General features: G+C 36.3%; 2 long non-coding RNA genes across 2 annotated transcripts; both read right to left on the bottom strand.

Moving 5' to 3' along the window:
- Positions 1-86,076: 86,076 nt before the first annotated feature.
- Positions 86,077-262,928, bottom strand: LOC145530998 (uncharacterized). The gene is made up of 2 exons (XR_014072112.1): positions 262,821-262,928; positions 86,077-88,455 (listed from the first exon to the last, which is right to left on the bottom strand). It is a non-coding gene; the product is annotated as an uncharacterized LOC145530998 (long non-coding RNA).
- LOC145533133 (uncharacterized) lies at positions 170,988-178,266 on the bottom strand. The gene is made up of 2 exons (XR_014073884.1): positions 178,178-178,266; positions 170,988-171,186 (listed from the first exon to the last, which is right to left on the bottom strand). It is a non-coding gene; the product is annotated as an uncharacterized LOC145533133 (long non-coding RNA).
- Positions 262,929-288,358: the final 25,430 nt, after the last annotated feature.

The raw sequence follows: 288,358 nt of genomic DNA, 5'->3' as shown, positions 1-288,358 counted from the left end.
ATCCAGACCCCAAAACAATGAGGTACAAATGATGAAGAAAGGAGCAAGAGATGATTTTGAAAAAGGAGCTAGGAATTCTAATGATGAACAATAACAATATCAGAAAGAGTGAAGCTGAGATATTCCTCAGAACTGTTATACAAAATAAATAAGTATCTTTGATAATAATTTTATCAGGTCACATGGAAAACATATTCACTATAGAAAACCAGAAAACGAAAATAGACTATATAGACACACAGACAACCCCTATGAATGTTTTAGCATATTTTCTTTCATTCTCATTTCTGTATGTTTGCATGAATGAAATAATAAAAGATTGCTTCTCCCCCATCTTTCTTTATCACTTTATCCCACAGCACTTTTCAGATGGTAGGATTAGCTTTAAATGCCCCTGCCCTGAATGTGAGCTTTTATATACAGCCTAAAACATTTTCTTAACTCAACTGCAACATGAGATTTGAAGTGTATTACAATATTGAGAATGAAGCTTTTATTTGTAAGTACCAGGCTTTGATAATGCAGAATAGGGTTCCTAGGTTCCAACAAGGCAGTGTCTGGAAGACATAAAGAGAGATTTTATGAAATAAACTATAGAGTAATTTCTTTAAAAGTTCTTTCCCTTCCAATATGATGTAACTACATCTAATTGGCAATGGACAGGATATCTGAGAGCATGACAGTGGAGCAAACAATAATCTTGCTGCTGCCCTCTTCTAGCGTTAAATCTCTGCATGTGAGTGTGATAGGACCCTGAGCAGAAGGCTTGCCAAGGTAGAATTATGAGGGCTGCAGGGCTGTGAGTTTTCATATGTATCCCAGTACCTAACACTGTTTGAGCCATAGTAAGAGAGGGATCTATATATAAAGTCTTGAGAATTCCAGGGAAAACTGTTGAGGCCCCTTGAATCTCATATTAGAAAGGGAGGAGAAAATGCTAAGGGATCAGCCAACTAGTAAAGGATTGGAATTGTGATTAGGCAGACTCAGAGAAAAGGAACTATGAGTTCTGAAGCTGGGATGGGACCACGGATAGTTTCAGTCAAATGAAAATTATATGGGTGGCATTTCAATACTGTCATATATTTACTGATGTGCTAATGTTAGACACTTTATACAATAAATAAATACTGTATTTATATTTTAGTGTGTCTTGTACATATATTTTAGTGTGTCTTGCTGATGAGTCTATAATGATAAATTCCTAAAAGTACAGTTGCTGGATCAAGAAATATGATTATTTTATAGATTATAAATTTTAGAATATGCCAATTTTTTCCCCAAATGATATTGACTAAGAGTTTCTTTTGTCCCAACACAGGACAATAACACTTAAAATCATTTAGCAATTTGAAAGGCCAGGATATGGCAGTTTCTTTGATTGCTAAAAGATGCTAAAATCTGTGAAGTCATAGTTAATATAGTGTTGGGAGAAATCTTTGAGAACACATAGCTGCTAACTGACCTTCTACCTGGACCTGGAGAATAGGAGATACCTCTTGGAATCTTTGTTCCTCTTGCCTTTTCATCCCCGGAAGTTACCCCAAGGATACAGCCTTGAGATAATAATGTGGTGTTAAGACACACAACATTGTGTATACACATTGGACATCTGGATGGTATGCACAACCAAATCAGTTAAGGCCTCTACATAAATTTCTGAGATTTGGTGGGCAGGTGTGGAGATCTACTCATCTTGCAACTACCCAAAACAAGTGTCACATGTAAATTCCCTTGCTTGTTTAACCTGCCACCTGCCAGTATGGAGTAACTTGCTCTTTCTTCCGTCTCTCTCTGCCTTCCACATTTAGGGGCCTATTTCAGATTAAACTTTGGATGTTCCCAGGAAGGTTGGGATTTACCAAAGATTTTATAAAGTTTTCTTCTGCTTCAGGTAAAACAGGGTTATCTCATAGGGAAATGTTTGTTTTGCTTCTCAGATTGGCTCCATTCATGTATCTGAGTTGGTCTCTGTTTGCTCATATATAATAGAGCATAGGAGGCCTGTGTTCAGAAATGGAGTCAAAATAAATTGGCTCCACGACTTCAAGTGTGTCCATGATGAAAGGAGAAGAGAAAGTTGAAATTTGCTGGAGTCTGAATTTGCCACACTAAAAGTCTTGTTGCCTAAGGGAAGCAACAAAGGAGCTTCAGCTGTTGGTGTCTATCTGGAAGGGATCTTCATTGCTGTTCTGAAGGTTTTCTTTTTCCTTTTTTTTTTTTCCTTTCACAGTAGGCTGAAATTAGTTTGAGCACTGTGACCCATTTGCTGATTGGCATTTTGATTATAAAGGGAGAAATTTAACACGTGTACTAAGTTGAATCAGAAGTTGAACCAGAAGTCAGTATACATGTGTTAAGACTTTTTGTTCAGAGGATTCTATGATTTATATCACCATCAGCAATGCATGAAAATGTCTGTTTATGTACACCCCTACATATTTCAATGCATAATATGATAGCTAAAACTTCTATGTTATTGTTGTATAAATTTAGATTTCATTGAATGAAGGTGATTAAGTTCTCGTATGATTTTTATCTTATTATTTTTTTTTTAATATTTGCTAACCTATTTGAAAGATGTATAATGAATTACCCCCAAACTTAGTAGCTTAAAACAATCAACATTTACGAGCTTAGAGTTTCTCTGGGTAAGGAATTCAAAGGTACCTTCACTTGGTGTTTCTGGATCAAATACTCTCAAAATGTTGTAGTCAAGATGCTGCCTTGGGATAGAAGGCTTGACTGGACCTGGAGTATCCACTTCCATGATGACTCACTCATGGGACTATTACCAGACAGCATTCTTTGCTGGTGGCTGTTGGCAAGAGGCTTTAGTTCCTCTCCAGGTAGACTTCTCCACAGGCTAGCTTAAGTGTCTTCATAGTATTGAAGTTGGTTTGCCCCAGAGCAAGTAATTCAAGATAACAAAACAGAAGCCTCAATGTCTTTTATGATTTTGCTTCAAATATTACAATCCATAAAAAAAAAATAAAGTTTACAATGGTAACAAAATTATGTTAACGTGACTTAAAACTAAAGCATATGCCTGAAACTGAATAAAAATTATAAAATTACATCAAAAGACATTAAAGAAGATTTAAATTAAGTGATATTATATGTTCATGAAAAGACTCCATAACAAAATTTTTATGTCTTCCTGTTTGACCTATATATTTGACATAACTGAAATGTTAAAAGATGGTAGACAGTAACAAGGTATTAATTCTAAGATTAAGAGTTGTAAGAGTTGGACTTTAAAGAAGGCTGAGAATCAAAGAATTAATGCCTTCTAGTTGTGATGTTGCAGAAGACTCTTGAGAGTCCCTTGGGCAGCAAGGAGTTCAAATCAGTCAATAAAGGAAATCAACCCTTTTACTCACTGGAAGAACTGATGCTGAAGCTCCAGTCTTTTGGCCACCTGATGTGAAGAACTGACTCATTGGAAAAGACCCTGATGCTGGGAAAGATTGAAAGCAGGAGGAGAAGGGGAAGACAGAGGATGAGATGGTTGGGTGGGATCTCCGACTTGATGGACATGAGTTGGCGCAGACTCCAGGAGATAGTAAAGGACAGGGAAGCCTGGTGTGCCACAGTTCATGGGGTTGCAGAGTTAGACACAATTTAGAGACTGAAAAACAACAAGTGCTAAAATGTATATTACAGAAGAAACTGCTAACAATAGCCTAGTCACTCTTGAAAAAGAGTAAGAAAAGATTTTCCTTATCTGTTATCAAAGCTTCTTATAAAGCTAATATAGTAGAGCATTAAGCCAATGGCTGTATATACTGACCCACAGAATAGATGATAGAATTTAGAAACATCAATTCAAACTAAAATTCAAAACTTAATTTTTTAAGAAATATTTTGGTTATCTTTCCTTTTTAAGGAGCAATAATTATAGAAAAAGAATTGATGAATTTGATTACATTAAGATTAAGACTGTTTCTTCATCAAAAAGTAGAAAGATAAGTGACATGCTAGCAGTGAATACGTGCAACATAAATAACTGACAAAATAACAATAACTACAAAAATAAACTGCCAAGAATAAAAATATCATACAAAATAATAGGGTAAAAACATGAACAGTTATGGCAGACCTGTGCTAGAGTGGCCCCTGCCAACATTCCTGTCTCCTTGTATTCAAGCATTGTGTAATCCCCTCCTTTTGAGTATGGGCAGGGCCTATGAATTACTTCTAACCAACAGCATATGGCAAAGGTGATGAAATGTCAGTCTCAGGATTATTTTACCTAAGATTGCTAGCAGACGTGCTAGAGACTTCTGGAGACTTCTTGCATACTTAATGAAGTAAACTACCATTCTGAGAAAGTCCCTAAGGCAGAGAAATGTTGGCATACTCTAGTAACTAGGATAACTTCTAGGGACTATGGGTGTCTTCTCCTGACAGTCGTAAAGGAACCTAGGCCCTTGGTACTATAGTCATACAAGACAAAGAACGCCAATAGCGTGGATGAACTTGGAAATGAATTCTTCCCCAGTTTTAAATATCCAGGTGAAAATGCAGGTTGGCCATCACTTTGCCTTGTGAAACTCTAAGTAGAGGAACTAACTAGCTAAGCCTTTCCTAGACTTGTGACCCATGGGAATACTGAGATAATATTTGTATTTTTTTTTTAAATAAGTTTGTGGTGAGTTGTTACACAGCTATAGGTAACTAATACAACATATATTTTGCTGAACTTGAAAAGCATATGGCCAAACAAATATACTTAACTACTTAGTTATCAGAAAAATTCAAATCAGTATACTGAAAAAATGTAAACATCTGAAAATAACAAATGCTGATATAGAGTAAAGTAGAATTCAGTTCATTTTCTTCGGATATTTAAATTTGTTCAATCACTTAGAAAATCAGTTTGAAATTTTCTTGGAAAGTTGAGCAATGGATTTTTTCCTAAAATGAAAGGATAAGGGGGATGGACTAGGAAAAGAGTACATACATGAAACTAGGGAAAGAATACATGGGTAATGAAAGTTCTCATGCTTGTGCTGAGTGGCAATTGACAAGTGTTCATTTTGTTATTATGCTTTCACAATTCCTTATATATTATAAGTATTATTTTGAATATTTTATGAATGTTTTAAATGTTATATGATATAAAATTATGAAGTACAGTAGTAATAAAGAAATCTTTTAACGTATTTTAAAATTTAAAGAGATTTTTAAAAAGAGACAAAGTTTGCTGTTGGAAAGTATCAAAACAAAATACTGACTCCTGCTGTCAATGTGTATGCACATGTGCGTGTATGTGTTTGTGAGAGGATGAGAAAGAGAAAGTATTAGAAATCAGCAAAATTATGATGAAGTATGAATGGTACCATTAAAATATTCTAATACCACCTTTCTCAGAAAATATATTTATGCAATAAAATTAAGACTGTTTTTCTAATTTCAGATAATGTTTAATCTCCTATGTTTGAAGCTTGATATTCATTGGGCTCTTTGCACCTCAGAATTGTATGCTAATACTCCCTTAGAGATAGATACCATGACCATCATCTAAGATCTGAAAAAATGTTATTTACTATTTTTTAAAAATTGTGTCAGATGACCTGCAGAAAATATATTAATTTACTTTTCTTTTTCATAAGAACATTCATTGCTACTCAGAAGTAGATGACATGAATCTTAATATTATCACTATTAAAAAAAAATATTATCACTATTAAGTAGAGTGAAATATTGCATGACCAGAAATGATGTATCAAATTTTTGTCAAGTTAACCTTTTAATTTTACTTTCTTTGTATAGTATATGATAATGAAATCTTTCAAATTCCAAAAATCAGGTCATACACAGAACCTTAGAAATGACCACATTGAATATAAAAATTGAGTCTTTGATACATTAAGAATGTCAAAATAATAGTTTTGTTATTTGAAGTCAACTCCACTGACTCAGCAATTCTATTTTCTCACTGATTTTTCCCAACAATTAAAATAGGATATTTCAATGAAATATTTCATAAATGAATAGCAAATTTTTGTGTATATTTTCTGTAGGTCTCCAAATTTATACACACACCCATATCTATATGTAAATGTATACAAATGTGTGTAGGTAATTTTTATTTTTTTCCTATAAGGTTATTTTAAGTAAGACTTGGCTACTAAAATAGGCAACTGTAATATTTTTGTAACCTTAAAAACAAAAGAAAAAACTAGAAGTGTCCTTGTATAACTTCAAGATCTGTTTGACTTTCAGGTAAAATCAAAGACTTTTCTATAGTTTATTCCCATTTTTATATTGAACTTATTTTAGTCTCAGTAGAACTATGATAAACTGTTCTCAGTGGAATAAGAAACAAGTAACATGGATGGCTTAATAGGGAATTTGACTTTGAATTTATTTCCTATTTAAGCTTCAAGAAATTTTCACAAAGACTGAAATGTTTTGGACTATTTTTAAAAGAACAAACAGAATTCTCCCTGCTCATACACTATCTACAGGCAAAAAAGCACTCTGACAGCTAAAAAAAAACCTTTTTGAGATGGCAGAATGGAACCCCGAGTACAGTACTTCCTCTAGCATAATGTCATTGAACAGTTCTAAGTCCTTTGTTCTTTCTAAGCCTACTTTGAAAATGGAAAAGTTAAAGATGTGCATACGATATAATGGAATTCTTTCTGCCGTCTTTTATGAGAACAGGATATTTCATGATTGAAGAAATCCATGAAATTTTGCTATTGTAGGTCCATCCTTTTCTTTGAGTTTGAACATGGAGCTAGGTTACTTTTTTGTTCTTCCATGTATTGACAAATCCATTATCAATTCTCTTTTTGATGCTTATTTTTCTCTAATGTCTCTGTCAAAACAGATGCAACTTCTGAGTATAAGATATACAGAAGGTGACTTTTATTTGTAACAAAAGAAGTAGATTAAACAGGGAAGTGATTTGTCCTAAAAAATATTTTTCACGTTTTAGCAAGTAACAAAAAATTTTGTCAATAGTCTTAATTCTAGAAAGATGTGATAATATCATTAAATATTTGTCAAATAAATTTTTGCTTATTACCTGGTTATTTATTGCAAAGGAAGAGATTCTTCACATATCAATTCATAAAACAATACATTTTAGAATATTCTCAAATAAAACATTTAACAGATGCCATGCAGAAATCAACACAACCCACTTTTTAAAGTTATTTTAAGTGACAGTTTAACCATGGTTGCTCTCACTTTGTAAAATCTGATTTACAAACATAATTTTAAAAAAAAGTTTTCTTGAATATGCTCTTAACATTTCTCCCAATTCCAAGTATGAAAGAATTTTGTTTTGAAAATTACTTGAAATAGTACAACTAATTACATTAATTTTCTTATTCTAAGACTTTACTTTATTATTTTCATAATCTTGATTTTAAACATCATAAAGCCAAAGAACACCTTGCAGCCATTTCTAAGCTTGATTTTTCATTAAATCCCTGGAAAATGTGTGGCTCTGCAAAGGAATAGTTCAACTGAGACTTGGCATCTGTAACTAAGATTACTAAAAGTAATTTTCATTTGAGATTTTCATATTATGTTGCAATTTTTATACAAGGCAATTACATAAAAAGTACATTCTATTCCTACAGGCTTAACAAACAGCTTTTTGTTGTCCAGTTGTTCAATACATTTGAAAAGAAAGTGAAAAACAAATGTCTTATGGTGTAATAGATACATGTTCTTGGCTGGCATAGATTAGAGGATTTATTGTACTAATTTGACTGAAGGTTAGATAGGAAACAGCATAATTTGTTAGTAATGATTCACTAATACAGCTCATTTACCAAACTATTAGCAAATATTCCAAGATAGGGATGCAGATATAGTTTCCTCACAGACTGAAGTTATATTTTTTCTAAAGTATTACCCACAGCTTGACATGATGTAAACTTATTCCATAAAGACAATATGTTGCTATTTGAATTTTTCATGGAATATTAACTAGACCAAGGAACAGCATTTGTTGTTCAATTATCCAGTTGTGTCCGACTCTTTGTGACCCCATGGACTGCAGCATACCAGACCTCCTTGTCCCTCATCATCTCCCAAAGTTTGCCCAAGTTCATGTCCATTGCACTGGTGATGGTATCTAGCCATTTCATCCTTTGACACCCTCTTCTCTGTCTGCCCTCAATCTTTCCCAGTATCAGGGCCTTTACCAAGGAGTCAGCTGTTTGCATCAGATGACCAAAATACTGTAGTAAGGAACAGCATGATATAGCTTAAATTCTACCTTGGTAGGCAAAATACATGACTAAACTGGGATGAAAGATTAAAAGTCCCTGCATCAAGAGCAATTTAAAATGATACAAAAAATATTGAGACTCAGATATAGTTTTAGATTAGACGGCTACTCATCAGTTTGTTTTCTTTTTTTTTTTTGTCCTGTTTCTCCAGTTCCTTATACACTATCTTACCTTTCAACTGCTGTATTTATAAGTCTGAAATTCCAGTATTTATTAGTCTTGTTGTCTAGAGTACCCTTAAATGCCCCCTAATTGTGTGGCTCTTTTAAAGCTTTTCTGGACCTGATCAATCTTCTTTCCCCAAGAGTTGTTAGATTTTTATTCATAGTTGATGCTAAAAAAATTACCTGGAGTTTAAATGATAGCTGAATTCTTTTAATGCCCTATTGCATATTAACATATATTCCTAATAATTAATCTGAAAAAGGATATTTAAGAAAATTATGTTTCACCTGTATGTTGTTGGCATTTGTTGGACACAGTATAAATCACAAATAGAAAGATTTCTGGGATTATATGGATACCTTGATTAAAACATTGAAAATACTAGCAACTATAACTCCTGGATGATAACATTAAATTATTCTAATGAGTGATTTAAAAGTTAATTGACTACTTTTATAACAGTAACAAGTGGAAAAAGATATTAGATTGCCTGAACATTTTTCAAAAAATTAATGAGGCAATAAGAGCTATGTAAAGCAGGTAATCACTTGTTAATTGATCTGTTATTAGGATTATATTAAACCTGGAGTAATATATTTACTTCCAGATATCTTTAAAATGGACAAGGTGGTCACACCCTTCCTGAAAAATCTTTAGTCTGTTGCTTTGGTAACCACTTAGCCATTTATTACAATAGGGAGAGGAGTTGACAGATCATTAGTGAAATAAATAAATGATCTCTGTGAACTCATATCTATCTACATGTACTGACTGTCTTGTGATGTGAGAATACATTATAGCCCTCAATAGGCATGCCTCCAAAGTGTTTGATGGGAAGAGTGTTATGCTGGGGAAAATAAATGCAAAGAAAAATTACCACCCTGTGAGAATTAATTTGCTTTGATTTCACTTGAAAACTTCTAGATATATTCAGCAGGATTCCTTAGTGAAGCCCACATGTGAGTTAGCTAGTAGGATGAATGGAATAATTCACCTTTCAACATTACTTTGTTGGCATCCTTCAAACATTCAAAACTATTAGGACCCATTATAGTGCCTTTACCCCTCTCCCACCCCAACTCCATATTTTAGATCTAATTATTTCTATGAACAAGGCTATGTTTTCAGATATGGCAGTTATAAAAGATTCACTCATCTACATACCAATGTCACTTTTCTTTCCTTTCATCATAATTTGTGGGGAATATCTTTCTTCTCAATTCTTCACTTGAAATCTGAAGTACCTTTTCTGGTGACTTCTTTTCATACACTTTTCAGGAATACTTCCCCCATGATTTTCACATACAGCAAAAATAACCCTTTTTATTGGTCTGTTTTAAAGCTTGACAAAAGAGCCATAAGATCTGACCTGTCCAAATCACATATGCTGTCTTCTTTCACCCTAACAAACAAGAACATATTAATCATGTAGTGAACCAATAAAGATGAATGCCTGATTAACTCCCTGGCCAGAATTAATTACAATGGAAGTAATTGTTCTTACAACCTAAATTAGAGCTTGTAAATGATATGGGTAGTCAATGAATTACTGCTTCTGATATGGTGTTAAAAAATGTGTACTATATATATTTTATTCATACCAATAACAGGTTATCCAGTGGTGATGAGATTCACATTTCTAACATAAACTAATGTATAATTATACTAGCCATTTTTATTAACATTGAAATGAGTCAAAGTTATGGGTTTTTATTTTACCTCCTGTAGTCAAGCTAGCTATACTGTTAATTCTTACTAGTTTTTGTCCCTAATTATTTAAAGTCTAGGATGTTGATTTGTCAGATTGAACCTGCAGTATTAGAATATTGCATGATATATCATAAAATAAGAGGTACCAGTCATTTGGAATAATTTTTTTCTGTGTTTCAATAACTACTTATTTTAATTTTCTCTTCCAGTAGATTCTTTCCTACATCTTTTTTCATGAGGATGTTCCTTAGTTCAAAGAAAGAAGCATGTTTATTGATTTTCTGGACATTTAACATTGCAGTCCTTTGTGGAAATAGTAAAGAAAATTTCTCACTAGGTACCTTTTCTATTATATGATTTTTTTCCTTAACTTTCTAAAGTAAAATAAAAATATATATGGTCTTCCCTGGTGGCTCAGACAGTAAAGGATCTACCTGCAGTACATATTTCTCAACATTTTAACAATGACTTTGAAACTCAAAGTGAAAGTGAAAGTCTTTCAGTGGAGTCCGACTCTGCGACCCCGTGGACGTCCAAGGAATGCTCTAGGCCAGAATACTAGAGTGGGTAGCCTTTCCCTTCTCCAGGGGATCTTCCCAACCCGGGGATCGAACCCAGGTCTCCTGCATTGCAGGTAGATTCTTTACCAGCTGAGCCACAAGGGGAGCCCAAGAATACCGGAGTGGGTAAAGGGGAATAACAATTAGTACATTGCATATGTATTTATGTAGAATGTATATTTGAAGTTTTTTATTTAGTGACTTAGAGGATTTGAGATCAATAGTCACCACGGTTCAAGAATTTGTGGACACGAGCACAGTTTGTTGTGAATATACATGTTTTGTACCTAGTTATTCTAACTTTAGTTTAACCTTACAAAAACTTTCCACTCAAAGTTGTTTTAGACTTGCAAGCTTAAACATTTTAAATATTAGCGTTTTCCAGTGATTTCCTCTTTTGATGATAGGGCTCTAGGTAACTAGTTCCTATGCCTAAAATTGGATAAAATATATAACAAAACAATTTCATTGTAGACATATTAGTTATATCTTGTGGTATAGCAAGCTAACCCAAAACTTATTGGCTTAAAACAGTAACAATTTATTTAATTTATGATTTTATGGGTTAGAAATTTTGAGTGTCATTTTGCAATGAACCAGGTTTATCTGAACTCACATATCTTTAAGACAATGTTTCTTGTAGTTGCTTGGTTTACTTGCCTTGTTTGGAATGGCTGGAATGACTGGAGTCTCTCTCCTCAGCCTTTCATTACCCAGCAAAACAGCCTGAGCTTGCTTGTATGTTGGTTGTAAGGCTCCCTTTAAAAGCACTTCAACCTAAATCCTCAACCCCAGGCATTCTGTGGGTAGAGAGACTGGCTCACTATGCTGTCTGGGTTGGGGTGGAGTGGTCTGTTTCACTAATGTTTACATGATACTTCTTTGGTGGAATTGGGTCACATGCTTCTTTATTACTGCTAAGCATGGGGCCCTGAAACTTATTACTACTGAGCATGGGGACTTCCCTCATGGCTCAGATGGTAAAGAATCTACCTGAAATGCAGGAGACCTGGGTTTGATCCCTGGGTTGGGAAGATCCCCTGAAGAAGAGAACGGCTATCCATTCCAGTATTCCTGTGTGCAGAATTCCATGGACAGAGAAGCCTGGCGGGCTACAGTCCATGGGATGGCAAAGCGTAGGACACGATTGAGCGACTAACACTTTCACTTTTCATGAGGTCTCAGAATTTTGACAGCATTGGCTATCTCCCTGGGGTGTACTGAGTTTAGGTTAGTTTAGTTTAGGTTTGCCTTGTCACCACTCTTAGGGGTTTCCCTGGTGGCCCCTAATTAAGGGCAGGGAACATCTTCATCTATCTTCTCTTTTATCTGAGAAATTCTATCTCTATGCATCTATATACAGTCAGAATTTTTTGCACAGAAATTTATTGGGGAGAGCAAAACAGAGTAGGCTCTGTCTTCTTTAGGTTTCCCATTGTTTCTTGGATGTTCTTTTTCCTCCATTATCATTTTGCATTTATTGATATCTACATCTATGGGAGCTTCTTTAAAAATAAAAAAAGAGGGATGGAATGGTGTCTATTCCTATTTGACTTATGGCACTGGATTTGAACTTCTCCAGTTAACATAAGAAAACTGGAAATGGTTAGAACTTTTTTTTTTTTTAAATGGAAGGCTTAGACTGAATCTTGCAAGTACAATCACTAACAAAGACAAAACATGCTACAGCCTTAAGAGACTCCAAACTCTGGAGAAGGCAGAAAACCATGAAGATATACTACAGACAATTTTCTGACTTCATGATAAAAGGGTCATGTGAGAGTAGTTTTACAGTGGTGCGAGACATATATCATCTGTCATGGGAAATGGATCCTAAACTTACATATACTCACATTTTTAAATTAGAATTCAGAAACTAAAGTTTCTACTGAGAAATCTTTATTTTCCTTTTTCCCACCTTCCTGTTTAACTTTTCTCAGCCCTCAGAGTGCTCTCAAAAGGCCTAATAACTATAGTGGTTAATCTTAGAAAATGTTTTTCATTGAAAAAGGAGGTGTTTAGAAAAAACAAATCAATCTATTTTTCCATTTGAAACTTTATTATGCTCTTTACAGATATATTTTAAATCCCAATAACAAGTGGGATTTCTCTATTTTGAATGATTGTATGTTTGAAAATATCAGTGAAAATATACCAATTAAAAACAAAGAAGCTGAGTTTCACACTATTTCTTGAAGAATTCATAGTGTTTTCATAGATAAGAGCTCCATTCTTTGGTTCTTTACTCCTAATAAAACATAAAGATGTCTTTAAAAATTATTATTATGAGTCATAAACAATTTTAATATATCTTAGAGGGATTATATTGTAAACTAAAAGTGATTTTCATTTGGTCGGAGTTTATATAACTTTACAAAGAAGTTTAAAATAGATATCCTTTAAACAAATTCAGCACTTGGAGATGTAATAAATTTGGATATTATCACTTACATTTACAAAAAGTTTTCACCAAGGTATTTATATTGAATGCTGTAGTGTGTCACCTAGATCTCAGTTCAGGGATCAGTTCCCCTAATGACACAAGAGTTACTATTCATAGCTAATTCTACCCTCAGGAATTGCTCTCAAACAAAGGAATTTGCCTCATACATGCTTATCTCCCCTGAGGCATATATCTTGATTGAATCATGTTGGGAATAAACTATGTGATCCCCTTGTGTTTTTTTGGATACAACTGTGAACCATTGCAACTTCAGAAGTCTCATAGAATTGATTGTCTCTTGTTAAAACAGCATTGTAGCTTAGCTTTTTCCTTGGTCCATTCCTACTTGCCTTACTCCTCCATGGGTGTTACTCTCAATCACATCAAATTTCTTGAAATCAAATCTCTATCCCAGGTTCTGCTCCACAGTAAATGAAGCCTAAGAGTTGGTACCCAAATTTGGGTGGTCTAAGGAAACAGATTCTAAAAGATTTTGGAGCTTGATCACCTGCCAGTCAGATGGCTATGCATACTTCGTTATGTGTGATGATATATGTCAAGACATATTCCTTGATATGATGTAACTGTGCAATTTGTCAAATTTTTACCAACGATGAACTAAGACACACACCAGTAGAAGGGAAGTCATTGATGGGTGCAATAACTCTGATTGAGAAGCTTAGTCAGTCAGTCAGTTCAGTCACTTAGTTGTGTCTGACTCTTTGCGACCCCATGGACTGCACTATGTCAGGCTTCCCTGTCCATCACCAACTTCCAGAGTTTGCTCAAACTCATGTCCATCGAGTCGGTGATGCCATCCAACCATTTCATTCTCTGTCATTCCCTTCTCCTCCCACCTTCATCGTTCCCATCATCAGGGTCTTTTCTAATGAGCCAGTTCTTCGCATTAGGTGCCCAAGGTATTGGAGCTTCAACTTCAGCATTAGTCTTTCCAATGAATATTCAGGACTGGAGATAAAACCAGCTAATCCTAAAGGAAATCAGAGAAGCTCAGAGCAGGCAGTAAATATAGGACAATAGAATTGAATGGCTCCTGCTGAATGTCATCAATTTACTGGGAAAGACAGAAAAAGGAGTAGGCTGCTGATGCTGCTGCTACTGCTAAGCTGTTTCAGTCATGTCCAACTCTGTGTGACCCCATAGATGGCAGCCCACCAGGCTCCCCCATCCCTGGGATTCTCCAGGCAAGAATACTGCAGTGAGTTGCCATTTCCTTCTCCAATGCATGAAAGTGAAAAGTGAAAGTGAAGTTGCTCAGTCGTGTCCGACTCTTCGCGACCCCATGGACTGCAGCCCACCAGGCTCCTCTGTCCATGGGATTTTCCAGGCAAAAGTACTGGAGTGGGGTGCCATTGCCTTCTCCAAGAAGTAGGCTATCAATCACCAATTTAAAGTGAAATGTGAAAACCAGAGTGTTTCCTCTGAAGAACCTGAAGAGACTTTCATCCCCTATAGCCAATGTAAAAAGCAGAAGATTAGACCCAGAACTTAATTGTAAGAAGATCGTAGCTTTAGAGAAGACTGAATTATCAGCTTCAGAAAATATGCTATGCCAAGGTTAGGGTCTTGATTGGAAAAGAGTGAGACCCTTCTTTTCTCCCCCAGCTTTATTGCGATGGAATTGCATACAGCATTTATGTGAGCTTAAGGTTTACAGCGTGATGATTTTGATATGCATATATATTACAAAATGATTTCCACAATAAGTTAATACAGCCATCACATAACATAATTATTTGTTTTTATGGTAAGAATTTTTAAGACCTACTTCTTAGCAACTTTCAGGTATACAATACAGTATTGCTAATTATAGTTACCCAGTTATGTATTAGATCCCCATTACTTATTCCTCTTATAACTGGAAGCTCATACCATTTGACCAACATCTCCCCATTTCCCCACCCCCAAGCAATCACCAATATACTCTGTTTCTTTGAATTCATTTTTTCCCCCCCAGGACTCCACATATATAAATATATCAAATCATACAGTATTCATATTTTTCTATATAATTTATTTTACCTAACATTATGCATTCAAGATACAACACATGACAGAATTTCCATCATCTTTTTTATATTTGATTTCTTCATTGACCTATTGGTTTTTCAGTAGCATGGTGTTTAGACTCCATCTGCTTGTCTTATTCCTGTAATTGATTTCTAGTTTCATATAATTGTGGTTGCAAAAAATGCTTGATATAATTTCAGTCAGTTCAGTCGCTCAGTTGTGTCTGACTCTTTGTGACCCCATGAATCCTGGCAGCCAGGCCTCCCTATACATTACCAATTCCCAGAGTTTATCCAAACTCATGTCCATCGAGTCAGTGATGCCATCCAACCATCTCATCCTCTGTCATCCCCTTCTCATCCTGCCCCCAATCCTTCCCAGCATCAGGGTCTTTTCCAATGAGTCAACTCTTCACATGAGGTGGCCAAAGTATTGGAGTTTCAGCTTCAACATCAGTCCTTCCAATGAACACCCAGGGCTGATATCCTTTAGGATGGACTGGTTGGATCTCCTTGTAGTCCAAGGGACTCTCAAGAGTCTTCTCCAACACCACAGTTCAAAAGCATCAATTCTTCGGCGCTCAGCTTTCTTAACAGTCTAAATCTCACAACCATACATGACTACTGGAAAAACCATAGCCTTGACTAGACGGACCTTTGTTGGCAAAGTAATGTCTCTGCTTTTTAATATGCTATCTAGGTTGGTCATAACTTTCCTTCCAAGAAGTAAGCGTCTTTTAATTTCATGGCTGCAATTACCATCTGCAGTGATTTTAGAGCCCCCCAAAATAAAGTCTGACACTGTTTCCACTGTTTCCCCATCTATCTGCCATGAAGTGATAGGACCAGATCCCATGATCTTAGTTTTCTGAATGTTGAGCTTTAAGCCAACTTTTTCACTCTCCTCTTTCACTTTCATCAAGAGGCTCTTTAGTTCCTCTTCACTTTTTGCCATAAGGGTGGTATCATCTGTATATCTGAGGTTATTGATGTTTTTCCCGGCAATCTTGATTCCAGCTTGTGTGTCTTCCAGCCCAGCGTTTCTCATGATGTACTCTGCATATAAGTTAAATAAATAGGGTGACAATATATAGCCTTGGCGTACTCCTTTTCCTATTTGAAACCAGTCTGTTGTTCCATGTCCATTTCTAACTGTTGCTTCCTGACCTGCATACAGGTTTCTCAAGAGGCAGGTCAGGTGGTCTGGTATTCCAGTCTCTTTCAGAATTTACCACAGTTTATTGTGATCCACACAGTCAAAGTCTTTGGCATAGTCAATAAAGCAGAAATCGATGTTTTTCTGGAACTCTCTTGCTCTTTCAATGATCCAGAGGATGATGGCAATTTGATCTCTGGTTCCTCTGCCTTTTCTAAAACCAGCTTGAACATCTGGAAGTTCACGGTTCACATATTGCTGAAGCCTGGCTTGGAGAATTTTGAGCATTACTTTATTAGCATGTGAGATGAGTGCAATTGTGCGGTAGTTTGAGCATTCTTTGGCATTGCCTTTCTTTGGGATTGGAATGAAAACTGACCTTTTCCAGTCCTGTGATTTAATTTATAGCCTCTTAAATTTGTTGAAATTTGTTGGGACTTGTTTTATGGCTCAGCATGTGATCTATTCTGGAAAATGTTCCATGTACACTTGAAAAGAATGTGTTCTATTGTTTTTGGATGGGATGTCCTATAACTTTTAAGTCTAGCTGGTATATTTTGTCCATTAGGATCTCTGTTACCTTATTGATGTTCTTCTGTCTGGATGACCTGTCCATTGATGTAAGTGGGGTATTAAAGTCCCTTACTGTTATCGTGTTACTATCAATTTCTCCCTTTATGTCTATTAATATTTGCTTTATACATTTATTAATATATGTTCCTCTTTTGCTTTGACCTCTTTATCATAATGTAAAGACCTTCTTTGTCTTTGATTATAGGCTTTGTTTTTAAAATCTGCTTTGTCTCATACAAGTATTGCTACCCAGCTTTCTTGTCATTTCTGTTTGCATGGAATATCTTTATCCATCCCCTCACTTTACCTCTGAAGTGAGTCTCTTGTAAGCAGCATAGAGACAGGTGAGTCTTGTTTTGTTTTGTTTTTATTCATGAACTCTTTGTCTTTTGGTTGAAACATTTACTCCATCAATTGACATTTGAAATGATTATTGATAGGAATTTATTTATTTCCATTTTTTACTTATTTCCTCGTTGTTTTCGTAGTTGTTTTCTGCTCTAGTCTTCTTATAGTTTCTCCACTTGTGCTTGATTTTCTTTACTGGTATGGTTGCTTTCCTTTCTCTAATTTTTTGTATCTATTGTAGATGTTCGATTTGTCATTACCATGAGAGTCATATATATTGATCTATAACTATATCTACTTATTTTAAACTGATAGTCATTTAATTTCAAACATTTTCTAAAATATCTATGATTTTTTACTCCCTCACATTTTGTGCTTTTGATGTCATACTTTACATCTTCATGTTTATTCTTTAACTATTTATTATAGTTGATTTTGCAATTTTTTGTGTTTTAATCTTTGTTTAAGCTTATTTAAGTGGTTGATCCACAGCCTTTACTATATATATTTGCTTTCACTAGTGAGTTTTTTTCCCTTTCTATAAATTCTTCTTTGTTGTGGCCTTTTCTTTTCCATTAAAAAAAAAAACCCTTATAGTTTATTTATGAATTCTCTTAGTTTATCTTTGTCTGAGAAGTTCTTTATCTCTTCTTCAATTCTGGATAGTAGTCTTGCTAAGGAGAGAATCCTAGGTTGTAGGTTTTTCTCTTTCAGTACTTTAAATATATAATGACATTCTTTTCTTGCCTGCTGAGTTTCTGCAGAAAAAACAGCTGATAGCCATATGTAGTTCTCTTGTATGTGACTCTGCCTTTCCCTTGCTGTATTTAGAATTCTCTCTTTATCTTTAATTTTTGCTATTTTAACTATGATAGCCCTCTGTGGTGTGGGTCTCTTTGGGTTCATCTTCTTTGGAACTCTTGGTGATTCCTGCACCTTAATGTCATTTTCATTCTTCAGGTTTAGAAAATTTTCAGCCATAATTTCATCATATACATTTTCACCCTCTTCTGTCTCTCCCTTCTCCTTCTGGGATCCTTATAAAGAAGTTGTTTCAATGATTCCTTAGACTGTTCTCACTTTTTTTTTTAATTTGTTTTTCTTTTTGCAGTTATGATTCGTTGATTTCCATTATTTTATCTTCCAGATCATGAGAAGACCTTATGCTTTCTTTTTTATCACCTAGTCTTCTATTCATTCCTTCTAGTGGGTTTTTTACTCCAATTCTTGTATTCCTCAGCTATGGCTGGCTCTTTTTTATATTTTCTAGTTCCTTGTTAAAATTCTCACTATGCTCATTTATTATTTCTCCTAATTTAATTAGCAGTTTTATTACTAATGCTTTGAACTCTTTCTTTGGTAAATCATCACCTTTGTTTCATTACTTGTTTCTTTAGGTTTTTTCCTGTTCTTTCACTTGAACAAATTCTTCTGTGTTCCCATTTTTGCTTAACTTTCTCTGACTGTATGGAATTAGCTGAAACAGTTACATATCCTGGCCTTGAAGGGGTAGCTTTGTGGGAAGCTTCTCTGAGTCTATATGTGTCCAGTGGCCTTGGTGGAAGAGCTGAATCTGGAATAATCATTGGTTACATCTTCCCCCTGTGTGCTGGCAGCTGTCACCTTGGTAAGAGCTGGGACTGGAAATGTAGGAGCTAGAACCAAAGCCAAGTGTGAGCTGGGGTTTTTCCTATGCTCCGTGGCAGTCACCACCCTATCAAGAGTAAGTTTGGGTTCCAAGGTGCTATAGCAAAAACTCTGAGGGTCAGGTCTGAACTGGCTCTGTTCCCTCTAAGTATGAAGCAATGACATAGTGTGAATCGTGTGCAAGCATGGAAAAGGAATGCTATGTCAGAGTGCAACTGCTCCTCTTACCCTTTTTATTGGTCTGTCTTGGTCTCTGTGGTCCAGGGGTATGCTTCAGCCTTATCACTGGGTTCTGGGATTTTCACAATGGTGTCTTGTGTATAAATAGTTTCTAGTTTGTCTTCTCATGAAGGGGACTGGAATTGGGAATGACCTATTTTGTCATCTGTATGACATCACTGTCCTCCTCCCCAAAATCTTGAGATGAAAAAATCTGTGTCAGTGCACTCGGAAAACTTTCAACCAGAGATGTTTCTGTATTGATTAAGTCTTTAGAAGTAGTCTACCCTCTCATATTAAAAGTCAGTCCTTTTCTATTTCTTTAAGACAAAGCTATTTTCTGTCTTGAAAGACAATATACATTTCACCTTCTTAGATTTACTCTAATCCCAGTCCTGGCCAGAAACTAAAAACTAGGATTAAGTGACAGTAGAGTCTGGACAGATATGTGCTAAGTTTGCTAAAAAAAGAAAGAGGATGACATACCAAAAGAAAGACAGGATTTACTGATTTAATAGTAGTGGTAGGAACTGTGTATGTATGGGATTGGAGCTTGAAGGAGCTAGACCAATTGCAAGCACTCTCCCATAATAACAAAAGTTATATATTTTGATGAGGATGAGTATTAACACACTGCTAGATGGGCTTTTGGAAGTTGGAGAAAGTGATAGCTCTTACTAAGTGAGATATAGATGCCAAAACTAAAATGGCATATAGTGGAAGAAAAGATAAAAATAAAAAGTCAAAGAATTGCCTACTGGAGTAGATAAACTGCATAAGGCTTGCAAACTCACTAGCTGACTATGTTCTGCAGGAGCCTGGAGGACATTCTTCTTTCCTCAGTAAGTTGAAAGTCTCCCACATTGTTATGAAGATCAATGTTGACTGTCCTCTAAAGTGCAGGATTGATGGCCAGTACATGACACTAGAAAGAGAAAAAGTGTTGACATTTACATCTAAGGACCTTGAATATATCTGACAAAATGGAAAATACAGAATTCTGAAATAATATAAGGGAGGTGTCAGTGCAGCAAGATCAGAGTGGCAACCAGGGGCTGACTCATGTAAAAATATAGAGATACTTGTTAGAATGTGGTAAGCTTGGTAAACATAAATGAGTAGCTGACAAAGATATTGATTTTTTTTTTTTTTAATCAAACGAATTCAAGGATGGATGATCAGGAGGCTGAAGGCTTTTGCTTCTGTAAAATGTCAAAATTTCTTGCCAACTTTAAGTTCCAGATTACATTGACCAAAGGAATGGCCAGTTTTCCAGGAGAAGGAACTTGGAAAGCAAATGTACCATGCTATAAAGATATGAAGTCCTTACAAGCATGCATGCTCAGTCATGTCCAACCCTTTGCAACTTCATGGACTGTAGCCCACCAGGCTCCTCTGTCCATGGGATTTCCCAGGCAAGAATACTGAAGGGGGTTGCCATTTTCTCCTCCAAGGAATCGTCCCTACCCAGGGATAGAAGCCATGTCTATCTGTGTCTCCTGCATTGCAGGCAGATTCTATACCACTGAGCCACCAGGGAAGCTCAAAGTCCTTACACAAAGGGCCATTTACTTGGGTAACCATACACTGAGTAAAGGTAAATAGTGTTATCACTAACCAACTGTGTGAAAGTGGATGACTTAAGTTTCCCGGGGATAAGAGTTGATTCATTTGTTACTTGAGGGGGTTATACTAGGTGATTGATTTTTAAAGCATCTTGAAACTTGGGAAGTTAAATATTTTCCTTGTCACTATGTTTTTATACATTAAATGACATTGCAACTTGGGCTACAAGGTTACTGGATAGGAAGAAAAAGTACTAAAGGAATATTTGAATCTTACAAGGTAGGATCTTGGTCACTTGGAAAATAGGTGCAGGTTGTATGAACATTGTTTAATAATGCTAATAAAACAAAAGAAAGACTTCCTCATGACAGATGATTTGCAACAGACCATGTAACAATGATGTGAATAATTCATTACTTTCCTCAAGCCTTTGCAATATTTGTGATATGAGAATTTGTAGACATGATTTAATTCATGATTTCTTCATTCCGCAATTACTCATTGAGTGCCTATTTTGTGTCCAGACTATACTGGGCCCTGGGGACATAGAAATTAATAAGATAAAATCTCAATTCTTAATCAGCTCAGAGTCTACTGGGAAAGACAGACATATACATAAATATTACGGTGCAAAAGATTTGGTATAATAGAGTATAAACAGAATGCTGCAGATGAATTTGGTAATGACCTTATGTGGACAGGATACATTTCTACTACAAAGACTCACTGTCACTCAGTTTGAGTATATCCACATTATAACAAAGGTGATTCCCATCATTCTATCATAAGTCAGCAAGGCATTTCCTTAAAATCAATAATAGCTGTAGCTATTTACATCAGCTCTGTAGTTCTGCTGGGTTATCATAAACCTCTTTTCTTTCAGCAGATCTTATTTAGCATCTATTTTAACCTAAATATCACAGAAAGAATTCTTACTGGGAAAAAAGGTGAGACTGTAAATTGAAAATAGAATTTCTTAAATTAGAGTTATGATTCCAATATGGGCCACTCCCAAAATCCTCAAGGTGGCAGAGGGGAAAGGTTGAAGAAATGAAGGAAAAGAGTAAGCTATTTGGTAAAAAAAGACTGCAAAACAAGTAAGGAATTGTTTTATGGCTACAAATAGGTAGCATAATATATGACATTAATTTCTACAACTATCCTACTGATACTTTGGAGTGAATAATGTCAAATTCATGATCTCTGAAGAAGATTTAGCTTTGGGATCAGGGGCTAGGCTTGATCACTCAGAGCTTTTGTGTGGCAAAAGTTTTATTACAGTGAAATAGGACAGAGAAAGTTGACAGATATCAGAAGAGGCCTTATATACTTTAAATAGACTCACTCCAAAAAGGAGTACGTCAAGGCTGTATATTGTCACCCTGCTTATTTAACTCATACGCAGAGTACATCATGAGAAACGCTGGGCTGGAGGAAGCACAAGCTGGAATCAAGATTGCTGGGAGAAATATCAATAACCTCAGATATGAAGATGACACCACCCTTATGGCAGAAAGTGAAGAAGAACTAAAGAGCCTCTTGATGAAAGTGAAAGAGGAGAGTGAAAAAGTTGGCTTAAAGCTCAACATTCAGAAAACTAAGATCATGGCATCCGGTCCCATCACTTCATGGCAGATAGATGGGGAAGCCGTGGCTGACTTTATTTTTCTGGGCTTCAAAATCACTGCAGATGGTGATTGCAGCCATGAAATTAAAAGACGCTTACTCCTTGGAAGGAAAGTTATGACCAACCTAGACAGCATATTAAGAAGCAGACACATTACTTTGCCAACAAAGGTCTGTCTAGTCAAGGCTATGGTTTTTCTAGTGGTCATGTATGGATGTGAGAGTTGGTCTATAAAGAAAGCAGAGCGCCGAAGAATTGATGCTTTTGAACTGTGGTGTTGGATAAGGTTTTTGAGAGTCCCTGGGACTGCAAGGAGATCCAACCAGTCCATCCTAAAGGAGATCAGCCCTGGGTGTTCATTGGAAGGACTGATGTTGAAGCTGAAACTCCAGTGCTTTGGCGACCTGATGCAAAGAGCTGACTCATTGGAAAAGACCCTGATGCTGGGAAAAATTGAGGGCAGGAGGAGAAGCGGACGACAGAGGATGAGATGGTTGGATGGCATCATCTACTCGATGGACGTGGGTTTGGGTGGACTCTGGGAGTTGGTGATGGACAGGGAGGCCTGGTGTGCTGCGGTTCATGGGGTCACAAAGAGTCGGACATGACTGAGTGTCTGAACCAAGTAAACTGAGACCCACTCCCACAACGTAGATCTTAAATTAACAAGATTAGCACTAACAATAGAAAGATCTTACCAAACCCACTCAAACAAGTCTTAAGATCACAAGATTAGTCAGAACTTCTTGTTAAGAAAGAGAAATATGTCCTCAAGCAATATACATTGTTGTTATATAATCATTCAGTCAGTCCCTCAGTTGGGTCCAACTCTTTGTGACCCCATGGACTGCAGCATGCCAGACTTCCCTGTTCATCATCAACTCCCGGAGATTACTCAAACTCATGTCCATCAAGTTGGAGATGCCATCCAACCATCTCATCCCCTGTCATCCCCTTCTCCTCCTGCCTTCAATCAGTAGCACAGAGCTTAAGGAAAAATATACCCTTGAGCAAGATGAGTTGTTTTGTTGTGTAATCATTAGCTCTGGGCTTAAAGAAAGTTAGTCTTAAAGATTGTTGTCATAACAACTCAGACTTTAAGAAAAAACTATGTGACTAAGACAAAACAATGTAGAAAAAAAGTTTGTCCCTTTCTCCTCCTTGAGGGCCCTGGACCCCTTTCTCCTTGAGGGCCCTGGACTCCTTATCAACCTATCTAAGAATTAACTCTCTCACTACATTTCATTCTTCCTCTTCCCTAAGGTCAACAATTCTCTCTACAATTTTCTAAATTCAGACTCCACTGGGGAACTAATGCTCAGGGACATAATCGGGGTGATAGTGGAGAGGCTGTGTCTGTGAGGAGAGGAGGATACAGTCTAGCAAATTCCTGACTGCTTTTAGGATTACCGAAGGAGGAAAGGGAGACTATCTTAGGTGAAAGGTGTTATAGGTCAGCATACCTAAAAGTCACAGAAAACACTATACATTATGTAAACTGACAATTGTGAAAGTAAAACTTGGTATGAAAAAATTAATTCATGTTTTGAAATATGTACCTATGGATTAACCAATTTACAACATTGATTGACTCTTCAAATAATTTTATTTAAAAAAAATCAAATTGAATTTTTTTCTAAAAAATAAAAGTTACATGTACCAGATACATTAAAGTCAAGTTTAAAAAAATCTCCTTTATATTAATTATCTGTACATCAAAAATAACATGATTATTTTTGGTATATATTCATATATTCATTTCTATCTCTAATCCTTAGTTATTAACATTTTTCTGAAAATCATTTTAATTTTCCTATTACTTGCTTAATTATAATTCACCATATTCACATCTTTAAGTGATTTCTCTATAAATCAGATTATGTTGAATTGAGGAAATATTCTTTCTACTGATACAGAGGTGCATGCAAGATTGATGAACATTTTGCTTAGTGGAAGCTATTCTCAAACTCTAAGCCTTTTCACATTGAAATTTGTGCTTATTTCAGACCAAGTATTTTCATAGGTAATGTCTTATAAATCTAATGAAAACCCTTTCTTTGAAATACATTTTTGAAGATAAAACTTGTCAGATTAAGTTTTCACTTATTTATGGTTCATATAAATGACTTGTCAAATTCACATACACAGTTTTTTAGGAAACTAATTTTTATTCTGTTTTAGTCCTGCATATAAATTTTCAAATGAAGCTCCATCAAAAAATCATTTTCATAAATTATAAGATATATTCTGAATCACAAATGCAGAATTTTCAAAATTATATATACTATTTTTATTTTCATATTTTAATGTGTTCAGTTCTTCCCATGCTTTCACAGGGGTAAATTTTACTGTCTACTTGTAAGCTTTTGTTCAGTAATTTCAGTTTACTAAAAACTTTACAATGGGAGATTTTTGGTGATCCATTGTATAAGATCATTTTGGCTGTTGTAATAAAATATCACAGACTAGATGGCTTAAATGAAAAATGGTTATTTCTCATAGTTCTGAAGTCTGGGAAGTCTAAGATCAAGGGGGCAGATTTGATCTCTGAAGACCCATTCCTAGTACATAGATGGCTGTCTTATTGCTCTGTCCTCACATAATGAAGAAAGAGATCTTGGTCTCTTTTATAGGACCAGTATATCAATAACCTCAGATATACAGGTGACACCACCCTTATGGCAGAAAGTAAACAAGAACTAAAGAGCCTCTTGATGAAAGTGAAAGAGGAGAGTGAAAAAGTTGGCTTAAAACTCAACATCCAGAAATCTAATATCATGGCATCTAGTTCTATCACTTCATGACAAATAGATGGGAAAACAGTGAGAGACTTTAAAGTCAGTGAGAGACTTTAATTTTGGGGGCACCAAAATCACTGCAGATGATGACTGCAGCCATGAAATGAAAAGATGCTTGCTCCTTGGAAGAAAAGCTATGACCAACCTAGACAGCATATTGAAAAGCAGACACATTACTTTGCCAACAAAGGTCCATTTAGTAAAAGCTGTGGTTTTTCCAGTAGTCATGTATGGATGTGAGAGTTGGACTATGAAGAAAGCTGAGCGCTGAAGAATTGATGCTTTTGAACTGTGGTGTTGGAGAAGACTCTTGAGAGTCCCTTGGACTGCAAGGAGATCCAACCAGTCCATCCTAAAGGAGATCAGTCCTGGGTGTACATTGGAAGGACTGATGCTGAAGCTGAAACTCCAATACTTTGTCCACCTGATGGAAGAACTGACTCATTGGAAAACACCCTGATCCTGGGAAAGATTGAAAATAGGAGGAGAAGGGTATTACAGAGAATGAGATGTTTGGATGGGATCACTGACTCAGTGGACATGAGATTGAGTAAGCTCCAGAAGTTGGTGATGGACAGGGAAACCTGGCGTGCTATAGTCCATGGGGTTGCAAAGAGTTGGACATGACTGAGTGACTGAACTGAATCCAATTCATAAGGACTCCACCCTTATAGTCTAATCACCTCCCAAAGTACCAATGTCTCAATGGGCTAAAGTCAAGGTATCAGCAGGGCTTCCTACAGATTTCTGGGAGAAATTGGTAGCTTGCCTTTTTCAGGTTCTAGAGGCTACCTGCATTCCTTAGCCTGTGGGCCCCTTCCTCCAACTTCAAATGCAGTGATGTTGCATCTCTCTGGTCATCCTTCTGCAGTTACCTCTCCTTCTCTGTGACCATGCCCTTGAAAGATTTACTGATTTTAAGGACTCATTTTAAGGATACATCTGGAAAATTCAGGATAATCACCCTATCTCAAGTCTCTAACCTAATTATATCTGCAAAGTCCTTTTGCCATGTAAGGAAACATATGCTTAGATTCCTGGTGATCTTTTTGTATGTAGGGTCTGGGCATGGGGTGCATTATTCTGCCTACTACAGAAGGTGATATTTCTCAGCAAAGAATATACTGTGTTTATAAGAAAAGATCTAGAGCTCATTCTGCCATTGCTTTGAAGGGATAGAAAAAAATGACCTGAAAACTTGGAATAATTTTTAGAACAATCACAAATGAATGTGTTGGTATGCTTTTTTTTTTTTTTTTGCATACATTGAGTACTACTTTCCCACATATCATCAAAAAGTCTATAGCCAGATACAAGATCCAATATTGATAATTTCTTCATTTTGTAACATCTTGAAACTTCCACTCACAGTGGCCAGATGCCTATTGTTTGGCTAGAAATTAAATTTGTAATTGTTTTAAAAAATTTTTCCTGCTCAAGCCCACACATGTGGCTCAGTTGTGTTTCAATAACTGTTATTAGTTTCTTTAATTAGAACTGGAATTCTGAATGCACATGCAAACTCCCCCACCCCCAAAGGCTGCATGCTGACACAATTGAATGAAAGAAATAAGCATTGAATGGAGCTTCTTTAGATCTTGGGAAAATGTGTAAATTTTAATCCAAAGATTACTTCAAAGATAAATTCAAAGGGAGATACATGTGACACAATTTTAAGTTTTTAATAATAGAACTTTGGTCAATCTAAATGATTATATGATTGATAATATATGGACTTCCCTGGTGGCTCAGATGGTAAAGCGTCTGCCTGCAACTCGGGAGACCCAGGTTCGATCCCTGGGTCGGGAAGATCCCCTGGAGAAGGAAATGGCAACCCACTCCAGTACTCTTGCCTGGAAAATCCTATAAACGGAGGAGCCTGGTAGGCTACAGTCCATGGGGTCGCAAGGAGTCGGACAGGACTGAGTGACTTCACTTTCACGTGAATATATATTTAATATTTGTGCATACAGAAACACAAACCTCCACAAAATGAGGCATGTAAATTTAGAAGTTTTCTTAAGAGCAAAATTTCGTTAAGTTAAGTTTTGTCTTTTCTTTTATGTAACTATTAGAAAGCAAAGACTATTTTAAAAGAGAAGTTATGCAACCCAAGTGAATACAGGTGATAATTCCTAATACAGATGGGACATCTATGGTTGCCTGAAATTATTGAAAATGGATAAATTCATGAAGAAAAAACAGTCTAAGAAAGCACAAGATCAATTCAGTTAAATATATTAAATAATGTCCCTCCCCTGGGGGCCGTGCTCCCTTGGAAGCCTCTAGGGAAAGGCTCTACCTTGCCTCTTCCGGCTCCTGGTAGTCCAGGCATTCCTTGGACTTCGATAATTCTAATCTGTGCATCTGTCTTTACGTGGTCATTCTCTTTCTACGTGTCTGTCTCTTCTTCTTACAAGGATACCAGTCATATTGAATTAAGAACCCATTCTACTGCTATGTGACTTCATCCTAACTAGTTACATTTGTGATGATTCTATTGCCAAATAAGGTCACCTTCTAAGGTACTGGAAGTTAGGCTTTGAGCATCTCTTATTGAGGGGGACACTGTTCAACCCATAATAATTGTATTATGTAAAAAGACTGATTCACTTATGAGACTTAAAGACATGATCAATCAAAAGTCAATATGGGTTCTATCTTACTTTTTGACAGGTCAAAAATTAGTCTAAATTACTAAATCTAAGTTTACCCTGTCTCACCAATTCAGTTTTCTGATTATTACATTAAACAAGTTTGATATGATTTTAGAGAACTGATTAAAATTGAATATATTTGATACATTTATCAATATAGTAAAAACATGAAGGTGCTGTTAAATGGGCCAGATTCCATAATTTGTCTTTCCAATCTCAATTCCAATTCTGAATGAGTAACTATTATCTCTGTTATTCTACATGCAAAAGAAACAAAAGAAATAGGCATGATTTTAGTTCTATCCAATCTGCTCCACTAACCTGATAATATACTAATACTAAAAAAAACTATGTACGTGCATGTGGTTGCCTCAGATGTTTTATAGAACTAGGCAAGATGTTAGTGAATAGATAAATAAAAGGCATGTACAAGTTGAAAAGTCATCTTTCTTAATTTAGGCAATGTGTGAGGTATGATAGATTTGTATTAAACAAAACTAGGCCAAGATGTGACACTTAAAATTGACTACAGATTCTAAGTTTTGGAAACTTATACATGCAGCAATACAGCTGAATTCAGGGTTGCCTGTGCAGAAATATTCTATATAGTTACCAACCAAACTTTGTAAAGACTTTCAGAGGAAGACCATCTGGTTTTCATACCTTATCCAGAACACTTGGTATTTTGTTGGAAAAATAGATTATTTATATTGTATACTTTTCTAATTATACATAAAATGTGATTTTCTTTAAGCAGCCACAAATCATTTTTGGATTGAGATAGTGACCATGCCCAGCATGATCTCCAGGAATTTATGACAAGCTTGGAACCCCAGTACTGTGCCTACCCTAAGTATATCATGTCACTATTTCTCTCTGAGTCTTTCTCTTGCCAAAAGGATTATCATAAAGTGCTTGTATGGTCAGAGTAAACCACATATCCTGGTTTGCCTGGGACAATCCAGTGAACACTTGCTGTGCTCTTTTTTTCTAGAAATTGTCGATTTTTTAATTTTGCAATGATGTATGAATTACAAATTAATGCATTAAAATAAGCTAGAATATGCTTGATAAACTTTCACACTGTGCTTCCAACTTCTGCCAAGGTCTTGTCCCCTAGTGTGTGAAGCTCAAAAGCAGCAGTCAAGTTTTTCTTCAACATGAGATTAAATAGAAAACATGATTAGTAATAACACATTACTCTTTCCTGACTCCTCCCAAACCACACATTATATCTTTCAGGGGTGTAATGCTAGGTTCATGCTGATGCTAAAACAGAATGTGTTTTGACAGTTTAGGCTTAGGTCAACCAACTCCTTCTGAATATTAGTGATGGTAGGAAAAGAATTACATACCTCTGCAGTAGCAGTGAGGTATTTATTTTTATGAGTGATAGGCTTAGAATATGTTTTTTTCTCACCTAGGTATCAGGATGTCACATTGAAACTCATGTGCATACTAAATCAACTCTGCATTTCAGCAAGAATATATTTCAAAAACTATTTTTTTTTCTCCCAGGGAACAGGAAAGGGATACTTTAAGGTGAAAATTCGCAGCACGATCTTCTTGGTTATACCTAATTTTGTCAACTAGTTTCAATCATCTAACAAAAAATTTATGAAAGAAACAAAGGGACCATATAAAATGACATACAATAACATATCAGTAGAATTTGAAACAATCAGACAGAATAAGGGATACCCAAGGGAGAAGAAAGCTAGTTGGCTGCTTGACTAATTATGTTCATTAATAGATTTCCATTGGGCCCTCTGATTTTAAGAGTTCATTTGATTGTTTGATCAAATTAAAGAGGTATTTCCAGACTCTTTTCTTTCATGGCTGGGGCATATGTGCAAAAACACAACAAAATCAGGAATCAACAAGCTTAAATTCAAACTCTTACAATTTCTAGTTTCCTCTGAAGACTCTGAGCTTCACTATTGAAGCTCATTTCACCTTCATTTCACCTGTAAGATGAAGATGATAGTAATTTTTTTTTTTTTTTTTTTTTTTTTTTTTATAAATTTATTTATTTTACTTGGGGGCTAATTACTTTACAATATTGTAATAGTTTTTGCCATACATTGACAAGAATCAGCCATGGGTTTACATGTGTTCCCCTTCCCGAACCCCCCACCCACCTCCCTCCCCCTCCCATCCCTCTGGATCATCCCACTGCCCCGGCCCCGAGCCCTTGTCACATGCATCGAACATGGAATGGTGCTCTGTTTCACATATGACAATACACATGTCTCAATGCCATTCTCCCAGAACGTCCCACCCTCACCTTCTCCCTCAGAGTCCATAAAATTGTTCCATGCATCTGTGTCTCTCATTCTGTCCCGCATATAGGGTTATCGTTACCATCTTTCAGATTCCATATATATGCATTAGTATACTGTATTGTTGTTTTTCTTTCTGGCTTACTTCACTCTGTATAATGGGCTCCAGTTTCATCCATCTCAGTAGAACCGGTTCAAATGTATTTTTTTTAATGGCTGAGTAATATTCCATTGTGTATATGTACCACAGCTTCCTTATCCATTCATCTGCTGATGGACATCTAGGTTGCTTCCATGTCCTGGCTATTGTAAACAGTGCTGCGATGAACATTGGGGTACACGCGTCTCTTTCAATTCTGGTTTCCTCGGTGTATATGCCCAGCAGTGGGATTGCTGGGTCATATGGCAGTTCTATTCCCAGTTTTTTAAGGAATCTCCACACTGTTCTCCATAGTGGCTGTACTAGTTTGCATTCCCACCAACAGTGTAAGAGGGTTCCCTTTTCTCCACACCCTCTCCAGCATTTATTGCTTGTAGACTTTTGGATAGCAGCCATTCTGACTGGTGTGAAATGATACCTCATTGTGGTTTTGATAGTAATTTAAGTCAAAAAACTTCTAAGTATTATCGTCAGAATAATAATAAAATATAAAATTATATAAATGCAAATATTATTATTAATCTGAATTGACTTGATCTATATCATCAAAACAATAGTATTGCTTTCAATTTATTCCCCTAATATGTAAACAAGTTTCATTCTATTATAGATTATAGAAAGCTATTTCTTTTTCAAAGTATAAGTATCATATCTTACTGAAATTTTTTAGTAGACTTTATTTTTTAGAGCAATTTTGGGATCAGAGCAAAATTGAGCAGAAGGCACAGAGATTTTTCCATAAGCCTGTCCCTTACAAATGCATGTCTCTATTAGCATCCTTCACCAGAGTGGTGCATTTGGCATAATCAGTAAGTCTACATTGATTTGTCATTATTATTCAAATTCCATAGTTTACATTGGGATTCACTCTTGGTATGTTATGTTCTGTGGGTTTGCATGAATTTATAATAATTTATAATATCCACTATCGTAACATTACACAGATAAGTTTCACTGCCTAAAAAATCTTCATGTTCTACCTATTCATTCCTCCCCCATCCCAGTCTCTGGCTACCACTGATTTTTTTTACTGTCTTCATAGGTTTGCCTTTTATAGAATATCATATAATTGTAATTATACAGAAATAGATTTTTCAGATTGGCTTCTTTCACTTTGGTCAGTCAGTCGAGTCACTCAGTCATGTCTGACTCTTTGTGACCCCATGGACCGCAGCACGCCAGGCTTCCCTGTCCATCCCCAATTCCCAGAGTCTACTCAAACTCGTGTCATCACATCAGTGATGCCATCCAACTATCTCATCCTCTGTCGTCCCCTTCTCCTTCCACCTTCAATCTTTCCCAGCATCAGGGTCTTTTCCAATGAGTCAGTTCTTTGCATCAGGTGGCCAAAGCATTGGCGTTTCAGCTTCAGCATCAGTCCTTCCAATGAATATTCAGGACTGATTTCCTTTAGGATGGACTGGTTGGATCTCCTTGCAGTCCAAGGGACTCTGAAGAGTCTTCTCCAACACCACAGTTTAAAAGCATCAATTCTTTGGCACTCAGCTTTCTTTATAGTCCAACTCTCACATCCATACCTGACTACAGGAAAAAACATAGCTTTGACTAGATGGACTTTTGTTGTTCACTTAGTAATGTGCATTTATGTTTCCTCCATGTAAGGAGAAGAGAATACCTAATATTTGCTATATGCCAGTTGTCATTCTGTTTAATCCAATTAGGTTCATAATGAAATGGATAGAATTCCCATTTTATAACACAAAGTGAATAGGTGGAATTGTGTTTTGACACGTTACATAGAAGGGCTTCCCTGATGGTTCAAGTGGTAAAGAATCCGCCTGCAATGCAGGAGACACAGGAGATGCAGGTTTAATACCTGGATCCAGAAGATCCCCTGTAGGAGTAAATGGCAACCCACTTCAGTATTCTTTCCTGGAAAATCCCATGGACAGAGGAGCTTGGTGGGCTACAGTCCATGGAGTAGCAGTGTCAGACATGACTAAGCATGCACATGTAAGTCTTTTTGTGGCTTGATAGGTCATTTAAGACTCAATAGTATTCCATTGTTTAGAAGTACCACAATCTGCTTATTCACTCATTTACTGAAGGTTATATTGATTGCTTCTAGCTTTTGATGGATTATGAATAAAGCTGCTATAAATATTCATGTGCAGGTTCAACCTAAGAGTTCACCTGTCTTGGGTAAATATCAAATAATATGATTTCTGGGTCATATAGATTCTCACAGAGTTGGACACAACTGAAGTGACTTAGCACACGTGCACGTAGTAAGAATACATGTAGTTTCATTAAAAAAAAAAAACAGCCAAACTGCCTTTCAGACTGGCTGAAGCATTTGATATTACCACTGGAAATGAATGAGAGTTTCTGTTCCTTCACAGTCTCATCCGCGTTTGATGTTGTCAGTGTTGCTGATTTTGGCCATTCTAATTGGTGTGTAGTAAAGTTTTGTTGTTTCAATTTCCATTTCCCTGATGACATATGATATGGAATATCTTTTCATGTTATTTGCCAACTGTATATCTTTTATGTGTATTAAGGTCTTGGCCTATTTTTCAATCATATTGTTTGTTACTGTTGAATTTAAAGAGCTCTTTATATATTTTGGATAACAATGTTTTATCAGATGTATCTTGCAAATATTTTCTCCCACACTATGGCTTATCTTTTCATTCTCTTGATAATGTCTCTCACAGAGAAGAAATTTCTAATTTTAAAGAAATCCATCTTATCATTATTTCATTCATATCTTTTGGCTTTCATGTTGGTATCACCGTGCCCAAAGTCATCTAGATTTTCTTCTGTTATCTTGTAGGAGTTTTACAGTTTCTTTTCCTACATTTTAGGTCTGTGATTCATTTTGAACTAATTTTTGTGAAGGATATAGGGTCTGTACCTAGATTCTTTTTTTTTTTTTTTAATGTGGATGTTCGGCTGTTCTCATACTATTTGTTGAAAAGACTTTGTTTCATTGTATTGTTTTTTCTCCTTTAACAAATATCAATTGACTATATGCAGGTCTCTTTCTGGGCTCTTTGTTCTGTTCCATGGATCTATTTGCTTATTCTTCATTCAATACTACACTGTTTTCATTACTGTAGCTTTATAATAAGTCTGAAATTTGGGAAATGTCATTTCTTCAACTTTATTGTTCTCCTTCAGCATTGCATTGGCTGATATTATTTTGCCTGCCTCTATAGGCTTCCCTAGTGGCTTTGAAGTAAAGAATTCCTCTGCAATGCAGGAGACACAGGAGAGGGAGGTTTGATCCCAGGGTCAGGAAGATCTCCTGGAGGAAGGCGTGGCAACCCACTCCAGTATTCTTACCTGGAGAATTCCATGGACTGAGGAACCTGGCAGGATACAGTCCATGGGGTCTCAAAAAGTTGGAAGCGACTTAGCACGCATATGCTTTACAGTTGGTTTGTTGATATCAGCAAAATAACTTGCTGGGAGTTTAAATAGAATTGTATTGAATTTATACATCGAGTTAAGAACTTACACCTTAACAATTTTGAGTCTTCCTATCCATGAACATAAAATATCTCTGATTATTGTCCTTATTTTATTTCCTTCATCAGAGTTTTGTAGCTTTCCTTATATTAACCATGTACATGTCTTGTTAGATTTATACCTTTTTGAGGGTACCAATGGAAACAGTATTCTGTTTTTAATTTCAAATTAACGTGTTCATGGGCTTCCCTGGTAGCTCAGCTGGTAAAGAATCTGCCTGCATTGTAAGAGACCTGGGTTCAATCCCTGGGTTGGGAAGTTCTGCTGGAGGAGGGCATGGTGACCCACTCCAGTATTCTTACCTGGAGAATCCCCAAGGACAAAGGAAGCTGGTGGGATACAGTCCATGGGGTCACAAAGAATCGGACACAACTGAGTGACTAAGCACTGCACAGAGGGTACTAATGTAAACAATATTGTGTTTTTAACTTCAAATTAACTGGTTCATCACTGATATATAGGAAAGCAACTGATGTTTCCATATCAACCTTACATCCTGCAACATTTCTGTAATTGCTTACTAGTTCTAGGTTTTAAAAATAAATTGTTTTGGACTTTCTACATGGAGGATAATATCATCTGCAGACAAAGACAATTTCATTTCTTCCTTCCCAATCTGTTTACTTTCATTTTTTTTCTCTTACTGAATTCACTAGTACTTCCAGTATGACGTTGAAAAGTGGCAGTAGAAGAGAATATCCTTGTTATGCTCTTGATTTTAGTGAGAAAGCTATTAGTATCTCAGCATTTAACTTTGATGTCAGGTGTACGTTTTTCTAGATATTCTTTATCATGTGGAAAAAGTTTCCCTCTATTCCTAGGTTACTGAGATTTGTTATTGTGAATGAGTATTGGATTTTGACAAATACTTTTTCTGTGTCTATTGATACAATCATGTAATTGTTTTCTTTAATCTGTTGTGATACATTATATTAATTGATTTTTTTAAATGTTCAGTTGATCATGGTGTATAATTCTTTTCCTACATTGTTGAATTCAATTTTTCTAATATTTTGCTGAGGATTTCTGCATCGAAGTTCATGAGAGATACAGGTTTTTAGTTTTTTATTTTTTATGATGACTCTGTTGTTTTTGTATTAGGGTAACGCTGGCCTCCTAGAATAAATGAGGGAGTAATCTCTGATTCTGTTGTCTGAGATTGTAGAGAATTGATATAATTTTTTTCCTGAAATATTTGGTAGAATTTTTTGTTTGTTTTGAAAAGTTCTTAATTGTTGAATTAATTAAGTCAATAGATAGATATAGATCCACTGAGATTGTGTATTTCAGTCAGTTCAGTTCAATCACTCAGTCGTGTCCAACTCTTTGAGACCCCATGAATTGCAGCACGCCAGGCCTCTCTGTCCATCACCAACTCCCGGAGTCTACCCAAACCCATGTCCATCGAGTCAGTGACGCCATCCAACCATCTCATCCTCTGTCGTCCCCTTCTCCTCCTGCCCCCAATCCTACCCAGCATTAAGGTCTTTTCCAATGAGTCAACTCTTCGCATGAGGTGGCCAAAATATTGGAGTTTCAGCTTCAACATCAGTCCTTCCAATGAACACTCAGGATTGATCTCCTTTAGGATGGATGGATTGGATCTCCTTGCTGTCCAAGGGACTCTCAAGAGTCTTCTCCAACACCACAGTTCAAAAGCATCAATTCTGCAGTGCTCAGCTATCTTCACCATCCAACTCTCACATCTATACATGACTACTGGAAAAACCATAGCCTTGACTAGACGGACTTTTGTTGGCAAAGTAATGTCTCTGCTTTTAAATATGCTATCTAGGTTGGCCATAACCTTCCTTCCAAGGAGTAAGCATCTTTTAATTTCATGGCTGCAATCATCATCAACAGTGATTTTGGAGCCCAAAAACATAATGTCTGATACTGTTTCCACTGTTTCCCCATCTATTTGCCATGAAGTGATGGGACCAGATGCCATGATCTTAGTTTTCTGAACGTTGAGCTTTAAGACAACTTTTTTACTCTCCTCTTTCACTTTCATCAAGAGGCTCTTTAGTTCTTCTTTAATTTCTGCCATAAGGGTGGTGTCATCTGCATATCTGAGGTTATTGATATTTCTCCTGGCAATCTTGATTCCGGCTTGTGTTTCTTCCAGCCCAGCGTTTCTCATGATGTACTCTGCGTATGAGTTAAATAAGCAGGGTGACAATATACAGCCTTGACATACTCCTTTTCCTATTTGGAACCAGTCTGTTGTTCCATGTCCAGTTCTAACTGTTGCTTCCTGACCTGCATACAGGTTTCTCAAGAGACAGGTCAGATGGTCTGGTATTCCCATCTTTTTCAGAATTTTCCACAGTTTATTGTGATCCACACAGTCAAAAGCTTTGGCATAGTCAATAAAGCAGAAATAGATGTTTTTTTGGAACTCTCTTGCTGTTTCGATGATCCAGCGGATATTGGCAATTTGATCTCTGGTTCCTCTGCCTTTTCTAAAACCAGCTTGAACATCTGGAAGTTCACGATTCACGTATTGCTGAAGCCTGGCTTGGAGATTGTGTATTTATTCCTGTGTATATTTTGTGGATTATGTCTTTCAAGGAATTGGTCCATTTCCTCTAGGTTGTGAAATTTGTGAACATAGAGTTGTTCATAGTATACCTTTATTATTTTTTCTTGTTCATGGGATATGTAGTGATGTTTCTCTCTTTCATTTCTGATATTATTAATAGTAATTTATGTCTTCTTTCTTTTATTATTATTTAGCCTAGGGGCTTATCAATTTTATTGATCATTTCCTAGAACCACCTCTCACTTTCATTGATTTTCTCAACTGATTTTCTGAGTTTCATTAAAGCATAAATCAATTTTCATAATTATTTCTTTTTTCCTGCTCTTTTTGGATTTAATTTTCTCTTTTTCTAATTTTTAGAGTAGGTGCTTGGATCACTGATTTTAGATCTTTCTTCTTTTCTGATATATGCGTTCAATGCTGTGAACATCCTCTCTCTGCATTGCTTTCACTGCATCCCACAAATTTTAAGTTCTGTTTTCACTGTCCATCAGTATAAAATATTTTAGAGTTTCTTTTGATATTCTTCTTTGATCCATGTATTACTTTAAAGCCAGCTTTTTCACTCTCCTCTTTCACCTTCATCAAAAGGGTCTTTAGTTCCCCTTTACTTTTTGCCACAAAGGTGATATCATCTGCATATCTGAGGTTATTGATATTTCTCTTGGAAATCTTGATTCCAGATTGTGCTTCATCAGCCTGGCATTTTGCATGATGTACTCTGCTTGTAAGTTAAATAAGCAGGGTGACAATATAGAGCCTTGAGTACTCCTTTCCCAATTTAGAACCAGTCTGTTCTTCCATGTCTGATTCTAACTGTTGCTTCTTGACCTGCACACAGGTTTCACAGGAGGCAGGTCAGGCGGTCTGGTATTCCCATCTCTTTAAGAATTTTCCACAGTTTGCTATGATCCACACAGTCAAAGGCTTCAGTGTAATCAGTGAAACAAAAGTAGATGTTTTTCTAGAATTCTCTTGCTTTTTCTATGATCCAATAGATGTTGGCAATTTGATCTCTGGTTCTCTGCCTTTTCTGAATCCAGCTTGAATATCTGAAGGTTCTCGGTTCAAGTACTGTTGAATCCTAGGTTGGAGAATTTTGAGCATTACTTTGCTAGTGTGTGAAATGAGTGCAATTGTGTGGTAGTTTGAATATATATATATATATATATATATATATATATATACACATACACACATCCATATGTGTATGTTTGTATATATACATATGTGTTTGGTTATATGATAAATGAACATTTCCTATTGACCCCGAAGAAAGAAAGAAAGAAGAAAGTGAAGTCTCTCAGTCGTGTCCGACTCCTTGCGACCCCAAGGACTGTAGCCTACCAGGCTCCTCCATCCATGGGATTTTCCAGGCAAGAGTACTGGAGTTGGTTGCCATTTGCTTCTCCAGGGAATATTCCCGACCCAGGGATCAAATCCAGGTCTCCCACATTGTAGGCAGACGCTTTTACCATTTGAGCCACCAGGAAAGTCATTGATACAGAAGGCTGACTTAAAAAAAAAAATCCAACTGTATTGAGGTATAACTGACAAAATTGGAAGTTTTTTTTTTTTTTTTTAATGATATGTCGATATGTAGGTTTTCTCTTATCTGAACTTCCTGGATCTCTGGTGTGATGTCTGATGTTAATTTGGGGAAATTCTCAGTGATTATTGTTTCAAATTATTTTCTGTTCCTCTCTTTCTCCTCCTGTTATTCCTATTATGCATATATTATACCTCTAGTTGTTACCCCGTAATTCCTGGATATTTTGTTGTGTTCCTTTGGTCTTTTTTCATTTTTTTATTTAAATATATTTAAGCTTAGAGATTATTCTTTTTCTTCACCCATGTCCAGTTTACTAATGAACCCATGAAAAGCATTTTTAAATTTTTGTTACAATGGTTTTGATCCTAGCATTTCTTTACAGCTCTTTCTTAGAATTTTGATTTCTCACTTCCATTGTTCAACAGTTTTTATTTGTTGTTGTTGTTGTTGATGCTATTTCTTCTCTTATTTTCTTTTTTAAATTTTATTTATTTTTAATTGGAGGATAATTGCTTTACAATATTGTGTTGGTTTCTGCCATACATCACCATGAATCAGCCATAAGCATACATAGGTTCCCTCTCTTTTGAACCTCTCTCCCAGCTCCCACATAATCCTTCCCCTCTAGGTTATCCCAGGGCACAAAATTTGAGCTCCCTGCATCATACAGCAAATTCACCCTATCTATTTTACATATGTAAGGCATACATTTCAATGCTACTCTCTCTATTTATCTCACCCTAGTCTTCCTTTGGACTTCCCTGGTGGCTCAGAAGTTAAAGCTGTTTCCACAAGCCTGTTCTCTGTGTCTGCATTTCTATTGCTGCCCTGCAAATAGTTGCAGCTGCCCTGTAAAGTAAATCATAGTTGCTTTAAATTTCTACTCTTGTAATCCCAATATCCCTTTGATATTTCAGTCTTGTTCTGATGCTTTCTTTGTCTCGCCATGCTGTGTTTTTGCCTTTTAATATGTCTTGAATTCTGCCTTGATAGCCAGACCTATCTACCTGTCGATGGTTCCTGCAGAAATCTTTTCTAATAAGTGGCAATTTATTGTATTCGCTTACTGGTCTCTCCAGTTTTGGGGAAATATTTTCCCATGTGACCTCACTCCTCTTCTTAATCTAAGAAAAGTTGTTGCTTTTTCAGCTTGTCATTTTATTCATTATTAGGATTGAGTTATAACTTCCAAACTTCTTTCATAATGGACCAGAAACCGCAAATCCTTCTTACTGATTTTGACTAATCTAGTGTACAGAAAAAGATATGCTCCATAAATTATGCTTAGTAAATACAGCCATTAAAAAACAAGCAAAGTTTGTTGCCTGGGGATTTTGAAGCAGTGTGTTTCCTCTACATAGTGGAGGAAACATAGTGTGGGGGGAAAATAATGTGTTTTTCCTCTACAACCAAATTTAGTTAAGTATCACAATTGCATGAAACTTCCCTGCTTACTTCATCTGGGTCTGATTATCTGAATCACTAGAAATTTAATAATGATATAAATAAATAATATTTTATTGTGTCATATAAAGATACAGAAATGAATAAGTTTGTATTTATCTGTTTTCTCCACCAATATAAAAACTTATCCAAGGCAGGACCATGTCTTCTATTGTCATTACTTGTGAGATAACTAGTCTTTAAAATGCAATATTTTTTGAAAGTTTGATCAGAATGAATCTCCAGAGATACGTCTTTTTAAGTAATATGTTATTATTGGATAACTTGTCTCATATAGTATATAAGATCGCTGGACATCACTATATAAACATATTTGGAGCAGGTAACATGTTGCTAAGTAGGTATGACAGTATACAAATGAAGAGAAAACTATTTAGGGCTTATTAATAAGCTCATTTTTATTAATGTGCTGAATTTATGATAGTACTCTTCATCTGCTTTTGTTCACATATCATCCACATTGATGGAAATCATGATGAAGTGACACAGAATATAAAATTAACTTCTGATTATTTTCTTGAGTTACCGGTATGTATCAAATTTCCCTCACAAAGTGAAATGAAATTCAGGGACATCAATCTGAAAAACAAGCTAAATGTTATCTATTTACCTAGATAAAAGCCTCATACTGCCACTAAATTTTCCCCATTATACCTATGGCCTCTGTTTAAATACTAACGCTACAAACAGAAAAAAAAATGAATTCTATGTGCAAATTTGTAACCTAATATGGTTAGCGAGCTCATAATGAACTACATTACTTGAAGTAGCATTTTGTTATGGAACATGGTTTTCACTTGCTCTTTTATTTCTGTTCATTAAAACAATGAGCACATCATAATGAATAAAACATTTATATGTCATTTATTATATCCACTACTAAGATGCCAATACTGACCATAAAGTGAACTCATGCTCTTCCCTGTCCATGTCAAAAGCCATTTAATAAGTGTCTAAGAATTGTTGAGAAAACAAAAGCTTAGGTTTCCCAAAGGCTGTCAACATCTGATTATCTTTTGGAAATCTAAATACTTTTCATTTCAGAAAAGAGAGAACATAAACGGATGGAATTTAACCATTTGTGGCATATAGGTAAAATTAATCTAATTTACTTTGTGCTAAATATCATTCTGTAATTATAAAAAATGCACCTTTGTAGTAATAAAAATAACTAGAATGGATTTGTAGAAGTATGGAGAATTCTGTTGCCATCTAAGTTATTAGATTGTACAGTATTTACAAAGAATTAAAGTTACATATAGTAATGTATAAATTCTGTCTCACTGACCTGATGCCATCAGGACATTGGCAATTTTGTAAATTCTGAATCTTATCACTTTACACACCAATGTTTCAAAATGTTAGCCATATTGTTGAAATTCTTTCTGGCATGTATTATATGCTTTTCAGCTGAGAAAAAAAATCTTTCCTACATTTTTACACTAACCCAAAACAAAGAAATGAGTAATTTAAAATTTTGGATTAAGAAACTTTCAATTAGTCCAAAAATATAAATAATATACACAAATATAAATAATATATTGAAAAGTAAGGAATATTGCTAAAGCTATAATTCTTGACATGAGAACTAAGTAGAATTAGAATTAAGATTCTTAGAATCTATATATTAGATTTTATTATAAAATATTAGCTAATTATGAAGGTGAAATTAGCATGGATGAAAGGAATGCTCATCTATTTCTAAATTTATTTTGATGTTACTTATATCCACTGATTTTTCCAACTTATGTCATGATAATTAAAGAGAAGATTGGTATATGTAGAAATATTGAAAAAGGAAGAATGGCAAGTAGCAATAGCAGATGTTCTCAAGTCTCTCAAGGGTATTAAACAATTGCCCTTACATATAATCAGTAATTACTTCACAAAAGCTAATGCATAGTTAGTAGCATCATTATTAACACTTTAGAAAGAATATAAGATAGTCAATGTTAAGTGCCAATTAAGTAGACTAGATGGGGTCTAGAAAATTTGTGAATGAGGTAAGAATTTGACCCATAAGAAAGGAAAGAACTTAGAGAAATGGAAAGGAAAGCAGGCAGTGTTCTTTACCTGAACATTGGTATGAGTAATAACACTAAAAGAACATGTATTTCTGTATTTGGTTGGATGTGTACAACTTATGTTTCATAGATGTAGAAGATTATACTTACATAGGAGTAAAAGCACCATATTTACATAGACATTAATTCAATGTCCAATCTGCATATCATTTAGAGTTTGTTACCATACTGTCAATCAGTTCTGGACACCAGCCAGTAAAGTGACAAGCACTCAGCCTTAAATTAGAGAAAGAAATGGAAAAAAAGAAACACAGAAACATAAAATATGGTGACCATAGCATAAATGTATTATAGATTTTAGTGGCAGAGTGATTGGATGTGGTTATAATTATGATTAAATCCTTTTGACATTTTCTGAGTAGTACAGTTCTCAATCATATTATTTAAATAAAACAACATATGTCCATCAAATTTACATTGTAATATAATCAAATATATATATAAAAAATGGGTTTTAGTGAGGAAAGTATCCTTGGAGTCCAGAAAAAGTAGCCACTTTTTCTCTTTTAAAGGCATTTTGTTTTCCAGAATGATATTTAAGATTCAAATATCATAGAGCCAAAATATATAATGACTCTTTTATCATTAATAAGAGATAAATCATGATTAATAGGAAATTTTTCATAGCATAGCAATTAAGAATTTGAGCTTTTGAGTGAGGAAGACCTGGATTCAAATCTCAGTTTTCCAATGTATTTCTGTTTGAATTCAGTGAACTTGGTTCCCTCTTGAATGAAAAGAGGATGTGATCAATATACACCTATTAGAGTTTGCCTTGTTTTCTGTAGAATTAAGGTGTTAATATCGTCAATGTGCTTAGCTCTGGGCATGACACAGAGTAAGTTCAGTGAATGATTGTTCTTTGTATTCACCCTTTGCCTCATAATAGCACACTTTTATCTGCTATGTAAGTTTACTATGGTATAGTTGAAAGACTGGGTCATAGAAATGGGATAACAATCCAAAATATGCTGTGCCCTGCTTAGTTGCTCAGTCATGTCTGACTCTTTGTGACCACATGGACTGTAGACTGCCAGGCTCCTCTGTCCGTGGGGATTCTCCAGGCAAGGGTACTGGAGTGGGTTGCCATGCACTCCTCCATGAGAGCTTCCCAACCCAGGGATAAAACTCAGGTCTGCATTGCAGACAGATTCTTTACCATCTGAGCCACCAGGGAAGCCCATGAATACTGGAGTGGGTAGCCCATCCCTTCTCCAGGGGATCTTCCTGACCCAGGAATTGAACTGGCGTTTCCTGCATAGAGGGCAGATTCTGTACCAGCTAAGCTACCAGGAAAGCCCCCCAATCCCACATATGCTAATACGTATAGCTCAATTGGTTACTAGCTTCCATAGACTGTAAATTCTAGCTCCATAAAAAATTCCTTCCAATATTTATGAGGTTGCTCTTAGTTGCCTTTCAGATTTTTTCTTGCATTAGCTGTGTTACAAAATTATTTCTGTTTGTTTATTTATTCACCTTATTTAAACTAAAACAAACAGTTCATGCATTTCTTTCACCCTCTATCCCCTACTTCTGGCAACTGACAATCTATTCTCTGTATCAGCTTGGTTTGTTTACTGTTCATTTATTTTTTAGTCTATTTATTTATAAATTCTACATGTAAGAGAGATCATACAGTATTTTTCTTTCTCTCTATGACATGTTTCACTCAGTATAATACCTTTGAAGTTCATCCATGTTGTTACGAATGGCAGGATTTCATTTTTTTATGGCTGAATGATATTCCTGTGTGTGTATATATCACATTTTCGTTATCCTTTAATTCAATGATGGATACTTAAATTGTTTCCATATCTTGGCTATGTAAATACTGTTACAGTAAACATTGGGGTGCATACGTCTTTTCAAGGTAGTGTTTTTGTTTTCTTCAGATTAATGCTCAGAGGTAAAATTGGATCATATAATAGCTCCATTTTTAATTTTTTGAGAAAACTCCATGCTGTTTTCCACACTGGCTGTATGAATTTACATTTCCACCAATAATGTACTGGTGTCTTCTTTTCTCTACATCCTTGCCAGCATTTGTCTTTTTAATAACAACCATTCTAACAGGTTTGAGGTCATAATCTCATTGTGGCTTGGATTTACATCTCCCTAATTAATGATGTGGAGCATCCTATTCCATTGAAATATATCTGTTTTTATACAAATACCTTACTATTTTGATTACTATACTTTTGTAATATAGTTTGAAATCTATGCCTACAGCTTTGTCATTCTTTCTCAAGGTTGCATTTAAGGTCTTTATGGTCCATACAAATTTTAGGATTGTTCTATTTCTGTGAAAAATGCTTTTAAGAAATCTTGTTTAAGACTTTGAAAGCAGAGACTTTAATGGTTACTGAGGTCAGCTTCTTTTTCCTTAACTTACCTCTGTGAGATTTTGTCAAATACTTGACATATAATTTGACAGTTTGTCACAACTTCACCCAATTTTTTATATCTTTTGCTACATATTGCCAAATGACTCTCAAGAAACGTTATACATTTCTATCAGTGGAATGTAAAAGTGAATGATATCTGAAAGTTTAATAGTTTTAAAAGATTTTGCTTTTGTGAAAAAAGCTGGACTGTGGTATAATAGGCATTTCATAGGTATTAATACTAAGTGTTAGACACTGAATACATTAAAAATACTCTGAGCATCCATTTCCCATCTTTACAATAAATTAGCTAAGGTACAGTAATGAACATATTCACTTAATAGAAATTCAATAATATATCCGAAGAGTGTAATGTCTCTCATATATATGTATGTATGTATATATATATATGTATATACACACGCACCCACAATATATGTATACACACATATATATTTATACATCTATATACATATATTTAAGTATAGGTATTATATTAAATAATATATAAATGTATAATAAATATATATTTGGAAAACAATTAAAAGTTAAATATTAAGGTAAATCAAAATACAAGCCTTATATTTGTGAAAGAATTGCTTGTAAGGGATGAAAAATATTAGTAATTTAGTTATCATGCAAAGATGTAACATTTGTTCTCTAAGAGTCTGAGTTTTAGGCAAGTCATGGTCAACACAAGAATCTAAGAAAGGGAATTTTAAGAGAGAGAGAGGGGAAAGTAAAGATAATTATTCCAACCCTAAGTAGGTCATGTCCTCAGAAATCAGAAGTAGGGCTTCCCTGATGGTCCAATGTTTAAGAATCCACCTTGCAATGCAGGGGACACCAGTTTGATCCCTGATTTGGGAAGATCCCACATGCCCCGGGGCAGCTAAGCCCATGTGTGGTAACATCTGAGCCCACTCACCTCAACTACTGAAGTATGCACACCCAAGAGCCTGTGCTCTGCAACAAGAGAAGCCACTACCATGATAAGCCTGCATGCACTGCAACTAGAATAACCCCCCTCATGGCATCTAGAGAAAGCCCGCATGCAGCAGCAAAGACCCAGCATAGCCACAAATAAATAAATAAATTTACATATAAAAAAAGAAACTAGAAGTAATTGATTACCTGTGTTTAGTCCATGGAAAGAAGCTTCATTTTCCTATAAAGAGAACTACATTTCCTAAATGAATGAGAATAGCTTACTTCAGTATGAAATAGAACTACAAAAAATCTCTATAGGTTTCTGAGTAGATAGTTCAGTCATATAGGTCTGGCTCTGGGGGCTTGCACGTGTCTGATACTCTTCTGTTTTAGCCCTCTTGGTAAATTTTATTTGGCTGTTTTCCTCTTTGCTGTGTGTTCAGTCTTTTATCAGTCTGATCAGGCCACTTAACTGTCCCTGCTACTTGTCTTGCATCCAGATATCCAGTCTTGAGTGAAAATGATCTTGCTTAGCCTGAGTCCCAACAAGCCTGGGTCTAGTCCCAGCAATGCCCTGCCTTTATTCTGGGTATATTTTCTTGAATTCTTGGTATATATCATGTATTTTGATGGTATTATATAACATTTATAAAACTAGGACAGAAGTAGCTAACACTTCGGGGAAAACCTAGATTAAACAAATTGCATTTCATCACAAATAATTCTAGTAAATTGAAAAAATAATTGCCAGTTTGGTGAATGAACTGTGATGTGGTAGTTTGGATTCCAATCAGGCAGTTAAACATTTTTCAGTTAATAAATAAAACTATGAAATTAAAACCAAAAATACCATGAACTTGACAAGGATTGGGATATGTTAATAGACAGTAACATCCAAATTTGTAATCAGTAGGATGGTAAAAATCAAAGGACCATTCAATCATTATTAAAGAAATAGTTTGTGAGTTCATTATAGACTAATCTTATTTTCATTTCTGATTGGTAGTTTAAGGGAAGTTATACATAATAAATATGAATGTGAGCAATGCATTTAACATGGTAATTTGTGAGCATTTGAGAGATTGTCCTCTTCCACTAAGTGTATACACAACTTTGGAAAGAACACACGGAGAGCGGGGAGGGCAGGAAATATCTCTAGTGTCTATTAAAGCAACAGAACTGATTCTGACAATAGATAGGATGGTTACAGCTCAACATCTTCACAGCCCTGTCACCGTATCTTTGTGGATAAGATGCAGAAACACACAGAATGCTAGTAAAGGACTGTGGATTGAAAGACAGCTGATTGCTGATTAATGGATCATTGTCTACTGTGATAAGGTCTCAAGCAATATGTTTTGGAATTCTGTTCCTTTGAAAATGGCCCATTCAACAGTTTTATCAACAGCTTTCCTGAACACACAGAAGTCATGGTCATCGTATTTGTGGGTGACACAAATCTAGATTATCTAGTTAATGCATTGCCAGCAAGATTTGGATTGTAAAGATCTTGCCAAGTTTGAAGAATGGCCTGAACCAAACAAGAAGAAATTGAATGGATAAGGCAAAGATCCACACTTAGTCTAAAAATTCAAATAAAAAAAATAAACCTCAGTTACACTGAAATTAAAATCAATGAATTAGCGCCCGTTTTAGGTAAAATTTATTTTGAGGACCTGGATAACCCTAAGATCCAAACACACAAGTTAATATGACCTGTGATTACCACAAATGAATTTAGTATGCATTGAAGGAGATTAGTATAGAACAAGACAAGGCTATACTGTGATCATCATGAATAAATTTGGGATGCATTCCTAAAAATATAGTGCATCATGTGTAAAATAAACTTCCTCTCTTCTACTGTGTGTCCAGTTTTTATGACATTTTAAGGCAATGGAATCATGGTAAAAATTACTTAGCATGTTGAAAGAAAGGTGCTACATGAAACATTCCAATGAGATGTATACTGCAGCACAGTTAATTATTATATGGAAGAAGTGGCAAATATCAAGGCTTGAGAGATTGGTGAGTAGGACACAGTCAGCGACTCACTGGGGTATATGTATATAAATGATGCTGGAAGGAAACTCTGTGTATTTGAAATCCATGCCCATCAAATGACAACTTTGCTCAAGAAATGTCTTTTAGTCACAGATGTTATCAGTTGAGACTAGGCTGCCCAGAGGGAACAACATAATTAAAGTGACAATAGGTGAGTTGCTGCAGGGAAGCCAAGAATTATCAATAACATACCTTAAATGTCAGAAATGATTTTTCTGACAATTTCTAACTGTGGTAGATTACACATTGTTCCCAATTATCAGAAAAATCATCTCTGACATTTAAGATATATCTCTCACAGGTAGACACAGCAGTCACACAGCAACAAGTAAAGATGTATAGTTCCCTCCCCTGGAGAGCCACATGATTTGCAGTGCCTCCGTGTGAGCTGTATTCTTTTCTTTTTTAAAAAAGTAATTTTATTTATTTACTTTGGGTTGTGCTCGGTCTTCACTGCTGCATGAGCTTTCTCTAGTTGTGGTGAGTGGGGGCTACTCTTCATGAGGTGCATGGGTTTCTCAGTTTCTCATTGCAGTGCCTTCTCTTGTAGCTGAGCCCAGGCTCTCGGGCACATAGGCTTCAGTAGTTGTGGCATATGGGCTCAATAGTTGCAGTTCCTGGGCTCTAGAGCACATGTTCAGTAGTTGCGGTGCACAGGTTTTGTGGCTCTCTGGCATAAAGGATCTTCTCTGACTAGGAACGCACCCTGTCTCCCACATTGGCAGGCAGATATTTTACCACTGAGCCACCAGGGAAGCCCATGGTGTTCTTTTCTTAAACGTTGTCCATGAGGCTTACTTTATCCAATAGAATGCAGGGGAAATGACATGAGACACTGGAAAAAAGGGTCTTCCCCCACAAGGCTATTAGGAGGTTCAGCCACCTCATTTTTTCTTCCTCTACAAGAACAAGATAGGATCTGCATATCAGCCTAGATCCAGGAAGAAGACCGTAGGAAACATGGCTAAAGACCTGCTATAGATGCCTAGATGAAGTATAATGTGAGGAATAAATAAGCCTGTGCTATGTTGTGCTTAGTCACCTAGTTGTGTCCGACTCTCTGTGGACCCATAAATTGTAGCCTGCCAGGATGGAATTTTCCGGGCAAGAATACTGGAGTGGGTTTCCATTTCCTTCTCCAGAAGATCTTCCTGACCCAGGGATCAAAACACATTGACAGGTTGATTCTTTATCTCTGATGCCTAAAATTTGGAGATTTTTGCTACAGAAAAATTTCCTGGCAAAATCTGTATGACTAGAACACCACAGAACCCAAAGAGTTTCTGTGATAGAGACTCTAAGGTCTCATCAAGCTTCCATGATGCTCTTTGACTGGTTAAATTTAAATAAAAAGCTTGAAACTTTTAAATAAGCTTGTCAAGTGAAGGCCTGGAGACAGAATATGAGAGTTTGAAAGTATATATTTAGTTATCTCCAGAAAGTAGTTATAACAAAGATAGCAGACTTGCTCTCATTTTGAAACTCTGTGGGAGAAGGTGAGGGTGGGACGTTCTGGGAGAATAGCATTGAAACATGTATATTATCATATGTGAAACAGAATGCCAGTCCAGGTTCGATGCATGAGACAAGGGCTCAGGGCTGGTGCACTGGGATGACCCAGAGGGATGGGATGGGGAGGGAGGAGAGAGGGGGGTTCAGGATGGGGAACACATGTAAACCCATGGCTGATTCATGTCAATGTATGGCAAAAACCAATATTGTAAATTAATTAGCCTCCAACTAAAATAAATAAATTAACAACAACAACAAAAAAAGAAACTATCTAATAATTGCAAATACTTCAAAGTATGGGCTTCTTCTGAGGTGGGATGCTTCCCATTATTGAAGCCATGCAGCCAGCATATTCAGAAGCAGAGACATCACTTTGCCAACAAAGGTTCATATAGTCAAAGTAGTCATGTATGGATGTAAGAGTTGGACCATAAATATGGCTAAGTGCCAAAGAATTGATGCTTTCAAAATGTGTTACTAGAATTGAGCTGCATGAGCTGCTTGTATATTTTAGAGATCAATTCTTTGTCAGTTGTTTTGTTTGCTATTATTTTCTCCCATTCTGAGGGCCATCTTTTCACCATGCTTACAGTTTCCTTTATTCAAATCAAAAAATGGGCCAAAGAACTAAACAGACATTTCTCCAAAGAAGACATACAGATGGCTAACAAACACATGAAAAGATGCTCAGCATCAGTCATTATCAAAGAAATGCTAATCAAAACCACAATGAGGTACCATCTCATGCCAATCAGAATGACTGCCATTGAAAAGTCTTCAAACAATAAATGCTGGAGAGGGTGTGGAGAAAAGGGAATCTTCTTACGCTGTTGGTGGGAATGCAAACTAGTACAGCCACTATGGAGAACAGTGTGGAGATTCCCTAAAAAACTGGAAATAGAACTGCCATACGATGCAGCAGTCCCAATGCTGGGCATACACAGCAAGGAAACCAGAATTGAAAGAGACACACAAATCCCAATGTTCATTGCAGCACTGTTCACAGTAGCTAGGACATGAAAGCAACCTAGATGTCCATTAGCAGATGAATGGATAAGAAATTTGTGGTACATATACACAATGGAATATTACTCAGCTATAAAAAAAAAAAAAACACATTTGAGTTGGTTCTAATGAGGTGGAGGAAACTAGAGCCTATTATACAGAGTGAAGTGAGTCAGAAAGAAAAACACCAATACAGTATATTAACACATATATGTGGAATTTAGAAAGATGGTAATGATGACCCTATATGCAAGAAAACAAAAGAGACACAGGTGTAAAGAACAGAATTTTGGACTCTGTGGGAGAAGGCAAGGGTGGGATGATTTGAGAGAAGGTCATTGAAGCATGTATATTACCATATGTGAAATAGATGACCAGTCCAACTTTGATACATGAAACAGGGCACTCAAAGCTGGTGCACTGGGACAACCCAGAGGGATGGGGTAGGGATAGGAGGGTGGTTTGGGATGGGGAAACACATGTATACCCGTGGCTGATTCATGTCAGTTCAGTTCAGTTCAGTCACTGACTCGTGTCTGACTCTTTGTGACCCCATGAACTGAAGCACGCCAGGCCTCCATGTCCATCACCAACTACTGGAGCATACCAAAACTCATGTCTATCGAGTCGATGATGCCATCCAACCATTTCATCATCTGTTGTCCTCTTCTCGTCCTGCCCTCAATCTTTCCCAGCATCAGGGTCTTTTCACATGAGTCAGCTCTTCACATCAGGTGGCCAAAGTATTGGAGTTTCAACATCAGTCCTTCCAATGAACACTTAGGACTGACCTCCCTTAGGATGGACTGGTTGGATCTCCTTCCAGTCCAAGGGACTCTCAAGAATCTTAACACCACAGTTCAAAAGGATCAATTCTTTGGCACTCAGCTTTCTTTATAGTCCAACTCTCACATTCATACATGACTACTGGAAAAACCATAGCCTTGACTAGAAGGACCTTTGTTGGCAAAGTAATGTCTCTGCTTTTTAATATGCTGCCTAGGTAGGACATAACTTTCCAAAGAGTAAGTGTCTTTTAATTTCATGGCTTCAGTCACCATTTGCAGTGATTTTGGAGCCCCCCCCCAAAAGCCAGCCATCCTTTCCGCTGTTTCCCTATCTATTTGCCATGAAGTGATGGGACTGGATGCTATGATCTTAGTTTTCTGAATGCTGAGCTTTAAGCCAACTTTTTTACTCTCCTCTTTCACTTTCATCAAGAGGCTCTTTAGTTCTTCTTCACTTTCTGCCATAAGGGTGGTGTCATCTGCATATCTGAGGTTATTGATATTTGTCCCGGCAATCTTGATTCCAGCTTGTGCTTCCTCCAGCCCAGTGTTTCTCATGATGTACTCTGCATATAAGTTAAATAAGCAGGGTAACAATATAAAGCCTTGACATCCTCCTTTTTCTATTTAGAACCAGTCTATTGTTCCATGTCCAGTTCTAACTGTTGCTTCCTGACCTGCTTACAGGTTTCTCAAGAGTCAGGTCAAGTGGTCTGGTATTCCCATCCTTTCCAGAATTTTCCACAGTTTATCGTGATCCACACAGTTAAAGGCTTTGGCATAGTCAATAAAGCAGAAGTAGGTGTTTTTCTGGAACTCTCTTGCTTTTTTGATGATCCAGCAGATGTTGGCAATTTGATCTCTGGTTCCTCTGCCTTTTCTAAAACCAGCTTGAACTTCTGGAAGTTCATGGTTAACATATTGCTGAAGCCTGGTTTGGAGAATTTTGAGCATTACTTTACTAGCATGTGAAATGAGTGCAAATGTGCAGTAGACTGAGCATTCTTTGACATTGCTTTTCTTTGAGATTGGAATGAAAACTGACCTTTTCCAGTCCTGTGGCCACTGCTGAGTTTTCCAAATTTGCTGACATATTGAGTGAAGCACTTTCACAGCATCATCTTTTAGGATTTGAAATAGCTCAACTGGAACTCCATCATCTCCACTAGCTTTGTTCATAGTGATGCTTCCTAAGACCCTTGACTTCACATTCCAGGATGTCTTGCTCTAGGTGAGTGATCACACCATCGAGATTAACTGGGTTGTGAAGATCTTTTTTGTACAGTTCTTCTGTGTATTCTTGCCACCTGTTCTTAATGTCTTCTGCTTCTGTCAAGTCCCTACCATTTCTGTCCTTTATTGAGCCCAAAGATCTCTAGTCTTTCCCATTCTATTGTTTTTCCTCTATTGTTTGCATTGATCACTGAGGAAGGCTTTCTTATCTCTCCTTGCTATTCTTTGGAACTCTGCATTCACATGGGTATATCTTTCCTTTTCTCCTTTGCTTTTTGCTTCTCTTCTTTTCACAGCTACTTGTAAGGTCTCCTTAGACATCCATTTTGCTTTTTTGCATTTCTTTTTCTTGGGGATGTTCTTGATCCTTGTCTCTTTTACAGTGTCCCGAACCTCTGTCCATAGTTCTTCAGGCACTCTTTTTATCAGATCTAGTCCCTTAAATCATGTCAATGTATGGCAAAACCCACCACAATATTTATAGTAATTAGCCTCCAATTAAAATAAATTATAATTAATTAAAAAATGTGGTACTAGAGAAGACTCTTGAGAGTCCTTTGGACAGCAAGTTGATCAAACCAGTCAATCCTGAAAAGGAAATAAATCCTGAATATTCATTGTAAGGACAGATGCAGAAGCTCCAGTACTTTGGCCACCTGATGTGAATTGCTGAGTCACTGGCAAAGACTGATTCTGGGAAAGATTGAGGGCAGGAGGAAAAGTGGACAACAGAGGAAGAGAAGTGCATAACAGAGGATGAGATGGTTGGATGGCACCAGCGACTCAGTGGACAAGAGTCTGAGCAAACTCGAGGAGATAGTGAAGAGGGAAGCCTGATGTCCTGCAGTTCATGGGAGCACAAATTGTTGGACTTAGCAACTGAACAGGAAGAGATGGTATAATCACTTTTATGGAATTTTGAGGGGAAGAATCAGGAAAGCATCAGGCTGAATGAGTCAATAAAAAGATACACTGTAATACAATAAATAACGTGTCCTCTTATGCTTCTATTTTTTTGAAAATTTGTTAGTCTTTTTTTTAAATTGAAGTATAGTTGACTTTTGGGTTGACAAAAAGTTTGTTCATTTTTTTTTCTATAACATATTATGAAAAAACTTGAATGAGCATTTTGGCCAATGCAATCAATGAGGTGTTCATTTCTGATGTGGGAAAAAAGAAAATTTTACATATAAATATTTTTTTAAAATATTCTTTTCCATAATGGCTTCTCTCAGTGTATTGAAAATAGTTTCCTGTGCTATACAGTAGGACCTTATTTTTTTTAATCAAAACATACTATAAATTATACTGTACATCTGCTGATCTCAAATTCCCAATCTGTCCATCCTCCAGCCTCCACCCCCCTACTCCTTTGCAACCACAAGTCTGTTCTCTGTCTGTGAGTCTGTTTCTGTTTTATAATAGGTTCATTTGTGTTTTATTTTAGATTCCATATATAAGGAATGTCATATGGTATTTGCCTTTCTCTTTCTGACTTACTTTCAGTTAGTATGATAATCTCTAGTTCCATCCATGTTGTTGCAAATGGCATTATTGTGTTCTTTCATATGGTTTAGTATTCTACTATATATATATGTACCACATCTTCTTTATCTATTCATGTGTTGATGACATTTAAATTTTTTCCATGACTTGGCTATTGTGAATAGTGCTGCTATGAACATTGAAGTGTGTATATATATATATAATTTTTATGTTTTTGTAAGACTTGTCTTACAAAAGACTTGTCTTAGTAAATTAAAAAGATAATGAAATTCATTTTGATATATCTTCCCTCTCAGTGCCCTTTCCTTTTTTCCAAACGCTAGTAAGACTAAACACCAGGCACTCCCACTGATTCTTTCTTGACCTTAAATAAGATGTTTGGACACACCAGCAAGGTAAAGAGGACCTTGAAGTAGAGCATAAAATAATTGGCCTAATAATTGGCCATATAATTGCTTTATATGTATATTATTCCCTAGATCAGGCTTCCCAGGTGGCGTTAGAGGTAAAGAATCCACCTGCCAATGCGAGAAATCTGTATGCAGGTCAGGAAGCAACAGTTAGAACTGGACATGGAAAACAGACTGGTTCCAAATAGGGAAAGGAGTACGTGAAGGCTGTATATTATCACCCTGCTTATTTAACTTATATGCAGAGTACATCATGAGAAATGCTGGGCTGGAGGAAGCACAAGCTGGAATCAAGATTGCCAGGAGAAATATCAGTAACCTCAGATATGCAGATGACACCACCCTTATGACAGAAAGCGAAGAACTAAAGAGCTTCTTGATGGAAGTGAAAGAGGAAAGTGAAAAAGTTGGCTTAAAGCTCAACATTCAGAAAACTAAGATCATGGCATCCGCTCCCATCCCTTCATGGCAAATAGATGGGGAAACAGTGGCTGACTTTATTTTGGGGGGGCTCCAAAATCACTACAGATGGTGACTGCAGCCATGAAATTAAAAGACACTTACTCCTTGGGAGGAGAGTTATGACCAACCTAGACAGCATATTAAAAAGCAGAGACATTACTTTGCCAACAAAGGTCCGTCTAGTCAAGGCTATGGTTTTTCCAGTAGTCATGTATGAACGTGAGAGTTGGACTATAAAGAAAGCTGAGCACCGAAGAATTGATGCTTTTGAACTGTGGTGTTGGAGAAGACTCTTGAGAGTCCCTTGGACTGCAAGGAGATCCAACCAGTCCATCCTAAAGGAGATCAGTTTGGGTGCTCATTGGAAGGATTGATGTTGAAGCTGAAATTCCAATACTTTGGCCACCTGATGTGAAGAGCTGACTCATGTGAAAAGACCCTGATGCTGGGAAAGATTGAAGGAAAGAGGAGAAGAGGACAACAGAGGATAAGATCGTTGGATGGCATCACCAACTCAATGGACATGAGATTGGGTAAACTCCAGGTATTGGTGATGGACAGGGAGAACTTGCTTGATGCGGTCCATAGGGTTGCAAAGAGTCGGACTCTAATGAGCGACTGAGCTGAACTGATTCCCTAGATCAAATAATTTGAATCCCTCCAAGCTTTACTTACTTATTAACTAGATACAAGACTAATTTTCCTGCCTCTTTCATAGTGATCTTGTAATAATGAAACAAAATAATGTAGATAGAGAGACTCAAATGTGGACAGTTATTACTATCACCCTTTCTTTATCATTGCTGTCATCATCCCTCTGTTTATACTTTAAAAGAGATTGCAACCCGATAACAATGTTAAATAGAATGAAACGATGACTTAAAGTGGAAATTAAAGTGGAGATTTTTTGTTTGTTTTATTTTGTTTTCAGCAGAGAGGTGATCCTATTGGCATTGGTCAAACTATGATACTTAGCAGCATATTTTGCAAGATTTTCTTGGGAGAAATGACAATTTTTTAGTAATTAAAACTAAGCAATGAAGATCTATTTAAAATATCTTTTGTAATTCATTATATAGTATATTTTTGGAGAAGGCAATGGCAACCCACTCCAGTACTCTTGCCTGGAAAATCCCATGGACGGAGAAGCCTGGTAGACTACAGTCCATGGGGTCACGAAGAGTCGGACACGACTGAGCAGCTTCACTTTCACTTTTCACTTTTATGCTTTGGAGAAGGAAATGGCAACCCACTTCAGTGTTTTTCCCTGGAGAATCCCAGGGATGGCGGAGACTGGTGGGCTGCCGTTTATGGGATCGCACAGAGTCGGACACGACTGAAGCGAGTTAGCAGTAGCAGCACCTTAGCAGCATAGAGTATATTTATGACACAAAAGACAAGGCATTTGGTTATTCATGTTTTCTGTTCATTCATATATACTCAGGTTCATCATTCTCATTAATAATATGTGAATAAAAGTTGAACTACCACAGTAAGTTGACCAATAACACAAAATGTGATGGCAATCTAGCGGGCAAAAAAATAAAATTGCAGAATAATGTGGGGAATTAGGAACAAGGCCTTGTACAAATGAGATTTGGTATTAATCAATGGATACTGAAAGTAATTCAAAGACATGCTCATGGAAATTTGTTGCTAGACATAATGTAGTATTTTCCTGTTCACTCAATTTTGTGTGCTATTCAACTTTTTAGAATTGTCATCTCATAATCTTCAGGTGCCATGCCCCTAATTATTCTATCCCAGTACATGTTTACATATCATATTCAGCTTTTTCTCAACTTTCATACCTATTCCCACCCCATACCCTCCCAAGCTATTAAATTGCCTTTTCCTCCCTCATCAAATACCTCACTCCCTCAGTATTACTTATATCATGGGACTGTTCATGAGATTGGCTAATATGTAACTGATAACTGTGGGTTATGACTCCGTAAAATAGGCCATATATGGATAAGTTTATGGTAAAACTTCAGACAGTATGATGAAGTAAAATGAATTATTAAGAAGAGTGAGCATATAGTATCTAAGACCAGGTGAGTCTTGCAAATATCATTTTAGTCAAATTATAAAATTAGCTTAATTGGGAAACTTATCTGGATATTTGACTACAGTAATGCTAGAAAAAATTATGAGAAATCAGATCAATTCTTAAAAAAAGAAATAGATTAAGGAATAAGCATTATAATTAGAAAAGGCTCTGTCAGTTGGTTTCTTCTTTTTCTTTTCAATACTTACTATAGGGGAGATGCATTTTTTTGCTGTTATTGCTCTGTAATTTATGTAATTCTTTCTGACAGTTTCTAAGTGCCATCTATTTTCATGTTCAAAGTTAGCAGCAGTTGATGCATTTTTTATTTGGAATGGAATATATACTTTTCATGGGCAATATACCCTTTGCAGACAGAGTTTGGTAAGTACACTTCAAGGAAGATTTTTGATGCACATTGTATTCTCTTTATAGCATGTTTGAAATCCTGAAAATTTACTCATGTTATGATAGGAGGAAATATAAGTTTAAAAATAGTTAATGGTTTTATTTATGTTCTCTCTATTTACTCAATATTGTAAAAATGGATGTGTGGTAGTGTATTACATATAACCAATCTCTTGAAGCTAATAACTAATCCTGAGTGAATCTGAACTGATGTTATAGTCCATTAAGTTTCAAACTATGGTTGTAATTTTCTGTAACAGACCCAGATACGGACTATATTTTTTCATTATCATAAACCTGAAGAAGAGATTGAAAGTGGAAAGTTACAGAGGTTGGCATAGTTCTCACAAAGGCACTTGTTGAAAGTCCAGACATAGTGGATTAGAAAATCTAAGCTTGCTTTATGGCTCTGATATCCTCCTTGACTATTAAATATGTGGCACTGTCAAGCATGAGGCATTTATGGAAATAAGTCAGGAAGAAATAAGGGCTCAACAACTGTTCAAACGACAGAAAATAAGTGGCCTTTAAGACTTCATAAATGTACATGTTGCTGTCACTAACTAGATTATGTGAAACAGAACAGAAGGTACCCCTACTCAAGCAAAATATTTTGATTTAATACCAAAGCACAAGCATAAAAAAGCACATCTCTGGTTTTACCAGTACCTTAAGCTTTACAATTAAAAAAAAAAAAAAAATTTGGACTGTAGCCACATTTGAAAGAGAAAACCAATACAAGTCAAGTGCCCTTTCTTCTCTGGTGCACAGCTTATAGAACTATGTTTATTTTGCATCCCTATATTTGCATACATACCACTCTCCTTGTTTCTTCGATAAAAGTTTTATGGGCAATAAATTATAAATCATGCTTATGTATAATTTATCCTTTTAAATACATATTTTATTTTTTAGCTTTTAAAATGAAAACCATTTTTAGCTTTGTATTTTTAAGAGATTCAAATTCAATACTTTAAGAAATTCATGAATAAGGCATGTTTCAAACTTAATTTGCATTTTTATAGTGTCTGCTGTAGAACAGTATAGATTTCGCTTTCTGAGTGTACTCTTTCAGGCAGACACGATTCCCTTAAGAATAAGCCTTGAGAAAATTCACTTGCCCTTCATAAAACATACATTTCATTATCTTCCTATAAATTGGACACCTCCCTAACATGGTTGTGCATTTGTGTCTACTCCCTGAATATTGTAATATCCTCTAGTTCATATACACACACTAATACAAACAGAAAATGACCATTTTATTATGTTGAAATGAATGGCAAGTGACATGACATGAATCCAAAATGCTTTCCATCTTCAAGAAGATAATCTTGAAATGACATAATACTTTAAGTAAGAAAATCATGTAGGAGAAGTTCCTTTTCCTGAGTGATAATCATATTTTAGACTTGGTTTAATATGTTAATATTAGTTAAAATAGCTGTAAGCTTGGAATATATTTAGAATACTGAGCCAAACAACTTTTGTTGATAAACTACAAGGAAACAGAATTTTCATACTGTTCAAAAATTAATCTAAGGACTCTAGTGATACTAATAGTGTCGATAACATTCTCTCCTCTTTCCTTCCTCTCAATATAGGCTGATTTCTTAGCAATCACTGGTAATCATGAAGCTTTGGTTTGTAATTAGGGTAGGAGGTACATTTTTCTAGGCTTCACTGGTGGCTCAGATGGTAAAGAATCTGCCTGCAATGTGGGAGACCTGGGTTTGATCCCTGGGTTGGGAAGATTCCCTGGAGGAAGGCATGGCAACACACTCCAGTAATCTTTCCTGGAGAATTCCCAAGATCTGAAGAGCCTGGTGGGCTACAGTCCATGGGGTTGCAAAGAGTCAGACATCGCTGAGCGACAAAGCAAACAACACAGTGCATTTTTCTTGGGGATGGGGTCTTGAGTAAGAAGGAAAATTTAGGCATTACCTGGGGGACCCCATCGTATTGCATAGGAACTAAGTTTAGAAGCTTCTAGTAATCCCCTTGTACTCACTCTTTTCTAATATTAGAATTCCCTATAGTCACAGTCATCTTTTAGTAATCTGATCATTTATTTCTTTCTTAAATTTCAGTTATTATTATTCAAATTATACCCCCAAAGAAAAGATATGTTGAAATGCCAAACGTAAGCACCACAGAATATGTCCTTATTTGGAAATAGGGTCTTTACAGAGGTAGTGAAGTAAAAAGGAGGTCATAATAGTGGGCCCTGGGCTTCCCTGGCAGCTCAGACTGTACAGAATCTGCCTACAATGCAGGAGATCGGGTTCAGTTCCTGGGTTGGGAAGATCCCCTGGAGAAAGGAATGGCTACCCACTCCAGTATTCTTGCCTGAGAAACTCTGTGAACAGAGGAGCCTGGTAGGCTACAGTCCATGGGCCACAAACAGTCAGACACAACTGAACAACTAACACAGTGGAAAGCAGTCAGTCGTGTCTGACTCTTTGCAACTCCATGGACTGTAGCCCACCAGGATCCCCTGCCCATGGGGTTTTCTCGGCAATAATATTGGAGTGGGTTGCCATTTCCTCCTCCAGGGGATCTTCCTGATCCAGGGATCAAACCTCCAGTCTCCTGTTTCTCCTGTATTGCAGGCAGATTCTTTCCCTGCTGAGCCACTGGGGAAGCACACAGGGTGGGCTCTATAGTTCAATATGACTGGTATTCTTACAAAAAAGGGAAATCTGAATTCAGAGACAGACACAGACAGAGAAGGAAGATGTATGAGGACACACAAGGAGAAGGCCACGTGAAGACAGAGCATTGTGGTGATGTATTACAAAAGAGTTGGACAGGACTTAGCAACTAAAACAACAATCTCCAAGCCAAATGGCCACTAGACACTAGGACAGAAGCATGGAAGACAGTGCCTGCTCGGGATCTTCAGAGGAAGCATGGCCTTGCTGATAATCATCATCTTAGATTTCAGACTTCCAGAACTGAATGAAAGACAAGGTTTTGTTTTAAGCCACTTAGTTTGTGGTACTTGGTTACAAAAGATCTAGGAAACTAGAAATCAAATACAGATTTTCGTTATTCTAAGATTCATTTTGTACTTTTTAGGTGCATTGCAATGCCTTTTAGGTTCTGGGCCCTGTGTATCTTTCCAGTTTCTACATTTCTAATGTTTCCCTTCTTGCTCTATTATGAAGCAATAGTGGGTACATATCAGTTCCTCAAAATGTCACAATTTCTCTTTTCTTTCACCCCGAGGCTTCCCAGTTCTCCTCTCTGTAACACTAGCACCCCCACTTCTGGATATATCTCCACCTCAACTTCATTTGACTATTCCTAATCAGTTCTTAGGGCTTCCCTGGTGGCTCAGTGGTAAAGAATTTGCCTGTGAATGCAGGAGACCCCAGTTTGATCCCTGGGTTGGGAAGGTCCCCCAGAGAAGGGCATGGCAACCCACTCCAGTATTCTCGCCTGGGAAAGTCCACAGACAGAGGAGCATGGTGGGCTATACTCATGGGGTCGCAAGAGTCAGATATGACTAAACAAAAACAACAACAATCAGCTTTTAGGTCTGAATGCCAATATTACTTCTTTACGAAGTCTTTCTTGCTTTTTTAATGTCCCATAATACTCTATTCCTTTGTCACAAAGGGAGTAGTGTTCTAATTTAGTATTCACTATATTAGTATTTCCCTCCCTTGTGGATTGATTGTTTCTTTAAGGAAATAGCTATGTTTATCTTATTCATGTCTTAGTTTTATCAGGTGTTTTATTTACACTTATTAAGTGTCCAATAGAATTTTTATTTAATAAATAAACAACTGAGTGGAAGCATGTCATCTTCTCCCTGCCCTGCTCCTTTGCCTAGGTTTGTGCCCTGTTAAGAAGAGTGGGTATTAGGTTCCTAGGGCTGCCACAAAAGATGATTACAAACTTTGAGGCTTAAAACAATACAGATTTATTCTATCACAGTTTCAGAAGTTTAAAATCAAGTCTTGGCAAGGCAATGCTCCCTCTGAAGCTTCTAGGCGACAATCTCTTCTTACCTCTTCTAGTTTCTGGTGGTTACTGTCATTACTTGGTTTGCTCAGCATAACTCTAATCTCAGTTTCTATCTGCATAGAAGTTGTCTAATCTCAGCTTTTTTTTTCATCTGTTCTTGGGTCTCAGATTTCCCTTTCCTTTTTCTTACAAAAACATCTGTCAATGGATTTCGGGTCCATCCTAAATCTAGGATGAGCTCATCTCAGTATCTTTCAATAAATCACATCTGCAAAATTCAAGTTTTACATAAGATCACTTTCATAGGATCCAGGGGTTATGGCTTGAGCATATTTTTTGTTGACCACTATTCAATCCTCTACGTAATGAGGCTGATGATGGTAATTTTATGAGATTTGTGGTAATGTGAACATAAACTCAGCTGCTTTAGCATCTGGATGAAAAGTGTTACACAGAGTGAAGAGAAGAGACATATATTTTCTCTACTGTTGCATGAAGTTCAGTCATCTCCTGGCACCCAGGCACTGGTGGCTTTGTTGACGTGAGGAGATAGCACCTTTGGTGTGGACATTGGAATCCTTTCAGTGACATGCTGTTTCATGGACAGAGGACATGGTAGACAAAGTTTGAGCAAGAAGAGAAGTTGAACGGTGGACACTTAAGGAGACTGCAACTGAGAGGGATTTCTGTGTACTCCCTGAAATAGCAGGGGGACAACTTCAGGCAGAAAAATGATGAGCTAAGATCCAGTGGAATGGAAAATAAGTGTCAACGTGAACCCATTTTTTTCTTACAGCCTGTTAAGGTCAGATGTCACTTAGTTTCCAGCAGTAATTCAAAGAAAAAATGAGGTTTGTAAAAATGATTATATGAGATAAACTACAAGGAATTTCTAGTTAATCATATTCATGTGAGAAGGATTAGATAAATATTCAGTTCAGTTCAGTTCAGTCTCTCAGTCGTGTCCGACTCTTTGTGACCCCATGAACTGCAGCACGCCAGGCCTCCCTGTCCATCACCATCTCCCAGAGATTACCCAAACTCATGTCCATTGAGTCAATAAATATTGAAGTTACAATATTGTCTACTTCATTTTAGCTTTAAATTCACCATTTTTCCTCAGTAATGTTACTATAAAACAGAATTAATGAGTGATCTGAGTCTCTCTCTCATTGACTGAGATCTCCTCTTAGTAAGCCTAATTAGAAATAACAGTATTTAAAAAGCGTTATTAATTTTATACATCAATAAACTAATGTTTTTGACTTGACTAACTGCCCACTATCGTGTAATCAGTTACCTTGGGTTAAAATAAAAATATATCACTGGAAAGTATCACATTTTATATTATCAGTCATTTCTACTTGCCATAAATGATATTTTCTGATACTTTCCAATACGATAACACACTGGTGCAATGATCTTATGGACAAAAGATTTGTAAGTATGGTATGTTGAGGGTAAAAACTCACAGAGAACAAAGAACATAAAATCAGAATCCCTGATTTCTTAGTGGTCACACAATCTTGAGTAAATCACTTAATCTTTCTGATTAATCCAAAGGGCTCTCCGACCTTATGATTCTAAAGAAGAAATATATAACAAAATAAAGCGTTTTTTTGTTTTTATGTCTCTTTAAAGGGTCTGTGAATGAGGTGTTCTACACAGTGAAGGATCAGCTAAAAGTTTCTGGCAAGGTTCCTGGAATATACAAGAGATAATTTCACAAGGAGTCTCAAAGGGAACTGAAGTCAAATTAGCCAATTTTGCCTGGGGCTAACCACACCAGACAGGCAAAAAGGGAGAATAAATGGAGTAGAAGTTCTTAGATCTCATACATAGAAAAAATAAGTCTGTGGGCTATTTTTTTTTTAACATAAAATTTACTAGTTAGATGTTGGAAACTAGTTTTATGCTTGTAAAGAATGTGCCATTTCTAAATCCTGTCATTATTTCTTGAAAGTGACACCCATGTATAAATTATACGTTGGCACTTGGTTTTATTTCCTCTTGGCTTCACCTCTCCCTGCCTCTTCCTTGCCTCTTTTCTCCCCTCCCTTCTTTCACCTCCTCCATTCTCTTCCCCTATTTGTCCTTCTCTCTCCTCATCTTCCCTCTCCTCTCCTTTCCTTCCCTTCCTTCTTACAGCTATTGCACGAGAAATAAGAACTTTCCTCAGTATTAAAGGTAGATTTAACTGGGGCTCAACTTTAACACCAGAGGTGAGCATTTCTTATCATTCATTTATGACAATTACGTTTCACCAATAACTTAGAGTCTATCCTAGAATGAAAAAACAGGAAATATATTTCTAGCTATTTCTTCAAGAGAATATTTAAAAACAGAAAAGTTTACTGTTTTTTTTTTTTATAATTAGACTGTGCTAGCTAGTAAGATTAGAAAGGTTCTTGTCAATATTTCATATTAAAACTAGTTCTCTGCTTTAAAACATGATTTTGCATAAGTTGCATTTTCACATATTTTCTTACTAAACCAGCAAACGAAAATCTGGTCCATTTTGATAAGTCATCACATAATTACTAAATTATGAAATAAAACATTTTGGAATAGCAATTAAAATTAATACAAGAAGTTTCTGAGATAATTAACAGGAAATTGGGACACATCTACTTTGGAAACATACAGGACATGGTATCATTGGTACTTGCTTATGTTTAAGGCATTAATTGAATATAAAAAATTCAGATTTTTAGAATAAGTGCCTTCTAGGTGAGCACTAACATTTTAATCATAACAACCAAAATAAAGGCAGTGTTCTGCTTTTTAATTGCTACCTGTGCCAAATGTTGTAATTTTTCTATATTTCTGAATTATGGCTTTCTTGAACTCTACCCCATTAAATAATGTTAGTGGATTATGAACCTCATGGAATCATATTAAATGGGATGTTATCAACTCTTTTTCTTCCAGTTTTATTGAGATATAATTCAAATACAGCATTGTGTTAGTTTAAGGTGTACAGCATAATGATTTGATTTACATACATTATTAAATGATTATCACAATAAGCTGAGTGAATATCTATTGTCTATTTATTCAAATTTTTGTTTTCTGATAAAATCTTTGGATTTACTCTCTTAACAACTTTCACATATAACATAGAGTTAATTATATTTATCCTGTTATACATTATATCCCAAGTACTTACTTATAACTGGAAGTAGTTTTAGACTGCCTCTGGTAATCACAAATCTGATTTTCTTTTCTAAGAGTTTGTTTTTGAAATATAATTGACCTATAATGCTGTGTTAGCTACTGTTACACAAAATAATGATTTGATATTTCTGTATATTTCAAAATGATCATGATGATAAGTTTAGTTATGATTTGTCAACCTACAAAGATACTACATAGTTGTTGACTAGATTCCCTATACACTGCATATTTCATGCCTCTGACTCATTTACATTGCAATTAGAAATTTTACCCCCTAATCTTCTTCATCTATTTCTTCCCTCTCCCCATGCCCTCCACTTTGCCAACCCCCTGTTTTTTTCTGGGTCTAAATTGTTTTTCTTTTGTTCATCTTTTTTTCCTTTTATATTTTACATATAAGTGATGTCAAACAGTATTTCTCATTCTCTGTGTGCCTTATTTCATTTAGCATAAAACTGTGTAGGTGCATTCCTGTTGCAAAGGGAAAGATTTCATCCCTTTAATGGATGATTAATATTTGATTGAATATGTATATACCACATCTTTATCCATTCATTGACAAATGGCTCCCACATATTGACTATCATAAATTATGCTGCAATGAACAAAGGGATGCATATATCTTTTAGAATTAGTGTTTTTATTTTCTTCGAATAAATACCCAGTAGTGGAATTGCTGAATCATGTGGTATTTCCATTTTTAATTTTTTGAGGAATCTTCATACTGTTTTCTATAGTGGCTGCATCAGTTTATACTCCTATAAACAGTGCACAGGGTTCTCTTTTCTCTATATCCTTACCAACACTTGTTATTGTCTTTTTTATAATAACCATTCTGACAGGTGTGAGGAGATACCTCACTGTGGTTGATTTTCATTTCCCTGATTAGTGGATTAGTGGTCTTGAGCATCTTTTCATGTGTCCACTGACCATCTATATGTCTTCTTTGGTAATATGTCTGTTCCAATCTTCCTGCTTTTCAATTGGATTGTTAGTTTTTTTGTTGTTGAGTTGTATGAGTTCTTCATATATTTTGGATATTAACTCCTTATAAGATATATTATTTGAAAATATCTTCCCCTCATTTTGTTGGTAGTTTCCTTTGCTGTGCAAAAGCTTCTGAGTTTGATGTAGTCCCATTTGTTTATTTTTGCTTTTGTTTTCCTTGCCTGAAAGGACATATCCAAAAAATATTACAAAGACTGTGTCAAAGAATGCACTGTACATATTTTGTTTTAGAAGTTTTATGATTTCAGATCTTTTATAAGTCCATAATACATTTTAAATTATTTTTGTGCATGGTGTGAGAGAATAGTCTAGTTTGATTCTTTTTAATATAGCTCTCCAGTTTTCCCAACACCATTTATTGAAGAGGATATCTTTTCCCCATCATATATTCTTGCCTAATTTGTTATTGATTATTTGTCAGTATAAGCATGGGTTCATTTCTGGGCTGTCTATTCTGTTCTATTGATTTTTGATTTATGTATCTATTTTTCTTGTGCCAGTACTATACTGGTTTAACTATTGTAGCTTTGTAGTATATTTTGAAATAAGGGCGAGTGATACCTCCAGCTTTGTTCATCTTCCTCAAGATTGTTTTGCCTCTTCAGGGTGTTTTGGGATTCCATGCAAATTTTAGAAAATTTGTTCTAGTTCAATGAATAATATCATTGGTATTTTGATAGGAATTGCATTGAATCTGAATATTGCTTTGGGTAGTATGGTCATTTTAATGATATTAATTATTTCAATCCATAAATATGTTATATCTTTCCATCTTTTTTAATCATCTTTAATTTCTTTAATCAGTGTTTCATTGTTTTTTGACTACAGGTCTTTACCACCTTAGATTTATTTCTAGGTGTGTTATGATTTTTGATGTGATTATAAATGAGATTATTTTCTTAATTTTTCTTTCTGATAGTTATCAGTGTCCAGAAATGCAATAGATTTCTACATGTTAGTTTTGTATCCTGAAACTTTACCAAATTCGTTGATGAGCTCTAGTAGTTTTTGGTGAGGTGGATGGTTGTGAGTTCAAGGGTCTAGGATCTAGTGTTGCCCTGCTTTTAAAGATGTTTGCCTGTTGCAAGGATGTTTTCTAATATGGCTGGCTGCATGTCCAGGGTATTGCAAAGTTTGTGTTGGCTTGCTGGTGGGTGGGGCCAGAGCCCCAGGGGGTCCCAGGGCTGGTATCTTGCCCTTTTGGTTGACAAAGTCAGGTCTTAGAATCTCTGTATACAGCCCACTGGTGAGTCAGTTCCTAAAACAGATGGCTGCAGTGTCTGGGATGTCCCAAAGGTGGTGTCAGCCTGCAGGTGGGTGGAGCTGGATCACAGGCTGGATGGCTGAGGGGGCCAAAGTGTCTCAGAGCTGGTGTTGTATTGTTGGTGGGCCAGGCCAGGGGCCAGATAGTCACAAAGCTACTATAATACTGCCGAAGTTTGGGCTAGTTCCTCACATGGCTGGCTGTGGAACTATGGTGGTTCTGGGTCTGATGTCTGCCTGCTAGTTAGTGGCACTGGGGCCCAGGGGACCCCAGGGCTGATGCCCAACCGCTGGTACATGGATCAGTGCCCTGGGTTCTTTGGATGGTGGGCTTCTGAGTCTCAGAGCTGGTATTGACCCACTGGTGGGTAGGACTGAGGCACAGGGCTCCAGGAGGTTGAAATCAACTCTTTGTTACCATAGTTGAAATTTACTTTATTGATTGTATTAATGAAATGGAAGAAAGTCCTTACATATATTAAAATTAATAAAAGAATACAGATATCCTATAAACAGGCAAATCTGTTCAGCCTTTTTAAATGAGGCTCACTTATTAAAAATAAAGATCTACTCATTTATTAATAAATAGACAATCATAAAAATAATGCATTTGTGAATATTTTGACAATTTAAATATATGATTTGTGGTACTAACAATTAAAAACTATGTTGAAAATAACAATAATAGAAACAAAGAGGAACAGAATCTTAAAAATTAGAATATAAACAGCATATGAGTAAGCAAGCCCAGGAGAAAATGTCATAAGATCTGTATTAAAACTTATCCTTCTATTAGTGATCACTGATAACATGTTCCTATTTAGACTAGTTACATTACTTTTTAAAATTTCAGATTTTGATATGAATAATTAATCATAAGAAAATCTGTTTTCATTCACTACATTTATCTCCTTATTACCCACTATCATCATATAATGGGTATAATATGTGACCAATAATATGTGAGTTGAGTTTTGCTGATGCAGCAAAAGATGCTGTAACATGCTCCTTTTCTTCACAGTTTCTATGGTTCACATGTTTCAAAAGTTTATGCCATTCAGGTAGAAAATGTAATAGATATGGAGAGATTGAGGCTTTCATTTTTATTTTTTTCAAACTTGTCATCTTGGAAGAGAAAATGACTCTTTATTTTGTAACTCGGACAGGAAGCAAACAGCACATGGCATTGCTGACTGAGTTGCAAAATCAAAATTGACAAATCCTGGAGGAGAAGAAACTTACCATTGCAAAGTGAGGCATCTCTGTGCTTGCTACCTGGTCTTTCCTGGTCTCCTCCTGCTGCAGTTCAGCATCCCCCACAGTCCAGCTGACATTAGTGTGGCTTCTCAGACAACTCAAAATGGGAAAAATAATTTGATCATAAGGAAATAAAAGGAGCATTCTTGCTGTTCTTGCTATGATGAAGAATCACAGAACAAGACCAATGCACAAACTCAGCATGGGGTATGAAAAAAGAAGGAAGAATTCAATTCATGTTTACTACAAGTCTTCTTAAAGTTAAACATAATCCAAGAGTTAACAGCAAAGACTAACTGATGACATGAGTGCCATTAAAATATTTCACTCATACATCTTTTGTGGTAGTGAAATTCAGCACAGTTCTTTTGGAAAACATTGTGACAAAAGCTATCAAGAACCATCTATATGTTGATTCATTTTGGTATGTGTGCAGTGCCATCTACACAGATCCAAACACTTATGTTGAGGTTATATATTGGGAAAGTTGAAACTAGGTAAACATACACTGACCTAGAAATATTTGCTCCATGATTAATAAAACCAGGTATATCAACTTGATGAATTATTATGCAGTCATTAATAGGTCCAGTTAGGCAAAATAGACATCTAGAAACACAGAAAATATTTACAAAGTGATTCAACTTCAACAAAAGCAATATAGATTTGTATGCATACAATCATTGAAATTTTAGGAAAAACTATGTATATTCAAAGAAAAAGTGTGTTGCCAGTAGTTGAAATAAAAATGTGCTAAAGTAATAAATTAATGGAGATTTTGGTCCACTTTTCTATTTTTAAAATTTCTGTAATATTACAGTCTTCTTAGTAAGAAAAATCATTAAAAAATGATCACAATATTCAATTTTTCCATGCCAGAAAACTAGCATTCAGGTTAACTTCCAGAAAGTATTCGAAAAATGCACTCTTCTAGAATCTTATTTTTGTAACTTATGCAATAATCAATATTAAGGAAATATGCCTATAATTATTTCTAACTTGTATTAACTTTCCTATTTCTAACATAATATACAGAATTTAAAGTAAAAGAAAGAACTAAATACTTAAATAAGTTTACAAATGTTTACAAAGTTTTCTTAACATCAAAATGGAAAATGAAAGTATTCATGTTTCATTGTGGTACATGGAAGTTTCATTAGACAGGGTTGCTCCAGGTCCCACCTCATCCTAAGTGCTAAGGAGATCAATAGCTCAGCACACTCAAAACCTATTGATGAGCTCTCCTTTGCAACATGTCAGAAAATAAGTAGAATAAAATCATGAGAGCAAATTTGGTGGGAAAATGTGTGGGTGTTTGTGTTTGGGGTGTGTGACAGAGAAAGTGTGCCTTTGCAGTTGAGGGGGTGAATGGCCGGTGGGGGTCACAGAAATTCACCTTTCTGCTGTGACCTCCCATTACTATCAAAGTTTGGTTTCAGAGGGTAATTGTCTTAAGAATCTCCCCTTCCCCACCAGGCCTGCACACTGGGGAAGATCTCTAAAAGTCCACTGATCTACCTATGAAGTTGAAATCAAAGAAATGGGCAGCCCCTAGTTACTCAGGTAACACACATTTACAAGCTTATAATCTCTTAATTTTATTTTTCTATTCATTCCTTTCTATTCTATTTTATTTCTATTCTATTCATTCATTTCTATCAGTCCTGGGTGTTCATTGGGAGGACTGATGTTGAAGCTGAAACTCCAATGCTTTGGCCACCACATGCAAAGAGTCGACTCATTGGAAAAGACCCTAATGCTGGGAAGGATTGGGGGAAGGAGGAGAAGGGGACGACAGAGGATGAGATGGTTGGATGGCATCACCGACTCGATGGACATGAGTTTGAGTAAACTCCAAGAGTTGGTGATGGACAGGGAGGCCTGGCGTTCTGCGATTCATGGGGTCACAAAGAGTCGGACACGACTGAGCGACTGAACTGAACTGAACTGATTCATTCCTTAATAGAGTTGTCTGCAGTTAAGAAATCACTGTTGAGACTCATATCTTGTATAGTCATAGATGAGTTTATGACCCTTTATTTATTAGTGAACAGAGATTTATTTGGAGAAGATATATACTAGGGATTCTCCAAATGTAGAAAACGATACTTAAAAAGAAAAAACAAGCAGTCTTACTTGTAACAATATAAGGAGAAAAAAGGCAGCAGAGCAGTGTTCTTTAAATGTATGGAAATATCAGAGCAAACATGTATCTTATCTTTTTGCCATAATAAATATAGATGTCTGAGAATATCAGATTTAATTTTAGATGCTTTAAGAATATGTCTACAGCCCTCTCTCATTCTCTCTGTCTTTATTTGGTTGCTAAATTAAAAACAATAATTAAAAGATCTGGTGCAGCCTAGGAGAAGTTGAGAAATTTATTGACCACTTATTTTATCAATTTCTTTTGGAATGTAAATTACTAATTCAGGAGTATTCAAACCTTCTTAGTACTTGCAAATTAGAAAAGCTGTTGCTATGAAACTCTTATTATAACTGAGAGTAATAATTTTCAAACTTTTCTCTGAAGCTGTGTGCTTCAGAGATTCTGTATGTTAATCTGATTTTCATATATATATATTTCCTGGTCCAGGAATCGAGCCCAGGTCTCCTTCATTGAAGGTTAATTCTTTATTATCTGAGCTACCAGGGAAGCCCATATGGCTCAGACAGTAAAGAATCCATATATATACATATATGTATATGCTCAGATGGTAAATAATCCATAGATATATATACGTATATGTGTGTGTGTATATATATATATAAATACACATGCACATACTTCAGTTATTAAAATTTATAGCATAATTAATGTGAACCCTCAGTTCAGTTCAGTTCACTCACTCAGTCGTGTCTGACTCTTTGTGACCCCATGAACCGCAGCACGCCAGACCTCCCTATCCATCACCAACTCCCGGAGTTTACCCAAACTCTTGTCCATTGAGTCGGTGATGTCATCCAACCATCTCATCCTCTGTCGTCCCCTTCTCTTCCTGCGCTCAATCTTTCCTAGCATCAGGGTCTTTTCAAATGAGTCAACTCTTCGCATCAGGTGGCTAAAGTATTGGAGTTTCAGCTTCAACATCAGTCCTTCCAGTGAACACCTAGGACTGATCCCCTTTAGGATGGACTGGTTGGATCTCCTTGCAATGCAAGGGACTCTCAAGAAACTATTACAATATTGTAAAGTAATTAGCCCCCAACTAAAATAAATAAATTTATTAAAAAAAAAAAAATCTTTCCCATCACCAGGGTCTTTTCTAGTGAGTAATAAACTTCTGATTCATTTAGTTTTAAATCTAAAAAAAAAAAAAAAAAAGAGTCTTCTCCAACACCACAGTTTAAAAGCATCAATTCTTCGGCACTCAGCTTTCTTTATAGTCCAACTCTCACATCCATACCGTAGAGGGCAATGGCAACCCACTCCAGTACTCTTGCCTGGAAAATCCCATGGATGGAGGAGCCTGGTAGGATACAGTCCAGGGAGTCGTGAAGAGTCGGACACGACTGAGCGATTTCATTTTCACTTTTCACTTTCATGTGTTGGAGAAGGAAATGGCAACCCACTCCAGTATTCTTGCCTGGAAAATACCAGTGACAGAGTAGCCTGGTGGGCTGCCATCTATGGGGTCTCACAGAGTCAGACATGACTGACGCGACTTAGCAGCAGGAGCAGCACATCCATACATGACTACTGGAAAAACCATAGCCTTGACTAAACAGACCTTTGTTGGCAAAGTAATGTCTTTGCTTTTTAATATGCTGTCTAGTTTAGTCATAACTTTCCTTCCAAGGAATAAGCGTCTTTTAATTTCATGGTTGCAGTCACCATCTGCAGTGATTTTGGAGCCCCCCCCAAATAAAGTCAGCCACTCTTTCCACTGTTTCCCCATCTATTTGCCATGAAGTGATGGGACCGGATGCTATAATCTTAGTTTTCTGAATGTTGAGCTTGTGAACCCTCAAATATTTACAATTTAGAAACTACTGATATATTATTTTATCTGCACTGAAAATTCTCTTGCTAACCTTATCTTATTGAATGATGCTCTGCAATTGTTAAGAAAGAAGTAAAAACAATTATCAGTTCCAACTAATTATCAAATTTCCTAGATTTTGTGCAATAGAAGCAAAATCTGAGATTATACTAGACTTGAAGTGCTTATATTACTATAACTGTCATATATAACCTCCAATTCCAAATGTTTTTTGTTCACTGAGGTAGCCTTATGGTTCTCATTAATTAAATTTACAGTAAATATTTGTAAATTTGAATTTAGGAGTGAATTTATACTAATAAAGTCAATCTTTAAAAAGTCTTTTAAAAATAGTATGAGAGTTTCTTATAAGATTTTGTTTGTAGAAATGATTTCTATGACTACTTAATGAGTGATGTAGAAGTTTTGGGCAATGTCAATGTCCTAACTGTTAATGCAAAATTCCTATCTGGAGTTTTGTATGAGGTAGAGTTGATTAAGTCTCTAAGAAAACTTTACTAATACAAGAATGTTTTATTATTTGGTTTAACAAGAAAGCACTTGCCTTTTACCTGTGGAGAGCAATTAGCTCACGCTTCCCCAGCTATTGCATCTTTGGAATCCCATTCAGCATTTGTGCCAAGGCCAAGCTCTTCTCAGGAGGCTCCCTTCACCCAGCCAATGGCTGAGTCCCGGTTACCCAAGGCAAACTCAGAGGTTCACAGTGGCTTTGTTGAGTTTTTGTCAGGTCTGCCCAATCCTATTCCCCCTCTTTTGTCTTCCGCAGACATTCTTTTTCCCTCCAACATCAAAACTGTGGTACCCCAAGGATGAAAGAACAGGTGAACAAGAAGGGTCTAAGAATGCAGGAACAGAAAAAACCAGACCCTTATCGCTCCCTACCCCCCCCCCCCACTCCCAGTTCAGATTATAACCCTTGCAGAATTTTTGAGCCCTCTTGGGTAGTATGGCATGTCTTTCCTCCTACCACATATAAGGAAAAAAGCTATTTGCCTTACTCTTCTCCCACCCAGTATACATAACTCACCCAATCAGCAAATGACTCACAAGACCCCTAACCCACTCCTCACCCCCTGGTTATAAAAACAGACCAAGGACCCACATTCAAGGCCAGCTCTCCCTAACTATGAGGAAGTCAGGTCACTGTACTGGCAGCAATCCCACCCCCACCCCATCCCCGCTCTAATAAATTTTATTCTCCTTTCATTCTACCTCCTGTCTGGAAATTCTTTTCCAACCAGTGCGTTGACCATGACAAAAACTACTGTAATTGTCTCTGCATATGCCTCCCCCCAACCAACCTGAACTGTCTTGTTTAGATCAATGTTTATGTGTACCTTTTTATTATTTCAACATATAAAATATATTGGATGAATTAATATACAAGCAAGATAATTGGGAAACATGAGTGCTTCTTTCAAGTTACTGTGCTTGAGACAGCTATTTTAAGACCTTTCAACATCTTAGTTAAAGCTTTTCACATTTTGTCTACTGGAATAAGAGGAAACATATCAAGAATATGAATAGATCTTAATAAACTGTAAGTTGGTTGTAGTCAGAGTGCTGAGAAGTGTAAAAATGTTAAATCGTAACTTTAAATTTTTGATACATTTCAATAAAATATTATCATAATTCAGTATGCTGCTGCTAAGTCACTTCAGTCGTGTCCAACTCTGTGCGACCCCATAGACAGCAGCCCACCAGGCTCCGCCGTCCCTGGGATTCTCCAGGCAAGAATACTGGAGTGGGTTGCCATTTCCTTCTCCAGTGCATGAAAGGGAAAAGTGAAAGTGAAGTCACACAGTCATATCCGACTCTTAGCAACCCCGTGGGCTGCAGCCTACCAGGCTCCTCCGTCCATGGGAGTTTCCAGGCTATACATATTTTTCTTTACAAAGAAAAAACAGGTAAAATTAGGAAGAAATAAATAAAACATTCTTACAAACAGTTGTGTAGTGGGGAATTCAGCAATAATGGGATAAAATTAATGGCAATCTTTTAATTTTCTTGTTTAATTTTATTTATTTTACATATTCTGAACTTACAGCTTCATGTACTTCATAAATAATTACTATACTATATTGTTCTTCTGTCCAAATATTACATTGCTTTCCTTGTATAATTTATATCTCATAGTTTTAGACAACTAATTAGAAATTCATTTGAATTGATCTAACTAGACTAGATCTAATTGGTCTGATCTGGAATCTTATTTCTATCATCATTATGTGCCTTTGGTTATTTTGTTTGGAGAATACATCCAACATCTCAGTGCAACTGGGGCTGTATAAGTGGGTGAGGTTTGTGCTCTCCACTTCTTCAGGCTTCAACTTGGACACATTTTACATGTAGGTCACCTGCTTAGCTCCTGTCATTTCGTGACTCTTATTTTAACATAATAAGGATGTGGTCCTTACCTCTTTGTTTACTGTGAGGACAAAAAATGATTATTTACATATTGATTTACTTTCCACAGTGTCCAAATTTCTGATTTAAAAGCCATATCTGCAATGATAAACTTAAATATTTCTTAGGTGGCTTTTATTAATCTCTTTTCCTATTTGGTGAAATTCAGCAAACAAAGCAAGCCCCCAAAATTTATTACTGATATACTGTGAAGAAAATCCTAAAATATCAAGAGGATTAAATTTATGATCTTAGGCTATTATACCTGTCTTCGTGTAAATACAAACTTTATATTATCTTATGTACAATTAGAGCACCAAATATTTTAAAGGCATAAAAATATCACTATATGTAAGAAAAAATTGTGATATATAGATGACCAAAAATATTAATATATAAACCCTATGGGTTTCTGTTTTTAATTCTTTGTTCACTGAGGGGAAATTTCTATAAAAGTTGCAGTCTCACTTTTGCTAAATGAAGTACTGAAAACCACATATCCACCTTCTTTTTTATGGAATATCTTACTTTTTGTTGCTTGGATGATGTAATTCTTTAGGTAGCTGGCAAAACCCCACTGCCCATTCAGCAGTTATGCAATTCCCTCCTGGTGCAGCAAATGTATTCTTTGTGTCTTTATTCTTAGGCTTATTATACTGAGTTAAGAGGATTAATCTACTGGTGGAACTCTATTATTCTCTACATTAGGTCAGAAAAAAAGATTAGTTTTGTAGAGACAAATTGTAAGGCAGTAGTCATATTGGATACTTTTTCCTATTATTTTATTTAAGCTATATCCTGGATCCTAAGAAATAAATATATTAGCAATGAAATTATTTTGCATATTAAGCGTAAGCCCTGATGGCTGGCACTAACTAGAATGTTACTTTACCCAAGATTTAAGATTCATGTGCTTTATTTTCCTCATCCATGTCCCTTAAGCTGTACATTTTCCCATGACGTTGACTTCTTCTACTAAACATGTATGAATACTGATGCTGAAAACTTAGCCTCTGTATACTGGTACCAAATTGAATCTTGGAGACAGAGTTTTGGATGGAGTAGAAAAGAACAGCTTTATTGCTTTGCCAGGCAAAGGAGAACACAGCAGGCTCCAAGCCCTCAAAAACTGTGTGTCCCAATCTGGGAAGATTTGATGAGGAGTTTTTAGCAGTGGTTCAAAAGCAGGGTTGCCCAGGTCACCTGTATTGCAGCCAGATCTTTTACTGTCTGAGCTACCAGGGAAGCCCCAACGGTTTATAGCAATGATTCAAGGATGGGTTTGCTAGTAAGGACTAGAATCTGTGAAGGGCCTGCATTCCTCTAATTTGGCCTCAGGTGGTCTTCTGTGGAATGAAGAATGCTAACACCTTCTATTTGTTGAGGGTTTTAAAGAGCTCCAAGATATTGTTATTTGTATACCTTGAGATGGGGCTTCCCAGGTGGCACAGTGGTGAAGAAGCCACCTGCCAAAGTAGGAGATGCAGGAGATGTGGGTTTGATCCCTGAGTCTAGAAGATCCCCTGACATAGGAAATGACAACCCATTACAATATTCCTACTTTGAAATTTCCCATGAACAGAGGAACCTAGCGGGGTACAGTCCACAGTGTCCCAAAGAAGCCTGGTGTGCTGCAGTCCATGGGATCCTAAAGATTATGTCTCAGCTGAGCAACTGAACTGAGCAGGCATGCATATCTTGAGGTAGAACTAGGATCCTGCCCCAAGGCTGCACTATTATTTCTTGGCTGCTCCTTACTTGTCTCTGCATCCCTTCCCTTCCCTGATGAGCAACAGTTTGAAAAGCTTCTCTGCCCAGAAGCCTCACAAGGTCCTGCTAGTTTTCAATACTCACATTTTTCTCTTTCATCAGAAAAGTCATTATGTTTTTCAATAGGGAATTCTTTTCATGATTACTTAAACGAGATGAATAAAGTAAAATTAACAAACACATGGATCTTTATGGTTTGCAAGTTCTACTCATTTATTTTAAATCTTGATCACTTGCACATAATAGAGATGACTGAAAATTTAGTTTGTACTTGTGCCTTGAGTCATAAGTTAATCATTATATCTTTTTCTCAGATACATGACATTTGTCCACATCTCTTCCAGACCTTTTCACCTGTTGGTTTTACTCTTCTTCATGGTTTCCATTATCACATACATGTCAATAGCTATCAAATTTACATCTGTGACTCAGATCATCTCCTGAGTTCTAGACATGCTTTGCCACCTTTCTGAGTCATTTTGTACCTTGCTTTATTGCAAGTACTTTATCTATTTATACTTGTATATAAGTACTTTTTATATACTTATATATATATATATACTTTATGTATTTATACTTAATAAATATATTACTGAATTATTTTCCCCTAAACCATTGTCTTCACCTATATACTCAATTCTGACGTCATCACCAACAACCCAATTGTCCAACCCTATTCTTGCAATTACCATACATTCTTTTTACTCAAATATTTTCACATCCAATAATTTTCTGATTTCTACCAATCCTATCATCTTTACATACCTTTGTTGACTAAAAATGATACACAATGTGAGAGCTATGAGTTGAGTTTTATTTGGGGCAAAATGAGGACTGCCACCCAAGAGACAGCTCCTCCGATAACTGTGAGAAACTGCTAAAAAGAGGTAGTGGGGAAAAGTCAATATATAAGATTTTGGTGAAAGAAGAGTTCAATGCAATCAAATAAAGAGGTTTTTGGCTAGTCATGAGCAGTTGCTGTCACTATGAAGGGATTTATGCTTTTCTAGAGAGAGGCAAGTGTTGGGAGCATGAAATCAGTTCCTGAAAACTGTTCCACCAGTTTCCCTGGAGGACAAATGCCTCATTCTCCAACCTAAATTCCCTTAGGGCATGTCAAATGTCAACAGCTACAGTAGCACAAGATTTAATCTCTGCAGACTGGCTGGTTTCCATCACTCTGCTGCTGCTAAGTCGCTTCAGTCGTGTCCGACTCCGTGGGACCCCATAGAAGGCAGCCCACCAGGCTCCGCCGTCCCTGGGATTCTCCAGTCAAGAACACTGGAGTGGGTTGCCATTTCCTTCTCCAATGCATGAAAGTGAAAAGTAAAAGTGAAGCCGCTCAGTCGGGTCCGACTCTTCGCCACCCCATGGACTGTAGCCTGCCAGGTTCCTCTATCCATGGGATTCTCCAGGAAAGAAACTGGAGTGGGTTGCCATTTCCTTCTCCAGGGTATCTTCCCAACCCAGGGATCAAACCCTGGTCACCCACATTGCAGGCAGACTCTGTACCTAATGAGCCAATAGGCAAGAGATAATCTCTGCAGAGGCAGATGGCAAACACCCTTCAGTTCAGTTGAGTTGCTCAGTCTTGTCCGACTCTTTGCAACCCCATGAAGTGCAGTACGCCAGGCTTCCCAGCCCATCACAAACGCCTGGAGCCTAATCAAAATCATGTCCATCACGTTGGTGATGCCACCCAACCATCTCATCCTCTGTTGTCCACTTCTTCTTCCGCCTTCAACCTTTCCAAGAATCAGGGTCTTTTCCAGGGAGTCAGCTTCTTCCTATCAGGTGGCCAAAGTATTGGAGTTTCAGCTTCAGCATCAGTCCTTCCAATGAATATGCAGGATTGATTCCTTTTGGATGGACTTGTTGTAGCATTCCAAGGGATCTAAAGAGTCTTGTCCAAGACGACAGTTCAAAAGCATCAATTCTTCGGCTCTCAGCTTTCTTCATAGTCCAACTCTCACATCCATACGTGACTACTGGAAAAACAATAGCTTTGACTAGATGGAACTTTGTTGGTAAAGTAATATCTCTGCTTTTAAATATGCTGTCTAGATTTGTCCTAGCTTTTCTTCCAAGGAACAATTGTCTTTTAATTTCATGCAGTCACCATCTGCATTGATTTGGGAGCCCTAGAAAATAAAGTTTCTCACTGTTTCCATTGTTTTCCCATCTATTTGCCATGGAGTGAGGGGACTGGATACCATGATCTTAGTTTTCTGAATGTTGAGGTTTAAGCCAACTTTTGCACTCTCCTCTTTCACTTTCACCAAGAGGCTCTTTAGTTCTTCTTTGCTTTCTGCCACAAGGGTGGTGTCATCTGTATATTTGAGGTTATCAATATTTCTCCCGGTAATCTTGATTCCAGCTTGTGCTTCATCCAGCCCAGGGTTTCTCATGATATACTCTGCACATAAGTTAAATAAGGAGGGTTACAATATGCATCCTTGACGTACTCCTTTTCCTATTTGGAACCAGTCTATTGTTCCGTGTTCAGTTATAACTGTTGCTTCTTGACCGGCATACAGACTTCTTAGGAGGCAAGACAGGCGGTTTGGTATTCCCATCTCTTTAAGAATTTTCCAGCTTGTTGTGATGCACAGAGTCAAAGTCTTTGGCGTAGTCAATATATGAGTAGATATTTTTCTGGAACTCTCTTGCTTTTTTGATGATCCAACAGATGTTAGCAATTTCATCTCTGGTTTCTCTGCCTTTTCTAAATCCATCTTGAACATCTAGTTTTATTCTATGTGAATTTTATGTTCTGAGTTTTTTCCACTGGACTGATATTTATCCCAAAATATTAATAGTTAGCAGCAGAGAAGAAAAGCTTTTAAAATTTACAAGGACTCCTTCTATTAGCAGCATTATCCTTTGTTACCAATGGCTTAGGTATTCCCATTTCTGAGATGGCATAAAACATTTTTCTGGTGTGAAAGGATAAATACACCTTTCTAATGTTACATGATATAATTGTACCAATTTTTACTTTCTATAAATTCTAGAACTAAATGTAATTAATAAATTTTAAAACTCCTTTCCATTGATTATACTATTAAATCAAATACATAGATTAAATATATATTTCCTTCAGAATAACAACTGGTATATCATCTACACTTAATAATGACAAAATGACAAAAAAATGAAAGTTGCTTAGTCATGTCCAACTCTTTGTGACCCCAGAAATTCCCCAGGCTAGAATATTGGAATGGGTAGCCTTTCACTTCTCCAGGGGATCTTCCCAGCCCAGCGATTGAACCCAGGTCTCCCACATTGCAGGAGGATTCTTTACCAGCTGAACCAAAATGCCAAGGATAATGCTAATTATAACTTTAGTGTACTCAATACTTACTTCAGACTCTGACAAATTGCTGGTATTCCAATAAATGATCGAGAGATTAAGTGACTGAGTTAACTGAAGGAATTAAATTAGTGTCTGTAAAGTGTGGTTGTCTGTCAGTCACCTGTAGAACAATTTTTAAGAAGGGAGATGCATACTTGTAAATAATGACCTACTGTTAGAAACTCTGGATTCAAGGTCAAAATATCTTTATTTTTAATAGTTTATGATGCCTATACCCTGCAGTGAGAATGTGCTTAACATGACTGTACACTTGACTGTATACTTAAAAATGGTTAAAATGGTAAAGTCTGTATTATGAATATTTTACTACAAAAAATAGTTCATAATGGTTATTCATTATGGCAATGGTTCTTAGTAGTAGAATACTTTGTGGAGAAACACAAAAGATCTCAAGAGTTGAGAGATCATAGATTGAAAAAAATTATATGGTCTCCACAAATTCTGAATGTTTCCATATAGTGTATTTTTTCTTTCAGCCTTGAGGTAAAGAAATGCAGTAGATTTTTAACTGACACGATCAACTTCTATGTAAAAGTTTTTTATCTCTCTGAAGTTTATCCTTTCTTATCTTTATCTACATACCTTAGTTTTAAGAACTAACATCAAGTTAAAGGGTGTCCCATAGGGCCAGTGACAATTCCAATGTCAAAAGAACAATCCTAATAATGGACATGGGTTGTGGCCATACAAAATCAATTAACAAATACATCTGGATCAAATACACCTGTAGTTACTTTAGATATCTTAGTTTGGCTATTATATAAGTAAACCATAGTCCCCAGAGGATTGTATTCTCTGAAGTTTATTGTCACAAAATAATACACAAAATACTTGAAGCATGCTTTAATTGATTTTAGACATTTTTAAATTGGTAGTAGTAGTTTTGATAAGAAGTGACTTCAAAATATGTTTATTTTGAATTTCTTTCTGCTCCTCCCAAATTGGCCCACCAGTAAGATATTCATTTACTTTAGCAATGATATTCTGAATCTAGTTGTATTTTAATCTAGCTATGCAAAGCTTTCATTAAAAGAGAGAATAAAACATAGAGATGAATTCTCCAACTTTGGTATACATGAGTAACAGTACTGCTTTTTAAAAAGTCTGATTTCTAAGTTCAACTCCAAGGGGTCAGTTTATAACTCTGGAGTAGAGATGAGGGTATACATTTTAATAATACAAGTGATATAAGTGGTTCCAACAAACACTAAAACCTTAAGGTAACCCCCACCAACTCTTCTACCTCAGTATACTTATATTAAATTTTGACAGATCCATGGAAGAATAGACACTACTTATTTTTCACCTTACAATTAGATTTTTTTTTCTGAAATGTAAGCAGCAGGATGAGCAGATGATGCTTTAATGAGTAACATGCTACAACATTCTTTCTATTCCTTCTCATGCTTCCCTTATTTACACTAGTAACAACTATAGTTATATACATATATATATATATCTCAAATATTCTTTGTTTATTATTACTTTTGTTGCCAGTGAATTTGAGCTTCTTGCTTCATCATGAAAGAATTTGGAGACTACATGAGTGATGGGTAAGAAGTGAATTTATTGAGAGAGCAGCACACTCCACAAACAGGATGTGGGGCCATTTCAGAAGATAAGAGAGAGCTTGGGAGAGAGAGAGTGAAAGGGCCTTGACATTTGGTATTAGGGTTAGTTTATTCTTTTTTTTTTTTTTTTTGAGGAAGGGGCAGAGATCACCAGGAATAGGGCCACCACCTTTTGATCTTTTATGATAGCCTTGTGGGCTTCCCTTGTGGCTCAACTGGTAAAGAATCTACCTGCCAATACAGGAGACCTGGGTTCAATCCCTGGGTTGGGAAGATCCCCTGGAGAAAGGAATGGCTGCCCACTCCAGTATTCTGGCCTGGAGAATTCCATGGACTGTATAGTCCATGGGGTTGCAAAGAGACAGACACAACTTTCACTTTCACTTTAGGACTCTTACAGCCCTGGTGGGTGTATCATTTAGCATGCTAATGTATTACAATGAGCATATGATGAGGCTCAAAGTCTACTGGAAGTTGACTTTTCCACCATCTTGGACCCAGTTGGTTCTAAGCAGTCTTTATCATGTACTGTGATCATGTCATTCTTTTAAAGGTTGTGCCCTGCCCCCTTCCCTCCTGTTTTATTCCCACCTAAGAGATTTTACTCCCATATTCTTATGGGAAGCAAAAGGGTGACACTCTATTTCCTGTACTGCTTCAGGGCTGAGTAGGGGTGTTGATACTGTCTGTCATGGAGTAAAATCTCTGGATGCCTCATCTAGGATCATCAGAAGCAGGACAGCCCTTTGTTTTATGTCTGTATGGGCTGGTATCTTTGCATACTGTTATCCTGATATGGAACTGTATCAAGTGGAACTTGATATGTAACAACTTCCATAGCCTTTCTATGATTCTTCTTGATGTGAAACACTTCCTATAACAGCATCAGAATACAAAAATATCTGTAAATGACAAAAATATTTAAAAGATATGAATAAACATCTGATTACAGTGTGATGAATAAAGAAACTTGGTTATGATAACCAGATTTATGAAGGATTACATTTAACATACCAAAGGAAGTGAAGTTGTTAGTCACTCAGTTGTGTCTGACTTTTTGTGACCCCATGGACTGTAGCCTGCAAGGCTGCTCTGTCCATGGGATTTCCCATGCAAGAATACTGGAGTGGGTAGCCATTCTCTTCTCCAGGGGATCTTCTTTACCTAAGGATAGAATTTAGGTCTCCTGCATTACAGGCAGATTCTTTATCATCCAAGCCACCAGGGAAGCCCAGGCGCCTCCTAGAGCACTCAAAGTTAGCTGTAAATCAAAAGAACTTTAACTAAAATTTGATATTTAGAAAGTTTGTCAAAAAGTTTTAATATAGCATTTGGTTAAATAAGATCAAGGTCACTGAGACAGTATTTCTTCCTTTACCAAAGTGACAATAAAAAAATTCAAAGGCAAATACAGAATAGATCATTTAAAAAGTAATGAAACTTAAAATCTGTTATTTCAAAGGGTAGTTCAACATAAAAAAAAAAAAACTCCTTTTAATAGAATGGCCAATTTACTAAATTAAATTTATTCTAAACTTAGTCAATCCAGACTATTCAAACACCCTTTTCTCAGGGAAGTAGATTCTTTTACACAACCTACTTTCTTTAAATTTTCACATTGAGTTACTTTTCTTGTTGACAGATTTGTAACACACAGAATGAGGTCTTATTTGACCTTTAGTAAACCTAGGTACAGGGGCTTCCCAGGTGGCTCAATGGCAAAGAATCTGCCTGCCAGTGCAGGAGATGCAGGAGACACGGTTCAGTCCCGGGATCCAGAAGATCCCCTGGAGAAGGAAATCGCAACAGACTCCAGTATTTTGCCTGGAAAATTCCACGCACAGTGGAGCCTGGTAGGCTACGGTCTACCAACGCAAAGAGTTAGTAAGACTTAGCAAACAAGCATGCACATGCAAACCTAGGTACAAGTAAGTTGATGACTCTAAAGGCATGTCTATGTTAATCTGACCAATAAACTTAAATCACCTTAAATACAAGATAATAGTTTAGTATTGAATATTTCCCAGATGACATGAACTTGAAATTCATTTTGGCCAGTTCTGTATTTCTCAGTATTTATAAGCACTTAATTTCCTTTAAGTCAATTTGATAGAGCTCTTTTGTGAATTAATTTTGGCAATAGCATACATCTATACCACACATGATATATACAAACAAGTAAACAAAGACTTCATAGTTCTCATTTCAAAATTTCAGCCCTATGTCAGGTACAAAAATGTAAAACTCATCAGTTATAAGAAGTTGGATTCAAATTTGACTTCTGGCAGTTGGAATAAATCAAGGTCACCTGTCTAGATGGCTTAAGTATTTTTATCAATGTTTACAGAAAAGACACATAGAATTTCTACTTATCCTTGACAAGTCAAATTCTAAATAATTTTGCCCCCTTTTTCAAAATTTGCATTTTTAAAAAATGGCAGAGATAAGGGCCCCTGAAGAAAAGCAGGTAGGATTGAAGTATATCAGGGAAATTTGCATGGCACAAAAATCCTGTATTTAATGAATTTTGATATTAGGGGTTGAAGGCCTTGTTAAGCCTCTGGTTTTATGGGGTATTGGGACCTGGGAGGGAAGTTATTAGTTTCCTTTAAGGTGACTTTTATAGGAATATATTAGTTTTCTTTAAGGTGATTTTTATAGGAGTGACAAACTTTGTCTTCCCCTGAATTCCCTGATTCCAGACCTGCAGATCTATAAGTTTTTCAATTTCTGGGGGAATATTTTGGGTTGGACTCTCCATGTTTTATATAATACATGTGTGCATGCTAAGTTGCTTCAGTGATGTCCAACTCTTTGTGACTCTATGGACTGCAACCTACCAGGCTTCTCTGGTCATGGTGATTCTCCAGTGCATTGCCATGCCTTCCTCCCGGGGATCTTCCCAATCCAGGGATAGAACCCACATCTTTTATGTCTTCTGCATTGACTGTTCTTTACCACCAGTGTCACCTGGGAGGCCCCTGTATAAAATGTAGTTCAGCCAAAAGCAGTCCTTGGCTTTGATCTTCAGAGAGAGTAAGAATTTCCACCCAGGCTGAGAGAAAAATTCCTTCCCAATAATAGGCTGGGGCATTCAGCCACAACAAGAAACCTTGAGTTATTCAATATGAGTCTTTCCTGTAAGTAAGAGGAATAATGAAATGTTTTAGTTTTGGCTTCCTTTTGACCCTGACGATAGAGGAGGTTTCAGGGGTGAGGCACCTGGTATGAGAAGTCAAGATAGAGTAACTGGCTCCTGTGTCCACAAGAAATTGGACAAGCTTCTCTGTCATGTCAGTGGTCATCTGTGTTCCTCACTTGTGATAATAACTGTCTTCTCAGGTGCTTTGTGTATTCCCAGGTCCTGTCAATTAGCCACTGCCATGACTAGTGTGGCAGAATTTCCTCACTGCCTTCCTAGCTGGGAGATTTCCCTCTTCTAGTGACCCATCTTCTTGATGTGGGCATGGCCTTTTGTGTATAGGCTGGGACCTGTTTCCTGAAAATTCTGTGCTTCAGTGTCTGGGACTCCCATAGCTGAAACTGGCTCCCTCCCCTGATGGAGGTCTCCTGGGAGTACTTTTGGGGTGACCAAGAAGTGGGTTAGGTCTTGTCATGACAGCCACCAAAAGCCTGGCTTGCTGTCATTCCTTCCTTAAGTCATGCTGTTTCTTCTTTTCCTCCTGAGTCTAGAGTCTTTTCCTCCTTCAGTTAAAAATACTGAAGGCTCTGTCAGTGAAGTGTTGAGAGGGGTTTGGGGTCCCATGGCAAGCTTTTGGCCCGGAATTCTTTGGTGAACTGGCTAGGGTCCTCCGAGAATCTGCCTAGGTGGGTCAGGATTGGTTAAGCTCAGACAAAGAAAAAGGGGTGTGGACTCTGGTAGTTCCCTAAGGCCCACTTACTACTTCCTGAAGGGAGTAAAGAGGCTCTGGCTGCATTTCTGGTACAGAAGTGTAAAGAGGCTCATAGGGTGATGCTGAAGATGGTGAAAGAGTTTTGAGGCTTGGGTCTTCTGTCTGGGGCTCCTGTCTTCCAGGGCTGCCAATAGAGTGGGCTTTTGTGTAGCCTGATTGGGTTCCAGCTGGCAAGGTTCCCTAGCATAGGACTTACACAGCTCTGTTTTCTCTCAGGCTTGTAAAAACCTGTACATAAGGAACTTCTCTTCATTTGTCCTGCCTTTTGCAAAAGATGTCTAACTGTAGAATGGTATTATAGTTGAGGTGCTTATTTCCTGGCCAGGCTTCATTGTCTTGAAGTTTATAGTGGGGTCAGGCTTTGTTACAAAAGCAGATGAGCTTTTTATTCATTTTAGTCTAGAGAAAACTTGTGCCAGTGACTTAAAATGCACCCAAGGGGTGAGTCGTTGGGAATGGAGGAGGTGTTTGCCCTCATTCCTTCAGGGACAGGATGCTCCTGTACCAGAGAGGAGTACTAGGGTTATGAGGTCCTGTGGGGGTGCTGTAAGACAAGATGGGTTCCAGGCATCCCCATCTACCTAGTCCTGTTGACTTTGGGGATTATCTACTCCCCAAGGTGGTCCTCTTGACCCCAGTGTCCTGTGACCTGTGTCCTATCCTGGCATCTGCTGTATCTGGGTGGTGACTCTCCTGAAGGCTTGTGTATAGATGCCATAGATTAATCCCTTGTTCCAGAATATGTTTCCCTGTAATGGGCATCGTCATGGCTGTAAGACCTGTAAGTCCCAGCCTTTTTCTCTAAGTTTTCGAAAACAGACACTGGCCATTAAGGGAGATGGTTTGTGAAAAAGAAAAAAAAAAACAAAAAAAACCTCTCTTTTACTTTCCATTTTGTGGGTGGCACTCTTGGGACCTTGGTGCCATCATTCCCCTCACCCATTCCCACATGTGTTTCGGCCATTGGGCTGTGGGGCTGGGTACAGGGGTGGATGTGGCAGGCGAGGTGGAGGTACCATGACTGTAGTTAAGGGGATGGAGGGCCGCTACCATGAGATGGCATTGCCAATCACAGAGCCTAGAGAGGCAAGAACAGAAAATGTGAGTTATTTCCTAGGCACAGCCTTGTGCGTGATACACCTAGCTTGAATCATCTAACATGTCTAGCATGTGCATGCTCAGTCATATCCTACTTTCTTATGACCCCCTGGATTGTAGCCTCTCAGGCTCCTCTGTCCATAGGATTTCCCAGGCAACAATACTGAAACCCATTGCCTTCCTCCTCAGGGGGATCTTCCAACCCAGGGATCCAGCTAGAAACTCCAGCATTGGAGGACAGATTCTTTACCACTTGAGCCACTTGGGAAGCCCCTGAGTCAAACGGCCCACCCTGAAAGGGCAGAGTGGGGGTGCAGTCAAGGCAGACACTGGAGGGGGCTCGGCCAAATACCAGGAGGCCAGCAGTGAATGATGGTCCCAATGCCATGTGTCCCAATGCCATGTGTTCCAACGACAGGACACAGGACCATCCCTCTCCTAATACCCAGGGGTGTGCACACACAGACAGCCTTTCACTCGAGGGAGCTCCCAAAGGGATTGTAGCTGCTGTAATTATGGTAAAAGCTCTAAGTAAGGCTGTATTTCATATTTTAAACAATTGGACCTGTTAACAGTTAATTAAATGGTGGATAAGGCAAACCCAGAGGCCTAACTGCCTTGTGAGGGTGGCTAGAAAGTTTCCTTGACATGCCCTACACATATGTAACAGTAAGAAATGGAAGACCTAGTGGGAAAGTTGGAAAATGCCTAGCATATTTCTTTTTTTCTCATTTTCAGCAGAGTAAGGCACACACTCCACAGACAGAGTGAGGGCCACCTCAGAAGGCGAGAGAGCACTTGGGAGGGAGAGAGGAAGAGACAGAGAGAGAGACTGACCCCATGTGCACAAGTGAGAGCAAGAAGGCCTCGAGATATGACTGTTGTTACTTTCTATGGGTCAGGTAATTTTATAGGTTAATGATGGGAGGATATTGCTGTTCAGTCTCTAAGTTGTGTCTGGCTCTTTGCGACTACAGCATGCCTGCAGTCTTTCAATGTCTCCCAGAGTTTGCTCAAACTCATGCCCATTGAGTCAGAATGGAAGCACAATTCCAGTTATTTGGGGGAAGGAGTGGAGATTTCCTGGGCTTCCCTGGTAGCTTAGCTGGTAAGGAATCTGCCTCCAATGCAGGAGCTGCTGCTGCTGCTGCTGCTGCTGCTAAGTCGCTTCAGTCGTGTCCGACTCTTTGCAACCCCATGGACTGCAGCCTACCAAGCTCCTCCGTCCATGGGATTTTCCAGGCAAGAGTACTGGAGTGGGGTGCCATTGCCTTCTCCCCAGTGCAGGAGACCCCGGTTCTATTCCTGGGTCAGGAAGATGCCCTGGAGAAGGGATAGGCTACCCTCTCCAGTATTCTTGCTTGGAGAATTCCCATGGATAGAGAAGCCTGGCAGGCTGCAGTCCATAAGGTTGCAAAGAGTCTGGCTAGACTGAGCAAGTAAGCACAGCACAGCACAGTGGAGATTTCCAGGAATTGGGCCACCACCCACTTTTTGGCCTTTTATGGTCAGCCTCAGAACTGTCATGGCCTTAGTAAGTGTGTCATTTAACATGCTAATATATTATAATAAACCTGTGATGAGGCTCAAGGTCTACTGGAAGTTGACTCTTCTGCCATCTTGGATCCAGCTGGTTTTAACCAGTCTTTGTCATGTCCTGTGGCCATGACATACCTTTTAAAAGGACAACCTTTTAAAGGCTGTGCCCTGCCCTTTTCCCTCCTGTTTCACTTTTATTTTTTAAACTATATTCAAGTATCTTTGCTTTAAAATTATTTTCGGAAGATAACTCCAGAATAACAGTGACTACAGAATGCATTATTTATGATGATAACATAAAAAAATTCCACCTGTTATATTAATATTCATGTGTGTGTATGCATTTATAAGTATGTGTCTATACATGTATAAAATTTCATTTAAATTACTGCTTATAATGAAAAAAATAGTGTTTTTGAGTTTCTGATATTGTAATGATTTTAAAAAATTTTTGTTTATAGCATATTATGAAATGTTACTTCTGAAGTTGGGTGTTTCTCTGCTTTCATACACTTACATGAAGGCTATTATAACCAAACCATGGTAGTTATACATTTTTATAAAGCAAAATCACATCATGGTTTTAAAACCACATGTCACTTTTTTACTGCTCTGTAGTAGTGATTAATACGAACTAAATGGAAGCTGCCATTTTACTGAATTTTTGATTTAATTATTTATGATAGGAAGCGAGCAGAGATCGAGATGTTCTCTTAAAAGAGTTTGTCTCAGAGGAAACTCATGTCTTTGACTTAGATTATGTTTAAATCAGCTCAAGTATGCCTAATGCTTTCTTCTTTTTATTTCCCTGCAGATTAGGAAATTATTTCTAAAGTAGTTTTTCTTCAAAAGAACTATGAACAATCAAGAGTATTCTCTGTTATCCATTCAAAATGTTAGAGTCAATGCAATAACAAAGGCAAATTTAGGATACCTGTTTGGAAATCAACAGGCAAAGTTCCTTATATTTAGAAATCAGGTGGGACTTTCAGTGGAAAGGGGCAATGTCAAATGAGGTTACAAGACTGGTAGCAAGAGATGGATCCTACTTTACTTGCTTTCTCTTTAATCCTTTCCTAAGTGCCCTTGCCTTTGAAAAGCAAGAAACTGAACTAAACCCTCAGGCTGTTTCTTACATTAATGGAGAAATTTTCCTCTCCTGTTTCTCCCACCATTTTGAACTTTTCTAAGAGGCCAACTCTGAAGTACACCCTGATTAGTGGAACTGAAATATGAGTTTAAAATGCTTATTCACCTAAGTTCTCCTTCTGGCATGAAAATTAATTAGCTGTGCCCTGGTGAAGCAGAGAGAGAGATTTTATTTTAGCAATATTTGAGAAATTGCAATCATTTTCCATGATTGGCCTTTGCTTAATGCTTCAATTTAGCTGTTGACCTCTCTTCTTTATTGATAATTTCTCAGTTATCTCTTTTCTTCACTTTGTTTATTGTTTAATGATGAATTCTCTTTGATAATATATCTTTTTTATCAAAGAGTTTTTCACTGGTGTTGACCCTGTAATAATACCTCTTAAGAGATATTATTTGATTGTATTGTGTTTATATTGAAAATGGTATTGTTTTTAAGGTTGAGCCTGGATAAACTCTATGAACTCTGACTGTTGACCTTGTATCAGTTCCTCCAATCCTACCTGAAAGCTTTGGCACTGTTTAAGATCCTAGAATTAGTGAGCAATCCTGGGGTTGGTGAAGGGAGGTATTGAGGCGTGAGTAAGACTGTATTTTTTCTATCAGGCACACAGAAGTACAGAGTCAGAAACTAATTTCCACAGTAGAAAAATGAAGAAAATGCTATTTTTTAACACTTGATTTTGTGGGCTGAACTATATATTCACAACAAAGGTTATAAATTAATGTAGAAATTTTATAGTTTAGTGATTTTCTTCATCTACAATTCAGCAATATTTGTTACATAGCTAAGCCGATGTAACTTCTGAGAAGACCACAGAGAATAAAAGTGAAAGTGAAGTTGCACAATCCTGTCCAACTCTTTGCTACCCCATGGACTGTAGCTTACCAGGCTCCTCTATCCATGGAATTTTCCAGGCAAGAGTCCTGGAGTGGGTTGCCATTTCCTTCTCCAGGGGATCTTCCCAACCCAGGGATCAAACCCGGGTCTCCCACATTGCAGGCAGACACTTTACCATCTGAGCCACCTGGCAGAGAATAAAATAACTAATTAAAAAGGTATGAGAGATGTAGGGGTTGGGAGCATGAAGACTTGAAGGAAAAGGGTAAATCAGACTGTATAGTAAATACCTCTTTATCTTACTGTATTCGAAGAGATTTGCAAGAACATGACTAGTCATTATTTTTTCTTCATCTCCATGTTCTAGAGAATAGGAAATTGATTTTAAAGCAAATTTTTGAAAGGCTTTGAAAATACCAAATCAAGTATTACAAGCATATTTTGCCTTTGCCTCTGTGAGTATACTAATATGTTGGCTTATGAGGATTGGGACAAAGATAAGGAAAATGAGGGATATAAAGTATAAATTTTAAGCCTGTATTTATTTAATTTCAGGGTCAGGGTTAGCCTGAAATTATAAAGTAAAATTTATATTTTAGCAATTATATGGCTCTGGGTCTCCATTGACAGTTTTCATCCAGGTTCCTCATTCCTCTTCATCTTAATCTCAGCCCTTTGACTTATATTTGTATTATTGTTAGACCACCAGGTACTATAGAAGTATACTTGATTTTGAAATGAAGCCAATGCATTAGTGTTTAGTGTTATCTCACCTTGCTCATATGAAAAAAAAAAATGTGGTGCTGTTCATTTTTCATTCTATTTGTATTTCTCATGAGTTGGGAGTATTTGAGTGCTAAATTGTCTTAAAATATGATTTTTCAGTGTAGATTTTTCAGAAAATAAGTATTTGAAGGTTTGCTTTCTCTTTGACTCTGGGCCTTAGGAAGCCTCACTATGAACAAAGCTAGTGGAGGTGATGGAATTCCAGTTGAGCTATTTCAAATCCTAAACAATGATGCTGTTAAAGTGCTGCACTAGATATGCCAGCAAATTTGGAAAAGTCAGCAGTGGCCACAAGCAGGACTGGAAAAGGTCAGTTTTCATTCCAATCCCAAAGAAAGGTAATGCCAAAAAATGTTCAGACTACCACACAACTGCACCCATCACACACACTAGCAAAGTAATGTTCAAAATTCTCCAAGTGAGGTTTCAACAGTACATGAACCAAAACTTCCAGATGTTCAAGATGGATTTAGAAAAGGCAGAGGAACCAGAGATCAAATTGCCAACATGCTGGATCATTGAAAAAGCAAGAGAGTTTCAGAAAAACATCAACTTCTGCTTTATTAACTACATCAAAGTCTTTGTGTGGATCACAGAAAACTATGGAAAATTCTTAAAGAGATGGGCATACCAGACCATCTGACCTGCCTCCTGAGAAATCTGTATGCAGGTCAAGAAGCAACAGTTAGAACTGGACATGGAACAACAGACTGGTTCCAAGTCAGGAAAGGAGTACATCAAGGCTGTATATTGTCACCCTGCTTATTTAACTTATACATCATGCAAAATGCCAGGCTGGATGAAGCACAAGCTGGAATCAAGATTGCCAGGAGAAATATCAATAACCTCAGATATGCAGATGACACCACCCTTATGGCAGAAAGCGAAGAGAAATTAAGAACCTTTTGATGAAAGTGAAAGAGGAGAGTGAAAAAGCTGGCTTAAAACTCAACATTCAGAAAACTAAGATCATGGTATCCAGTTCCATCACTTCATAGCAAATAGATGACGAAACAATGGAAACAGTGACAGACTTTATTTTCTTGGGTTCCCAAATCACTGCAGATGGTGATTGCAGCCATGAAATTAAAAGACGCTTGTTCCTTGGAAGAAGCTATGATCAGTGTAGACAGCATATTAAAAAGCAGAGACATTACTTTGCCAACAAAGGTCCCTCTAGTTAAAGCTATGATTTTCCAGTAGTCATGTATGGATGTGAGAGTTGGACTATAAAGAAAGCTGAATGACAAAGAATTAATGCTTTTGAACTGTGGTGTTGGAGAAGACTCTTGACAGTCCCTTGGACTGCAAGGAGATCCAACCAGTCCACCCTAAAGGAAATGAGTCCTGAATATTCATTGGAAGGATGGATGCTGAAGCTGAAACTCCAGTACTTTGGCCACTCGATTGGACAAACTGATTCATTGGAAAAAACCCTGATGCTGGGAAAGATTGAAGGCAGGAGGAAAAGGGGATGACAGAGAATGAGATGGTTGGAGGCATCACCAACTCGATAGACATAAGTTTTAGTAAGCTCTGGGAGTTCGTGATGGAGAGGGAAGTCTGGCATCATGCAGTCCCTGGGGTTGCAAAGAGTTGGACATGACTGAGTGACTGAACTGAACTGAACTGATGTTTTTACTGATACCTAAGAGAACACTTGATAAAGATAATATATTTTTAAAACAAACTGAGGGTTCACTTACATGGTGTGTGGTTTGAAAATTATACAGTCTCCTCTAATTTCAGAAACAACTCTGGTGCTTAAAATACTGATTGGTGTCATACAGCAGGAGCATTCTGTACTAGCAAACTTGTTTTAGGATGCATAGACTGTGAAGGCTTAATTCCACTTTCAAAAGACAAGATAGGAGACTAAGACCACGTCATTCCGACTTGAAAAGGCAATTTAAAATACTCTATAAGGCTAAAAAGTAGGATCTCTGGTAAAGGTCAGGGCAAGGATTCTTCTTAGATCACTTAGTATAAAAAGTGAATTCCTTCCTTCTCTAGACTTCTGGGTAAGTCTAACTTACCTACCAAGCACAAAGCTATTAAATGCTCACAAAAATGTTTTCTTTTTTATTTTAAATAAGAAGAAAAAATTAATATAATCTAGCTCATACAATATTTATCATTATGCTAACATAGTTGCAGAATATAATTATCTTGTTAATTAAAGAAAAAGACCACAAAATCAAAAGGGCCAATGAAAATCATAATATTTGTACCTGTTGTCACTGGAAAAGATTTATTTCCTGGTAAGAAGCATCTCATGGCCTAGTTTATGTCACATGCCCATATATTTGGCTAAGTGACACCAGATCTTGAAGTTGAAGGACAGTTTAAGAAATAAAGTGGATGCGAGATGGAAACAGACAAATAAGCAAGAAATATAAGCGTCTAGTTCCTATGGTGGTGTGGCATTATGAATCCTGAAATTGATCTGCATTTATATGAAAGTTCAAGGAATTCTTGGATGAAAACTGCCAATTCCTCTCAATGTCAAGCCTGTGTTCCTAATGAGGATAGATGTGTCTGATTTGTATGTCTGAGCTGGATTTGAAAAGATATTGACAAGATAGTTGTACATCCACCAATTGCCCTTCTGTATTTTGTATTGGAATTTAGTTGCAATGGTTTTCTATGATCTGAAATCATCAATTCTCCCTGAACACCTTGCTTTCTACCTATGATTAAGTTTTGTGTGGTGTATTAGTTTGCTAGGGCTGCTGTAACAAAGTACCACAGACTGAGTGGCTTAACCAACAAAAATTTATTTCCTCACAGTCTTGAAGGCTGGAAGACCAAAGTGTTGGCAGGCTTGCTTTCTTCTGAAGTGTTTGTCTTTGACTCAGAGATGGTTGTCCTTTCTCAGTATCTTCACATGGTCTTTCCTCTGCATATGTCTGTTTTCAAATTTCCTCTTCTCATAAAGAAGGATATCAGTCATATTGGGTTAGGGCTTACTGCAATGAATTCGTTTTACATTATTTATTTCTGTGAAGACCCTGTTTCCAGGGTTGAAGCTGACCACACTAGCATGTAGTATTATCAAAATTCTTAATTTTTTTCTACCAAATGTATAAGAAATGATATCTCATTGTGGCCTCAATTTGCTTTTCCTTAACCACAAAGAGATTAAGCATGTCTTCATATCCTTAAAGGTCATCTGTGTTTCATATTCATATGTTTTTCCTATTTTTTTTATTGCATTGTCTGTCATTTTTTAATTGATTTTTAGAAATATTCCTTTCCTTTCAATATATCCTTGACCCTATTCCCTTGTCAGTTACATTATTGCAAATATATCCTACCAGTTTTTACTTAGTATTTTCTCCCATTTTAAGGTACCTTTTGAATAAACTGAAATTCTTAACTTACATAGTCAGTTTTATCAGTAATATCCTATATAAGCCTTTTTTTCTGTCTTATGTGAGAAAACCTTCTTTGTCCTGAGGTCAGGAAGATATTAATCTGTATCTTATAGTAAAAGTTAAAGCTTAGCTTTTAATATTTATATTCTTTATCTATATAGATTTGCCTATATGTAAAGTATGAGATATGGATTTAATTTTCTACAATATTTTACATATAGATGATGATTTTTCTTCAGTTCCACTAACTGAATATTTTTTTCATTTTCAACTGATCTTACATGCTACCATTCTCATATATTAAGTTTCCATATATGAATCTGTCTCTCTACACTCTTTTAGTTAAACTGTTAGTTTGTAAATTCCCAGCACAAGATTACACTACCACATTTATTATAGCTTTATAATAAGTCATGATATCTGATAGAGAAAGTTCCCACTCTTTTTTTTTCCTGCAAAAATTTCTTGGCTATTCTTGACACTTTACTCTTTCATATATATTTTAAAATATATTTTAAAATCAGCCTGTGAAGTTTCATAAAAAATTTTGTTGGTATTGAATGTCAAAAAAATCTATTCATCCTTTGGCCTTATCAGAGTCACAAAGAAAATAAAATAAAAGTATTACTGGGGCTTCTAAAACTACCTTTGAGATCACTTAATATTTACACATATTTTATTTAGAAAATGTATCCTGAAATAGAATTTATTTTGGGTTTTAAATATTTATGTTTGCTTAGGGAATTAAAGGGAAGAAATTGTAATTTAAAGTTCGTATTTCTCTCCTACGTTTGTGGTTTACATACTTCTTTTTAGAAAAGATTTTTTTTTTCTTTCATGTTGTGAGAATTTAGAATGAGACTGTTTCAGCTTTATTTTTATAACTGTAATGGACTATTTTATTGACTATTTCTTCATGCTTTTTTACTTTATAGATATTCAAGAAATAAAAACTATAGTTTTGGTTAAAATATGCTTTATTTATTATTATTGAAAATAAATGAACCTTTCTATCACAAATCTTAAAACTTGGTTATTTGGACAAATCTCAACTGATTTAACATTCACAATCCTCTTAGTAATAACAAATGATATGATTGTTCTACCTTTATCTTTGTAAGAAAAATAGTTTCAAACATAATGCATAACTTGGATGAGCACCTATATGACAATCAGAATATGACTCCATTCTCTCATTGCTTTACATCTTCACTGGTTGTAAATTAGGTAGCATGTAGATCTACAGAAGCAACTTACAGAATAAAAACCTAGTGATCAAAGGAGTTTGTGTCGTTTCTTTAAGTGTTTTATTTATTCAGAATACATAGCTGGGATAGTGGCAGAATTTATCTTTGTGCATATGCCTGTTACTTCATTGTATTTCTTTTAACAAATATATATATATATATTTTTTTATTTTTTTTTCTTTCTCCCCCAGTTCAAATTTGCTCAAGGACATAGAATGTGAGGACATTTAGTATTCTGGTACAGTGCACTCGGTTCTGTATGTGAAGAAGCTGGAATGTGAAAAGGTTGTAAAACAAGGAAACAAACTCAAATGGCTATTTCTTGTTTTAGTCTAATCCTATTATAATACAGCACCAATGAGCATGGTGGCAATGATAATAAGAGTGTGACCACACTATTTGTGTCTAAAATTCACTCACACATCCATTCTAATTTACATTAAGTGAAAAGGTATTTACAAAGCAGAAAACAAAAGATAGAATTATCAAAAGTGCAACTTCCATTCTGCTCTGACCATGTTCTTTGCAGTGAGCTTTGTTTGGGTTTAAGATTTTACTTTGGACTGAAATCAGTTAGAAGAAATTGGATTCCAGGACTGGAGATGTCTTCATTGAAAAAAAAATCAGTAAACAGAAGGGAATGAGAAAAGCAAACTCTGTAATTGAGAAAAATTAAAATCCTCTCTGTAAATGAGGTTATACACAAGATCAGAGAACAAACAGCAACTGAAATGAAAGTGTGAATCAAAAGTATACAGGACGTCCTGCAGGACAAATTATGTCCCCAATATAGATGAAATCAATTTCATGCACAATTTATTAGTACTGTCACGGATGGTCTGTTCTTAGACAGAATCTAGGTGAATTGAGTTATTTACCTACTGCAGTACCAAGTGGTCTTTTACAGCAATGCTTCTTAAACTTCCTTGTTCTCTAGGGTACTTGTTAAAAATACAGATTGCTTTACCCTATCTGAGATGTACTGATTCAGAATTTATAGTGTGGGAATTTGGCAATCTGTATTCAATATTAGTTAAGTTTGGCAAACACTTTAGAAGTAGTTAATATAGGAATGGATTTAACAGTAGTCCTGTGTGTGTATAGTACTACTTCATTGAAAGTAACAGTTTCTTTATTTTGAATATTTCCCTAAAAATGCACAAAACTGCAAGAATGACATAGTTCATGTTCAGTTTATTTCACTTTTTTCCTAGTAAGTATAACAATGGCTCTGGCTTTTTGTTTTATATTTAATTTTTTTTTTTGTCAAAAGTGTATCCATGTTGGAATGAGACTAGGGCCTTCTCATCAGCAAAACAGAATGTGTTAGTCTCTATAGACTGAGCATGTTCTAAAATTTTATCTTCCTTGGGTATATGGGAAGAGATAATTTGAAATGTGCTTTTTACTTATCTCCATTAAAATAGCCAACATGAAGGGAGTTTTACATGTCTGATTTTCTCTATTACTAAATATAATAGAAATTGTTTAAAGTAAAAACAAAAAACAACACGACCAGTTCCATTCAATAATTTAGAATGTTCTCTTAGAGATAAAAAATATATATAGAGAGAGGATTTCATTTTAATTGTATATGTAACAACAACACGAATACATTGTCTCTTGAAAGTGAGTATTTTGCATATGTAGCTTTTCTGTTTGTAACTTTTACTCTCTGGAAAGTGGAATACGTTTAATAGCCAGATATCCATTTTGTTTTGTTTTGTTTTTAACAATAGGAAGATAGGTTCAAAGAGATTTAGCAGCTTGCTTGGAGGCACACATCAGTCAATTGAAAAGTCAGAAGTAAGGGAAGGATTCCTAACTGACCACCTCATCTTTTACGGACATGTGTTTGCAGCCATTGTTCTTTCTGAGACAACTTAGCCCTGGAGAAATCTACATTTCTTGCTTTGTTGTCCAGAGTAGCCCTTGTTTCTGCATTGTAGGTGTCAAAATTGTTTTCGGGGATGATTAGTCAAAATAAATGCTTTTTCCCCTACATGTTAATCTTCATAGAGCCTTTCCACAGGAGCCAACCTAAGGGGGCAGATGCCCCATAGCACTGGCCTCATCTTTTCCTCCTCCTGTGACCACCTGCTTCCTGCCTCAGCACTTGGATCCACCTCACAACACAGCTGCTTTCTCTGTTCCGGGCCCGCAGCTCCCTCAGTCACGCACAAGTGCTGTGTGAGCAGTGACCCTTGTGGCTTCCCTGTCATCGTACACCTGCCTTCAGCCTGAGCACTGACTTGAACAGATTCCCCTCACATTTCTGCTGTCAGCCTGACGCCAGACCTCACCACTTCCCTTCTCCCTTTCGCTGGTCTCCTGTCTCTGTTAGGAGCTTCAGAGATTCTCAAACATATCCCTTCTGCCCAATCACACCTCCCAGTTTAGTGGTTGCCCACCTCCTTGGTCTGTGCCCACTCTCATCTCTGTGGTGTGATTACAGTCAGTTCTCCTCCGAACAGAAGATGAAATTCCGAATGAAATGTCGGGGGCTCCTCCAACATATACTTGACAGTGTGGTTCAACTAAGCTTCAAATTAATTTAAACTTTGTGAAAATAAGCATTACAAATATGCCTACATCATGTGTAAGCCTGATTTAAAGGTTATCTGGGAGCAGGCTTAGAAGACAGGCCTAATAAGAGACAGGGAGCCTAATTGCAGTAGAAAAAGCACTACCATAAGAACTGAAATCTGCCAGGGTTCTGGAGCTCTAATTTCTGCCTAGCTTGAGCAACGTTTCTGGCCTCAGGAAGTCGCTTTGATGATCTGGGTCTCAAATGCCTCATTAATAAAATGTAAATTGTAGAATTTGTCTGCCTAAGGACCGTGGCCTTGGCCAGGTAAAAGTTATTAAATTGACTTCATTATAAAAGTAAGGTAAAAATATTCAACGTTTAACAAAATTTGACAACATTTAATTCTGTTAAAAAGAGAGAAGAATTTTATGTCATGGTGGTAGTGTGGAAACAGTATTTGAAAATATAATAAAACAGCAAGCAAATCTCTTTTAATAAGAATGTTGACATTTTCAAGTATTTCTTCTTGTAGGTACACGTGGACATATATTCTCTCTTTTCTTTTTCCCTCTCTCTCTCAAATGCACAAACTTGTGTACTTCTACTTACCACCTATGTTTTCACTTAAATTTATATTATGATTTATATCAGTTTAAACTTTTTATTTTAAATGTTCCATTTTATTTCTATATTTATCTTAGTTTTTACAGATTATGTTACTTTCTATTAATGGTTTTCTTTGTAAGTTTTAAAAACTTTATTTTTAATATGTAACTGACATATAAGGTTACGTTAGTTTCAGGTATACAATAAAACAATTTGATATATGGATATATTACAAGTTTAATTGCATCCATCACCATAAGTAGTTAGAACAAATTAACTTTCTTGTAAAGATAACTTTTAATATCTACTGTTAGCAACTTTCATATACACAATAAAGTATTAATAATATTGACTGACAACAGTTAATAATATCTTATTATATACCATGCTCTACAATGCATCTCCAGGATTTATCTTATAACTGGAAATTTGTACCTTTTGACCACCTTCACCAATTTTTGCCACTCTCCCAACTCTGCCAGCCACTAATCTGTGTTCTGAGTTCAGTTTTTTCTTTCTTTTTTTTTATTTATATTCCACATGCAAGTGAAATGAGATAATCTCTTATCTTTTAACTCAAATTTTCAGATATTTCTTATGTATTTAATTTCACTTTGGGTACTATTAAAATTATTTTCCACATAGCACCTTATTTGATGAAAAATTATTTAGATCCTGTTTTATTCTCAATAGTGTTTACATAAAATAGATTACAAAAAGTATAAAATAACATAATGAAAAGAGCACCTGAGAAAATCAGTGAGATGAGAAAATAAGCATAGAAAAAAATAGAGAAAATTGGAGCAAGAAGTATGAAATACATAATGTCAAGTTCTACACATTCATTAGAAATGTACAACAAATTAGATTTTGAGATTTTAATAGTCAAGTAGGGGATAGGGAGTGTTGGTTAGCATAGAGATTTAGTTATTCAATTACCAGTATTATAAAATGAAATCAAACCAATTCCTTGGAAATGCACAGCTTCTTGATATGGAGATAAATCTCAGGCAGTAAAGATGTTGAGTCATATACTTTTACTATGATTATTAAAGTTAAAGAATATGAACATATTTACAACTCTTGATGCATATTACCAATTTTCTTTCCCAAATCAACACTGGGTACTGTCATATAAATTTTCCAAAGCAATAGATGGAAATAGCTTCTTATTTTATTAATTTCTATTTCTTTGGTTGTAGTAACATTGACTATTTTTCACTGTATATGTCTCTAGTTGTATTAATAGTTTGTGAATTGCTCAGTCCCTTCTGAATGTAAGAATTTTGGTGAGGGATCTTATGAAGGAAGTTTTAGCCCATGGAGCTTTGTCTTAGTCTATGTGGGTAAATAGCTCACAGTTTGTTAAGGTCTAGCTGATCAGATAGGGTTTCCCACAACTGAGGCACATATATCGAATTCCAGTATTATTGATTATGGCAGGATCTAGGCTTCCCTGTTAGCTCAGCTGGTAAAGAATCCACCTGCGATGCAGGAGACCTCAGTTTGATTCTTGGATTGGGAAGATACCCTGAAGGAGGGATAGGCTACCCACTCCAGTGTTTTTTGACTGGAGAATTCCATGGACAGAGGAGTCTGGCAGGCTATAGTTCATGGGGTCGCAAAGAGTTGGACACGACTAAGCAACTTTCACTTTCAGTCTTCCTTTGTATGTAAATTTTTAACAGAAGTATCACCTCCAACTTTGATATACCTTTGGTTTTAACGTATCATTTGAGTTGAAGAGAGCCTTTAACAAGGCAACTATGCATTCAGGCATTTTATTTAGGTACTCCTTATGTTTTGGACTATACTCAGACTTTTTATTAATGTTTAATTAAAGATACATGCTTTCACTCACCTTATGGCAGTCAATTTTTGCTGCAGTTCACTAGCAAAAAAGTTATTATCTAAATTTCTTGATGCTTTTTTCCTCTTGCCAGAGTTCTCAGGAACAATATTAGATCTGTGATTTAAGGAGTCATTATGTTAGCACAGTGTTCTTACCACCTGTTTTTCTGTGTTGTATTGATATCCAAAGAGTTTAAATCATCTGCAAAAAAGGGGGTGGGTAATTTTTTTTTTTTTTTTACTTTTTTTTAATGAATTATGGTAACATTTACAGTAGAAACAGAAGAGCATGTTTTCAAGAGCTTCTTTTGATCGTATAGCTTGGTAGCATATAGGCTCGGCCTATGAATCTAGAGCCTTCTCTAAGGATGCACTTTTGAATGTTTCCAAGAAATGCTAGACACAGTTCTCTTAGAAAGGCAACCTGATCCTATTCTATCACGTCAACTCCATCTGTTCCAGATACATGCTGTGTGAACTTGGACTGCTGGTGTCAGGAGAAAATAGCCACAGCCACATGCTATGATGCTACCCCGGAAACATATTTGTAGATATATTCTGCAAGAGCCAAACAAAAGGGGACAGCAATATAGAAAAAGGAGTACATGCCTCTAATCTAGTTAGGCCTTTAGAAGCCTCTCTGATTTTTTGCTGAAGAGTTGGATGCAGATGGAGAATATTGATAAGCCTGGGGGATAGAGCAAAACAACAAAGAAAGGAATTTGAATTCTTTAGTCTAAGGGGAAGGTTGGAAGGTTAAAGACTATCTTATTAATGGAATTCAAGTTATATAGAAGCTTTGTAATTGAGTCAAAATGAATTAACCTTTCTCAAAGGCAATTTTGATTTTTGTTCCAATGTCTTTAAATAAGAGAAAATGGGGGAGGGTAGGAGGGGAGGGGATGATAGAATGTCTGTGAGTGCGGGCAACTTTCCCAGAATTTCCTTTGTCTCACCTACTGATAGTGCATTCAGGGCTCCTCTATCTAATGTTTTCCCCTGTTCTTTCCTTTCTATCTATCCTTTCACCATTTCGACCCAGAATGAAACATTACCCTGCCAAAACTGTCCCACGTGTACTACCGCAAAGCGATCTTCAGAGATTGATACCTCTGCCTTCTGATGTTAGAATGAGAGAGAATCAGCTTGTCAGAAGGTACCAAGCAGGATATTAACTTGGTGGAAAGCAGACATTTCTGATAGTGATGGTTATTAAACACAAGATACCCATTGTGTGGGAGCTATACATTCTCTTTCCTTATGTCAGGATAGCTTGCTTTAATGGTTCAGAGAAAGTTGACTTGAAATGCTACAGAAGCCCCAAATGGCCTGTCAAGCTTTTCACTCCAGTTTATAGTATCCAAACAGTATAAACATCATCTCTTAAACCTAAACTATTTGCAGTGTTCTATTAATTTAAAAAAATATTGTGCTGTAAGATCTTCACCAATTTTGGTTTTTGGCTTGTTTTTGCCATTTTTTGTTTAACATTGAATGGGGGAGTTCACTATTGTTACTGATCAAGATTGTATTCTGAATGATCAAAATATGCTAAAAAGTCATAGTTTTTGTTAGGTTTTGGAAAACAAATACAATGCTGCCTTTATCAGTTTTCCTAGTAGTCACCCTAAGATTTTTATTGCTAATCAGCACCAGGTAATTACTAAGTGAAGTGATCTAGATTTAAGGTAAATCTGTGTTTAATCATATGACATTAGATGTTTTTGATATTTTTGATCCCAGGCCATAAAATTATGCAGTGTTGTCACTCCAGGAGACATCATAAAAATCTGTGAATCAGGAAGAGTTAAATTTAGTATTAATAGATTTGTAGCAGTGAGCAAGAACAGCATCTTGACAGAGACTTAGTATCTCAAAGTAGGATATAAGAGGAAGATATTTACAGAGTCTGAGGGCCTGAGCTGGGTCATGTTAAGTCAGGTCTTGGAAGATTGGGAATTTGCAGGGATTAGTCAAAGTTTAGGATATAGTAGCTTTGGATTGGTGGATACTGAAAGGTGAGGTTTTACAAGAGAGAACTGATAAGCAAGCCATTAAGTAAACTCTTTATTTAATATAGTCTTAGCTTGTAGTAGTTGATATTTTATGGATCAAGAAGCTAAGTTATTTTATTAGTACTTGGTCCCAGCATTTTTTAACACAGGGGCAGGAAAGTGTACCTGGCCCAGCATTAATATAGGGCAAGGAATTTTGTTGCTTTTAATTTCTTGATTTCATATTTAATCTCTCAATCATTAGTAATAAAAAGAGGGCTAAAATTTTTGAATTATCATTTATTAAAAACAGTTGAAATCTCAGTTGAAAGATTTTTCATTTTCCTTTTATAATAAAAGGACAGATTAGCTCTATTTTCATATTTCCTTTATCTAATATTAGTGATTCTACTGAGGTTCCAGTAAATAAAAGATTTTAAATCATAGTATACATTTTTAGTATATGAGTTCTATATTTAATTGTGGTAAAACGAAACACCAGTCTTTTTGAAGTTTGCCCATCCCAACTCAATTTTAAATGGTATTCATTAAGACCATGATTTAAAATAATGTAAAAGCTAAGGATAAGGCTAGACAAAGAAATATACATATAGAAAATTTACTGGAAAAATGATTTTTTAAATTAAGATGGCATATTTTCTTATGTTATTGGAAAGAGAACAGAATCTAAAATCAAACCTAAAAGTCTAAAATACCAACTTGTTAATTGACATAATCCTTTTCATAAGACATCATGGGCCACAAATATAGTAAATTAATATTAAAAGAAAAAAAACAATATATTCAAAAATAATGATTGAATAAATGAGTTATTATACAGACATGTAGCCATTGCAATAATGTTTATAAAATATTTGGATTTGAGAAAATTTTATCTAGAATGGGCTTCCTAGGTGGCGCTAGTGGTAATGAACCTACCTGCCAATGCGGGAGATATAAGAGATGCAGGTTCAATCCCTGGGTTGGGAGGATCCCCTGGAAAAGAAAAAGGCAACCTATTCCAGTATTCTTGCCTGGAGAATCCCATGGACAGAGGAGTCTGGTGTAGCTACAGTCTATGGTGTTGCAAAGAGTTGGACATGACTGAAGTGAATTAGCACAGTACATCACAGTCTCTGGAGGCACTATGGCAACTCTGGACTGTCTATATTTGTACTGGCTGTTATGCCAAAGCAAAATAGAATAATAACAAAAAATTTGGAAAAGTTGGGAAAGACATCTTCCCTTCTAAGCCACTGTAATCAGCTTCCACTGTATGCTGCTGAACAGATACAGATCCCAATTCTTCAAATCAATTAATAAATTAATTATTAAGAGAAAATACACCAAAAATTAATTTTAGTAATTTTAGCATGTTGTAATTATAGACAATTTGAAAAATTGTGTCCATCTGACACATTTTAAGACTGTACAGCTTCTCCAAACTCATACAGATGGCTAATAAACTCATGAAAAGAAAACTCTAATAATATCACTCATTATTAGAGAAATTCAAATCAAAACTATAATGAGGTATCACCTCACACCAGTAAGGATGGCCATCATCAAAAAATCTACAAAAAATAAACACTGGAGAGTATATGGAGGAAAGGGAGCACTTCTGCACTGTTTTTGGGGCTGTAGACTGATTTAGCCATTATGGAAAACAGCATGGAGATCCCTTAAAAATCTAGGAATAAATTACCATATGACCCAGTAATCTCACTACTGAGCATATACCTTGAGAAAACCACAATTCTAAAAGATAATGTACCCCAATGTTCATTGCAACAATATTTACAATAGCCAGGACATGGAAGAAAACTAGATGTCTATGGATAAAGAAGTCATGGTACATTTCTACAATGCAATATTACTCAACCATAAAAAGAAACCAATTTTAGTCATTTGTACTGAGCTAGATGAACCGAGAGCCTCTTATACAAAGTGAAGTAAGTTAGAAAGGGAAAAACAAGTATCATATATTAACACACACACGCACACACACACACACACACACATATGGAATCTAGAAAAATGGTGCTGATGAGCCTAGTAGAGAATGGACTTGCGGTCACAGTGGGAGAAGGTGAGGGTGGGATGAATTGAGAAAGTAGCATTGGCATATATACACTATCATGTGTAAAACAGATAGATGATGGTTTAGTTGCTATGTCATGTCTGACTCTTGTGGCCCCATGGAGTATAGACCACCAGGTTCCTCTGTCCATGGGATTCTCCAGGCAAAAATACTGGAGAGGGTTGCCATTGCCTTCTCCAGGGGATCTTCCCAACTCAGGAATCGAACCTGGGTCTCCTGCACTGCAGGAAGATTCTTTACCAGCTGAGCTATGAGGGAAGCCCAAAATAGATAGATAGTGGGAAGTTACTAAATAACACAGGGAACCCAGCCTGGTGCTCTGTGATGACCTAGAGAAGTGAGTTAGGGGAGTGGAGATAGGCTCAGGAGGGAAGGGATATATATATATAATTATGACCAATTCATATTGTTGCATGGCAGAAACCAACACCAAATTGTAAAGCAATTTTCTACTAATTAGAAAATAAAATTTTTAAAAATGTACATTGATACTGTTTATTTTATGATCAGAAATAAAACATTATATTTATATATATAAAAAACAAATATATATTTATTTTAGAAGTAGATTAATAGGGTGACAAAGTTAATATGCCTACATATTTTCATGACACAGACCAGATATGCATGAAATAGGGATTAAGGAGTATGATGCCTTTCTTATATACAGAAGAAAAGTCTAGTGGGATACTAATATGCTTTTTGCCTTTTGGACAAATTGAGAATCTGCTCAAACAAGTCTAACAGTGTATAAATAAAGATAATTTACTGTAGGCACAGAAGCTATGAAATTTCTCTGTTTCCTTCATAAGTTGTTTATGAATTTGTTGAATTTGATAGGGAGGCTCATAGCACATTCTGTATTAAGTCTCAAGGACAATTCATAAATGCTCCCAAATGTGTGTGAGTATAGTGGCAAAGTGAGTGGAAAGGGAGTTATTATTCTGATCCAGCCCTTAACAGAAGTGATTCACAAAATTGTCCAAAGCATTAGCAGTGTTTCTTTTAACAGTGTTCTCTATTTGGCTCATGATTAGTCTCTTTAAGTATCAATATTTATGAAATGAAGCATGCTTTTGTTTCTGTCATGAAGTGGTCACTTTAATGAAAACCTCTGCTAGTCATCCACCATTCTGGTGAAGGTCTCTTTATTTTTATTCCTATCTCTCTTGCTTTCCACATCTTCCCCATGATCACTTGAAAGCAAGACAAATAATTAGATTTTGTTGTTCTACTGAAATGAACAATTTTGTTCATGTATATCAAAAACGTTTGAGGACCTTACATAATCCTTAAGTGTATGATCATCCAAACTGAGATAAGACAAGTTCATCAAATAAACTTCATGGAAATTTATTTTTGTTCCATAAATCATTCAACAACACTGACTGGACCTCTGTGTATTTCATATCACCCCATTAGCATTTGTAGCATTTCTACAAATATTAGCATTAGAGTAGTGCTTATTGCTCACTTGATCTATTTCTTTTATGAATGAGAAAAATAAATGACTCTAAGTCCCACACAAACTGAAGGGCTCTCATTTTCTTCAACATTTCACTCTCTCACTTTAGGACCTGAGCACTTGATGTTGCTCTTTCCTGGACATATCCCAGCTTGTTTAAGTAACTCTAAGCTTTTCCCTTCCTCCAGGAAGCTTTCCCTGAATCCTCAGTTCAGTTCAGTCACTCAGTTGTGTCCGACTCTTTGTGACTCCATGGACTGCAGCATGCCAGGCTTCCCTGTCCTCACAAACTCTCAGAGTTTGCTCAAACTCATGTCCATCAAGTCGGTGATGCCATCCAACCATCTCATCCTCTGTCATCACCTTCTCCTCCTGCCTTCAATCTTTCCCAGCATCAGGGTCTTTTCCAATGAGTCAGTTCTTCCCATCAGGTGGCCAGAGTATGGGAGTTTCAGCTTCAACATCAGTCCTTCCAATGAATATTCAGGACAGATTTCCTTTAGGATGGACTGGATGGATCTCCTTGCAGTCCAAGGGACTCTCAAGTCTTCTCCAACACCACAGTTTGAAAGCATCAGTTCTTTGGTGCTCAGCTTTCTTTATAGTCCAACTCTCACATCCATACATGACTACTGGTAAAACTATAGCTTTGACTAGATGGACCTTTCTTGGCAAAGTAATGTCTCTGATTTTTAATATGCTGTCTAGGTTGGTCACAGCTTCTCTTCCAAGGAACAAGCATCTTTTAATTTCATGGCTGCAGTCACCATCTGCAGTAATTTGGGAGCCCAAGAAAATAAAGTCTGTTACTGTTTCCATTGTTTTCCCATCTATTTGCCATGAAATGATGGGACAAGATGCCATGATTTTAGATTTCTGAATGTTGAGTTTTAAGCCATCTCTTTCACTGTCCTCTTTCACTTTCATTAAGAGGCTCTTTAGTTCTTAGCTTTCTGTCATTAGGGTGGTGTCATCTGCGTATCTGAGGTTATTGATATTTGTCCCGGTAATCTTGATTCCAGCTTGTGCTTCACCCAGCCCAACATTTCACATGATATACTCTGCATGTAACTTAAATAAGCAGGGTGACAGTATACAGCCTTGACGTACTTTTCCTGGACTCTGCTTTCGACAAATGTGGATTAGCACTCTTTGTTCTTCCAGAGCAAACTGGACAACAGTTTCAGTTTTTGTTTTTGTTTTTTTTTAATATTTATTTATTTATTTGGCTCCACTGGATCTTAGTTGAGATACTCAGGATATTAAATCTTTGTTGCAGCATGCAAACTCTTAGTTGAGGCATGTGGGATCTAGTTCCCTGACCTGAAATTGAACTCAGGCCCCTGTCATTGAGAGTGCTGGGTCTTATTATTATTATTATTTTGATTAACACATTGGGTCATAATGGCTATCTTGCTGTTTTTGTATGTGCCCTTTTAGATAAACTTATTTCGGGAAAAATTAGGACTAGATTTTCTTTTGTTTATTATGACTGTGTGCTCAGTTGCTTCAGTCATGTCCAGCTCTTTGCAACCCCATAGACTGTAGCCCACCAGGCTCCTCTGTCCATGGGATTCTCCAGGCAAGAATACTGGAGTAGGTTGCCATGCCCTCCTCCAGGGGATCTTCACAACCCAGGGATTGAACCTACATCTCCTGCAGCTCCTCCATTGCAGGTGGATTCTTTACTGCTGAGCCCTATCATGACTCTAATACATAACAAAATCACTTGCATACAGCAGGTGTTCAAAGTTATTTATATATTGAGGGAATGACTTGGTAAATTTAACAAACAAAATGTGTAATTTCATACACGTGAAAGTAAAAAAAAATTGGGAGTATTACTCATAAAGAAAAGTCATGATAGTTTCAATTTAGCAAGAAATGAACATTTCTTTTGATTGCATGTAGCTCTAGAAACAGTAGTAGACTAATTTTGTTCTAAAATGTAAAATTCAAATTTCCCATGAAACAGTGCAGCTCTATGTGATAACACTTCACGTTTGTTCAGAAAAATTGGTAAATTACAGTACTCTCACAATGGAATTCCGAGTTATAATGAGGATAAATGAACTACACCCACGTGCAATAATATGGATAAATCTCACAGAAATTTTCCTGAGTGAACAAAACAAGGAACTGAAAAATGTATACTTGTAGTTCCACTTACATCATGCTCAAAAATAGATAAAACTAATCTGTGATGTTGAAAGTCAAAATGGTCATTACCTTTTCCATAGAAATGACTGAAAAGAAGGATGAGGGGATTTCTGTGGTGCTGATCCTGTTAAACTTCCTGTTACGGGTGAGGGTTTCGTAAGTAGGTATTCATCTTGTAGATGAATTGTAGCATGTGATTACAATTTTTTGACTTTCTTGTATATATCTTTATTTTATTAAAAATACACACTTTCCCTAGCCTCCCTCAAAGCCCAAACTTTTCAAAGCTAAGAACCCAGGCAATAGAACTGTCCGATAAAATAATGAGTTGTTAATTCACACTTATGTATGTTGCCACTATTGTATCATGTAGCTGATTTTTTTCCCCCTTTCCCATGTAGTTTGTACCAGGCCATATAAATTAAAGCATTGTAAATAATGACCCAAGATGAATAGACCTGATGAATATCGTTAGATGTGAACATTTTCATGGATCTCTTGTTGCTCAAGCAAGTTTATTCAACTTTACATATCTTACTCTACTGACCTTGTTGTTTTCATATAAAATGGAGATATTCAATTGTAGATTCTTTTAAATAGACCATAATCATTTTGCATAACACTTTAATAATAATAGAAACCTCTGATTGTCTATATTTTAGCTAATTTATAAAATTGGAGTACAGCCGATTTATCAAATGCCTTTGATGCTGTGGTCCCGTCTCTTGATCCACCTGGGTTTGCTTGTAGTTATGGATTGTTCACTATGAACTGACAGCTTCGCACCTCAAGGGCATGTCTGTCACTCTTCTCTGATAAAGGATTTGTGCAGCATTGTAGGAATTTTTAACATACCTGGGGGCAGTCCTCAATGCCTAGAGGATGGAGCTCTAGATAAATGCTCCATTCTCCCCAGCTCCCTTAGGACTATTGCCCTGTGAAATGGAGTTCCAGCTGATGTATACCTTATTTGCTTTTTTTTCTTTTTTCTTTTTTTTTTTTGCCTACCATGCCCCCCATTCTGTGTATTTTTCCAAATCACTTCCCAAACAGACTACCTATACCAAAGTCTTTGCAACAATACCTGCTTTGGGAGAACTACAAGGACACTCTCCTTTTATTATGCCTCTAGTTATCATTTGGGAATCTTTAAAAATGTGTCTTTACTTTTCTATTATCCTCTGAGTTCTTGACCATAGTTTCATCAGATTTGGAAATCATAATAGATTTTCCCTTTATTCTACTTACTTTCAGCATTTTTTTGTGAAGATACAACCAGATGCCATAGACAGAATAAAATTAATTTGGGGAGCACTTCCTCCTTTCAAATTTTTTTCTCACACTTCTTCCAGGGAAAGTATCTGAAAATAAATCATTCGTGACTTTCCTCAAGGTTAGGATGATTTTCCAGGAGGCTCTAGAAAAATGCTAGGTATGATGTCTTTATAAATTATCAACCATTACCTCTCAGCCATACACAGATGTCTCTAACCTCATTCAGAGGTCTTGAGAGAAGGTTCTGAGTAACAACATAGCCACAGGGGAGCTTCCTACTTCTTTTCCCTTCTGCTTTCAACCTGGGTAAGCCCTGTGTTTAAAACCAGTGTATGCACCTGCTAGGACTGCCATAACAAAATACCACAGTCCACGGGGTCGCTAAGAGTCGGACACGACTGAGCGGCTTCACTTTCACTTTTCACTTTCATGCCTTGGAGAAGGAAATGGTAACCCGCTCCACTGTTCTTGCCTGGAGAATCCCAGGGATGGGGGCGCCTGGTGGACGGCCGTCTGTGGGGTCGCACAGAGTCGGACACGACTGAAGCGACTTAACAGCAGGAGCAGCAGGTGGTTTAAACAACAAAAATTTATTTGTCATTATTTTAGAGGCCTGAAGTCCAAAGTCCTGTTGTCAGCAGTGCTGGTTTCTCCTGATGCCTTTCTTCTAGCCTTGCAGATGGCTGCTTTCTTGCTGTGTCCTCACATGATGGTTCCTCTTTGCGTATATTCTGCTGTGTCCTAATTTCCTCCTCTTATAAGTATACCAGTCTTCCTCTTACAATGATACCAGGCCTCATCTTAAGTTAATTACCTCTTTAAAAGACCTGTCTCCAAATACAGTCACACTCTGAGGTGCTTCAGGTTGGGCCTCAACATATGAATTTGGGGAGAGCATAATTAAATACATTAAAACCCATATTGGCTCTAGAAAACACGACAGAACCCAATGACAGAAAACAAGGAGGAAAGCTGGCCACCAGTGTGGCTGGGGAGACAGAAAGGAAATGGAGGGCTCTGCCCAGGCTTCATACACCTAGAGAAGAGGAAAGGAATGCAAAACAGAAACACTATCATCAATGAGGACTGACTTTCCTGGAGTCAGATGCCACCTCTGCTCTCTTCCTCTTTTTTTCCCTTTCTAATCTGACAGAAAGAGAAAATGTTAGTCACTCAGTCATGTCTGATTCTTTGTGACCCGTGGACTATAGCCCACCAGGCTATAGTCCATGGAATTCTCCAGGCAAGAATACTAGGATCAGCAGCCATTCCCTTCTCCAGGGGATCTTCCCGACCCAGGGATTGAACTCGCATCTCTTGCATTGCTGGCAAATTCTTTACAGTCTGAGCCACCATGAAAGCCCCAGTCTGACAGAAAGTGTACCAATTTAATCAGGAAGGGCACATTACAAGGTACTCATTTGTTTCTCAGGTTGGTAGAGCAGAAAACGTAGAAGTCTTAGAGACATACTCTCCAGGGATTTTGAGTTTCATATGTCAGTTGGCTTTGCTACTGTACCTGCCCTGTCCCTTAAACTCATGAATTCCTTGATTCCTTATGTATGAAATGAGGATAATATCTCTCTGAAAAGATTTGAGTAATGTATAAATGAGATAATGCATATATAATCATATATGTTAGACCACATATACTAGAACCTATTAGCTGCTCAACCACCTTTTATCTGTATGTCACATCATTTTACAAGTCCTGAGAAAATACCTTATGTCATGTAAGCTTGGAACTGGCGAACAAGGATGAAGCAATGAAAACATTCTGAGGCCAGGGGCATGAGAAACCTCAGGAGCTTGGCAGTAGAAAAATATTCAGAAACCAAAGGATAGATAGTTAGAGGTTAAATAGAAATGTCAATTATTCGGCCTATTCTTGGATAATGTGTTAGGCATGTGAAAAGGCACTGGCACAAGAGATACCGTTTATAGAATCCAGTACTGCAACTAATAAGGCTCCAAAAGATTAATAGAGGAATCCTTGCTCATCCTCAGAGAACATTAGTTTGTCCATTGCTCTGTTCACCAGCCTGATATTACGCAGGAAACTCGAAGGTCAAAATAAGCATCTTTCTATGGAGTTTTGTACTTGTTTATTGATGATTCTAGCTGCTTACTTTCCATTCTTTTCCAGGCATTTGCCTAATGGATTTGGGGTATTGACAGTAGAGGAGCCATGGATTTGAGCTGTGCAGAGTAAATACCTAAATGTTTGTTTGCTCTGTGCGCACACTAAGAAAGTAAACGTGGGTGTCTTTTAAAATCATGAACAACTACAATAGAGCAACTCAGGTTCAGGCAGAGACTAAATCATCCTCTAAAATAGCAGGACAAATAGGCACAGAGGTTATGGGTGCTTGGCCATTTTCACATTGATGACTGCCGTATAACTCCCCAAATATTGCTACTTCAGTTTTGTGTGGATTCTAAGCATATTACCCTTTCCTAGTCCAGAAATACTTCACACAATATAATTTAGCTCAGTAGATAAACCACTGAAAATTTCTATTTTTCTCTAGTTTTATTGTTAATTGCCCAATACCCACCAATTTAGGGCATGCTAAATAATGTTCAAAACCTGAATGGTTTCCTTTCCATTTCTTTTTGCTTGTACCTCATTAAATTATAGTGTAGGAGAAACTGCAACATAATAAAGGCACACAAAGATGTATTGGAAAATCATAAGGAAGAAAGATGTGATGACAACAATAAAAGGCTGGGGAAGATGATAGCAAGGACAAGGTAGATAGAAAAACCAGTGAAAAGGCAGATTATCACACTATTACAGTCCTTTTCTGTGTGATCACTGCCAGCTTTCTTGAAGTAGCTGGCTTCACAATAGCATATTTACTTTTGAGGATATATTCATGCATAACTTCTGCCTTGAATTTCTGCTTGTTCATTTAACCAGGCAGAGTTTATTTAGATCATGTTCATCCTTTGCTCATTTTTTTTAAAAAGACATTTACATGTACCCAGACAGACATGATACATGGCATTAATGACTTTCTATGTACAAGCTCTACCTACTTCATCAGGGTTATCACTGTTCAGAACTCTGCAAATTACTAATAAGACCTCACACTTAGAAAAGTCTTTTAGACTTTATGTTTTACCTTAATAGTTTTTGGCCTAAAGAATTTATTATTGAATAAACCAATATACTTATTAATAATTCCCAGGTGTTTCAGTGGGAAAGAATACACCTGCCAATGAAGGAGATGCAGGTTTGGTCCCTAGGTTGGGGCGATCCCATGGTGAAGGAAAGGACAACCCACTCAGGTATTCTTGCCTGGAAAATTCCATGGACTGAGGAGCCTGGTGGGCTACAGTCCATGGGGATGCAAAAAATCAGACATGACTGAGTGATTAAATATGCGTGCCTGCATACTTATTAATATTACTGACAGTGATAGAACACCCTTCTCTATGAAATCACAAAGAGCAGATTCTAGAGTTTACAATTCTTGCATTCAGAGTACATAAATTTGGAAAGTCCAAAAATATGCTTGTGATACAACCCTTTAGACTGAGTAAGTAGAATGAATTCAACATGTAGTGTCCTAACTTAAAAGCATACTTTTTAATTCCACAAAATAACATTCTGGCTTAGGTATAACATCACAGTATCTATCTATATCATCTGACTATCTTTTATATATTAATGTAGTTTTCTATTTGAATATTGACAAACCAGTCTGCTTTTTTCCTGATGGTGACACATTCAAAAAAGTTGCATGAGGGATGTTAATCTATATTGTTCTGTTTTAAAGTTTTCCTTGCCCATGCTGCAAGCATTGGTGATAAAATGCTTGACAGCTGTGAAGAGTCCAACAAACCTTATTTTTACTTTCAGAAGGAAACATGAACACCAAGGATTCTTCTCCTACTGCTACTGTCTTTTGGTGATTTAAGTAGCCTGCCATCACGTTAGAGAGTTGACGTTGGATTGGTGTCTCTTTCGTGCTCTTTTATTTTTTAAACATTTTTGGCAAGTAATGTTCAGAGTTCCCTTTTTGTTATGGTTTAACTGAGGTTCTCTAAACAGCAGAACAAAAAACTGGAGATGTAAGGAGAGTTTTGATTTTTTTTTTTTTTCTGACTGTTGGCTTCTTTTCAACATTGGGAATTTGATGGAGAAAGATTACAATTTAAATTTAGAAAAACCCTTTTTCTTAAGTTTTCTTTTAAAATGAAATTATCTATCATTTATTTGACTGGTATTTATTTTTTACTTTAGATCATATGAGAATTTAGCCATGAATATATTCCATCAGTTTATTGGCTTATAAGCTTTTTTAAAAAACTAATAAGGTTGTTAAATTATCTTCATTATCATAAGCAAGTCAGGAATAAAGATGAATATAAAGTTATTTTACTCATTCATTTTTGTTCTCCTTCCCTGGCATAAGTACAAAAGTGAGAATTAATCCCAGAAAATTTACACTTTGTATTGGTTTTTAAGCTTAGGCCATAGTTGATGCTTTTAACATAGATTGTCATTGGTCCAGAGTCAAATAGTTCTATTGCAAGCTAAGTATTATCTTAGCCCATGAGATTGTCTACAATTATGAATGCACCTTCTTTCTTTTTTCACCTCTCTAAATGTATGAGTTGCCTAAGTGTCTGCCCTTAAGTCTTTGTCTTTTCTCTTTGCACTCTTTTTTGCAGTCCAGTCCACTCCCACATATTCAACCATACTGTCAACTGTCATAACCTCTAGGATCCCCTGATTTCCCTCACTGCTTGCCTAGGAGGCAGGTAGGCAGTATCTCTGAAACAGCTGAGCAGGTTGCTACGTGTGACTGGATCTCTGATCCCAGAGTTCCTTTTCTAGAACTCACTAGAAATTTGTCATTGGCAATGCTGCAGAACATGCTACTATCTACCTACCTATCTTTTGGGTGATAAATATATGCAATCCGAAACATCTCCATGATGCTTATGTCCAAAAGAAGGGGCTGTATAAGCGTAAACATCAAGAAGGTGAATACTTCTACAAAGAAAAGGGAATAAATGCCCCATTTCCAGGACAAAATGCCCTGCAGATTGTCCCAGGGCAGATCAGAAAACCAAAACTTCTTAATTTGGCAAAAATTTAAATCTGTCCCTCAGAACGAAGGCTGGTTGCGTTTTGTTCTTTGTCTCATAAATGGCATTGATTCTAACAAATTGATGTTCTATAGTATTTCACTTTAAATAACTAAAATCTCAAAACTTAAATGTTGTTGAAAGTACATGATTTGACCATAGCCCCACAATAGTCAGCACATCACATGATATGTTCATAAGTATTGCATAGTATATTCTAAAATTAGAACTTATCTTTCTCTATGTGGGTTAGAATTATACTTCTTCAAGCAGAAAGAAGTCAACCAAGTAATGTCATAATTAAAGATATGTAAATTAATCATTTTACTGTTTGAAGAATTATAGTGAACAGAGGAAAAAGATGTGAGAATGAGTTTGAAGAGACTCATTGAAAGAAGGATAAGTTCCAGTTTTAGACTTTATATGGTGCCTCTTAACTGTTGTGACAGATTATATTAACAAAAAAAAAACTGTAATACCATCTGCCACTCAACTTATCCTTACAAGGTGATAGGCCCCTCATCTCACTGAGAATTAAGGTTTTTCTTTCTTTTTTTTTTTTTTTACCTTGCATCTGTTCTGAGGGTTATTACTGGTCTGACCAATAAGGTACAGCAGAAATCATGCTATATGACTTGTAATAAAAGAGAATAAAAGATACATATGATTCTACTTTGGAAAACTTGCCTTGGGAACCAAGCTACTGTGCTGTAAAGAAACCCAAGCTAGACCATAAAGAAAGGTCACAGAGAGGAACTGAGGACCCAGGCCAACAGCCACCATTATCTGTCAAACATATGATTGAACAAATCTTAAAATAACCCAGACTCAGCTTTCAAGGGAGAAGGTAATGGCACCCCACTCCAGTACTCTTGCCTGGGAAACCCCATGGACGGAGGAGCCTGGTAGGCTGCAGCCCATGGGGTCGCAAAGAGTCTGACACGACTGAATGACTTCACTTTCACTTTTCACTTTCATGCACTGGAGGAGGAAATGGCAACCCACTCCAGTGTTCTTGCCTGGAGAATCCCAGGGATGGAGGGGCCTGGTGGGCTGCCGTCTATGGGGTCGCACAGAGTCAGACATGACTGACGCGACTTAGCAGCAGCAGCAGCAGCTTTCAAGTCTTCCAGTTGAGGTCCCAGGAAATATAAAATGAATAAAGCGTTAGGAGCAGTGATGAGAGCCAAGTCATTGGTTGATTTTACATTTAGATTAACTAAATGTACATTTACAACTAGGTACCAGATGTTTTATTTGAAGAAATGTACATGTATTATTAATAATCTTTTAAACTGAGTGAAATAAAAATCAATGAAAACTCTACTATTTGTATTCACATTTCTATGACTGTAAGTGTGTAAGTGTGTGGTCACATTGTCATCCACAAGGAACCACATTGTGGTGTAGGTTCCTTGACCCACACTGTATCTAATCTTGGGTCTCCTTGTCCAGACCACTGGCACCCTGCATTTGTTTTTGCTCTCATTGTTACAATACACCTCTCTTGGTCATGTACAGAAACACTGGGCTGGTCATTACACTTGCTCATAGAAGGTAGGTACTCTCTGTGAAGCTATTACCAGGAAAGTACCTGTTTTAAAACTCCCTGAAGCTAAGTGTTGCTTTGTATTATCTTTGTGACTGGGCTAACGAATATATAGCATTGACCACATTTTCAATTCTTAGTAACCTATCTGATTTAATTTCTGTCTATGAGAAACTCTGGGGGAAAGGTATTTGAAATATTTGATTTACTCAAATTGAGTTTTGGGAAAGAATAGGATAAATACTTTTAGGATAACTAAGGAGTAAATGTACAAAAATCAGACTCATAGTAGAATGTAGTTTTAGAATAGAGTTAAAGGAAAAATAATGTAATTGTAATGTGTGTTTTAAACAAATTGAAGTCAGTTTGAAAAGCGAACTTCTTTAGTTGCTTATAGCATAATCCAAAATGGTTTTGCAAAGAGGTTATTTTTGCTTTTTTTTCCCACAGATAAAGTCCCTCTAGGACTATGATAATTGGAATCTCTCGTTTAATGAGTAAAGAAGCAATAACAACAAATGCTCTATTTTTTTTTTTCTTGAGGAAAAAGAGCCTGTATGCTAGTATGTTAGCTAAAATTTCCACTGAAGTATCTTAATAGTTTTATTTCATAATTGCTGAAATATTACATAATCAAAGGGCAAGTAGCTCAAATATTAACACTATGTTTCAAGGCACATTTTTCATATGTTTGAAAACTGGGTCTAAAGGTATGTGCTCTAAAGACAGCATATGGAAAGAAAGATGTCATAATTAGGAAAGAACAGAAGTTAATCTTAATGATAACTTTTATATCATAATTAATTTTTAAGTAGATAAATTAAGATTTTTAGTTGGAATTTCAATATCAAACTCTCAAAAATTAATAGAATTAATATACAGAAAAGTAAAGGATATAGTAGACCTGAAAAGCACTATGAACCAATTCAGCATAATTAAGACTTATACAGTTTTCACACAACAGTAGGATGCAAATTCTATTCAAGTTCCCATAGACTGTAAGCTAGAAGTCACTGGAACATATCCAGGGACACAAAACAAGGTGCAAAAATTTTGTGGTTTAAAGGTACTGAAATCATACAGAATCTGTTCTATTTATTACTGTGGAATTATGTTAGAAATCAATATCAAAAGATATCTGAAAATAACCCATGTATTTTAAAGTGCAATATGACTTTTACCAAGAGAGATCTTTGACTTAGCCATCGAAAGCCTCAATAGTTAGAGAACTTTTCTAAGAATACAATTATTTGGACATGATATATTTTAAATTTCCTTTACTCAGAAAAATAATAGAATATCTTAGTTGATTTTTAAAACTTTGACTAAGATAAAATTAAATCATATTGAAATTTTTTGTTTCTATAATAACACACATTTATATATGTATGTGTATATATGTATACATACACACATATAATATTTTGAAGGGTATCTTCAATGTTTTTGAGCAGTTTTAAACAGTGTGCCAAAGACTAGAATTCATAATAGCTTCTTAAAAGTTTGAGTATTTCTAGCATTTGCAATAAACACAGATGTATTTATTTCGATGATTAGTATTTAAATAAATTCATTTATTTTATTTTTGATTACACATTCAAAATGTATGAAAACACAAACCACATGAAAATCATATCCCATCTTATATTATACATTTTTTATTCAATAGATACCATTGGAACAGAGATTCTCACCCTGAGAATGAGACTAGGAGTTATCATTCAGAGAGATTTACACAAGTTTTCTCCATATTAGACTAATTCCTCATAGAAATGAGAAAGCATTTTCTTTTCTTTGTCCAACTCATTTGATCTTACATCTTACTTTAAAAAGCTTCCCAGGAAATGTCTGTTATTTTTTATTTCTTATTTTGTTATTTTATTGTAACAATTGGGTCATCTTGAAGATCATGAATGATTTGAAGAAACAGTTAAACACTGAGATAAATAATTTTTATCCAACCCTTGTGTCCCAGAAGTGTGAGAAAGGAAAACAAATCAGAAAAGAGTTTATATTACTATTCAATGAGAAATAACACAAATTGAGATCCATTTAATTTAAAATACTTTCATGTGAAAAATAAACTGAGAGATGAAAGAGTAATTTTATAAACACTGATGACAAATGGTGTTGTAATTAGAAAGGACATGTGTATCAAAAAATGTTTCTTCTCTAGATCATTTTGAATGTGCTAATGACATTGGAACCATGTATTAAATACTGGAAAAAAAGATGGAAATAATTACATGAAGAGCAAAGTGAGGCTGTATATATACAGGGATTCCCCACCCCCAACCCCCGCCTTTTTTAGTTATTTATTTTGGTGACTTAATTTTATAAGAATTTAGGAGAGATAATGTAAGGAAGGAGACCTGAGAATGTTATTTATATTCATTCTAATGTATTTAAGTTGGTAAATTATAAAACCATCACCTATTTTTAAGTAGCACTCTATCCAGACCAAAAAAAAAAAAACAACAACAACTGTGAGTAATACGTAATAAGCCATGTATTACAAGTATTTGTCCTTATCCACTTGTAAGAGGTGGTTAAGCCATTCCATTTAGGGTCTTGTGCCTCCTCTTGTATTGGGCCTGAAATCAACAGAGTTAGCAGTAGGAAAAAGAAAGATGGACATGAAGATGAGGAAAATGATGACAAACTGGAATTTGCAAGAATGAAATCCAAAAGGATGAACTAGAATTTATGTGCCTCTCCCTTACCTCCTGCAACCTTGATGTTATGGGAGATATGTAGAGTATGTTATTGCCTTTCACGAACAGAATTGTACATGTACCTGACCTAGGATGGATAGAAGAAGGAAGAAAGGAGGAAAAGAAGAGGAAATGCAGCAGGAACTGCCAAAGCTGCAAGACCAGCTGGTGCCCTAGGAGAACAGGATGAGCCAACTTTAATGGCAGCCTCCATAAGGAGCAACGCTATTGACTCTGTATCAATGGGGATATCCTCTCCTTCCCAAGAGAAAAAAAAAACTGACTTGGGGGTGGAGTAAAAACAGTCTTATTACAATAGTTGAAACTGTACCCTGTAAGTTACAAGGCTTATAAGGCAGAAACAAAATGATATACCAAGAACACCACTCTTGTTTTGCAGAGTACCAGGGAAACCACAGGTGTGGAAACAGCTTACTCATAGCCCCTTTGACTGAGTATCATGCAGGTGCAGTAAGAACTAGGGCCCAGGATGACTGATGGCGAACTTTTGATCTCACTGTCAGAAAATCCACTGCATGTTACATACAGAGCACTCTCAATTTTTCTCATGTAGCCCATGAAATGGCATGAAGAGCAGTTGCACCTGATCAGAGAACTCTTAAAACTTCCAAATTACTTTCTAACAATCATTTCTGAGCCCCCTCCCTCTGTTAATTCCTGCTTCCATGATAAATATCCCACTTAAGAGCCAATTGGAGAGCCCTCTGAGCTTTGTCTCCTGTCTTCTTGATCGACGATCCTGAAATAAAGCCTTTTTATCTTTATAGACTATTGCCTCAGTATTTGGTCATTCTGTTGTGTGACATGCAACCAGCCTACTTGCTCAGTGACATAATCTTGGTCCTCCAAAGTTAGTCCAAGTAGACAACGTCTCGATCCTTAGTATTTAATCTCAAGAGGGTGGAAAAGTCAATTCAGAAAAAAGTTAAATAAAGAATCTTGTGGAAAGCAACACTGAAAAATGTGTTGAGAAACAGCGCCTATGCTGCTGCTGCTGCTAAGTCACTTCAGTCGTGTCCGACTCTGTGTGACTCTATGGACAGCAGCCCACCAGGCTCCTCTGTCCACAGGATTCTCTAGGCAAGAAGACTGGAGTGGGTTGCCATTTTCTTCTCCAAAATAGCACCTAAACTCTCCCTTATACATGGAGATTGTTTCACTTCTGCCTTCCAAATCTCATGCATTGAGGGCAAGAAGAGAAAGGGGCAACAGAAGATGAGATGGTTGGATGGCATCATGGACTCAATGGACATGAGTCCAAGCAAACTTCAGGAGATAATGAAGGACAAGGAAGCCTGGAGTGCATGGGGTCACAAAGAGTCAGACACGACCTGGGAAGTGAACAACCATCTGCTTCTCATAAGACTATGAATCACTATTTTAAAATTAAATTATATGTTTCTTCCTTCTTTAGTATGTTGAGACTATTTTCTCTGGATGTCAGAAAGATGAGCAATAAGAGTGGCAGGTGGTCTGAAGAGGTGGGTGGTCTGATGAGTACAAACTTTGAAGTCATAACTGCATTCCTATGATCCAAGCTTCACAACTTACTGATCCAGGATCTCTTCCAAATTACTTCTCCTCCTTAAGCTTCAATTCACTTATGCAAAATGTGTAGAAAATAGTGAGATGAGGAAGGTCAGCACTAAAGACAATGGCAAACAGTAAGCTGGAAATAAAGGTAGTTATTACTCTTATTTTTAGTCTGGTAGAGCATTAACATCAGTGTGCTAATGGCAACAAAACATGTTTGCTTGACGAGAACCTAGGGAGTAAAGTTTTGTGTGAGTTGGTTTAAAAAAGCAATATTATGCAAAAAGTCACATCCTCTGTGAATTTCCTTAACGCTAGAGATACATCAGTTAAATTCAGAAAGCCAGTAGTGCAAGACATTTGAAAACCAGTAGAGCATGAGGCTGGACCAAAGATGCATTGTTATGTGAAAGGCTGGCTGCAGAGGATATCAGTTGAAAAATTATTGTTCAAACTGAATGATCCATATGATACTGCACTGGATGGTCCTTACAAAGTCTTGCTAAACTAGATTTTGTTACAAGACTCTTAAGAATTATTACTGTGCACTAGAAGATGTGGAATCTTTACAAGGATAGAATTTTTAGAATTCCTTCACAGTGATTGGGTGATCTCAAACTTTCAATATGAGAACATTTACTGAATGCATGACCTCTGTCTGTTAGTTTTGTTTTAGATTTCTCAAGGGCAGTTACACTATATTTGATTTCACCAAACTCTTTAATGATGCTGATAGCTGCTTTTGCCTGTATTAGCATTATTTTTACAGATTATACCATGTTTAAAGTTACTACAAAATAATGGCTCTATCACTGTGTTGTATAATTTTATCTATGTTGCTTCTGTTTATACAAGTGATTTATATCTGTTAATTCTAAGCCTGTATCTTGCCCCTCACTTCCTCTCCCACTAGTAACCAGTGGTACTCTATGTCTGTCAATTTGTTTCTGTTTTGCCATGTATACTTGTTTGTTTTGTTTCTTGAGTTCTAAATATAAATAATAGCATAGAGTGTTTTTCTTTCTCTGTCTGATCTTTTTTTTTTTACTAAGTATAATACTCTCTGGTTCCATTGGCATTGTTGCAAATGGCAGAATTTTATAATTTTTGTGACTGAATAATATAGAATAATATATACAGTTGTACGTATATATGTGTACATGTATACACACATATGTATGTATGTTCATACTACATTTTTAATCGTTTCATCTGTTTGTGAACACAGGTTGCTTATGTAACTTGGCCACTATAAATAATGCTACTGTGACAATTGAGGTGCATGTCTTTTTGAGTGAGTATTTTTACAGTCTTTGAATATCTACACAAGAGTGGAATTGCTTGATCTAAGGATAAATCTAGTTTTAGCTTTTATTTATTTATTTTGAGGAATCTCTATACTGTTTTTTATAGTGGCAGCACCAATTTACATTCCCACCAATACTGTACAAGTGTTCCCTTTTCCCATATCCTCACCAACATTTGTTACTTGTGATTATTCTGATAATAGCCATTCTGAGAGGTGTGAGGTGATATCTCATTTGTTTTTTTTTATTTTTTATGGCTTTTATTTCTTTGAAGATTAGAGATATTGAGTGTACTTTAATTGCCTATTGGCTATCAACATGTCTTCTTTGGAAAAATGCTTTTTTTTCCAATTTTCTGCCCATTTTTACATTGGGATGTTGATTTTTTAATAATATAGAGTTGAATGAGGTGTTTATATATTTTGTATGCTAACCCCTTATTGGTCAGGTCATTTGCAAATACTTTCACCCATTCAGTAAATTGTCTTTTTATTAATGCTTTTCTTTGGTGTTCAAAAGCTCTAAGTTTAATTAAGTTCTATTTGGTTATTATGGCTCTTTTTTCTTTGGTTTAGGTAACAGATCAAAGAAAATTGCAACAATTTATGTCAGTGAGTGCTTTGCCCATATTATCTTCTAGGGGTTTTTAAGCTTTAGATCTTACATTTAGATCTATATTCATTTTATTTTTATAAGTGGTGTGAGAAAGTATTCTAACTTCATTCTTTTACATGCAGCTGTCCAGTTTTTCCATCATCATTTATTGAAGAAATTATCCTTCCTCCATTTATATTCTTGGAGGACTATTGTAGATTAATTGATAATACATACTTGGGTTTATTTCTGGACACTCTATTCTGTTCCATTAGTCTGTATGTCAATCTCTAGCCCAATACCATGATGCTTTGATTACCCTAGCTTTGTAGTATTGCCTAAATTCTGGGAGCATGATACCTCCAGCTTTATCCTTTTTTCTCCAGATTGCTTTGACAATTTGCAATATTTTTGGTTCCATGTAAATTTTAGGATTTTTTGTTCTTGGTGAAAGATGAGAGTAAAAAAACTGGCTTAAAATTGAACATTAAAAAAACTAAGATCATGGCATCCAGTCCCATCCCTTCATGGCAAATAGAAGGGGAGAAAGTAGAACCTGGAACAGATTTTTTCATCTTGAGCTCTAAAATCACTGCAGATGGTGACTGCAACCATGAAATTAGAAGATTCTTGCTTCTTGGAAGGAAAGCTATGACAAACCTAGACAGTATATTAAAAAGCAAAGACATCACTTTTTCAACAAAGGTCCACGTAGTCAAAGCTATATTCTTTCTAGTAGCCATGTATGGATGTGAGAGTGGAACCATAAAGAAGGCCGAGTGCAAATGAATTGATGCTTTTGAACTGTGGTGTTGGAGAAGACTCTTTAGAGTCCCTTGGGAGATCAAACCAGTCAATCCTAAAGGAAATCAACCCTAACTATTCATTGGAAGGACAAATGCTGAAGCTGAGGCTCCAATACTTTGGCCACCTCAGGTGAACAACCAGCTCATTGGAAAGATCTGGATGCTGTGAAAGACTGAAGGCAGGAGGAGAAGAAGGTGACAGAGAATGGTTGGATGGCATCACTGATTTAAAGGACATGAACTTGGCCAAACTCAGGGAGATAGTGGGGGATGGGGAGTCCTGGCCATGGGGTTGCAAAGAGTCAGACATGACTTAGAGACTGAACAACATTTTGATAGAGATTGCATTAAATCTGTTGGAGAAGGCAATGGCAACCCACTCCAGTACTCTTGCCTGGCAAATCCCATGGACGGAGGAGCCTGGTAGGCTGCAGTCCATGGGGTCGCTAAGAGTCAGACATGACTTCATTTCACTTTCACTTTTCACTTTCATGCATTGGAGAAGGAAATGGCAACCCACTCCAGTGTTCTTGCCTGGAGAATCCCAGGGATGGGGGATCCTGGTGGCTGCCGTCTCTGGGGTCACACAGAGTCGGACACAACTGAAGCGACTTAGCAGCAGCAGCAGCAGCATCATTAAATCTGTAGATTAAATCTTTAGTTACCTTTCCATTGATTCCCTTGTGGCTCAGCTGGTAGAGAATCCACCTGCAATGCAGGAGACCTGGGTTCAATCCTGGGTCAGGAAGATCCCCTTGAGAAGGGAAAGGTTACCTACTCCAGTATTCTGGCCTAGAGAATTGCATGGACTGTATAGTCCCTGGGGTTGCAAAGAGTCAGACACGACTGAGCAATTTGTCCAAGGGCAAAGGAGAAGTCCCAGCAAGATGGTAGGAGGGGCAAAATCACGTTAAAAATCAAACCCCATACCTGCCAGAGATGCTCAGAGGGCTCAAACGTAGCTTGTGCACACCAAGACCCAGAGTCCCCACAAAGACTGAGGCAGAACTGTGTTCGAGTGTCACCTAAGGAGGTGTGGGTCAGCAGTGGACTGCCACAGGGGCAGGGGTTCTGGGTGCAGTAGACCTGGCTATGGCGTAAGCCCTCTTGGAGGAGATTGCCGTTAATCCCACCATAGAGCCACCAGAACTTACACAGGACTGGGGAAACAGACTCTTGGAGGGCACAAACAGAACCTTGTGTGCACCAAGACCTAGAAGAAAGGAGCAGTGACCCCACAAGAGACTGACACGGACTTGCCCATGAGTGTCCAGGAGTCTCTGGTAGAGGCGTGGGACATAAAGTCCAATGCTGTAAAAAGCAATATTGCATAGGAACCTGGAATGTTAGGTCCATAAACCAAGGCAAATTGGAAGTGGTCAAATAGGAGACGGCAAGAATGAACATCAACATTTTAGGAGTCAGCCAACTAAAATGGACTGGAATTGGCGAATTTAACTCATATGACCATCATATCTACTATTGTGGGCAAGAATCCCTTAGAAAAAATGGAGTAGCCATCATAGTCAACAAAAGAGTCCAAAATGCAGTACTTGGATGCAATCTCAAAAATGACAGAATGATCTCTTTATTTCCAAGGCAAACCATTCAATATCACAGTAATCCAAGTCTATGCCCTGACCAGTAATAAGGAAGAAGCTGAAGTTGAAGTAGGTTGTATGAAGGACCTACAGACCTTGTAGAACTAACACCCAAGAAAGCTGTTCTTTTCATTATAGGAGACTAAAATACAAAAATAGGACTGGAACACAAAAGTAGGAAGTCAGGAAATACTTGGAGTAACAGGCAAATTTGGCTTTGGAGTACAGAATGAAGCAGGGCAAAGGCTAAAAGAGTTTTGCCAAGAGAATGCACTGGTCATAGCAAAACCCCTCTTCCAACAACACAAGAGAAGACTCTACACATGGACATCACCAGATGGTCTATACCAAAATCAGATTGATTATATTCTTTGCAGCCAAGAAGGAGAAGCTCTATACATCAGCAAAAACAAGACTGGGAGATGACTCTGGCTCCGATCATGAACTCCTTATTGTTAAATTCAGACTTAAATTGAAGAAAGTAGGGAAAACCACTAGACCATTCAGGTATGACCTAAATCAAATCCCTTTCCATTATACACTGAAAGTGAGAAATAGATTTAAGGGACTAGATCTGATAGAGTGCCTGAAGAACTATGGACAGAAGGTTCGTAATGTTGTACAGGAGACAGGTATCAAGACTTCCCCCCCAAAAGAGAATTGCAAAAATGCAAAGTGGTGGTCTGATGAGACCTTACAAATAGCTATGAAAAGAAGAGAAGCAAAAGGCAAAGGAGAAAAGGAAAGATATACCCATTTGAATGCAGAGTACCAAAGATAGCAAGGACAGATAAGAAAGCCTTCCTCCGTGATCAATAAAAGAAATACAGGAAAACAATAGAATGGGAAAGACTAGAGATATCTTCAAGAAAATTAGAGATACCAAGGAAATTTTTTATGCAAAGATGGACACAATAAAGGACAGAAATGGTATGTACCTAACAGAAGCAGAAGATATTAGAAGAGGTAGCAAGAATACACACAAAACCTATACAGAAAAAATGTTCATGACCCGGATAATCTTACTCACCTAGAGCTAGACATCCTGGAATGTGAAGTCAATTGGACCTTAACAAGCATCACTATGAGCAAAGCTAGTGGAGGGGATGGAATTCCAGCTGAGCTACTTCAAATCCTAAAAGATGATGCTGTGAAAGTATTGCACTTAGTGGGTCAGCAAATTTGGAAAACTCAGCAGTGGCCACGGGACTGGAAAGGGTCAGTTTTCATTCCAATCCAAAAGAACGGCAATGCCAAAGAATGCTTAAAAAACTGCATAATTGCACTCATCTCACATGCTAGCAAAGTAATGCTAAAAATTCTCCAAGCCGGGCTTGAACAGTACCTGAACCGTGAACTTCTAGATGTTCAAGGTGGATTTAGAAAAGGCAGGGGGACCAGAAATTAAATGGCCATCATCCGTTGGATCATTGAAAAAGCAAGAGTTCCAGAAAAACATCTACTTCAACTTTATTGACTATGCCAAAGCCTTTGGCTGTGTGGATCACAACAAACTGTGGAAAATTCTTAAAGAGATGGAAATACTAGACCACCTGATCTGCCTCCTGAGAAATCTGTATGCAGGTCAAGAAGCAACAGTTAGAACTGGACATGGAACAACAGACTGGGTCCAAATTGGGAAAGGAGTACGTCAAGGATGTATGTTGTCACCCTGCTTATGTAATGTATGTGCAGAGTACATCATGTGAAATGCCATGCTGGATTATGCACAAGCTAGAATCAAGTTTGCCAGGAGAAATATCAATAATTTTGGATATGCAGATGCCACGACCCTTATGGCAGAAAGCAAAGAAGAACTAAAGATCTTCTTGATGAAAATGAAAGAGGAGAGTGAAAAATTTGGCTTAAAACTTAACATTCAGAAAACTAAGATCATGGCATCTGGTCTCATCACTTCATGGGAAATAGATGGGGAAACAGTGGAAACAGTGAAAGACTTTATTTTTCTGGGCTCCAAGATCACTGCAGATGGTGACTGCAGCCATGAAATTAAAAGACACTTGCTTTTTGGAAGAAAAGTTATGACCAACCTAGACAGCATGTTAAAAAGCAGAGGCATTACTTTGCCAATAAAGTTTCATCTAGTCAGAGCTCTGTTTTTTGAGTAGTCATGTGTGGATGTGCAAGTTGGACTATAAAGAATGGTGAGCTCTGAAGAATTGATGCTTTTGAATTGTGGTGTTGGAGAAGACTCTTGAGAGTCCCTTGGACTACTAGTTTAAACCAGTCAACCCTAAAGGAGATCAGTCCTGAATATTCATTGGAAGGACTGATGCTAAAGCTGAAGCTCCAATACTTTGGTCACCTAATGTGAAGAACTAACTCATTTGAAAAGACCCTGATGCTGGGAAAGATTGAAGGCAGGAGGAGAAGGGGGCGACAGAGGATGAGATGGTTGGATGGTATCACTGACTCAATGGACATGGGTTTGAGTAAACTCAGGGAGTTGGTGATGGACAGGGAGGATTGGCATGGTGCAGTCCATGGGGTTGCCAAGAGTCAGATACGACTGAGCGACTGAACTGACTGACTGACCATTCCATTTCTTTGTATTATTTTCAGACTTTTTCATCAATGTTGTATTGTTTTTAGTTTTACACCGCTTTGAGTAAGTTTATTCCTAGGTATTTTATTATTTTTCAGTGAATTTTAAATGGTTTATTTTCTTACATTTTGTTTGTGATAGTTCATTATTAGTTTATAGAAAAGGAACAGATTTCTTCATTTTCATCATGTATTCTGTAACTTCACTGAATTAGTTTATTAGTTGTAATAGTTTTGGGGTGGAGACTTTAGGGATTTCTCTAGATATATCATGTCAAATGCAAATAGTAACAGTTTTACCTCTTCCCTTCCAATTTTGAGGGCTTTTATTTATTTTATTATTATTATTTTTTTAATTAATTTATTTTAGTTGGAGGCTAATTACTTTATAATATTGTAGTGGGTTTTGCCATACATTGATATGAATCAGCCATGGGTTTACATGTGTTCCCCATCCTGAACCCCCCTCCTACCTCCCTCCCCATCCCATACCTCTGGGTCATCCCAGTGTACCAGCCCTGAGCACCCTGTCTCATGCTGATTAAGACTTCCAATACTATATTATATAGAAGTGGTGAGAATGTATATCCTTGTTTTAATTCTGATTTTAGAGAAAAGACTTCTTTCACCTTTTCATTTTTGAGTATGATGTTAGATGTAAGTTTGTCATAATAACCTTTAGTATGTTGACATATCTTCCCCCTACACCTACTTTAATGAAAATTTTTATCATGACTGGATATTCAATTTTGTCAAATGCTTTTTGGGCATATATTGAGATGAACATGTGATTTTTATCCTTCCTTTTGCTAATGTGTTGTATCACACTGATTGATGTGAATTTTGAAATATCCTTGCACTCCTGGAAAAAATTCCCACTTGATTATGGTGTATAATCCTTTCAGTACATTGTTGAAAATGATTTGCTAATATTTTGTAGTGGATATTTGTATCCATATTCATCAGAGCTATTTGCCTATAATTTTCTTTTTTGTACGTTTCTTGATTTTGCTGTTAGAGTAATATTGGTGTCATAGAGTGAATTTGGGAATGTTCTATCCTCTTCAATTTTTAGCATAGTATTGGGAGATAATTATTAGCTCTTCTTTATATTTTTGGTGGAATTTCCCTGTAAATCTGTTTAGTCCTGGACTTTCATTTGCTGGGAAATTTGTGTGTGTGTAAATCTAATTTTACTACTATTGATCAGTCTGTTTGGATTGTCTGTTTCTTCCTGATTCAGTCTTGGGAGCTTCTATATTTCTAGAAATTTCTTCATCTTTTCTGGGTTGTCTAATTTGTTGACATATAACTGTTCATATTATTTACTTATGAATTTTTGATTCCCTGAGGTATCACTTGTTATTTCTCCTCTTTAATTTTTTAATTTTGTTTATTTATGTCCTATCTCTTTTCTCTTTGGTGTACCTGGCTGAAGATTTATTGATTTTGTTTATCTTAAAAAGAGCTTTTGGTTTCATTGATCTTTTATGTTTTTTAATGTCTATTTTATTTATTTCCTCTCTGATCTTCATTATTTCCTTGCTTTGGCTGACTTTGGGCTTTGTTATATCTCTTTTAATTCTTTTAGGTAGGTTAAATTGTTTATTTGAGATTTTTCATGTTTATTGATAAAGCTTGTATTACTGTGAACTTCCCTCTTGAAACTACTTTTGTTTTAACCTATAGATGTTGGAAAGTTGTGTTTCTATTTTCCTTTGTCTTGAGGTACTTTCTGATTTCCCCTTGAATACATCATTGACCCATTTGTTTTTTAGAAGCATGTTGTTTAGTCTCCATATGTTTGTTCTGTTTCTTTCTTTTCTTTTTTTTTTTTTTTCTGTAGGTGATTTCTAGTTTCATACCACTGTGGTAGGGAAAAAAAAAATCCTTGATATATTTCTATCTTCTATTTCATTGTGTTTTTTTCAGTAATTTTTCTCTTGTTATTTCATTTGAGACAAATTGTTTTGTCTACTAATTTTGGTTTACTCTCTCTGTCTCAATGAAATTAGGTGAAATAGTTAACTATTGCAGTACTGAAGATGTGTCCTTTTTTGGGAGTGTCGCTATACAGTCTCTGTGTGTGCAATGATTTTGGTGAGAGAGCTAAATCTGTTGTGTACACAAGTCACATCTTTCCTCAGTGTGTTCTTAATGCTCTCTTACCTTGGTAGGAGGTGGGGCTCAGGTGGAGGGGCCAAGACTAGAGCCATATGTGAACCAGAGCTTCCCCTCTGCTCAGTGGCCATAACCATCTTATCAGGAGTGTGATCAGCCTCCAGGTTGTTGGAGTAGAAGGCCTGAGGGTCTTGTCTGAGCTGGTTCTATTCCCTATAACTGTACACTCTCCCCCTTTCCAGCACTGAAACCCTTGCCCTAGGAGGGAGCTGTGCTAGAGTAAGACAGACCAGTATGGGTACTTGTCATGAGTCATGATACAGGTTATGGAAGTTCAGTCTTGCAACAAAGACCCAAAGTGCTTTTGGCACTATGTGAAAGAGAAAGTGCTAGTCGCTCAGTTGTGTCTGACTTTGTGACACGGTGGATTATAGCCTGCCAGGCTCTTTTGGTCATGGGATTCTCTAGGCGAGAATACCGGAGTGGGTAACCATTGCTTTCTTCAGGGGATCTCCTTGATTCAGGGATTAAACCCAGGTCTTCTGCATTGCAGGTAGATTCTTTACCATCTGAGTCAACAGGAAAGCCCAGCTGGCACTATGTAGACACCAGTAAGGGCTTCCCAGGTGGTGCTAGTGATAATCAATTTGCCAACGCAGGAGACATAAGAGATTCAGGTTTGATCCCTGGGTCAGGAAGAACCTCTGGAGTATGCACTGGAAACCTGCTCCAGTACTCTTGCCTGGAAAATTCTGTGGACAGAGGAGCCTGGTGGACTACAGTCCATTGGACCCCAAAGAGTCAGAAAAGACTGAGTGACTGAGCACAGCACAAGTACCAGTAATGGTGGCCCCACTCTGCCCAGATGCTACTTCAGACCTGATCCTCCCCTGAGTCTCACAGCTGAATCCTTACCTTAGGGTGGAGCGTTCACTTGGCACATGGGGGAGGTTGTAGGAAGCCGGCCAGGTGCAGGAGCAGTTTTCAATCTGCCCTCTTCCCCTTCTTTGGGAGCAAGCAAAGTGTGCAAGCACCTCTCATGAGCAAAGTCTAGGCTTTCTATAGCCCTCTGTTAGTCCCATTAGCTCTTCAACCAACCGAGGAGGCTCATCTCCTCTGTGTCAGACCTCAGGGTTGGGGCACTGAATATGTGATGCTAAGAGCTCATTGTGAGGAGGATCTCTACCCATGTAATCCATTTTTTCCTCTGAGTCCCCTCCCAGGGGCTTAGGTCCTGATCTGATCAATTTTTCCCTTCCTGCCTGATTTTTGTGGATCTTTCTTACAACTTTGGCTAGGAGTTTTTCTGTCAGTTTGCAGTCAGTTTTCAGTGAAAATTGTTCCAGTGTAGATGTATTTTTGATGTATTCCTGGGGGGAGGTGTGTTCCACATCCTCCTACTCTGCCATCTTTATCTCCTCCTCCACATCATTTACTTTTAAATCTCTTTCAAACATGCTAGGATTTTCTGATTGATTTTTTCTTTTCAGAATAAAAGTCTCGGTTTGAAGCTTGCTACTGTCATTTTTCCTTCTTAAATCCTCCTTTGGTATGAGCAGTGTTCAAAATTATCCTCAATTGCTATCGAATATATGTATTTCCTGTTCAGGAAACATTGGTTCTCCTAGAGTGACTATGTCTCAGTTTGCCAGATGCAGTCTTGGCTTATGCCTGTTTTAGTGTACTATTTTTATTAGGATTTTTCTTGAATTCTTTATTTTTTAACAATGTGCTGTTATGATTAATGGTTCCATGAAAATGAGCTGGGATAGGTTAGTGAGACCTTTGCCATGTAATTCTAGTTTTTGTCATAATATCATTTAGTAATTTGTGTTGTTCATATGTGGTGAACATAATTCTCACTTCTTCTACATATGGTTTAATCTGAAAGAATAGCTGTCTCTCTTTTTCAGACCATTTTAAAACTTTATTTAGCTAAACTCTTCCTTTCAAGAGAGCATGCAGGATGCACATTAATGGAAGGAAAGATGCTTATGTAAGAGAAGTGGGGACAGCTAACTTTGTCTGGTATGTGGCAGTGATGAGAGAAATGGTTGTTAATGTAGTCTTGCTGACTGTGTGTAACAGCTGGTTGCTGTGATCCATGCAAGGGCTAGCAGTGATCCATACACAGCCAACAGTTGATGGGATCATTGGAAAATTTGGTAAATGACAGGTTAGATGTACATGAAATATGAATGAAGGATAAAGTCTGAGCAGTTATGATGTGGTTGTATGGAAAGCAATCTGATTACTCTCACTGCAGATATGAATCTATAACAATTAATTTTAGTGTCTAATAACGCTTCGTATTTGGTAATGAACCCCCTATTTGCCATCAGTAAGTAATAAGAAAAGTGAAAATAATTTTTATAATTTAAGAGTAAGGAAGTTTTGATGATGAAAAATTAACTCACACAAAATGTAACTCAACATTTATGATCCAACAGCTGGGAGCATAGTGCCCACAAGAGAACCAGAAGACACAAATCTGTTAAAGAAATGCAAGCTTCTATTACAAAAATCAGTTATTTCAGAAGGATGTGCTTAGAGATGACAATTTAACACATGCAGCTGAAGAAGTTGTGTTTACTTATCATTCTGTGAAACATACTTCAGTTAGTACAAAAAATGTTTTTTTAAATTAATTTAATTGTTGATGCCAATCTTTCTTCATTCATATACAAATTGAAGTTACAGCAGTTATTAGTTGACTCCAAAAGCAGAATAAAATATTTGAAAAGAGTTAAGCAGTGAAGGGTTTTTCTCAACATTACCTTACATTTCATAAAGAATATCAATTAATTCCAATCAGAGACCATGGAAACTGTGATGTACACTGGTCAGCTCTCCCTTCAAGAGAACCTGCTGTGGGGAGTATTGTTGAATCTATGCTTCCTCAGATTCACTGTGATCTTCCTGTCAAAGCCCTGCTCCCTGACTCCAACTTTATCCAACAAGTTTCTGAAGATGGCAGTGGTACTGAAGCCAGACAATTCCTGTCCAGTGCAGGTCTACTCTATTGAGCAGTCTTTACTCAAGAACACCCCTGCCCCCACCACCAACACTGTTGGCCTGAACGAGACTCTCAAAACTGCAGTGAAAGTATAGACTGAAGCTGTTTCTACCCAATCCTACTTCCTTTATGTTTTTCTTTCACATGTGTCAGATCTGCATTGGTGTCTAAAGCTTTCCTGCCTTCCCTAGTTCTCTGCCCTTTAGACTTCACTGGTGATTCCTAAGAATTGCCTTGCACATCTACCCTGTCTTGGCTTCTCTTTTTCAAATGACCTGAATTAACACAGAGATGATGTTCTACCAATTGAAATAGAAACTATGGTTACCAAAGAAATGTTTTTATACATACACAGACTAACTTAGCTATAATATGTTTGTGGAAAGCTTATGTTTTTTATTAACTTATTTTCAGTTGGAGGATAGTTGATTTATAATATCATGCTGGTTTCTGTCATACATCATCATGAAACAGCCATATCTATACATATGTCCCCTCCCTTTTGAATCTCCCTCCCTCCCTCTCCCACCCCTCTAGATTGTCACAGAGTGAAAACCTCTTTCAATGTGGCAGTATAAGCTTTCTCTGTATGGTGTTTATTATAATTTAAAAGTATTTGAGCCACTAAAATCATATGATTTTATTTTAAAATATCTCCATTTGTAGGAAAATATTTTATAGAATTTCTGTTTTACTAGTATAAAGATATATTCTTATAAAAATGGAATTAACTTGGAATTTCTATGAATTTTTGCCTCAAATTGGTATAGTATGTAAAATAATTGATATAGATGATTTATTTGAAAAATACTGTTTTGCAAAGCATTTGTCAAAGAGCCTTACTTTTAATGCAAGTGAAAAGATAGTACCTGTGAAAATACTTGGGTTAAAATATTTATACATTTCAACATAAAAATTAGAATCTAGAACATCCTACATTTAATAGAGTTTGCTTGGAGCTTTCTAAGTACTTTGATGATTTCAGGGAATTTAATGAAAAATATGGAACATGATAAGATAATATTGAAAAAAAATATGCCTTCAGAAATATATAGTGGCAGAGCATAAGAGTATAATTAAAATGGGTGATTAAGTAGTATCTTGCTGACTGGTTTTTCCTGCTTATAATTGATTAGATTAGAAATTTTGGAATCAAGTTGACTCTTCTCTTTGTACAATGTAAAATTTAAGAAGACAGAAACACTGTTTTGTTCACTACTCAATCACCAGAACTTTGATCAGTGTCTGGGCCGTAGGAGACACTTGATAAATATTAATTAGACTGATAAGTTACTGAGTGATACTGCTAGTCTTATACTCCAGAGTCTTCGGTTTCCTTCTATTGTGACTGTCCTTTGTATACGCATCAGAATGTTAATGGGTGCAAATAGGCATTGGGAGACAATTCTCAGTTGATTTCTTCCTTTTCTAACCATCTTGTGAGTAGAATCACTGAATCATTTCTGGATTAACTGTTCAAGTGTGTTTATAGATAGCCTTATAAGACAGAAGCCATATGTCCCTCTTGCATAGAGAGTAGATTTATTTCCTGACAGAGGAGTGAAGAAAATATCTTCAAGACAAAATTCAGGCAAGCGTTCTGGATATTATAAAAAAGTGAGGCCTCCTAAACTCAAAATCCTTCTCATTTTACATAACTCACTGCAGCATCACTTGTGCCTCTTTGTGTTACACTGTGAATATTAGTGTTTGGAGACCTAAATAGATATTTCTCCAAAGAAGACATACAATTTGCCAACAGCCTCATGAAAATATGCTCAGTATCACTGATTATTAGGAAAATGAAAATCAAAACTCCAGTGAGATTATCACTTCACACCAGCCAGCATGACCATCATCAAAAATTCTACAAATAACAGATGATGGAGAAGGTGTGGAGAAAAGGTTGTCTTCCTACATTGTTGATGGGAATGTAAATTGGTGCCACAACTATGGATATGGAAGCTCCTTTAAAAACTAAAAATAGAGCTACCATATGATCCAGCAATACAACTCCTGGGTATATATCCAGACAAAACTATAATTGGAAGAGATACATGCACCCTTATGATCACAGCAGAACTATTTACAATAGCTGAGACACGGAAGCAACCATCAACAGATGAATGGATAAAGCAAGTAGAAGTGGAAGTTTGGAAAAATCAATACATAAACCCATTTACACTGCGGTATTGAGAAAAGTGAAAGTGTTGCACTTAATATGCCAGCAAACTTGGAAAACTCATCAGTGGCCACAGGACTGGAAAAGGTGAGTTTTCATTCAAATCCCAAATAAAGGCAATGCCAAAGAATGCTCAAACTATCACACAATTGCACTCATCTCACATGCTAGTAAAGTGATGCTCAAAGTTCTCCAAGCCAGGCTTCAGCAATACATGAACCGTGAACTTCCAGATGTTCAAGCTGGTTTTAGAAAAGGCAGAGGAACCAGAGTCAAATTGCCAACATCCACTGGATCATCAAAAAAGCAAGAGAGTTCCAGAAAAACACCTATTTCTGCTTTATTGACTATGCCAAAGCCTTTGACTGTGTGGATCACAACAAACTGGAAAATTCTGAAAGAGATGGAAATACTAGACTACCTGGCCTTCCTCTTGAGAAATCTGTATGCAGGTCAAAAGCAACAGTTAGAACTGGGCATGAAACAACAGACTGGGTCCAAATTGGGAAAGGAGTATGTCAAGGATGTATATTGTCACCTTGCTTATTTAACTTATATGCAGAGTATAACATGAGAAACGCTGGGATGGAAGAAACACTAGCTGGAATAAAGATTGCCAGGAGAAATATCAATAAACTCAGATATGCAGAAGACAGTACCCTTATGGCAGAAAGTGAAGAAGAACTAAAGAGCCTCTTGATGAAAGTGAAAGAGGAGAGTGAAAAAGTTGGCTTAAAGCTCAACATTCAGAAAACTAAGATCATGGCATCTGGTCCCATCATTTTATGGGAAATAGATGGGGAAACAGTGCAAACAGTGTCAGATTTTATTTTTTTGGGCTCCCAAATCACTGCTGATGGTGATTGCAGCCATGAAATTAAAAGACGCTTACTCCTTGGAAGGAAGGTTATGACCAACCTAGATAGTATATTTAAAAGCAGAGACATTACTTTGCCATCAAAGATCCATCTAGTCAAGGCTATGGTTTTTCCACTGGTCATGTATGGATGTAAGAGTTGGATGGTAAAGAAAGCTGAGCACTGAAGAATTGATGCTTTTGAACTGTGGTGTTGGAGAAGACTCTTGAGAGTCCCTTGGACTGCAAGGAGATCCAACCAGTCCATCCTAAAGGAGATCAGCCCTGGGTGTTCATTGGAAGGACTGATGTTGAAGCTGAAACTCCAATACTTTGGCCACCTCAAGTGAAGAGTTGACTCATTGGAAAAGACCCTAATGCTGGATAGGATTGGGGGCGGGAGGAGAAGGGGACGACAGAGGATGAGATGGTTGGATGGCATCACCGACTCGATGGATATGGGTTTCGGTGAACTCCGAGTGTTGGTGATGGACAGGGAGGCCTGGCGTGCTGAGATTCATGGGGTTGCAAAGAGTCGGACACGACTGAGTGACTGAACTAAAGTGAATTGGGAGTTGGTTATGGACAGGGAGGCCTGGCGTGGTGTGCATCCTGGGGTTGCAAAGAGTTGGACACAACTGGACGACTGAACTGAACTGAATTGAATGAGAAAAGGCTCAAATCTAAAGCACCACATGCCTCATATGGTTGGTGAAGGTTTGGGGTAAGGAAAGGGCATGGCGATGAAATTGAAGGATTGATTAAAAGTATGTATAAGTGCATAGGACCTTGGACTCTCATCACATTCTTCATAGCCAGGACATTATTCTTCATTGTTTATTCCAAAAGGATTCAGGAACTTTATCCTCTGGAGATATTGAACCAGGAGGCCTACGGACTAAGGGACAGCAGGTGTGAATTGTGAGGTGTCTCACTGAGACTGATAGGACAAGGGGAAGTCTGCTTAAGGAAAAGTGACATCTCTACTCTTCTTTCCTTTGGGTTCCAAGATCACTGGCAGCCAGGCCTGATTTCCTAGGTACTCAGTCCCACAGGCAGCAACAATCAGCTTTTTAGAGTTGCCTTCTTAAAGATGAAAGGCTATTCAGGAATCAACAGAAGTTCTGAAAAAAATCTACAAACATAGAAAAATAAGATGAAATCTGATCATTTACATCATGATTTTTGTTTCTTGCTTGGTTTTTCAGATACTAAGTGAGTTATCAAAGCACCTGGAAGGAAATTCATGAACCCTTAATATATTTCTGTATATAGTTTTGAATTTAATTAATTTTCAGTGTTACTATGCTTATCTGTTTTATATTATGTCTGATTAATTGATTGAGATCAGTAATATCTTAAAACAAAACAAAAAATGATTCTGGTTTAAAATGACTGAACTTAACTCATTTATATGGAACAAATAGATGACCATGCTTCAATACTTTACTCTTAAATTATAACATTTGCTGATTCATGTCAATGTATGGCAAATCCACCACAATATTGTAAAGTAATTAGACTCCAATTAAAATAAATAAATTATACATTTATCAACTATCTCATTGACTTGGTCTCACATGAACTGAGGGCCTAATTTATAATCAAACTGCAGAGATAGGAATAAAGAGGAATTTTCATGTATGAATGTTACTGAATACAGGAAAGTTATTTTAAACTTGGGTTAATTTAAGACACATTTGTTCTACATTTGTTTTACAGCTTCTAAAAAATAGCCCAATTTTGTTTTTAAAAATTGACCTTGAAGATGAATACAATTCATTTAAATTATGAAAAAGGCCTTACTTATACTATTTCAATGTAATAAACTTTTCTGAGGTAAGGGAAAGTATGTTATATATTGAGCTTCCCAGGTGGCACTACTGGTAAAGAAACCACCTACCAATCCAGGAGACTTAAGAGACATGGGTTCCACCCCTGGAGAAGGAAATGGCTACCCACTCTGGTATTCTTGCCTGGAAAATCTCGTGGACAGAGGAGCCTGGCAGGCTATAGTCCATAGGGCTGCAAAGAGATATGACTGAAGTGACTTAGCACAGCACACATGTTGTATATTAAGCATATTAATCAATGACACTGTAACACAATAAAATTGAAAATCAAGGAAAAATGCAAGACACCTCTTAGAAATCATGACTACTAATGGTTTTTAAGTTGGACACAATAGTAGGTGCCCACTAAATGACAAAATAAATTTTTGACTTACTTTGTGGAACTTTTTAAAGGAGCTGATATAATTGTTTCACTTCAATTTGGGAAGAAAACAAGAAATTGGTGATGTATGGTAAATTGTGAGGTTTTTACTACGGGCTAAAAGCTGATTAAAATAAGTGATGTAAATTAAGTAAGCATGTTTAAAAGTAGATGATTAAAGTAGTGACAATCAGTCTACTTATATTAAATACAACAGACATATTAATATGTATACCTTTTCCCATATCCATACCTGCTATGTGTATATTTAAGGATATGAGACCATTTCTGAGTATCACAGTGTGTATACTGTTAACCGGTATTTCTTATATGCTTTGTTCTTTTGCTTCATGGAATTTGACATTGCAAAGAATTATCCTATAGAAATAATAGTTTAAAAGAAACAATACAAATATTTTTGAAGAAACATGACAAACCTGTGAAGTCATTCACTTAGATTAATTGTTATAAAGTGGTTAATATAAAAGTTTAAACTGAATAAGTCAACCTACTTTTAAGAAAATAAATATCAATCCTTTCTGTCATAGACACTAGACAAAATGAGGCTGTTTACAATGAACAATTTTTTTTTATTTAAAGCACCTTATGATTAAAAATGAATTACTTAAGTTTATGGCATGTTTCTTCCATAAGACCTTAAAATAAGACTCTAGAATTAAAAAGTACTTTGAGTACAAAAAACCTACATGTCATGTTTTAAATTAAGGAGCCTTTTCTTACTATCAAATATAACAGTTTTTTCATGTATACTTTTAAGAACTAAACTTCAGATAATGCATCTTGTATTTTTTATGAATTATTTTTGATATTTGGTTAATAATCTAGACAGGCTAGCTTTTTTATTTCTAGTGGAAACATGTAGGAGAGAAAGAAGAGGGCAAAGAAAAAGACTGGTTTTTAGTTATTAATGGTGAATGGAGATAAACAGTAAAAATCCAATTGGTAAAAGGAAATTTTGTCCTAATGTATTGCTTTGTGACAGAGAGGGAAATATGTGGTACGTTTTTTCAATCAATGAGACAATATCGATCCATTATTGTTAAACAAAGTCCATAGTTTACATTAGGGTTCAGTCTTTATGCAATTCAATAGACTTTGAAAAATATATAATGACATATACCTATCATTTTTGTATCATATAGAATATTTTTACTGCCCTAAAAATTACCTATGCTCCATTGATTTTTCTTTCCCTTCCAAGTCTCTGCTAACCTTATTGATCTTATTACTACCTGCATAGTTTTACATTTTCCAGAATATTGTTGAGACTAAAGATCAACTGTAAGAAAAAAACTCCATGGCATGACATGATTATGGATGCTCTTTTCAAAGGCAGGGGAAAAAAAAATGTAAGCACAAGTAGTAAATATAAATCAATATCTCTTAGGTGGTATATTTGTGCTGCAATGCTTCATAAGATAAGATGGCCATTTTCATCAGGAAATTATTTTCTAATGAAGTGAGAATGGAATGAAGACATGAACTGAGTAAGGAAACAAGTCATATGGATATGAATGAAGAGGTTTAGTGAATGCAAAGATCTAGAGTGAGAGCAGTGTGAACTGCTTGAGGATGAGCTAGAAGAGAGGAGACGTGAAAGGGGTGATACCATAGATGCAGCTGGACTCAGATCACATAGGATCTTGCAATCATGTTAGTATTTGTCATTTCCATTCTAGATGTACTAGAAACCCACTGAAATAGTTCAAGCAGAAAATTTACACAAGCATATTTCTGTTTTAAAAGACTTACTTTAGCTACTGAATGGGTTCAAGATAAAAACAGCTAAAAGTCAAAGCAAGGAGACCAGTTAGTAGACTATTGCAGTAATTTAGGTGAAGATTCTTGGTGGCTTGGACTTTTGGACCAGTGTTGTGTGAAGTGGAAAGAGATGGCTGTATTTGGTATATATTTTGAAGGATTTGCTGTTGGGTTATGTATGAGGTGGGCTTCCCTGGTGGCTCAGATGGTAAAGTGTCTGCCTGCAATGCGGGAGACCTGGGTTTGACCCCTGGGTCAGGAAGGTCCCCTAGAGAAGGAAATGGCAACCCATTCCTGTACCCTTGCCTAGAAAATCCAGTGGACATAGTAGCCCTGTAGGCTACACTCCATGGGGTCGCAGAGAGTCAGACACGACTGAGTGACTTCAATTCCCTATATATGAGATATGTTGGTTATTGTAACACCATCTTTGTAATAGACACACTCCATTTTGACAGTGGCTTAAAATAACTGAAGTTTCATTTTGCTCTCTAAAGAGTCCACTGTGGATGTTTCTGGTCAGTGTGTGAGTGGTGTTGATAGTGGCTAAGGTGAGGATTTTCCACACAGTCATTCAGAGAAGCAAGGTGATGGAGACCCTGCTAACCTCAACATGTAGCTTCCATGGCTGCCTGGTTGTTGATATCCGGCTGGCTGATTGAAAAAGAATGAGTGGAAATGGCACATTCACTTCTTAATCATGTTCTTTTCTTAAGGAAACATCACTTTCCAGTAGATCAAAATGAGCTATCGTGCCCTAAATTATATTCACAGGGGCTGGGGATTACAAGTTGCTTCATGGGCAGCTAAATGAGAAATGAATCATTATGGGAGAGTTAGTCATCCCTGCCATGAGATACGAGGAAAAATAGACAAGTATGATGTTGACATTTGAAAGTTACCTACTGTGTTATTGTCAATGTACTGGGCATATGAAGAACACTGAGGTTGCAGGCAAGAGTTTGTTTTTGTATAAGTTAGTTTGAGACACTGGGTACTTAAGTTGAGACCATTAGGTACTTGAGTTAATAGTCAAATACGGAGCTGAGAGAACAGGTTTTATTTAATGTATTTTTGGTGCCAAATTAAAGGGACTATGTAAAGTCAGACTATAAAGTGACCTGAGAAAAGCATATGAATAAGGAAGAAAAACAAGTTCAAAGATTTTGCCGTTATGAAAGGTTTAATTGTAAACTCTATTTTATGCACAATAAAATTATGGCAAGAAGTTAAATGAAAGGAAAAATCAGAACTAGAAAGGAAAACCATATTAATTGTTGTCCAATATCCTTTCTGCATTCCTTGTGTAAGAAACACAAGTAAATTGGCTATAAAAGAAAACTAGCTTCTGCAAGTAGCCTATTTATAGTAGAAATTTTAAACTTTTTTTCTGCTCAGTTTCCGTATTCTAATTTTATTCTTTGGGCGGTTTCTTTCTTTGTTGATGTTCAAGCTCAATAATGGACAATTCTTAGCTCTAGGGAACTGCTCTGTTTTATTTTTAATTGAATCTGGGACTTTGAAAGTTTGAAAAGCACTTATTTTTTTCTTTCACTGCAGTGGTTAAGAAGAAATTGTAAAATAGAGTTTGCAAGAATTTTTTGCTTTGCTTTGGAGGGATGACACATAATTCCTACATGAAGTCACAGAGACTGTCTCAGACATACACTTTCTTTGCTTCTCACACCAAGTACTTTAAAACAATGCATTGTTCCCTATGACACATTGGAGCTTCAGAAATATGACATATACACATTTGTCTCCCATCACATCGGATAATCAAGTACCACTAAAAATTAATATAATAGATATTTTTCTGTATTTCATACTTCTATATTTTATAAAAGAATTCTTATTATGAATCTGCAGACTGAAGATAGTGATCTTTTGATTGGTGTTTTGTTCAAACAAAATACCATAGAATCATGCATTATTGTACAGCAAAATTCTTCAAATAGAATATACTTCCACTGCATGTTTTGCTGTACTCACTGCTCAGATAATTGTTTCATCTGCTTATTATTGCACTCACTAAATGATGAGTAGTGTGAACTGAAGGGGTGAAGTTCTGATGTCTGGTATATGTAAGGGGATATTTTATAGTTGTTTGAGGGGGTTTAGGGCTTCCCAGGTGGTGCTAGTGGTAAAAAACCCACCTGCTAATGCAGGAGACACAAGAGATGTGGGTTCAATCCCTGAGTCGGGAAGATTTCCTGGAGTAGGAAATGACAACCCATTCCAGTATTCTTGCATGGAGAATTCCATGGACAGAGGAGCCTGGTGGGCTACAGTCCATGAGGTCACAGAGAGTCAGACCTGACTGAAGCGACTTAGCAGGCATGTAGTCAATTACTAAAGTGATCCATGTGATAGATGTCAGAAGGTAAAAACTTTTTGAGAATTATTTGCTAAAGTCATTGATAGCTAATGGTATTTATATTTATTAATCAAGCAAATACATAGATTTTCTTTCTGAATGTAAACATTTTTGAATACATTTCAACATCTTTTAATTATGTGAAATACCAATAGATAAGGTGCTATGGTTCAAAACTGGAGTCAATAAGTAATAAAATAAATAAGTAGGAAAAATAAAAATTTAAAATAGAGATATTTGAAGTCTATTTTCTTATTTTAGAAAAAAAAATTCATTTGTCAACATTCATGAAACAACACTCACATTTTATTTCCGAGTAGTATAATATATATTTGAGCAAACTTTTTAAAAGCTAAATTGAGTTAGAGTGCTTCTTTGATATATCTTATTTTATGTAAATGAAAAGATTGCCAAGTGCAAAAAACTTTCATTTTAATTATTCTAATTCAGAGACTATTGTTCGGAGAAGGCAATGGCAACCCACTCCAGTGCTCTTGCCTGTAAACTCCCATGGACGGAGGAGCCTGGTAGGCTGCAGTCCATGGGGTTGCTAAGGATTTCACTTTTATGCATTGGAGAAGGAAATGGTAACCCATTCCATTGTTCTTGCCTAGAGAATCCCAGGGATGGCAGAGCCTGATAGGCTGCCATCTATGGGGTCGCACAGAGCCGGACACGACAGAAGGGACTTAGCAGCAGCAGCAGCAGCAGTTTATGTTGGATCACATATGTAACAGTAGTCTCTGCTGCTGCTGCAGAAGCGACTTAGCAGCAGCAGCAGCTTATGTTAGATTATATATGTAACAGTAGTCTCTGCTGCTCCTGCAGAAGCGACTTAGCAGCAGCAGCAGCCGTTTATGTTAGATCGTATATGTAACAGTAGTCTCTGCTGCTGCTGCGACTGCTAAGTCGCTTCTGTCGTGTCTGACTCTGTGCGACCCCATAGATGGCAGCCCACCAGGCTCCCCCGTCCCTGGGATTCTCCAGGCAAGAACACTGGAGTGGGTTGCCATTTCCTTCTCCAATGCATGAAAGTGAAAAGTGAAAGTGAAGTCGCTCAGTCGCGTCCGATCCTTAGCGACCCCATGGACTGCAGCCTACCAGGCTCCTCAGTCCATGGGAGTTTCCAGGCAAGAGTACTGGAGCAATTAGTAACAAAAAGATAATCTGAAGACCTAGAAAACGGTACTGTATTATTTGTGTCATGCTTGAGGGAAAGGAATGCTAGGAATCGATGATAATACAAAAAATTAAACACGATCTGCTGAGAGATTAATGGTGCTATTGACAAAAACAGAGATATTAGCAGTTTCATAATGTTTTAAAAATCCTAATATCATTGTCTTTTGACAGTTAAAATATTAATTGAGGTGATATAAGAAACTATATGATCTACTAACCAGCGAGGAATAAATGGTAGATGGGAGATGAGATGGGAGATGAGAATAAATAAAAATAGTGTTTCATGTTGACAAAGAATTTAGACCAAGAATAGTAAACAACATGTTCCTTAAGGAATTTCAAACATGTACAGTGATGCTTGAACAACATGGGAGTTCGTGTTATTAAAAAATTGCATAAAGCTTATAATTGGCCTTCATATCCTTGGTTTCAAATCCACTATTAAAATAACTATGGATTTATCATAGTAGTATTTATTATCATGATAGTACTGTAGTGAACTTAGTTCAAACCTGTTGTTTAAGAGTCAACTATTCAACTTATGACTTCATTTTGTTTGGCTATAATAACACTTTAGTACTTCCCTGTCATCATAAACTTGATTCCTCTGTGTAGTGTTGTATATCTTGCATGTGTGATCAGTTTGTCAGTCATGTCCGACTCTTTGTGACCCCCATGGACTATAGCCCACCAGGCTCCTCCATCCATGGAATTCTCCAGGCAAGAATACAGCCATTTCCTACTCCAGGGAGTCTTCCCGACCCAGGGATCTAACCCACATCTCTTGTGTCTCCTGCATTTGCAGGTGGATTCTTTACCACTGTGCCACCTGGGAAGCTCCCCGGACTTCTTGCCTGGAGAATTCCATGGACAGAGGAGCCTGGCAGGCTATAGTTCACAGGGTTGCAAAGAGTTGGACATGACTGAGTGACTAACACATACACACACGTATACGTATATACATTGGTTTGGCCTTCCGTGGTGGCTCAGATGGTGAAAAGAATCAGCCTGCAATGTGGGAAACCTGGGTTCAATCCCTGGATTGGGAAGATCCCCTGGAGGAGGGTATGGCAGCCCACTCTAGTAATCTTGCCTGGAGAATCCCATAGATAGAGGAGCCTGGTGGGCTATGGACCAGGGATCGCAAAGAGTTGGATACTACTGAGTAACTAAGTACAGCATAGCACATACATTGGTTTAAGTGATTCAGGGCAGAAAAACATAGTAATTAAAGTTTAGTTCTATGGGAAATTCTCATGATATAATGATGGTAAAAGGAAAAGAAGAGACAAAAGCATATGATTTTGACTTTAAAGTGTGTGTATATATATATATATATGAAGCATATATATATAAACCATATATATAAAGTATATATATGAACCATATTTAAAGAATAACTATATTTTAACATAATCATATTTGTTTATACATATTTAACATTTTTCAAATATTTTCTAATAAGTCAATATTTTTTAATCAGAGAAATTAGATTCATGTAACTATTGAAACTGAGGGCAGATTTACCTAGCAAGTCATTCATTCAAATATAAGACATGAATGTGTTCTCATAGAATGATATATTACCTGAGGTGATAAGGGAAATTAGGTGATGTATGCTGGGTCATATAGTAGCTCTATTTTTAGTTTTTTAGGGAACTTCCACACTGTTCTTGATAGTGGCTATATCAATTTAAATTCCTACCAGCAGAGTAAAAGGGTTCCCTTTTCTGCATACCCTCTCCAGTATTTATTGTTTGTAGGTTTTATGATGATGGGCATTCTGCCTGGTGTGAGATAATACATCATTCATTTTAGTTTTGCTTGGCAGTTCTCTAGTTATTAGTGATGTTCAGCATCTTTACATGTGTTTATTGTCCATCTGTATGTGATAGTAGATATTTTAAACTGTATGTATCATAATGTCTCTAGTAACATTCCACTCTGCTCAAAAGCAATCATATAAACACACTCTAAAAATTATTTTTAATAAAAACAGGCAGCAGGCTAGATTTGTCCCATTGGCTGTAGTTTGATAAACCTAAGATATTCTTGAGTATTGACGACTACAGTGATGGCCTGGAGTCTCTTCAGTGAAATTTACTAGATCACAACTTACTTTTTAAAAAGTTTTAGTATTTATTTTTATTTATTTGGCTGTGCCAGGTCTTAAGCTGCGGCAAACGAGAACTTTAGTTGTGGCATGTGGGATCTTGTTCCCTGACCAGGGATTGAATTTGAGCCCCCTGCATTGGGAACCCTGAGTCTTAGCCACTAGACCACCAGGGAAGTCCCACTCATAACTTTCTTGAAGGTAGGATATTGGTCTTGTATTTTCATATCACTTATGACACTTTATATTTGTGATCACATAGGAGACACTTGATAGAATATTTAATGAAGGAATGAATGGATTGATCAGTGAAATGTCCAGTGATATCTACCATGGTTCCACACTATCACACTTTTTTCTTGTAAGTGGGGCTGACATTCAGACAAAGCAGTTTGACCTAATGGGAAAAGCATCTGATGGCTTTTAGTGTCTGATGGAATGAATTGGATTTAAATAATTGATCTTCTACTTATAACTGGTATATCTCAAACAAGTTATGTAACTGATTTCAGTGGTAAATTTAATATTCATCAAAAGGAATTGATGATAATGGCATTATTGGTAAGTTAAATTCATTAAGATATTAACTTTTTAAATAAATGATGTGAAGATTTGATACTTAAGAAAAGTTAACTTTCATTTACTTTAATTGGGAGTCACAATTTGATTAACTTTGTAGAATCATAAAATGAAAGTGGAAAGAACCTTGACAGTAAAGAATTCTACATCTTTCTTATCTTCCTTTCTTGAAGATAAAAAAAAAAAAATCAAGACCCAGAAAAATTAAAGCAGTGTAAAGAACCTCAGGATTAGAAAGTACAAAGCTAGAATTTAGTTCTGGTTTGACTATTAAATAATTATGGCATGTATGTACATGAGGGTATTTACCTATTTCAGCCTATTCCCTTGACTAGTGGAACTAAGTAGTCTTTAAGCCTCTATCCAACATTAATAGTCTGTTTATATTGTAAAATTGTCTTACCCTTTTCTGTCCAACCCTGTTCTCTCCCTAGCCACAGCACATAACTATGCCCACCCCAGCCACACACACACATGGAATTCTAAGCATATTCAAAATGGTCTATAGTGAGAAATAATTAAATTAAAAGCAAATTTAAAAAAAATGATTAAATTTCATGAGACTTCTCATAGTATGCTAAGTAAAATAAAACACAGAACTGAAACATTTTGGATTTCAAATGAGAATGGCTTTTGTGATTCCTATGAAAGAAATCTAGTCCATGATGTTAGGATAAAGCTCTGTTGTGTCAGGTCTCACTACATTGCTAAGATCACTTATACATTCCTTGATCAGACATTTCCTTCGGAAAGCACATAAAGAAACTGGTGGAGATAAACCTCAGTTTCAAAAGCAGCCTATTTAGAATTTTTCCATAGTTGTTCCACTCCCTCCCTACTTTTTTCCCCCAAGCACAGCTGCAAGTTTAAGTAGGCAGACAAACTATAATCAGCCACTTAGATGGGCTGCTGAATCACAGTTGTGTTCAGTTTACATGTTTAACTGTTTTGCTTGCTTGTCTCACCTTGGTTCTCTCCTCCCCCAAGTGTTCATAATAACAACTTGAAATGCCCTACCTTTGCAATGTTGTTAGTGCATTAGAAACTACTCACATACTACAAAGCAAAGTGGTCAAAGATTTATAATGTTAGTACATTTAATTTTGCCCTATTTTTACTTGTTTTAAAATTGATTACATACATCTTATAATGCTTCATTTTAAATGAAAGATTCAATTTTAAATACTGTTAATTTACTGGTAATTTTCTCAAGTGTATTAGTCTATATATATATATATATATATATAGAGAGAGAGAGAGAGAGAGAGAGAGAATCTATCTACACACACACACATACACACACATATTTTCTTTTTTTTTTGGTTTTGCCATGCAGCATGTGGGATCTTAGTTTTCTGACCAGGGATTGAACCTGCAATCCCTGCACTGGAAACCTGGAGTCTTAACCACTGGACTGCCAGGGAAGTCCCTAGAAAGTGTATATTTACTGTGTATATGTAGATGTAAATGTACATATGTACAATGTATGTGTGTATATATATATCTATACAATGTGTATTTATTTATATAAATATATACATACTACTATCTATACTATATATTTAGTATGTACATATAAGTAGACAAATTTAGTGTGTGTGTATATATGTGTATATAGAATATGTATATGTGGAGAGAGAAAGAGTTTATAAGCTGAAAATTTCTGATATATGTACTTTTGCTTTTCATTACAGAAAAGAAAAGAACCTGAAATCAAAAAGCAACCATTCTTATGACTAGGCATTTGACTTTCCAGGAATAAAACAGACAAAGAATGTTCATTCATTCTTTGTATAAATAGTAACTCTAACCCTGTTTTACCTTCTTTCTCATTCTTGCAAAGCTGAAAAATGTTCAGTATATTAACTTATAATATGTCAGTTCTGAAAGGAGAAAGAAAAAGTACTATGACAAATATAGCTACAGGGGATATATAACATTTTTAACTTTATAAAGTTTTTTAAAGAGATCAAGTGTTAATGCCCTGGAGGGACAGATGTTAAATGGCATAAGAAAGAGGATAGGACTGTCACATTGGTTTACTGTATTTATCAGGAATTTCCATGTGTATGTGTGTGTGAGAGAGATGGACAGACAGAGACAGAGATAGAGACTACGACTTAAGAGAGAGGCAGAATTTCTGCTTTCCTTCATTTTAATGAAGAAACTTTGTTTTATATTTTATATAAATAGCATGCGACCTAACTTAAATATATTTATTTAAGTTAGATTACAAAGTTGTTTTTAATATTAGCAGCTCCCAGTGAATTTAACCCAAATGGACATCTCTCTTCTTTCTGTTTTAACATCAAATTTTAAATTATTTTTTACTCTTTTATTATTTTATATATTTGAATGATAAGATATGTATAATTTAAATTTCAGGACTGTTTATTGGATACCAAGACTAAATTCTTCCATTGGGTGTTTCTCAGATAGGAAGGTGCAGACTAAATACTTGGAAACACGTTTTAAAATGAAGATTCTCATTCCACTAATTTGAGAAGGTTGAGATTCTATTTCTAACCAGCTCTCAGGTGATACTGATGCTTATAGTTCATGAAAAGCAACTTTGAGTAGAAAGGTTTTATTTCAAAACAAATAATGACTCAGCAATGGTAATATAAGTTTTATCTCCAGAGAAGATAGAGTTAATAGAAAAATTGATGATCAGGTACATAAGAAAACAAAATTTATTGAATCTTATCTATGTAGAGCATTCTATACAATGCCATATTAATACTGAATTTCTGCAGCTCTTCTGTGGGTCATTTGTCTAAAATTCACTTGTATTGGTTGGTTCTACCCTGTTGAAATATGGCAAATTGTTATACTTGCCTGGAGTCAAACATTTCTGAAAGCTTCTTAAGAAAAAGTCTATTAAGATATATCTGAAATGTTTTTAAACCATTATAAAGTCTTTTGGACTGCCAGTGAATAGAACTAAAAGACTTATTTGAATCTTAAAGTCACACTAATAAACTGTGAGTGAAAAACCAACCATGAAGGAAAAGATTGGGTATACACTATCGTAAATTAGCATGAAAATCTGTATTTTACCTAGTGTTAAGTAGTACTCACAGCAGATACTCTGGCTTAGACCAGATCTGTTCTGAAAGCTAAGTAGACTGTACTCCAATGAGGGATTCTAGGAAGATGATTAGCTATAGGTCTTGCATGTGTAATAGCTCTCATAAACACTAAGCTGAGAAAACAAAAGAGAGTTTATGTAACACTGGATTATCTCTAAAATATTTGGAGTTAATAGATGCTTGAACACAGGATGTCAAATATCCCAAATGGTTTAATCCTAAAACAGGTTTTAATAAATGATCTGGTAGATACATATTCTTTTGCTTTGACTCTTTCCTTTAGACATTTCTAATAACAAAATCTTTCTTGCGTATTTTTTATATCCATTTATCTATTCTTGAGCTACACTTGTCATAGGAATGAGAAAATATTTGAATGCTACATGTCTTTTTTTTTTTTTTTTAATTTTAGGGAACTCATTTCACAGGTAAAAAGAAATAGTGGTGGGGTAGGACAAGATCAATCTAAAAAATACAACTGTGGAAGACTGTGTAAGACACAGTGATGACTATTGGGGAGAATTAAAAATAATATGAATATGAATAACAGTGCAATACTATTTCAAAGCAGTATGTGTAGTGTTGGCCAAAAGAATTGTCCAGCCAGAGAGTGATTTTCAGTGAGTGCTATTTTGGGTTGAGAAAGCTTTGTGAACCTGTTCTGTGATTCTACTCTGTACTAGTGTTCTAGGATTGCCATAACAAAACACCATACACTGGATGGCTTAAACAATAGAAACATTTTCAAAGCCCTATAGACCACATTTATAAAATCAAGTTTTTGGCAGAGTTGGTATCTTCTGAGGACACTCTCCTTGACTTGCAGATAGCCACCTGCTCAGTGTGTCCTCATCTGGTGTTTCCCCGTGCATGCATGTCCTTGGATGTCCTTTGTGTGTTTAAGATTTCTCTTATAATAATATCAGTCAGGTTGCATTAGGGCCTATCCTAATGATCTTACTTTAACTAGTCACTTCTTTAAAAGTGAATAGGAGACAAGATTAAGATGGTGGAGTAGAAGGACAGGTGCTCATCTTCTCCTGACAGAGCACCAAAATTACAACTAGTTGCTAAACAACCATAGATAGGAAGACACTGGAACCCACCAAAAAAGATACCCCTCATTCAAGGACAAAGGAGAAACCACAATGAAATGGTAGCAGGGAAACCATCAAGATAAAATCAAATCCTATACTCACTGAGTGGGCAACTCACAAACTGTAAAACACTAATACCAAAGACTATAAAAACTATACAAAATGATCTTAATGACCCAGATAGCCATGATGGTGTGATCACTCACCTAGAGCCAGACATTCTGGAATGCAAAGTCAAGTGGGCCTTAGGAAGCATCACGATGAACAAAGCTAGTGGAAGTGATGGAATTCTAGCTGAGCTATTTCAAGACCTAAAAGGTGATGCTGTTAAAGTGCTGCACTCAATATGCCAGCAAATTTGGAAAACTCAGCAGTGGCCACAGGACTGGAAAAGGTCCATTTTCATCCCAATCCCAAAGAAAGGCAATGCTGAAGAATATTGAAACTACCCCACAATTGTGCTCATCTCACACGTTAGCAAATTAATGCTCAAAATGCTCCAGGCAAGGATTCAGCAGTACATGAACCATGAACTTCCAGATGTTTAAGTTGAATTTAGAAAAGCCAGAGGAAACAGAGATAAAATTGCTAACATCCATTGGACCATTGAAAAAGAGAGTTCCAGAAAAACATCTACTTCTACTTTATTGACTATGTCAAAGACTTTGACTGTGTGGATCACAACAAACTGTGGAAAATTCTTAAAGAGATGGGAATATCAGACCACCTTATCTACCTCCTGAGGAATCTGTATGTAGGTCAAGAAGCAACAGTTAGAACTGGACATGGAACAATGGTTCAAAATTGGGAAAGAAGTACGTTAAGGCTGTATATTGTCACCCTGCTTATTTAACTTATATGCAGAATACATCATGCAAAATGCTGGGCTTGATGAAGCACAAGTTTGAATCAAGATTGCTGGGACAAGTATCAATAACCTCAGATACGCAGATGACACCACCCTTATGGCAGAAAGCGAAGAGGAACTGAAGAGCCTCTTGGTGAAAGTGAAAGAAGAGAGTGAAAAAGTTGGTTTTAAACTCAACATTCAAAAAACTAAGATCATGACATCCAGTCTCATCACTTCATGGCAAATAGGTGGGTAAACAATGGAAACAGTAACAGACTTTATTTTCTTGGACTCCAAAATCACTGCAGATGGTGACTGCAGACATGAAATTAAAAGATGCTTGTTCCTTGGAAGAAAAGCTATGACCAGCCTAGACAGCATATTAAAAATCAGAGACATTATTTTGCCAACAAAGGTCCGTATAGTCAAAGCTATGGTTTTTCCAGTAGTCATGCATGAATATGAGAGTTGAACCATAAAGAAAGCTGAGTGCCAAAGAATTGATGCTTTTGTATTGTGGTCTTGGAGAAGACTCTTAAGAGTACCTTGGACTGCAAAGAGATCCATCCAGTCAGTTGTAAAGGAAATCAATTTGAATATTCATTGGAAGGATGGATGTTGAAACTCCAATACTTTGGCCACCTGATGCAAATAACTGACTCATTGGAAAAAACCCCGATGCTTATAAGGATTGAGGGAAGGAGGAAAAGGGGATGACAGAGGGTGAGATGGTTGGATGGCATCACCAACTTGAGGGACATGAGTTTGGGGAAGCTCTGGGAATTGGCGATGGAAAGGGAAGCCTGGCGTGCTGCAGTCCATAAAGTCACGAAGTGTCGGACATGACTGAGCAACTGAACTGATGTCACTAAAGCCCTGAGATTATTTCCTGATTTTGATTTACCAAAGTTATACTAAAGAAATACCTTCAAAAACTGTAGAAAAGTTTAAAATGACCACTTTCTCTTATCAGATCCACAAACTGTAGGGTGTATGCTTTCCTATGTTGGGCTTGGGCACCTTAGAATCTGCCAAGAACCAAGCATCAATCAGCAAGATGCTTCTCCTGAGGAAATTCTCTTTCCTCACTTCCCTACAATATGGATCTGGAATATTAAGTTGTTGTGTTGGGAAAATATTTGTGTAATATAAAAATAAGTGCATCCTACAGTCAGGTTTAGTCTGTATGTTGACTCTGCCCGGTTTTTCAGAAATACTTGTCCAGAGATTATTGCTCTATCTCCACTTTCCAACTCATATCTTTTTACAGTGACTCTATTATGAAACGTTCTTGATTTTCTTACGGTGGGAATAAACTCAGTGGAGTCAGGCAAAGGCTATTTAAGATAAGACTTGTCCAGATGAGAGGACTTCTTAACTATTCTACCAGACATAATTATCAAACTCCTTGTGATCCTCCTTACCAAGACCTTGCTTTATTTTCTTTATTGATCTTTGACTGAAATCATATTATTTTCCTTCCTTTTCTGTCTTGTCTCCTTAGATTATAAAGATTTTGTAAGTGGGAAATGATCACTACTGTATCCCTAACATCTAAGAGTGTGCCTGATATAAAAAGTGTTTTTTATATGTGTTTGTTGAATAAATGAATCAATTAATTAATTTACTAATGCACACTATATTTGCTGTTTAGTGATATTTTGATTATAATTGTTGCTGTAATTCTCAGGCTACTTGTGTTTGGTCCAGGCATTTTGACAAGGGTAATTTCAAGGCAATTTTTTTCAGAGCTTCCTAAGTTTCACTGTGTAATTTTTATAATAACTGATATAAAATTTGTATACTAACTGTCTTCTACACAGGAAAATTGTTTAGGAATGGGACATATATTTCAAAGGTTAAGAAAAATCCTTATTAAACATTCCTATAGAGTATTGCCAGTTCCATGGGAGGATGTGATAAGGAGATACATTAATAGCATAGAGAAAAGGAGAAAAGCTAAATGTAGGACCAGGACTACAAAAATAAAATGAGATTAGGAGAGAATTTAAAATATTCCAAGTAGGTAATAATAAAGAAAAAAAGGGGGGGGGATCCTTTTTCAGTCACTCTAAAAGTAATTATAAAGAGTTTACCCATTAACATGTTGCAACATGTGGCTGACTGTCTATGGAGAGATGATATTGGGTAGCTTTTCATTATTTTCCTTGTGTCTATTCATGCTTTTTATATATGATTAAAATATAGTTTAAAAACTAGGAAAATCTTATTATATAAAGGAACATCTGGAAAGCTTTTTTAATATCATGATAAAAAAATAAAGTTTAGATGATCTAAAAAAAATCAACTAATTCACAAAACCAATGTAACACAGCTGCAAGACCGTCATTTTAAGAAGTACTTACTTCACACTCTTGATGTAGAGGAATTGCATCTCAACATGCCAAAATTTAAAGTGCTGAATTTTGGGGGCTCCCTCTTTTATGCAGATTTTCTAAAAATTCCTGATTAAATTTGATAAGAGTGAAAGGACATGTAATTCCAATTTATTTTCTACATATTATTTTCTAGGTTCTGTATATCTGAATCAAAGCATCAAAGTACTCAGTATAGAAAGGCTATGCTGCCTGAGTAGTTAGGTAAGTTGAAGAGTGAGACATGTCCATGAACATTCATGATATAAAATGTCACATCAATGAAACCATCCACTAGTGTTGAGACTCTTTCTAGGTATAGTTCTTTTCTACAAAATGCCCTGACTGGGAAATGTAATAAAACCTGTAAAGACTGACTGAGCTGAAAAAGCTGGAGGCTACTTGGGATCCCATTCACTCTACTGTCCCCTTCCCCACAATCTAAAGAACTTCTGATATTCAACCAGAATCCTTATGGTTACTAAGACCTATTTATTTTCATAGCTGTGGTCCCCAAATTTTATAAATAAGCATACAAGAGAAAGATATCCTATTTCTGAAAGAATTAGATTTTTTTAGGTTCTTTACCTTCTGTATGTCATGGGGCTTAGAGTCTTAGTGTGTTAGTCACTCAGTCCTGTCCGACTCCTTGTGACCCCATGACTGTAGCCCTCCAGGCTCCTCTGTTCATGGAATTTTCTAGGCGAGAATACCGGAGTGGGTTGCCATTTCCTTCTTGAAGTAGAGTCTTAGGTCCAGTGTATTATAAAATAGAAGCTTATGCAAAATTTCCTAAACTGAAAAAAAAAAAACAAAAACTACAAACTTATTAAGTACAGTCCTAGCAATCTTCTTCTAAACAAAATGCCCTAACTCCCTTTATCTTTATTACTTGGTAAGGCATGGAAAAAGAATCTTAACAGGAGGAACAAGCAAAAGCCTCATACTTTCTTTTTAGTCAAGATCAGTTGGACCAGACATCTCAGTACCCTGGCCAAACACTGAAAAGTATAAGCCCTACATTTTATATATCTAAAAAGAGAAAGCAGTTATTTTAATCTTCTTTCTGGCATTTGAAGACATTCTTTTAGTATAAGTTCACTAACTCAATTAACAGGAAATAAAAAGTCATTGTTCAGAGGTATGGACAATGAAAAGTATTCTGAACTCAAAGAAGGATTAAGTAGAAGGTTAGAAGAATTAATATTTTCTGCCTGAGTTAATTTCCAATTGTATTTCAAAATTAGACACCTGTCATATTTTCAATAAAGCTCTGCCTAAATATTTCTCGTTATCAGAGAACATGCTATTCTGAAATCAAACTCTTCCATTTGTGGAGTTCTAATTATCTGGCAATATTTACATATAACTGAAATCTGTCATCCTGTAATTATGAGCCATTACTTCTAGTTGTCCAGTATGAAAAGACAAAGGATAATCATTTTTCCTCTTAATCATTTATTCACCCATCATTCAGAAAGTACTTACTGGGTGCATTACCTATGTTAGTCACTGTGCTAGGTGATAGGGATTCAAGAATAGATCAAGAAAATTCCTGTACAGGAGAGGCTTAGGCCATTGTGTTGGACAGATATAAACAAGGGAATAGGATGGCATACAGAATTCTAGGTGCTTCTCTTTGTGTTTCCATATCATTCATTTAAACCATTATATAGTCAGCTGTTCAAGCTGGAAACTAGAATCATTCTTGATCCTACCTTTTTCTTCACTCTCTTAGCCACTCTGTCATTTAGATTTGCTGTGTATACTTTAAAATGTATTTTGAATGCATTCATGGTTTTCAGTCTCCCTCCAAGCTCTGTATTCAAAGCCATTATCATCTCTCAATCAGAGGGCTGTAATAATTTCCTACTTTGTCTTCCTGCTTCCACTCCTGATGGTCAAAAAGCCATTCTTGAAAGAAAAAAAAAGGTGTTTAAAACTATGAGTCATGTTTCCCCACCCATGGTGGATTCATGTCAATGTATGGCAAAACAAATACAATATTGTAAAGTTAAAAAATAGATAAATAAACTAATTTAAAGCCTTAAAAAAAAAAACAAAGGGTTGTATCTTCTGCGGAAATGCTAATAAACAAAAACAAAAAAACTATAAGTCAGTTTGTATGATCAATCTGCTAAAAACAACTTTCAAAAATGCTTTGGTATCTTGAGAATTATATCCAAATTCCTTACCTTGATCTATGGAATTTTGCTTAAATTCATCACTGCTTTTCTTTTGCAGACTTACCTCATGTCACTCTATCACTAAGTTTGTCACCATGCAAGCATCTTTCTTCAGGATCTTTATATTTTTTCTGGGGGTTGACTTCTACCATTAATGCCTCACCTACACACACTTATGTGATGCTTAGTATCAGAGAGTTTCTCTAACAACTCTAAGTAAGCAAGCTAACAGAAGTCTCTTCTCTAGTGCTCTGTACCATTTTAAAAAAAATTATTTTATATCTTTTGGTTTTAACCTGCTTATTAAGAATCTACTCCACTAGACTGTAAATTCCATACAAACTTGTAGTTAAATTCCTCATGTCTAGTTTATGGACTGACATATATTAGTCATTCAGAAAATATTGTTAAATGAATAAGTAACTGTATTATTCAATACATACAAAGGGAATCTACCCCAAACTTGGCATGTTTATTGCCTAGACTTATGTTTGGAAAAGTTAGCAGGTAAAAAAATATAATAGTATATACATTGATATTCTTTTTTATCTTTTTATATGGAGCTTGGGCTTCAGTTTTATCATCACCCTAGTTAACCTTTTCAGGAGAAGTAATTTTGCCAATATTCATCTTAAAATACAGAGTCCAAATATTGCTGCAATATAAATTACAGTGACCTTTAGAACATAAATTTGGCAATACATATTAAAATGTAATATACACTACTTTGACCCAGTAATCCCAAATGTATTTTGTCCTAAGAAAATAATTAAACTTGTAGACAGATGTTTAAATATAGGCATTTTTCATTATATTGCTATTTAAAAAAAGAAAAGTACTGGATCAAATCAAATGTCTGTTTAGTAATATAGTTTAAACACAAATATAATAAGATTCTCCTGAATAGTTTTCAAAGAAATGCAAGTTTATAATTAAAAGTTGCTAAACCCAAAAGTAATACGCCAATAAGATCAGGAGTCAACCATAAAATCATAGAACATTAAATATTTTAATCTGAATAAAAATATAAGTGAGTGAAAGAAAAAGATAATAAAATTATTAAACTTAACTAAATGAGTTTAATAAATATTAGAGAAGCTGGAAGTAATAAATATTTGAATATTAAAAAAAAATTCCAGTAATGATTGACTAGGTATTTTTCTGCCAATTTTATCACTCTGATCAAAATATATTTATGTATATGTCTGATTTGTGTCCCTTCACTGTTCTCCTGAAACTGTTACAGCATTATTAATCATCTATACTCCAGACATCCTGGAATGTGAAGTCAAGTGGGCCTTAGAAAGCATCACTATGAACAAAGCTAGTGGAGGTGATGGAATTCCAGTTGAGCTATTTCAAATCCTCAAAGGTGATGCTGTGAAAGTGCTGCTCTTGATATGCCAGCAAATTTGGAAAACTCAGCAGTGGCCACAGGACTGGAAAAGGTCAGTTTTCGTTCCAATCCCAAAGAAAGGCAATGCCAAAGAATGCTCAAACTACCGCACAGTTGCACTCATCTCACATGCTAGTAAAGTAATGCTCAAAATTCTCCAAGCAAGGCTTCAGCAATACGTGAACCATGAACTTCCAGATGTTCAAGCTGGTTTTAGAAAAGGCAGAGGAACCAGAGATCAAATTGCCAATATCCGCTGGATCATCGAAAAAGCAAGAGAGTTCCAGAAAAACATCTATTTCTGCCTTATTGACTATGCCAAAGCCTTTGACTGTGTGGATCACAATAAACTGTGGAAAATTCTGAAAGAGATGGGAATACCAGACCATCTGACCTGTCTCTTGAGAAACCTGTATGCAGGTCAGGAAGCAACAGTTAGAACTGGACATGGAACAACAGACTGGTTCGAAATAGGAAAAGGAGTACGTCAAGGCTGTATATTGTCACCCTGCTTATTTAACTTATATGCAGAGTACATCATGAGAAACGCTGGGCTGGAAGAAACACAAGCTGGATTCAAGATTGCCGGGAGAAATATCAATAACCTCAGATATGCAGATGACACCATCCTTATGGCAGAAAGTGAAGAAGAACTAAAAAGCCTTTTGATGAAGGTGAAAGAGGAGAGTGAAAAAGTTGGCTTAAAGCTCAACGTTCAGAAAACTAAAATCATGGCATCTGGTCCCATCACTTCATGGGAAATAGATGGGGAAACAGTGGAAACAGTGTCAGACTTTATTTTTGGGGGCTCCAAAATCACTGCTGATGGTGATTGCAGCCATGAAATTAAAAGACGCTTACTCCTTGGAAGGAAGGTTATGGCCAACCTAGATAGCATATTTAAAAGCAGAGACGTTACTTTGCCAACAAAAATCCGTCTATTCAAGACTATGGTTTTTCCAGTGGTCATGTATGGATGTGAGAGTTGGACGGTGAAGAAAGCTGAGCGCTGCAGAATTGATTCTTTTGAACTGTGGTGTTGGAGAAGACTCTTGAGAGTCCCTTGGACTGCAAGGAGATCCAATCAATCCATCCTAAAAGAGATCAATCCTGGGTGTTCATTGGAAGGACTGATGTTGAAGCTGAAACTCCAATACTTTGGTCATCTCATATGAAGAGTTGACTCATTGGAAAAGACCCTAATGCTGGGTAGGATTGGGGGCGGGAGGGGAAGGGGACGACAGAGGATGAGATGGTTGGATGGCATCACCGACTAGATGGACATGGGTTTGGGTAAACTCCAGGAGTTGATGATGGACAGAGAGGCCTGGCGTGCTGCAATTCATGGGGTCGCAAAGAGTCGGACACGACTGAGTGACTGAACTGAACTGATACTCCAATACAAAATAAAAAGTTTTTTAAAAAAAGGATAAAATGGTATCTGTTATATTATGAGAAAAGCAAGTGGGAATGGGTATCTGTTAGTGTGACCATCTTAAGAACTTAGAATCTCTTATTGCTTGCCCTTGCCACAATAATTCACAGGCTTCCAATGTGCAAAATACATATTTTAAAACAGCCTTTTGAAAGCCAATATCTGAAATAAGATGGAAATTTAGAGAGAAAAGTCTGATGTACGGATGTTACCTAAGGATGACTGTTGATGTCATAATTGGTGGTTGAGAGACTAAGAAGCTGCATAGTATTTTTGTCAACCTTCTGCTGTAACAGGATACAAGCTGAATACCGGTGCCTGACAAGGACTCCAAAGACGTATACAACAGAAATAACAGTGAATCTCATGTAGTTTGGTCTCCATAGGGACTACAGCCCAAATCTGAATCATCTCATTCTTTGAAATTGGATTCAGGTCATAGGACATTCCTATTTGCCCAGGAGGGAGATTCCCTGGTGGTTCAGCGTAAAAATTCCACTACAATTCAGGAGACACAGATTCAATCTCTGGGTAAGGAAGATGCCCTGGAGAAGGAAATGGCAGCTTATTCCAGTATTCTTGCCTGGGAAATATCATGGACAGAGGAGCCTGGCAGGCTACAGCCCACTGGGTCACAAAGAGTCAGACATGACTTAGCAACTGAACAACAGCAAAAACAACATATCCCCAGGAACCTGTGAGAGGGAAAAGAAAGGAAAAAAAAAAAAAAAACTCTTTGAAATAACATTATCCTGGGTCTTAACATCATTTGTGTAATTTTTCAAATTCAGTTTCCAGCAAAATAACAATAAAGAAAAAACAAAAAACATCCAGTGGGATAATATGAGTGAGAGACAGGTGAAACAAGAGCCAGTAAACACAGACACATGACAGTTGCTGTTATTTGGAATTATCAGATATAGATTATTTTAAAATAATATATTCAATAAAATAAAATTCAACATTGAGAAATTTCCAGATAAATTGCAATTATATAAAAGTAAATGCAAAACGTTTAGCTATTCCATGACCAGAAAGTAAGATAAATGAATTATGTGTTCAAGAGATGATTGACTATGCCAAAGCCTTTGACTATGTGGATCACAAAAAAAACTGTGGAAAATTCCTAAAGAGATGGGAATACCAGACCACCTGATGTGTCTGCTGAGAAATCTGTATGCAAGTCAAGAAGCAACAGTTCAAATTGGACATGGAACAATAGACTAGTTCCAAATAAGGAAAGGAGTACATCAAGACTGTATATTGTCACCCTGCTTATTTAACTTATATGCAGAGTACATCATGCAAAATGCCGGGCTGATGAAGCACAAGCTGTAATCCAGGTTGCTGGGTGAAATATCAATAACCTCAGCTATGTAGATGATATCAACCTTATGGCAGAAAGTAAAAAAGAACTAAAGAGGCTCTTGATCAAAGTGAATGAAGAGAGTGAAAAAGCTGGCTTAAAATTCAACATTCAGAAAACTAACGCTGGGCTGGAACAAGCACAAGCTGGAATCAAGATTGCCGGGAGAAATATCAATAACCTCAGATATGGAGACGACACCACCCTTATGGCAGAAAGTGAAGAAGAATTAAAGAACCTCTTGATGAAAGTGAAAGAGAAGAGTGAAAAAGTTGGCTTAAAGCTCAACATTCAGAAAACTAAGATCATGGGATCCGATCCCATCACTTCCTGGCAAATAGATGGGAAAACAGTGGAAACAGTGGCTGACTTTATTTTTCTGGGCTCCAAAATCACTGCAGATGGTGACTGAAGCCATGAAATTAAAAGACGCTTACTCCTTAGAAGGAAAGTTATGACCAACCTAGACAGCATATTAAAAAGAAGAGACATTACTTTTCTATCAAAGGTCCATCTAGTCAAGGCTATGGTTTTTCCAGTGGTCATGTATGGATGTGAGAGTTGGACTATGAAGAAAGCTGAGCACTGAAGAATTGATGCTTTTGAATTGTGGTGTTGGAGAAGACTCTTGAGAGTCCCTTGGACTGCAAGGAGATCCAACCAGTCCATCCTAAAGGAGATCAGTCCTGGGTGTTCATTGGAAGGACTGATGTTGAAGCTGAAACTCCAATATTTTGGCCACCTGATGCAAAGAACTGACTCATTGGAAAAGACCCTGTTGCTGGGAAGGATTGGGGGCAGGAGGAGAATGGGACGACAGCGGATGAGATGGTTGAATGGCATCACCGATTCAATAGACATGGGTTTGGGTAGACTCTGGGAGTTGGTGATGGACAGGGAGGCCTGGTGTGCTGTGGTTCATGGGGTCCCAAAGAGTCGGACATGACTGAGTGACTGAACTGAACTGAATACAGCAAAGTTATTCATATATGTGTGTGTGTGTGTGTGTGTATGTTTGTGTGCATGCTCAATTACTCAGTCGTATCCAACTCTGAGACATCATGGACTGTAGTCTTCCAAGCTCCTCTGTCCATGGAATTTTCCAGGCAAGGATACTGGAGAGGTTTGCCATTTCCTACTCCAAGGGAATCTTCGCAACAGAGGAATTGAACTTCTGTCTCTTGTATCTCCTACATTGGCAGGCAGATTCTTTACCAGCGGCGCCACCTGGAAAGCTCTGTGTGTGTGTATATATATATATATATATATATAATATATGTGTATATTGTATATATATATATATATTATATGTGTATGTGTGCCTGTGTGTGTGTCACACATGTACTTTTTCAGACTCTCGTCACTTATTTATTACAGAATATTGAGTATAGTTCTCTGTGGTATCCAATAGGTTTTTATTGGTTATGACTTTATATACAGTAGTGTGTATATGTTGATCCTAAACTAATTTATCTTCCCCCACCCCACCTTTTCCCTTTGGTAATCATACATATTCTTCTTGTGTTAAAAAAAAAAAAAAAAAAAAGGATTGCAGGTTATTTGAGAGCAGCCCTACATAAGTTCTGGGGATAGCTCTACATGTTCTTTTTAGGTAGATCTTGGGTAATTTTTTCACATATGTGCACTCATCTGTAGTAAACTGAAGACTCAAAAGAGATCCTCTGTAGATCTCTGGAGAAGCCTCCAGAGAGGCTGTGTCAGCCTCTCTTCTTTGGTATACTGCTTTGCAAACTCAAGTCATCAAGTTTGTGGTAAGTTTGTGAACACTTTTCTCCATATTCTCAGCTCAGGAATACCACCCAGGTCCACCTGTGCTCCCTCTCCTTGATCTGTGGCTGGAAAATACTCTCTAGACAGTACAGTGAGCCAAACATTGGATTCAGTTTGTGTTCTGTCTTTCAAAGATGGTTTTTGACTGCCTGGTACACACTCCTTGAAAAACATGCTTTATACTTTCTATCTCATTTTTTAATTTCAGATGAGAGAGTGAATTCATGTTGTTCTATTTTAACTAAAAGCTTAAGTAGAAAAATAATTTAAAACAGGAATTAGAAATTATACAATCTTTGGGAATTTTGGAGCCTAAGATCAGAAAAGTGTTTTCCAAGATATCCTACAGTGCAAAAATTGCTGGCCTGTTTCTTCTAGTGGTGTCAGCCACCTAAACCCCTATAGTGAGTGATTTTCCAGAATAACCACCTTATCAGTTTGGAATCCTAGAGAAGTCTACACTGGAGATGTTAGATTCTCACAACAGTGATTTCCAGAAGGACCCTTGAAAGCAAGGAGAAGACATTGTAGAAGATCTTAACTGCCTGAACACAGCACAACTATAAAAAAATGATTTAGTTTTCTCTTAAAGATATTGGTAGAAAGCCCTTCATTGGTAGATCTAACCCAGAATAATAGTGTAAAATAATCCAGATAAAGGTAGTTCTCAACTTCTCCCCTGTTGGAGAGAACAAATTATAGGCAGAATAATGCCAACTTGACAAGGGAAAATTTTGCAATATTCATATTTATGCTAATGAAAGCATAATATTTAACATGTAGTTGGTAATTGATAAATATTGAGGAAATTAAAGAAAAAAATCAGTCCTGGTAAGGAAATAATTATACAAATTAGTTTAAAGATTCAAGAACTTTTAGAATAAGAAAACTAAAAGGCCATATAATATTCAGCAAAAATTTTGTTTGAATGAAGTAACTCTTTTATCCTTCTTTAACAGGATATATAAAATGAGCTTTAGTGAAGTGTCACACTGTTTACAAAAGCAGCTTAATCTTTGACTAAATTACACTGAAGAGATAGGAAAACTATGCTACTATGACACATTGTTTTTCGGTGTTTGTAGTAATTTTTGGAACCGTTAGCTGTCCTATAACCTTGTGTTTTATCTTAGATAACTTAAACTTAATAGCTATAATATTTCACCGTTTGCAAAGTGATTCACGCATGTAAAATAATGTTAATGAGAGTTTGTGATATTCCAATTCTGATAACTAATAGAACTAAAATAAAAATAGCAATGACTTATTTCAAGAACAATCTATGTTAATTTTCTGGGAAGGGATATGACAGTTATATATTATTGAACAGGCTTTTGTATACATAGCTAAATTATACTGATATCCCTGAATTATGAGTACTTGTTTTCTGTAAACTACAAATTAGAATTTATAAAGGAATCACTCAAATCAATGACTTATTAACTCTGAAGCAGAAAAATCCCAACAGTCCAGGCAAATGGTTAATGGAGAAAATGTGCTATTATCAAGATGTACTTATTAGCTATTATTATTATTTTGGATTACATTAAATGGCCAAGATAAAATATATTCACTGAAAGTGCCTAATTTAACTAGATTGTCTTTATTAACAGGGCTCTATTAAGTGGTTTCAGCGGTAATAGCATTTGAGTTCCATTAGGTTTTGAAGTGATTTAGAAATTCAAATTATTTTTAAAAATTAGATGCCAGCATGCTGGATAATTAGGAAATACCAGGTTGAAGTTGCAAATTTATACTTACTAGTGAAATTGAACAGAAACATTGGATGTTGTTGAACTACAAACATGGAGCTGAGAAAACACTATTAAACCACTTGTTCTTTGGCATGTGCAATGGAAAATATGTAAGCATTTAAACATATTATGTCCTTTTTAGTAAGATATAAATACAATAATCAGACTAATGCTGTTATTTGAAAAAGGCAGAAAAGATTATAGGTATTTTACTTGAATGTCTACATATTGAAGCTGCTAATTACTTTCAGTAAGTAATTTTACCATTAAATTATTAAAATTGTGCCAGCTATAAAAAGTAAATAAATGTATAAAATAAGACCTCATGTGTACTTTTTTGAAATTAATTAATGGTAATAGAATTTTGAATTAATATTAAGGTGAAAATTCTGTTTCCTAAATCAGCAAAGAACATGGTAAGAGAGTCATTTATTTTGTTTGTTTGTTTTAATCTTTTATACAATCCATAAATATTTCCTGGGCTGCTTATATGAAGTCAGCATTCTTTTAAACTCTAAAGATATAATGGCAAGAAAAACAGGCATGATTTCTGTTAGAATATGTAAATTAATACCAACTGGTTACCTTTGTCAAATGCTGTGAAATAAACATCTAAGAAAGAATTAAATAAAACAATTCTAAACAGACACTTGCAGAAAATTGCAGAGGATAGAATGCTTCCTAATTTAACTCTATGAGGCCAGAATTTAACCTGATACAAAAACAAGACAAAGGTATTATAAGAAAGCTGGAGAATAAATACATCTCATCAAAATAGACATTTTGTCATTGTTCAGTCACTAAGTTGTGTCCAACGCTTTGCAACCCCATGGACTAAAGCACATCGGGCTTCCCTGTCCTTCACAATCTCCCAGAGATTGCTCAAACTCATGTCCATTGAGTCAATGATGCCATCCAACCATCTCATCCTCTGTTGTCCCCATCTCCTCCTGCTTTCAATCTTTCCCAGCATCAGGATCTTTTCAAATGAGTCAGATCTCCCCATCAGGTGGCCTAAGTATTGGAGCTTCTGCTTCACCATCAGTCCTTCCAGTGGATATTTAGGGTGGATTTCCTTTAGGATTCAGAGGTTTAATCTCCATCTTCTCCAGAACCACATTTCAAAAGCATCAGTTCTTTGGCACTCAGCCTTCCTTATGGTCCAACTCTCACATCCATACATGATTACTGGAAAAAACATAGCTTTGACTAAATGGACCTTTGTCAGCAAAATGATGTCTCTGCTTTTTAATATGCTATCTAGGTTTGTCACAGCTTTTCTTCCAGGAGTAAGCATCTTTTAATTTCATGGTTGCAGTCACCATCCACAGTGATTCTGGAGCTCCTCAAAATAAAGTCTGTCACTGTTTCCATTGTTTTCCCATCTATTTGCCATGAAATGATGAGACCAGGTGCCATGATCTTAGTTTTTTTAATGTTGAGCCAGCTTTTCACTCTCCTCTTTCACCTTTATCAAGAGGTTCTTTAGTTCCTATTCACTTTCTGCCATTAGGGTGCTATCATCTGCATATCTGAGATCGTTGATAATTCTCCTGCCAGTCTTGATTCCAGCTTGTGATTCATCTAGCCCAGCATTTTACATGGTGTACTCTGCATATAAATTATATAAGCAAGGTGACAATATACATCTTTGACGTACTCCTTTCCCAATTTTGAACCAGTCTGTTGTTCCATGTCCAATTCTGTTGCTTCTTCTCCTGCATATAGATTTCTCAGGAGGCAGATCAGGTGGTCTGTAGTCTGATATTCTCATCTCTTTAAGAATTTTCCACAATTTGTTGTGATCCACAGTCAAAGACTTTAGTGTAGTCAATGAAGCAGAAGTAGATATAAAAATTTTAAATAAAACCTTAACAAATTGAGTTCAACAATACACCACATTGATTCTATATCCCAAGTAAGAGAGGATTATTCCAGGAATGCAAAGATAGTTTGCCATTCAAAGAATGAAAATGGGAATGCACCTGGTTCTTTCACTTGAGACAGAAAAAATAGCTGATTAAAAAATCTCAGCAATCTGTGAATAAAAGAAAAAATTTTGTCTCATAAAGTAAATCTACTTAATATCATATTTCTGGAGGAAGGCATGGCAACCCACTCCAGCATTCTTGCCTGCAGAATTCTATGGACAGAGGAACCTGGCAGGGTACAGTCTCTAAGGTGGCAGAGTCACACAAGTGAAGAGACTTAGCACACAAGCAAATATATTTAATTGTGAAAAAATGAATTTTTTCACTTGAAATTAATAGAAAAACATAATATTAATAAGGTCTGAGGATTTAATGTAAAACATTATTGCAATAGTTGACAACACTGTACCATGCAAGTGAAGTTTGGTAAGAGAATAGAACTTAACTGTTCTCACCAAAAATAAAAAGAAAATAAAAGATAGAAAAAGGGAAAGAAAAAGGATTATGATAGCTGGTGGGTATGTCAATTAACTATTAAAAATTAACTATTAATTAGAAGTACTAATTTCACAGTGTACTCATATATCAAATTAATGATGATCCTTTAAATACCTTACAACTTTGTATGTCAATTATACTTCAGTAAAACTGAAATTAAAAAGAAAAAAGTAAAAGCTTGACATTTTCTCCTGAAACTTCTATTCAATATTGTAGTGAAAAAAAAGAAATTTAGTGAAAGAAGTAAAAGTTATTTTTATTCTCAGAAAGTCATCTATATAGAAATTCTATGGAATCAACAAAAAACAAATCAACAAAAAATAACAAGTATTTTAGTATTAATAGTAGTACAAATTAATAGTTTTATGGGGTAAAATATTCATGTATTCAAAATAAATTGTTTTTGTATACTAGCAGGGAACACTAGGATATCAAAATTAATATTCAATCAAATTTACATCAGTATCAAAAATATTAAATACTTTGGGATAAACATGATTTAAAAGCATGCAAAATTATACACTGAAATATGCAAATTATTTCTGGGATATATCAAAGAATAAATAAATGGAAATGTGTAATATGTTCATGGATCAGAAGATTCAATGTTGTTAAACTGTTAATTTTCTCCAAATTAATGTTTAGATGCATAGCTATCTAATTCAAAATCCTATCAGGCATTTTTTTTTTTTTTTGTAGAAACTGACAAACTGATTCTAGTATTCACGTAGAAATACAAGGATCTAGAACAGCTAAAACAACTTTGAGAAAAATAACAAAGTTGGAGGACTTAACTGATTTTAAGATTCATCAAAAGGCAATCACACTTCAGACAAAGTTATGTAGTGATCTATCTAATCCACAGGTAGCTATAAAAAATTGCTTTTGTAATCTATGTGCTGTGTGCTTAGTCGTTCAGTCATGTCTGACTCTTTGTGACCCCATGGACTGTAGCCCGCCAGGTTCTTCTGTCTGTGGGGATTCTTCAGGCAAGAATTCTGGAGTGGGTTGCCATGCCCTCCTCCAGGGGATATTCTCAACCCAGGAAAAGAACCCAGGTATCCCACATTGCTGCCTGAGCCACCAGGAAAGCCCATACGGAAATTTGTAATCCATATCTCAATCAAAAACCAAGGCTTTGCTAATTAATGTAACAAATGGCAGAATTGGACTTTCATGTATGAAATGAATGGTATTTCTATATATTTGGATGACTGAAGTACTTTAGAGATCCCCCCACCCCCAAATATTACATTAAAGGGACAAACAATTCTGCTAGGCACATAGCATATATTTTTAAGGATGATACTACAAATTCAGTTCAGTCTCTCAGTCGTGTCCAACTCTTTGGGTCCCTGTGGACTGCAGCACGCAGGCCTCCCTGTCCATCACCAACTCCCGGAGTTTACACAAACTGATGTTTGTTGAGTCGGTGAAGCCATCTAACCATCTCATCCTCTGCCGTCCCCTTCTCCTCCTACCTTCAATATTTACCAACATCAGGGTCTTTTCAAATGAGTCATCTCTTCACATCAGGTGGCCAAAATATTGGAGTTTCAGCTTCAACATCAGTCCTTCCAATGAATACCCAGGACTGATATCCTTTAGGATGGACTGGTTGGATCTCCTTGTAGTCCAAGGGACTCTCAAGAGTCTCCTCCAACACCATAGTTCAAAAGCATCAATTCTTCAGCGCTCAGCTTTCTTTATAGTCCAACTCTCACATCCATACATGACCATTGGAAAAACCATAGCCTTGACTAGATGGAACTTTGTTGGCAAAGTAATGTCTCTGCTTTTTAATAGGCTGTCTAGGTTGGTCATAACTTTCTTCCCAAGGAGTAAGCGTCTTTTAATTTCATGGCTGCAGTCATCATCTGCAGTGATTTTGGAGCCCAGAAAAATAAAGTCAGCCACTGTTTCCACTGTTTCCCCATCTATTTGTCATGAAGTGATAGGACCAGATACCATGATCTTAGTTTTCTGAATGTTGAGCTTTAAGCCAACTTTTTCGCTCTTCTCTTTCACTTTCATCAAGAGACTCTTTAGTTCTTCTTTGCTTTCTGCAATAAGGGTAGTGTCATCTGCATATCTGAGGTTATTGATATTTCTCCCGGCAATCTTGATTCCAGCTTGTGCCTCCTCCAGCCCAGCGTTTCTCATGATGTACTCTGCATATAAGTTAAATAAGCAGGGTGACAATATACAGCCTTTACGCACTCCTTTTCCTATTTGGAACCAGTCTGTTTTTCCGTGTCCAGTTCTAACTGTTGCGTCCTGACCCGCATACAGGTTTCTCAAGAGGCAGGTCAGGTGGTCTGGTATTCCCATCTCTTTCAGAATTTTCCACAGTTTATTGTGATCCACACAGTCAAAGGCTTTGGCATAGTCAATAAAGCAGAAATAGATGTTTGGTTTTTTTTTTCTGGAACTCTCTTGCTTTTTTGATGATCCAGAAAATGTTACCAATTTGATCTCTGGTTCGTCTCTGCCTTTTCTAAAACCAGCTTGAACATCTGGAAGTTCATGGTTCACGTATTGCTGAAGCCTGGCTTGGATAATTTGAGCATTTCTTTACTAGTGTGTGAGATGAGTGCAATTGTGCAGTAGTTTGAGCATTCTTTGGCCTCACCTTTCTTTGGGATTGGAATGAAAACTGACCTTTTCCAGTCCTGTGGCCACTGCTGAGTTTTCCAAATTTGCTGACATATAGATACTCCAAATTAAATTTCCAAATAAATTTGTTTGGCTGAGAATGTTGAATACACTGAATGCCTAGCAGAGTCCTCCTTTTAAAGCACTGAATGGTAAGTCTAAAATAAATAAAAGGCATAAAAGGCAAGGTAGTATTCAGAACAACCTAAATGACCAAAATCTGACTTTATATAGTATAGAGAACAAGATACATTATTTTGTGTACATTCTTACTCACAGTGCTCAGACACTCAGTCATGTCTGACTCTTTGCTACCCCATGGATTGTAGCCCAACAGGCTCCTCTGTCCATCGAATTTTCCAGTCAAGAATATAGGAGTGGGTTGCCATTTTCTTCTCCAGGGGATCTTCCTGACCTAAGGATCAGACCTGCATCTCCTGTGTCTCCTGCAATGGCAGGCAGATTCTTTACCACTAGCGCCACCTGGGAAGTCCACATTCTTACTAATCTTCCCACCAACACTTTGCTGCCAAATCATAATTAAACTATACCTTAGACCAAAGTTTGCCACATTTTTGTCGTACCAACTTTTGTTAATCATTCTTACTAATATTGCTTAACAAATGTTTGTATGATGAAAATGTGGCAAACTTTGGTCTTATGTATGTTTTAATTATGACTTGGCAGCAAAGTGTTGGTGGATGTAAGTCATTTTATCTGCCTTATAATTGACAGTCACAGCCTACCCATAGCCTAAGGATTGTATTTAACCCAATTAGTCCTCAAATGAGTGAATATCTCCCTTTAAAACACTCTAGTATATTGAAAACGTCAGCTCTCTTCATTCATATTTTTCTGCTTTCATCACCTCTATTTAACATTTCCAGACAGCTATTCATTTTGAAATTTCAAATTTCTCAGATATTTGTGTGGAAGAATCCCAATATAGCAGGGTATCTTCATTGTTGATGTTATAAACTTTCAAACATGTTCAGGAATAGCAATAAAAATGTGAAAGAAAAAACTTGCCACTTTACTGTATACCTGAAACTGACACAACATTGTATATCAACTATATTCCAGTAACAATTAAAAAAAAAAAAGTAAAAAGAAAATAAATTTGCTAGCAGCTTCTGCTTTCTAAGAGTAGGTTTTTTAAATTTAACTTTGGAGCCAATTGTCTCACACTTCTTTAAAAATACTTTGAATGATCTTCTAAATTAAGTGCATCTAAAATTTAAACAATAGCAAAGACTCTTCTTCAGAAATTAAGTTCTGTTTAGTAAAATAATTAGTTGTATTTTTAAGGTAATTTTCCCTTGCTAGATTATGTTCCTGCTGTATATCTGTGTTTTAAAAATACAGAGTCATACCCTGCCTCCCCACAAGTGCCATGATTATGCATGATCACGTCCATATTCAGGTTTTGCATGCCATTACTTGAGCTATTACAGGGAGAAGCTGGCAGAAGACATATAGAGCCATACCAGGCTCTTACCTAAAGCCTGGAAAAAAACAAATGGAAGCAAAAAATAGCCTTACTCAGTGATATGGATTATACTGTGAAGTCCTGTATGTGGAGTTATTTCACACAAAATAACTTAGACATTTGTAAATGCCTTGAAATTGGACTGGATTTTTTATTTTCTTTTGTAACCATAACCTTCTTTTTTTTTTTTTACAAAAAATAATTTTATTGATGTATAGTTGATTTATAATGTTATATTCATTTTTTGCTGCACAGCAAAGTGATTCAGTTATACACACACACACATATACACGTTTTCATATTCTGTTCCATTATGATTTACCACATGATGTTGAATCTAGTTCCCTGTGCTATACAGTAGGATCTTGTTATTCATCCATTCTATATATAATAGTTGGCATCTGCTAATCCCAAAGTACCAACCCATCCCTCTCCCAGTCACCCCTACCCTTGTCAACCACAAGTCTTTTCTCTGTGTCTGCAAAATTTTCTTTTTCATAGATAAGTTAATTTGTGTCATATTTTAGATTCCACGGCTTCCCTGGTGACTCAGATGGTAAAGAGTTTGCCTGAAATGAGGGAGACCCAGGTTCCATCCTTGGGTTGGGAAGATCCCCTGGAGAAGGAAATGGCAACCCACTCCAATACTCTTGCCTGGAAAATTCCATGGACTGAGGAGCCTGGTAGGCCACAGTCCATGGGGTCGCAAAGAGACGGACACGACTGAGAGACTTCACTTTTTCACTTTAGATTCCATATATAAGTGATATTATGTGATATTTGTCTTTCTCTTTCTGACTGACTTAATATGGTAACCTCTAAGTCCATCCATGTTGCTGAAAATGGCAATGTTTCATTCTTTTTTATGGCTGAGTAGACTGAGCATGCACTCAGTATTCCATTGTGTTTATGTGCCACATCTTATTTGTCGAATCATCTGTTGATCACCATTTAGGTTGTTGCCATCTTTTAGCTATTGTGAAACATTGTTATGAACATAGGGGTGCAAGTATCTTTTTGAATTATAGTTTTGTTGGGATACATGCCTAGAAGTGGAATTGCTGGTAACTCTATTTTTATTTTTTTGAAGAACCTCTGAGATATAATTTTCCCTAGTGACTGCACCAATTTACATTCCTACAAACAATGCCTTTTCTTCTCACCCTCTCCAGCGTTTGTTATTTGTAGATTTTTTTAATGATGGCCATTCTGACTGGCTGAGGTGGTGTTTTGATTTGCATTTCTCTGATAATTAGCAGTGTTGAGCATCTTTTCATATGCCATCTGTGTGTCTTCTTTATAGAATTGTCTATTTAGGTCTTCCACATAGTTTTCAATTGGATTTTTTCTTTGTTTTGTTGAGTTTTGTGAGCTGTTTGTCAACTTTGGAAGTTAAACATTTGTCCTTTTGTAACCATATGCTTGAGGCTGGAGGTGGTGTTTACTGTCACCTAATGATAACTCTTGTGTCCAAAGCTAATTCTCTAGGAAGAGATTAATACTTGGGAGTGTAAGACTCCATTGGTGTGTAGGGTGAAGTGTTGTCTCTCTCTACTCTTTGGAGAGAGAGGTTCTTGAACTATAACCGGAGGAATTGATACCCAGGGCCTTCCTCACCGTGGACGGGAATGCTGGCCAGATGTGACTGTGATCTTGTACTTCAATGAAACAAGACAGAAGCTTAGAAAAAACTGAAAATCTGTGGGAAATTTTGTAGGATATATTGGGCCTTTAGACTCTTAAGGAAGTCATATTTAATATTTTTATCTTTTTATTGTAATTAAGTTTTTTTTTTTTTTTTCTCTAAGCTTTCAGTGAAATGTACAGCATTGAAGGAGCTGAGGCTTGGTTCTGTATCCAGAGTAGGAAACCAAGTGGCCCAGGGAAGATCAGTATCAGGTTGATGGGAGGGTGTTCTGAGACTGTAAGAGAGAAACGTACGAAGAAAGGAGAGTAGTTTGCAGGCAGACTGACTGCAAGCAGTGCTTGAGCACACGAGACAGTGTCTCTGACCACTGAGCTTTCACCTTAAAAGGAAATGTTACTCTGATGTTTGGAACCTTTACACATATATGATTTTTTCTCACCTATTTTAAAATGATCTTAATTTTATTCAGCAATATCTAATTAGATATATTTCTTCTATATCCTGAAGAAGAAATAATACAAAATATAGAAAAAACCTATGTGCATAAAAAATTTTGTCAGGTAAGTATTAATTATAATTGTGGATATTGGAAAACATTAAACTGTCTAATAATGGGAGATTAGGAAAATAATTATCAATTTGTTTGATAGAATAATTGCAACCATTAAAAATGGATTATAAAACCTTGGTAAATACACAAGTAAATACTTACTATAAAATTTAACATCTTAATAATAAGCATTTACTTGTGTAAAAATGCAGGATGCAAAATATCATTCAATGACAACAATATGCTTTGGAGGAGGAAAATGACCAGGAAATGATATATTAAAATAATAGGAAGAGTTATAGTAGGATTGTTGGATTATAATTATTTTAATCATTTTCTTCTGGCATCTTAATTATTCTTAATAGGTTTTATAATTAAAATTTAAAAATTAAAAAAAAAAGACTTGTCTTTCTAGGTATACAGAAAGTTAAGAGGCAAATACAAAAAGCTAATTGAGGAAATTTGAGTGCTCAGATGTGTGAATGGAATTAAGACTTTTCTTTTAACCTGAAGCTGCTCTATTCTGCCAGCTTCCCAGGTGGTTTAGTGGGAACGAGTCCGCCTGCCAAGCAGGAGACGTGGGTTTGATCCCTGGGTCAGAAACATCCCCTGGAGAAGGAAATGGCAACCCACTCCAGTATTCTTGTCTGTGAAATCCCAAGGGCAGAGGAGCCTGGTGGGCTACAGTCCACGTGGTCACAAAAGAGTCAGACATGATGTAGCAACTAAACAATAAAAACAAAGCTTTATTCTGTCAGGCAAGCTAAATTACATGATTTACTGAGGTAGATAGCCAAACCACCATAGTCCAAGATAAAAATATTTTTCAATTTAGGAATTTTTATTTTTGAAAGACAAATTTGACTGTCTATGTCCAGAGATTTCGTTTTTATCTTCCTCTAATCTAGCATCTCCTTCAACAGGGAGCAATCTCCTCTAGGTCCTTAAATTGAAAGACAGGTCAGGGTTCTTGAGTTCTCTTGTAATATCACCTTTCTCTTCCAGTGTCCTCAGTTTGTGACTGTGAAGAGGAAAAAGATAAGCTTTTTATATATATTTTTTCCATTTTATTATATTATTTCACTGATTGTTTTCCAAACAGCTAACAGATAAACAGCTTCTGAATATGTTGTTACTGAATTCTATAATAGTAATACAAATTTTGATGTCACCATCAAAGAAGAACATATTTTTGCTCAAATATTTATATTTGACAGTGTGATGTAATACTAGCCCAATTCTGTGTTATCAAGAAGAGGGCATGCATTTTTAGGAGTTTTAAGCTTCTTAGTTCTTTTCTCTTCCCCCTATTTCCAGCCCTTCCCTATGGGAAACCCTTCATTTCTCTCTGCTTTACTCTTTGTTAGCATCTTCTCTCAGGAAATGAACTGAGAAAAAGTTTCATTCATCTCTTAAACTATTTAAAAAATGAGTTCTTTATGGAAGATGAATACTTCAAAAAAGGACAAAAGCCTTAACTTTTCAGAAAAAAATTTGACCACTGTCAACATTTCAGGTAGATTTTATCTTGATTGCTGGTAAAGTTAGAGGGTAATACATAACATTATATGGACTAGGTTAGGTTTAAAATGAAAGTACATCCCATCTGGAGTGGAGAAAGAGGAGATTTATGTTATCATTCAGTTCATGTCTTGCCTTTTCCTATCACATGGATCGTGCTGGCTGGTAGGTAGAGCCAATGAGGGAAACACACAAAGCTAACTGAGAACATATGGTTACTCATTTAAAAAAAAATAAAACTGGAGAGAGCAAGAAAGTGATAGAATATAATGATATCATTTGGAATCTTGAATTCAACCATACCTGCACATCCCAGTTTCTCTTCCCCAATCATCATAATCATCATCAACATCATAAAGTGTATAGACTGTATATAAATGTACTGTATATAAAGTGTACTGTATACTGTATGTAAATCATCAGACTAAGTACTTTCTGTGAATGTCCTCAATGAAATTTCATAACAATCCAGGGAGAAAGGTTCTATTATTCCCTTTCTGTAGATAGGAAACAGAGGTCAGAGAGTATAAGTGTCACAGATGGCATTTCCCAGGGAACAGCATCTTGTATGGACTTCAGCATTCAGGGTGTTTATTAAGGAGGGCTCTTGAGACCAATACTTGTGGAAGTGAGGGAAGCAAGTACTAGTGGGAAGACAGAGAAGTTAAGCTGTAGTGCAGACCTAAAGACAGTCTCGGCGTTGTCTCCAGGAGCTCTGGGGCCATAACACTACTTCAAAGATGTGCTGTTGGGAAAGATTTTGGTTCTTTATAACCCACTTCATCAGTTCTTAGTTTTGAGTCATCTAGGGAAGAGGGTGGGACTTAAGAAAAGGTGGATCTCTTCACTTGAGACAATTCTTGGAGGGGTTAACAGTTGAAAGCTGCTGTCAGGGGCACTTTCCCCAGCTGGGGCCTCAAGTCCATCACTGAACAGGGACCTGGATGATATATAAATGTGTCTACCACAGTAAGTGATTAGTTTAGGATTTCACAAGAAGAACCAGGGCGTTAATCTTGGCAGTTGGATTCAACAGGTGGATCTCAACTATTAACATCCTGTTGCTTCTTTTCAGCCTAATGATAAGAACTGTGTTCTCATTCTTACAGCTGAGAGAGTCCTGGGTAATATATTACCCTATTTTTAAAACCCTCCGTACATATATTGTGTTATAAATTCTTTAAAAGTTATGCCTTTTGTGTAAGGAAATATAGTTGAGATAACTTCGTTGAGGTAGTAAGTTCACTCTTCAAATCCAGGACAATAATCATTTCCTAGGGACAGGTTTCCTGTTCTTCCCTCCCAAAATAAATCAAGATTTTAAAATAATGTCTTGTGAAACCATCATCATTTCTTTAACAACACTTTTCTCAGCATATGACTGTTCATTTACTTGTTAGAGTATTTGGAAATGCTTAACAATTTACTGAATAGGTGAATTAATTAATTTTTAAGAACTAATGCTATTTTTATATATTATTTCCCCTCATGTAGGAGAGTAAAAGTTTTGGGCCTTTTGGTATAAGGTTCAAATGTGATAATTACCTTTTAGATATTATTTCTCAAGCCCCATTTTAAATGTTAAATTCACAACTTCAACCCTTTTATGCTGAAAGATAATGCATTAGTTTGAGAGAAGTTGCATAATTTTTTATTTGAATAAATTTATTCATGAATCAAAAGAAAAGACATCCTATAACTAGTAACTTTGAAAGTAGTAGAATGACTTCATGCTTACTGAAGAGAAGATTGGTAAAATAAGAATATTAGGGATTAGACTGAAAACAAAAATCAAATCATTTTCTGTTCACATAGGCATTAGATTCTTTGTTAACAAGTTTCAATAAAGTTGGTTGTCTGTTGTAACATGTCAGGTTTAAAATCTAGCATCACTTGAGACATATGAGATGGTTGATATCACTAGTTTTTAAGAATGACTTCAAATCTTTCCTAAAACCCTTTACCTCAATGGGGGTAAACATGATTTCAAACTTTTGACTTTTGAACAGGTTATCTCAATCATTTGGATTCCAGGTAAGTAATTAAGGAAAATAACATGGAAAAAAATGATATACAGTAATTCTGAAGTATAATTTACTAGTGCTGGTAAAAGTTTTTAAAAAGTAGATGCATCGTAAATTGCACCTATAATTGACAACCTGAAATACAGATAACTAGATGGATATGGAGGCTTTATAGGTTAGTATGCAGTACTCGTGCCTGGGAAAACCCATGGACGGAGGAGCCTGGTAGGTTGCAGCCCATGGGGTCACGAAGAGTCAGACACGACTGAGCCACTTCACTTTCACTTTCCACTTTCATGCACTGGAGAAGGAAATGGCAACCCACTCCAATATTCTTGCCTGGAGAATCCCAGAGACGAAGGAGCCTGGTGGGCTGCCGTCTATGGGGTCACACAGAGTCGGACATGATTGAAGTGACTTAGCAGCAGCAGCAGCAGCATGTTATGACAGGTATAAACTTGAAAAGTTTGAATCCCACTGAGGTAAAACCAAAGTGTTAGAAGGCAAAAGTGAAATAAAATGGGTAAAAAAAAAAGCTTAAAAGCTAATAACATAAAAAAAGAAACTTGAAAGATGACATTTTTCAAAGGGTGCATAAACTATAAGAATGTATTCATGTAACCATTTTTTTTCAGTAAAACATCATTAACTTTTTATAAGTGCAAATGACACATAGCGCATAAGGTTATGTGTGTGTGTGTGTGTATATATATATATATATATATGGAGCTATTGTAGAAAATGTTTAAATTACCTGACTAGTACTACTGAACTTTTCACTTTCTAATTCTTGAACCCTTTGTTTACCAAGGACAAATACTTTTCAGTCATCTGGTCAGTTAAACCCTACCTGGATTAATCTTAAAATTGACTCAGACCAGCTCAGCTAACCAAACTTGAAAACACAGGAAAAAAGAAAAATAAGAAAAGTTAGTTTTCTGCAGTAGTTCCTAGCTTCAGAGTTTTACGTTTACTTAGATTAGGAGAAAATATTCCTTATTTTTCACTCTTTAGTTCAGTCGCTCAATATTGTCCAACTCTTTTGTAACACCATGAACTGCAACATACCAGACTTTCGTGTCCGTCACCAGCACCAAGAGTTTGCTCAAACTCATGTGTATTGAGTCGATGATGCCATCCAACCATCTCATTCTCTGTTGTCCCCTTCTCCTCCTGCCTTCAATCTTTCCCAGCATCAGGGTCTTTTCAAATGAGTCAGTTCTTAGCATCAGGTGGCCAAAGTATTGGAGTTTCAGCTTCACCATCAGTCCTTCCAACGAATATTCAGGACTGATTTCCATTTGGATTGAATGGTTGGATCTCCTTGCAGTCCAAGGGACTCTCAAGAGTCTTCTCCAACACCACAGTTCAAAAGCATCAATTCTTTGACACTCAGCTTCCTTTATGGTCCAACTCTGACATCCATACATGACTACTAGGAAAACCATAGCTTTCCTTAGATGGACTTTTGTTGACAAAATAATGTCTCTGCTTTTTAATATGCTGTCTAGGTAGGTCATAACTTTTCTTTCAAGGAGCCAACATCTTTTAATTTATGGCTGTAGTCACCATCTGCAGTGATTTTGGAGTGCCCCCCCCCCCAAAAAAAGAAAATAAAGTCTGACTGTTTCCATTGTTTCCCCATCTATTTCCCATGAAGTGATCGGACCAGATGCCATGATCTTAGTTTTCTGAATGTTGAGCTTTAAGCCAACTTTTTCACTCTCCTCTTTCACTTTCATCAAGAGGCTCTTAATTCCTCTTCTCTTTCTGCCATAAGGGTGGTGCCATCTGCATATCTGAGGTTATTGATATTTGTCCTGGCAATCTTGATTCCAGCTTGTGCCTCATCCACGCCAGCATTTAGCATGATGTACTCTGCATATAAGTATAATAAGCAGAGTGACAATATGCAGCATTGACATACACCTTTCCCAATTTGAAACCTGTCTGTTGCTCCATGTTTTCACCCTTACCTGGCTTTGTTTACAATTTGCTTTACAGTGGTGAATGAAACCCAACAAATGTCATTTTGAAATCCTTAACTGTTAGATACTACATGAGAGCTGCTCAGCTGTTTATCTTCTATAAGTCTATATTATAACCTAAGGAGTCACTGAATTTAACAATTCAGAGAAGTAATATTTTTAGATATGTTAATTTATTGCTTAAATTGAGTGTTTCACATATTAGAGTAAGTAAAGAGGTATATATTAAATAACACACACTATTTTATTAATTTCTATTATTCATTATTCCATATGAAATAAAAGTAGGAAAAGGGGGACAGTTCAGTTCAGTCACTCAGTCATGTCCAACTCTTTGCAACTTCATGGACAGCAGCATGTCAGGCTTCCTTGTCCATCACCAACTCCTGGAGCTTACTCAAACTCATGTCCATCGAGTCGGGGATGCCATCCAACCATCTCGTCCTCTGTCGTCCCCTTCTCCTCCTGTCTTCAATCTTTCCCAGCATCAGGGTCTTTTCCAGTGAGTCAGTTCTTGGCATCAGTTGGCCAAAGTGTTGGAGTTTCAGCTTCAGCATCAGTCCTTCCAATGAATATTCAGGTATGATTTCATTTAGGATTGATTGGATCTGTTTGTCAATTATTGTTTGATGTAAAATTGAATATGAAGTTACATTTACTGATTCTTACTTAACTAACGAATCTGATCACATGGATCACAGCTTCAACAGTACTTGAACCGTGAACTTCCAGATGTTCAAGCTGGTTTTAGAAAGGCAGAGGAACCAGAGACCAAATTGCTAACAGCTGTTGGATCATCAAGATCCAACAAGAGAGTTCCAGAAAAAAAAAAAAAAAGCAAGAGAGTTCCAGAAAAACATCTACTTCTGCTTTATTGAATATGCTAAAGCTTTGACTGTGTGGATCAACACAAACTGTGGAAAATACTTAACGGGGTGGAAATACCAGACCACTTGACCTGCCTTCTGAGAAATCTGTATGCAGGTCAGGAAGCAACAGTTAGAACTGGACATGGAACAACAGACTGGTTCCGAATAGGGGAAAGGAATACATCAAGGCTGTATATTGTCACCCTGCTTATTCAATTTATATGCAGAGTACATCCTGAGAAATGCTGCGCTGGATGAAGCACAAGCTGGAATCAAGATTGCCGGGAGAAATATCAATAACCTCAGATATGAAGATGACACCACCCCTATGGCAGAAAGAGAAGAGGAATTAAGAGCCTTTTGATGAAACTGAAAAAGGAGATTGAAAAAGTTGGCTTAAAGCTCAACATTCAGAAAACTAAGGTCATGGCATCTGGTCCCATCACTTCATGGCAAATAAATGGGGAAAGGGGAAATAATGGAAACAGTGACAGACTTTGTTTTTCTTTTTTTGGGGGGAGGGGGGGCACCATCACTGCAGATGGTGACTGCAGCCATGAAATTAAAAGACGCTTGTTCCTTGGAAGAAAAGCTATGACCAAGCTAGACAGTATATTAAAATGCAGAGACATTACTTTGCCAAAAATGTCCATCTAGTCAAAGCTATGATTTTCCCAGTAGTCATGTATGGATGTGAGAGTTGGACTATAAAGAAAGCTGAATGCCGAAGAACTGATGTTTTTGAACTATGGTGTTTGAGAAGACTCTTGAGAGTCTCTTTGACTGCAAGGAGATCCAACGAGTCCATCCTAAAGGAAATCATTCCTGAATATTCATTGGAAGGGCTGATGGTGAAACTGAAACTCCAATACTTTGGCCACCTGATGCCAAGAACTGACTCATTGGGAAAGACCCTGATGCTAGGAAAGATTGAAAGCAGGAGGAGAAGGGGACGACAGAGGATGAGATGTTTGGATGACATCACTGACTCAATGGACATGAGTGTGAGTAAACTCCAGGAGTTGCTGACAGATGGGAAGGCCTGGCATGCTGCAGTCCATGGGGTCACAAAGAGTAGGAAATAACTGAGTGACTGAACTGAACTGAATGCTTACTTATAGGAAAAAAAAAAAAAAGAAACAGCAATTCCTGTATCTATATTAATTCTTTCACAGGAAATATGCACTGACATATTTTTGAATCAAAGAAATAGTTTTATTTATTATTTCCTAAGCAGTCTTATTTAGGAGTAATTTTACATCTTTCATTCTTTGATAACTAATCTTTATTTTTAAAAAGAAATAACTATTAAGCAAGCAAGCAAAATATTTACCAAGTACATTCATAGAATAATGTATTACTATATTGTAATTTTCATTTTAGTCTTAGCATACAGTTCATATCCTACAATCATTTTTATCAAAAATAAGCAAAATTGTTTTTAATATTTTGGAAAAAAGAACAATTTCCTGATAACATTTCTTATATGTTTCAAGGGAAATTTTACCCATATCAGAAGAGTAGCCTCACAGTATGTATTATATAGCCCTACAACACTGTACGACTTGATCTCTTTGTGGTATCTCTTGTTTTTTAATGTTTTTTGTTACCTAACACAGCATTCCTCAGCATTCCTTCTTTTCTTCTTGCCATATGTTATCTGGCACATTCTCTTTGTTTTATTCACTTCATGGAGTTGTTTCCCAGGAATCTTCCTTAAAGCTTGTCTTTTCATCACCAAAATTCTCACTCTTGGCAGTCTCATACACTTTGTGATGTAACAATACTTCCCAATTCTCGTTGTTTCTTCCTTCCAGTCCATCCTAAAGGAGATCAGTCCTGGGTATTAATTGGAAGGACTGATGTTGAAGCTGAAGCTCCAATACTTTGGCCACCTCATGCGAAGAGTTGACTCATTGAAAAGACCCTAATGCTGGGAAGGATTGGGGGCAGGAGAAGAAGGGGACGACAGAGGATGAGATGGTTGGATGGCATCACCGACTCGATGGACATGGGTTTGGGTAAACTCTGGGAGTTGGTGATGGATAGGGAGGCCTGGCGTGCTGTGATTCATGGGGTCGCAAAGAGTCGGACATGACTGAGTGACTGAACTGAACTGAATTCTCGTTGTTGTTTAGTCATGTCCAACTCTTTTGCAACCCCATTAACTTTATTCCTCCAGGTTCCTCTGTCCATGGGATTTTCCAGGGAAGAATACTGGAGTGGGTTGCCATTTCCTTGTTCAGGGGATCTTTCCAGCCCAAGGATCAAACTCGCATCTCCTGCTTGACAGGCAGATCCTGTACCATTTAGCCACCCGGGAAGCCCTCCCTATTCTTACAAATCCAAATATTTTACCTCAACTGTAGCCTCTCTCTAAAGGTTTTACCCAACAGTTGAAAGTATTCATTGGAAATATACATTTTGAATTTTACCAACAACTTGCATTAATGCCTCTCTCACTGAATTAATCTTCTCTCTCAAACTTAATTGTTTTAATAACCTTTATTTCTATTAACAGATAATTTTCCCATACTTTATTTTCTTTATTTTTATATGAAATAGGAAATATGTATGATCATTTATCGCTTTGATAGTTTTAAATAGGCAAGAGCAAAGGGAGGCTTAAGACAGATGTGGGATATATATATATATAAATTTATGACTGATTTGTTTTATTGTATGGCAGAAAAATAAAACAACACAATATTTTAAAACAATTATCCTCCAATTAAATAAATAAATAGGCAAGTACAGACTATCTCAGTCAGAAGATCAGTTAACAGATTTAAAGATGAGATGAACAGAGAAGATAGAAATCAGTATGTGCTTAGTTTGGGGGAAAGTTTTAGAGAGGTTAAGGAAAGAAAGATGTGAATATATGGCAGATAAATTTTCATAACCATGATAAATTTCAAAATGGATTTTATAATAAGTTATATTTGGATTTTTTAAGGCACAGTAAATATTCGTTAATGCCGTTCATATTCTTATTAAATTTGGAATTGATTGGCATTTCTTTGAATTTTACATGAAGCTCAGAATTGACTGCAGGTAGCTAGGCTTTTTGGGGATCACATGCACTTGGCTTATATTTCTATCATATTTTTATCAAAACTTCCTTCAATAAATTTATAAAAAAAAAAACCAAAACTTCCTTCAAATTAGAATTTTCATCATTATATTCTCCTTGGGATATTTAGTCTTTAATATTTCTTGACTGAAAAATAAAATGAGTGATTGTGAACTCCCATAACTTCTTCAAGGCCAGGGTTTATTATATTTTGATCAAAGCTTACCTCTATCTTTCATTTTGAAATGTATTTTAGTGTCTACATCAATTTAATAGCCTAAATTAAGTTTATCCTAATTTATTATCTTCTGTTTTCTTATAAGCTCATTTCCATATAATTCATGTAACATTTCTCATTGCTGACTTTGTCCTTTAATTCAGTGCCTTTATGATAAAAAGCATGTCGAGGCAGCTAACCTATTCTGGAAGCCTTGCCTAGGAGCTGGAATGCCTTGCTTGCCTTTTTTTCCGTCTTAGGCTCTGGGGATTTTTCTACTGGATGACTTCAGTCTTGATTGAGGTGAAAATATCTGAAGCATGATGACACTTCCAAGAACTTCATAACTAGTCTAAAGATTACCAGATTGAAGTAGTGTGTCACTTAATTACAAAGCAACACTAAAAAATAGTCTCTTTAAATATTTGAAGTGCAGAAATAGACTAAATCATACCTAATAAGTCGTAATCTTTCCTCTCTAAGAACAAGAAACTTGGTAATGGGTATCAGCTGGTTTCTGTTCAATGAAATCTTGGCGTTGGCACAAGTTCTAATTCTAATAACAGGCAGAATATCCAATTCAACCTGCTAGCATTCTACAATACAATGGCTCTCAACTTTTCTTCACTATTACTTACCCATAGTACATGATATCAGCACACATACACACAGTGAAGCAAAAGTGTCCTGAAGGTACATTTGCAGTTACTATGATTCACCCTATTTTTATCTTATATTTAAAGTATTATTATTATGAGACCAAAAAATATTTTAATTTTCAGTAGTAGTATAAATAACATTTGCTACTGTACTTGTTTCACAGATCATAAGTCCATGACCTGAACTTTGAAAAACACAGCCATGTGCAGGGAAGTTTGAATTAATTGGTTGTAGTGGCATGTTGGATGGAGAAAATGCACAAAAAGGCTAGAATAGGCATGAATAGTATCTACACTTTGTCTTTACTTGAGACACTATATCTCTATGTTAAACTGTCTGTACTTTTCAGTTTGCAAAGCATTTTAAATAAAAAAAAAATTTTATGTTGTGAAATCCTATCCATAGTGTACTAGTCATCATCCCCAGTAGGTCATTTATACATTTGAATAATATCTTATACTTTTCACTATTAAATATTGACAAATTATATTTTATTTCACATTTCCTAGTAGTATCTGGCTTCATGAAATACCTTCATAGGTATGAACAAAGATAATATTTGAAAGAATAAAATCTGGTTTTAACTTTAAAAAATTTTTAAAATGTACACTTTAAACACAAATGTTTATGTTACCTTGACAAATGTGATACCTGGATTCAAACATCAGTTTTAGAAGTCTAAATTTATTTTTAATGAAGACACACTTTTCAGGAGGAAATGCATTTATTCAACCACTTTTTTAAAAAAAGCATTATAATTCATTGCATGCATGCTCAGTTGTGTCTGACTCTGTGACTCTATGGACTATAGCCTGCCAGGCTTCTCTGGCCATGGGATTTTTCTAGGGGATCTTCCCAACCAGGGACTGAACCTATATCTCCTATGTCTCCTGCATTGAAGGTAGATTCTTTATATTTTGAGCCACCGGGAAGCTATATATTCTTAATTTCTTTTTCCAGAACCTAATGAAAAAGGGGTGGGGATTTTTAGAGCTACAACTTAACATCCTCAAGATGCATAAAGTACACTAACTATTTTTTTTTTCCTAGTAGTCATATTCTAGAATCTAGGTCAAGTTGGTCATTAGCTTCTACTAGAGTGCCAATTCTGATTGATAGTGAAGGTAGTCACCAAATATAAATGAAAACAGTTTTCTTTTGAGTATTTTATGTTCTATTTCTAAATGGCCACATTATCAAAATGGTCATGTCATTGTGGCTGTGCCACAACAAAGTGAAACTTATCAATATCTGAGATAAGTTTGAAGCTTCAAGGGGAGAAATTCCTCTTGAGATTTGTGAGTAATAACCTATTTCTTATTTATAAAAATCATCTGGTCAGTGAAGTATGCCTTTAAGCATATTTCATTGTACAACATTTTATTTGTGTTCATTCAATCAATTGACAATATACATTAAATGTTTTCTATGTGTCACTGTGCTAAGTCTCAAGAATTGAACAAAATATATGGCTTGTAAGATATATGGCCTTCTGTAGCATAAATTAGAATGACTCAGTAGAGCTGGAAGACCTATTTGCATGATGTGAGAGTCGAACCGTAAAGAAGGCTGAGTGCTGAAGAATTGATGTTTTTGAATTGTGATGTTGACGAAGACTCTTGAGAGTCCCTTGTACAGCAAGAATATCAAACCACTTGATCCTAAATGAAATCAACCCTAAATATTCATTGGAAGAATTCAGGCTGAAGCTCCAAATACTTTGGCTACCTGATGTGAAGAGCTGACTCATTGGAAAAGACCCTAACGCTGGGAAAGATTTAGCACAAGAGGAGAAGGTGGTGACAGAGGATGAGATGGTTAGATAGCATCACTAATTCAATGGACATGAATTTGAGCAAACTCTGGGAGATAGTGAAAAGGCAAAGGAGAAAGAAAAAGATGTACCAAACTGAATGCAGAGTTCCAGAGGAGAGCAGGGAGAAATAAGAAAGCCTTCTTAAGTGAAAAATGTAAAGAAATAAAGGAAAACAATAGAGTGGGAAAGACTAATGATCTTTTCAAGAACATTGGAGATACCAAGTGAACATTTCATGCAAATATGAGCACAGTAAAGGACAGAAACAGCAAAGACCTAACAGAAGTAGAAGAGATTAAGATGAGGTAGAAAGAATACATATAACTGGACAAAAAGGTCTTCGTATACCAATAACTGTGAGGGTGTGGTCACTCACTTAGAGCTAGACATTCTGGAGTGTAAAGTCAAGTGGGCCTTAGGAAGCATTACTATAAACAAAATTAGTGGAGGTGATAGAATTCCAGCTGAGCTACTTCAAATCCTAAAATATGATGTATTATGTGCTACACTCAGTATGTCAGCAACTTTGGAAAACTCAGCAGTGGCCACAGGACTGGAAAAGGTCATTTTTCATTCCAATCCCAAAGAAAGCCAATGCCAAAAAAAAAATGTTCAAGCTGTCATTCAGTTGCAATAATTTCAGATACTAGCAAGGTAATGCTCAAAGTCCTTCAAGCTAGGCATTAACAGTATGTGAAATAAGAACTTACAGATGTATAACCTGGATATAGAAAAGGTACAGGAACCAGTGATCAAATTGTCAACATCCACTGGATCACAGACAAAGCAAGTGAATTCCAGAAAAACATCTACTTCTGCTTCACTGATTATGCTAAACCCTTTGACTCTGTGGATCATAACAAACTGTGGAAAATTCTTAAAAGAGATGAGAATACCAGAGCACTTTACCTGCCTCCTGAGAAACCTGTATGCAGGTTTTACCTGCCTCCTGAGAAACCTGTATACAGGTCAAGAAGCACAGTTAGAACCAGGCATGGAACAATGGACTGTTTCAAAATTCAGAAGGGAGTATGTCAAGACTCTGTATTGTCACCCTGCTTATTTAACTTATATGCTGAGTTCATCATGTGAAATGATGAGCTGGATGAAACACAGGCTGGAATCAAGACTGCTGGGAGAAATACCAACAACCTCAAATATGCAAATGATACTATTTTAATGGCATAAAATGAAGAGGAACTGAAGAGCCTCTTGATGAAGGTGAAAGAGGAGAGTAAAAAAGCTGGCTTAAAACTCAACATTTAAAAAAAGGAAAATCACGCCATATGGTCCCAAACTTCATGACAAATAGATGGAAGAAAGTGGAAACAGTGACAGATTTTATTTTCTTTGGCTCCTAAATCACTGCCGATGATAATTGAAGCCATGAAATTAAAAGACATTGCTCCTTTGAAACAAAGCTATGACAAACCTAGGCAGTGTATTAAAAAGCAGAAACATCATTTTGCCAATAAATGTCTGTATAGCTTTGGTTTTTCCAGTAGTCATGTATGAATGTGAGAGTTGGGCTATAAAGAAGGCTGAGTGCTGAAGAATTGATGCTTTTGAACTGTGGTGTTGAAGAAGGCTCTTGAGGGTCCCTTGGACAGCAAGGACATCAAACCAGTGAATCCTAAAGTTAATCAACCCTGAATATTCATGGAAGGACTGATGCTGAAGCTGAAGCTCCAATACTTTGGCCACCTGATGTGAAGAGCCAACTCATTGGAAAAGACCCTGATTCTGAGAAAGATTGAAGGCAGGAGGAGAAGGAGATAACAGAGGATGAGATGGTTGGATGATATCACCGACTCAAAGGGCATGAGTTTGAGCAAGCTCTGGGAGGTGGTGAAGAATAAGGAAGCCTGGCATGCTGCAGTCCATGGGGTTGCAGAGTTGGACACGACTTAGTGACTGAACAGCAACAAATAGTAAGCCCAGGGCATCACCTCTGCCAAATTTTATTGGTAAACTGAGTCATCAAGTGAAGAGAAGTTAAAACTCATATAATTATGGGAGTAAAAGCAAAGAACTTTTTCCGATTTCAATTTAACACACATTATCAAACACATTCAAGACCCCGTTCTTAACCTTGTCCTAATGGGTTCTAAATCTAGAATGTGTTTTTCTCCTTTTCATATTCTTTTTTCTCTCCTTTTTTCTTCTCTTTCTACCTCTGCTATGTGTTTAGACATCTTATTAACTTCTTTGTCCTCTGAACTCTCATTTTGCTTTTTCTCTAAACTTTGTCTGAATTAATTAGTTTAAATGAATTAATCTAAATTAGTTAGATTAAAACCTGAACCATGTCTTTCCCCTTCCTATATTTAATCAAATTTTTTTCAACCTGGAGAAGAATAAAAGTTGTTTTGCCAACTTTCCCCAAATCCAAGGTCACTGACATAGCCCAAACATTGTTTTTTGCATCTAGATCATCTTCCAGTCTTTGTGGGTTATGCCATTTTAATGATTATTCTATAATTTCATGAATATGACTTTAAATTGGAGATCCAAGGCTAAAATTAAAAATGGGGTTCAATATTCCTTGTAAATTGGGGAAGGCATGCTAATGTCAGCAACCTTAGGAAAAATAAACAGTCAGGAAAAAGTGGGGCAAAGCAAAGCATCATCAGGGAGAAATCAGGAGCCAACTATACTTCCTTACTCAACTTTTCTTTTTCCTGAGCACTTTTCCCTCAAATCATATAAGATAGTTTTTAACAGGAGACTCCTGTTACTCCTGTTACTCCTTATACATTTCTTGTAATTGCTCTCTGTTGTCTGAAGCCTTAGTAACCTGTAGGTCTTATATTGTTTTCTTCTAAAGTTTGATGTTAAATTTGGTTGCATTAAACCCTGGTTACCTAGTCTACCTCTACTAGTGTGGAAAGGAAACATTAGAATTTATCTTTACCTCATCATTTTGACTTAAAATATATAATTATTTCATATGTTACATAAATATCAATGCTTTTGCATGTGTCACACAAGGTGTCAAAGGCATGCTGAGGAATGTTTGAGTTTTCACACCACAGAGGGCTTGATAGTGATACCTGCATTCTTTTCTTTTAAGTGGATTTCTATGTATTATAATTTAACCATATCCAGTGAAGTAAGTTTTAAGTGTATATTATATATTTTCAAAATAACTCTCATCATAAAATGTTGATGTTTTCTAAGATGATTCCTCTAGTTAGCAAATTGAATCAACAGAGTTTTGAACAAGAAATAAGCAGACCTAACATTACACTAAGCACTGTTTATGAATTCAGCCAGTATGTTGTTAATATACATTTAAAAAAGACAATGCTATATGAAAAGAATTCAGCCCTGAAATAGCAATTCTCAGGAGGGTATGCTGAATATTTACAACTACAAATTTTCCCTAAGTTTAAATGGAATTTTAGCTACTGGTAACATCATGTATAGCTTTACATTTTAAAATGTTACTTAGCTCTTCTGTATGTGATGATATTAATTTCTATATTTGTATATGTTTATAATGTATATGATACAATGTCTTTGAAAAAGTATATCAATGCAACAATATTATATAAATGACTAAATATATAGTACATGTATAAATATTTTATACTAAAATAGCAAGTTTTAAAGTTTTGCTAACTGGTCTCAAATTCTTTGAAATATTTTTAATAGCCCTGTGATCTCATTCTATACTACTAGTATAATCCTAAGAGTCCTTCCATCACAGTGCAAACTATTGGCTTCAGGAAAACTGGCTGGATTTTCAATCTTCTATATATTTGTATGTATTGCAATACTTGAAGTGTTCAGTAAATTCAATCTTAAAATTATTCTTAATTTATTTGCTAATTTTGATCTTTTCTTAATTCCTAGAACATAAGGTATATTTTTAGAGTCCTATGCCTTGTATGTTGTTTCCAGATAAATTATAAATCCATGAAGAAAGAAAACTATATATATATTTTTTTTTTGAGGTCAAACATGGTCGGAGAGAAAGCAGAATAGAGAAGAAGCTAAAGGAAGAGAAAAAATGCTCAAAATCTAAAAGGTAATATAAAATCTACTTTTATCATTTGATAATACATTTCAGGTTTAGGGTACAAACATGTAACAACTTTAAAATTAGCCTCATTGGACTGCTAATACATTTAAATCTCATTTCCAGATCCAGTGAAGGAAAGCATGCCTCTTATTCAGACTATGTATCAAAAAATTATTTCCTTGCTAAGCCATATTAAGATATCCTGGATAATTTATCCTGATATGAGTTGTATAAATAAATAAAATATTTTTATAGACTGAAATGCTCTTAAAGAGCTTTTTAGCAATATAGACTGTAAGGTATGGAGGTGCCAGTCTAGAATGACACTTAACAAATTGCAGCAAATGACTGCTCTTCAAGGTACTTTAAAGGTGTCAAGAGAATCTGTATAGTACAGTGTTTAAGGGCACTCACACTGGAACCAGATTGGCTGGCTTCAAGTCCCATTTTATTTACTTTCTAGCTGAGTTTCTAATGGCAATTACTTATGTGTGCCTCACCTTCCTCATTTGCAAAATAAGCTTAAAAGTGGTCTAGCTCACAAATTTGTTGTGATAATTCAATGAATGTACCTAAATAAAGCACTTCAATTGGAACCTGAGGCATGCTAAGTACTATAAAGTGCTTCTTAATACTATTACTAGTCTGGGCCTTTTCTAACTGCAGTGCCAATATTCTCGAAGCCTCAAAGCTAGATGGTGAGTTTTTGAGTACAGGAGATTGTGTCATGTTAATCCTTTTTTGTCATTGCCCAGCTTGTGGATTATGTAACATGTGATATCACACACAGAAATAAACAAATCAACAACCCTTACCAAACAGTATTTCTTGAATGGTCCTCTTAATAATTGTTATCAGCATCCAACTGGTATAGATATCTGTAGTTTACCCGGAAGGCTGAGTTGGTTCAAAACTTTACGATGACAATCCAAGTTTTTAGAAAAGTCATAATGTACTCTAAAATGAGTTTTATAATATAAATATAACTTTACTACTCTGTTAATTTAAGCTTAAATACAACAAAGTATAAATTCTGTGCTATAAAATTTCTCACATTTTCCTCAATGGTATTATTTCCAATTTGTTCTTTGAAAATCCTTAAGCCGTTCTGATTGGAACAGTAATAGTCTTGTACAATGTATATTGATCTTCTTTTTCTGGAACGCTCCAAATTCTGCTAATCTGTTTTTATGTGTTTTACACTGGGTTCACATCTTCCTATACCACAATCCTTAATGATATATGATAAACAACAATGACATTGTTATAGAGGACTTTCCTTCTTATGTCATACATTCCATGCTGCTAAATTCTAGCTTCTCTTTTATATCCTGGGAAGGATAATTGGAGCTATAGTAGTATCTGTCTGATTTGAGTTGAACTTCATGCCCTGAAGTGGTATGCTCTGTCATATTCTGGTATAAACATCAACATGTCACAGGACAGTGAGGGATGGGGATGTTGTTAGTCTTTTTGGGGTAGGAAATGGAAAGTCCTAGTTGGAGTGTGAAGTGAAAATGATTTTCCATTTACCAAAGCCAAGGACAGCATATACTTTTTGACTATCCTGATTAAAACGATTCATTCATTGGTGGGATATCTTAAGATGGTTACTGTTTAACCTCTCTACTCCTGATAAGGAGTAGGCTGCCTTTGTCTTCAGCAAGTGCTCAATACATATCTTTTGAATAAATTACTGTGATTGCCAAGACATTTATTTCCATATCCAGTGTGAACTGACAACTGAAGCAGTATAAACCATAATAAAGAAGAGAAGAATGCACTATAAAGTATAGTTAGGAGTCAATGTAAAATGTACATATGACTAAAATATTTTGCATTAGTATAAGGAGATAAATATGAAATTTATTTTCACATTTTAAAATTTTCCTCACAACAGTGCTTGGAGTATCGTATTACATATAATCTGGCTGAATAATGTGAATGAACTGTGTAAAAAGTTGAATAGTTATCACCTGAAATTACAGCCGTTTAAAAAATTCTTTAGTTTTCACACATCTATAGATCACCTGGTTCTTATCTTGGCTGAGCTCAGTGGCCAACCTTGTTTTGAGTGTCCAGCTCTACTAATTTTTGAAGAGCCATATCATATGTTCAAGTGTCACATAGCTTTACATCAATCTCTGATTTCCTCATCTGTGACAGTTAGAATCTTCTCCACATCATCTCATAATATAACAGGCTTTCCTGGATTTGTTAAGTTGGCAGTGGCCAGGTTCTGGGTATAAGTATTAAGACCTTTGAGATCCTCGCTTAGAATTTCATAGAAATGTTCGATTGGCCAAAGCAAGCCACAGGGTTGACCTCTATTTAGGGTTTATGGAAATAGTCTCTTTCTGAGGATGATGTGGTTTGAAAGTTACATTGAAACTATCTTGGATACCAGAAGTATTAAGTGATTTTTATAATGTCTGTTACTATTAACACAACTTGAAAATGTACTAAAATATCTATAATTTATGGTTTGTCTTCTGTGGCAAAAACTAGTAAAATATTTTAATTGCCATCCTTAAGCATACATCTGATTTTTATTTTTCAAAATTTTTATTAGAGTATAGTTGATTTACAATGTTGTGGTACTTTATGCTATATAGCAAAGTGAATCAGTTGTGGGTGGTGGAGGTTTAGTCACTAAGTTGTGTCCAACTCTTGGGCCTCAATGGACTGTAGCCCACCAGGCTCCTCTTTCCATGGGATTTCCCAGGCAAGAATACTTGAGTGGGTTGCTATTTCCTTCTCCAGGGAATCTTCCTGCCCCAGGGATCAAACCCTGGTTTCCTGCAATGCAGGTGGATTCTTTACCAACTGAACTACCAGAGAAGCCCTGAATCAATTACTCATATACATATTTCACTTTTTTTTAGACTCTTTTCCCATGTAGGCCATTAAAGACTATAGCGTAGAGTTACTTGTGCTTATACAGTAGGTCCTTATTATCTATTTTTTGTATAGTAGTGTATACATGTTAATCTCTATCTTCTTATTTAACTGTCTCTCCTACCCCCTACCCCCTGGTAACCATAAATCTGTTCTCTACATCTGTGGCTCAATTTCTGTTTTGTAGATAAGTTAATTTGTCCAAAGCCTATTTCATATCATTTGATATTTTAACGTTATTCTGCCATCATATTGTGTGTATTATCTGTGGAAATAATACTGTTGGATTATTCTTCAAACTGAGGTAGGGGTACCTTGAGATTGCATGAAGTATCACAAAGGATAAGTGGGCAAGAATCATTTTAAGGAGATAGCTTTCTAGTTAATCAGCAACAATGAGAAGTCCTGAATTTGGACAGATTTTGAGTAGCAAAATGCAGTGTCTCCTCACAAAGAACTTGCAGATTATTTTTTTGTAAAGCACAAAAAATAATATTGTGTAGCTACATAGCCTTACCTATTACTGTAGCATCAGGTGCATTCTGGAGGAAACATAAGGAGAAATGATGTTGGAAATACTAATATATTATGGAGAGCTTGTTTTCCTTAGTGATTTTTAAGTTTATCCTGAAGGAGATGGGAAGACACCAATGAGTGGACTTGAGTAGGTTTATGTCCCAGGTAGGAAAAGAAAGAGAACTAGTATTGTTAGCAGTTGTCATGTTCAACATCTGATACTTTCTACCAAATTGTACCTTATTTTATTTTCATAGAAATCCCAGAGCTGATATCATCTTTCATTTACAGACAAGGATACTGAATCAGAGAAGTTAGTTGATTTATCTAAAGTCATGCATCTAGAAAAAGTTTCTAAAATTATATACAGCTTGATTCAGTACTACATTTTCCACTATGTTAGAGATTTATCTAAAAGTGGTATTGAATAGCACTTGAATTGAGTTGAAATTATTGGCAGTATGACAAGTTGGGAGGTGATTAAAATATCCAGGTATAATATAATAGAGATTAGAGCCAAGGTCATCTCCTGTGAAAGGAAGAGAAACAAATGCTTTGCCATAAAATTTGGTGAATGTCTTTTAATCGTGTGACCTAAAATGTTGAGCTCCTACAGAATTAACTGAAGCAATACTTGATGAAAAATTATTACATAGGTGCATAAATAATCCAATGAAAGACAGTTTAAAATTAAACTAATTAAAACTATTTTATGTGTTTCCACAATCTTGGAAGTACTATGTTTTATTTTGGCTCATTCAATGTTATGTATTCTGCAAAATGGCTGAGTTACTATTTCCATCCTTTATATAAGGAAGATGTATATTTCAGTAAAATTTTGGAACTTTTTCATAGAAAAAAATGTGTATAGGTGCAAAGGCATTATTTGACTTTATTTGTCAGTAAGCTATAAAATATTCATGCACAATATTTCATTTACTCTGATAATGTAAGAATGGCTTTCATGCTTATTGCAAATGCTTATTCTGAAATAAAATATTTTCTTCCTTTTACATATGTATTAGACACCAAAAATATTTTAAGTAGTACAATAGTACTAACTGAAAGTGATTCAAATCAGACACATGCCATGATACAAGCCAAACACTTTCTTTTCTTTTTTTTTTTAATTTAAAATTGTTTTCTCATAGAATAAGTAACAGTTTACCCTTGAAGGATTTTCTTTCTTTCATTTGTGGAAAGACCAGATGGGTCTCACAGGTCATTCACAGTTATGAAAGAAACAAACAAACAAACAAAATCTCTCTTCAGAGGTGAGATATCCTTTATTTTTCACTAGAAAACAAATTATTTGTTTGAATGGAAACCTTTTATATAACAGTATAATTGCTGATATCTGTGGGGTGTCTTGGAAAATGAGATGCTCTGTCTCAAGGAGTTATAACTTATCCTTGTGCATAAAATCTGAGTAAATAAATGGGAGCAGACCTTGGAGTCTCTTGTAGATAAGGATATATGAAACACAGCTGAGAAATCAGGACTAAAGCTCAAGTGATAACAACTAAACATGATAAAATTATTTAGCAGTTTGAGTAGGCTGTTTCTTTAATTTATATACATTTTAAACATTTTCCTACATTTTTTCATAAAGATTTTGGTTCTCCCTGTTCTCCAAAAAGCAGATGATATGTATGTAAAGCTAATAAATGTTTAAGAAAAAGTAAAATGTAAACATCTTTAGCAGTCTTATGTTTATTTAACTGGAATAATAACATTGTGCCAAGTGATGTATACAATAGGAGATAAATGACTTATTTATTAGTTTACTCAACAATTTTTTATTGAGTGAAGACTATGAGTCAAGCTCTGTTCTTGACACTGTGAGTAGATCAATAACTGAAATAACCAGAATGCTTTTATCTTGAAGTATGAAACTGGTAGATGAAGAAATAATATAAATAAATAAATGTATAGTAGATCAGTCTGTGATAATATTATGAATAAATAGAAGGTTGTCTGGACAGGCTTCTCTGAAAAGGTGATAGAGTTTTCAACAAACTCTTTAAGGGATGGGATAGAGTAATTATGAAGTGAATTTGAATGGTCCTGTGAAGAACTACAAGACGTTGTAGAACTAACACCCCGAAAGTAGGAAGTAAAAAAATAGCTGGAATAACAGGCAAATTTGTCCTTGGAGTACAGAAAGAAGCAGAGCAAATGCTAACAGAGTTTTGCCAAGAAAACACACTGGTCATAGCAAACACTCTTTTCCAACAATACAAGAGAAGACTCCATAGGGCATCACCAGATGATCTATACCAAAATCAGATTAATTATATTCTTTGCAGCCAAAGAAGGAGAAGCTCTATACATCAGCAAAAACAAGACTGGGAGCTGACTCGGGCTCAGATCATGAACTCCTTATTGCCAAATTGAGACGTAAAGAAAGTAGCGAAAACAACTAGACCATTCAGCTATAACCTAAATCAAATCCCTTACAGTTATACAGTAGAAATGACAAATAAATTCATGGAATTAGATCTGATAGACAGAGTGCTGAAGAACTATGGATGGAGGTGTGTGACACTGTACAGGAGGCAGTGATCAAGACCATCCCCAAGAAAAAGAAATGCAAAAAGGCCAAATGGTTGTCTGAGGAGGCATTACAAATAGCTAATAAAGGAAGAGAAGTGAAAGGCAAAGGAGAAAAGGAAAGATATGCCCATTTGAATGCAGAGTCCCAAAGAGTAACAAGGAAAGATAAGAAAGCCTTCTTCAGTGATCAATGCAAAGAAATAGAGGAAAACAATAGAATGGGAAAGACTAGAGATCTCGTCAAGAAAATTAGAGATACCAAAGAATATTTCATGTAAAGATGGGCAAAATAAAGGACAGAAATGGTATGGACCTAACAGAAGCAGAAGATATTAAGAAGAGGTGGAAAAAATATACAGAAGAACTGTACAAAAAAGATCTCCATGACCCAGATAACCACGATAGTATGATCACTCACCCAGAGCCAGACATCCTGGAATATGAAGTCAAGTGGGCCTAAGGAAGCATCATTATGAACAAAGCTAGTGGAGGTGATGGGATTCCAGTAGAGCTATTTCAAATCCTAAAAGATGATGCTGAGAAAGTGAAGCACTCAATATGCCAGCAAATTTGGAAAACTCAGCAGTGGCTGGGAAAAGGTCAATTTTCATCCCAACCCCTAAGAAAGGCAATGCCAAAGAATGTTCAAACTACTGTACAATTGCACTCCTCTCGCATGCTCACAAAGTAATGCTCAAAATTCTCCAAGCCAGGCTTCAATAGTACATGAACCTTGAACTTCCAGATGTTCAAACTGGATTTGGAAAAGCCAAACTACAGAGATCAACTTGCCAACATCCACTGGATCATCAAAAAAACAAGAGAGTTCCAGGAAAACTTCTATTTCTGATTTATTGACTACGCCAAAGCCTTTGACTCTATGGATCACAGCAAACTGTGGAAAATTCTTAAAGATGTGAGAATACCAGACCACCTGACCTGCCTCTTGAGAAATCTGTATGCAGATCAAGAAGCAACAGTTATAACTGGACATGGAACAACAGACTGGTTCTAAATTAGGAAAGGAATATGTGAAGGTTGCATATTGTCACCCTGCTTATTTAACTTATATGCAGAGTACATCATATGAAATGCCAGGTTGAATGAAGCACAAGCTGGAATCAAGATTTCCAGGAGAAATATCAACAACCTCAGATATGCAGATGACACCACCATTATGGCAGAAAGTGAAGAAGAACTAAAGAGCCTCTTGATAAAAGTGAAAGATGAGATTGAAAAAGTTGGCTTAAAATACTCATTCAGAAAACTAAGATCGTGGCATCTAGTCCCATTGCTTCATGGCAAATGATGGGGAAACAATGGAAACAGTGAGAGACTTCAATTTTTTGGCTCCAAAATCACTGCAGATTGTGACTGCACCCTGAGAGTTGGACTATAAAGAAAGCTGAGAGCCAAAGAATTGAGGCTTTTCTACTGTGGTTTTGGAGAAGACTGTTAAGAGTCCCTTGGACTGCAAAGAGATCCAACCTGTCAATCCTAAGGTAAATCAATCCTGAATATTCACTGGAAGGACTAATGCTGAAGCTGAAACTCCAGTACTTTGGTCACCTGATGCAAAGAACTGACTCACTGGAAAAGACCCTTATGCTGGGAAATATTGAAGGCAGGAGGTGAAGTAGATGATAGAGAATGAGATAGTTTGATGGCATCACCGACTAGACACACATGATTTTGAGAAAACTCTGGGAGTTGGTGATGGACAGGGAAGCCTGGCATGCTACAGTCTATGGAACCGAAAAGAATCAGACACTACTGAACAATTGAACTGAACTGAGAGTAATTCTTGCCTATGTTCAAGATGCAATGGCTCTGAAGGCAAAAGTGTGCAGTGTGTTCCTGAATGTCATGGTAGTGGGTGAAGCTGTGCTAAAGTTGTATGGTAAGTTGATATTTATGTAGATGATAAGAGAGGCTGCTTCTTATATAATTTAATGTAAATTGTATTACCTTTGAAATATCAAATTCTTGTTGTCTCTGATAGTTTGTATTAATTCTTAACTGATATACCTATCGGTGTTCAAAAATTTTGTTTGTCAATTTTGCGGTAATTTGAGGAATTTAAAGTGGCTTAAGAACTTATGCATTTTCTTCCTTCACCTCCTAATCTATTACCCTATATTGAAGCAGGATTTAACACTGATGTTTTAAAAAATTGAAAATAAGGGGAGAAGAACATGGCCCATTTCAGAAGCAAAGTTCATATGTCATGGATGTGCTTGAAATATCAAGGTTTTGAAACAGTTTTGCTATTGTGATTTATAATAATTATATAGCTAGTCTTCATCCTTTCTGGCACCAAGCTTCTAAAATCATTGGGATTTCCTAAGGGGTGAGAGCATAAAGGTGTCTTTTGTTTGTTAGTAGGGTAATTTTGGTTGTTTGCCAAGAGAACCAATCACATGATTGGAGGGTTGGAACTTTCAGTCTTGCCCCCTGGTCTCTGGAGTGTGAAGAAAGGCTGGTGGTTGAGTTGACTGTCACTAGCCAATGAATTAATCAATCATGCCTGTGGAATAAGCCTCTATAAAACCCCAAAAGGTATTGGTTCAGAGAGGTTCTTTGTCGATGGACTGTAGATTTGGGGATAATGTGCCTGGGGAGAGCTTGGGAGTTCTGTGCCCTTTCCCCATATTGCCCTAAGCATCTCTTTTACCTGGCTTTTCTGAATTAATTTTCTTTTGTAATTAACTGGTAATCTAGTAAGCAAATGTGTTTCTAAGTTCTGAGAGCAGCTCTAGCAAATTAACCCAAGGAAGGTATCATTAGAACCCCCAGTCTTCAGCTAGTGGATCAGAAGCACAGGTGGAAACCTAGATTTGAGACTGTCATGTAAAGTGGAGTAGGAGGCCATCATGTAGGACTCTTTACCTGTGGGACCTGATGCTATCTTTATGTAGTGTCTGAATTGAATTATAGGACACACAGCTAGTATTCTAGAATTTCTTGGTGGCACAGGAAAACTGCCTCCCCCCACATGTAACTGAATGCAGCATCACAATAGAGAAAGCCAAATTAAATACTGTTTTCCTGAGAAAGGAGCACAATATCACACAAAGTGAGTAGAGGAAAATTTAGCCATAGAGTTTGAAAGACAAAGAGACCATTAGGACTGGCAGTGTGATAGAGAACATTCCTCCTGGATTGTCTTTACCCTTAAAGATAAGCAGATTGGTAATAGTAACAGGAGGAAGACCAGTGGTATAGCCATTTAAAAAAACATGAGGGCAGGGAGTTTTCTACAGACACAGACACACCATGTTCTAGAGGGATCCAAGTCAGTAAAAGTTCCCAGTATAGGATCTTTGGCAAACATAGAGATGACATATACAAAGATGAAATTCTCTTGTTGACAATGCATCTCCCCCAGTCCCCAAACATTGCAGAAGATGCTTAAACTAATATCAGTAGGTCCTCTAAGAGGACCTGAGGGATATAACCCAGATTAGCATAAATGTGAGGGAATCTTAAGGAGTCCAGTCATTCTAAATCTAGAAAATACCAGATTTTGATAAACTCCTATTGTTGAATGAGTAAGTCTGGAATATTTGGAAAGATTACTATATAGTTTTTTAAAACTTAAATATCAACCATTTGCTTCCTGAAGCACTGTGTCCTCTTTCTTGATTTGCATATCCCACATTAAGGACAAGAAACTTAGACTATTATAGTTCTCTCACACCTAAAATCAATCAATCCCAAAGAAAGGCAATGCCAAAGAATGCTCAAACTACCACACAATTGCACTCATCTCACACGCTAGTAAAGTAATGCTCAAAATTCTCCAAGCCAGGCTTCAGCAATACGTGAACCGTGAACTTCTAGATGTTCAAGCTGGTTTTAGAAAAGGCAAAGGAACCAAAGATCAAATTGCCAACATTTACTGGATCATCAAAAAAGCAAGAGAGTTCCAGAAAAACATCTATTTCTGCTTTATTGACTATGCCAAAGACTTTGACTGTGTGAATCACAATAAACTGTGGAAAATTCTGAAAGAGATGGGAATACCAGACCACCTGACCTGTCTCTTGAGAAACCTGTATGCAGGTCAGGAAGCAACAGTTAGAACTGGACATGGAACAACAGACTGGTACCAAATAGGAGAAGGAGTCCGTCAAGGCTGTATATTGTCACCCTGCTTCTTTAACTTCTATGCAGAGTACATCATGAGAAACGCTGGGCTGGAAGAAACATAAGCTGGAATCAAGATTGCCGGGAGAAATATCAATAACTTCAGATACGCAGATGACACCACCCTTATGGCAGAAAGCGAAGAAGAACTAAAGAGCCTCTTGATGAAAGTGAAAGAGGAGAGTGAAAATGTTGGCTTAAAGCTCAACGTTCAGAAAACTAAGATCATGGCACCTGGTCCCATCACTTCATGGGAAATAGATGGGAAACAGTGGAAACAGTGTCAGACTTTATTTTTTTTGGCTCTAAAATCACTGCTGATGGTGATTGCAGCCATGAAATTAAAAGATGCTTACTCCTTGGAAGGAAGGTTATGACCAACGTAGATAGCATATTTAAAAGCAGAGACATTACTTTGCCAACAAAGGTCCATCTAATCAAGGCTATGGTTTTTCCAGTGGTCATGTATGGATGTGAGAGTTGGACGGTGAAGAAAGCTGAGCGCCAAAGAATTGGTGCTTTTGAACTGTGGTGTTGGAGAAAACTCTTGAGAGTCCCTTGGACTGGAAGGAGATCCAACCAGTCCGTCCTAAAGGAGATCAGTCCTGGGTGTTAATTGGAAGGACTGATGTTGAAGCTGAAACTCCAATACTTTGGCCACCTTATGCGAAGAGCTGACTCATTGGAAAAGACCCTAATTCTGGGAAGGATTGGGGGCAGGAGGAGAAGGGGAAGACAGAGGATGAGGTGGTTGGATGGCATCACCGACTCGATGGACATGGGTTTGGGTAAACCCCGGGAGTTGGTGATGGACAGGGAGGCCTGGTGTGCTGCGATTCATGGGGTCACAAAGAGTCAGACACGACTGAGTGACTGAACTGAACTGAACACCTAAAAAGGAGAAGAGAATGGCAGAGGATGAGATTTTTAGATAGCATCACCAACTCAGTGGACATGAATTTGAGCAGGCTCTGGGAGATAATGGAGGATGGAGAAGACTGGCGTGCTATGGTCCATGATGTCACAAAGTGTTGAACGTGACGTAGCGACTGAACAACACCACCTAAAACAATGCCCATCTCTCAGATATCCAATAAGTATATAGAAAATAATTGGGTGGATCTCTCTAACTTTTTAACAATAACATCATAATTTCTTTTTCATCTGCCCAGCCCTAAATATGGCCTATGTTCTCTTCTCATGCTGCCCATTCATTCTAATAACAAATCTGGTAATTATGTCACTGATACTTGGATCCTGATCCATATCTTAAATTACCTGCTGATATGGCTACAAGAGTATCAAAAGCTCAAATTTAGCATCTCTAATATTGAATTATCATATTTCTTACTAAATCTGATTATCTTTCTAGATGACCTATCTCATCCAATGGTGACTTTATTTACCCTGATGCCGCATCAAAAAGCTTGTCTTCCCTTTTGATTTATTTCTCTCTCTCCTACATCTCAACAACAATATGTTTTCCCTAAACCAAAAAGTAAGCTCTCCAATCAATCCATCTCTTTCTGTCCCCATCAACCTAGTTCAAGCCATCACAGTCTGTTACTTGAATTACTGCTTCTGCTTTCTAAGTGACCTGACTGCCCACTGTTTAGCATCCTGCAACAGAATCCCTCCAAAATGTGAATCTGCTCACAGTTACTTGCCTATCCAAAAGTCTTTTGTGATCCCCTTGCTTTTAGGATGAAATTCAAAGTTCTTATCATCACTTAAAAAACCCAGTGTGAACTTTATTATATTTATCTCTCTAGTCTTATTTCTCTCCACTTCACTTTTAGAAAACTTTGTTATAGAAACTGAACTTTAAAACAAATTTTCTTGACTACAGTGCTATTCTCCCTCACCTCTAGATCTCTGCATATAATATTCTCTGGGTGAGAAACATTTCTTCTCTTTTTCTTCTGTCTCCTTTTCTGGTTCTTCCCCTGAGCTATAATCACTGGGTCTTAGTTTTGGCATCATTTGATTCAGAAATCTCTTGATGGTCAGAAAATCTGGGTTAGGGTCTCATTCCAAGCATTGCTGCAATTCTAGCCACAGACTCATCAAGCTGTCTGTAGATGTGCCTAGGCTTCCCACCAAAAAGTAGTATCTGTGAGGGCAGGAATATATTCCTGTTGACTGGTAGAGTGCATGTACATTGTAAGTGATCTGTAAATAGTGTCACACCCATAGATAAACGATGTACGGAAAAATGTTAGCTGTGATTATGATGAAACTGTTTTCAATTAAGATGCTGTGATGGTTAATTTTTAATGTGTCAGGTTGACTGGTCTGATAGATGCCCATATGTATGTTTTATACATATATATATATGTACATATATGTATATATATTTCAGACAACTTAATAAAATTATATATATATATATATAAACACACACACACACATACACATATATATATATAATCTCTCTGCAGAGAATCTTGTTTATTTACATCCTATGGGATCTGTTTCTCTGGAGCACCCTAATGAACAAGTACTACACCATAACTATTGATTAACCCAAATTTAGCATTTTTGCATGTTTTTGTTTTACAATATAATTGAGGTGAAGCAGGCTATAGTATTTGTTGTTATACCAATGTAAGCTAGTTATATTTTTAAAGCTCTCCAATCTTTCTGTCCCCATTATCATCAGCCTAGTTCAAGTCATATGCTATTCCTACTTTCAGCTGGTTTTAAAGTATTTATGACTATTCTTTCAGCTGGAAAGGAAAAGCTTTGCATGTGTGAAAGAAGCATATTATACTATTCTTTTCTTAATTATTGAATGTGTTACAAAATAAAAATAAAATTTACTTTAAATATACTCGTTCTTTGAATGCTATGATGGAAATAATGCATTACCAATTTAATAGCCTCCTAAAATACATCTTAATATTCCAAGACCTTCTTTTCCAAGTCCTTTCTAATAATAAAGGTAAACTCACTGAAAACGTAACTGTCCTAAGATTTTACTCTTCTTGGGCTAGTCACTTTTTTTGTTTTTTAGAATTATATGACTATAAAGTTTTGTGAACCTCCTTGGGTTGTCTATCAACAATGTTGCCCAATGAATGTTTGGTAACTGAATAATGTATCAATAAAATAACTAGTTGACAAGTATTTTCTTAATCAAATAGCAAAAAGAATTTATATAAGATCATTGACCCTGCTCTCAGCAATTTTTTTATCCTTAAAAGCATTGGCAGTAGTTGTAATCAATCTTATATTACTTAACCTCTCTGAAAAACAATTATTTATCTATTAAATAAAGATAATTAATTTCCTATCTTTTATTTCTTATAGTAATTAAATGAAGTGATGCATTTAAAGTATGTTCAGTTCAGCTCAGTCACTCAGTCGTGTCCGACTCTTTGCGACCCCATGAATCGCAGCACGCCAGGCCTCCCTGTCCATGACCAACTCCCGGAGTGTACCCAAACCCATGTCCATTGAGTCGGTGATGCCATCCAACAATCTCATCCTCTGTGGTCCCCTTCTCATCCTGCCTTCAATCTTTCCGAGCATCAGGGTCTTTTACATAGTACATAATAAGCACTCAATAAGTGTCATTTCAAAGTAATGAGAAACATTGTGCCCATTATTCACAGTAAGAGCATATGTGTGTGTTGTTTTTTATTTTTTCTATTTTGTGGAATAATCTGCATTGTGTAATATCATGGCAATCCCTTCCTTGCCAAATCTGCATAGGTTTAATATTCCTGTAAAGATTTCCCTGAGCTTTATGAGATCTTAGAAGGAATTATTACCCATCATTCCTGACTTATAAATAAACCTGTATTAAGCTAAGATTTTTAGTTTTAAACTATACTGTTTTTAATAATTATTAAAAAAATATCCAGGAACTTCCAGTTAGAATTGTTGATTTTAGAAGTGATTAGGAACATTAACTCTTTCAGTGAACTAGGATATCACGTGGAAAAATATCTCTGTAGTGAGTTAACTGGTACTCTAGACAAAGAGCATTATGTATTTCAAAAATGTCTTACTCTACCTGGAAAAAAATTCATAAGAAAAAGTTTGCCAACTAATGACAATATGAGGTTAGTACTTAATACACTTAAAAGTAAATCACTTTCTCAAAATAAGACAGGATTACTCTAATTCTAGTCAGATTCAAAATCCCACTATTATGATTTATTCCAATATTGATTGTGTGGCAATAGTACACTAGGCAAGCCAGAGTGGTACAGTTCTATAAGGACACCAGTAATTATGCAGGTGAAACTAGTTTTGCTACATATATGCCAAAACCCAATTTTTAAGCATGGATAACTTCATTTTACTTATTTCAAATTCAAAGTCACAGAGGACATCATGCACATATAATAAAAAGCTTTAAAGATTTCAGTTGTTTGCTAGCTATCTATGACAAGCTTCAAAATCTTAAAAGGAAGACTGCTGACAAAGCAGAGAATATGGGTACATTTCTTTTCAAACAATAACCTGCAAATGAAAGAAGAAACTAAAAATTCTACCAGAAATAAACCCCTGATTGTTCTCCTGTCAGCCTGTCACCTACATGAAACAGCTGCTAAAGCAAAGGCAGACACAGCAGATGTTGCTACTAAAAGTACTAATGCTAAAGCTTTTCACAAAGACTTTTATTTTCATTAATGTAAAACTGTGCCAACATGTTTCATCAATCCAGTGACACTGCCAATCTCAATTAGATTCTCAACATGACCTCTGTCAGTGTCACAGTTTTGTCTAGTTTAGCATTTCCACAATTTTATTAAAGTATTAGAACTCAGGCTACTATCTTTTCTGATTTGTGTATTATGTCAGGAAAGAACATTTCTTAAAACTTACAAATAGTCTATACTTAGACACACCAAAATTCCTCCACATGTTAGTCCATGAATAAAGGTGGGAAAATAGGTAGTCCTCAAGTACTTTCCAAAGACAGAGATTCATATCCAAACCAAACAAAAGAAGAAGCCTAAAATTTCAAATATGAAGCATAAAATAACTCAGGCCCCAGGTCTTATAACTCTTAAAGTTGCTGTACAGCAATTTCTTTGTCCACACAGCTCCCTGGCATGGAATGCCCTTCTATCCTTTTCCAACTTGGTTACTTCTAATCATTCCTAAGTCTTCTTGAGATGAAATGTCACATCCTCTTTTAGTTTCCTCAGTTCAGTTCAGTACAGTTCAGTCGCTCAATTGTGTCTGACTCTTTGCGACCCTATGAACCGCAGCACACCAGGCCTCCCTGTCCATCACCAACTCCCAGAGTTTACCCAAACTTATGTCCATCGAGTTGGTGATGCCATCCAGCCATCTCATCCTCTGTCGTCCTCTTCTCCTCCTGCCCCCAATCCTTCCCAGCATCAGAGTCTTTTCCAATGAGTCAACTCTTCGCATGAGGTTGGCCAAAGAATTGGAGTTTCAGCTTCAACATCAGTCCTTCCAATGAACACCCTGGACTGATCTCCTTTAGGACTGACTGATTGGATCTCTTTGCTGTCCAAGGGACTCTCAAGAGTCTTCTCCAACACCACAGTTCAAAAGCATCAATTCTTCTGTGCTCATCTTTCTTCACCGCCCAACTCTCACATCCATACATGACTACTAGAAAAACTGTAACCTTGACTAGACAGACCTTTGTTGGCAAAGTAATGTCTCTTCTTTTTAATATGCTATCTAGGTTGGTCATAGTCTCTTGTCTACTTCTTATTAACTTTCCTGATATACTTCTATGTCACACTTATGTATTGAAATGTAAAGGCCATTATCTTATGAACCTTTGAGAATATGAACTTACTTTTTCATTTGATAGTTCTAGTGCTTAGAAAGCTAAGATCATGTCATTCAGTCCCATCACTTCATGGCAAACAGATGGGGAAACAATGGAAACAGTGAGAGGCTTTATTTTTTTGGGAGGGGGAAGCTCCAAAATCATTGCAGATGGTGACTGATGCCATGAAAGTAAAAGACACTTGCTCCTTGGAAGAAAAGCTATGACCAACCTAGACAGCATATTGAAAAGCAGAGAAATTACTTTGCCAACAAAGTTCTGTCTAGTCAAAGCTATGGTTTTTCCAGTAGTCATGTATAGATGTAAGAGTTGGACCACAAAGAAAGTTGAGCACCAAAGAATTTATGCTTTTGAACTGTGGCGTTGGAGAAGACTCTTGAGAGTCCCTTGGACAGCAAGGAGATCCAACCAGTCAATCCTAAAGGAAATCAGTCCTGAATATTCATTGCAAGGGCTGATGCTGAAGCTGGAGCTCCAATACTTTGGTCACCTGATGTGAAGAATTGACTCATTGGAAAAGACCCTGATGCTGGGAAAGATTGAAGGAAGGAGGAGAAGGGGATGATAGAGGATGAGATGGTTGGATGGCATCATCAACTCAGTGGACATGAGTTTGGGTAAACTCTGGGATTTGGTGATGAACAGGGAAGACTGGCATGCTGCAGTCCATGGGGTTGCAAAGAGTCAGACATGACTGAATGACTGAACTGAACTGAACTAATTGCTTGGTTCAGAGCTTGTTTAACCTAAGCACAATAAATACTTCATGGGTGAATGAACAACCATCACATCTACAACCCCTTATAAATTAGCCAAAGATGAAATCACTATTTTCACTTGAATAGGATAAGCAGATATCAGAATTTTTTTTCCACTGAAAAGAGCAGATATGGAGCAAAGACATTGAAGAACACATATATGTCAAATTGGTATTCTGTTTCAAAGAATTGGGGACTCTTATTTTCCATATGTAAAGTGGAATCATTTTTTCACATGGCACTTTTATAATGGGTTCATAAACATTAAATTTTGTTCAGAACATAGATCAGGATAGGGAGGGGGCCTAGAACTATGTCATAAGAATATTTGCTATCATGTATTAACTTTCACATTGAAAACAGATGTCTCAGAGAATTAAAAGACTTAGAAAAAGGATCCCATGGATTAAAATATGCTGAGAGAGACATTGTTCAACAGAAGTTTTAACAATGAATATGTTAACAAACAGTGAAACCCAAAGATAGAATGAGATATTCTAATCAACAGCAATTTTTTTTGTCAATATACTTTTTGAAATACTTGGCAGAGGGAATTCAGTTATTAAATGGCTGTAAAGCTAGCATAATTTTAAAGACTCTTCTTTTATTTAAATTCCATAATACTGATATTATAGTTACTAAAGTTAGGGCTTCCCTGGTGGCTCAGATGGTCAAGAATCTGTCTACAATGCAGGAGACCTAGGTTTGATTCCTGGGTTGGGAAGATCCCTTGGAGAGGGGAATGGCTATCCACTCCAGGATTCTTGCTGAGAATCCCATGGACAGAGGAGCCTGGTGGGGTACAGTACATGTCAGACAGAACTAAGCACACACACACACAAATTTAGGGTAAGATATTAACATTTCAATTTTATGGCATATTTTAGTGTTTTTTTCTTTCTGTTAAAAAATAGTGCTTCCTTTGATAAATCAGTTCAACTGTGGGAAATCCTCAGCTTATACACAGTTCCTTGGATTTGAAGTTAAAATTGCTATAGATTTTAACTTAGTGTTTTTAATAATGTGGGATATTGTATAACTCAGTAATATTTCAAACTCTTTCTCTATAAAATGGCAAACAACATTTTTTAATTTATTTATTTGGGGAGTCATCTTCCAACCTTAAAATAACTGGTCTCATCACTTTATTGTACTGATAATCCTCACTATTCAACACAGCAAGTAAAAGAAATAAAATACCTCTGGATTGGCAGGAAATACAGAAATTGTTATACTTCTCAGACAACATGATTGTTTATTTAAAAATCCAATGAAAGCTATTAAAAAAAGCTCTTAGACATAGCAAATGAGATGAGCAAACTGACAAAATATTGCACTTTATATCAAAGTATAAAATAGTTATATATCTGAAAAATATGTGTAGGTAATTTATATAGAAAAATGAAAAACACTGATGAGAAAGTAAAGCAGACTTAAACTACAGAGAGATAACCATGTTCACAGAGAGAACACTCAACATTAAAATGCCAATTATCAATGCAATATCAATCAAATCCCAGTAAGCCATCTAAGTTAATAATATATGTTGTACATATAGAGAGAGTTATAACTTTACCATATTATAATAAGATAATTAAAGATATGTATAAATTTTTCCTAAATAAGCTTTCCTTATTTATGCTGCTTCTAGTTTTTTTTTTTTTTTTTAAGTAGTTTATCTGATGTTTGTCAGATTTGGGTTTTATGATTTTTCAAGTTTTGTTATTATGCTATATGAGAAAAATAATTTATATTTTATTTTTCATTTCTATGATTATTAGCTATGAAGAAATTTTATCATATATTTGTTTACCTTTTGCATTTGTTATTATAAGGGAAGTCTCTTTCTGGCTAAGCTCAATGTTTCTATTTGAACTACTAATATGTTTCTCAGGCATCAATATTAGTGACATTCATATTATAATTTTAAGCTTTTCTCTGTAATTTTTGTAGCAAGTATGAGATATTTTACTCCAGATTTTAACAAAGAAAGCTATACATTTGTTATATCCAAGCAATATTTCTTTATGATTTTCCCAGTAGTATTTGAACTTAGAAATTCCTTACCTAGTGTAGAATAAATTTACTTTCATCTTTCATGATTTCATAAATTTACTTTCCTTTCATTTAGTTTATTATAACCTTTTACTTGATATATCCTTTTGTGTAAACTGAAGTAAAGATAAAATCTGCATATTTGTTTTGCTTTTTTCCCAACTGGTTATGAACTGCTTCATAATATTTCATGAACATCCTCTCATTCACAAATAGTCTGGAATATTTATTTGGAGCTTGGCTATTTTTGATTAATATCTTCCTACCTATTGATGTTGGTCTCCTATGTCAAAGCTTCTTATATTACCTTCTGTTTCCACCTATTTTTTCTTCTTTTTATGGTGATATTCTAAACAGACAGTTAATCATTTATCTACTTTACAAAATATCATCCAAGCTGAAGTTTAAATGATGTTACATTGATGTTAATAATTAAACCACTGAATGGGTCTTCTTATAGTTTTTCTATATCAAGGTAAGTGCTACACAAATGTTTATCTTTTTCACTTATAAAAATCATTTTGTAGAAGTTGCAAAGTAAGTTACTTCTGGATAGAAACCTTTAAAGACATACATTCTTAGTCATGTACAGATGTTTTCCACGGGGTCATTTAGGAAGCACAGTGTCAATAAACACATTTTTTCATTCATAAGTTCTCACTGGGCAATCATGATATTATTAGTTAAATACTATGTGCAGGCATGGGTAATTATAAATAAAGTGCATGGTTACTTACCCCATAGCAAGCAAGGATTATGGTTAATAGAAGGTTTTGAAATTCAAGATATATTAAGGAGCTTAGAATTTGTCTTAAAAGAAGTATAGTTCCTGAGCTGAGTTATGACATTAGAAAAGTGGGTTTCTAGAAAAGTTTTTCATGTTGTCATCTGATTAGCTGTGTGAGGAATAAATTGGAAGGTGAGAAATCAGAGAAAGGAAGAGCAATTAAAAATGCACAGAAATAATACAAATGGGTGATTAAAAACTAGGTAAGGATGATAATGATAACATAGAAGAAGAAGAAGAAATAACATAGTAGGAAAAACATTACAAATGCAAAATTCATAGTAATTTAAACAATAGATAATTATTAAACCTAGTGTGTGTCAAACACTGGGCAGAGTGCAAATATGAAAAAGCAAATGATTTTTCCTTTGAAAGCTCTCTGTATAGATAGAGAAAGACTAAAAAATAGACAAATAATTCATAATAGCACTAGATAAACACATTGTATTACAAATTCAAGTGACTGATATTTTAAACACGTACAGGGAAGTGGTAGGTTGGTACTTACCTGGCCTTCAATTGAGTATGGAATATTTATTCTTAATTTATTCATACAACTGATATTTATAGGTAACATTTGGAAAATTTTAGACACTGAGGATACATGAGTGAACCACATAACTATGGTCCCCAACATATATAAAACTCAAAATTTGGTGAAGGGAATGAACATGTAACAGGTTATTATAATACGGTGTGATAAGCACTGGAATGGAAACCTTGATATGATGGTATGAGAACGCAAAAGAAAAAGAAGGAAATAATCCATACATTGCACATTAGGATGAAGTACATCTTTTTAATTTATTTTGATTTATTCTATTTTATTTATTTTCAAGAACAAATGTAACAGTACAGAAATTTTCTGTGCCTAGGGCCAAAAAGCAAGAATTTATTTCATATTATTTAAGTTTTCTATGGATTAAAAAAATTCAAAAATAACAGAAAAAGTAATTAGTCACATATTTAAAAAGTAATAAAATTCAATGTATATATTAAAGGAGAAATTATAATAGAATTACACACTATTCAGACCCAAGAAAGATGAAACCCTATATGACAAAACTTCTAGGATATAGATAAGGCAATATTTTAAATGTCGTTTACAATCATTAATGAATACATTGCAAAGAAGAAAGACTGAAAGTGAGTAAGTTGTTCAACTCATTATATTAAAAAATTATAGAGTTAAAAAATTATAGAGTTGACTTGATGAAAGTAAAATAATGAAAGTTGGAGGAGAAATTGAGATACAATGAAAAACAGGAGAAAATTAACAAAACCAAATAACATTTCATAGAGAAGTTTCTTTAAAGATAAAACTACAATCTTATTGGTACAGCAATATGCAATAGAAGGCATAAATATGTATTATCAAAGTATGAAATAAACAAGATAACATTGATAAGTATTATTTATTCCTAAAAGTATTCCAAAATTTCAATATATTTGAAAATATTAAAAAGCGAACAATTTTAAGAAAAAAAAATGTAGATTCCAAAATTTACTAAAGAGAATATCTGAATAAATCTATAATTATAAAAACTCAGTAATATGTTAGAAAGAAATCACCATACTTCTGCATTGGTAAATCTACTAATCAATCAATCAATCAGTCAGTCAATTCTAAATTGTTATGAGTTAATTCTATCAAATGTTCAAGGAAGAACATTTGTTTCCTGTACTGTATAAGATTTTCTAAAGAATAGAAAAATTTTGTAAATCTACCTAGTTTATTTTAGAAAGTTAGTATGTAATTGATATTAATAACTTTTAAGTACATTACAAGAGCTAATTTAAAGGAAAATCTCATTGATATAAATACATGCAAAAACCTTAAATAAAATATTAAAAAGGCAAATTCAGCAATAGAAAAAAAATTACACAAGATTCTAGAAAGTCTTATAAAGAGTAGCAAAAATCCTCCAGTAAACTTTATATGTAAGGGTGAAACTATAAGCATTTATATTTACAACTAGAAATAACATAAGAGGTTTTGAGTTATTACACCTTCTATTCACTGTTGTATTTGATGTTCTGTCCAGCAGATTACAAAGAAATATGGTAGCAAGGTTATAAATATTGAAAAGAAATAAAAAAATAGTTATGTTTAAAAATATACAGAAGAAAATCAGAGTTAATAAACACAAGTCTGCTAGATTCAAATTTAGTATATAAAAGGCAGTTGTGTTCTCACAAGCAACAAATAGCTAAAAAATATAATTTTAAAAAGATGCTTTTTACATTAGTAACAAGAATGTAAGGCTTATAAGATCAGATATAACAAGACACAAAAAAAGTTATGAATTAATAATGAAAACTTCCTTAAAAGAACTGGAAAATATAATACATTCAAATATATGGTACACACATGAATGGGAAATTTCAATATTTTAAGATATCAATTCTCTCTGAATTAATAAATTCAAAGCTAGTCCAAACACAGTCCTATCATTTTAAAATATTTGTAATTTGAATGATGATCCTAAAATAAATATGAAGTACTTGTTGGTTAAAAATATCTAAGAAAGTATTGAGAATAATGTGGTTTATAAGCAAAACTAAATAGCAAGTTGAAGCTATATTAATTAAAATTATTTATCTCACATAGATAGACAAATACACCAAAAGAACAAAATAGAATGCCCCAAAACTGACACCAAAGCATACAGTCATTTGACATATGACAGAAGCAGCATTATAAACTAGTGATGAAAAGATGAGTTTTTTGATAAATATCAAACGTGTGGCTATGTCTTTAGAAAAATAAAGTTACATCCTAATTCATTGAAACATATTCTAGATAGATTAAACAGCTAAATACAAATGTTTAAAAGAAATATAAGTGTTTATACTTATAAGAAGCCATAAAAGTACTTTTAACTCATTGGTATTGGGACTTATAAGCAAGACACACACATTCACAAATATCACTGACTATAAAAGACATGTTGCTAAATTTAATTATATTTAAATTGAAATAATTGCACAGAGGAAGTAAAGCATAACTAAAGTTTCAGAAGATCTGACAGCTTGCAAAGGCTATTATTCAGATTCAGTACAAGATAAATTGGACAATTAAAAAACAAGCCAATTGGAAATGAACCAAGATTATGAAGAGGATATTATTTATAGAAAATAAAAACTTTGATAGGAATTATAGGTATATATGTATAAAAATGCTAAACCTCAATAGTCATCAGGAAAATGCAAATTACAAGTGTGAGATACTATAGGATAGGCTAAAATTGCAAATCTGACAAATATATATTTGGATGAGAATATGGGTGATACTGTATATCTGGTGATACCAGGTAATGCTGGTGGGAGTAATACTTGGTATAAAAATATTGATGTACATTTTAACATTATCTAATAAAGATAAATATATGCATACCCAATGATGAAAAAATTTCTCTTGTCCTAGAGGTGCTCAGAAATCTATATTTTCTCTTCCTTACTTGAATTTTTATCATGTTGCCTTAGATGTAGAATGCTTTGTTTACGTGGAAATAAATACATAATTTGGCATAGCAAAAGTATTTAATTTCACTGGTGATATATGTGTTGAAGATTAAACAAAACTCATTGTTTTACTAAATGTGTCACCATCCTTTTTCTTTGAAGTTGCAAAACACTGTCTTACTGAATAAGATTTTTATCCTCCAGTCTCACTAAACTTTGAAAACACTTTGACTGAAACAACTGTTATTATTTAGAAAGGATGTACTATATGGATTCAATCATTGTACCAATAAAATGGTATGATAAAACCTTTCGATTAAATCCACAATAGTAAGAGCTTAACTCTACTGCTAAAAGAGAGATGTTATCAAAGGAAAAAAAAAAGGCAAAAGAATTAGTGAATGTTAGAAGAAGAAAAAATATAAAAAGAAAACTAAATGAGATGAAATTACACAGGACATAAAGGGAATTGTAAAACATTGTTTTCATGGAGCAGGCTTGCAAGAGGTAGGGAAAAAATAGGTAAAGCTAATAACAGCTAACACTTTCAAAAGGCAAAGATTTCTAATGTTGATTCTTTTAACTTCGGGCATTAAAAGCAATTAAAATGGGGACCTGTAGAACAAGAAGGCAAAGAACCAAGATGCAATGTGGCAAGGAATGAGTTAGAGAAAGCACATTACAAAAATGTACAGATCCTGAGTATATTAAATGTATTAGGCACTGATGATTTGAATCATGAAAAGAGCTAGTAGATGTTTCTTATCACTCACTGAGGATCAGCAAGATAGCTGAAAGGCCTTTAGATATGGCTAAAATAAAAAACAAAGAAGTTCTGCTTAAAGGGGAAATTTATTTATCTTTTGTGCTTGCAATTTAACTAACAAAATAAAATTTTTTCTAGTAGTTAAAAATGCACCATACGATATTTTAAGATTAAATACTCTAGCCATAACATACTATGGCTTCAGAATATCCAAGAAAAACAATAAATGTAATCAGTCTTCATAATAACAGGAGTTTTGATTTTGTTCCACATGACATATTCATCAATAGACCGGGAAAATGCACATTGTTCAACTGAACTATTAGACAAAAATGCAGTTGTAGAATAAGTGTGGGTGGTTTATCTAAAACATCATTATCAATAGTTCAGGGTGAGACTGGAAGACATAATAAGAAATGCTCTATAGAGACTTGGCCCAGTTCTATTTAACATTTTCATTCATGACCTAGATAACAGCATGGAACATGTACACTTTAAGGATAGGGTTAGCATACTAAACTCTTGTAAAATATTGGGAAAAAATGATCATAAAAATGTTAAAAAATGGTATAAGTCAATATTTAACAAATACAAATTGGGAAATAGTTTGTATTGATAATACCAGTAAAGTGTTTACTTCCTAAAGGCAATATAAGTTGAAAATATATTAACCCTATACTACTATTTATAAATCCCAGAAAGTGTGTTTGTTAGAATGTAAACATATATTAAGCCCTCTTAGACTCATCTCATATTCAGGTGAGGTTTCAGCTTACTTAAAAGACATTTTGAAAAGTTGGAAGCACCAATATAAAACAAATGGAAAATTGTATTTACCTGAAAAATGTAACCCATTGGTTATATCAAGAGAATTTGAAGCTAGAAATAAGTAAGCGAGTATTTTAGGAAAATACTGATTATTTCCTGTTACCATGAAAGTCAGAATATAACAGCATAGACTTAATTGGCAGTATTGATAAGAGAAGAGACCTGTAATTTAGCTATTAAAAGTAAGAAGCTTTGACTAACATTAATTCAGTTTGTATCTGGGCTAGACTAGGTCTTAAGTTTGCTTCCAACCCAGAAAAGCACCTGGAGATGAAAATTCTCTGTATTAATTGATTAGTCCACTTCTCATGGTATCTATAGGCTGGAAGAATTCCCAGATGGCTCCTCCCAATGACAGATTCCCTTGAATAATCCCCTTCTCTGAAGTTTGTTCCTTCTAACCAAAAAAAAAAAAAAAAAAAAGTGAAAGAGTTATAAAAATGTACTAAGGTTCCAAATCAATTGACTTTAATCAAAGCTGATATTAATCAAGGTTGATTACTTATGTTAAACAAAAGGTGATCCCTTTAAAAGAGTCTAGAAGTCAGAAACTCGGAACGACAGACTGAACACTGAACACTGGCTTTCAAGAAGAAAGTGATCATGAGTTCTGCAATTGCAAGGAAATGAACCTGTGATAACCTGAGGGAATTATGAAGCTGATTTTTTCACATGCATCACTTGCTGACTCTCTCTACCCGCCACTTTCTTTTTGCCCCCTGATTAAAAAATTCCCTGCCATGTAATTTTGTCAGCAATTTGTCACGAAAATAATGATTTGTCTACTCCTTTGCACTTTGGGACAGACACCTTAATCAGGATAAACTGCCACAAATTGGCACTCTTCACAGACTATCCATTTGGAACATCTTTCTTAAATATTCACTATATATCTAGGCGGGGTGGGGGGGCAACATGAGTGTCAGAAAGGTCTTTAAAAAATAATAAATTTCCATTTGAAAATAATATCCTTTAGTGGAAAAAGAAACACCTTGTATTTCCCCATCTGTTGACAGAAATGTGCTATTGGCTCCAGCATACTCACTTATTGTAATAATATTTAAATATATAGTATTTGTGAAATCCTGAAAACAGTTCTCTTTTTCCTTGTTATTTGTCTTTGTGGGCAGGTGCCTACTTGCTTGACTTATTACAATGTGAGCAGTACAATAGAATAATAATAACACAGGCCCCAAACTGAAACTTGTATCTACTTTTCTCTAGTTCTATGAACTAGTTAGAAAATTGTCCTTAATTTTCTGTGCCTTAGAAAAACCTGTTTGTTGTTGTTGTTCAGTCACTAAATCCTATCCGATTCTTTTGCAATCCCATGGACTATAGCCTGCCGGGCTCCTCTATCCATGGGATTTTTCAGGCAAGAATACTGGAGTAGATTGCCATTTCCTTCTCCAGGGAATCTTCCCAACCCAGGGATCAAACCCTTGGCTCCTGCTGCTTCTCTTGCCTTGCAGGCAGATTCTTTACCACAAAGCCACTGAGAAGCCTCAATCTATCTATATATTGGAAATAATAATAGTATAATCTTTTAAGGAAATTGTTAACTAAAGTAAGTAGCATGAATAAAATGTGTTTATAGTAGTAGGAAGATTGCAGAGATTGATCATAAGAAATTAATCCCTTTGATATCTAGGCTGACAACTCCTAGCATCTGCAGTCAGCAACCGGGAAACCCAGGAGAGTGAATGGTATAACTGTAGTCCAAAGGCCTTCAGGTTTAAGATTCAATAAGAGCTGATGATCAGTTAAAATCTAATGGCGGTTAAAAAAAAAGAAAAAAGAAAACCAAATCAAAACAAACAAACAAAAATAAACTAATGATATCCCAGATTGGAGCAGTCAAGCAGGAGGAAAATTCTCTTTATGGGAGTAGCTGCCTTTCTGTTCTAAGTCTTCAACTGATTAAATGGGCTTGACCATATTAGGGAGGGTAATGGAGTTTATTCAGTCTACACTTTCAAATGTTAATCTCATCCAGAAATACCCTCACAGACATCCCCATAATAACATTTGACTGTGTCTGGACACCCTGTGGCCCAATCAAACTGACATATGAAATTAATTACCACAATGTATATATGTGATAGAAATAATGTCAAGCATTAATGTTAGTAGAATTAGGGGAGAGTTAAGAGCAATCTGAAATTAGAATTAATGGTAAAACTCCTTTGTTCTTATTACTCCTTCTCTCCATTCTCCTTTCCCTTCTTTTCTTTGGCACAATTTATTAAAACACCACTAATAACCAAGAATACATAGATGGATAGCACACAGTATATTATTATAAATTCTTACCAATGTAATAAGTGTTATAAAAGGCCATAATCAAGTGATTAGGAAATTTCACAAGAGGAAATACCTAACTGTCTGGAGAAGCAAGAGTGTTTTCCTTGAGTAGATGTCAAATAAGTTGCAGTTTGAAGAATGGTTTTATGTTTGTATATCAGCCTTGATGCGTATAAAGTGTCATTAAGGACATAAGAAACAGGTAGAAGATGTTATGTAGTCTATTTAGGGAAAATGAGATTGCTCTGTATGACTGTGGTAAAAAGCTTTTCATTTTATGCAAAGGCATTTGAACTTTATCCTATATGCAAGTGGAGTGTTGAAGAAATTTAAAGTAGAGAAGTATCATAATTATGCATTTTAGAAACATCCTTCTGGCTGTGGGGTGGGAGAGTGGAGAATAAACTGGAAAGCATTTTAAAGTTAAAGGCATATGAAATATTTTCTGAAGGACATTGTGGTATTTAACATAAGAAACATCAAGCAAAGATAATAATAATGGCAAAGAAGAAACAGAATTAAAACAAGCTGTCATGGAAGCATAAGAACTCAGGAAAAAAAAAGAAAGCTGCTCAGTCACGTCCGACTCTTTGCAATCCCATGGTCTGTAGCCTCCCAGGCTCCTCTGTCCATGGAATTCCCAGGCAGGAGTACTGGAATGGGTTGCTATTTCCTTCTTCAGGGAATCTTCCTGACCCAGGGATTGAACCCGGGTCTCCTGCATTGCAGGCTGATTCTTTACTGGTTGAGCCATCTAAGAACTCAGACTTCTTTGCTAAAGGAAATTAATGAAATTCTGTCATCCTTGTTTTCAATTTGAGCAACCAAATTGATCATGGAATCTTGTACCCAAGTGAAGAATACAGGGGAGGGAAACATTTTTGGTAGTTACATAACTAGTTCAATGATGGGCACTTGAATTAAATGATCTTTAAGTAAATCACCACATTTGTCATTGTGATGGTGGATTAGGCTACTGAAGGAGAGAATATGAAGTGATAAGGGAGAAAGGTCAAGAACAGAAATCCCGGGAACACCAACTTTTATATAATAGACTGTACAGCAGAAATTCTAAAAGGATTCTGAGAAGAAGAGTTAAAAGCAGTAAGACACACATAAAAACAACATTATAAAGTAATTCAGAGTGAAGGGTGGAATGAAAGATCAGGGGAATCTGTTTTCAGCCTATCTTTTGCCTCTCCTGTCTCATCAGTGGGCTCTGTGAATCCATCCTCTAGTTAATTCTGTCTCTGAACTCTCAGGCTAATTTTTCAGATTTTCTGCCCCATTTAAATTATTTTACTCAGTACTTGTAATATTGGTAATGCTATATTGATAATACTGATAATAAAATGGGTAATATACTTTTACCAATTCCCGGTCAGGCAACAGTTAACAACTTTTGATACAAAGTATGACATGGTAATAGATTCACTTTGTTAGCAATGTTAATATGCAGTTGAGTTCATTTGAATACTCTTTTTTTTGGAAATAGAAAAAAAATAACAAATGGGTAAAATTTAAGATTCTTGGCTATTTGTGACTGATTGATCATTGATAATTGTGGCATCCTACATCATTCTAAAGTGATGTAGCAGATGTATCTTGAGTCTCTAGAGAGTCAGACAAGGAAAATTAAAACAGTGCTAGCTTTTTTTTTTCTAATTACTTGAGACATATTGGAAATGGAACTGTTTTCTTTGCTTCTAAACATCTGTGACCACCTTCAGTTAGTTAGCTTCATTTTGGAATGGTTTCTTTTATCTTATGTACTCACTCCTCCATGCTTCCTCCTTTTGACTGCCCATTTTAGAAAACTCGTTTTCTAAAAGAATGTTTAGTTTGTAATGCATGACTTGCAAAACAAAGTGAAGAAACTACACTCCCAAAATGAATAGAATGAAGCATTTTCATTCTGGGAGGCACTTTTCCCTGTATATGTATCTCTATATTAAATAATAGAGACAGCTACATGAATTTTCTGGCTTTTTCTTTCATGATATTAAATAGATTTTTTTCCCATTAGAAAAGTAATTTGTATCTGGGATTAAAAACAGTGATGACTTTGACATGTGTATATCAATCAGATGCCTTCATCTTAAATTAGACCATAGTTAGGGAGACATATGCTTCTAGCTTTATATTCTCCATCATTCTAGAATCAAAGAATGTAAGTGTTTGAAATCCTGGGATTGAAAATTGCATCTTCATGGAGGATCTATGCATGGAGTGTAAACTCAGCAAGTTTGATGGTGAGCTGTGATTGTCATACACATTTGTTCTGATATACTTGTCCAGATCAGGTCATTTTGCCATTCTGATTGTTTTAGTTTAGAACTTTGGTTGCTATGATACTGTTGCATAAGGGAATGTGTCCTTTAATCTATATTTAGTGCCCAGAATTTTCATTAAAAAAGATGCAGCTACTTATATGCATAATAGTTCAATGTATAATGTGTCAAAGAATAGGAATAATTTAGGAAAGAAAAAGAGAGAGAGAAAGAGATGCTGCTTTTCCATAAGAAGCAAAAGGTATTTCTGACAAATCTATATACCAGAGGACTTGGGAAGCTCAGCAACTTATATCCCTTGCTAAATACAGCAGACAAGCAATTCACCGTAATATCAGGAGACAATAGACAAAAGGACAAAGTTTTGACAACTGTTTTTTAGACAAAGTTGTTAGTTATTTTCTTTTTTTAAGGGTAGTTTGATTCACTCTTAACATATGCAGAGTACATCATGAGAAACGCTGGGCTGGAGGAAGCACAAGCTGGAATCAAGATTGCTGGGAGAAATATCAATAACCTCAGATATGCAGATGACACCACCCTTATGGCAGAAAGTGAAGAGGAACTAAAGAGCCTCTTGATGAAAGTGAAAGAGGAGAGTGAAAAAGTTGGCTTAAAGCTCAACATTCAGAAAATTAAGATCATGGCATCTGGTCCCATCACTTCATAGCAAACAGATGGGGAAAAGTGGAAACAGTGGAAACAGTGGCTGACTTTATTTTTCTGGGCTCCAAAATCACTGCTGATGGTGATTGCAGCCATGAAATTAAAAGACGCTTACTCCTTGGAAAGAAAGTTATGACCCACCTAGACAGCATATTAAAAAGCAGAGACATTACTTTGTCAACAAAGGTCCATCTAGTCAAGGCTATGGTTTTTCCAGTGGTCATGTATGGATGTGAGAGTTGGACAGTGAAGAAAGCTGAGTGCCGAAGAATTGATGCTTTTGAACTGTGGTGTTGGAGAAGACTCTTGAGAGTCCCTTGGACAGCAAGGAGATCCAACCAGTCAATCCTAAAGAAGATCAGCCCTGGGTGTTCATTGGAAGGACTGATGTTGAAGCTGAAATTCCAATACTTTGACCACCTGATGTGAAGAGCTGACCCATTTGAAAAGACCCTGATGCTGGGAAAGATTGAGGGCAGGAGGAGAAAGGGACAACAACGGATGAGATGGTTGGATGGCATAACTGACTCAATGGACATGGATTTGGGTGGACTCTGGGAATTGGTGATGGGCAGAGGGGCCTGACATGCTGCGGTTCATGGGGTCGCAAAGAGTCAGTCACGACTGAGCGAATGAACTGAACTGAACTGAACTGATTTACTCTGACTCAGAGTGAATCATAGGGATAGATATTGTTGAGGCATTGTAGCTTTCCCCTGTAGCATACTTCATCAAAAGAAAACAAAGGAAGGTATCACTTAAAAACATTTAAAACAGAAACTACTGGTAAACTATTACAAAAATGAATAAAAAACTCTCACAATTTATTCAGAATTTTAACAGTAAAGTCATTCTTATGAATACACTTATGATTGAAAATATTCTTATACTAATTAATTTTAACTGAAGAAGAAACAATAAAACTTGTTTGGCTCTATCACCTTATTAAGAGGAATAGCTATAGAAAAATTCTGAAAAGCACCAACTGGCCACATAATCTCTCATTTTCATAGAGAAGGTACCATTTTAATGTCATATAGTCAGTTAAAAATTTAATTATAGAGTAGTTAAAACAATTACCAATACAAAAAGTAAATCATGTGATAAAGAATTAGAATAGAACTGCTAACACTGTGCATGAACCACATTTAGATTTGAATTTGACTTACAAGTAAAGACATTTAAATAAAAAAAATTTAAGCTTGATTCAAAACTACACACAGATGTTTATAAGTGTGGACCCAAATTAGAGTAAATAAAATAGAAGAGGTATGTCATTGACAAAAGTCTTAATGTTTATTTTAGTAGAAAATAATGAGAAACACTCATATTCACTTTATTTTGAAATGCCAATTATGAGCTGTGGTGAAAATAACATATGTTAATATACTATAATATTTTTATTTTATTCAGAAAAAATTGTAAGTAATCTTTAATAGGAGAAACAGAAAGTTCATGTTACAATATATCTTTCTGCTTCAAGAATTATTCTATATAAATGAAAACTATATGAAAATATGAGCTGCACTTAAAAATCAGCCACTTAATTGTAGAATAGCTAACAGAATATTTTGAACACAATATATTATATCTGAAAGAATAATTTACAAAGTGATTTATGTAGATGCTACAGAATTTATTTTTATGTTTACTATTTATCAGAAATATATGATGGATTTTCTTTATCTGCATCCAATGATATGGAAGTTTTTTATGTATTTCTAAAAAATATGATTTATCAATAATTTACAACCCAGAACAATAGCATACATATTTTATTAGCTTTTGTAAAAAATAAAGTCCTCTAAACACATTTTCCAAGAATCTTTTTGACTTTTACACATACCTAGCCTTCTAGAAAAATAAGAAATATTAAATCTTAAAGTCTAATATAAATCCATTATCATAATGTAAATATGGTGTTTTATGTCATTTCTAATTAAAACTATATTATCCATGTTTATAAATTCTTTTGGAAGTGAATCTGCCCTATCTAAATAAGAGTCATTAGTCAGTTAGACTAGTTTCCTTGTCAAATTAATATTAATATAGTTTTCATCCTTAATTCTCACTTATATCCACCCTCAACCTCCATAGGAAGTGTCTAAGCACCTAATAGCTAGTCACACTCTATAACTATAGAAAGTGAACTTTCAAATCCACATAATACTCCTTGTAGCAAAAAAAAAAAAAAAAAGAAAAAATTAAAGATTGTATTCTATTGTATGTATAGGAATTAAATTTTTTATTTAAATAACCTAAATTATATCTGTTTTGAAGAATATTCATCCATGTGGCATATCAGTAGAGTGAATTAAAATTTTTCTCTCAATTTTTGGTTTCTGTTCAAGTATTAATAATCCTGATTAAATATATCAGTGCTTTCTTCTGCCTTCAAATCTTACTTTGAGACTGAAAAGTAAGTGAAATGATTATCACTTTCTATGCTTGGAAGAAAAAAAAAAGTTTCTCATCTTTCTTGAAATCTTTAGAGTTCAGTTTATAGGTCTGGGTTCATGGTCTTGCTTTTGATGGAAGAAAAAAAAATGTTTCTCATCTTTCTTGAAATCTTTAGAGTTCAGTTTATAGGTCTGGGTTCATGGTCTTGATTTTGAGAAAGAATAGATTGAAACTGAATTTTAAAGATATTTTCAGAATGATAAGCCTAATCTCTGGGATGATATGTTGACTGCAAGGCTCTAAGATAACCCATGATACTGTGTGCATAGCGACCTCTTAGTGGGCCATCACTGATCTAAAGTGAAGATGAATCTTACACTCACATGATACTACATTTCCCTAAAGAAAGAGAGCTTGGGAAATTAAGAGGGTAGCAGCATGGTATTTCAGTTCTTCTCAACTGTGTATTGTTACTTTATTATTAAACTTGAACAATTTTTTTCCACTCTGTAATTTTAATGTCTAATGAATATGTTATAAATAACTTTATTCCTTCCTCTCCAGGTGTTTAATTATCACACAGCATAGGGATCTTTTATACTGCCATTTTCCTTTTATACTTTATAATGATATTAACCTGCCAGGACAATTATTTTAGATATTATCCCCAAAATATATGTAACTCATTTTAACTTAAAATTAGTTCTTCCTCACAATTACTGCCTCCCCAATACAATCTGTCTTTAAAAATTTAGCGTAGGTGAAATCTACTGACATTTAAATTGTGATTAATGCTCTTCACACCCCAGGTTAGGGTTTTGTCTTTCTGCTTGTCAAAGTATGCGCTCACTGTTAAACTTGACTGGGATTCCTTACTCTGATTCACTTTACCTAATATAATTTTATTATAATACAGTGTGTGAAAGCAGTCCAAATCTCTGATATCATCCCCACGTATCATTTCCAAAGAATGTGGAATTGTTCTCACTGTTCTTCTTCTATAATAAACTTATAAAAGTAGAAAACAAATGTAGATTTTTTTCAATTTTTTTTTAATGCTTTAAAGTTTTTATTAGAGTATAGTTGATTTAGAATGTTAGTTTCAGGTGTACAGCAAAGTGAATATATACATATATATATAATATATATGTATATATATATGATTCACTCATTTTAAGATTCTTTTCCCTTATAGATCCTTGACTGAAGTTCCTTATTAGTTATCTATTTTATATAATGAAAGATTGCAGAATTTAGTTTAGCAGTTTAACATAAGAAAATAATGATAAATATTTCATAATATTTTCATAATGATAAATATATTTTTCTTTAGTGATTGAGTTTTAAAAGTCAGTCATGTATTATTTCAGTCAGTTATTAAAAGTTTCATATTAATTTCCAGGAAAGTCACTGGAACTTTCACCAGATCACTGGAACTTCAAATCTCTAACCCTCAATATTTGAATTTATTGAATAGTGTGATCTGAAAAATAAAAGGGAAATATAATCAAAACACATAGCTATGCAGTATATACTATATAAACAGAAGTTATTAATGTAGGCTTTTTAGAGTAATACTTAAGAGTGCAGATTTTACACTCAGGGTGTTGTTATGTTCACTGGCTGTTTGAATTTACACAAGATACTCTATAAAATGAAAATATAATCTTATTTTATCCCCTTGGGTTTTTATGACCTTTTAAAGAGTATGTATGACTTTTTAAAGAGTTTTTTTTTTTAATGACTTTTTTAAGAGTATGATATAACTTTCCCAACAGAGATCTGTCTAGTCAAAGCTATGGTTTTTCCAGTAGTCATGTATAGATGTGAGAGTTGGACTATAAAGAAAGCAGAGTGCTGAAGAATTGATGTGTTTGAACTGTGGTGTTGGAGAAGACTCTTAAGAGTCCCTTGAACTTCAAGGAGATCAAACCAGTCAATCCTAAAAAAAAAAACTCAAACCTGAATATTCATTAAAACTGAAACTCCAATACTTTGGCCACCTGGTAGGAAGAACAGACTGATTGGAAAAGACCCTGATGCTGGGAAAGATTGAAGGCAGGAGGAAAAGGGAACGCCAGAGGCTGAGGTGGTTGGATGGCATCACTGACTCCATGGATGTGAATTTGAGCAAACTCTGAGAGTTGGTGATGGACAGGAAAGCCTGGCGTACTGCAGTCCATGGGGTCACAAAGAGTAGGACACTACTGAGCAACTGAATAGAACTGAAAGTGTATGTAGAGAATACATAGTACACTGTATGTCTATGGCTCATGTGTAGTAAACAATCACTAAATGTAGCTAGTAAAGCTGTCTCTAACATTTTATCTAGTTTTAGTGGTGTAACAAAATTTGTTTCACAAATTCAGAAACATTAATGGACAGTCTTGTCCTATATTAAGTTATTCTTTGTGGCTGTGTTAATATTAGCACCATAAAATACAAACAATAAAGAACAAATGACACATTTTCATATATGCAAAGAATTAAAGAAATATTTTGAAGCAGTTGTGAAAATATACAGCCATATAGTCAAGTGAAAGTCTCTCATCCGCATTGGACTCTTTGTGACCCCATGGAGAGTATAGTCCATGAAATTCTCCAGGCCAGAATACTGGAGTGGGTAACCTTTTCCTTCTCCAGGGGATCTTCCCAACTCATGGATTGAGCCCAGGTTTCCCACATTGCAGGTGGATTCTTTACCAGCTGAGCCACAAGGGAAGCCCATTTAGGTATAATGAGGAGTTTCTACCTGCATGTTTTGTTTTGCTCTTGCCTAACCTCACTGTATGAGTTAAGAATTTTAGTTTAAGCATATTTTATTTTATTTTTTTGTGATCAGGGTCATAAACATAAGCATATCAATTCTAGGGACATTATTCTGTATTCAAAAGATATTTGCCACATAGGTCCTTTGCAAAAAGTTCATAAGTTATAGACATGATAAATATATGGCAAATTTTCTATGCATTTTTAAGAAATTCTTGGTATGAAGTAATTTCTGGAGTTTTCAAGGCTCTAAGATTGTTTTATTTTGACTGTTTCCCCCAATACCCCAACTGTTAAAATTAAGTTTAGTTCAGTTCAGTTGCTCAGTCGTGTTCAACTCTTTGTGACCCCATGGACCAGAGCAGGCCAGGCCTCCCTGTCCATCACCAACTCCTGGAGTTTACTCAAACTCAAGTCCATTGAGTCGGTGATACCATCCAACTATCTCATCCTCTGTCGTACCTGTCTTGTCCTGCCTTCAATCTTTCCCAGCATCAGGGTCTTTTCAAATGAGTCAGCTCTTTGCATCAGGTGGCCAAAGTGTTGGAGTTTCAGCTTCAGCATTTGTTCTTCCAATGAACACCCAGGACTCATCTCCTTTAGGATGGACTGGTTGGATCTCCTTGCAGTCCAAAGGACTCTCAAGAGTCTTTCCCAACACCACAGTTCAAAAGCATCTGTTCTTTGGCGCTCAGCTTTCTTTATACTCCAACTCTCACATCTATATATGACTACTGGAAAAACCATAGCCCTGACTAGATGGACCTTTGTAGGCAAAGTAATGTCTCTGCTTTTTAATAGGCTGGTCATAACTTTCCTGCCAGGGAGAAAACGTCTTTTAATTTCATGGCTGCAGTCATCGTCTGCAGTGATTTTGAAGCCCCCCCAAATTAAGTCAGCCACTGTTTCCATGGTTTCCCCATCTATTTGCCATGAAGTGATTGGACCGGATGACATGATCTTAATATTCTGAATGTTGAGTTTTAAGCCAACTTTTTCACTCTCCTCTTTCACTTTCATCAAGAGGCTCTTTAGTTCTTCACTTTCTGCCATCAGGGTGGTGTCATCTGCATATCTGAGGTTATTGATATTTCTCCCGGCAATCTTGATTCCAGCTTTTGCTTCCTCGAGCCCAGCGTTTCTCATGATGTACTCTGCATATAAGTTAAATAAGCAGGGTGACAATATACAGCCTTGACGTACTCATTTCCCAATTTAGAACCAATCTGTTGTTACATGTCCATTTCCAACTGTTGCTTCTTGCCCTGCATACAGATTTCTCAGAAGGTAGGTCAGCTGGTCTGGTATTCCCATCTCTTTCAGAATTTTCCACAGTTTATTGTGATCCACATAGTCAAAGGCTTTGGCATAGTTAATAAAGCAGAAATAGATGTTTTTCTGGAACTATTTTGCTTTTTCAATGGTCCAGCAGATGTTGGCAATTTGATCTCTGGTTCCTCTGCCTTTTCTAAAACCAGCTTGAACATCTGAAAGTTCACAGTTCACATATTGCTGAAGCCTGGCTTGGAGAATTTTGAGCATTACTTTACTAGCGTGTGAGATGAGTGCAACTGTGCAGTAGTTTGAACATTCTTTGACATTGCCTTTCTTAGAGATTACTATGAAAACTGACCTTTTCCAGTTCTGTGGCCATGCTGAGTTTTCCATATTTGCTGGCATATTGAGTGTAGCACTTTCACAGCATCATCTTTGAGGATTTGAAATAGCTCAACTGGAATTTCATCACCTCCACTAGCTTTGTTCGTAGTTTTGCTTCCTAAGGCCCACATGACTCCGCATTCCAGGATGTCTGGCTCTAGGCTGGTGATCACACCATCGTGATCGTGAAGGTTGCTTTTGTAACATTCCTCTGTAAATTCTTGCCACCTGTTCTTAACATCTTCAGCCTCTGTTAGGTCCATACCATTTCTGTCCTTTATTGAGCCAATCTTTCCACGAAATGTTGCCTTGATATCTATAATTTTCTTGAAAAGATCTCTAGTCTTTCCCATTCTATTCAGTTCAGTTCAGGTCAATCGCTCATTCGTGTCTGACTCTTTGCGACTCCACGAATCACAACACGCCAGGCCTCCCTGTACATCACCGACTCCCCAGTCTACCCAAACCCATGTCCATCAAGTCGGTGATGCCATCCAGTCATCTCATCCTCTGTCGTCCCCTTCTCCTCCTGCCCCCAATCCTTCCCAGCATTAGGGTCTTTTCCAATGAGTCAACACTTTGCATGAGGTGGCCAAAGTATTGGAGTTTCAGCTTCAACATCAGTCCTTCCAATGAACACCCAGGACTGATCTCCTTTAGGATGGACTGGTTGGATCTTCTTGCAGTCCAAGGGACTCTCAAGAGTCTTCTCCAACACCACAGTTCAAAAGCATCAATTCTTCAGTGCACAGCTTTCTTCACTGTCCAACTCTCACATCCATACATGACTATTGTTTTCCTCTATTTCTTTGCACCGATCACTGAGGAAGGCTTTCTTATCTCTCCTTGCTATGCTTTGGAACTCTGCATTCAAATGGGTGTATCTTTCCTTTTCTCCTTTGCTTTTCACTTCTCTTCTTTTCACAGCTATTTGTAAGGCCTCCTCTGAGGACTAAAAACAAGAGAGTCAGTTAAATGTAACTTTCTGAAAATTCTAATGTTTTTGCTGAATCCTATTTACTTTCCTATTCTAACATCATGTCCTTGATATCATGGAAGCCTTCTGATTTCTTCCTTCACCTCTGTCTCTCTACATCTGTACCTGTGATGCCTTCATTGCAACTTGTGTCATATCCCAATCTTCCTTCACCTTCCAAAGTAAAGGCTCTACTGAGAGGAATCCATAGTCCACTTCAAGTCAGTATCACTTGAGGAAGTAGTGATCAAAGGAAGGGAGGTACTTTGATTACCATGTTCTTTGTGCCACATTGATTTCTTTATATTGATGTTCTCATATTTGTTCCTAGCATTGGCCTAGTGGTGGTATATAGAAAAGGGAGCCAGTAATATTAATATATTCATGTCCGACTCTTTTGCGACCCCATGGACTGCAGTCTGCTTAGTCGTGTCTAAGCCTGTAGCCCTCCTGCCCGCCCTCCCCCTCACCCCCAGGCATCTTTTCCATGGGATTTCCCAGGCAAGGATACTGAAATGGATTGTCATTTCCTTCTTCAGGGGATCTTCCCTACCCAGGTATTGAACTCACATCTCCTAATCTCCTACATTGGCAGGCAGATTCTTTACCACTGAGCCACATGAAAAGTCTATATGTATATATATTCACATATGTATCCTGCTGAATATGTACATATAATACACATATATATGGAGATTCCCAGGTGCCTCAGTGTTAAAGTATCAGTGAATCCTGTCTCCATCCCTTAATGAGGTATGTGGTATGTAACCCAATTAATGCAAGAAATGAAGGCAACTTCAAAATTGATTTACATGTGCTGTTTATTTTATCTGTCTTTTCAAACTCAAACCTTGGATCAGCTTGTGTGAAACTTTGGAAACTACCACTAGCACTGCTTAATGTAGCTTGCTAATCTCTTCATAAAGTGGATTCACTGATAAGTACATAAAAAAGAGCTTCGATAATCAGACTCTTTCTATTTATTTTAGGTGGTGTTTTATAATTTACTTGAGTAAATTAGCTCTCAAATGATTGAGATTGTTTCAAATTCTTTCAATAGACACAAAATAAGTAGGGAACAAGACAGCCTGGGAAAGTGCTAGGACACAGTGCAAAAAACAAACTAACATACTATACCGCTGACCTTTCACAAAGCACAGAATCTGCTTATTGGTTGCAAAGATTTAACTGTGTAAATGTGTGTGCACGAGTGTGTGTGAGTGTAAGCCTATTGATTGTATGTCCTTTAATTCTGATCCTAAAATACTATATATTACCACTTTTTTTTTTTTTTTTTGCTATGCAATTCACAATGTGATGGTATCAAAAGTGATTCAGGGAATAGCATAGCTCTTTAGCATCCTTTGTATCATGTACTTAAGTTGTATTTTTATTATATATACATAATCATGTACACAATACATGATTAATTATAGTAGATTTTTCATGAAGATAACAGTTTCACTACTCTCTGATGATTCTTTCTGTTGAGCTTATGGTAATATGATTCTTATTCTAGTCTCATGGAGGGAAAACTGTTTCCTTTGCCTAGCTTTAACTGTTTCTCAAAAAATAATTCTAATGTTCTTTAAAGTGAAAAATTTCTTCAGCAGCCAATGCAAATGACTAATGTGATATAATAAAGTCCACTAAGATTCAGGATGCACTGCTAAAACTTGAGCCCCAAATATCTTGTCTGCATTCATATGTGGTCACAAGTAGTCATCTCTTATGTTATTTCAATGATGGAGCCTTTGTTAAACTATAAATGAAGTCAGCTTATAACTTACCCTCACCCAGGTTTTCAAATTGTTGAAGTAATACATTTTACTAACACGTTCCTTGTATCTGGAAGATCTACAATTTTAAGAAATCTGCATATCTTTATAACCTATTAAAATGTTCTGGTTTTCATGTGATTGATTTTCTTGAGTAAATGATTCATTGCTGTCTTTTCATTGTTTTGCCTAAAATAACTGATGATAAATCAAACTCATTGCTTGGTGATTAACCTACAAATGGGTAACCTTGATGATAAAATAATCCTGACATATCTCATTACAATGTAATGCAATATAATGTAACATAATATAGCACAATAGTGTAATTAATATAATATGATAAAGTAGATATATTCTGTTCCACAAGATTTATATAGTGTCTACCTAGTGCCAGACACCACCAGGAGGAGCAAGAATAGAAATTAACAAAAAGTGTTTTGACACCTGTTATGTTGCTTACTATCTTTATTGATTTGGATAGTTTTCCTGACTTCTCTGAACCTCAGTTTTTTCTTTTGTAAAATGAACCTAATAATCCTTACATCAAAGTATGTGTGTATGTCTGTGTGTATGTGTCTCTGTGTAAAACTTAAAGGAAAGAAACAAGCAAACTCATCCATAGCCTACAAGTCCTACATGGAGACTGGCTAGTGACAGTCCCATGAGTTTGGGAAGAGTTAGTACAAACACCACCATATTCAGTTATCTCTACAGGAGAGTCAAGCATGTCAGCCATAATAAATGTAACAGTAAAAATTAAAAATATTAAAGTAGCATAAGGAAGGGAGAAGGTTGAGGATGCCTTCACCAAGGAGATGCTGCTTAGCCAGAATTTAAAGAAGGAAAATGAATTTAATAGAGAGATAAAGAAAAGCAAAATAGATTATTTTATATCAATCAGTTCAGTTCAGTTCAGTCGCTCAGTCGTGTCCGACTCTTTGCGACTCCATGAATTGCAGCACGCCAGGCCTCTCTGTCCATCACCAACTCCCGGAGTCCACCCAAACCCATGTCCGTCGAGTCAGTGATGCCATCCAACCATCTCATCCTCTGTCATCCCCTTCTCCTCCTGCCCCCAATCCTACCCAGCATTAGGGTCTTTTCCAATGAGTCAACTCTTCGCATGAGGTGGCCAAAGTGTTGGAGTTTCAGCTTCAACATCAGTTCTTCCAATGAACACCCAGGATTGATCTCCTTTAGGATGGATTGATTGGATCTCCTTGCAGTCCAAGGGACTCTCAAGAATCTTCTCCAACACCACAGTTCAAAAGCATCAATTCTGCGGCACTCAGCTTTCTTCACCGTCCAACTCTCACATCCATACATGACCACTGGAAAAACCATAGCCTTGACTAGACAGACCTTTGTTGGCAAAGTAATGTCTCTGCTTTTAAATATGCTATCTAGGTTGGCCATAACCTTCCTTCCAAGGAGTAAGCGTCTTTTAATTTCATGGCTGCAATCACCATCAGCAGTGATTCTGGAGCCCCCCAAAATAAAGTCTGACACTGTTTCCACTGTTTCCCCATCTATTTCCCATGAAGTGATGGGACCAGATGCCATGATCTTAGTTTTCTGAACGTTGAGCTTTAAGCCAACTTTTTCACTCTCCTCTTTCACTTTCATCAAGAGGCTCTTTAGTTCTTCTTCACTTTCTGCCATAAGGGTGGTGTCATCTGCATATCTGAGGTTATTGATAGTTCTCCCAGCAATCTTGATTCCAGCTTGTGTTTCTTCCAGCCCAGCGTTTCTCATGATGTACTCTGCATATAAGTTAAATAAGCAGGGTGACAATATACAGCCTTGGCGTACTCCTTTTCCCATTTGAAACCAGTATATCAATAAAATGTGGTTAAAAGACAGGGTGGTAGGAAGGAACTATCAGAAAGTTTAGAATAAGGGGAATGTAATGTAAAGATGGATTCTTTTTTTTTTTACACCAGAGTCAGGTGATCTCCTTACCCTATAGCTCTCAGAAAATTTTATGTACTCTTCAAAGCTCATTATTTATCCCTGTATTATTTACTGATGCCAGATACTACATGCTGGAACTAGAAAGAAGATATAATGTAAAGTGTGAGCATGTGTGCTAAGTCATTTCAGTTGTGTCCAACTCTTTGTGGCTTGATGATCTGTAGCCCACTAGATTCCTCTGTCCATGAGATTCTTGAGGCAAGACTACTGGAGTGGGTTGCTGTGCCCCCCTCCAGGGATCGAACCACATCTCTTCACGTCTATCTGCATTGACAGGCAGGTTCTTTACCACTAGCATTACCTAGGAAGCCCAATAAATTAAAATATGATAAAGTAAATAACAATTCCCTGTCCTTAAGTCTAGTAAGAGAAAGAGTTATAGCTATAACTAAAGAAGACTGCAGTGGTTCTTTAATAGCTACATACAAGATACTGCAGGGGTGACTTTCACATTTGCCTGTGATAGAATCCTTGTTACCAGATTAATCATTCCATCACAACAAACTATAGAATCTAGATATAATATTGTTTCAAAAAATGACTATTTGAAGCCATCAGAAAATTTAAAAAAGCCAAGAATTTAGTAGTCAATATACCAGAGAGAAGTCAAATATGTTGTGGTGAGTTGAATTTTTCTGTAGACTTACCCTGTCACAGAATTTTGTTTATTCACTGCAAGAAACAGACCTGTAGAGGAAGTAACAGCCTCAAGCTTGTGGTATCTCACTGAGCTGAGTAGAAAAATATTGGATTTAGGGCTGTGGAAGCAGTCAAGGCTTAAAAGGTCAATAACCTGAATATAATGCTACGTATCTGGGGCCAGATTCCAAGAAACAAGACTAAAAGCACCATTAAGAGGTTCAAAAGCTAAGCAGAGATTTCAGCAGTCCAGAGTTAGGAGAAAGATGGGAGTACCTGCTGTGCAATGGAAGAGAGCTCCTGGTACAGTTCTCAAGCTTTCAGCTGAGACCTTTTATTTCTTATCTGAAGTATTGACACTTAAGTTGAGCCCTTTTCAATCACTGCCAGTATGCCAATAATTCCCAAAGCACTAGCACTAGCTGCAGGATCAAACAATTTTGTCAAATCTAGATGAATATGTCCAGTTTCAACTGACTGTCTCCACCTGGGTATGTGTAGTCTTGTCAAGTGTACCAAGTTCAACTCTGAGTATATTCACTTGTACTCACCCTCACAGATTCCTTTTTCTGGGTTTCTTATTTCAGTTAATGTAATATATTCCCACGTACCCAGGAATCCAACAGACACACTTGTGGCTTTTTTATTCCTTTGCTTCACTCTCTAGAAGTAATTTTACCCCAGACCCTGTAAATTAATGTCTAAAGTGCCTCTCAGGACTTATTTTCATTCTGATTCTACTTGTCTTTATCCGGTTGATAGCGTCTTTTGCTCAACATTATTTCAGTGCTCTCCTAATGGCACCCTTGCTTCCAGTCCTTCCCTCTCCAATATCCACGATGATTATCATCACTTATTGTAGCGCATCATTCCCTCTGTGGCTAATCATAGTCCAGATGAATGTATTGCCACTCAAAATCTGGCCTCCTTTCCTATAACTGCTCCTTGTGGGTCCTGTGACTCCAGATGCCCTTTGCACCTAGATGTGTTCCTTCCTCTGCCTACAACATCTTCCTATCTTTCTTACCATTTCATTACTTGAAGAAATGCTAGTCATCCTTTAAGGCCCATCTTTTCTATGAAGTCTTTCTACTCAGAAATTAATTTAGTTCTTCCCCTATGATTCTATAACTACTTCAGTTATAGTGTTAGGTTAACACTTACGTTGTTAATTGCTTACAAACCCATCTCTTCTTTTACGTGGTGTGCACTATTATTGGGCTGAGTGCCCAGTTATACCGGATGGCTGATTAGACTGGGTACATACTAATTGCCTTGTTTCCTCACTTCTTAGCCTAGGACTCTTGGAACTAAATAAGTGTTCAACTGGGTGATATTTTCTACCCTAAGAACCATTCTTGGTCTGTGCACACCCAAATATACAAGGTTGTTGTTGTTTAGCCACTAAGTTGTGTCCAACTCTTTTGTGATGCCATGAACTGTAGCCTGCCAGGGTCCTCTGTCCATGGGATTTCCCAGACAAGAATACTGGAGTTGCCATTTCCTTCTCAAGGGGAACTTGCCAACCCAGGGATTGGGCCCTGTCTCCTGCATTGGTAGGCAGATTCTTTACCACTGAGCCTCCAGGGAAGCCCGAAATATGTAAGGACTGATCTTCTAAAATGAACTCTTTATATCCTTATATTCTGTCATATAGTTAAAAGTTTTGGGGGAAAATGCAGCATTGAAAAAAGCATATAAAAATGATAGTTCTTATAGCAAACTTCTTTGTTATCCAAATAAGAGTAGGAAAGAGTCTGACTGAAATGAAATCTTAATGATGCCACTTTTAAAAACGGATTTGTCTTCTGATCTTGTTGTATAATTTAGTACTCTTCTAGACTTATCTAGATTAATTGTTATCACATTTCAGATGGCTCGGTTGGTTAAGAATCCGCCTCCAGTGTGCGAGACCTGGGTTTGATCTCTGGGTTGGGAAGATCCCCTGGAGAAGGGAACTGCTATCCACTCCAGTATTCTGGCCTGGAGAATTCCATGGACAGAGGAGTCTGGCAGGCTACAGTCCATGGGGTTGCAAAGAGTTGGACATGACTGAGCAACTTTCGCTTATGAAGTCAAAAGCCATTATATAAGAATCATATAACAATCATCAGTCTCTGTAATTTCAGCAAGAATATAAACAAAATAAATAATCTATTTATTCATTAATATTTTCTATTTCTAGTTTATCACTTCCTAGGTCCTGTATAACAACAATAAAAATAAAGTAAGTTGCTGCCACCAATGCTATAATTAAAACTCCAATGTGGAAAACATGAAAAATAGTATATTGTTTTTATTTCTGAATAACAAAAGGATTTTGGCAAACATGTTAGTTTCCAGCATGGACTTTTTCCCCAGGTTCTCTCTGACCCCTGCAAAAATAAAAAAAATAATAATAAAATAAAGCTTAATTAAAAAAAAATAAGGAAAAATCTGAAATAAAAAAAAACTACATTTATTGTGGGATAATATCATGTCCTTATAAAAATTATTTAGGGAGTAATGACAATATATTCTTTTCAAGAATAGCATACATGAGGACTAAATTTATAGGAAAAACAATTTACACATAATGTTAGAAAGTATCACTTCCTCTGTCTGAAATATAAGCAAGTCATTCATTGGTCAGGTATTCTAATGGGATAATACATAATCTTCTAAAATCCTTCTGTAAATAATGCCTGTCTCAGAAATTCGTAAATAACATTCCTATCTCTGAAACGTCTTTTCCAGATGTCTCAATGAGGGACAATCACTAGTGATAATTTAATATAATATTTTACAAGAATGTGTTTTTAGGCCATTTATGGATGCCTACTGGTAGCAAATAATAAAGACATCATTGTATTTTTATAATTTTCCTTTAATAATTTGATATTATGTTACAAGTGAGGATTTAGTTTTCCTACTGATATTGACTTTCTGCTTAATTAAGTCAAACTAAAGGGTAATAAGTTAATTCATAACTATATTTTCCAAGTCCAACTTAAAATCTATTTGCATAACTTCCCCAGCTATTCTGTAAGTTCCTGGCATAGTCAAAGATTTTTCAACCAAATGTATTATTGAGAGTGAGAAATAAAATACGTGGAGCAGGAGGCATAACTTAAATTGCTTTCACAACTCTCCTAATCATTTTCCTAAAAATCTATAGAGGTATCAGCTTGGTATATTGAACCATAGAGAAGAACTTTTATTCATGTTGTTTTAAACAGCTCTAAAACAGTGAATTTCCTTGGAAATCACTCTGAACAGTCAGAGACACTCATCTTAAAAAATGGTTGCATGATTGATAAATCAATGCTCCTCAAACAAACTATAATATTACCATTGATTCTAATAATCAGAAATCTTACAGAATGGAGAGCATAGGAATAATAAAACAGAGGTAGGGAAATTACTTACAGGCTAAAACTTGCAACAAATTACCTCTTCAAAAAGAAAACAACACACTTCCTATGGTAGTACCTAATTAAATAATGTAAACCTATAAAAATGGAGACAATGACTTTAGGAGACCGCAAAAGCGCAAAAGTAATAGGTTGAAAATGGACATTTTTGTGTTGGATAATAAAATAATTGGACTTTATTATTATCATTTTTTTTTTGGTAAGAAGATGGCATTGTTTGCAAAAGGAAGAAGAAATACAGAGATACATGAAATTTGTTGAAGATTTCTTAATTGAACCCTAACTTTGAATTCCTATTACATAAGTCTATAAGATATTACAGTATTCGTGCTGTAGTATCTCTTTTATGAAATATTTAAGAAAATTCAGACAAAATGTCTTAAAGAAATACTAGCACAAAATGTGTTAGAATGTACCTGACAGCCATGTTTTTTAAAAATCTAAAACTTAAAAAGACAAAATCATCCAGAATTTTTAGAGATGATGATGAAAGTTAAGGAAGAATAAATCTTTTTCTTCCTCCACTAAGGTTTACTTCCTCATATTTTTAAAACGTTCTTAAATATAATGAAGGGAGTTTTTGCTTCTGTCTTGCTCTCAAATTATAATATTTAATATTAATATTTAATTAATTCTACATCCTTGTATAATTATTACTTTTTCTATTTTTAGTACAATGATTTAAAACAACATGGAATAAATATTTTACCACTTTGCAAAAAAGGACAATGAAAACCAGACAGGTTAAACTATCTGCTTAAGGCATAGAAGAAAAATTAGAATTAAGACTTCAAATACTAATATTTTGATACAAATATTTTGGTATTACTGAACTATGGACAAAATGAAATTCACTGAATATTCTTTCTTTTTGGATGAATATTTTTACCTTAAAATAAGAAATTTCTGGTCATGTCTTTTTCTGAGAAATAGACGTTTCATACCTGTGATTTGTTGTTTGGGATTTAGAAACAAATTACTACTGTTTTTTTCTGCCTTTGTTTGTAAAATATATTTTAAAAAGAACAAAATGTTAGTGGTTTCCTCCCATAATTCCTCTTCACGGATACTGAGCAATTTTTTATTATAGATGTATGAATTTATGTAAATATTTACTAAATTTTAGCAGTGATTCACAATAATCTTTTTGTTGTGAATCATTAAAACACTAGATTGTTTCAATATGTGATATCACTGAGGAATTAAAAGTGTCAAAACATCAAACGAGTTGGAAATCATTATTAATTACCAGTTCTGTGTACAATTTTACAAGTATCTATGAAAGCATTTCTAGGCTAGAAATATGAGCAAGAAATTTATAGTAGAGGAAACAACAGTTTTTAACCTTGCAAGAAAGCAGAGAATTGCTAATTAAAGCATGAATGGGATACTGATTTTCTTGTGATATTAGCAAACAATTAAAATATGATAATATCAACTATTGACAAGGATGTCAGTATATGGAAATGGGTTCTCTCATCTACTAAGGCACTTAAAGGACAATGGGCAACATCCATTAAAATTTTACAAATACACTCTCTATGGCTTAACAATTTTACTTCATATTATTGAAATTTAGACTGGGAGAAATACGGCTAGATTAACATAAGAACAAATTGTTCCGTCACTGAGTCGTGTCCAACTCTTTGCAACCTCACGGACTGCAGCATGCCAGGCTCCGCTGTCCTCCACCGTTTCCCAGAGTTTGCTCAAATTCATTAACCCAGGAAGAAATCACAATGATATTTATAACAGCATTGTTTGTAATAGAAAAATAAAACAAATAAATGTCAATTAATATGATTAGATTAAAAACGTTAGAATTTTGTTCAGTTCAGTTCAGTCGCTCAGTCGTGTCCGACTCTCTGCGACCCCATGAATTGCAGCACGCCAGGCCTCTCTGTCCATCACCAACTCCCAGAGTCTACCCAAACCCATGTCCATCGAGTCGGTCCTCCCAGAGTCTACCCAAACCCATGTCCATCGAGTCGGTGATGCCATCCAACCATCTCATCCTCTGTCGTCCCCTTCTCCTCCTGCCCCCAATCCTACCCAGCATTAGGGTCTTTTCCAATGAGTCAACTCTTCGCATGAGGTGGCCAAAGTATTGGAGTTTCAGCTTCAACATCAGACGTTCCCATGAACACCCAGGATTGATGTCTTTTAGGATGGATTGATTGGATCTCCTTGCAGTCCAAGGGACTCTCAAGAGTCTTCTCCAACACCACAGTTCAAAAGCATCAATTCTTCGGCGCTCAGCTTTCTTCACCGTCCAACTCTCACATCCATACATGACCACTGGAAAAACCATAGCCTTGACTAGACGGACTTTTGTTGGCAAAGTAATGTCTCTGCTTTTAAATATGCTACCTAGGTTGGCCATAACCTTCCTTCCAAGGAGTAAGCGGCTTTTAATTTCATGGCTGCAGTCACCATCAGCAGTGATTCTGGAGCCCAAAAAAATAAAGTCTGACACTGTTTCCACTGTTTCCCCATCTATTTCCCATGAAGTGATGGGACCAGATACCATGATCTTAGTTTTCTGAACGTTGAGCTTTAAGCCAACTTTTTCACTCTCCTCTTTCACCTTCATCAAGAGGCTCTTTAGTTCTTCCTCACTTTCTGCCATAAGTGTGGTGTCATCCGCATATCTGAGGTTATTGATATTTCTCCCAGCAATCTTGATTCCGGCTTGTGTTTTTTCCAGCCCAGCGTTTCTCATGATGTACTCTGCATATAAGTTAAATAAGCAGGGTGACAATATACAGCCTTGACCTACTCTTTTCCTATTTGGAACCAGTCTGTTGGACATTGCTAAAATAATGCTAGATGGAAATGAATATGCTATTTTCTTAATTTTTCTTTTTTCCTCCTAAATAATGTGTCTATTTCCCATGACTGCACATGTATGTGTACGTGTGTGTATTTGTAAATACATAGAAATAATTATGAGAGATGCACAACCATCAGTAGCCAATAATGAGACTGAGACTGGTGGTATGAAAAGCAATATTTGTGACTTTTTTCTTAGACACAATAGTTTAATATTTTTCCATGAAAATTATGTTATTTATATTACTAAAATTTTTGTTTCCAAATTAGCTTAAGATAATACAATAATAGCTTTGATTGAAAAAAAAAAAGATAATCCCAGGCCTAATGTTCAGTTAGTTACCATTTAGCTTTATGTCAGCACTGGAATATAACTATTTGCAGTTCTACGTCATTTTGACCAGATTATAATTCTTATCTATGTCTTGAAATAGGTGGTGTCTCACTCTCAACTGTATCACCAAATGCATGCATCACAGTGTTATCTAAGAGACACTGCTTTAACGATAGGTATTATAAAACGCTCTAAGTCATTTTGGTCCTTCACAAAGCTTAGGTTCTTTTTGCTGGATAATGATAACCTCTGAAGAATTTTGAGGCAGGTGGAGATTAGCTCTACCGCTAGAATCTTGCTATATTGTTAAATGGAAAGAAACTCTTAGGTCAGTTTCAGCCACATATACAGAAATTAATTAAGCAAAGCAAACATTAATAGGTAGATATAAAAGAGTTCATGACACTTATTTTGTAAATTCAGTGAAACTCCAGCTCTCTGACCTTTTGATGCTGCAGCTACACCTTGAAGAATCATAGAAGGAAGACATGCTATTATTCTAGAGAGATAAACTTCTCTTTTACTTTTAATTGGTAACAAAAATTAGAAATTTTGAACTCAATGGTTGAACATAAGACCAGCCATTTTATGATCAAGTTTTGTGAGAATTTTATGCTTTAATAATGCAAAGATGAGGAATGGTTCTTAATTATTTTAGTCAGTTTACATACTTTGAATACTATTACTTCAGCTGAGAACCCATTGCTAGTAACTATACATCATGGTGATTAACAAGCCATTAGTTATATTTTACCAATAGAGATATATTTCTAAGATTTATTATTCTATTTGGAAAAAGCATAGTATTGTCTGAGATATGGGTAGTAGAAGTGCTTTTAGTCACTACTCCCAAATTTAAATTTTCTACATTTAATTGTAACTGAACACACTTGGAGTTCAAATTCTTGATTAAGGCAACTGACAAAACCTATGTGTAGCATAAAAAGTGTTTTATGTTTCATTAAAACAATGAATATACTCAGTTTTACCAAAATACATATTATGTATTAACTAAAATTTATTGATAGGACTGTGGAGATCTTGGGATTCATTACTCTGCTATGGTACTCTGAGCAGCAGTGTATCAAGAATATTTGTTCTACTCCATTTCTTTTGGTTTAAAATGTTTTGTTAATTTCACAGGGAACTTATTTTCTTATTATCTCCTCCTATCACTGTAACAGTCAAGACTCTTGATTACAAGAACATAATCCAAATCAAACTGATTTAAGAGTTCACAAAATAAATAAATAAAAGAGGTGAGATCCAATATCGGCCTAGTCTTGGTTCCATCTCAATCATTCACTGTTTTCTAAGGCTCTGCCTTCTCCATATATCAAATTCATCTGAAGATTGGCTTTTACTTTATAGCAAAATGGCTGTAGTTCATCTTTCCAGTATACCATCTTGATTGGAGAGAGTATATATATCAGAATTGTGAGCAGAGCTTTTATGCTTCACGTTGATTGGACCACACATTCTTATTTTAACTTAAAATGCATTCTCATCACTGAGGTAAATATTTGTGATTACAGAAGGGATTGTGCTGATTAGTATAGTCAAGGATTCATGCTTATTTCCCTAGATGGGAGTTTGGTTAACCTTCCTGGAATAGCACTTAGAAACTAGGGACGATAATAAAGTGGGACCATGGTAAAAAGCAAACAGTAACAGTGTGTGCTTGGGAGGAAACAAACACGTATCCACTGCAATTATTAATCTCCTACTGTCTCCTTCTGAGAATATCATGGCAAACGCTCTAATTTTAGTTTAAAGTCAAGATGAGATAAATAATAAATAAATAATTACTAAAATATTAAATAAATTGCTTTTGCTTCTCCATACTGGACTTAATGGATGTCATAGAAACAACTACTTTCTAGATATTAATTCAATATACAGCTATCATAAAATGACCATATAAAGAGGTCTTCTGAATCTTGTTTTTGGTCATTCGTCTTATTCTAATACCTGGAAGATGTTCTTAAGTACATGGACATTAGTCAAAATGCCATAAACACCATATGAAGAGAACAAAGGGAAGACGCATATTTTTTTTTTTCTCCAGAATGCTGTTTTCCAAATAAAGATAGATGGTTTAGGAAAGAGAATCCAGTTCTACCAGTCTCTGACTTGCTGATATTCTTGATACTAGTTTTATCTTTAAAAAATACTTGAACCAGGAAATGGGATTTGGTCATTTTAGTGTTCTTTGGCCTGGTCATACCACTGTACTTTCATTATGAAATTAATAACTCTTTACACTCAAAATACAGCTCTCACTTTTCCAAGTTATTCAAATAGAATACATTTGTAATATGTCCATTTATTTGATTTAAATAATTCATGCCCAGCCAGGCGTAAACTCTTATGTCGAACTCCTTTTGCCTCTAGTAATACAGAAAAGAACAGAAGCTAATAATAATAGGTGTCGTCACATTTAATTACTAGAATTAATGTAAAGACTTTGTAATTACTTTGTATAAAGCTTTTTTTTTTTTAATTCAATGGAAACAGGCCAGAAAAGCAGCTAATTTCAGAAATCTTCTGGCTGCTTGCCAAGGGTTTTAAGCAGCCAGTGATAGTCAGGGTCATTGGCTCTCTGAAAAACCAAGCGTGCCTGCTAGTGGTAGGCTTCAGCAACACCACTGGGAGCTTTCAGTTTGACTTGATACTTAAAGTGGCCAGCGGGAACTTTCAATAAACTCAATCGATGTTGAAATCAAAGTTCTATTAAAAACATGGGTAAGCACTGATTTTAGACTTCTGAGCCATTCAGGATCTCTTGTTGGGATGGTCTCTACCACCTCATTCCTTCAGTAAGAAATGACTGCTATGGTTACACATAAAATTGCACACAATAGTTGTCACATCACTTTCTTGCCTGGGTTCATGAATGATTGCATTTTTAAATCATGTAGCATTTTCTTAGAAACCATCTTAGGATGAGAAACTTTTTCAGGCTTTGAGGACTTGCGCCACATGCATACCTAATTTTTAATATGGCTGTAATTTTTGGCCATGTGACAGGCAATATATCTTGTATTTTGAGCATTTCCATTAGTGTCATTTCTGAATCTATCATCATTCAACTTATGTCTACTGAAATACATTTTGCTGATCTGGACATAAATGGGCTGTGAATTCTAGCTGCAGATGGCTCAAAAACATACTTTATAGTGAGCAAACTCTGAATGACTGAATGAAAATTGACAGAAATACTACAGGAAAAAAATATATATCATTTCAATAATTGAGGGGATAAACTAAAATCAAAGCAAGAAGAATAAGAACCTGCTCCTCATCAAAAATTTGTCACATGTACCTGATGGATTAAAATGAATTTGGCTATTTCAAAAAAAAATTCTAAGATTTTTCCATCCTCCCCAAAGTAAGGGATTTACTGGTTGGTTATTGGGCTGGCAGGATATGAGAGGCTGGGGCCCTCAGAAGTGATTCACAGTGGGGAAGGTCAGTGTGAGAAATTGAGCCAGAGTCCTTGAGAGTAACCTGGAACCTGCTGAATAAACACATGTGAATGACAAATCGAGAGGGACAGAACTTGATGACAAATAAGAGGCAAAATTCTGGTTGGGAACCAGGCATAGGCGAGGCAGATTGTAGAAAAGTGAAGAGAGAGAGGGCCAAGTGTTAGAGACGTATTTAGCTGAAGTTTATTAATAACAATTGCTTAGAAAGCTATTGCAATTATTTAGATGTTACTAAAAGCTATTTCCAACAATAAGTTTATAATTTATCATTTTAAAGTTTCTTGTACGTGAACTACAAAAATATTTGATACCAGTTGGAATCTTCTCTTTTTTCATTGTTGCTGTTGGACTTGGTTCTCTTTTGATTTTCTGATACTTCACTCTCTAGGAACTTGGTGTGAGTGAAAGTCTCTCAGTCGTGTCCAACTCTTGACGACCCCATGGACTATACAGTCCATGGAATTCTCCAGGCCAGAATACTGGAGTGGGTAGTGAGAAGGGAAAGACTACCCACTCCACTAGGAGTTTGGTGGTCCTGTTAAATGTGGAAAGTCCTTTCAGTATTTGGGTGCATTATTTGCTTATTTTTATTTTTTTCTCCTTATTTTGTAAGTTGAATGTTATCTTCCCTGATCAATCTATTTTTTAAACTGTTTTTTTCATACTCTTCCTCTTTGCCATTACTCCAACAAGACTGTATTTACTTATACATATTATATTTCCCAAGTTTGCAAATTTCTTTTGCTTTCCACAATTTTACAGCAAACTTTTCTTCTTTATATTTTATGATCTCAATAACTTATCAAACAGCTTTGAGGATACAAACTTAAAATTGTAAAAATTTCCCTAGTTTTTTCCTTGTTATCCAAAGTACTATTTTCTCAAAGACCCTGTGACTTTTGGCTTTTTGTTAATATTCAAGAGTAAAGACTTAGTTTGGATCACAGCTTCTTCCATTGGATAAATTTCTCAGTATGTGTGCTTTGTTATTCAATCTGTTGGGCTTCCCTAGTGGTTCGTTCAGGCAGTAAGAATCCTACTGCAATGAGGGAGACCTGGATTAGATCCCTGGGTTAGGAAGATCACCTGGAGAAGGGAACAGCTATCTACTGCAGTATTCTGGCCTGGAGAATTCCATGGACAGAAGAGCCTGGCAGGGTACAGTTGATGTGGTCACAAAGAGTCGGACACGACTGAACAATTTTCACTTTGGATCATAGCTTCTTCTATTTGAATAAATTTATCAATATGTGTGACTTGTTATTCAATCTGCAGGAAAAACTTTAACAGTATTTGCATGTTGATCAATATAAATAGGTGTCTTGGGTTTCCTTTGTTGTTATGTATTGAAGTTTAGTTTCTCCAAAGGCCTGCTTCCTTGGTTATAAGTCTGACTGGCAGATGAAGATATTGGAGAGAGCTGTGGGACTTTCAGGCAAGCTTTGGTAATGGTATGCTGAAACCAAAAGCAGTAACGCTATTTCTTCCTTCCCCTGCAAACTTCAAATGAGATGAAATAACTCTGAAGTCCTAACTTGATCTTAGAAAAGTATTTTGTTTTCTCCTCACCGTTCAAATTCTATAAACACAACTCCAGTATTTTCCTTAAGAAAAGCACCTGGTGCTGAAGCCCTGTTTAAGCTGAGTTTGTGGATGGAGGATGAGTTGGGCCAAATGACTTAGCAAATTTCAACACAGAACACCTTTAAATTAATCAGTCCATTTTCTGCCCCACTAATTCCCACTGTCAAATCTTACCAGTCCCAAAGTCATGGGCTTTAAAAAAAAAGAAAAAAATAACCTCCCAACTGTTCTCTTGCTATCTTGTATTTTTGTGCAAAATTGTAGCTTCTTCTCTTCTGATTAATTTCTCATTTTGTATGCCTTAATTTTCAACCTGTCAGATATATTTTACATTTTGTTTGCATGTTAATGACCCATCCTTGCTATGAAAACTGTACTCTTCACTGTTACAGATTTTCAGTCAGTTCAGTTCAGTTCAGTCGCTCAGTCGTGTCTGACTCTCTGCGACCCCATGAATTGCAGCATGCCAGGCCTCCCTGTCCATCACCAACTCCCAGAGTCTATCCAAACCCATGCTCATCGAGTCGGTGATGCCATCCAAACATCTCATCCTCTGTTGTCCCCTTCTCCTCCCGCCCCCAATCCTACCCAGCATCAGGGTCTTTTCCAATGAGTCAACTCTTCGCATGAGGTGGCCAAAGTATTGGAGTTTCAGCTTCAACATCAGACGTTCCAATGAACACCCAGGATTGATCTCCTTTAGGATGGATTGATTGGATCTCCTTGCAGTCCAAGGGACTCTCAAGAATCTTCTCCAACACCACAATTCAAAAGCATCAATTCTGCAGCGCTCAGCTTTCTTCACCGTCCAACTCTCACATCCATACATGACCACTGGAAAAACCATAGCCTTGACTAGACAGACTTTTGTTGGCAAAGTAATGTCTCTGCTTTTAAATATGCTATCTAGGTTGGCCATAACCTTCCTTCCAAGGAGTAAGTGTCTTTTAATTTTATGGCTGCAGTCACCATCAGCAGTGATTCTGGAGCCCAAAAAAGTAAAGTCTGACACTGTTTCCACTGTTTCCTCATCTATTTCCCATGGAATGATGGGAACAGATGCCATGATCTTAGTTTTCTGAATGTTGAGCTTTAAGCCAACTTTTTCACTCTCCTCCTTCACCTTCATCAAGAGGCTCTTCAGTTCTTCTTCACTTTCTGCCATAAGGGTGGTGTCATCCGCATATCTGAGGTTATTGATATTTCTCCCGGCAGTCTTGACTCCAGCTTGTGTTTCTTCCAGCCCACCATTTCTCATGATGTACTCTGCATATAAGTTAAATAAGCAGGGTGACAATATGCAGCCTTGATGGACTCCTTTTCCTATTTGGAACCAGTCTGTTGTTCCATGTCCAGTTCTAACTGTTGCTTCCTGACCTGCATACAGGTTTCTCAAGAGACAGGTCAGATGGTCTGGTATTCCCATATCTTTCAGGATTTTCCACAGTTTATTGTGATCCACACAGTCAAAGGCTTTGGCATAGTCAATAAAGCAGAAATAGATGTTTTTCTGGAACTCTCTTGCTTTTTCGATGATCCAGCGGATATTGGCAATTTGATCTCTGGTTCCTCTGCCTTTTCTAAAACCAGCTTGAACAGCTGGAAGTTCACGGTTCACATATTGCTGAAGCCTGGCTTGGAGAATTTTGAGCATTACTTTATTGGCATGTGAGATGAGTGCAATTGTGTGGTAGTTTGAGCATTCTTTGGCATTGCCTTTCTTTGGAATTGGAACGAAAACTGACCTCTTCCAGTCCTGTGGCCACTGCTGAGTTTTCCAGATTTGCTGGCATATTGAGTGCAGCACTTTCACAGCATCACCTTTGAGGATTTGAAATAGCTCAACTGGAATTCCATCACCTCCACTAGCTTTGTTCGTAGTGATGCTTTCTAAGGCCCACTTGACTTCAGATTCCAGGATGTCTGGCTCTATGTGAGTGATCACACCATCGTGATTATCTGGGTCGAGAAGATCTTTTTTGTACAGTTCTTCTGTGTATTCTTGCCACCTCTTCTTAATATCTTCTGCTTCTGTTAGGTCCATACCATTTCTGTCCTTTATCGAGCCTATCTTTGCATGAAATGTTCCTTTGGTATCTCTAATTTTCTTGAAGAGATCTCTAGTCTTTCCCATTCTGTTTTTTTCCTCTATTTCTTTGCATTGATCGTTGAGGAAGGCTTTCTTATCTCTCCTTGCTATTCTTTGGAACTCTGCATTGAGATGGGAATATCTTTCCTTTTCTCCTTTGCTTTTCGCTTCTCTTCTCTTCCCAGCTATCTGTAAGGCCTCCTCAGACAGCCGTTTTGCTTTTTTGCATTTCTTTTCCATGGGGATTTTCTTGATCCCTGTCTCCTGTACAATGTCACGAACCTCTGTCCATATAGTTCATCAAGCACTCTATCAGGTCTAGTCCCTTAAATCTATTTGTCACTTCCACTGTATACTCATAAGGGATTTGATCTAGGTCATACCTGAATGGTCTAGTGGTTTTCCCTACTTTCTTCAATTTAAGTCTGAATTTGGCAATAAGCAGTTCATGATCTGAGCCACAGTCTGCTGCTGGTCTTGTTTTTGCTGACTGTATAGAGCTTCTCCATCTTTGGCTGCAAAGAATATAATCAATCTGATTTCGGTGTTGACCATCTGGTGATGTCCATGTGTAGAGTCTTCTCTTGTGTTGTTGGAATAGGGTGTTTGCTATTACCAGTGCATTCTCGTGGCAAAACTCTATTACCCTTTGCCCTGCTTCATTCCGTACTCCAAGGCCAAACTTGCCTGTTACGCCAGGTGTTTCTTGACTTCCTACTTTTGCATTCCAGTCCCCTATACTTTGTAATTCCTGGCGATACAAGTTAGGGGGAACTAGAGGGCAGACAAGGTTCCTCTTTCTGCTAACTTCAATTAAAATTTTCTGGCATGATTTTTCTGAAACCAAAAAATGTATTAGTTTCCTGTTGTTGCTGTAACAAACTGCAACAAACTTAGTGCCTTATAGCAATACAAATATTATAACTTGGAGTAGAAAAGTCTGAAAATGAGTCTTATGAGACTAAAAGTCTCAGCACCATTGAGTTCCTTCTGGAGATTCTGGAGAAGAATCTATTTCTTACCTTTTCCAGCTTATGGAGGCTGCTTGGACTCCTTGGCAAATGGCTGAATCACACTACATCCGCTTAATTGTCATATCTCCTCTCACTCTCCTGCCTCTTTCTTATAAAGACCACTGTGATTACGTTGGGCCCACGTGAATAATCCAGGATTGTCTTCTTATCCCAAATCCTTAACTTTTAATCACATATGCAAAGTCCCTTTATCCAGGAAAGGTAACATATTTACAGATTCCTGGGATTAGGACATGAACATCTTTGAGGAGCCATATTCTTCTCACCAGAAACATGTATATGATGACATAAAGTCAACAATCCACATCCTGGCACATCCTTGCTAATTGCTAAAGAGATATTCCACCAACTGTATACCATAATTTATTTATCAAATATAGTTACTGGCATGTCTTCCATCTAATTGAGGATACAAATTATAAATAATTATTTCAAATATGAGCTGAAGCTAGGGATAAGGTTTAGGTAGCCAAGACTGAGCCATATTGCTTAGTTTTGACCATTTCCAGTGGTATCTGTGATTAGGTATAAATTTCTATCCCCAAATGATTTTATGTACATAAAATCAATGAAGAATATGAAAATTTGCCAAGTTTATTTCTTTATTTTAGAGAAGAGAAAAGAGTGTCAAGGTATTTGAGAACTTACAATCTGTGTCAAGGTAGAGTTAAAAATCTAAATTTTCTGAATGATGTACATTTTATAACATGCCAGGTGGCACTAGTGGTTAAGAACCTGCCTGCCAATGCAGGAGATTAAGAGATGCTAGTTCGATACCTGGGTCGGGAAGATCCCCTGGAGGAAGAGATGACAACCCACTCCAGTATTCTTGCCTGAAGAACCCCATGGACAGAGGAGCCTGGTGAGCTATAGTATATAGGGTCGCAAAGAGTCAGACATGACTGAGATAACTTAGTACATGCGTGTATTTATATATAAAAAATGTGTATATATATATATATATCAATTGTAGGCAAGAGTACTAGAGTGGGTTGCCATTGCCTTCTCCATCATTATATATATATATATAAATTAAATTTAATGCTTGTTCTTTGAATAATAAAGATTCCACAAAATTAAGTAACTGGAAATCATAATCTCCTGATTTTCAGATAGTTGGGAACTGACTCATTACTTTACATTGTTAGTTTACATTAGGTAGTGGTAACAAAGTGGTTAAAAGTGAGTGTGACAAGGAAGTTGACAATCTTTAGACATATTCAGAAAGTCGCTCATCACCTCTAAAAACTAGGAACACATGTGAATTATCAGTACTTGCCTGAAACTGAATTTTTAGGATTTCCAGAATTAGGAGAGAAATGTTGATGCCTCCAAACTTGTAGTCTTCACCATCTCTGACACAATTTTGTCTAAAGAAGTGATAAAAAAGTAAGGGAGTCAGTTAAGAAAACTCTCATGGACTACTTAAGAACAAGAATTGAAACTGACATTTTCTTTATATTCTCTACATTACTGAGCCTAGTTTTAGGTTTGTTGGAGCTCAGTTGTTACTTGCTGATAGATAAGTTGAATTTTAAGAAACAATTCCCCCAAAATCATTGAGAAGTTCAGAATGGAAATGTCTATCTCAGGCTCCAGGACTAGTTTCTTAAAGGATTCAGTGTCATAGACTAGTTTCCACCTGTGAGGCCTCCTTGAAAATGACCTCTCTGTAATATCAAAAAAAAAAAAAATCAAAACTTTCATTATTGGGACTTCAGTTTGAACACTGTTTTCTTCTAGAGAATATAGACAAGACAGAATGACTATTCTCTGAAGTTCTTACAGGCAAAATACACCTTATAACCACTGACTGTTAACACAGAAAAAATATCATGTATGTATTGATTTAGAAAGGGAAAAATATTGTTTTCACAACCAGATTGTTTATAGAAACTATGTTTGATAAATTAAACTTCAGAGTTTAGTCAAAACAGCTATATCATCAGCAATTTTCAGAGACCTGAAGTTGAGATCATTTTAATATTGAACAGACATTTTCCATCCTATGCTGATCATTATTTATGAATGACTTCAATTGCCAAATTAAAGAATTGTGACATGGAACTGCAAAAATGTATCATTAAATTACTGGATTTTAAAGAAGGCTGGGAGACCCTGGGGTGCTACAAGGCCACCTAGTGTGCTGTGAGAACACATTAACTTTGGAAGATCTGTTCTACCACCACCATCTGACCCTGAAACAAATCCCAAACAAAACAACACAAAATAAGAAAACAAACAAAGCCCTGGAGAGGTACAGAACACTTCATCTTCGAGCAGCACAACAGAAAATAACTAACACTGTTAGGCACCGAAAAGTACAAAATGCTTTCAAAGCTGGAATAATTGACCATCCATAGCCACTAGCCCTAAATTAAAAGAGAGGAAAGGGAGAGTGAAAAGTCATTGCTCACCACAGTAGTTATTTTGTCATCCTATATGACTGGCTTTTCTTATTTCAAAGGGAAATATTATGTCATTTGGAATATGAGTGAGAAAATTTCATATTTTCCTGATAATGTAAGAGTTATTTGTTCCTATTTGATTCCTTTGTGAAAATTTTAATTACTGAATTTTGCCTTATGTCTCCTTGATTTTTTTCTTATAGTTACAGAGAAAACTGTAGTTTTCTACTATTAGAAGTAAAATTGGAAGACATGCCTATAATTTGTGTGTAGTTTTGCAGATACTTCTGTCTCAAGAAATGAGTGAAGAAAGCAAATATCCTGTTGTTTTATTTTGGCATAATAAGAGTTCTAGTAGCCAGAGAAAAATTCCCTCCAGAATTAAACATGGCATACATATTTATCCCTGCAACAGACACTTTCTTTTTAACTTATACAGCATCCTCACACTAGCCAGTGTATTGCCATTTTTCTCTGATTATACTACCACTTTGTATGGAATCAACCTTGTCAGTGAACTACCCTAAGTGAAGGACAGCCATCTACACCAAAGCAGGTGAATTTGTAATGGTTTAACCCATTCAATCCAATCAAGCAAACTTCTCCTATGAACTTTACTGCTTCATCATTGCAGTTGTCAAGTCAATGAGTGATTTTGCCGTGTCACCAATCAACCTTTCATATCCCAAGACCCAAAAACATTTAGGGAAAAAGGATAGTGCTGCTCTGGTCTTTCTTAAAAGGGGACTGATATCCGTTCACTTCAGCTCCCCGCCTCCATCTCTTACAGAAATGGCAGTGAAAAACAGCATCAACTGACAGAAAAATGTTCTCAGATGGAATCCTCTCACCCACTTTTAGCTGTCATTAGTACAAGTGAAAAGGAAACTGTCAGCGCCGCATTGTCATGTGTACATGGAGTGTGCATATTCTGGGTAGCTGGGACTGGTTACAAGAGCCCTTATGTTGTCCTGGGCCTAATTGACATTTATATCCTTTCAAAGAATACTACCTTCAAGTGGGACTCCTGTCCTGTCCATGCCATACTCAGGGCCATGGGTGCAGAAATGGCAGACTTAAAAGAATGCATGGAAAAAAATCCAGAAACAGGACTTGATTTGCCACAGTTGGTGTACCACATGGAAAATGAAGGCACCGTAGGAGTAGATAAATACTACTGGTGTGTATAAATAAGGGCATTGCCACAAATATTTATAACAGAATTTTTTCAGGGAATTGGTTATTTGCATAATTAATAGCTGATGTCTGAAACACTTTGAGGTCCTCCAGAGATTTGTATCTCAAGTGATCATTTAGCAAATGGCAACCAACTCCAGTATTCTTACCTGGGAAATCCCATGGATAGAGGAACCAGGAGGGTTACAGTCCATGGGTGGCAAAGAGTTGGACATGACTGAGTGGTTATCATTTTCACTTGATACCCTTAAGGTAGAGAGCAACTGAGTGAAGGAAGTATCTCTAAAGCCCTGGGGACAGTGGAACATGCACACAGTGGACTAATCTAGTGGGAGCTGAAACCACAGAGAAGAAGCAGCCTTGGCCAGAAAGCCATCGAAGGCTGAAACTGTGACAGGAATAGCCTGAATTTTGTCCTCAACCCTCCAATTTTCCTCCAGTATCTCCCAAAGACAAATACTATCTTGCAACCGACAAGCTGACACTTAGAAATTTTAAAGTGGCACATGTCAGGTGCCTTGCAATGCAGAGAAGATTAGGGGAATGGATGCTTATGAGGGCCGCCAAGGAGACGTGGGAATAATTTTCAAAGGATCACTAATTCTTGTGATGTATCTTGTTCTTGTAACATAAAATACTGGTCCTCTTTCTGGAGGAACACTCTCCCCACCCATTGCCTACTACCAACCATCACTTCTAACACATTTTGTTGCGCAAACAGCCTGGTTAAAAAATGTGGTATAAAATCTATGTGCTCAGTTGCTCAGTTGTATCTGAATCTTTGTGACCACATGTACTGTAGACTGTCAGGCTACTCTGCCTGTGGAATTTTCCAGGCAAGAATACTGGAGTGGGTTGCCAATTCCTTCTCCATGGGATCTTCCTGACCCAGGGATTGAACTCATGTCCCCTGTAGCTCCTGAATTGGCAGGGAGATTCTTTGCCACAGAACCATCTGGGATGCCCACAGTCTATGAGCTCTTGTGAAAAGTAGTGGTTTATCAGTGAAGATTTAGAATAATAGTTATAAAAGAGGTACTCACACATTTATTCTCCAAACAGTGTATGTGAATATTCAAGTACCATCTCTTCTTATTCAGATCCAAGAGTCATCTCTCTGCATTCTTTATTTGTAAATGGATCGCATCTGGTTGTATTAGCCCATTTTGGCTGCTGTAACAAATAAAGCATAGACTGGGTAGCTTAAACAATGAATATTTATTTCTTATAGTTCTAGAGGCTAGAAAATCCAAGATCAATGTACCAGTAGGTGCAGCATCTGGTAAGGGCCAACTTCCTAGCTTACAGATGGCAGTATTCTCCCTGGGTCCTCATATGAATAAAGGGCTGAAGGAGCGCTCTGAGATCCGTTATAAGGGTACCAAATCCATTCATAAGGACTCCACCCTCATGACATAATCACATCACCAAAGACTACTACCAAACATCATCACATTGGGGATTAGATTTCGACATATAATTTAGGGGGAACCACAGAGATTCTACAGCAACTGGCTTATCTGATATATCTCATCACAAGAAAAATATAGATACTCGGCTGATACTCACTGTTCCATACCTCCATATTCAATACAAAATTTGTCTATTGAAGCCATATGAATCTTTTTGCCTTTACATTTCTTTAATATTTGTGTATTTCTAGGGTTTCATCTTTACTCAATATGTTGGTCTTCTATAGCATTGCCCATAGAAGCTTACTCCTGATGACTCTTAAAATTGTTGCTGTGTTTGTTGATGGTACCCACAAATCTAGTTTACTCTTAATTATAGAAAATTGTGAACAATAATTCAGTTTTTGGTCATGATAAGTTAACTATTTAGAATTTTATAAAATTAGCATAGAATATCACATCTTCCAAAAATATCACACTGAAAGTCTTTAGATCATAACCATTGCATTTCTAGGTTGGAATATTTCCCAATTTAACTGCACTTATGTCTTTTGCACCCACCATCAGAAGGGACAATCGATAAGAGTGTTTTTCCTTTATCTGAAAGAGTTTAAGACCACTCTAGGAAATGCTGGAAATGACCACATTGATTGAAGAACTGGTTAGTATTGTGGAGCAACAGTCTTATTCTCTCAGAGGAGACAGTTGTGGTCACTTGTACTAGTTTCATAGGCCTGTCATAACAAAGAACTACAAACTATATGGATTAATCAACAGAAATTTATTGTCTCACTCCTTTAGAGACTAGGATTTTTTTCTTCCAAGGACTATGAAGGAGAAACTGTACCATGCCTGTGTCCTAGTTTCTGGTGGTTTGCTGGCAATCTTTGGTCTTATTCGGCTTGTGGCAATGTAATTCCAGTCTCCCTGTGACATTTTCTCTGTCTGTCAGTTTCTGTGTCCAAATTTACCCTCTGTGGATGGACACAGACATAGTGGATTAGTGTTCATCCTAATGAATTCATTTTAACTTGATCTCCTGCAAAGCTTCTATTTCAAAATAAGGTCACAGTCACGGGTACTGGGCATTAAGACTCCAAGATATTTTAGAGAGTCATAGTTCAGTCTAGAATACTATTCTTGGATGACTGCCTGATGTTTGACATGGAACTTGTAGAAGCAGTAGGGGTAACTGCTCCTGAATGTTGTGGAAGTTAGATAGGCAACCTGGTTGAAATCAAATAGGGGTGATCTCTTTTAGCCCACATGTGTGGCTCAAGTCCAAGGGTTAGCAATGAGTTGTTGGAGAACGTGAGTTCTAAAGTAATCCTACTCCTGACATGTGTGACAGTTCACCAAAATCATAGCATTAGCACCATTCTGGCAGCTTAATATTACATGATCCTATGAGAGACTCCTGTTTCTCCCATTATTTTGGTGGTATGGAAGTACTTTTAGATTTTTAATTTTATGTTTTTGTTTCTTATTTCCATAGAAATCACTATAGTGATAGATACGAGCTTATACAGAAGAAAAGAACAATATACCAGTATCCTTTTATTAGGCAGTTAAAAATTTAAAGTGCTTCCAGACAAACATACTGTTTATGATATAATGTATAGCCAAGTGAAGGGCTTCCCAGGTGGCGTTAGTGGTAAAGAACCCATCTGCCAATTCAGGAGATGTAAGAGACATGGGTTCAATCCCTGGGTTGGGAAGATCCTCTGGAGAAGGGCATGGCAACACACTCCAGTAATCTTGCCTGGAGAGTCCTATGGACAGAGGAGCCTAGCGGGCTATGGTCCATAGTGTCGCAAAGAGTTGGACACAACTGAAGCAGCTTAGCACACACATAGCCAAGTGATACATAAATATGAAATGATTCTTAGTTTTACTTTGTATTAAAATCTATGATATCAAGCAGAATTTTCTTTTAGATATTGAGTCAAGTGATTAAAAGAATAGAAAAGTATTCTATTTACATTGAAGTTAATAAATAAATTTGTTATTTTTCTTTTTTTAGGGTTCATGATGATTCTATGAAAAAAGATCTCTAGAAGCACATAACTTGACACTTTAGTCTCTCATTCAGGGATACATTGAGAAAGAAAAGTAGCTAGGTGAAAATTATTAATGTCAATATTAAAAATTCTCATTAAAAAGAACAAATGGAGAAGTACTTTATAACCTCTGACTTGAAGTATAAATTAAAATATATATTTAAAAGTTACTCTCAAAAGATTTTTTTCCATTAAAAAGGAGATAGCTGAAATAACATCCTAATCTCAAAGTATGTGAAATTTCAAATTCTATGGAGAATACATGTACAGTAATGTAGTTATCTAAGTAGTTTTGAGGGAGAAAAAAGTTTTATTTTAATGAAGACTTATTATTTCAATAAATTAATGTTAGTTTGACTAAATTCAGTTTTTAATTCAGTGATAATTCAGCATATAAAATACAGGCTTTATCATAGTCTAAAGGAAAAGGATTGAGTAAAAACATCTACAACAATTTTTTTGTTATCTTATGACTTCATGAGACATTTATATCATGGGGCCAGAGTCTGTTTCTCAGTATTTTATAATCTGGATATTGATTCTTATCACTCTATCTAGGGATGTTCATGTGCTAGTATATTCATCCAAATAACAATAGACTAATTTGAAAGTCAGAAAGCAATTTTACAGCTGTGCATGGAGACATCCAAATGTTTAATCATGATCTCCATTTACATGCTAACTCAATATTTTAATAGCTTCCTGCATGGTAAAGAATTAAGTTCAGTATATTTATCTTGGCATGTAACACTCAGTGACCTTATTTTGAACATATTTCTCTACTTATTTGTAATTAATTCTCTCCATACATGCTATATCCCAGAAATTTTTCCGGTTTCATCTTTTCCTTTTATGAATTAACTACATTATACCCTCCACTTGGCAAGCCATTTCTCTTTGCAAGAGCTATCTGAGTCTTTTCAGATTCAGCTCATATTATCCCTTTCATGAAAGTTTCTCCTATTCTACCCCCAGTTTCCAAATACCAAATGAAGAATTATTGTTTATTTTCTTTATCCTTTCATTTAATATTGTAGCTATGTTTTCATGGATTTATTTACCCTGTGATTATACACTCTGAGTGTAGTAAATAAGACATTGATAGATAAATTATTGCATTCTCCATAGATTTATGCAAGGTGTCTTCTACTTAGTATTTTTTCAATAAAATAATAATTTAATTAAATATGATGAGATTAAAAAAATAAGTAAACAAAATATTTATACTGGTTGTTCAGTTTATTTATCTTTATTAAAAGATCTGACTGGAGGAAATTTGAGATTTTTAATTAGTAGCATTAATAAAATCTAGTAGTTTAATTCAAAACTTTATGAACAAAAATAAAACATATTTGCCAAGCAAATACAAACATTTATCCTCAGTGTTGTGATTCCTATTCTCTAGGTAAGAGCCAGCATATTGCTAAATGCTTGGCCCAAGAGTAGACTCTCAAGAAATGCTTCCTGAATGGATGCCAGTGTCAAATTCTGGCCCCTTGGCTCTCCATTTCTTTCCCCAAGACTTCAGTTCTGCTTTAGCCTTCTTCTGACATTACATAGAAGAAGTTACAATTAATTAGGTCACAGTTTATCTTATATTGGCTTTATTTGAGTCTCTTTAATGAGATTTGAGAAGCCCCCTTGTGTAATCATTCTCACATTTAGGAACCATCTGTTAGAATAGGTCAGTTCTGCAGATGGCTAATCTCATTAATTTATGTTGAATCTTTCCAGCTTCAATATCAGAGTGAGATTTTCTACTAGTTTCCAATCTTTGGAAGAACACCTCATTTGGAGTCTTTAGCCATCTATGATCTAGAGAAAGAACTAAATGTACCTTAATTTTTATTCTTTTTACAGTAGAATGGTTCTTATCACAGATAGTGAGAGTTAAATCGACTCCTCATTTATACAGCCTGTTGTTTCTCCCCATGGAGAGCCAGCATGCCATTTAGGAAGGTAGTAATTTGAGCCTTAATTAGTTTCGACTCAAATGGTGACTCATGACAACTGTGTTTCTTCAGAATGGCACGATGAATCCTATTGAATTCTTACATCTTCATTTGATCTTAACAATGGTGATAGCAGAGTTTGAACTCGGTGTAAAATTATGTCCATATTGTAAAGAATGATATTTGGTCTGTAACTTCTCAGCTACTTTGTCTACCTACACTAGTTGAACAGCAATGATATTGAAAACAGTCCTAAATTGTATATTTTGCATTAATAGCACTGACTACTTATACCAACGGATAAAGTAAACTTGAACACTCAAGAATTTTAGAGAAGGGCAGAATAACTCCAATATCAGAACATGGCATTGAAAAATACATATTCTGCTGATAAAAGCAAAAAATTACTGTCATGAAAGTTAATACTTTTATTGAAGTGGAGGTTACTGAATGTTAGAATTGAAGGAACCTTTCTTGCTCAGTTGCTAAGTCAAGTCCGACTCTAAGGGAACTTTAGTGACCTTCTTAATCATTTCAGCTTTCGGTAAGGAAATAAATACAGAAATCTGTTGTGATTTACATACAATCAAACAGCTAATTATGGAAAACAAAGACAGAATCAGGTATCCAGTCTGTCAATACTGTGTGTTTAGACTATGTATTTTGTTTTCCTTTGAGCAGGTTTAAGTTCACAGCAAAGTTGAATGGAAGGTACAGGGATTACCCAAATGTCTCCTGCCCCCATCTATGTATATAGTCTCCCTTATCAATATCTCCCACCAGAGTGGTACATTCCTTACAACTGATGAACCTACTCTGACAAATCATAGTCACCTAAAGTCCATAGCTCACAGTGGGTTCACTCCTGGTGTTGTACATTCTGTGTGAGGTGGAACAAATATATAGTGACATGTATCTACCATTATAGATTATAGTTCCACTGAATGAGTCCACTTCACTACACTGAGTAGCTACACTGCTGTAAAATCCTCTATAGTCCATCTAATCATCCATCCCTCTTCTCTAATCCCTGGAAACCACTGTGTGTGTGTGTGTATCCAACTTTGTTCTCTTTTAATATTATGTTGATCATTCTGGGTCTTCTGCCTCTCCATGTAATCTTTAGAATCAATTCGATGTTATCCACAGATAACTTCTGAGATTTCAATTGATTGCAATTGCATTGAGTCTAGATTAAGTTGGGAAGAACCGACATCTTGACAATATTGAGTCTTTCCTTTCAAGACCATTAGTATATCTCTCAAATGATTTAGGATTCTTTGCTTTCTTTCATCAGAGTCCTATAAATTTCCTCATATAGATTTTGTATATATTTGTTAATAAATAGTTACATACCTAGATATTTCATTTGGGGGTTGAGAATGTAGATTATATTATTAAAAAAATATATTGGAATATAGTTGATTTACAATGTGTTAATTTCAGGTATACAGCAAAGTGAATCAGTTTTATACATACATATATCACTCATTTTTGCATTCTTTCCCCATATAGGCCATTTTAGAATATTGAGTAGAGTTCCCTGCACTATACAGTAAGTCCTTATTGGTTATCTATTTTATGTAGAGGAGTATGTATATGTCAACCACAATCTTTCAATTTATCCCCCCTCCACTCACCCTCTGTTAGCCATAAGTTTGTTTACTACATCTATAACTTTATTTCTGCTTTGTAGAGAAGTTCATTTGTACATTTTTTAGGATTCTACATATAAGCTATATCATATGTTATTTATATTTCTCTGCCTGATATATTTCACTCGGTATGATAATTTCTAGGTCTATCCATATTGCTGCTAATGGCATTATTTCGTTCTTTTTTATGTCTGAGTAATATCCCATTGCATATATCCAGGCAAAAGTCATAATTTGAAAAGATACATATACCTCCATGTTTATAGCAGCGCTATTTATAATAGTCAGGACAAGGAGGCAAACTAAATGTCCATCAACAGAGGAATGGATAAAGAAGATGTGGTACATATACACAATGGTATTTTGTTTTTGATTCCAAATTCTACTTGTTCATTGCTGAAAGACAGGAAAGTGATTGACTTTTGTACGCTAACCTTGTATCCTGTAATCTTGCTACAATTACTTTAGTTCCAGGAGTTTTGTTTTTGTTTTTGTCAAGACTTTGGGATTTTCTGCATCAAATGATATGTCATCCATGAAAAAATAGTTTTAATTATTTCTTCTCAGTATATATTCCTAGTAAATCCTTTCCTTGTTTTATTTCACTAGCCAAGACTTCCAGCACAAAGCTAAAAACATTAGTGAGAGAGGACAACCTTGCCTAGATCCTGATCTTAGTGGAAAATTCTAAGTTTCTCACTATTATATACATATTAGCTGTAGATGTTGTTGTAGTTATATTCTTTATTAAGTTGAGAAAATTCCCTTCTACTTCCAGTTTACTGAGAGCTTTTATCATGGATGGATGTTGGATCTTGCTAAATAATTTTTTTTTTGTATCAATTTATATGATTATGTGGCCCTTCTTTTTTACCATGTTGATGTGTGGAGTTTCAAATGTTAAATCAGAGTTGTATACCTGGGATAAATCCTGTGTGTGTGCTAAGTCATTTCAGTCATGTCCAACTCTTTGCGACCGCATGGACCATAGCCCACCAGGCTCCTCTGTCCATGGGGTTCTCCAGGTGAGAATACTGGAGAGGGTTGCCATTTCCTCTTTCAGGGGATCATCCCAATCCAGGGATCGCACCCGTGTCTCTTATGTCTCCTGCACTGGCAGACAGGTTCCTTACCACTGACACCACCTAGATGCCCGTTAGATTTAATTTGCTAATATTTTGTTAAGGACTTTTACATCTATGTTCATATGAGACATTGGTCTGTTGTTTTCTTTTTGCTGTTGTTCAGTCGCTCAGTTGTTTTTGACTGTCTGCAGCCCCATGGACAACAGCTTGCCAGACTTCCCTGTCCTCCACTATCTCCTGGAGTTTGCTCAAGTTCATGTTCTTTGAGTAAGTAATGCTATTCCGACCATCTCATCCTCTGCTGCCCTCTTTGTCTTTTGCCTTCAATCTTTCCCAGCATCAGGATCTTTTCCAATACGTTTTCTTATAATGTTTTAAGACATGTCTTGTCTGGTTTTTATGTTAGGATAAATCTGGACTCATAGCATGAGAGAAGTAGTCCCTCTGCTTCTATCCTCTAAAACAGACTGTAGAGAATAAGTACAACTTTTCCTTAAACATTTGGTATAATACATCAGTGAACTTATCTGCTTCTGGAACTTTCTCTTCATATTGCATATTAATTTTTTGTGCATTTTTGAAGATTGTCTCTTTCCATAAGTTGGTCCATTTCACCTAGGTTATGAAGTTTGCGTGCATGAAGTCATTCACAGTATTCCTTTGTTATTCTTTTAATGTCCATGGGAGCTATCATGATGTTGTTTATTTCATTTCTGATATTAGTAATTTGCATACTCTCTCTTCCCAGAGAAGGAAATGGCAAACCCACTCCAGTATTTTTGCTGGAGAATCCCATGGACACAGGAGTCTGGCAGCTACAGTCCATAGGTCACAAAGAGTCGGACATGACTGCACACACATGAATATACTCTTCCAGTGTATATGTTTCCTCCCATTATTATATTATTTTCATCATAAATTTATTGCCATAATTTATTATAGATATCAGTACTGTAATGATTTTCTTAAATTAGTTTCAACTAAAATTTGACAACACAGTATTGATTATCTCTGTTTTCTTAATTTTTGTATGGCTCAGAGACTGGGCTTCCTCAAATACATAGAGTAGTCCTGGAAAAATATATCTTACAATATAAATTGCATTACAAAAATATAACTTATGATAAAAAAATCAATTTTTTAAAAATCAGGTACAGAATCTTTCCTGGACTTATGTTACTGATCTTTGGTAACTAATTTATCAGCAATACTAACTGTTACATGTGGTAAATAACTTTCCTTGCCCAAGCTAAAAAGGATAGAGAATGAGAAAGATATTAGCAAAGAGTGAAGTTGATATCTTTATCATTTTGTGTATTTATATCAATGTACAGGAGACAGATAACTGCTTCTGATTTTGACATTGGCCCTATGTGAGACATTGCCAATCTGGGAGCAACTGACAAAGGGCAATGGTGAAATAATTTTCTAGCTATTGAAAGTTTTCTTTAGAAAGGGCTATGTGTCATTATACCCACATTTTCTCGGCTAAAGAAAAATAAATCACAGAGGTAATTCTAATTTCAATGAAATGAGAAGCTAAACCCCCCACACAGAAAGAAGCATTCAAATCACTATTCAAATCCAGTGAAACTCTGCCACAAATATAGTCAGCAAATATTTGGTAGTAAAGGTAAAACAAGACGGTAAGTGTTGCAAGAGGGCATCAGAGGGCAGACACACTGAAACTATAATCACAAAAACTAGCCAATCTGATCACATGGACCACAGCCTTGTATATCTCAATGAAACTAAGCCATGCCGTGTAGAGCTACCCAAGACAGACAGGTCATGGTGGAGAGGTCTGACAGAATGTGGTCCACTGGAGAAGGGCATGGCAAACCGCTTCAGTATTCTTGCCTTGAGAACCCCATGAACAGTATGAAAAGGCAAAAAGATAGGACACTGAAAGATGAACTCCCCAGGTCGGTAGGTGCCCAATATGCTACTGGAGATCACTGGAGAAATAACTCCAGAAAGAATGATGGGATGGAGCCAAAGCAAAAACAATACCCAGCTGTGGATATGACTGGTGATAGAAGCAAAGCCCGATGCTGTAAAGAGCAATATTACATAGGAACCTGGAATTTTAGGTCCATGAATCAAGGCAAATTGGAAGTGGTCAAACAAGTGATGGCAAGAGTGAACATCAACATTCTAGGAATCAGTAAACTAAGATGACTAAGAATGGGTGAATTTAACTCAGATGACCATTATATCTACTACTGTGGGCAGGAATCCCTTAGAAGAAATGGAGTAGCCATCATGGTCAACAAAAGAGTCTGAAATGCAGTACTTGATGCAATCTCAAAAACGACAGAATGATCTCTGTTCGTTTCCAAGACAAATTATTCAATATCGTGGTAATCCAAATCTAAGCCCCGACCCGTAACGCTGAAGAAGCTGAACTTAAACGGTTCTATGAAGACCTACAAGACCTATTAGAACTAACACTCAAAAAAGATGCCCTTTTCACTCTAGGGGACTGGAATGAAAAAGTAGGAAGGCAGGAAACACCTGGCGTAACAGGCAAATTTGGCTTTGGAGTACAGAATGAAGCAGGGCAAAGGGTAATAGAGTTTTTTCAAGAGAAAGCAGTGGTCATAACAAACACCCTCTTCCAACAACACAAGAGAAGACTCTACACATGGACATCACCAGATGGTCAACACCAAAATCAGATTGATTATATTCTTTGCAGCCAAAGATAGAGAAGCTCTATACAGTCAGCAGAAACAAGACCGGGAGTGGACTGTGGCTCAGATCATGAATTCCTTATTGCCAAATTCAGACTTAAATTGAAAACAATAGGGAAAACCCCTAGACCATTCAAGTATGACCTAAATCAAATCCCTTTCCATTTTATAGTGGAAGTGAGAAATAGATTTAAGGGACTAAATCTGATAGACAGAATGTCTGATGAACTATGGACAGAGGTTCGTGACATTGTACAGGAGACAGGGATCAAGACCATCCCCATGGAAAAGAAATGCAAAAAAAGCAAAATGGCTGTCTGAAGAGGTCTTACAAATAGCTGGGAGAAAAAGAGAAGCAAAAAGCAAAGGAGAAAAGGAAAGATATTCCCATCTGAATGCAGAGTTCCAAAGAATAGCAAGGAGAGATAAGAAAGCCTTCTTCAGCGATCAATGCAAAGAAATAGAGGAAAACAACAGAATGGGAAGGACTAGATATCTCTTCAGGAAAATTAGAGATACCAAGGGAACATTTCATGCAAAGATGGGCTCGATAAAGGACAGAAATGGAATGGACCTAACAGAAGCAGAAGATATTAAGAAGAGGTGGCAAGAATACACAGAAGACCTGTACAAAAAAGATCTTCATGACCCAGATAATCATGATGGTGTGATCACTCACCTAGAACCAGACATCCTGGAATGTGAAGTCAAATGGGCCTTAGAAAACATCACTACGAGCAAAGCTAGTGGAGGTGATGGAATTCCAGTTGAGCTATTTGAAATCCTAAAGGATGATGCTGTGAAAGTGCTTCACTCAATATGCCAGCAAATATGGAAAACTGAGCAGTGGCCACAGGACTGGAAAGGTCAGTTTTCATTCCAATCCCAAAGAAAGGCAATGCCAAAGAATGCTCAAACTACTGCATAATTGCACTCATCTCAGATGCTAGTAAAGTAATGCTCAAAATTCTCCAAGCCAGGCTTCAACAATTCGTGAACCATGAACTTCCAGATGTTCAAGCTGGTTTTAGAAAAGGTAGAGGAACCAGAGATCAAATTGCCAACGTCTGGTGGATCATCAAAAAAGCAAGAGAGTTCCAGAAGAACATCTATTTCTGCTTTATTGACTATGCCAAAGCCTTTGTTGACTGTGTGGATCACACTAAATTGTGGAAAATTCTGAAACAGATGGGAATACCAGACCATCTTACCTGTCTCTTGAGAAACCTGTATGCAGGTCAGGAAGCAACAGTTAGAACTGGACATTGAACAACAGACTGGTTCCAAATAGGAAAAGGAGTATGTCAAGGCTGTATATTGTCACCCTGCTTATTCAACTTATATGCAGAGTACATTATGAGAAACCCTGGGCTGGAAGAAACACAAGCTGGAATCAAGATTGCCGGGAGAAATATCAATAACCTCAGATATGCAAATGACACCACCTTTATGGCAGAAAGCTAAGAAGAACTAAAGAGCCTCTTGATGAAAGTAAAAGAGTAGAGTAAAAAAATTGGCTGAAAGCTCAACATTCAGAAAACTAAGATCATGGTATCTGGTCCCATCACCTCATGGGAAATAGATGCGGAAACAGTGGAAACAGTTTCAGACTTTATTTTGGGGGGCTCCAAAATTACTGCTGATGGTGATTGCAGCCATGAAATTAAAAGACCTTTACTCCTGGGAAGGAAGGTTATGACCAACCTAGGTAGCATATTGAAAAGCAGAGACATTATCTGCCAACAAAGGTCCGTCTAGTCAAGACTATGGTTTTTCCAGTAGTCATGTATGGATGTGAGAGTTGGACGGTGAAGAAAGCTGAGCGCCAAAGAATTGATCTTTTGAACTGTGGTGTTGGAAAAGACTCTTGAGAATCTCTTGGATTGCAAGAAGATCCAAGCAGTTCATCCTAAATGAGACCAGTCCTGGGTGTTCGTTGGAAGGACTGATGTTGAAGCTGGAACTCCAATACTTTGGCTACCTCCTGCGAAGAGTTGACTCATTGGAAAAGACCCTAATGCTGGGAAGGATTGGGAGCAGGAGCAGAAGGGGACGACAGAGGATGAGATGGCTGGATGGCATCACTGACTCGATGGACATGGGTTTTGGTAGACTCCGGGAGTTGATGATGGACAGGGAGGCCTGGCGTGCTGTGATTCATGGTGTCGCAAAGAGTTGGACACGACTGAGCGACTGAACTAAATTGAACTGGAAGATAAAAATTATTAAATCAAGAATTTTTTCCCAGTAGTTTCTCAATTAATTATGAAACCCATCTTTCCTATTCTAAAGGTTTGTCTTATTGATGACCCACATTTAAAGCCATTTCTTTGCCTTCTTTTTAAAACTCTGATACAATAATTAAATAGGATGTAAAAAGGAAAGAAATAAGGAGAAAGAGGAAGGAGGGAAGAGGAGGCAGAGGAGGAGAAAGAAGAAAGAAAATAAGAAAGATAAGAAAGGAGAAGAAAGAGGAAATTTGCTTATGCATTGTAGGGTGACCACATGTTCCTGTTTCTCCAAGACTTGAGTATTTCTTTAGATGTGAAATCTTCAGTGCCAAACCTGGAAAAGTCTAGGAAGCTCAGGATAGTTGGCCTCTTCTTGTCTCTGGATGAAGACATTATCTACACCGTCTAAAGGATTTCACTATCCAAATATCAATGGAAAGATAATTTGGAATAAGTGTAGGCAATGTCTCTGGTGGCAAGACATGTGAAAATGTGACAGACTCCTGAAAATGTGGCTCCTAACAGTTCTTCCTAGATTTCTAAATCTGTTATGCGATGCCCTTTAGCATTCTAATGAAATATTGGAAAAGAAAATTTAATATTCTCTCATATATTTTAAATATCTAATATATAGATACAAAACTTTTGCATAAATAACTTTTGTGCTGAGAGTTAAGACAGGAGTCTAGGAAATTAAAATTGCCTTTAGTTATACACAAACATACACAAGCATACATTACAACCATGAGTTCACAGAACATGATCCATACGGACTGGTCCAAACAGTCAGGAGTGGTTGGAGGTCAGATATGTTATAGTTATATATATATATATATATAATAGACAGCTTCCTAAGTTGCCTACTTGTTGTTCATAACATGATAGTGAATCCTGTGAGTGCAGTAAGGTTGCTTATTTTCTTTGCCTGAGAGATGCTTCTGGGGAGTTGGGCTGCACATTGTCTGGCTCATAAGAAAGTAGACTAAGTGTCCTCTCCTATGCTGTCTCTACCAGACAGCCTTCCTTGACCGTTCAATTTATCTAAGATTAAATCTTTAGCAGCCCAAAGAATCTCTCATAGCCTTAAAATAAACAAGCCTTGGAATAAGCAGTAATAGTGCTGAGCCCTAAATCACAAGCCTCTTTTGTATCCTCAATAATTAACATAATTTTATATATGTCATCAGACACAGAATATTAATAGGCAGCAGTCCTCATGTGGGGGTTTCCCCCCTAGGACAGTTGGCAATATCTGCAGACATTTTTGATTGTCACAACTTGGGGAGAAGATTGCTAATAGTATGAAGTGAGTAGAGATAAAAAAAAAAAAAATACCCACAAACTTAGGATGCACAGACTAGCCTCCTACAGTGAAGAATTATCTTTCCCAGATTTCAGTAGTGCCGAGTTTGAGAAACCCTACTCTAGGATACTGCATGTAGTTAGCCACTTTCAATTCAATACTTGGCAAATAGTTATAATAATTCTATCAAGGGTATGTATAAATTATGCTCATGAATTTCATTTTGTCACTCTTTGCACTATTGATTGTATGTGTCTTTTGAAAGAAGCATATCATAGATTTCTTTAGCAAGAATTGTTGACCAGTAAATCAGATAAAGAATGGCCATCTATCTGGAAGTGATGTAAAATATACAATAGTACAAACTATTGTAAACCCTTCTCAGTTCATCTACTGCTATAAAACCAAAGAGCTAAGCTTGAGACAAGAAGAGGTTCATGAGGTGCTAAATCTTAGTGGATTGTTAATTATTTTAAAATGGACCTATTAAAATAGTCCTGACTTCTCAATAATCCAGGGGCTATTTCTATTATTTATTTGCTACAACAAGTGCTTTATGGTCTGCATTGCAATTGTTAACATTTTAATCATTAAATGTTTCTCAGTTTATCATATTTTAACACAGAACATCAAAATCCTTAAAATGTATTCTATTCAGCATATATTTGGGCAATAAGTAACAGAAGAGCTATTATTATTGGCAGAGGGATTCAACAGAAAGTATAATTCAAGGAGAAAAAGTTTTATCAATGGCTGAGGATGTTTTTTTCACTGCTGTTTCAGCTGCCTAGATTCTATAGTTGCATGTCCTAATGCTAAGTATTTGGAGCAGGTAGGGAGGGGTTCAGAGTGTTAATCTACTTAGACAACAATCTAATTGCTGCTCCTTCATTTAAAGCAATAAAACTTCATTTGAATCTGACATTCCATCTGTTAATCTCCTTGAAATTTCAGATAAACAAACCCGAAGAAATCAATCACCATTCCACAGCATGCTCCACTAGTTTCAGGGATTCCTGGGAGGCTAGAAAATTGAGTGTGATCACCAATCTAAAACTGGAGCTCAATTATAAGGTAGGAAGAGAGTAGAAAGGACGTGGATTATCAATACTGAAACATATATGGAGACATTCGTAAATTGATTTCAAACTCTGAGTACAGTATCTTTAATTTCTGAAATTATGATACAATTTTGGAAGTTGTGGACAGTGTTTCTTCCCTTATCTTACTATCATTGTCCTGAAACCTTGTTTTAGAAAAGTGATCAAGTAATGTGTTGCGTGTGTCTTACCCTGTATACTGCTAAACGTTCTTGCACAAAGTTAGAATTGGTCAAATAAGGGAACATCTGGGCTTTAAGTAGTTTTCTTTAGGAACTATCAGCTTGTCCCTGTGGAAGTGTAGAGCTGTGGACTGTGTGCTGCACTATTGTAAAACAGGTGCATTATCCAGGTGCTTGTGCACTATTTTTTTGTACTTATGGTCCTTTACTAGAAACATATATTTTATTGTTACTTGCTTTTTAAACATTGGTTTGACCATTTATTGAAAATCTGCTTAGGGCACAATTTGCCTGAAATCCATTCCAAATTGCATGTTTGTTTTCCAATAAAACTATATTATAATTTATCCTTCCCTCCTGGAGAAGGAAATGGCAACCCACTCCAATATTCTAGCCTGGAGAATCCCATGGACAGAGGAGCCTGGCGGGCTACAGTCCATGAGGTCACAAGAGTCAGACACGACTTAGCCACTAAACCACCACCACCACCACCCTTCACTCCACATCTACCCAGATCCCGTTAAGGGGTGTGCACCTAACCTTTGGTAGTTGTGAATGTTGGCCACTAGCAACTCACAGATACTCTCTTCTCAAGACAATCATTTTCAGGCAGAGGTGGGCTACCTTTCCAGGGAGCCTCCATTCTGAGGTCCTCATGTCCCCTGTGACCATAATTGACAGTCATAGATGTACAAAAATTTGACCCCTTTGCCTCTAGGTGGGATTCTGTGGCGTAACTTGTGGATCAGTGCTCCCTGTGGGATCAAGCCTGAATTATTCTCACAGACATCACATAACTTAGCTTCCCCAACACTTCCACTTCATCCTACTTTCTTCACTTTCTCTTCTGAGCGTGTCCCTTCAATTCTTCTTCCTAACAAGAATCTCCACCTCAGGGACTGCTTCTTAAGACCTTAAAGCACCTACTAATAAAAATAGATATTATTATTTATTTGCTATTAATGTAATTATTTGTCTTTGGTAAAATTAAAATATTGATAGTTAATATTGATTGGTAATTTAATCTAAGGCACTAAGCCAATTAGTTAAATATATCTTCTAATTTATATTGCCTAACACACTGTAAATAGCAGTTGCTAAATTTTTTTTCAATTTTATAGTTGAATAAACTGAGGCATACAGAAACTAAGTAATTTGCAGAATAAATGAATAAGTAAATAAAATGCATGTTGCATGTATTGCAAGAATATTTTATGTTATATTTGCAAAGAAAGAAATCTGAGACTTAAGTCAATACTCAGCTGGCATTTATTAAGATACTAGTTTATGATTAAAGGTTAATGATAAGTGTTATGAAGAGAAAACAAGGAAGATTGGCATATGAGTACATTTGTGAGTCTCTGGGCTGGTGGGATGTAGAGGATTGCTTGCTATTATTTGCTGTCCTCACTGTGAAGATGACAATGAGACATGAAACATGATAGAGGGAGTAAGCTGTGCAGATGGCTTGAGAAAAGCATTATAGGGATGGAGCAGCAAATCCAGAGGCTCTGATAGGAATGGGTTGATGTGGTAGATGGTGCAAAGTAGGTTGCATTGGCATGAGCAAGGGTGAAGTAGCAGAGAAGAATAACAAAAGAAACATTTTCTTCTACTCTGGGTAAAATAGGACACCAGTGACATCTTTTACATAACAGGGACACTACTTGTCTTCCATTTCATGAGGGTCATCTCTAAGGTTGCTATGTGTGGCTTAGGGGTAAGAGGTAAGACTAGAAGAAAGCAAGGCATTAGGAGATGTGTAAGATTCTGACACCAATTTTGATGGGTGTTCCCCCCCCACACACACATCTATTTAGCAACACCAGCAGGGTGTGCTACAATTCACCTCAATTCTGACACTATGTACCTGGAAATAGCTTCAGATCCCACAGGTGAAGGGCTTAGTCCTTACAAAACTCCCTGCCAACCCCCATCAGATGCCAACTGCAAGTCCAGATTTTCACCTGTACTTCTGACTCACTAGCTATATGTAGACTGGAAGTTCCAAGGACCCCTTCCTGGGGTGTGATTAATTTGCTAGAGCAACGCACAGAACTCAGAGAAACATTTTACTACCTACATCACAGGTTTATTAAAAAAAAAAAAAAAAGAATATAACTCAGAAGCACTCACTTGTAAGATATGCATAGGGCAAGACCTGGAGTTTTCATGCTCTCTCTGCATCCTCCATTCTCCCCAGATCTCCACGTGGTCATCAACTTAGAAGTTCACTGAACCCTATCCTTTTGGGGTTTTATGGAGCTTTCATCGCATAGGCATCATTAGTCAAACCAGGTCCATTTGAAGTTAAAAATCAATCTCCAGTCCCTCTCCTCTCTCTGGGGTGGGACTAAAACTTTCAAATCACTGATCACATGGTTGGTGATGCTGGCAATCAGCCCACATTTCTAGGTGACCTAGTTCAGTTCAATCACTCAGTAGTGTCCAACTCTTTGTGACCACAAGGACTGCAGCACACCAGGCTTCCCTGTACAAAACCAACTCCCAGAGCATATTCAAACTCACGTCCATTGAGTCGGTCATGCCATCCAACCATCTCATCCTCTGTCGCCCCCTTCTCCTCTTGCCATCAAAAGCCTCAGGGTCTTTTCAATAAGTCAGTTCCTCACAGCAAGTGGCCCAAGTAATGGAGTTTGAACTTCAGCATCACTCTTTCCAATGAATATTCAGGACTGATTCCCTTTAGGATGGACTGGTTGGATCTCCTTGCTGTCCAAGGGACTCTCAAGAGTCTTCAACACCACAGTTTAAAAGCATCAATTCTTCAGCACTCAGCTCTCTTTATAGTCCAACTCTCACATCCATACATGAGTACTGAGAAAAACATAGCTTTGTCTAGATAGACCTTTGTTTCAAAGTAATGTCTCTGCTTTTTAATATGCTCTCTAGGTGGATCATAGCTTTTCTTCCAAGGAGAAAGCATCTTGTAATTTCATGGCTGCAGTCACCATCTGCAGTGATTTTGGAGTCACCAAAAATAAAGTCTGTCACTGTTTCCATTGTTTGCCTGTCTATTTCCCATGAAGTGATGCGACTAGATGCTATGATCTTACTTTTCTGAATGTTGAGTTTTAGGCCAACTTTTTCAGTCTCCTCTTTCACTTTAATTAAGAGGCTCTTTAGTTTTTCTTCACTTTCTACCATAAGAGTAATGTCATATGCATATCTGAGATTATTTATATTTCTCCCAGCAATCTTGCTTCAGCTTGTGCTTCATCCAGCCCAGCATTTTGCATGATGTACTCTGCATATAAGTTAAATAAGCAGTGTGAAATAAACAGCCTTGATGTACTCCTTTCCCATTTGGGAACCAGTCTATCGCTCCATGTCTGGTTCTAACTGTTGCTTCCTGACCTGCATAGGGATTTCTCAGGAAGCAGGTCAGCTGGTCTGGTATTCCCATGTCTTTAAGATTTTTCCACAGTTTGTTATGATCCACACAGTCAAAGGTTTTGGCATATTCAATAAAGCAGAAGTAGATATTTTCCTGGAACTCTCTTGCTTTATTGATGATCCAGTGAATGTTGGCAATTTGATCTCTGGCTCCTCTGTCTATTTTAAATCCAGCTTGAACATCTGTAAGTTTACAGTTTAAGTACTGTTGAAGCTTGGCTTGGAGAATTTTGAGCATTACTTTGCTAGCATGTGAGATGAGTGCAATTGTGCAGTAGTTTGAGCATTCTTTGGCATTGCCTTTCCTTGGAACTGGACTGAAAACTGACCTTTTCCAGTCCTGTGGCCATGTCGAGTTTTCCAAATTTGCTGCATATTAAATGCAACACTTTCACAGCATAATCTTTTAGGATTTGAAATAGCTCAACTGGAATTACTTCACCTCACTAGCTTTGTTCGTAGCGATTCTTCCTAAGGCCCACTTAACTCTACATTCCAGGATGTCTGGTTCTAGGTGAGTGATCACACCATTGTGGTTATCTGGGTCGTGAAGATCTTTTTTTGTATAGTTCTTCGGTGTATTCTTGCCACCTCTTCTTAATATCTTCTGCTTCTGTTAGGTCCATCCCATTTCTGTCCTTTAGGTGCCCATCTTTTCATGAATCTGTTCCTCAGTATCTCTAATTCTCGTGAAGATATCTCTAGTCTTTCCCATTCTAGTGTTTTTCTCTATTTCTTTGCATTGATCACTGAGGAAAGCTTTCTTATCTCTCCTTGCTGTTCTTTGGAACTCTGCATCCAGATGCTTATATCTTTCCTTATGTCCTTTGCCTTTTGCTTTTCTTCTTTTCTCAGCTATTTTAAGGCCTTCTCAGACCACCATTTTGCCTTTTTGCATTTCTTGTTCTTGGAGATGGGCTTGATCACTGCCTCCTGTACAGCGTTACTAACCTCCATCCGTAGTTCTTCAGGGACTGTGTCTATCAGATCTAATCCTTTGAATCTATTTGTCACTTCCACTGTATAATGGAAAGGGATTTGATTTAGGTCATACCTAAATGGTCTAGTGGTTTTCCCTAGTTTCTCCAATCTACGTCTGAATTTGGCAATAAAGAGTTCATGATCTGAGCCACAGTCTTGTTTTTGATGACCTTATAGAGTTCTCTATCTTTGGCTGCAAGGAATATAATCAATCTGATTTGGGTATTGACCACCTGGTGAAGTCCATTTGTAGAGTCTTCTCTTGTGTTGTTGGAAGACTGTGTTTGCTATGACCAGTGTGTTCTCTTGGCATGACTCTATTACCCTTTGCCCTGCTTCATTCTGTACTCCAAGGACAAATTTTCCTGCTACTCCAGGTATTTCTTGACTTCCTACTTTTTCATTACAGTCCCTTATAATGAAAAGGCCACTTTTTTGGGTGTTAGTTATACAAGGTCTTGTAGATCTTCATAGAACCGTTCAGCTTCAGCTTTTTTAGCATTACTAGTCGGGACATAGACTTGGATTACTGTGATATTGAATGGTTTGCCTTGGAAATGAACAGAGATCATACTGTCATTTTTGAGATTGCATCTAAGTACTCCTTTTCAGATTCTTTTGTTGACTATGACGTCTACTCCATTTCTTCTAAGGGATTCCTGCCTACAGTCACAGATATAATGGTCATCTTATTTAAATTCACCCATTCCAGTCCATTCTAGTTCACTGATTCCTAAAATGTCGATGTTCACTCTTGCCATTTTCTGTTTGACCACTTCCAATTTGCCTTGATTCATGGGCCTGACATTCTAGGTTCCTATGCAATATTGCTCTTTAGAGCCTCAGACTTTACTTCCATCACCAGTGATATCCACAGCTGGGTATTGTTTTGCTTTGGCTCCGTCTCTTCATTCTTTCTGGAATTATTTCTCCACTGATCTCCAGCAGCATATTTGGCACCTACTGACCTGGAGAGTTCATCTTTCAGTGTCCTATCTTTTTCCCCTTTTCATACTGTTCATGGGTTTCTCAAGGCAAGAATACTGAAGTGGTTAGCCATTCCTTTCTCCAGTGGACCATGTTTCGTCAGACCTCTCCACCATGACCCGTTCGTCTTGCATGGCCCTACACAGCATGGCTCATTGTTTCATTGAGTTAGACAAGGCTGTGGTCCATGTGGTCAGTTTGTTTAGCTTTCTGTGATTGTTCTTTTCATTTTGTCTGCCCTATGATGGAAAAGGAAGAGGCTTAAGCTTCCTGATGGGGAGATTGACTGAGGAGGAAAGTGGGTCATGTTCCAATAGGTGGGTCCATGATCAGTAAATCTTTAATCCAAGTTTCTTTTGATAAATGGGACTGTGTTCCCTCCCTGTTGTTTGACCTGAGGCCAAACTATGGTGGAGGTAATGAAGATAATTGCAACCTCCTTCAAAATTTTCCATGCACACACTGTTGCACTCAGTACCCCCAACCTTGCAGCAGGCCACTGCTGACCCACACCTCCACCAGAGCCTCCTGGACACTCACAGGCAAGTCTAGGTCAGTCTCTTGTGGCATCACTGCTCCTTTCTCTTAGGTCCTGGTGTACACAAGATTTTGTTTGTGCCCTCCAAGAGTCTGTTTTGCCAGTCCTGTGTTATCTCTGGTGGCTCTATGGTAGGGTTAATGGCAACATCTTCCAAGGTGGCTTATGCCATACCCAGGTCTGCCTGGGACCCTGCTCCTATGACAGGCCACTGCTGACCCATACCTCTGCAGGAGACATTCAGACACAATTCTGCCTCAGTCTCTGTGGGGTCTCTGGCTCCTGGTGCTTACAAGGTTTGTTTGAGCCCTCCAAGCATCTCTGGTGGGTATGGGTTTGATTCTAAATGCAATTTCAAGCCCTCTTACTGTCTTGCTGGGGCTTCTCCTTTGCCCCTGGACGTGGGGTATATTTTTTTGGTGGGATCCAAGATTCTCCTGTCTACAGTTGTTCAGTAGTGAGTTGTAATTTTGGAGTTCTCTCAGGAGAAAATGAGCACATGACTTTCTACTCTGCCATCTTGAAGACAGGGTGATAAGGCTAAGAGCTTCCCAAATGATCTCATTACATTTAAAACACATGTTTATCACTCTCTTAACTTAGAAAATTCCAGTGGATTTAGGATCTCTGTGCCAGGAACAGTGTACTAAGACTAAATATATATTTCTTATACACATAAATCATAATATCACAAATGTGGTGACTTGGAAATTGTGAGAAGTAATCAGATTCTAAATATGCTTTGAATCAAATCTTTATTTTACATGAAGAGTTAAAATTATTTTTCTTAGGGAGTCACCTTGATAATTTCTCATAGCAAGGTACTTGCCAGCATTGAGACCAATCCTTACTAACCTTTCTAGGCTTATTGGTTGAAGTACAGAGCTCAGGTGATGGCTGACTGCTAGGATTCCAGGAAAGATGGAAGGAACTCTGCATAACAAAATGAAAAGAGTTGGGACCTAGGGCAAGGGGCAGGTAGGGGTTTCAGAAAGAGCCAGAGCATTGGAGGGAGAGTCAGGCTATTGCTGATTGCTGTACCAGAGATTCCTCCCTACTGTTTCTGAAATCTTCAGTGTTCTTAGAAAAGTCTTGAGGTGATTGAAATTCTTGTGGAGAAGCAGCTGTTTTAAAACTAGGTTGACACAGGGATATAGCTAGGCAACATCAGGGACAAAACAGTGGGGAGGCCTCTTACAGATGAGGGCTATTAGAAACGTAAGGAATACACAGGGAACTGAGTTCATTAGTCACTTTGACAGACTCCTCACCACCAAACCCCGGATACATCCCATACAGTCATGCAGAGTTGTGGTTCTGTTGTTCATATCATATAAAAGTTACATTTTTCTGGTGGGCATTTGTAACTGGATTTGTACAGTTCTAACCTTTATGAAACAGTTTCATACTCTGCTCATCACTCAATCTCTCCTTCTCCCTACTCTCTCAGAAACAGAAAGAACTCTGCAAACCAGTGGAAGAAAGTATACTAGCTGCTGTCTTTTCTCTAAAATTGTACTATATACTTGTAGGAAAAACTTGCGGCTTGGAAAAATACCTAGACTACCAGCTGAGGCACGTTCCACCAAATATATTGGAGGGAGACTTAGGGTAGGCAAGAGACTTTTCTATTAAAAACTCTCCAGAATGCTTGGAGAAGGCAATAGCAACCCACTCCAGTACTCTTGCCTGGAAAATCCCATGGACAGAGGAGCCTGGTAGGCTGGAGTCCATCAGCACAGAGTCAGACACGACTGAGCGAATTCACTTTCACTTTTCACTTTCATGCATTGAAGAGGGAAATGGAAACCCACTCCAGTGTTCTTGCCTGGAGAATCCCAGGGGACTGTAGAGCATGGTGGGCTGCCGTCTGTGGGGTCGCACAGAGTCGGACACGACTGAAGCGACTTAGCAGCAGCAGCAGCAGCAGCAGAAGAGAATGCTTATAGATTTCTAAGCAACACATTTATAAATAAAATTACTTCAGACTGTTTGTTTAATGCTTCTCATTAAGATAGAATCTCACAATAGAAAAAAAGTTCAGTTTAATGGACAGACACTCAAGTTTTTAATAACATGTACATGTTTGTACAGTTCTATAAGAAATAGGTAATGTGAGGTAATCTGAAATTTACAGCATATGCATTTGTAAGTGTATAAACTTTTAGCTTGATATGAGCAAAATACAATGCTATATCTAGTTAATATTTACCTATGATTTGCTATCATGACATATGCATGAATTTAATCAACTGCGATATTCAGTGTAGTATATCTCGTATAATCCTATGTATCAACAGTGCTTATAAGAAATCCTGATGGTGAGAGAAACATGTTTACTTAAAATTGTTTAAGAACTATTTCAAAAGTGCCTGATATTGGTTTACTTTTAAATGAAACATCATTATCAAAGGAAATTTTTATTTTTAAGACAGCTTAAAAACAACAGGAGTAGAGTATACATAAATTCCAGTCTTGTTTATGTTGATTATCTCAGTGAAGTTCAATATCTCAATTACATTATCAAATAATGAGATTTAATAAAGCATTATTGTTAAACAAGTAGCTCAGTGGGATCAAAATAAATGTAAAAGATTTATTTTTAATAATATTTATTTATATTTAATAGATAATATTTTAAATAAATAAAAATTGTTTTCTAACAATAGCAAGAATGTAACAATTAATCTTTGCTGAAGGACAGAATGATATTCTTTATAAATGCTTTTAATTTAAAGTAATAAAAAAGTTTTCCCTGTTACCGTTTAAATGATATACACTACATTACACATTCGCTCAGTGCTCAATCGTGTCTGATTCTTGTGACCCCATAAACTGTAGCCTGTCAGGCTTCTCTGCCCATGGGATTCTCCAGGCAAGAATACTGGAGTGGGTTGCCATTTCCCTCTCCAGGTGATCTTCCAGACCCAGGAATCAAACCTGGGTCTCCTGCATTGCAGACTGGTTCTTTACTGACTGAGCTACAAGGGATCACATTTTAAAAGTCACAGTAGAAGCTTGAACCAAGTTAATAAAGAGCAGTGTCATTTGCTAGCTGATACATAGGAGGAGCTTGGTGGGCAGTGAGACGGTTGCAGTAGTTCCAAGTATTGTAACTTGTTTTCTTTGTATAAGAAGATACCAATTTAATGGTTTATCACTAACAAAAATCATACAAGTGGGTTTTATTATCATATACAATGCAGCTACTCTCAGTGGGATGAACAAAACTGTTCACAGTGTTATTGAAAGAAAAAAGCAAAATAAGTGTGATAGTAAAATCTTACCTTCTATTAAGGCCTTTTTCTTCATATGTTAGGAATGTGTCAATGTAACTTTTGAACTTTCTAAATCTTTATATTCAACTTTTTCATTGATTTTTTTTCTTACAACAACCAAAATACAGATTTTAAGAGGTAATATAATACCCTTTACTTTAATAAATATGGAGAATTATTGTGAACATAGTGGTCAGACTAGTTTTCTTTTATTTTATGGCAAATATAGTTTTATATTTGTTACTGATTTACTTTATATGCTCAGTAGCCTTAAATACTAGTATGTCACATTATATTATTAACTATGAAAACATAATTAAACAGCATTAATCATTTGAAGATGTTTTTAAGCCCATTGAAAAAGCAATGAAAGGTGAATGACATAGAAAATGTTCATATTAAAGTTGATTTCCTTGATAATTTAATTTATATTTCACAATGCATCTCTCTTTATACATTTATATCAATACATTTCTCAATGCCTATAGATTTGTCAGTCATGAGTATTTAGCACAAGATAGTCTCTTGAATTTTTGTATTGAATTTTAATATAATTCACACTACTAATCTAGAAAACAGTAACAGAAATTAATGATGGAAACATATGGACCTTACAGGAAAGTTAGAACAAAGCGAAAAAACTAAGACAAAAGGAAACTTAAAGAAGGACAGGTTAGTTCACATAAGATTATGATAACAGGTAAGAGAAGGACAACAGTTTCTTATTTAATAATTGGGAATAATATCATATGCATGCTCAGTCACTCAGTCTTGTCCAACTCTTTGCAACCCTATGAGTTGTAGCCCACCAGACTCCTCTGTCCATAGGATTTTCCAGGAAAGAATATTAGAGTGGGTTTCCACATGCTCCTCCAAGGATCTTCCCAACCCAAGGATTGAACCTGTGTCTCCTGCGTTGGCAGAAGTGTTCTTTACCACTGAACCACTTGGGAATCCCTGTAAATATCACATCTACTTATAAAATCATCTTTTAATTCTTTCTAAAACTCACTAATACTTTGGCCACCTCATGCGAAGGGTTGACTCATTGGAAAAGACCCTAATGCTGGGTAGGATTGGGGGCAGGAGGAGAAGGGGACGACAGAGGATGAGATGGTTGGATGGCATCATGACTCGATGAACTTGGGTTTGGGTAGACTCCGGGAGTTGGTGATGGACAGAGAGGCCTGGCGTGCTGCAATTCATGGGGTCGCAGAGAGTCGGACACGACTGAGCGACTGAACTGAACTAAAACTCACAAGGTTTTCAGTTCAGTTGCTCAGTCGTGTCTGACTCTTTGTGACCCCATGAATCGCAGCATGCCAGGCCTCCCTGTCCATCACCAATTCACGGATTCTACCCAAACCCATGTCCATCAAGACGGTGATGCCATCCAACCATCTCATCCTCTGTCGTCCCCTTCTCCTCCTGCCCCCAATCCTTCCCAGCATTAGAGTCTTTTCCAGTGAGTCAACTCTTCGCATGAGGTGGCCAACGTATTTGGAGTTTCAGCTTCAACATCAATCCGTCCAATGAACACCCAGGACTGGTCTCCTTTAGGATGAACTGGTTGGATCTTCTTGCAGCCCAAGGGACTCTCAAGAGTCTTCTCCAACACCACAGTACAAAAGCATCAATTCTTCGGCGCTCAGCTTTCTTCACCATCCAACTCTCACATCCATACATGACCACTGGGAAAACCATAGCCTTGACTAGATGGACCTTTGTTGGAAAAGTAATGTCTCTACTTTTTAATATGCTATCTATGTTGGTCATAACTTTCCTTCCAAGGAGTAAGTGTCTTTTAATTTCATGGCTGCAATCACCATCTGCAGTGATTTTAGAGCCTCCCCTAAAAAAGTCTGACACTGTTTCCACTGTTTCTCCATCTGTTTCCCATGAAGTGATGGGACCAGATGCCATGATCTTAGTTTTCTGAACGTTGAGCTTTCAGCCAACTTTTTCACTCTCCTCTTTCACTTTCATCAAGAGCCTCTTTAGTTCTTCTTTGCTTTCTGCCATAAGGGTGGTGTCATCTGCATATCTGAGGTTATTGATATTTCTCCTGGCAATCTTGATTCCAGCTTGTGTTTCTTCCAGCCCAGCGTTTCTCATGATGTACTCTGCATATAAGTCAAATAAGCAGGGTGACAATATACAGCCTTGACGTACTCCTTTTCCTAGTTGGAACCAGTCTGTTGTTCCATGTCCAGTTCTAACTGTTGCTTCTTGACCTGCATACAGGTTTCTCAAGGGACAGGTCAGGTGGCCTGGTATTCCCATCCCTTTCAGAATTTCTCACAGTTTATTGTGATCTACACAGTCAAAGGCTTTGGCATAGTCAAAAAAGCAGAAATAGATGTTTTTTCTGGAACTCTCTTGCTTTTTCGATGATCCATCGGATGTTGGAAATTTGATCTCTGGTTCCTCTGCCTTTTCTCAAACCAGCTTGAACATCTGGAAGTTCACAATTCACGTATTGCTGAAGCCTGGCTTGGAGAATTTTGAGCATTACTTTACTAGCTTGTGAGATGAGTGCAATTGTGAGGTAGCTTGAGAATTCTTTGGCATTGCCTTTCTTTGGGATTGGAATGAAAACTGACCTTTTCCAGTCCTGTGGCCACTGCTCAGTTTTCCATATTTGCTGGCATATTGAGTGAAGCACTTTCACAGCATCATCTTTCAAGATTTGAAATAGCTCAACTAGAGTTCCATCACCTCCACTAGCTTTGTTCGTAGTGATGCTTTCTAAGGCCCACTTGATTTCACATTCCAGAATGTCTGGCTCTAGGTGAGTGATCACACCATCGTGATTATCTGGGTCGTGAAGATATTTTTTGTACAAGTCTTCTGTGTATTCTTGCCACCTCTTCTTAATATCTTCTGCTTCTGTTAGGTCCATACCATTTCTGTCCTTTGTCGAGCCCATCTTTGCATGAAATGTTCCCTTGGTATCTCTTTTTTTCTTGAAGAGATCTCTAGTCTTTCCCTTTCTGTTGTTTCCTCTATTTCTTTGCATTGATCACTGAGGAAGGCTTTCTTATTTCTCCTTACTATTCTTTGGAACTCTGCGTTCAGATGGGAATATCTTTCCTTTTCTCCTTTGCTTTTTGCTTCTCGTCTTTTCCCAGCTATTTTTAAAGCCTTCTCAGAGAGACATTTTGCGTTTTTGCATTTCTTTTCCATGGGGATGATCTTGATCCCTGTCTCCTGTACAATGTCCCGAACCTCTGTCCATAGTTCATCAGGCACTCTGTCTATCAGATCTTAGTCCCTTAAATCTATTTGTCACTTCCATTGTATAATCTTAAGGGATTTGACTTAGGTCAAACCTGAATGGTCTGGTGGTTTTCACTACTTTCTTCAATTTAAGTCTGAATTTAGCAATAAGGAGTTCATGATCTGAGCCACAGTCTGCTCCCGGTCTTGTTTTTGCTGACTATATAGAGCTTCTCCATCTTTGGCTGCAAAGAATATAATCAATCTGATTTCAGTGTTGACCATCTGGTGATGTCCATGTGTAGAACTTCTCTTGTGTTGTTTGAAGAGGGTGTTTGTTATGACCAGTGCGTTCTCTTGGGAAAACTCTAATAGCCTTTACCCTGCTTCATTCTGTACTCCAAGGTCAAATTTGCCTGTTACGCCAGGTGTTTCCTGTCTTCCTACTTTTGCATTCCAGTCCCCTAGAATGAAAAGGACATCTTTTTTGTGTGTTAGTTCTAAAAGGTCTTGTAGGTCTTCATAGAACCGTTCAAGTTCAGCTTCTTCAGCATTACTGGTTGGGACATAGACTTGGATTACCGTGATATTGAATGGTTTGCCTTGGAAATGAACAGAGATCATTCTGTCGTTTTTGAGATTGTATCCAAGTACTGCATTTGGGACTCTTTTAGTGTGTGTTAATATATACTTAATATTTTCTCAGTAAATTTCCTTGTAAAACAGTTTTATATCGAATTGTATTAACTGGAAGTGTAGAGTATGGTTGTTCATTTCATTTTAATCCACATTCTACAAACTGCATTTTACTATTTCAAAATGCAGAGTAAGGACAGTCAGATAGAAAGAAGAAATTAAAGATGCCCAACTTTCTGAATAAAATTTTATGTTGGGAGATAAGAAAAAGTCATATATTTTAGATTTATTTTAGAGAGGAGTGAAATTGAAGGTCAAGGATAAGGTAAGATTAATTATTGAGACAGACGATAATGACTTTAGTGATAGAAAAAGAGAAAAGATACTTAAAGTACCACCTTACTGAGTTTGCATGCATGAGTTATTTCAGAGGAATATTTTGAAGTGAAGACTGAAAAGACCAAAGAATATAAAAGAATGAAGATGAATTTGGAAACAGGTAAGCTTCAAAAGATAATTGGTATCTAAAATGATTGCAAAGAATGGAATACTCTAAAATATTCTGGGGGAAAAATTGATGCATAAGAACGTTGAGATGGAATAGAATACTCTGGGGTGAAAATATAAGATTAGGAGATGAACTGTCCTGAATTTGAGAGATAGGGTAACAAGTTAGAAGATGAATGTCTATTTCCTCCCGAAAAACCAATGCCTTTACTTGGCTTCAATTGAAGAGCAGTAATGGACAAATGAATACCTAACTTTTGAAACTATGTTGGCCTTTTTTTGTGATTATTGAATCTCAATATGCTTTCACGTCAATGTTTAAAAAAAATCAAAGAAAACATTTATTTTGTGATTGGAAATCAGAAAAGACCCTGAAGTATATGGTCTTCTATTACATATTGCAGATGTAGTATTTCTCATCTAATAGTTTATCAGTTCATACCACATGTCCAAGTTTGACAAATAATTTTTTTCAAAGACTTGAAGGCAGTACTATGTACATATCTAAAAGCTACAGGTTTTGCAGTGTTCAGTGCTTGCTGATCATAACAGTCTCATAGCTGCTTCCAGTGGTGATGGTACCTAGATACCTAACCCTGGATTCACAACATGTTCATCCTCCTTTCTTTAAGTGTGCAGTGGTCATGACACTATTGTCAGTGTGATGTAATTTCTTCTCTGTTGGTAATGAATCATGCTCCTGGGATGGCAGAGAAAAAGTTATGTGACATAAAAGGGGGTTCCTGAATAGTAAATTTAGGAAAAGTAGGTCATGGCCCATTTGTTTTTTGAGGGGAAGAGGGAGAAATATTTTTATTTGTTTATGTATTTTAATATTTTATTGAAGTAGAATTGATATGAATGTTAGTTTCAGGTGTAGAGCAAAGTGATTCAATTATAAATATACATATATCAACTCTTTTTTAGATTCTTTCACCATATAGACCATTACAGAGTTTTGAGTAGAGTTACCTATGCTGTCCTTATTAGTTATCTATTTTATATATAATAGTATGGGAAAGACTAGAGATCTCTTCAGGAAAATTAGAGACACTAAGGGAACATTTCGTGCAAAGATGGGCTCAATAAAGGACAGAAATGGTAGGGACCTAACAGAAGTGGAAGATATTAAGAGATGGCAAGAATACACAGAAGAACTGTACAAAAAAAGATCTTCACGACCCAGATAATCATGATATGTGATCACTCGCCTAGAGCCAGATATCCTGGAATGTGAAGTCAAGTGGGCCTTAGGAAGCATCATTATGAACAAAGCTAGTGGAGGTGATGGAATTCCAGTTGAGCTATTTCAAAACCTAACAGATGATTCTGTGAAAGTGCTGCACTCAATATGCAAACAAATTTGGAAAACTGAGCAGTGGCCACAGGACTGGAAAAGCTCAGTTTTCATTCCAATCCCAAAGAAAGGCAATGCCAAAGAATGCTCAAACTGTCACACAATTGCACTCATCTCACACGTTGGTAAAGCAATGCTCAAAATTCTCCAAGCCAGTCTTCAGCAATACATGAACTGTGAACTTCCAGATGTTCAAGCTGGATTTAGAAAAGGCAGAGGAACCAGAGATCAAATTTCCAACATCCGATGGATCATCGAAAAAGCAAGAGAGTTCCAGAAAAACATCTCTTTCTGCTTTAATGACTATGCCAAAGCCTTTAACTGTGTGGATCACAATAAACTGTGGGATATTGTTTAAGGGATGGAAATACCAGACCACCTCACCTGCCTCTTGAGAAATCTGCATGCAAGTCAGGAAGCAACAGTTAGCACTGGACATGGAACAGCAGACTGGTTCCAAATAGGAAAAGGAGTACATCAAGGCTGTATATTGTCACCCTGATTATTTAACTTATACACAGAGTACATCATGAGAAACACTGGTCTGGGTGAAGCACAAGCTGGAATCAAGATTGCTGGGAGAAACATCAATAACCTCAGATATGCAGATGACACTACCTTTATGGCAGGAAGTGAAGAACTAAAGAACCCCTTGATGAAAGTGAAAGGGGAGAGTGAAAAAGTTGGCTTAAAACTCAACATTCAGAAAACTAAAATCATGACATCTTGTCTCATCACTTCATGGCAAATAGATGGGGAAACAGTGGAAACAGTGGCTGACTTTATTTTTTGGGGCTCCAAAATCACTGCAGATGGTGACTGAAGCCATGAAATTTAAAGATGCTTACTCCTTGTAAGGAAAGTTATGACCAGCCTAGACAGCATATTAAAAAGCAGAGACATTACTTTGTCAACAAAGGTCCGTCTAGTCAAGGCTATGGTTTTTCCAGTAGTCACATATGGATATGATATTTGGACTGTAAAGAAAGCTGAGCACCAAAGAATTGATGCTTTTGAACTGTTGTTTTGGAGAAGACCCTTGAGAGTCCCTTGGACTGCAAGGAGATCCAACCAGTCAATCCTAAAAGAGATCAGTACTGGATGTTCATTGGAAGGACTGATGTTGAAGCTGAAAGTCCAATACTTTGGCCACCTGATGCAGAGAGCTGACTCATTTGAAAAGACCCTGATGCTGGGAAATATGGAGGGCAGGAGGACAAGGGGACGACAGAGGATGAGATGGCTGGATGGCATCACTGATTCAATGGACATGGGTTTGGGTGGACTCCGGGAGTTAGTGATGAACAGGGAGGCCTGTCTTGCTGCAGTTCACAGGGTTGCAGATATTTGGACACGACTGAGCAACTGAACTGAACTGAACTATGTACATGCCTAACCCAATCTCCATCTTTATCCTCTTCCCTTACCTCCTGATAATTATGCATTTGTCTTCTATATCTATAATTCTATTTCTGCTTTGTAGATAAGTCCACTTGTATCCCCTTTTTTTAGATTCCACATATGAGTGATATTATATGATATTTCTCTGTCTAACTTTACTCAGTGTGACAATCTCTAGGTCCATCCATGTTGCTTCAAATGGCATTATTTTATTCTTTTTTTAATGTCTGAGTAATATTGTATTGTGTATATGCAGCACATCTTTTTTATCCATCCCTCTGTTGATGGACATTTAGGTCACTTCCATGTACTGGCAATTGCAAAGAGTGCTGCAATGAATACTGGGGTGTATGTATCTTTTTAAATTTGGGTTTTCTCTGGATATATGCCCAGGAGTAGGATTGCTGGATCATAAGGTAACTCCATTTTTATATTTTAAAAGAACCTCCATACTGCTGTCCATAGTGGCTACACTAATTTACATTCCAATCAATAGTGAAAGAGGGTGTCCTTTTCTCCACATATTCTCCAACATTTTTTACTTGTAGACTTTTTGGTGATGACCATTCTGACTGATGTAAGATGGTATACCTCACTGTGGTTTTCATTTTCATTCTCTAATAACTAGTGATGTTGAGCATCTTTTCATGTGCTTTTTGGCCATCTGTACATCTTCTTTGAAGAAATGTCTATTTAGATCTTCTGCCCATTTTTTGATTGAGTTGTTTGTGGTTTGTTTTTTTTTTTCTATTGAGCTACATGAGCTGTTTGTACATTTTGAAGCTTAACCCATTGTCAGTTGCTCTGTTTGCAAATACTTTCTCCCATTCTGCAGGTTTTCTTTTCATTTTGCCTATGGTTACCTTTGCTGTACAAAATATTTGTTTAATTAGGTCCCCATTTTTAATTTATGTTTTTAATGTGATAACTCTGGGAGGTAGATGGAAAAAGATCTTCCTGTGATTTATGTCAAGGAATGTTCTGTCTATGTTTTCCTCTGAGAATTTTATAGTATCTGACCTTACTTTTAGGTCTTTGATCTATTTTGAATTTATTTTTGTGCTTTCTATAGTAGAAGACAGTTTACATTCACCAAGAAATGTCAAAAGGAAACAATAATATAAAGCTTTGTTCTCTGTTGCATCTATATTGCCAACATTATTTCTCTCCATAATCATTCTCACATATATTATATCCCCTGATAGTACTTAATTATGTAATACTGAATGTATTCAAAAGTTAAAACATTTAAGAAATTAAAATTCAAGGGGATAAGATTTACATCAGTTTTACAGTTATCTGCTATTTAGCCAGAGTTCATATTGTTAGTAATGAACTGTTAAAATTGGAAGGGACTTGGGAAACTATTTACTCCAAATAAGTTATTTTTAAAAGAAATTATGTTTAAATAAATATTGAGAGCACTTACTCTATCCATTTACTCTTTGTGTATATGTGGGTGCAGAATGTTCTACTTTATTTGCATTAAAAATAAAATGAAAATCTCTTACCATATGCGACCTAGGAATTAGATGTACTCATATCAAATAATTTGAAATGAATACATGTACATAGATTTACAGCACCTACTATTGTCTGACTTTTGGAAATAAACTTGAACATTTTTACCAGGAAAAATGCGAGTGTGAGTCACCTTATTTGTACATCATCCCTTTTTTTTTTTTTTAATTGTGATCTCCCCATTACTCTTTACAGAAAAATACTTATTCTTTATTATCTTGCTACTAAAATTATTGCTTCTTTCTTTAATTTATGTATGTCTTTGTCTGATTTTATTTTATTCTTGAATCTATCCACCAATTTGTTTATACCTCTAGATTGTCAGCAAACATTTAAAGAACTGCTACTGTATACCAGATTCTGAGCTTTATGATAAGTGTACTTAATTTTAGTGATAATATTAAAACATAATTTTAATAGACTTTATTTTAGAGTAGTTTTTGGTTCACAGCAGAATTCAATGCAAAAGTGCAGAGAACTCACCTGAAGCTCTCCCACTTGCATAGTTTCTCCCATTATCAACATCCTCCACCAGAGAGGCACATTTGTTACAACTGATGGATCTACATTGATATATCATAACCCAGAGTCCATAGTTCACTATGACTCACCCAGACTCATAGTTCACATAGTGGATTTGGACAAATTTATAACAATACATATCCAGTGAAAAATGTTTTTTGAGATAAATTTTTAAGACATTATTCACTTGCTATCCCTTTAGTCCTTTCACAACACTACTACTATTACTGGATGTGATTCTGGAGCAGCCATAGAATTCTATAAGTGCTGATTTCAAGAGGAGACTGCTGTTGTTAAGAACCAAGTATCAAATGGTCTCTTGAAAATCGTAGCACAGTCAATACCCTTGAAAGCCAAAATGCTTTGAATTTGCAAAGGCCAGACTTTGTGAGACAAGTCCAAAAGCAGTGTTCTGATGACCAACAATTCAAAACTTGAACATTAAGTTTAACCCAAGAACTATTGAGCTGTGAAAAATGCAGAGATATGTAAGGAAAGTTAACTGCCTGGCTTAGATGGAAATTCTGCAATTGAAAAGCTTTGGAGAACTGGAATGACTGAGAGTGTCATAGGCTTCATTTTCAATACCAAAGCAACATGTCAGTATGCCTTGACTTTAATCACCGTCAGGTAGAAATCTAGGAGATATGTAGGAAGGAAAATCCTGAAGTGAATAGAGTGGTAACTCAACAAATATAGCAATATAAGCAAGAAGTGATTAAATATATCATGAATATCATAAATGGAACTTGAAGTGTTAGATTATTATAAAGCAATAATAAACTTACATTTTTCTCACATTAGTTAACACATAAAATTAACAGTTGCTATCCATAAAATGGAAATAATTTTCTGCATGCAAATACATCCAAGAAATAGGATCAGCAATTATCAATCCGTGATTAGTTTTTCTTTTCCTCTATGTAGTCTCACAGTGTGTTTTTGGCTTCACTCATACTTAACTTTTGACTCTCCTTTTAGTGTCACTAGTCTTGTCAATGTCACCAGATATTTTTGCTTTCTGATCTCTCACTCATGAGATTCAGCATCAAGTAGCAGGATTCAAATTCTAATTTATTTGCAGAGACAATCTGATTGCATTATGTTGATTCAGGTTTCTGCCATAACAGTTCTGGGTGGGTGACTGGATGTGAATTCCTAAAAAGTGTTTCATTTGTTTTGTTTTGTTTTAATATGGAGACTAGGACCAATTTTATCAGGGGGTGGACAGTTCTCAAAGAGGACTGACTTACACGAGAGCTCACTGCAGTTTTGCAATAGTGTTCTCTCCATGGAAATTAAAATTTTAAAACATAGAACACATGTACCAAAGAAAACACAAATATCATATAAGCATTTTAAATCATCTTTGTAGTAGAAATATGTTTCTTTCTTTCTCATAATGAAGAAATCTTTTTGAGCTCTAATGCCCAAAATAAACCTTATGAACTTAGCTTTTCTTGACAAGTGAGAATTTTTTTCTCAATTTATTTACAAGTTACATTAACAGTGGGATTTAGTTCTTACACAACTGATTTGATTATTTTAACATTCAATTATTCTAAATCACCAGATAATTCAGACAAAAGTAGAGTTGGTTTGATTATTTTTATCACAACGGATAAAAATATTAGTTTGTATTTAAAATGTAAATGAGTCTGAGATCCCATGAGCTAATATAGATGTTATGGTTGCTATATGTGCAAATAAACATATAACGTGCAAAATGTAATAAAAGTCTAGGTAGAGAAATACAGATATTCTAAGTTTTAGTTTTGAATACTTTATTAGTAAGTAATGCGTTTAGATAATAAATATATAAATATATTTGAAACTATGTGCTATTTAAAGTAACCACATTTCAAATCTCTGTGGCTAAGAACTTTGCAATGAGAAAAGCTAATATAGCTTTGGAGATTACATACTTTAACACATGAGTAAATTTATCAGGGAATGATGTCGATAGGATGAAGTGAATATTTTCTGTTCTTTTCTAAATTACTGATTAATTTGATTTTTAAAAATCTAGAAATGCAATTTTTTTGTATACTCTTCATGTTTTTGTGAAGATCTCATCTATTTATCAATAATATTAAAAAATTTTTAAAGTGTTGTATTATGAGGATAATTCTGAAGCTCCATTGAGAAAGTAAGTGGTTAGAACTAGGAGTCTTTTTGTGAATTTTTGTTCAATATCTGCAAGATTATCTTGCAAAATCTTCAAGAAAGAGGCAATTACCTACATATCTCCACAATAAAGGCAGAGCATTCAGTAAAATGAGTGATAGTAACCAGGGAGGTAAATGGATTGTCAAACTCTGTCACCTTATCACTGAGGATTTCCCACAGAAAAATGACAGGGAGGATATATGCTGGCCTTAGACTTAAATGATAGTGGAGGAAAAAATAGAAAGGGATAACCACCTCTATACAGCAAATCTGATTCATTCTTTAGTGTGAGAAGGTGAGCTGTCTTACAGGTGTTCAAGGTATTGTTACTGACTCAGAACAGTAAAAATGGCACATTTGTATGTTGTATTGGTGGAGCAAGATAATTATTTTTTCCTGGAGAATATTAATGCTGCTCTTCTTCAAAAGGAAGCTTCAGAGCAGGAAGAAAGATTGTGGCAGCTACTCACATGCTGTGAGTCAACAGATACCAATTCCCTCAGTTCAACCAAGTGACTGATTTTGCTTTAACTTTCTATCAGAAGATTGGTTCCTCTGGATGAAGCCATTGCAAATCCAGGAAGATAAACAGGCAAACATCCTGCTACAGGATTAAAATGCTGCCACTAAAGGATAGCAACTAATCTATTGTTATATTTTTCAATTTAGTAGTTGATCAATTTCTTGCAATGTTTGCTTAAAGGAAGATGAACACAAAATAAACAGATATGAACAGAGGAATGTTAGAATATCTCCCATATATGGGGTCATATTGGTAAGTTCGGGTTTCCCAGATGGCACTAGTGGTAGAGTCTGCCTGCCAATGCAGGAGACACAAGAAACTTGGGTTCAGTCTCTGTGTTGGGAAGACCAGTTAGAGTAGGAAGTGGCCACTGACTCCAGTATTCTTGCCTGAAAAATTCTATGGACAGAGGTGCCTAGTGGGCTACAGTCCATGGAGCCACAAAGAGTCAAACATGACTGAGTGACTGAGCATATTGGTAAGAGAGCAGTGATGTGTAGACTGAATATTTTCATGGATAAATGAATATATGTAGCTGTTCCACCTAAACTCATTGGGTACATGAATGCTGTTTTGTTTTTAGAAAGTCATAAAACATTATCAATAAGACTGAAAAAAACAAAAGTGTGAGAGTATTCCTATAGAAAAGCTTAGCTCTGCCAGAGTTTTTCCAAGAGCCAGTAGTAGAATTGGGAAGATCATGGCTTAAATACAGTGCATCTATATAGATAAGAAGTATTCATCTTTTCCTAAGCCCAGGAATTTGCTCATTTTCAGCTATTCCTCCCAATATATTGACTTGAAAACAAGGTTACAGATAAATAATGCATAAGTACTATGGAAACATGAATTACAGAAAGAAAGAATAAAAGGAAGAAAAATTCAAAGTGATTATTTGAATAATCTTGGCTTTAAAGACAGATTGTCTAAGTGTATAGCCAGATAGCTATATTTTAATATATTATTAAGCATATATATATTTTTCAAAAGACTATATATTTCCTCTTATTTGTGTAAATAGTGAAAATATTTTAAAAATTGTTTGTAAATACGTGATACCACATTCCATAATAAAAAGCTTTCAGTCAATTTTTTGCAGAATATTATATTAACCAGAAAGCCCAAGAGCTTTGGGGTGACTGCACTCTAGATCAAGTATCTCCTGACAAATGAAGAATTTAATTGACCCTGTGCTTACAGAGATACAGTAGAACCTTCCAGTTCCACATGTAAGTGGCTTGGAAGTGGCAATTTCATTTGAACAAATAAAAAACTGAACAGATTGAAAAGTAAACAACTCATTTTGGATCCAAAAGAGAGGTAAGGATACAAGACAAATTGTTTTCCTCAATAGTGGAGAGATAGACATGTGAACATAGGAAGTCATAGCAGGTACATACAAGGGGAAGTCACCAGGGGAACTAGTGCCCAGTTAGGAAAATCTGAAATGTAATTGTCATATTGCTGGAGGCTCAGTGCAGGCATATCTGAGAGTTAAGAACTCAAGGGGGACCAAGTCATAGGACAGCCTTCACTTTTTTTTTTTTTTTAGAATTTAAATGCAGTTTTAGAATTCAGAGACAATTTGAAGAGACAGGGAAACCGCCAGAACCAGACATGGCAGGGATATTGGACTGGGTGTTTAAAATAGCTATTATTAATATCCTAAAGGCTCTAATGAATAAAATAGCCTGCAAGAAGAGATGGACAAAGTAAGCAGGAGTTATAAATTCTACGAAAAAATAAAAAGAAATGCTTAAGATCAAAAACACTCGATAGTAGTAATGAAATATTATATTACTTTGACTAGCTTATTAGTGGACTGGTCATGGCTGAGGAAGGAATCTCTGAGCTTGAGGGTATCTCAGTACAAACCTCCCAAACTGAAAAGCAAAGAGAACAAAAATTAAAATATATATACATATATATTCAAGAATTATGGTATAATTGCAAAAGCTATAATACACATAATGGATATACCAGAAAGAGAAGAAAGACGAAAAGGCAAAATAAATATTCAAAACAATCGTGACTAAGAATGTCACCAAATTAATGTCAGATGCCAATTGAGAGATTCAAGAAATGCAGAGAACACTAAGCTGGATAAACATACAAAATAACAGCAAAACCTACACCTAGGAATATTATTTTTAAACTGTAGAAATCAAAGACGAAAAAAATCTCAAAATAAGCCAGAATGGGGGAAAAATAAAAAACCCATTAATTATAGAGAAACAAAGATAAGAATTACACCTGATTCATCAGAAATCATGCAAGAAGAGAGAGGTGTGAAACACTTATTGTGAGAACAAAGCTACTAACCTAGAATTCTCTGTTTTCTGTGATATTATCCTTTAAAATTGAAATAAATACAGACTCAGACACAGAAGAACTGGAGGAATGTATTGCCTGTAGACCTGCCTTGAAAGAAATGTTACATGAAATTCTTTAGTGAGAAGGAAATATGTCAGAAACTTAAGATCACCATAAAGAACGGAAGAACATCAAAGAAGTATAAATGATATGCCAAGAAGGGAGAAAAATATAGTCTTAGATACCTCACTAAAGAAAATATCCAGATAGCAAAAAAGCATATGAAAAGATGTTCCACATCATGCATAATCAGGGAAATGCTATTTAAAATAACAATGAAATGCATCTACTAGAATGGTCAAAGTCTGGAACACTGACAAAACCAAGTGCTGGCTAACATGTGAACAACAGGAACTCTTATACATTGCTGATGGGAATGCAAAATTGAGCAGTCATTTTGGAATACAGTTTGACAGTTTCTTACAAACCTAAAGATGTTCTTACCTTACATACAAGCAACCATGCTTCTTGGTGTTTACCCAAAGGAAATAACCAAGGAAAAACATGCACTTGAATATTTATATCTGCCTTATTTATAATTGTTGAAACTTGGAAGCAACCAAGTTGGATTGGATGCAATCTCAAAAACGACAGAATGATCTCTGTTTGTTTCCAAGGCAAACCATTCAATATCACGGTAATCCAAGTCTGTGCCCTGACCAGTAACGCTGAAGAAGCTGAACTTGAACGGTTTTATGGAGATTTACAAGACCTTTTAGAACTAACACCCAAAAAAGATGTCCTTTTCATTATAGGGAACTGGAATGTAAAAGTAGGAAGTCAAGAAATACCTGGAGTAACAAGCAAATTTGGCCTTGGAGTACAGAATGAAGCAGGGCAAAGGCTAACAGAGTTTTGCCAAGAGAACGCACTGGTCATAGAAAACACCCTCTTTCAGCAACACAAGAGAAGACTCTACACATGGGCATCACCAGATGGTCAACACCAAAATCAGATTGGTTATATTCTTTGCAGCCAAAGATGGAGAAGCTCTACACAGTCAGCAAAAAGAAGACCGGGAGCTGACTGTGGCTCAGATCATGAACTCCTTATTGTTAAATTCAGACTTAAATTGAAGAAAGTAGGGAAAACCACTAGACCATTCAGGTATGACCTAAATCAAATCCCTTATGACTATACAGTGGAAGTGAGAAATAGATTTAAGGGACTAGATCTGCTAGACAGTGGGCCTGATGAACTATGGAGGGAAGTTTGTGACATTGTACAGGAGACAGGAATCAAGACCATCCCCAAGAAAAATAAATGCAAAAAAGCAATATGTCTCTCTGAGGAGGCCTTAAAAATAGCTGGGAAAAGAAGAGAGGGGAAAAACAAAGGAGAAAAGAAAAGATTTTCCCATCTGAATGCAGAGTTCCAAAGAATAACAAGGAGAGATAAGAAAGCCTTCTTCAGTGTCAATGCAAACAAATAGAGGAAAACAATAGAATGGGAAAGACTAGAGATCACTTCAAGAAAATTAGAGATACCAAGGGAATGTTTCATGCAAAGATGGGCTCAATAAAGGACAGAAATGGTAGGAGCCTAACAGAAGCAGAAGATATTAAGAAGAGGTGGCAAGAATACACAGAAGAACTGTACAAAAAAGATTTTCACAACCCAGACAATCACGATGGTGTGATCACTCACACTCACCTAGAGCCAGACATCCTGGAATATGAAGTCAAGTGGGCCTTAGGAAGCATCACTACGAACTAAGCTGGTGTTGGTAATGGAATTCCACTTGAGCTATTTCAATTCCTGAAAGATGATGCTGTGAAAGTGCTGCACTCAATATGCCAGCAAATTTGGAAAACTCATCAGTGCCACAGGACTGGAAAAGGTCAGTTTTCATTCTAATCCCTAAGAAAGGCAACGCCAAAGAATGCTCAAACTGTCGCACAATTGCACTCATTTCACACGTTAATAAAGTAAAGCTCAAAATTCTCCAAGCCAGGATTCAGCAATACGTGAACTGTGAGCTTCCAGATGTTCAAGCTGGATTTAGAAAAGGCAGAGAAACCAGAGATCAAATTGCCAACCTCCAATGGATCATCAAAAATGCAAGAGAGTTCCAGTAATACGTCTATTTCTGCTTTGTTGACTATGGCAAAGCCTTTGACTGTGTGGATCACAATAAACTGTGGGAAATTCTGAAGGAGATGGGAATACCAGACCACCTGACCTGCCTCTTGAGAAACCTGTGTGCAGAAAAGATGCAACAATTAGAATTGGACATGGAACAACCGACTGCTTGTACTATATCAAAAGTAAACTCTAACATAAATGGACTTGGGATGTTTATAATGTGTCAGTTTAGGTTCATCAATTGTACCAAATGTACCATTCTGGTAGGTACATTTGTACCAACGTTATCTCCATGTTGATAATGGAGACCTATGAATGCTGGCCTGGGGTATCCTGGAAATCTCTTCCTCTCAATTTTATGGAGAAACTAAATCTTTTCTAAAATGATAAAGTTTTTTAAA

Source organism: Giraffa tippelskirchi, chromosome 2 (genome assembly GCF_054371585.1).
Source record: "Giraffa tippelskirchi isolate mGirTip1 chromosome 2, T2T-mGirTip1v1.2.pri, whole genome shotgun sequence".
Taxonomy (NCBI): domain Eukaryota; kingdom Metazoa; phylum Chordata; class Mammalia; order Artiodactyla; family Giraffidae; genus Giraffa; species Giraffa tippelskirchi.
Note: the sequence above shows the minus strand (reverse complement) of the source record. Positions and strands in the feature narration are given on the sequence as shown.